This window comes from Mugil cephalus, chromosome 11 (assembly GCF_022458985.1).
Source record: "Mugil cephalus isolate CIBA_MC_2020 chromosome 11, CIBA_Mcephalus_1.1, whole genome shotgun sequence".
In the NCBI taxonomy this organism is placed as follows: domain Eukaryota; kingdom Metazoa; phylum Chordata; class Actinopteri; order Mugiliformes; family Mugilidae; genus Mugil; species Mugil cephalus.
The window spans coordinates 16,708,740-16,933,129 of record NC_061780.1 but is presented as its reverse complement, the minus strand read 5'-3'; the positions used below and the strand labels follow the sequence as shown (position 1 = coordinate 16,933,129).

Below are 224,390 nucleotides of genomic sequence, written 5' to 3'. Positions count from 1 at the left end.
TTTTGTTTGTTTGTTTTTTAATATATACATACCTACGAGATAGACACAGATCACATCAGGAAAATGCTTTAACTTTATCCACATTAGATCATCAGCAGTGTAAAAAGTGCTTCAGATTCATAGTTAATATTAATAGTTTCAATATTATTGTAATAGTTTAATAATAGTTAAATAATAGTAATGTTAGTTCATCGTTACTGCTCCGTGGTCTAAACCGTGGTTGTGGTTCTTCATGGTGAATTCGTAGTTTCCTGAGGTGAATCATGGCTCCAGTAGTTGATCAGCACAAAAAACCCTAAGATCTCTTTAGAAATATATTTAATCCTTTCAGCCGAACTAAGTTATCATGTCTAATTATAGACGTCACTGTGACGTTGCAGTGTTAACTGGAGGCAAAACAGAGGGAAGCTTGAGGCGAACACTCACTGTCAACCATGAAAATGTTGTCTTGCTGTATTGCTGATCTTGCTAATCTTTTTCAGGGCGTGTGAAATGCACCACACTGTGTATCAGCAAAGACAGAACAGTAGAGAAACGTTTGCAGATAAATACAGATAAATACACGATTGCACACATAACATTTTGTGACCAGAGTGTCATCCTATTGTTGATCTCACACAGGACTACATATGTGTGGTAGAGAAGTAGAAACAATAGTTTCTGTTGACAGAAAGCAGCTAGAGGCAAATAAAATAATAGCTTTATGAAACTTGAGAGTTGTCATTGAGTGAGGGGAGCTTGTAGCAACTCCCTCTTGTGGAGAATGAAAGCATTACCAATAAAGCAATGAATAAGAAATCACCACAGTCTGAGCACAAGTCAAATTTAATGAACAAAGAGAAGAACTTGCATAACGTTACTTGTTTAACAGTTGAGGACACAGGAAAAGAAGAGTTAGTAAATGTAAACTTGAGTGACTTGAGAAACTTTATGGGCAGAGACCACACATTCACGCAACACAGCGCATCCTGATATCACTGTTTATAATTATCATCAAAGAAAACAAAGCATAAAGATTATGAAGGCAAACTGATTTAAAAAGCAAACTTGTCAAACTAATTGCTCAAAAGAATCCCCAATCCTCCTCCGTGTGTCTTTTTCCTTCCTTTAATTTGATTCCTACTTTAAAAGCCACATATAGGACTCAGAAACCGGTGACTTTGAGCTCCTTCTTCTTGGTGTCGTTGGACCTGAGAGAAAAATGAGAAAACACAGATTGGATATTCTCTCCTGAATGTTTGTATCAACATATTGTGGAATTGACAACAAACACCAGTTGAATTTTGAATCTTGGCATACATGAAACAATAACATACACAGTACGTCACACTTTCTCATTTAGTTTTCTCCTATCTCTGCAACACTGCAGGTTGTCTTAGACTATAATAGTTGACTATAAGTTGAGAAATACATCCCATTTACACTTAACATGTCATCTATGTCTGGATAACTTTTCTTTGGAGAACATCAATAATACACACCAGACCTGAGTGAAAGTGTTGGAACATGAAGTGGACAGTGACGATATCCCTGTAGTAGATCTTGTTCTGAACTTGTCATGATGCACTTCATTATATTTAGCTGTAGATCCTGTTAAGCCTTTTATGAATGAGGCAGTGCATGTGTGTGTCTTTTGGTTGATGTGTGTGTGTGTAAAGAACAGGCCTCCTCCACACACATTTATCATAAGGAAGTAAGGACACTGAACATACATGGACAGACACACATATAGAAGCACACAGCAGGAGGTTCTTTGGCTAAAGGTCATAGTAAATGTAGTTGTTTGAAGGTGTGTCTGGACTGTGATAATACCCAGAGAGACAGCAGGCTGCCTTCCCAACGTTAATGTCCCCAATTTACCATCTAATTACCGCTCGGCTGGCTTCATAGCCACACTTATCTAACCAAGACCCAGGCAATTTCATTTCTGATTGTGTAACCGCGGTGATGGAGGGAAAGTTGTCGAGAGAGGGCACGGGGAAAGAGAGAAATGTGGACTAATGTTAATAAATTAGAGGACGACTCTTTCCACGTTTAGCTTTTTAATAAAAAGGACAAGTACAATAACAGAGAAAACACGCTAATAAACACCTGCACTTAACTGACGTTAATCTGCTTCTTTCTTAATAAACATGATTCAAAAAAAGAGTTGCTTCTGTCGAAAACACAAATTGAGGACCGTGATTTCAAAGGTTCACAAATCCAATACTGTGTCATATCTTACTATTTGGTCACAGGTGTTTTTTTTTTTCTTTTTTCGTGACATATACATGATTGAATCATGATGAAACCAGACTGGTCAGAATTGATGACTGAGAGGTGGTTGTATTTGCAGGATAGACACACACACACAAGCTTTGCATGCAGAGAGTACTCTCTTGTCTTTGTTCTCCTTTTGAGAACCAGGTCTGCAGAGCAGGTCTGGACCTCAGTCCCTGGAACTCAGCTGCTGATGTACGATGTCACAGTCATATTTCACCCCAAACCCAGAAAAAATAATATGCAAACAAATCTAAGAGCAAAAATGTCTCTATTCTGTTTTCCTTCTATAGAAAATTGAACAAGATCCAGGATACGTACACAGCCTTAAAAGAGAAAAGCCGCCTCCTGCACCATGTAAGGAGGCAGTGTCAGTCCAGAAAGGTGAGTCACCGAAAACCCATTTTGTTATTTCACTTCGTCATGATGTTGTGCTCAGTTTATAAATTCTTCTGTGTGATTCTTTTAACTCAGGATGCTCATGGGTTCCTGTCATCAGTCCTGAGCCACATTCCTGGCTCTGTCTCCTTTGTTAAAGGAGGTGGCAGCAGAAAAGAGGGACATCGTACGCCTGGTGTTCTGGATGGAGAACACATCAGAAACTGGTGCACCAGTTTTAAGCTTTGGGTCAAAACAATCCCCTAAAAAATGCCCAAATCCAAAAGGACCCAGCAAAATTAGCATCTAGAAAACAGAGAAACAGCAAATCTGCTGCTTATGTGTTGAAGGCGTTTTTGAACAGAGAAACGTTTCTCGTTCACTTCTGTCACATTTCTGTTATTAGATAAACATACAAGTTATTTTCATGCAGCAAATCTGAGGAAACAGGAAACATTTTTAGAGTGGGCTGAACAGGAGACGCTGCACTATATTAATATTGTGAGTCTCGGCAACACAGACCACTGTCACAGAGCATCAAATTACTATGGAAATGCACCGTTGAATGAATTCTTTGATCAAACACCCACAAACAATAACAAACACACACACGACACACGTACTTGCCCGACTGTCAAAGCCCTTATTTAGGTATGAATCTGTAATGCATGAATTTGCATGATTACTAATATTACCATAGAAACAACGCTAATGCTGAGTGAGTGTGTGTGAGGTCATTACATTGAAAGCCAGAGAAAAGAAAACTACAAAGGATGTTGTCCACCACTTAATGGTCTGTGTATTAATATCACAGCCATCAAAAGACTGGATGGAGTGTGTGAGCGTGTGGGAGGAGGGAGCCTCTGAACTTGGTATTATGGGTAGCATGGCCCTTCAGTTTCTCAAATCCTTTCTTGGCCCAATTTTTCCATTTTGGCTCTTGTTACCCCACCGCCTGTCATCCAGTGGTGCATCACTACAATTGTTACAATTGTAAAAGGTAAAAGGAAACCCAATAAAAACATTATTAGTAAATTCATTTTTTCATGAGTCTGTTTGAAATGTTTAATCAACAACCAGTTGGTTTTACCAGTAAGAATAATTGTGTTCATGTTAAAATCTGATTAGAGATTCTAACTATGTACATTCACTAAATAAAAAGGTTCATCGTTCTGCTGTGGTGCATTGAATCTGCAGAAAGTATAACAGAAGAAGCTGTTTCCCAACTTCACCAACAACACTACATTCATTCACGAGATGAAGATCTTTTCAAACACCTGTTACAGTTCGTCATGTCGCATCAAACATGGACAGAAACCTTGTATTTATTCCAGCCACAGAAAAACAATCCAGTCAAGTGTTAAAATGGTTATTAGACTGATTGTCACAGGTTCACACCATCTGTTCCAGACTCCAGTTCTCTCCCCTGCTGGAGTTAGAGGAAGATATAACTCACGGTGTCTTGTGTTCTCTCCCTCAGGTGAAGCTGATCCAGATTAATCAGTAGGAGACGATAAACAGAGGCAGGACCCGTGACTCTCTCTCACTCTCTCACTCTCTCTCTCTCTCTCTCTCTCTCTCTCTCTCTCTCTCTCTCTCTCTCTCTCTCTCTCTCTCTCTCTCTCTCTCTCTCTCTCTCTCTCTCTCTCTCTCTCTCTCTCTCTCTCTCTCTCTCATCTCCTTCTTCCAGCCACTGTGTTTTGTTGTGGGTTTCATTTGCTGATTTGCCTTTTTTTGGTCTTATTTATTTTTTTTTCCTTTGTCTGCATTTGACTACATAGTTAAACACCACGGAGTGTCAACATTATATGAGACTGATGCAGTTATATTCTTGCAGCTGAATATTTTATTACTTCAGTGCATGTGTGTCTTATTTTTTTTTTTGAGTAAGGTAGTTAACAGTTTAATGTACAGGATTAGAGGGGAGACACCAGGTCCTTTTTGGGACTGAGAGGCATCTCTTCTTTTAGTTGTTTTCACCAGCCATCAGGTTCAGTTTTGTTGTTGCTACTTAAATAAATCAAAGTTGTGATACAACTTCTGTTTGTCTTAGATTTGCTGTTGCAGGGGGTCAAAACACCTTCTCAATGAGCCTGATTTTTTCTTTCTGACCAGCTGAGTCTGCTCAGATTAAGGTGGTTACATGAGGCGTTGTTATTCTGATTAGGTTTTTATTCTGATGATTAGTGAAAGAATACAACCACACTGCCCATGCAAATGTAGCAACATATTGAATTACTGAGTAACTTCAACTTTGTTGATACAAGTAATGTGTAAATAGTAGAAATGTTAAACTTTTTAAGATAAACTAAAGACACTGTTAAAATATTCCAATGTTTTATAAAGAAAGAAAAATATGAAGAAAGTTGCTGCAGACTTTACTCAAACTGCGACAAGGGTTCAGAGACGTAAACCAACTCAAGCACGAGTGTGTGTCCTTGTCCAGCGGGCGATAAAAGTTAATCTGAGCTGGCTGGGGGTAATTAAAGTGTCTTCCTGTGTTATTGACTAGCAGTCGCAGCGAGCCTCTTCTTTGCTCCTTTCTTCCACCCCTCATCTTTTCCTTTCTCTCCCTCTCCATCCTGTCTGCTTCCTGCTGCTCTCCACTTCCATGTGTCAATAGTCATTAAACAGAATCTCATCGTCCGATACTACCTCCCCCCACACACACACACACCACACACACACACACACACACAGACATTGATGAGGCTCTGCTGGGTTCAATAGTTGATTAGAGTCTTGTTTAATAGTCCACAAGTTCACCCTCTGTCCACTCATCTCTAACAGACATGTTTAGTGGACTGGAAGGATCCTGCTGAACCTAATACCAGGGGCAACGATGTGAGATCTACAAAAGCTGCAGATGTTTTAACACATCATTTTAAAAGCCCTCACTCCATGTGCAACTTGCGAGGAAAAATATCTAAGTTGAGCATCTGACAGTAGAAGAAGCATCATCATGATGACAGGCTGTCTCCAAAGTCCTGTCAGAGGTAACACACCGACATTTGCTGAATTATCACAATGTACCCGTCCTATATCACTTCACTAAACTCTCAGCAGACAGACAGGTAGCCAGTCAGCCACTGTAAGATAGATGAGAGTGGATCAGACAGGAAGTCAGGTGCATATACTTGCTTGCATGCATACTTACAGCACTATGAAAAGGAGTGATGAGAGCGTGGTGCTGACTCAGGATCTCTGCGAGGGACAGCGTTGTTCTAATCAACTCGTCATATAATAATATAATAATGCACCTAATGCAACATTTCCAGTCGTCTGCACTAACCTGTAGAATAGTTTGTCGCTAACAATGAGATTGTCCCCATCTCCTGATGTTTTAAAAGCCACATTTCTCTTTTGCACGTTAACTGTCCTCATGAAGATACCCCAACTATGTTCTGGCTTTTATTAGTGTGAATCTCATTCCTTGCTATTGCGATGTTGTTTGTGTTGCTACTTTTTAGGAGCTAATTAAACACAACTTGACTGGTTGAGAGCTGAGACAAAGATGTGCAAGTGTGTGTGTGGCTGAATCATGCAGAGTGCTCAGTGGGAGAGAGACAAGCAGGTCATATCAGACAGCTCTAACTCGGTTAACATAAGGAGAACAAGTGGTGGAGAGAGAGAGAGGAACATAACAGAAGAGAAAGTGAGAAATGAAAACAACTTTTAGGATCTTGTGTAAAAAGAGGTTGATGTTCAGGCATCTGGCGTCAGTCTGTCTAAGAACGGTCCAATCAGAAAGCTCCTAAATGAGGGAACCACGGCCCTTCATTTCAATCATTCTCTTCTGTGTTCAGGTTCAACAGGTGTTGTATATTAAATCAAGGTTCTTTATTGTTAAACCGATTTTCATACCAGAACACAATGTACTCTAAGACGTAACAAATGACAAAAGACGTCCGCTGGCGGATGACGGTCAAACAACATTTTCCATACGTATTTTAGTCTCCACCAGAGGAAAATCGTTTTTCCAAGATGTTTCTGATTTGAGCACCAATTCCAATCATGTATTTTAATTATGTCCAGCTGAGACTGGCTCGTTTGTTTCCTTTGTGCACTGCATTGTGGGCCGTCAACGCTACACTCACAAAGCCAGTCAGTGTGTGAGCGTATTATTGTGCCTAATAAATTCTATTATGCACAACGACATCTTTGAGGATTCCTGTTAGTCTCTAGTAATATACTACATACTCAGTGCCCATGTAATTGTCATGTACTATAGTGAGTAGTAAAACAATGTAAAATACAGACAAGAATAGATGAACTATTCCATAATATAAATACTAATTTAGTAGAAAAGTATTAATAATGAATAACATTCATACTGAGGTCCTCTGAAGCTGCCTCAGGGAGGTTTTGTGCTTCTTTTACATGCAAGTAATAAAAATAAATTCTTTATCTATAGTAAGTAAACACATGTACAAACAAATGGGGGTTGTGTTAAGAAACCTGGCTTCAAATAACCTTCACATTTCTTTGTTATTGATAAGTTCATGTGACACTTCATGTGTAAAACGACAGAGAATATAAACCTTGTGAAAACCAGGAGGGAGAAAGAGAAGGAAGAGAGTCAGATATAAGGATCCATAAGTCAAGAGTATAGTTTTTATACAGCTACCAACTGGTTATGTATTACCAGGGGAACTGGCTGCATGTGTATACTGTACTATATATAATTATACATTTACATTCACAGCATAGTGTGGGGTAAAACACAGGACAACCAGTTAATGAACCATTTGAAGTCCCAGTCAAGTTCCGACATACAGCAGCATAAACTAATTGTCCTGGGTACATACATGTACACTGACGTTCCCACGGCTGCTGTGCTAGTTAACACAAAGGTTACACAGAGTACAAGTGAACTGCCAACATCCCCGGGCAGCAATTTCATGAAGGAAGCCTGCCTTCAGAAAGCTGTCTGCTTTAGATGGCACATAATTGTGTTGAGGAGTGTTCGAGAAGCACATGCATCAAAATTTAAAACCTCTGATTCCAAATAAATCACTTCTCAAAAATATTCTTGGCAAGATTTGCTTGATTAATTATTTAATGAGCTGAACATCAGTCGGGTTTACTCTACAACATGTTCAGACCGAGTCAGTTAAACGTCAAACTTAGGTTCAAATCAGACGTTAAGTTTTTCTAAGAATGCTCCATGAGGTGAATACAGTTGAATATCCTTGAATATCTCCTTGTGCCTGTGTGTCTACTCTTAGTTACCTGTGTTGGCAGCAGTAAAGCAGAGTGTGTGCGTTGTCTTGTATCAGTAGCAGTAGTAGGAGCAATGCTTTGGATCTTGTTACTGTAGATGGACTCTCTAAACAGCGCAGCACCTTCAACACCAAATCCTACAAAACAACAGGATAAAAATAAAAGTTCGAACATGTTTTTGCTGCTATACAGTCCAAAGCATAATGTTTAAATTCAGATATAGTCAATAAGCTGACAAATATAACACAGTAAAAATTGCAAAGCAGCACATTCTGATTGAAAGCGTTCACATCCCAGCTCGTACACAGTATGAGGAGCAAAATGAAAATGACGCGACAAGTCGAGCTCATCAAACCAAACAGAAATCAAATTTGAAAACGTTCAAATGAACAGTTTCCTTCAGGTACTGAAAGGTACATATCATTTTCAGAAAATGCATTAACAAACAGGCTGAAACTTAATCAGCTCAGACTCCACTTTATCACACACACATACACAGAGACACACAAACTTGTCCGCCTACAGCTTCTTGAGGCGGCCGCTCACTCAGCAGCAGCAACTGGTTGGGAAAAAAAAATTTGACCAACATTCATTACCATTATCATTATCACCAGCACCATACACTGCTGAATGTGTGTGTGACAAAGCTAATGTGACAGCGTGTGCGAGCATGTGTGTTTATGAAGCTACACACCAAGTTAATTAATTTCAAAGCCCAGTAGTGTGTGCCTAGCTGATAAGTCCCTCCCCACTACCCATAATGCTTTGCTGAAGTAGAAGGCTGCAGCGTGTTCATTCAGCCAATTAGCCCAGATACTGACACACTCAACAAATTAGTGTTTGCGCTCGTGCACACACTCACACACACTCTCTAACAGACAGAGTTCTGTGTAAACAAACTCTTGGACTGTCTGTCTTTGTGCCAGGGGAGAAAGAGTGGGGGTAGAGAGGAGGGGGTTTGGAGGGTGAATGCATATCAGTGTATAATTAGAGCAGAGTTGAAGTACTAACTTTGTATTCTGGTGTTAAATTTGAAATGCTCAATGCAAATAAATTCAGTTCAGAGTCAATTACCAGCGCTAGACTCCAAGTTAAAAAACCTTCAAATCAATTTCAGCCCCTCTGCCTTACCAAGATTAGCACATCACATACACACTGGATGTGCTGTCTTATGAAAAATTAAATAAGCAATTCCTGACAAATTAGTTGGTGCACAGTTCAGCACCAGTTCATGAACTGTGAGGAGGGGAGGGAGAGAGACACACTAAGCTGGTGAATAATGGTAAGCAGATGACCAGAATCACCAATGTGTAGTAATCAGTTGTATCTAGGAGAACCTAGGGTGGGCACTAGACAGTCACTGTTTGGTATGTACCATCTAGGCCACTGTAGAAATATGAGAGTGCTACATAGCAGCGTACGTTCTATGTACTGTACATATAAAGGTCTCATTCAAAGTGAAGAAAAAGCAAAAGCAATTAATAATCACAATTATCATTATAACATTATGTCTGTGAAGGTTCTCGGCCATCCAGGTCATGATTTTTCTATTTAATCCTCAACTCCCAACCAGTCCCTTAAAACTGAAGAAGCTACTCAGATGAGTGGCAAAATGTCTTCATGCTACCAAACAACCCAACAACATCTTCGTACTGAACCTTTAAGTTGGTATTGATAATACCAGGTGAATGGAGATCTCTCACCACAGTTAATGGACCATTTGTCTTGTCTCACCACAGTGTGTCATACAGATGGCTTCAGCAAGTGTACAGTCCATTAAATGAACGAACAACTAATCACAAAGTCCATGTACTCTTGTGATTATTCATTGTTGAGCTTCCTGTTGAGTCAAACCAAATACACTGAATGAACTTAAACCACCACTGAAAACAGATTCTAAATCACGGGTTGATAAAATATCTCACAACTTGAATCAAAAGTCTTCACCACCACCACTATGATGCTGACCCCAGTGACCCTCCTAAGCATATTCTTTAAAGAGACAAGACCAGAGAATAGCAGGTAGAAGCACAGAAACATTGACAGAGACACTGCAGAGAAAGGAGATGTTACTTTACGGCTCTAGTTGCCTGCACACATTAGAACATCCAGGTGTTAGACGTCTTCTATTATTACTGGAAAGGTGAGGTTTTATACTGGAGTGTCAATGTGCACGTGCGTCCCGACACGTCAGCTTTTGATAGTGATTTGTGTTGTTGTGTGAGGATGTCTGAGTGTTTGTGTTTATGCTGTGCGTATACTGTAGGTGCCAACACACCTTTGTCTCCGTAGAGAATAGTTGTTTGTGTTCACACAATGGGGCCAGGCTAATGAAATATCTGCGGCTGAGGAAATTAGTTTTCCAGGAAAGTCATTGTGGGGAAAGACAGGAAGTAGAACAGAGGTGATTGTCTCTGTCAGGTTATTATTGTGTTTCACTGTGTTACATCACTTAGACGCTTCTCTCTGTAGATATCAGATACAGTAGAGCCCATTCATAAAATACAGTGACATATGTCTGTGGCTGAGGTTCATATTCATAACAGACACATTCATTTCTGAAAGTTATTGCGGGTGGCACATAATGGCATATTAACTGACAACATATTTGTGTACATATAAAAAACACAACACAACACAGTAAGTAATAAGGGACACAGTACAAATATACAGCACTATACGCATTTGTTCCCTCTCAGATGCCACCATCATGAGTTTTTTCCTTCTTATTTGCTCAGTTTTTATCAAAGAATCTTTGGGACGTACAGTTCATACCCTGCCAGTGATTTGTGTTGTGTCCTAAAATCCTCAAAGCTTAAAATACTCAGCAACGTGACACTACAACAGTACAGAACAGATGAAACATAACACAGAGTGCAAATAACATAAAAACAAAGTCAGACTTTAAGGTGTTTGGGTGAATTTCACAAAAGCCTTTAACTCAGTCCACCTGTCTGCTCAATGTATTCATGTCAAAATAATGTCTCTACGTTCCTGCTGATGTCATTGAACCTTTGGCGTGAGGAAAAATGTAATTCTCTGCATTAACCGTGCATCAATGGTCAGGATGTGATCAGTGGTTTTTAACATTATACATCAGACACATCACATTCAACCTCACGGGAACTCTAATTATAACTGATAACTTTAATAACCAACCTAATAATCCAATGTAGGACATCACATTGTGTATTCAACACTGTGGGACTATATGCTGAACGACAGTATAATGAATCCTCGGGCACCCCTCTGGGAACTAGCGGAATGGTCTGTTCCAGCATTCCCCAGGCTGTGCGGGCCAGCTCACTAATGAGCCCACGGGGGAGCACCCACAGTCTGTGTGTTTAACAGACTGCAGCCCTGCCAGGAACTACACAGAGATGGGAGGTGTGTTAAAGAGAAAGAGAGAGGGATAAAGTGAGGGAGCTATCCTTACATGTGGTGAGAAACAAGTCGCTCATGCAAGAAATTCATCATTATGAGGCAGAGGGAGAAATGCAGGAGACAGAGGAAAAAGTGATTTATTCTCATTATAACGTCTCCCACTATGAGGGAAAAAAGTTCATCCAAAAAGCACACTCAATATATTATACCTAATGTCCTATTTAAACCTCGCATCTCCACAAAGTTAAGTTTAAAGTTAAGAAGTTAGAAGTGAGATTTAGCCAGTGGCTCCTCTAAGGTCAAGAATTATTGTTTCCACTACATGAGACAACTGATATCACACTGAGATCACAGCAATCTTTAATACAGCAGATAAAATAATTGTAATTGATAGCACAGAAACAACATACAAGTGTTTTCCAGAGAGTGTGCACCCATTCAGTTAGTAATCTGTCTAAGTATTACCAGCCTTCCTCAGCTCCACCCACATTCTACCTCTTTGCATATTTTTGAATTAGCCAAGAGTTACCAACCTGCCAAAATGGTGACGTCCCAAGTCACCGCACTGAACTATAAGACCGGACATCAAGAATCCTATGGGCCACTTCTTTATGTGAAGTGAATGTGAAGTATGTAGCTGTCACTGTTAATGGAACTGAGTCGTCATTGAGAAACTTTGCGTCACCTGCGATATCCTAAAAAGAACAATTTTGTTTTACAGATATGTAAACCTTAGAAGATGCTCAACATGTCTTTGTTACAGCAAAACTATACTACTAATAATAATCACTCAAATAATTGTACAAAAAATATTTAAAAAACCTTCTAGTGAATAATAAACATTAACAGTGATGCGACTAATAGCCACACAAGAAAGAGACACTGGTCAACAGATAAGCAGACAGAGTGAGACAAGTCACACTAATTCTGATGCAGGAAAAAAATATGGCAAAAAATCTTAATTTTCCTTTGGGCTGTCTAAAGATGGTGGCCCATTTAAAAATGCATGACATACTAAATGTCCATTATTGTTTTACACAGTCTCTCAACATTCACACATTGTGTGTGTCCTTGTTCGTGAGCGTGGATTGGTCATCCTATGTTAGGACCCATGACTGTCTTTTAGAGTCCCCTCTCTGTTCTCTCCTTTGTGGAAGACAGTGATAAATCATTAATAGGCTCACCACCATTGCTGTGTCTGTGTGCGGATGTATGGATCCGTGGGTGAGTGTGTGAGGGGGATTTCTGCCTTCTGCCCCCTGGCTTCTATCACTGCAACACTGTTCACACATCATCTCTGCTGCACACACACCCACACACACACACACACAGATTTTTCATCATAGGCAGCTGAAGAATCATCTTGTTCAGGCTCATAAATAATTTCCTGCAGCTCAAGTCTGGCCTGGAAACCTGCCTTTCACTCCATGCCATCCACTCCCCCTCTCCAAGTACAACTCTCTCTTCCTCACTCCGTCTCCCTGCCATCTCCCCCCGCCTCTCCCACGACACTGATCCTTCCTTCTTTCTTTCTTCCTCTCTGTCACTCCCCTGCCTTCCTTTCTCCACTGGTTAAGCCAACACGCACTCTTTGGCTCCGTGCCGCCCCCATCCTCATCTGAGCCCTTCCTCTCGTACAACAATCTGTATCCCTCTCTGCAGTTCTTTACTTGTAAATCAGGAAAGCTTCAGCAGCAGCGGGAAGGGGCTGGGGTGATCCAGCAGGTCAGAAAACGCATCAAAAACATACCGCCTGGAGCGCATTAGACAGGGTCATGGTGCTGCACATCAGTGCTGTCATGCAATGATCAGTGCACGGCTCTGGATTTACATTTAGCTCATTGGGAGACGATCTCCTTCTATTAATATTAAGCAATAAATGAATCACTAAATATTTCACACATGTCAAGCAATGACCCTGTATTAGTAAATATGAACAGGTCATTTCAAAACAAGCCTTTTATAGCAGGAAAAGCCAAAACAACAACTGTGAGAAATATGTGACACACATCATCTGAGTCCTATGAGTGCTATTGGTGCTCAGGTAATGATATTCAGAATTAAATGCCAGACTAAAATATAACATGACATAATATATCCTGTGCGTGTGTGTTTCCCTCACTGTACTCTCACAGCTCAATACTACTAAATAAGTCAACCTCCTCTCTCCTCCCTACCACCCTCTCCTTGCTGCTGTCACACACACGCAAACACACACACACACCCCTCCTCTGTTCATTTACCCGTCTATCAGAGTCAAAACAACATCCATAAATGTCATTCTCTCCCTCTACCACTCTACTTTAGTTTGATTGATAGAAGTCTTTAAATTGAGATTTTAAACTGTGATCTCAATTTAAATACGTGTCACTGAGAAGATAGGTTCAAAACAAACAAACATGCAATTACTGTTCATCGCCATGGGGGCGATAAAGAGCGCAAGACGCTGATTTTAAACTTCGACTGCTTTGGTCTGGTGTGGTCAGCGTAGATGTACAGTGCTGAATTTGATCATTACAAGAACAACGAAAATGTAAACAGTAAGAAATACTTTCTAAAAGATCTGGAGTCAACTCCAGATTGACTGATTGTTGGAGGAGAATATGAAAATGAGAATGAGGGAAGAAGAAGATGGGGAAGGAGGAGTGCATTGGCACATATATTAAAAGTGTGTGAAAGTTTATTGGTCATCTGTTGGCTGTACTAAACACAATACACAAACTCACACAGAGAAAAAGAAGAACATTGAGACAAAAGTTAGAATACAATCATTGTGTTGTAGTTTGAAGTGTTAACATTATAAATGCATGAAACTCTCTCTCTCTCTTTGTTTATATACAACAGAAAATGAGAAAGAGTTTTTTCAGGATGGCTCATGCTGTCTCATTGATTTTAGTGCCACCTGCTGGAACACACTGGTACCATGAGGTTTGACGGGACACAAATCCTTAATGTCCACATGTTGTTAGATTAAGAAAGAAAATTTTCATTATGTTCTTATATGACTTTAACATAGAAAGCTGAAATAAGGTCCAAAAGATTCACACTGATGGAATTACTTGAAAGTGTATATGGCTAAAGCTATTTGCGCCCCTTTAGAATTTTCTACATTTTGGCAGAAAAAGTCAAAAATAAAATTTTACACAAATAATTTTAAGTGGCAGTGTATGTATCATTACAGCAGAACCTAATGCAAGTAAAGGTTTGAATTTGCTGTGAGGTCTGGTCTCTCTTGTGGGAAACATACTAAGCTGCTGACCACGTGCATCCCTTTATAAGGACAAGTAGGTACACTATATTGGATGATCGAGATCCTGGCTAAAACGGACCTAACAGGAACGAGACACAAATTATAACATACACTTTATTACATACATTACATTACATTATGTTACTGCAGGGCTCAGTAGCAGAATGGGAAAATTAGGTGTAGCAGGTTTACTCCACGAGCTCTATTTTCGTCATGATTTTTTATTTAATAAGTGAATTAATTATTACATTAACAGCAATAAAATGAGTATAATGGTGAGGTATAGACTTGTTTTTAAAGTGCTGTAAATATTTATATTTGATCCTGAGCCCTGAGCTCTCCCTCATGGATAAACTCCTCTATGCGCCTCTCTGTTGCGTCCATTCCGGTATCCTAGCAACTCAGGAATATCCCATTCAGAGGTGTTTTGGTCAAAACCAATAAAACGATTTCCTTAATACCGACATTTTACTTACATAATAAATAAAGTAAAACATCCAGTCACTGCTAAAACACGTCGATATACAGATAAAATCAACTTGCTGAATAGATGAAGCATTCATTTCATATGAAAACTTAAGTACACCCCTCTTCCAGTTTGAACAACGTGGTCCATCACTCTTCCGCCAACAAACAGCGGGTCGTTGAAGAAGTATCTTCTGAGCTACTTTGACATTTAATGTGAGCAGTAGCAAACTTCACATAAAGCGGACATTTTCTAAGGCTGTGCACAGCTGTAGTTTCAGGTAATTCGTTGGTCTGTAACTATTAAAACTATCCGCTGTCTTGTGAGAACGGAACAAACTGTCTCTGCTCCTGAAAAGGCGACAACGTTAGCGGTTGTCATAGTAGCAACATGGTAGCGACACACACTTCGACAGTTAAGTTTGTGTTAATTGTTGATTAAATTGTCCACTTTAAACATATAATTTAATACACACCTTCGTGTTAGAAGTTTAAAAAGGCTCATTTGGACTTCTTTGTTAGTTTTCATATATAGTGGTGTCGACTAGTGACTAACCTCATAAACAGACTCTGAAGAGGTTCCAGGTAGTTTGGTTATGGACAAAACATTTCTCAAATCATGCGTTAAGCAAGCACACGACAGTTTTGATACAGCTAAATTAATAAAACGTGGTGCAATTAATTTGGTCACCCATTTCTCTGCTTCTTTTTCCAGTTTAATAACTTTAGACACATTGCTTGTTTTTCCACATCACAGCTGATGGAGAACTTCATCCTGTATGAGGAGCTGGGGGCAGGCAGCAGCTCTGTCGTCTATAAAGGAAGAAGGAAGGGAAATCTCAACTATGTGGCTGTCATCTGCTCCGACAAAGCCAAGAGACCTGAGATCACTAACCACGTAGGATAGTGTTTGTATTTGTTATGTCTTCATTGGTATTGTTGCTAGTTGTTTTAACTTTGCTTCCAAATAATAAATTACGTGGCTTAAATGATTTGGAGATAATTGCACAGGGCTGTAAGAAGAAAGGCTGTGTTTACTTAAAAGGAGAAAAACAACATGCAATAAACAAAAACTAAGCTAAACAAAACAAAATGATCATTTTCCCGGATGTCTGGGTTCATTACCTATTTCAATTTGGCTGAATCTTGACATCATCCAAGTGTGATTTTGCTACTGAGCCCTGCAGTAACTTAATGTATTGTGTATGTAATGTTTTGTCCCTGTTAGGTCCGTCTCAGCCAGGATCTCGATCATCCAAATATAGTGTGCTTCTATGAGTGGTATGAGACAAGTAACCACCTGTGGTTGGTAGTGGAGCTCTGTACAGGTCAGTAATTATTTCTGTCACTAATCAAAGCTTATGGAGATGTATCTTATATCGACTTAAAACTGAAAGGATCTGTAATAAGTATTGACATCAAGGATATGATTAAGGACTGTAAACTTAATCTTATTTTTGTGTGCGTATCAGGTGGTTCACTGGAGTCTGTAATTAGTCATGATGGAAGTCTGTCTGAAGATGTAGTGAGAAGTTTTGGGTGGGACTTAGTCAAAGGCCTGAAGCACATCCATGAATTAGGCATCATTGTCTCTGACCTGACCCCTGCTAAGGTTTGCATGTACATTCTCTTCACCGCCCAACATTACTGTCATAAGACGAATACAATAATTTTCTTTTTTGTGGTCCGTAGATTATGCTAGATGGCAGTGGCATTCTGAAGTTTGGTAACTTCTGCCTGTCAAAGGCAGAAGGAGAGACACTGGAGGATTTCTTTACGTTGCTTTCTACATCTGAGGAGACGAGGAATGGAGATACCAAGGACAAATATAATATGAGAGAAAGATTATACGGTCAGATATTTAATGATTAAGAAAAGCTTTAATACAAAGGTTTTGATGAAAATATTACATTTATTATTTAGACATCACACATTTGTATGTAGTCTGTCCTTATTCAAAGACATACAAACTATTAACTGATAAGCAGTTTCATGACCATCTCATTGTCACTGTCTAAACAGCATATCACCTTTAGTCAGGAAATGACACTTGGGCAGGTGAATTAAAATAAGAATGCTGATTATGTTGTTGTTACTATGTTTTTCTTTCTGATTTCTAATCTATTTGTATGTGCAATTTTAGGTTCTCCAGTGTACACTGCACCAGAGGTTTTGCAAGGATCAGAAACCAATATAAGCTCTGATCTCTGGGCTCTTGGTTGTATTCTCTACTACATATACACTGGTATGCACACACACTATGCTATGCTATGCTACGCTATGCTATGCTATGCTATGCTATACTGTTTTTTTCTTCTAGGAAAACCTCCCTTTTACTCTGATAGCTACACTGAACTGACAGAAATGATTTTGCATCAGGAGCCACCACCTCCCAGACAGACAGGTACACACTTTCTCAAATTCACACACAGCCATGGACTCTCATAGAGATGCCACATTTGACAAAATGTTGTGGTTACTATTTAGCATAACAGACATGCATGTGGATGTGTGGAGTACTTTTTGTTAGTTAAATTGATTAATTTTCTCCTGTGACTTCTGTTACAGTTTTGTCTGCAGGTCCTCCCAGTCAGGACTTCCAGTTTCTTCTGAAAGGCTTGCTCAACAAAAATCCACATAAGAGGTCAGATTCTGAAACACAGGCCCAGCTTAGACTGTGATACTGCTATTAGTACTGGCATAATCATCAGGACTGTAAATCAAAGCAGTTTGATTTGGTTGCATCACAACACCCCTAGTGGTCCTCATAAAGGGTTAGCATGCAGCACTGATGAAATGATGAATGAACGGTATAAAGCAGTTTACTGTACGACGTACACCATTGCAGTTAACACAAGATTTTAATTTCCAGTATGTCCTGTTGCTATGAGCCTGTACCCCCTGCAGCTTCATATTTCTGTATAAGACTGATAAGAGCCCCCAAGGCTGGATGTGTTGGACCTTCCAAGGTCCTTTTTCATTCACCTCGAAGTACTTAGGCAAGTTACTGTCATGCCATGTCAAAGCAGTCTGGCCATTCTCCATTAGATTCTTGTTAACACTGAGCTTTTGTCCACAGAACACAGGGACATCAGCTGTTACAGAAATACTTAATCCAAGTGTTCAGTCATAGTCGCTGAGGTCTTTTCCCCGCTTGATTTTATGCACTGAATTGCTGCTACATGATTGGAATGACACCTACACAAATAAGTAGATCAACAGGTTGTTTTTTTTTATCAGTTGAATGTAATTAACATAACATTTTGTCTGAATGTAGTAGCCATTATCTTGTAATGCATCTTATGAAGAAGTTTTATGATTAAGAAAGTCTAGCTGATTCAGAGATAATGCTACAGTGTTTCTACATCATAGGTAACATAAACTTAACCTGGGCACAGTGTCAGATTTCTGTGGCCTTATATTTGTTATTTCTTGTGTAGGACGGAATGGCCAGAATTACTGGATCACCCTTTCTGGGAACAAGTACGATGTAAGGAAGAGGATGGAAAAGAAGGTGAAGAGGAGGACGAAGGAGGAGATGTTGAAGAAGACAATACCTCTGAAGGAGTTAGTTCACTTAGCTTGAGGTGTGTTGGTATTTTAATCTCTTGATTTCAAAGCTCCTGTTACGTTCCACATATGTATTGGTTCAGCCTTTTTGTTGCATTTTGTGAAAAAGTAGTAATGGTCCTATTAATGCTAGGACAAGACCATTTTTGATCCATGGAGGAGGCTGAAAAAGATCAATATGATGACACACATGTTGAAATAGCACATAATTATGGTTAATATTAACTTTTTAACATTCCATGTGCTATACTTTTTATTTTCCACTTCACTGACTCCGACAGACATACAGGGATGTGTGACCTCCACCCTCCAAGACAGGCAGACGAACAGCCCAACAACCCCATGACCAACACACAGCCAGACTATACAGTGTCTAAGAAAGTGGTTTCATCGCATGCAACAACGGACAAAGCATCTGACACAAGGAGTGACAGCCAACAATCCATAAAAAATAGCTTGGATGGGGATGTAGGTAAGGAAAGAAGAGGAGAGGGGGAGAGAAAGACCGAAGAATATCCCAAACTAACTGGAGCCCAGCAGTTGTGCCACACATTGCAGCCCAATAAGTCATTCACAAGAGGTAAAATATTTATCCAGTTTAAGTTACGTGTCTTTAGGTCCATTATTCTTTAGTGATTCTCATATTGTGCTCTAGAAAAATCTGATTCAGTTCACTGTGTATTTGCTTTTCCAGATAATGTATCAGAGCTGAGACCAAAGAGCGGTGTGGATGACGAGAATACTGAGGCAATTTTTCTGTTAAGGTCTGTTTGCTGGGTCACAGGGTTACAATCTGTTTTACCAAGTGAGATAATTATTAATTGATAACCTTAAACGATAACCTAATGTGAATGTGTTACATAAAAGTAACACATTACAGTACACTTTAATGAAACTGTTATATTGGATATACATTTACAAATGCTGTAAAAGGAAGTAAGTGGTCAGTTCATAATTCATGTACTATTTCTATTCTATTCTATTCTATTCTATTCTATTCTATTCTATTCTATTCTATTCTAGTTCTTGTGCCAAGTCCAGAAGGAGCTGCAGGACCCCTGACTGTCCAAATCAGAACCCTCCCCCTCAGGTTACCTTCTCTATCATCATCATCCCTGTTACTGTCACATTGTACTGAGGTTGACTCCTCTCTATCATTTCCACTCTTTCTAGGTCAGTACTGGTCCAGACGTCACAGTGTGTGTGAAGGATCTTCTCTATACTGAGTCTGATCTGACTGTCTCTCCGATCATTGACAACCCCAAGGTACAGGCATGACGAATATACACAGGCTATTTTGTGTCTTTTTTATTTCTTAAGATACAGTAGATTCTTAAAATAATAATTTTCTTTATATTGATCAGATTCTTAAAGGCACTCCTGTGCGATTTGATGCTAAAACCCTGAGTGTGCCAGCATATTCAGGTAAGATATTTGTTGAGTCTGTATCAAATGAGTTTAGGATCCTGAGGTACAGAGGGTCTCAGTGTATTGTTTTCCTCTCCTTTCTCCTCCAGTTGAGAAGCTGCAGTCTCTGAGTGATGAGGAATGGTCTGTCTTTCTGTTACAACTGTCTTCATCCCTTGAAGGGCAGAGCCCCTCCACTTCTGTCTTCTCCTCCAGTGCTCCTCCCTCCACAGCCATTCGATCCAGACTCAACCTGCTGTGCTACCTCTGCTGCGTGGTTGGACATGAAGTTATCGCTAACAGGCTAATTAACTCAACACTGGTAGGGGAACATGTGTATTAACTTAAGATCCCTGACTACATATTTGTGAATTTGAATGATAGTATGGCTTCGCAGTCAGCTGAATGAAATTGCGTTTTTAAAATATAAACATTTCTTTACCACTTATATATGAACTTAAGCTGTGGACACACTACACAATTTTCAGTCTTTACAGACTTTCAAAGGACTAAGAGTGCACACTTAGAGACTGGCTTCAGCACATTTGAGTCTGGAGGTCACACGCATAACAGCTGTGCCTGATGAGGGATCACAGACTTCATCAAACCAACCAAAGCCAACTGAACTCATCAAACTCTTGCGCAAACTCTCATGAGGACGGCAGCTGTTGTATGTGCTGCAAACAACATCAACAGCCCAGTGTATATCTGTGACTCCTGCAAACAACTCAATTAATTTCCCCGCTATTTCTGTGACCCACGTTCACTTTGTCGCCACTCTCATTGTTTTGATGTTAACACTTTTTCCACTTGACACCACAGGGTATCAACATTATATGAGACTGATGCAGTTAAATTCTCGCAGTTGAATATATTATTTATTTTTATTTATTTTCCGTTGTCTTCTGACGCCACTTCCTGTGTCCCACCCTCTCTTTTTCACTGGCTGTTGGCTGTTTGCACACATTGTCAAATTTGTTACCTTTACCCCTCACACACTTAACAGTTTTTTTGTGCCAACTTCCCATGGCAACTGTCCGCAGCTAGTGTAGACTGGTGCAGACTTTGCGCAAATGGGAATCATGGGTAAATCTGGCAAAACATCTTGTAGTGTGTCCAAGGATGTAGGGGATGCAGTGGCCTCTACAGAATTTGCATGTTCTGCTTGTGTCTGCATTGGTTTTATCTGGGTGCTTCGGGTTCCTCCCACAGTCCAATGTCATGCTTGTTTGGTCAAATGGGGATTTTAAATTGGCTGTATGTGTGGAAGTGAGTGTGAATGGTTGTTTGTGTTTCTGCATTTGTCTGAAGAATGACCCTGTGGATATAACATTATAGTTATGTTTTGTTTGTACAAAACAATCATTAACAGTCATTGTTTTTCTTTGCTTTTCCCTTTCTTTGCTTTTATTTAGCTTCTCGTATTGACCCAGCAGTTGCGACAGGCTCCTAACTGGGATGTGTAAGTACCTTATTCATGTATTTGCTTTATAAATTGGAACGTGAAGAATTGCTTTCTCCTTTGCTCTTCCTCTCCATCAGATAACAGTTCTTTGAGATGGTCTGGGAACATTGAAGAAAAACAGATGTTCAGCCTTTTAATGCTATTTATGTTGTTTGCAGGTTACAAACTTTAGACATGTTCCTCCACCATTTATCAAGACCGCTGCAAGTTTCAGAATTTTAGTGATTCAAAGTATGTGTTTTCTTTTTAGAAAGTCTTTTTATTTATTTATTTTTAATGAAAATGAAAAATGTGTTGCAGGCGCAGCAAGGTTCTCAGAGTGATGGGTCTGCTGGCTCTGCACTGTAGTGACCTTGGAGATGACAGTCCTGTTTCTGAGGTGTGTTTCTAGACGCCGTCGTAATGTTGACTTACATTAATTGGGAAACCTAATCATAACTACTGTTTGCCTTAAGCTAAGATGTATCAATACCTCATGGCTACACAGGTGATTTAGAGTGGAGTTTAATCTTCAATTTGTAGTTAGTAGCTAGTAAACGTGTTTCACTGATGTTGTAGGATAAAAAACATAAAGCAAATTGTAACTTATTTATTCTTTTCTATCAAACAAGCTAAATGTTTGAAGTCAAATTAAAATGACCTGCAGTACCCATTTGTACCACGAGGTGGCAGTAAAGACCAGAATGAACCGATACTTGCTGCTTATAGAAAGTATTTTGGTGCCTTTACCATTCAGAACATACAACATAATAACACAACAATAAGGGCAATTCTGTGTGTGTGTGTGTGTGTGTGTGTGTGTGTGTGTGTGCGTGTGCAGCCTTGCATATACACCGTATTCATTGATCTAATACACCTGCATAGCGTGGTGCTAAATGTTACTGTTCATATCTACGTTTGCATAGGTTTGGATTTCTTTGTTATAATTCCTTTTACTTCTATTCTTCTAATTGAATAATACAAACATCTTCTTTCTTTCACCAAAAAGGAAACGTGCACATAAACACTTATTCTGTATGCCTCAACTTTATAGCACCAACGTGTTCCAGCAGGTGGCATTAAAACCTTATGACAAAACAGCATCACACATCCTGAAATCTTTCTATCGCTCTATCTCTCCCTGTCTCTGCCCCCACCCAACACACACACACACACACACACACACACACACACAGAAATGTGGTTTTTTATATGTTACAATATGTTCTTGCCTATGCAGCAGCTAACTCGTTAATATTTGTGTCATTTAACTTGCTGTTTGTAACTTTACATCAATATCAAAAATACTTTCTTTACATGATAACACTGAACTTGAAAAAGTCACTTTGAGGAGTAGGCAAAATATTTTATGCTTTGTTTTTTGGGGAGAACACCTGGGTGGCTGAGAATCTTTACAAACCTACAGTACATGACTGCTCACTTAATAATAGACTTTCACGTTAGGACAATATTAAAATGACTACTACAAACTACAACATTATGATGTTGTTATTACTTTTCTTTCTTCACTACTTTTTCTCAATTTTTGTTCTTATGTGTGTAATATTTGATAGATTATTTTATTAGATTATCTACATAAAGAATATTATTTGTTGTGGTAATAATGAAATATATATTGTTTATATAGTAGATGACCATAAGCTGTACATAGGAGTATTTCTTTTATTCAATCTGCCCTTACTGTGAAATAAAATGGAGGTAAAGGTGTAGGAATTACCTCTGTTTTCATCTTCAATGCCTTAAATATGGAGCTACGTCTGTATTGCTATATCTCTAATTCCGTAATTAAGCAAGAAAGTATCTTGTTAATGCTCACATTTGCCTCAACACATTGATCTGACTCACCCCCAAATTTCTCGCTACTCTTCTTTGTCCCTTCTCCTGCTTGATCACATCTGTTAATTCTGAGTGAAATCCATTCTGGCACCTGTAATTCTGCTCCCCGTTTGCAGTTCATCTTTTCCTTTTCACTTTCTTTCTTCACTTGTTATGGCACTTTACTGCTACCGAGTCGTCACGGCGATTTACAAAATGGCCGACTTCGGCAGAGCAGTGTTTCTTTTTCCGAAGCGCTTGTTGTTAAAGACAAATGGCGGAACATTTTTTCCGCTACCCTCCTCACCTCTCTTCAGCTACCGGAGGATGACAAATTGTTAAGAAAAGGACAAAGCTGTACATCTGTGCCAGAGTATCTTTGTGTGTCTGTTTGTGTCTGTGGTCATGCATGTGACCATCTAGGCACCCAGCAGGGGTTCTCTGTGTGTGCGTCTGTGTGTGTGTGTGCATGAGCCTTCTCTGAACCATGTTTGTGTGAGCGCTCAGCAGGGGTCCAGTGTATGTAGTTTTCAGCATCCCTGTGTTGTTCTTTTTCTGTGTTGTGCTTTGAGTTTGTGTATTGCCTTGTGTTTATAGCAGTGCCAACAGATGACCAATACACAGCACATACTCTCACTTTTCTGTATGTGTGTGTGTGTGTGTGTGTGTGTATATGTGTGTTGTCTCAGCAGGGTTTCTCCTGCTCCAGTCCTGCTGATCGGCATGTGAGGGCTGGGCTTAGTTACCATGGTAACTGCTATACGCTTCGATCACACCCCTCCCAACACACATATACAGAAACACACAAGACACCTGTCTGTCCCTGTCTTAACTCTTCTTTCTTTCTTTCTTTCTTTCTTTCTTTCTTTCTTTCTTTCTTTCTTTCTTTCTTTCTGTCTTGTTCCTGCTTTCTTTGTCTCTCACTCCTTGGCTAGTGTTGTGAGAACTAATATTACTAAACACCAGCTTGCAGCTTTTTCCACATACGGGATTTTTTCACTTGATTTATCATCACTGATAAAGTTTTCAGTGGCTTTACCAGGAGTTTAACCGTTAGAGCTTCTGTTGTGCTGGATGTTAGATGTGGATCATGCTTTCTAAAAGCTCACAGCGATCTTTAGGAACATATATTCAGAAGGCACTGGCTCCAGGAAAACACTGCTTGCAGCATTTCTAAATGTACTGTATCTTGCAAGAAAAAAAAACTGGGAGTTCAAATCCGGCTCTGCAGTGCGCAGTACAGATTAATATTCTTCCGGCCAAATGGGCAATGTAACAGTAGTATTTCCTGCACTAAGCTGCATTTGACCTCTCTTCATTAAATAAACAATTTAAATATGATACATGCTATATTATATATTTGCTTTTTGTATTTGAGTTGCACATTTCGTGTGTTGTTTTTTCCATTGCGTCCATAGGTACATTACGCTGGGGTCAATCTTAGGTTATCTCAGTTTAAAGCTAGCATGAAATTTAGGAAGTAAAGCAAATTTAGGTGGGAAGCTGGTGCTTGAAGATAAGAAGGTTACCCATGACTGCAATGCTGCAACACAGCTTTATACTCTCTTTCTGTGTCCTGTAAAACAGTCGGCTCCTTCTTTATAAAATCAATAATCCACCAATCTGTTTTCTGTTTTCTTCTTGACGTGCCTGGTTGTCGTAAGAGTAGACGTGTTACAGTATCTGCTCAGTATGCTGTTTGTGGCATATTTGTGCATGGAAGCGCAAAATATCTATCCTGGGTGGAGTTTTTATTCTGTCGCTATAGTGTTGTGCTGTTTATGAATGCTAATGAAGCGCATATGTTTATGTTTATGGGTGCATTTGCGTACGGTGTTTGATCTGAGGTGTTGATGGCGAAATAATGATAATGAGTTCTCTGGGAACATAGTTGTGTATGTGTGTGTGCGCGTGTATGTTTGCTTTTCCCTGTGGCCACAGCGAGGTCTTTCAGCACCCTCTGCCTGAGAGCAGCTGCATGACCAGTTTCTAACACACCTCAGAGTCTCTGTTCCTCTCTCAGCCATCCACATTATTTGTGGTTTCAGCTCAGGAATGGAGCGGGAGAGTAGTAGGCCAAGCAGAGATTAATCGTTAACGTACTGTTGATAGGCTAATAGTGATACAGAAGGTTAGCTAAAACTTGCTGGCTTCTGTCCAGATTATATTGACTGTAACGCTCAGTCCTGCTCAGTATTGCAGTGCTCTGAGAGCCATCATGGAACAGATATGTTGAGAGACGGGTTCCACTTCTCACCTTAGGCTTAGACTCGCTGGAGGTGAGAGACTGAGAAAACAAGCCAATGCGAGGAGAAGATGTAGGTGAGAGATGGAGAGAGCGAGCAGCACATACTATGCGGTGTGTGTTTAGAAGTAGACAGAAAAACAGCAAAGTAAGGAGATGGAGAGAACAGAGGAAGATGGAAAAAAAGAAAAAGTGGCGGAGAGAGCAGGAGCGATAGAGGAGTGAGGCAGAACTTGCATCAGATCACAGAGGGGGGAGGCTGGCGCTAATGCTAATGCCAGGAAGCAGCCAGCCAGCAAGGCTGTCTCTGCATATACTTAACTCTATGTGTGTTTGCATGTGTGAGTGCAGTGCGCTTTTCTTACAAGTGTTTATAATTGCATGAATATGTGGACCAAATGATGTGTTTGCATGTACTCTTATTATGCCTGGGTGTTAATGTATGTGGTGCATGAAGTATGTGTATGTGTGCTCTCCTGTGTGTGTGGTTTTCAGTGGTGTTTTCTCCTGGAGGCCAAGAAAAGCCATGCTTCCTCTCTTTTTTATAAGATTGTAGCTGGCATTAAATAAAAACACTCTTCTTAACAGTTTCGGCGGTTCTCTGTTGTGTGACTTTGTCTCTTCTTTATTTTTCTTCTCTAATTATTCAGGATTGTACAATGCGTAAAACAGCCTCCCTCTAAATGTCACGAAGCCAGGAGAAGTTGGCTTCCCTCGGTTTTAAGTAAAATTATTGATGCTTTTTGCCAATTGATATTTTGTCTCTTGCTCCTCTTCTTCTTTTTCCAACCAATTTCTTTTTTTTCGCTTTGTCTGTTTTGTCATCAGTTTTGGTTGTTTGTCAGTTCACACTGTCACAGCGCATCTTTTTATATGGAGCATTGACTTGTATTTGCAACAATTTATGATTTGTTGTGGTTGTGCTGACTTTGTTTCACTGTGGCTAAACATATGAGTAAACTGTGCAGAGGTCTTTCTGGGGCCAGTGATTTGTTAATGTCTGACCAGGTCACCCACGTGATCTTAGTTCAACTGGGTAAAGGCCAGACTATAAATAAACCAAATTAACACCAAACATCTGTGGATGTCTGTGGGTCATATGTTTCAGCCAAATTACAAATCACAGTTTGGAAAACCTTAAACACTTAAAAGTTAAAGAGCTGTTGACTGAATTCTGATAATTTTCTCATAATTCTCAGTTTTATAGATCATGAAGCCTGTTTTTTTTGTGTGTATAACGTTATATAAAAGTGTACCTGTCTCTTTCCAGGCTGTGTCCACACTGACAGACCTGCTGAGGGATAATCTGAGGAACAGTAAAATAAAGCAGTTCCTGCTGCCACCGCTTGGGGAGTTCCTCTACCTCATCTCCTCCCAGGTACACCCTGCATGTCAGAAACCAATATGAAGAGACAGATAGAAAGAGACAGACATAATGCAGTTTATTGATCTCCAGAAAACATAATAAAGGCTCCAAACACATCTATAAAATGTGAAATTGATTCCCGCCCGCTCAACTGCCCGCAGTTACACAAAAGGCAGTGATTGCAAAGAGGTTCCATAGGCGGCAAGAATATTCTTTTTTCAAGTTTTCCTTTGTTAAGATGTTTTTTCTGATACTTTTCGTCGTGAAATGGAGGTCGGTGTGTGATGAAATCAATTCTGAGTTCAGCAGAAATGAAGTGTTATTTAGTGTGTTATATGGAAAACCACATTAAGTGAAACCAAAAAGATACAGAAATAAAACATTCAAATACTGAGATAGCAAAAAAGAATGGCAACACAATGACATATATTATCTCCTTGTGGTCCATTATTATGATGATGCACTTCGTGACCACAGTTACATTAAATAGATAATATTATAAACAATAATTAAAACTCTAGTTCAGATATTTTGATTGACGTTATTACATGCTGGTAACTCATAAGCTCAGACAATAGTAGGATGGTGGAGCAAACAAGCTGATAGTTGATTGTAAATATCTCATATATCTGGATTAATTTAAGAGGTTACCAACTGTGAAAATCATCATCACTGTAAAGCCTCTCTTTTTCCAACTCTAATGTAGGAATGATATGATTTCCCTTTGACTTGGTGAATCAAGATGCGTTAAGCACTGCATGCAAAAATAATGTAATGGAGTTTAAATTTACATGGTGAGTAAATTGAACTGAAAGGTAATTGACCCCCAGCCCTGGAAATTACACGAGAAAAGTGGAGGAGGCCTCATTTGACTTCATTAGAAAAGGTGATACCAATTTATTTCTGGTTAACCTCAATCTTGCCAGGCAAGTTGGTTAAGCGTAAGATTTTTATTTACACGACCGCTGGATAACCTTCAAAAATCAATTAGCTTGCCTGATTACACCTTTTACTCTTCCGAAGCCATAGAGAATCTCAATGTCCTGTAGAAGCTCCTAATAAATTGACTTTTCAGCTCCTGCTGAAGGAGACCATTGATGTTTTCGGTTGTAGTTCTGAGTATTAATTGAAGGATAGATTGAGGAGTAATGAAGGATTTATCTCCGTATACACAATAGCTGTGAAACTTAACCTCACAAGTAGAATTATTTATGAAGATCTTGCTGCTAAAGAGAAGAGACTGCACGCTGAACAGCTGTAATGTTTTGTAACAGAATTATTACCAGTACAGAAAGTCGAAGGACAGAAGAGATCACATTATTTGTTGTTGGCTGCTTTAGATAGTAGAAGATGGTTTAACGTGTTTAGAAATATTTTCACGGAGTTGCCCCTGACTGTTTATTGATATGCTGCCAGAAATATTGCTCTAGCTCTAGCTTTAAGAGCCACACACTCTTACTTTCTGCTCGATCTGAAGTTTGTTGAAGCTGACATGTACTGACACAAATGCATGAAGAAGTCATGTGGATCTGTTTGTATGTAAACTCAATTCATCAACTTTTCTGTAGCAATTTTTACCTTGAGAAAGCTCAGAGATGATCTTCATGTTTAGTACTGGCTTCATTTTCAGGGTGAAGAGCTGCCTTTTTACCTTAATAAATGAGTGTGATTAATTAGAGGTCAGCTGCTGAATAGTTGTAAGGCTACCTGCATAATGTGTAGTTTTTGAGATCTTGTTCTTCTGTCTGTGATATTGACAACTTTTAATGCTGTGCAGACTTCTTTGCCACAAAATATTCAATTTTGCAAAAAAAAAAAAAAAAAAAAAATAGATCCCAAAACTGTAGTTATTTAAATTGCACACATTCATTGGAGAATCTATTGATGGACTTTGTTCTGCTGCATTGCTGCCTCCTTCCTCACATTTTCAAACTTTGGACAGATAGTTCAAAATGTTATCAGTCTAGTGCCATATGGCGGGTACAGTAAGGTACGGTGAACTGTGGTAATGTAAAGCATGACATAATAAGAGCCAGTGTGGTTTAATACCACTGGTCACAGCGAACAGCAAAATAAACAAGAAGCAGCAAACTAACAGTTTTTTACGAGTACCTGTGATTTGATTTGATGCTGCACACGACACGGGCCTCTAGTGAATGCACTTGTATTCTTATTCTAATTGCCTACTTATTCTAACATACTGATATTCTTATTGCCTACATTGCTCTTTGTTCTGAACACTTTTACACTTTGAGTAGGAGCAGCTATAATGAAAAGATTAATTAAATAATTCTGATTCTGATACTTGGCAGAGAAGTTGACGGTTCACAAATCTCACTCTGATTTCATGGTGATGCACATGTATGAATACTGTAGTACTCTCATCAGTGAGCAATAGTTTCAGACACCGTTGCAATAAAGACAGAACAAACTGTTCATGCGCTCTCAGAGACTTTCATTCCAATAAATGCCAGTTAAGTCACTTTCTATTACAAACAGTTGTATTGAAATCCCAGCTTACTGTGAACCTTTCCCAGCGTATGGACCCACTCCTCCTGTATAATGTCATGTGGAATGTGGAATGGTCCTTTAAGTGTCCCCAGACAAAATCCTCTGCCTCACTCTTCTCTTATTCTGCTCCATCAGTCAATGACAACGATTAGCTGCTGTATAGCCTCCAGTGCTGTTTTCCTCAAGGTTAGACGGAGCCTAGAGCCTAACGCAGCAGCAGTGGAGCGCATCATGGATCCATAGAAAGAGAAACATTTGTTGAAATAATCACAATTGTGTTTCTGGGAACATATACAAAAAGTATTTTGAGATCATGAGTTCTCACATTCATTCACTGTCAAGTGAATAAGTTTTGACAAATAGTCATTTTTGTAGCATAAATGCCACATTTATTCTATCCAGCTGTGTAACAGCTCATCTTTTTGTGGCAGTTAAGCTACTACTGCCAGTTAATTTAGCATCAAAGTCCGTCTAAGTCTAAGTCTACTACTTTAGATGGACAAAACAACCAAATTAAAACATTGCCAGTGTCTTGAAAGCGTCCGGAAACACATATAACAAATGTTTCTAAATATATACTGTATATTTATAGATTTCTGTTGAAGAGGAATCATTTGATTATGATGACGATGTTTAGAAGCAGGTTCATGTACAGACACGATAACCAAGTAATCAAGACGTCTTGACTCCTCTCGCTTTCTTTCCTCCTCTCTGACATGACCCTTTCTTGCCCTTTTTCCTCCCTCTGCTCTTTGTGCATCTCCACTTTATCTGTCTCCCTTTCTCTCTCTCTCTCCATCTCTCTCCCGCTCTGCTCCTCTACTGCCCCCACCCCACTAACGGCACCCCCTCCGCCTCACCCTTTCTCCTTCTCTTTTTCTATGCCTCCTATCAGGAGGAGAAGAGAGGCTCCCCAGAGGGACTGTGGTTCGTTCCCGCTGCCGCCTACACTGGCTTAATGAGGAGCCTGCGGGAAGGGGTGAGTGTCTCTGTGTATGTCTGCGTGTGTCTGTTTGTGTCTGTGCCTGTGTAGCTGTGACTAAGTCTCCCTCACTGTGTGTACGAGTGTGTGGCAGGGGATCCCTGTGAACAGTAATGATGAGGCAGCTGTGGGGGCCTAAAGCGTTGTTTGCCAGCTGCAAGTCAAGGGCATGCAGAGCAGTCACACACACACACACACATGCTTGCACACACGCTCTTACCTGCATCAAACGCAGCCCTTTACTGCTCAGCAGCCTGACCTCGGCAGCAATTAGGACCCTCCAGACATGCACGTACAGTAGATGGAGCAGAAACACAGGCGGAAATGTAGATTGCTGTTTCCTGATTTTTTTTTTTTCTTTGCATCTTTAGTTTTCTTTCGTTTGCCTTTTGTAAATATAATGTAATGTTCTGTTTAATTTGCCTTTGATATTGAGATATTAGTCCGTCTCAACAAATGAGTTGGGTTTAACAGTAAAACACGCTAATTCTACTCATGATCAGAGACTGACCTGGTCTGCTATTGGTTCGGACCCTATATATTCATAAATGCCCATGTTCCCCCCCTTAATTTGGTGCAGGCATAACAGAAATGTGAGTTGTCATGTTGGTTCTAGTTGTTTACTGTATTGTTATAGTAGGAAAAGCTTAGTTCAGGCTCGGTTCCAGTAATATCCTGACAGTCAACTAGAATACACAACAGCCGGACCACCTTAAGTGTAACGCCACCATTAATGCGCCTGCCCCACTACGACAAGTCAAAATGTCCGCTGTGAAAAGAGTGTGTTGCTGCCGAATGAGGAAAATTTGGTGGTTGTGTGGAGACCAGCAGACACAGTGAAGTGGTGGAGGGAGAGGGGGAAATTTATGGATGTTGTTTTGTCTCTGACAGAAAGGGTCTGAGTGTGGTGGCCCGCTGTAGCAGGATGAATATAGATGAAACTGGTCTGCGCAGTTGTCAGCTCGTAGATACTGTTGCTTCATTACCACTGGGAGTGTAGTTGGGGGGGGGGGGGGGGGGGGGTAGATGAACAGAGGAGGGGTGTGTGTGTGTGTGTGTGTGTGTGTGTGACAGGAGCAAGGAGAGGGGTGGTAGGGAGGAGAGAGGAGGTTGACTTATTTATCATTATTGAGCTGTGAGAGTACAGTGAGGGAAACACACACACACACACGCACTACTCACACACACACACAGCTTTGGGGACCAGACACTCATCCCCAGACACAACCTGCCTTGCTCTCTTTCTCCGCTTTGAGCTGTTGAATGTCCACTTGAATTACATTTGGTTTTATATTATATTCCTTGGTCCCATGGGCCTGATACTTCAACAAAATTGCACACACACATGCACCCAAAGGCCTCTACAAACAACATCCTGTTGCCAGACACCACCGGACACCAACAGTAGGTCCATGTTCATCTCTGATGAGTCACAACTGTTTTGGTAACACAAGTGAGACCTACACAATATTAGGAAGGTGGTCATAATGTTATGTCAGGTTCATGGTAGCTTTGATTATATTCTTTGACAAAAGTGAACAATACCACTGGCTAAATATTTTAGCCTAAACCTAAAAACCAATGAAGAAGGGAAGTTTCCACAAATTTTGAAGAATTTAAATGAATGAATTAAAGAAAATAATATATTAGTGTAAATAGCTGAGGCATCAACTGTTGTTTGCTGCCTTTTCCCTGTTGGGAGATTTATTGCAGCGTCTGAATCTTGCTGCTCATCTGGTCACCTTCCTCCTCTTGCTCCTCCTAATTCCTCCAGACACGGTTTGCTTCAGCTTCATTGTCTGAGACGGCAAACAGTTCAAAGAGACTTAATTTCCTCATGGATCCTACAGCCACTGGACTTGAAGAAGGTGCCACCGCTGGTGTTTCATGGCTGCTGCAGGGCAGGGCTGTCCAGTTTACTTCAGTTTCATCTTTAGGTTTAGCATCCACACTATCAAGTTCTTGGTCTTCATCACCAATCATTGTCATTATGATTGAAACCTAAGCAAAGTGATTGCTTCTTCATTAAACCAACCGTTACGTGCAGCAACATCCACAGTGTTTGTGCACTCATGACGTTTCTCTCCAACAAGATCATTCTGCCAGTCATCCACGATTGTACTCTCCTCACGCTTTCTAAAATACGCTTGATGAATAACTGACCTTCCATAAGCAGAAGATTTCTCAAACTTATTAGTTTAAATATCAGAAAAGTCAAGTCCAAACCGTGTCACCAACGTGGTGCCTCCTCTTTCCATCACAGATCGTTTCGAAGTTTTGCAGGGATATTCAAAAGAGTTGTTTGACTCATGATCTGAGCACCAGTAGCACTCAGATGATGTGTATGAATACATAACTGATGCCGACCGATCTTGCTTGTTTCATATTTCTCACAGTTGTCACTTTGGCTTTTCCTGCTATAAAAAGACAAAATGTATATTTAACGTGACTTCACTGAAGTGGTCAGTCAGTAAATTGACTGTACTGCTTATTAAAAGAACATGTTAAAACCTCTTGTCATTAACTTTTGGAGCTTGTTTTGAAATGACCTGTTCATATTTACTAGAGTCAAATATTTAGTGATTCATTTCTTGCTTAATATTAATAGAAGGAGATCGTCTCCCAATGAGCTAAATGTGAATCCAGAGCCGTGCACTGATTATTGCATGACAGCACTGATGTGCAGCACCATGACCCTGTCTAATGCGCTCCAGGCGGTATGTTTTTGATGCGTTTTCTGACCTGCTGGATCACCCCAGCCCCTTCCCGCTGCTGCTGAAGCTTTCCTGATTTACAAGTAAAGAACTGCAGAGAGGGATACAGATTGTTGTACGAGAGGAAGGGCTCAGATGAGGATGGGGGCGGCACGGAGCCAAAGAGTGCGTGTTGGCTTAACCAGTGGAGAAAGGAAGGCAGGGGAGTGACAGAGAGGAAGAAAGAAAGAAGGAAGGATCAGTGTCGTGGGAGAGGCGGGGGGAGATGGCAGGGAGACGGAGTGAGGAAGAGAGAGTTGTACTTGGAGAGGGGGAGTGGATGGCATGGAGTGAAAGGCAGGTTTCCAGGCCAGACTTGAGCTGCAGGAAATTATTTATGAGCCTGAACAAGATGATTCTTCAGCTGCCTATGATGAAAAATCTGTGTGTGTGTGTGTGTGTGTGTGTGCAACAGAGATGATGTGTGAACAGTATTGCAGTGATAGAAGCCAGGGGGCAGAAGGCAGAAATCCCCCTCACACACTCACCCACGGATCCATACATCCGCACACAGACACAGCAATGGTGGTGAGCCTATTAATGATTTATCACTGTCTTCCACAAAGGAGAGAACAGAGAGGGGACTCTAAAAGACAGTCATGGGTCCTAACATAGGATGACCAATCCACGCTCACGAACAAGGACACACACAATGTGTGAATGTTGAGAGACTGTGTAAAACAATAATGGACATTTAGTATGTCATGCATTTTTAAATGGGCCACCATCTTTAGACAGCCCAAAGGAAAATGAAGTTTAATAACACTGTCTGGTGTCTGTTTATATTTTTTCTCATCTTTTACCCTTTGCCATGTTTTTTTTCTGTATCAAAATTCACTTTATTTGCTTAAGTGTCTGTTTCTTTACCAGCTTTTTCTCTTTGTATTTTTGTCCTATTAATTTACATGTTCTTCCCTTTTTGCTGACATATTATTTGTGCTATCATTTATTTGTGCATCTACTTATCACTTCTTTTAGTTCGTTTGTCCACATGTCTCCTTGCTAGTGCGTCTTGCCCCACTCTGTCTGCTCACCTGTTAACCAGTGTCTTCTTTCTAGCGTGGCCATTAGTGGTGTTAGATGTGTGCTGTGTGAGGCTGGTAGATGGCGTCTGTGTCTTTGCCATAGGGGCTCATTCAAAACCAGGTGCAGTGGCTTCTAAAGGACCCTAATTACAGAGGGAAACCACATCAGACGCATGAACACGAGCACTTGTGCACGCACGGGCATACACACTCAAGTAAATCCATGTAGTTTTTGTGATCTGTATGTCTTTCTGCCTGAGACTCAGAAGACAGGTGCAAACATGTTTGGATATAAAACTAATCCCCCGATCAACGCATGAAGACAGGATTTTATTGTTCCATATCTGCCTAGCCTTTTAAGCCTTTGAAAATAACATTTTCTAGCCAGGGGTTCAAAGCATGTAAATCTTCTCTGTCAGCGCTGAGCTGTAGAATAAAAGAGATTTTCACTCTGACCCTCTTGCCAGGAAGTCGGTTAGTTGTGTTGTAACCTGACGAAAAAGATAGAAATCTTGTTTAAACTGGATGGACTTGTTAAATAAAAGAAATTACTGACTTCAAACCTAGAAAACCCTCAATTGAAGAATCAGAGAACTATATCTATGTTTAATAATTATAAGTAGGTATTTAAAAATCATGCCTGGATGTATGAAACAGTGTATGTCAGTAAATTAGATCTGCCCATGACAACTCTGCTTCAAGTAGAGCAAAATGTTTTCAACTCGTGTTGTTCATCGTGGAAGGGATGAGTCAGAGAGGCATTTATAATCTCTAACAGGACATCATTAAAAAATAATAATTATAATAATTATTATCAGGGCTTGGTGAGGGTAAATGGTTTTGTTTTTATGTAGCACCTTTCTACCTATTGGTACTCAAAGCGCTTTACAGTCACACATCCAACCATTCGCTCACACAAGGGCACACACACATTCAGTGCGTTTACATGCACGTGGAAAAAAAAACGAATTAATGTCTTAATCGGAGTATAACGGGAGAAATTAAGTGCATGTAAACACGTTACTCCGATTCTCCGGAGTTCTCATTGTTCGATTGAGACACCCAGATAATGCGATTGAATCGGACTTTTCAATCGGATAATGCGTGTGCGCATGCTCCACGACCGCTGCGCTGGCGTGTGACCCCGGAACAAAAACACTCAAGAAAGCCGATCGCAGAAGAAGAAGAAGAGAAACGGAGCCGCTAGAAGAACCGTCTGAGGGACAGCGCGGATCTTACCTGCACCAGAAGTAGCGCGAACATTACGTACGTGATCAAAAAATGCAGTATTATCCGTCTAGTTGTGGTTTGAAATGCCGGTCTGCCGCATAACCGACTCTTGTTTATTATATCACGTAACAGACCAGCCGGAAATTGGGCCGTATTAACCCGCTGAAAAGACACGTATCGCCACCTAGTGTGGAAGAGGAGAACAGTTATTCGATTTTCTTGCGCTGCATCTAAACTGGGACAAGGACTGTAGTGAGAAAGTCGAATTTCGAGGATGGCTCGATTAAGTTCTGCATGTAAACGCAGTGATTCACACACTTGGGGATCGAACCACTAACCCTCCAGTTCATGGACAACCTGCTCTACCTACTGAGTCACAGCCGCCCTGCTTGACATTAACTTTTTTTTATTTACGAGCCACTGTGGCAAGTTGTTTTCCAAAGTTACTAGCCACTCAGCATTTTCACTAGCTGCAATATTGTTTTTGGGAAATTATGGTCCTCATTGCAGTGTGGGTTTGATTCCTGCCTTTCTACCTAATACAGATGCAAAAGCCCCAAAAGTATCTTCTTGACCTTAGAGGAGCCACTGGATAAATCTAACTGTAATTCCTTAACTTTTTTGAGATGCGAGGTTTAAATAGGACATTAGGTATAATATATTGAGTGTGCTTTTTGGATGAACTTTTTTCTCATAGTGGGAGACGTTATAATGAGAATAAATCACTTTTTCCTCTGTCTCCTGCATTTCTCCCTCTGCCTCATAATGATGAATTTCTTGCATGAGCGACTTGTTTCTCACCACATGTAAGGATAGCTCCCTCACTTTATCCCTCTCTCTTTCTCTTTAACACACCTCCCATCTCTGTGTAGTTCCTGGCAGGGCTGCCGTCTGTTAAACACACAGACTGTGGGTGCTCCCCCGTGGGCTCATTAGTGAGCTGGCCCGCACAGCCTGGGGAATGCTGGAACAGACCATTCCGCTAGTTCCCAGAGGGGTGCCCGAGGATTCATTATACTGTCGTTCAGCATATAGTCCCACAGTGTTGAATACACAATGTGATGTCCTACATTGGATTATTAGGCTGGTTATTTAAGTTATCAGTTATAATTAGAGTTCCCGTGAGGTTGAATGTGATGTGTCTGATGTATAATGTTAAAAACCACTGATCACATCCTGACCATTGATGCACGGTTAAATGCCAGAGAATCAACATTTTTCCTCGCGCCAAAGGTTCAATGACATCAGCAGGAACGTAGAGACATTATTTTGACATGAATACATTGAGCAGACAGGTGGACTGAGTTAAAGGCTTTTGTGAAATTCACCCAAACACCTTAAAGTCTGAACTGACTTTGTTTTTATGTTGTTTGTACTCTGTGTTATGTTTCATCTGTTCTGTACTGTTGTAGTGTCACGTTGCTGAGTATTTTGAGCTTTGAGGGTTTTAGGACACGACACAAATCACTGACAGTGTATGAACTGTACGTCCCAAAGATTCTTTGATAAAAACTGAGCAAATAAGAAGGAAAAAACTCATGATGGTGGCATCTGAGAGGGAACAAATGCGTATAGTGCTATATATTTGTACTGTGTCCCTTATTACTTCTGTGTTGTGTTTTTCATATTGACACAAATATGTTGTCAGTTAATATGCCATTATGTGCCACCCGCAATAACTTTCAGAAATGAATGTGTCTGTTATGAATATGAACCTCAGCCACAGACATATGTCACTGTATTTTATGAATGGGCTCTACTGTATCTGATATCTACAGAGAGAAGCGTCTAAGTGATGTAACACAGTGAAACACAATAATAACCTGACAGAGGCAATCACCTCTGTTCTACTTCCTGTCTTTCCCCACAATGACTTTCCTGGAAAACTAATTTCCTCAGCTGCAGATATTTCATTAGCCTGGCCCCATTGTGTGAACACAAACAACTATTCTCTACGGAGACAAAGGTGTGTTGGCACCTACAGTATACGCACAGCATAAACACAAACACTCAGACATCCTCACACAACAACACAAATCACTATCAAAAGCTGACGTGTCGGGACGCACGTGCACATTGACACTCCAGTATAAAACCTCACCTTTCCAGTAATAATAGAAGACGTCTAACACCTGGATGTTCTAATGTGTGCAGGTAACTAGAGCTGTAAAGTAACATCTCCTTTCTCTGCAGTGTCTCTGTCAATGTTTCTGTGCTTCTACCTGCTATTCTCTGGTCTTGTCTCTTTAAAGAATATGCTTAGGAGGGTCACTGGGGTCAGCATCATAGTGGTGGTGGTGAAGACTTTTGATTCAAGTTATGAGATATTTTATCAATCCGTGGTCTTGCTGAAGCCTTTATATGTACATAGAAAGTAGGTGTAGTTTGACGGAGGTGGCTATGTAGCACTCCCATATTTCTACAGTGGCCTAGATGGTACATACCAAACACTGACTGTCTAGTGCCCGCCATAGGTTGTCCTACACACTTGTAAGGTAATGTGAGGGATATTCATTAAGTTACACTCCTAGATACAACTAATTACTACACATTGGTCATTTAAATTCAAAATTTCATTAAATACTATCTGCTTACCATGTACCATACTTTATATATTATATACCTTTTGCACTTCACAGTCATTGAACCAGATTTATCATGCATGATTTGGGTGTTTTGCCTCTTCTCTTACAGGATAATTCTGTTGTTCATCATATGGCTGCAAAAGCCATAGAGAACATCTCCACAACTGTGTCTGGCCCCACTCACCAACTGGTTACCACGGAGATTGGCTCTGCCCTGTGGTACCTGTTCACCCACTCCACCGTGGAAGCTGTCAGAGTCACGGCCATCTCCGTAAGTCCAAATACCTATACACATGCACGGTCATGTGCGTGTGTACAGATATACTACCATTAAGTCAAGCAGATGACATTGAAAAGTTCAGAAAAAAATATTTATATTTATATATATTTATTTATTTATAATCAAAATATTTTTCATGTTACACAAACTCCCTCCACACATAAAAAAACACTTAGTCAATCTACTGTGATAAATCAAAAAGAACAGTTCTGAAATATTTCAGTTTTTTGCAAACGTGTTAACTTACATTTTCTACCTCATATCTGGATGGGCCGGCACAGCAGCTCAGGCCTTTCTTGGTGGAGTTTGCATGTTCTCCCTGAGTCTGTGTGGGTTTTCTCCGGATATTCCGGTTTCCTCCCACCTCCTAAGACGTGCTCGTTAGACTAATTGGTGACTCTAAATTGACCCTAGGTGTGAGTGTGAGTGTGAATGGTTGTTTGTCTCTGTGTTAGCCCAGCGATAGGCTGGCAACCTGTCCAGGGAGTACCACACGTCTCGCTCAATGACAGCTGGGATAAGCTCCAGCCAGAAGATGACATGAGATATCTGAATGGACTACGTCACTGTCCATTAATAGAGGGTTCACACATTAAAAACACATCTGTAGGTCATTTATCATTCTGTGCCATTGGCTTTTCTGAATGCTCCAACGTTTTAACATCAGGGTCTTCAACGGCAATGACATTACAGAGGGATGGTATCATAATTCATGAATGACGTTACCTCTGCATGTGAATGGATGTTTATCTCTCGGTTTCTTCAGTCTCTTTCAAGGCTAACCCGGGTGGTCCCGGCAGTCTTCTTAGCAGTGATTGACACCTGTGGCCCTGCGGCCATCTTGGAGGATGTAGGTGCAGCCGGGGCCAGGGTGCAGCAGCACCTACTCACTGCTGTAGCTGCTTCCTTACTCACCTCACGCATCCAAACACACCGGATCACACAGAGCAAGGCAAGTGCACCCTCAAACACACATTCGCGACGATATGCAACAATACAGTTTTAATGTCATTTAATGTTTTAATATCTGACGGGATATGAGTGGTAACGTCACTATTTTAAGAGACGTTTAAGTGAGGAATGTCTCCAGTGAGGAGGTTTTCACACAGTGACCATGAAAATACTACTGCAACTACACAATAACATGAAGACCCAACAAAACTGCTCCCAGATTGTTAAAGTCTTGACATTATGCTCTTGTGTTGAAATGGTTATTAAGCTGATTGTCAAAGAGTTACCGTTAGTGTGTCTCTCTCCCTCCCCTCCTCACAGTTCATGAACTGGTGCTGAACTGTGCACCAACTAATTTGTCAGGAATTGCTTATTTAATTTTTCATAAGACAGCACATCCAGTGTGTATGTGATGTGCTAATCTTGGTAAGGCAGAGGGGCTGAAATTGATTTGAAGGTTTTTTAACTTGGAGTCTAGCGCTGGTAATTGACTCTGAACTGAATTTATTTGCATTGAGCATTTCAAATTTAACACCAGAATACAAAGTTAGTACTTCAACTCTGCTCTAATTATACACTGATATGCATTCACCCTCCAAACCCCCTCCTCTCTACCCCCACTCTTTCTCCCCTGGCACAAAGACAGACAGTCCAAGAGTTTGTTTACACAGAACTCTGTCTGTTAGAGAGTGTGTGTGAGTGTGTGCACGAGCGCAAACACTAATTTGTTGAGTGTGTCAGTATCTGGGCTAATTGGCTGAATGAACACGCTGCAGCCTTCTACTTCAGCAAAGCATTATGGGTAGTGGGGAGGGACTTATCAGCTAGGCACACACTACTGGGCTTTGAAATTAATTAACTTGGTGTGTAGCTTCATAAACACACATGCTCGCACACGCTGTCACATTAGCTTTGTCACACACACATTCAGCAGTGTATGGTGCTGGTGATAATGATAATGGTAATGAATGTTGGTCAAATTTTTTTTTTCCCAACCAGTTGCTGCTGCTGAGTGAACGGCCGCCTCAAGAAGCTGTAGGCGGACAAGTTTGTGTGTCTCTGTGTATGTGTGTGTGATAAAGTGGAGTCTGAGCTGATTAAGTTTCAGCCTGTTTGTTAATGCATTTTCTGAAAATGATATGTACCTTTCAGTACCTGAAGGAAACTGTTCATTTGAACGTTTTCAAATTTGATTTCTGTTTGGTTTGATGAGCTCGACTTGTCGCGTCATTTTCATTTTGCTCCTCATACTGTGTACGAGCTGGGATGTGAACGCTTTCAATCAGAATGTGTTGCTTTGCAATTTTAACTGTGTTATATTTGTCAGCTTATTGACTATATCTGAATTTAAACATTATGCTTTGGACTGTATAGCAGCAAAAACATGTTCACTCTTTTTTTTTTTTTATTCCTGTGTTTTTGTAGGATTTGGTGTTGAAGGTGCTGCGCTGTTTAGAGAGTCCATCTACAGTAACAAGAGCCAAAGCATTGCTCCTACTACTGCTACTGATACAAGACAACACACACACTCTGCTTTACTGCTGCCAACACAGGTAAACAATACCAACCATGAATCTTTTAACCTTTCATCAAAGCATACTGTATTTTGACATGACATCTGTGGAACCATTCCTCTATTTTACCTAAAAATATTATTGATCATAAAGGTATTCAGTAAATTCTGCCATTAATTTGCATGGATAGTGTTAGTTATGATTCAACTTCAGTGGCTGGTGCTAATCGTAATTGAAAAAGCAGCTGAAATATTTATCTGCTTCGGTTTGAATGTAACGTATGAAATAGGGCTGAAAAGATATCAGATATCAGAAAAAACGTCACGATAATGATATTATCACGATATCAACAAAAATGTAAACAATGACGGCAAAATTCAGGAAATGCATATTTAACTTTATTTGTTTCTCTCTTTTGGGAGGTGAATTACATTCAAACAGTAAAAAAAACAGGGACAGATGTAAAACTCACACTGCGTTCATGTGGCACTGGATCATGTACACAACATTATCATATGCGCATTTTTAACACCATGTTGAAATTTCATTTTTTAATACCACGGTTGTCGTCAGTACCGGTATACTACGACAGCCCTAGCAGGAAATGTACATCGTTTCATTTCTTAGATCTTCACTGACTGAGCGAAAACCAGATCTCATCGTATTGACCTCAAATGACCTTAATTGAGATGCTTGTGCATAGCAGTTGTGCTGTTGCGTGCAGCGTCTATTTTATTAGGTTTCTTTTTAAGGATTCCCATCCCTATAACATTCAGGTTATAAACAAAGTCCAATTTGTACACACATTATATATGGAGCAAACATAATTAGGTATTCCATGCAAAAAAAAAAAAAAAAAACTGACTGAATATCAAGAAGTTTGAATTATAAATATGTCAGTTAAATATAACGTTGTATATTGCAACACAGTAACAACACAGGGATCATGCCTCTCTTTGCTCACCACCGCTGTACTCCCTCCTCCTTAACTGCAACTGAGATTTAAACCAGTGGAGCCGACTCTTAACTCCACTCAGTCTGTCAGACCACTGGCTAATTAGTTTCTCTGGAATGTAGTTACCCGTGTTCACACACAGACTGAACTGTCAGAGAACAAACAAGTAACATTTGTGAATTCCATTTCAGGGTGGGATTTCCCTTTAATTATTCAGCTTTCAGTGTGAGATTGTGTTCTCTTACTCTGCCACAAATAGCATCTCCCTCTTCTGTATACACTGTGGTGGAGCAAATCCAAATTTGGCCCTTTTTTTTCTGACAAGTAATAACATTTACCTGGAATACATACATATATATATATATACACATATATATATGTGCAGAAACACAGCTACTATCTATCTAGTTCAGTTGCAGGATAGTATTTTATATAACGTATTGGTCTAGAGAGTCATTCCACCTGGATTAGCTGATTTCTAGGTAGAGAAGATGGAAAATTTTTATTTGTCAGAAAATAGAGAATGTGCCTGAGAATTGAGGATCATGTCCAATGTAAGAGATACATTTATTATCTGTAACAGCTCTCTAAAGGGTTGTGGTATGGCTGGGCGAGAGGTGGGGTACACAGGTCGCTCTGTCTGGAGCTAGATTCACATTCACATGCACACCGACCAGTTTAGAATCACTAATTAAACCAATGATCATGTCTTTGTGGGAGGAAGCTGGGGGCAGGGAGAACAGGGGACAGGGACATAAGTCTGTGATGATGAGACAATAGGCTGAGTCATAGGAGACAATATGTGCTCATCTCTGAGATATTCAGCTGTATTCACGTTGACATGACTTTGCATATCCCATCACTTCTTACCTACTGCTGTTGGCTAGGCTACTTAGCTGGTGTCTTCTTGTTGGTTGCTAGCTGCTAGCTGACTGCTAGCCTGCCGGTCGGTTTTTCAGTTGGACTGTGCTCCTATATGTGTTTTGCCTTGGACCTTGGCACAAGATTGTAACATCTCATCCTGTGTAATAATGAACACTGTATGGAGCGTTCTTAGAAAAGCTTTGTATTTGTGTCTGATTCGAACTCCAGCTGAATATAGACAGAACCTAAGTTTGACGTTTAAGTGACTCTGGTCTGAACATGTTGTAGAGTAAACCCGACTGATGTTCAGCTCATTAAATAATTAATCAAGCAAATCTTGCCAAGAATATTTTTGAGAAGTGATTTATTTGGAATCAGAGGTTTTAAATTTTGATGCATGTGCTTCTCGAACACTCCTCAACACAATTATGTGCTATCTAAAGCAGACAGCTTTCTGAAGGCAGGCTTCCTTCATGAAATTGTTGCCCGGGGATGTTGGCAGTTCACTTGTACTCTGTGTAACCTTCGTGTTAACTAGCACAGCAGCCGTGGGAACGTCAGTGTACATGTATGTACCCAGGACAATTAGTTTATGCTGCTGTATGTCGGAACTTGACTGGGACTTCAAATGGTTCATTAACTGGTTGTCCTGTGTTTCACCCCACACTACGCTGTGAATGTAAATGTATAATTATATATAGTACAGTATACACATGCAGCCAGTTCCCCTGGTAATACATAACCAGTTGGTAGCTGTATAAAAACTATACTCTTGACGTATGGATCCTTATATCTGACTCTCTTCCTTCTCTTTCTCCCTCCTGGTTTTCACAAGGTTTATATTCTCTGTCATTTTACACATGAAGTGTCACATGAACTTATCAATAACAAAGAAATGTGAAGGTTATTTGAAGCCAGGTTTCTTAACACAACCCCCATTTGTTTGTACATGTGTTTACTTACAGTTTTTATTACTTGCATGTAAAAGAACCACAAAACCTCCCTGAGGCAGCTTCAGAGGACCTCAGTATGAATGTTATTCATTATTAATACTTTTCTACTAAATTAGTATTTATATTATGGAATAGTTCATCTATTCTTTTCTGTATTTTACATTGTTTTACTACTCACTATAGTACGTGACAATTACATGGGCACTGAGTATGTAGTATATTACTAGAGACTAACAGGAATCCTCAAAGATGTCGTTGTGCATAATAGAATTTATTAGGCACAATAATACGCTCACATACTGACTGGCTTTGTGAGTGTAGCGTTGACGGCCCACAATGCAGTGCACAAAGGAAACAAACGAGCCAGTCTCAGCTGGACATAATTAAAATACATGATTGGAATTGGTGCTCAAATCAGAAACATCTTGGAAAAAGAAAAACGGTTTTCCTCTGGTGGAGACTAAAATACGTATGGAAAATGTTGTTTGACCGTCATCCGCCAGCGCATGTCTTTTGTCATTTGTTACGTCTTAGAGTACATTGTGTTCTGGTATGAAAATCAGTTTAACAATAAAGAACCTTGATTTAATATACAACACCTGTTGAACCTGAACACAGAAGAGAATGATTGAAATGAAGGGCCGTGGTTCCCTCATTTAGGAGCTTTCTGATTGGACCATTCTTAGACAGACTGACACCAGATGCCTGAACATCAACCTCTTTTTACACAAGATCCTAAAAGTTGTTTTTATTTCTCACTTTCTCTTCTGTTATGTTCCTCTCTCTCTCCACTACTTGTTCTCCTTATGTTAACCGAGTTAGAGCTGTCTGATATGACCTGCTTGTCTCTCTCCCACTGAGCACTCTGCATGATTCAACCACACACACACACGCACATCTTTGTCTCAGCTCTCAACCAGTCAAGTTGTGTTTAATTAGCTCCTTACTAACACACACACACACACACACACACAGCAGGCTACTTGCAGGTCGGTTGTGTGTGAGTGCTTGTGAGTGTTTCACATTGACTGACAGAGAGGTGACAAGTTTGTCTGACTTCATTTAAAAAGACCGCAAGAGAGGCGGCCCAGACAGTTGGCTGGTCCAAAGAGGTCCAGACTGGAATATCTAAAAAACCCACTGCAGTCTCATCCTCTCGCTGAGCTAACTGGATAAAATCGCAACACAAACAGCATCACACTAGCAACAAATGAGATTCACACCAATAAAAGCCAGAATATAGTTATGGTATCTTCACGAGGGCAGTTAACATGCAAAAGAGAAATGTGGCTTTAAAAACATCAGGAGATGGGGACAGTCTCATTGTTAGCGACAAACTATTCAACAAGTTAGTGCAGACGACTGGAAATGTTGCATCGCTTTTGGTCTTTAAGTTTGTGCGTGAGATGCGGAGCAGTGGCTGATCTGAGGGGTCAGGATGCGGAGTAAGGATTGAGCAGTTGAGAAATATAACCTAGTGCTAGTCTATGCTGTGTTTTAAAACCAAATGCAAGAATCTTGAAATCAATTCTGTGGTTGACTGGTAACCAGTGAAAAGTTGCCAGTAAAGATAAGGTGTGATCTCTCTTCTCAGTTGCAGTGAGACATCTCTGCTGCATTTTTAACCAGCTGACTGACTGGTTCATACACAGAGAGAATTGCAATAGTCGAGGGCAGAGGAAATAAAAGCAAGACCTTTCTAAAACAAGACACTTCTGCACACGCCGCGGTTATTGTTTAATTCAGATAGTTGAGTGTGTTAACATTTTACATGTCTGCCCACTTCAGGGACCCCTTCAAACGTCAACAGGCCAAATTTCTGTATCTGAAACTTCACTGGCACCAACCAGGCTGGCATCAGTTGATTGTGATGATGGTCAAGTTGGTGTTTGCAATCACTTGAGACACCCATTGATTAAAGATGGTGTGTAATTTGCATGTTGTTCTCAGAGGCCCGTCTTCAGATTAAACTCAAAGTGAATTTAAATATTACATTTGTTTTGGCATTTCAGTTTAAAAACAGCAACAACAAAAAAACAAAACCTTAACTCTCCTGACGTAGACTGGACCATATAATAACTGTGTCTTTGCTGGATTCTAATAACAACTCTAAATCCTGGATGCTAATCTTGTAAAGTTAGGAGGGAGAACATTGAATTCAAAATCCTCCAGACCTCCTGCTCCAATGCCAATCTAAAGCTCCGAATCAATATTTGTCAACTAATTCGACCTCTCTGAATATTTACATGTGTTTACATTCATTTGCACTTGTGTGTGTGTCGATACACATGTGCGGGGGTGTCCGTGTGTCAGTAATGAATATCAGTTAGTGGTGCTAACCTTTCCTCTCTGCTCTGGAATATTATTGATCAATAATATTCAATAAACAGAGTCTGAGGAGAATAAAAATGCTGCCAATCTGTCTGTCTCTCTCCTGGTTCTCTCTCTCTCTCTCTGCTCCTTTACTTTTATGCATCTCCTCGAGATTTTACAGCAGAGTGCCTGGAATGTTAATGTGTCTTCATCTTTTAATGATTTACATGCTGGTGTTTAAGTTCATTCCGCTCAACAACAACAGACGTAGAAGAACCGACTGCCTTGTTAAATAGATGTATATGAACAGTGCTAAGTAGCTGTTGACATACAACGTCTGCGTGTCTCTGTTTCTAGACTTGTGATGTATCTGGAGAGAGACCTGCGCAAAGCCACTCCTCTCAGGGAGAACAGCAGCCAGTCAGGACACCTGTCCCAGTGTCTGGATTTACTGATTGTGCATCTGAGTGGCACTGCACCAGTGATAATGGGTACACACAGAGAAACACACAGCTCTGCATCAGCTGGCTGGCTCTGAGCATATGTCTGCACGGTCACGAGAGAGTTTGTGAGAGTGAGAGTTTTTATTCTCTTGCTTCTGATTCCCGTCATTAAATGTCACTATCAAAACATGTGTAGTTGACTGGTAACCAGTGAAGAGTTGCCAGTAAAGATGAGGTGTGATCTCTCTTCTCAGTTGCAGTGAGACATCTCTGCTGCATTTTTAACCAGCTGACTGACTGGTTCACACACAGAGAGAATTGCAATAGTCGAGGGAAGAGGAAATAAAAGCAAGACCTTTCTAAAACAAGACACTTCTGCACTATCAAAACATAAATGTTTATGCTAGATGTTATAAAATTTGCAAATGCATATATTTTAGTTCTAGGCTTTATCACATGCTGTTAAAACACTTCAGCAGTACGTAACACGCCTTCCTTCTCATCCCTTCGTCTCTCTAGAGGACGTCTTATCTGCTCTGAAAGGTGTGATTGGAAGGAGACACCCATCTACAACTCAGAGTAGACAGCTTAAACAAACTTTGCCTACTATGTCCATCGTGCTAGAACTTCTGTCATCTCAGGTAAACTTCGGCCACAGTTTGATTTTGATGTTCTAACAGTTTTCCCCATCCATTTTATTTTCTTTTGTTTTTCATTATTCTACCTGAAGCCCTGGAGGTTGAAATGACATGAAAAAGGAAGTTTCATTTAACGTAAAGTTAGATTAATTAATTTTAATTAATTAAAAACGCCCCTGACTTTCAGGATCAGCCGCCAACATCTTAAAACCATCTTCCTGGCTATGCCAAACACTAAAATGCCATAAATAGTACCTACTAAACCATCTTTTTACGTCATTGTTGCACCATTTACTGGCGTGTTTATTGCAAAACACTGCAAAACATGCAGCAACACATATATGAATACTTTAAAACTGCACATATTCTGACTAAGTCACACAAACATAGAAATAAAATAAAATGCACCAGGCAGGTACATCCGGATCCTTTTATTGCCGTCAAGACGAACATGTTATATGTGGCACTGCTGTTTATTTCTCTTTGCTGTTTCTCTTAGCTGTACCATCACCTTCTGTTTTTCTCTGAGCGTTATTTTCTGTCTCCTCACAGGTCTTTAGATCTCAAATCGTAACTGAAGAGTTTCTGGCTCAAATTGGATTGCTGCTGGTAGGTGTTTGGTAATCCACAATTACACGCTGTCATGTTTTGACTTTACTCTTGTCTCCTCAGCAGAGCGGTTGCTTCACAAACTTCGGGGAAAGACAACAAGTCTATTGAGTCGAGTACATCATGCTTTTGGAATAATTTCACAAGTCATACTTCATAGAGACATTCCAACACTAAGCCATTAAGGCTATTAAAATGCTGTAAGAATAGCTGTCCTTACATCATTTTGCAGAGATGCAGATAGAAAAGTTGAAACACAAAGAATTTGGTCTGTTACTGATCTTACAGCTCTTTGTTTTCTGTTTGTCTTATGTCCAGGTCACTTGTTGATTTTGTCAAACCAAGTACCTTTGATGAGTTTGTTTTTGTAGTTTCATTATTATCTTTCTATCCCCACTTGCACAGTCACTTCTGTACTCCACATTTTAAATGTAAACTTACTGAAATTAAGGCTGAGACTGGGGACTTGTGATATCCAGCTTTTTATATTCATCATTTTAAGTGCTGCAGTTTGAACGATAATTATAATATCCAAAGATAAACAGCTGTCAGTTGTTTATAAGTTGCATGTAATTTGTCATTTCTACCATTTGTCTTTCTGTCAGAACTATATTGCCTCTGTAGAGTCCAGTGAAACTAATCTGGCCAGTGCTGTAGGTGAGTAATTACTACAATGTTTACACATGTTCCTCGATGATCTACTAATACTTTACTATAGTATTCATAGTCACTTTAATTTTTCAAGTGATTAACTTTGTATTTTTCTGCTCTATATGCTTTGTGTTCATCCTCCCACGCTGTGTAATTATTTTGCGTAAGTCTGAATGGTGTTTCTAAAATAAGATTTTACAACTGCTGTTAACTATAATTAACTGACATGCTCAGAGAGTGATTCAGCGCTGGTCGTGTCGTTGTACAACTTCTGTTTAGGGCATGACTCAGCAGTACTGAATAATGTTTGATGTTCCATTAGGTGCAGCAATATGTGACGAGTTGATTAGAACAACGCTGTCCCTGGCAGAGATCCTGAGTCAGCACCACGTTCTCATCACTCCTTTTCATAGTGCTGTAAGTATGCATGCAAGCAAGTATATGCACCTGACTTCCTGTCTGATTCACTCTCATCTATCTTATAGTGGCTGACTGGCTACCTGTCTGTCTGCTGAGAGTTTAGTGAAGTGATATACGACGGGTACATTGTGATAATTCAGCAAATGTCGGTGTATTACCTCTGACAGGACTTTGGAGACAGCCTGTCATCATGATGATGCTTCTTCTACTGTCAGATGCTCAACTTAGATATTTTTCCTCGCAAGTTGCACATGGAGTGAGGGCTTTTAAAATGATGTGTTAAAACATCTGCAGCTTTTGTAGATCTCACATCGTTGCCCCTGGTATTAGGTTCAGCAGGATCCTTCCAGTCCACTAAACATGTCTGTTAGAGATGAGTGGACAGAGGGTGAACTTGTGGACTATTAAACAAGACTCTAATCAACTATTGAACCAGCAGAGCCTCATCAGATCTGTGTGTGTGTGTGTGTGTGTGTAGGTGGATGTGCATGGGATCGGACGATGAGATTCTGTTTAATGACTATTGACACATGGAAGTGGAGAGCAGCAGGAAGCAGACAGGATGGAGAGGGAGAGAAAGGAAAAGATGAGGGGTGGAAGAAAGGAGCAAAGAAGAGGCTCGCTGCGACTGCTAGTCAATAACACAGGAAGACACTTTAATTACCCCCAGCCAGCTCAGATTAACTTTTATCGCCCGCTGGACAAGGACACACACTCGTGCTTGAGTTGGTTTACGTCTCTGAACCCTTGTCGCAGTTTGAGTAAAGTCTGCAGCAACTTTCTTCATATTTTTCTTTCTTTATAAAACATTGGAATATTTAACTGTGTCTTTAGCTTATCTTAAAAAGTTTAACATTTCTACTATTTACACATTACTTGTATCAACAAAGTTGAAGTTACTCAGTAATTCAATATGTTGCTACATTTGCATGGGCAGTGTGGTTGTATTCTTTCACTAATCATCAGAATAAAAACCTAATCAGAATAACAACGCCTCATGTAACCACCTCAATCTGAGCAGACTCAGCTGGTCAGAAAGAAAAAATCGGGCTCATTGAGAAAGTGTTTCGTCCCCCTGCAACAGAAAATCTAAGACAAACAGAAAGTGGTATCACAACTTTTATTTATTTAAGTAGCAACAACAAAACGGAACCTGATGGCTGGTGAAAACAACTAAAAGAAGAGACGCCACTCAGTCCCAAAAAGGACCTGGTGTCTCCCCTCTAATCCTGTACATTAAACTGTTAACTACCTTACTCAAAAAAAAAATAAGACACACATGCACTGAAGTAATAAAATATTCAGCTGCAAGAATATAACATCACCATCATAATGTTGACACCCTGTGGTGTTTAACTATGTAGTCAAATGCAGACAAAGGAAAAAAAAACAAGACCAAAAAAAGGCAAATCAGCAAATGAAACCCACAACAAAACACAGTGGCTGAAAGAAGGAGATGAGAGAGAGACAGAGAGAGAGAGAGAGAGAGAGAGAGAGAGAGAGAGAGAGAGAGAGAGAGAGAGAGAGTCACGGGTCCTGCCTCTGTTTATCGTCTCCTACTGATTAATCTGGATCAGCTTCACCTGAGGGAGAGAACACAAGACACCGTGAGTTATATCTTCCTCTAACTCCAGCAGGGGAGAGAACTGGAGTCTGGAACAGATGGTGTGAACCTGTGACAATCAGTGTAATAACCATTTTAACACTTGACTGGATTGTTTTTCTTTGGCTGGAATAAATACAAGGTTTCTGTCCATGTTTGATGCGACATGACGAACTGTAACAGGTGTTTGCAAAGATCTTCATCTCGTGAATGAATTTAGTGTTGTTGGTGAAGTTGGGAAATGCAGCTTCTTCTGTTATACTTTCTGCAGATTCAATGCACCACAGCAGAACGATGAACCATTTTATTTAGCGCCCATGTACATAGTTAGAATCTCTAATCAGATTTTAACATGGACACAATTATTCTTACTGGTAAAACCAACTGGTTGTTGATTAAACATTTCAAACAGACACATGAAATAATGAATTTACTAATAATGTTTTTATTGGGTTTCCTTTTACCTTTTACAATTGTAACAATTGTAGTGATGCACCACTGGATGACAGGCGGTGGGGTAACAAGAGCCAAAATGGAAAAATTGGGCCAAGAAAGGATTTGAGAAACTGAAGGGCCATGCTACCCATAATACCAAGTTCAGAGGCTCCCTCCTCCCACACGCTCACACACTCCATCCAGTCTTTTGATGGCTGTGATATTAATACACAGACCATTAAGTGGTGGACAACATCCTTTGTAGTTTTCTTTTCTCTGGCTTTCAATGTAATGACCTCACACACACTCACTCAGCATTAGCGTTGTTTCTATGGTAATATTAGTAATCATGCAAATTCATGCATTACAGATTCATACCTAAATAAGGGCTTTGACAGTCGGGCAAGTACGTGTGTCGTGTGTGTGTTCGTTTTTGTTTGCGGGTGTTTGATCAAAGAATTCATTCAACAGTGCATTTCCATAGTAATTTGATGCTCTGTGACAGTGGTCTGTGTTGCCGAGACTCACAATATTAATATAGCGCAGCGCCTCCTGTTCAGCCCACTCGAAAAATGTTTCCTGTTTCCTCAGATTTGCTGTATGAAAATAAGTTGTATGTTTCTTGATGCACGTTTTTCCTCAAATAACAGAACGTGTGACAGAAGTGAACGAGAAACGTTTCTCTGTTCAAAAACATCTTCAACAAATAAACAGCAGATTTGCTGTTTGTTTTCTAGATGCTAATTCTGCTGCGTCCTTGAAATGATGTGCGTCTGTATTAAACAGAGTAATTCTACCACATCCTGTTATTACTTTAGCAGACCGTAACACTACGTACAGAGTTTTGTATGCGAGGACAAATATAACAAATGATGAATAACTTTTTTTTTTTATCTTATAATGCATCTTGAAGGTTGTGGATTCCATCCTGCCACCTCTGACAACACTGGCTTTCAGCAAAAACGGTATGAGTGCTGCGTAAAATAGACAGAACAGATAGACAAACAGACAGATAGATCATGCTTTTCCATTTTAATCTAAAGCTATGCGACATCCTGAAGTTCCTGAAGTCATTTCAAAAATAGAACATTTTGTACTTTTTTTAGCCGATATGTGTGGGACCATTTTAGCACACAAGCACAGAGACTGTAAGTGTCTGAATCACTCCCTCGTTTAAATACTCTCTTCCTCTTTTCCTCTTGTGTGTATATGTGTGTGTGTTTGTACCATAGTGGAGTGGTCTGTGTTTGTTTTGAGGGTGTTGTCTGAACTTAGTGTAGTCCTGCTGGTCCAGGATGGAGACGATGGCCGAGAGGAGAATAAAGAGAGGACAGAAAAGAGAGGAGGGGCCACACAAGGAAGAGAGGATGAAAGCTCCTGTTGTCCAGTCGTATCTCTCATCTCTCAATCTCTGCTTTCAAGGTTGGTCCGGCTCATTCTACGCAGCTCCAGAAATGTGTTATTGACTCTTATTATTATTATTATTTGCTCTCTTTTAATGTGAGTACAACATAACCAAAATAATTAGATGGCGGCACCTACCTGTCACTCAAATGGACAAACCCTGAGCTTTTATTCCTACTACTTGATTCCTACCCGCTGTTTTGTGTCTGTGGTGGTGTTGTCATTTCTTTTTCTACGAAGTCTCGCCTTGTCTTTGGCTTGTGCAAGTGACTGTTTAGTAAATACCAGCTTTACGTAGACACAGTATTCAAACCAAAACAGCTTGAATCCTGTTCCTGCTAGATCATAAAAAATACGCTAAAGCCTCCTTCCAGTCCAGCAACAACAGGTGGTTCAGAGCTGAGGTTTATGAGCAAAGAAAATGATTTCCTCAAATGAAAACAGGGATATCTAACCATCCAAAATTCACATATTGTAAGGGAATGTCCCACCCACACTACTGCCAGTATAGTAGAAGAATGTAATATATAAATTGGAACATTTATAATATGGTAAGAATGTGTCGATAACAAAATCGTTGTGTGTCTTACAACCTGCTTTCAGCAGATACAGCAAACTACTGTATTCACTCACCCATCCAAATAACTGAATTCAGGCGTTCCAGTCACCTCCACAGCCAGAGGTGTGTGTGAATGGGTTGTCGACTGTGCAACATGTCCAGTTGTGAAATTTCCTCCCTGGAAGCGATCGGTAACAACAGCAGCTCAGCCTCTGCTTTTTTAGTGTCAGGTCACGTAAAATGACAGAGGCTATGATGTGGGGTTGTTTTTCAGGAGCTGGGCTTGGCCTCCTTAGTTCATACCAAGAGATTTTGGACAATTCCACGCTCCTAATTTTGTGGGAAGAGTTTGGACATGACCCCTTCCTTTTCCAACATGACTGTGCATCAGTGCACAAAGCAAGGTCCATAAAGACATGGATGAGCAAGTTCGGTGTGGAAGAACTTGACTGGCCTGCAACAGAGTCCTGACCTCAACCTGACACAACAACTTTGGGATGAATTAGAGCGAAGACTGCGAGCCAGACCTTCTCACCCCAACATTAGTATCTGACCTCACAAATGCACTTCTGGTTGAATGGGTCAAAAATTCCCTTAAAAACACTCCTCGACCTTGTGGAAAGCCTTCCCAGAAGAGTTGAAGCTGTTATAGCTGCAAAGTGTGGGTCAATGTCATATGAAACCCTGTGGATTAAGAATGGGATGTCACTTAATTTCGTATGTGTGTAAAGGCAGGTGAGCAAATACATTTGGCAATATAGTGTGTGAGAGTCAAATGAGTGTACAGCCTATGGAGAACAGAGAGAGAAGTTGTCTGACTGACAGCTTCGACATATGTTTGCGGTTTTCTCACTTTCCCTTCACATTGTCGTCACCGCCCTTTAAAATGCCTGTTTAAAATGGTCTTTCCCTGCATGGTGGCTTCTCGTTCTCTGCTGCTCTTCCCAAATTTCCTTTTCCCTCCTATCTCCTACCATCGAGTTCTCCCCTCCCCCTCCTTTCCACCCCTCTCTCCAGATCTGTTCTAGTTTACACTCTGTTACTAATGATCAGAACAGCGCATGAATTATTAACACTACGAAAGCCAAATGTTGTACTCAGACATGTTTATGTCTAGGTACGAGTCTCTTCTTCGTGCTGCTGAACCTGTTCCCCTCTACGCACTCAAACTGCTGGTGTCGATGACTGAACACAGCACTCAGATCTGCAGGTACTGGATACACAATCAGCCTCACAATCAATCACACCAAACAACAAAACACGCCCGATGCGTTATTAAACCAAAGTGTGACCTTAACAGCAAATTATTACCAAAATAACATGGTACACAGCGTAATCATTACAGACGCTGTTTCTTATTAAATGTTACATTACGACAGTAAATCTATTAAGTAGAGACTTCAGTGATCCATTATTCAAATTCTCTGTCCAAAAACCAGCGTTGGTAGAACTGAAGTGCTTTGCAGTCCTAGCAGGTGCAGACACAAACACAGGCACATTTTAGGAACGCTGTGTGTAATATTTTCATGCCAAGGCCAGTAATTCCCAATTCAACACTGTGAATCATTCACAGCCACACACACACGCATACACACATGAATAAATGTGCTGTAACTCACCGGCATACACACACACACACAGACACACACACACACTTATAATGAGCAGAGATTTATTTGCCAACTACTGCACACAGATAAACACGGGCGATCATCTGTTTGCGCATGTAGCTGACACACATCCAGAGCTAATAGCAACAGTGCCATCGCAGATGCGCCGCTGCTGGTGATCTGCATTCACCCTCCTTAATGCCAGTGTTTTCTCCATTAGTAATCAGTTTAGTGACAGACACAAGGTGCCGCATCAGCGTGGACATACAAAGACTTGACATGTTGTGCTGATGTATCCTGGCACGCCAGCTGCTCCTGAAGAGCCTTCTCTAAAATGCACACGCTTCAAGTATACACAACGTCGACACAAAATTATAGCTGGCGTCAGAGCGTGATTTACTACTGCATTAAGTAGAAGTAATTTGCTATTCGGCTCTTGAGAAAGCAGTCATCTGACGCCGAAATGAAAACAGGTAATGATGTGTTGCTGCACACGAAATCTGCTGATTTCCTGTCTGACCGTGAGGTGACTCACCTGTGTGCGTTTGTGTGTGTGTCTGTTTCAACATGCGTGTGCTCAGGCATGTGTGTCTGTGTGCATGTGTGTGTGTGTGTTTGATAGATGTGTTCTGACAGCAGCTGCCAGTAAGTCTTGATTCTTTGGTCATCTGTCTCCTCCTTTCAGCTGTTGACAGAGATAGAAAGTGAGGGTGCGAAGAGAGGAGGCAGAGAGAGGGAAGAGAAGAGACTGGGAGACAGAAAAAAAAAAGTGGATGTAGAAAAAGGAAACACTGTGAACAAATCTAATTATAGATTTGATTTGTTAGGTGTTCATTTGATTAGTGAATTGTTGGTTTCCAGAATGGGTTTGCTCCTTTCATTTGATTTTTTTTTTGTGTTGTTCATTATGTTCTGGCTCAGAGGAGAAGCCGTTAAAAGGAGAAAACTGGATGTGCTGTCTCTCAGCAGTAGCAGATTCCTGCTCCTCTTCTACCAAATGATGAAATATGGAGCCTTGCTTATCAAAATGTGGTTGTAGACATCACTATCATTATTATTTTACTGTTTTTTCAAGTTAGTTTCGAAGTGTGATTTAGTATTTGTTGTGAACATGTGAATGTCCAAGTTGAGCTAAACCCCTCTATCGATAAAGATATTTAAGTAGCCCAGCTTTTTTTGTGAAAGTATACTTGTGGTTTCTTCACTGTCATTTATTTAGCTCATATACCTTCGGGGCTTGAATTGCTGAAAAAGAAATCGATTGAGACATCCCTAATGGAAACGTACGCGGCTGAGTGCTGCAGCTCATCCATCGTTCTATGTTTGATCATCCATCTGTAAATACTAAGTAGTAATTTACAACAACCCTGATTGACCTTCTGTTTTGTCCGTCCCTCATTTCTTCCCCTGCTTCTATCCACTTATTTTTATCTACTTCAGCAAGAATAACTCTCTTATCACTAATATCCCCCTCTCCTTCCATCTCCATCCTTCCCTCCTTCCCTCCCTCCCTCCCTCCCTCCCTCCCTCTCAGTCCGTCCTCATAGCTGAATATATTCCTCTTATCAGTAATATTGGCCCCTCTCGTCTCCACCCTTCTCTTTCCCCACCTCTCCTCATCCCCTTCTTCCCTTGACACAAGTAGAGTGACGTGAACTTTTCAAATTGGTGTCAGCACTCTTCTCTCTACATCTGTTTTCCTCTCTCACCCTCTTCCTCTGACATTATTAACAACATTTTACATTTTTTTCCCCCTCCTCTGTCTACCTCGCTCTCTTTCTCTCACCATCTCTAATTTATTAACATTAGTCCACATTTCTCTCTTTCCCCGTGCCCTCTCTCGACAACTTTCCCTCCATCACCGCGGTTACACAATCAGAAATTAAATTGCCTGGGTCTTGGTTAGATAAGTGTGGCTATGAAGCCAGCCGAGCGGTAATTAGATGGTAAATTGGGGACATTAACGTTGGGAAGGCAGCCTGCTGTCTCTCTGGGTATTATCACAGTCCAGACACACCTTCAAACAACTACATTTACTATGACCTTTAGCCAAAGAACCTCCTGCTGTGTGCTTCTATATGTGTGTCTGTCCATGTATGTTCAGCGTCCTTACTTCCTTATGATAAATAAATGTGGCCTGTTCTTCACACACACATCAACCAACTATGAGTATTTTCTCCACCTTTAGCTCTACTGGCGATAGTAAGAGTAAGATAGTAAGATTATTTATCTGACGTACTCTCAGTTGTGTAAAACCATTACATTGACAAGTTGCTTATTTGGACACTCTCATCTCTTTATTAGTTGGTTTCACGTGTTAAAAGGCTGTAATTCCACATAACAGCCTGTTTTACTAAGATTCTTGTGCTGTGATTGGCTAATTTGACGTGGCGTTAACCTCCTGACTTCATCTTTGGCGTCTACTTCATTAACTAGTATTATAGCCGGCAGCAGGAATACATGAGCAGATTGATCAAATCTATTGGTTGTTGATGTTTTAAGTGTTAATATATTGTAATGCTGTTGTATGCATTTATATTTGACGTGTCACTGATGCAGAGGGCTTGTTCTCGTCTGTGTTTCTTCTATTATGGGTCGTGTGTTGCTGGTGCTGTGGTGCGTTCACTGTCTGCTGTTGTTCACTGTGCCTTTTGATGTACGGCTGGTAGTTTAAAGACAGTTCAGTTTATCATGTTGTGCTGGCCTGGTCCGTCCTCTCATCTCTCAGCCTGTCACCTCCCTAATGGGAGACCATCCGTCACGTCGACAAACCTACACACTCACACATACACATTAACACACACGTGCGCTGACACATTTATAAAAGGCTTAACGCAGGGTCCACGGCTAAATATAATGAACTGCATCATGACAAGTTCAGAACAAGAGCTACTAGGGATATCATCACTGTCCACTTCATGTTTCAACAACCACATGCACCTATACACAGTGAGTGTTTAGTTACAGTTACTGTTCAGCTACAAGGAAACACAGTTATTCCATTTCAGTATCTCTTTGAATGGTTTTACTTCATTGGTACTGATCTGGTGAACCACATCAACCATTACACGATAACATGAAGTGGCTTCATCTCACAGTGAAACCATGATGTTTCCAATAAATCAATTTCTTCTGCAGATGCTAATGGTGGTTCTCAACACACATGAAAGTGGTATTGATCTGTAAAAGTTAGATTAAAGAACTGCAGCTAAAGTATTCAGATAAAACAAAGAAAACTCCAAATTTATGTCTGTAGGTACAATGTAAAATAGAAGATTTGTCTGTAAATAAGTGCAGCAAAGAATGAAATGTAACAGCCATGAGGACGACCCGTTTGGCTCTAATTATTTTTTTAAATTAAACAACTTCCTTGTTAGCCCATCTTTTTGAGACGTGTCTGGGAATATCACAATAAAGCTACGATGTGGAGCTTCTCTAGCAGTGCTGACTCTACTATTAAGTACGTGTGCCTACAGTCGTCTTTCAGCACATTTCAACAAGAACAACATACAGCAATGATTCTGTTTGTCCTCACAATTGACCTCTTTTGTTTTTGTTTTTAGATTATAATCCTTCTTTTGAATGTTGGCTTCATTTTTGATCTGGATCATCCGAAACTTTTCTTGATGTTTCCTGAGGATTCACCGTTCTAGTGGTCGTAGGCTTCCTCAGTCTCCATCATTACTGTAGCTCCCCTCTTCTCTGGCAAACACTCGTTGCTGGTCGACATGAAAGATTGATACCAGTGTGAGAATGTGGCAGTAGACACCAGATTCGAGTGTGCTGCGAAATACAAAGATGTACGTAATCAGAAACCATGAACTCATAAGGTCACCTGAGGGGGACACAGTGTTTGCTGTAAATAAAGTGTTCAACACTTTACGTCTGATGCCTGATGGACGAGCTATAAATCATAGTTAGAACTAAGACGGATGCTTAAATCAGTGGACAGGCTCCGTTACCTTCAGCGTATTAAGACCTGTCAGATTTAAACTTGCTTTATTCCCTTTACAGCTTCAGTGTTTTCTTTATTTCTTATGAACACAGACACAATAAGACGATGTGTGTGTATTTACACACAGTCCAACCACACAGTAATTGACTATGAATCAATGCATGTCATTGCTTATATAGACATACATCTCTCCCTCTTCTACCATTTCAGCTTTATTTCTATTTTCTCAGTGTGTGTTTACCAACATTACTTTCTTTTCTCTCTACTTCCTCGTTCATTCATTGTTTCCTCCGACCCTCAGTCGTCTTTGTCTGAATCCCCCCCAGTCTCTCTCCATCTTTTTTCTCTTTTCCAAATTCAATCTTCTCTAACCATGTTCTATTCAACTCTAATCTCCTCTTTCTGTGTCCTTCCTTCTCTTTTCTCACCTCCTCTGACTTCATCTGCTCCCCCCAATCCCATCGTTATCAGACAGGAGCCATCGTAGCAGAACGGTAAACTTAATGAAGATGAAACAGCTCAGTGTGTCTGCTTGTGTGTTCAAGATGCATGTGTGAACGGTGCGATGAATACATTAAATTAATTCCAGGCCCTCGTTTTTCTTCTGCTGCCTCAGTGTTTTACTTTCTCCGTCCTTTGCAGGTTGATCAAACATAGTAAGATGCTACCAGGAGTCTTCCAGCTCCTTACGGTAAGAGACCAGACTCATTTAAATGATTAGGTTTCATTCAGCCAATACATAAATCAAGTGGACTTCAATCAGTCAGTAAGTTGTATTAAATCAACCGTTCAAGTCAAGTTATCACAGTTTGTGTTATTTTATGGCCCTTCTGCTGTATTTTAATATTCTTTAGTTTAATATTGCATCTATTTCTTTCTCATTCTCCTCTCGCTCACTCTTGTAACCCTCGTAGACGTGTTTATGTAAATGAGTCTGTGTGGTGTGGACCTATTAGAGTGTAATTGACTGGCAGTTCATCCACACAGAGGAGGAAGGGTTAATAGAGTGGGAACGTGGACCCCACTATTAAGATTGCACACAAAAGCTCACACGCAATCGCACAGCACTTGTCTGTTACCGGTGAGGCATGACAGTAAACAATTTAATTCACCTGACCCTCTGCACACACCGTCTAATGCACCCACCGACACTTTGTGAGCCGTTTTTAGCAAACCAAAGCACTTGTGCCGCAGTGAACTGTTTCCACTTTACACACACGCTCACGCACTCACACACAGTCACTTAATAATCAGTGTTCTGCATGGCTGCCCGTCCAGCCTCGACTAGCTGATGCAGAATGTTAAACACTGTTATCCAGCAGCCTGATTAACTCGTCTCCCGACTGTCGACTCCCGTCTGAACCAGTCACGTCTGGATCCATTAGTGCCGTCCATACCGCTCACATCTGGATTGATTTATGCTGCCTGAAACTCTCTGATCTGGATTGATTACACCTGTCGCTGGCGATCACACTTGTTCTGGAGAAACTCAGCTAATTGTATTTGTTTAGGTGATGAAGTAGTTCTGCTTCAGAAATGAAAGGTCCTTAGGTTGTTTGAAGACGAGGGCTCTAAAATGGTCGGTTGCTGTGCAGAGTAGAGGACCCGACTGAGATGTGTGTGTTTAAATATGCTGTAGATACTCTATGTAAACAAGCTAAACAGTTTCTGTGTTAAGGTGCAGGGTCATAGTTCAACTGTGGTTTGCCATTCCTCATCATTCATTGTTAGTTTCATGCTGATGGTGATGTGCACCGCAGTCATTTACAGCTTATTAGTTCATAACCATCAAAGTAGATTAGCTTTGTCATTTGTTGTTACTGACAGGCAGGTTGTCCGAGGGGCGAACTGATGTCATTGTCTTCACCCTCAGGCAAGTGCACATGATGAGTACAAGGCAGGCTTATCAAGCCGTACACAGATCACACTGATGTGCACAGACCCTGCAGGCAGAACTGGTGCATCTCACAGAGGATCAAACAGTGAAATGGAGGCAGGAAGAGGAAGGAGATGTGATTTATTGTAGGGGAAAGGAGAGACGGTTTTGTTAGGAGAAAGAGTAAAGGGACGAAAAGCAAAAAAGTAGAATAAAGAGGGGATAAGAGAAAGAGAATAGTAGAAACTACTGACCTCTATTCTACTCTACACTGTGCACCAGGGACTATTAAGCTAACTATTTACTATATTACTTAACTATTAAGCAACCCATAGGACAACCAACATCTGTCAAGGGTCAATAAGCCAAATCTAAAAACCACAGTAAGAAGAACCAGCAGGCACATTTACCAGGACTCAGGCACAGATCAAAGTCAGGTACAGACAAGGTTTCAATACAAAGAGTAATCAGCACAAAGGAGACTTGATTACAAGGTACTGAGGCAATTTGGACACTAAACAATGAACAACAATATGTGCTGAGGTGAGTAATTGTCTTTAAATAAACAATTAAATTAAATAAAAAGGAAGTGATCCTGCTGTAATTAAGAAGTGAGGACACCAAGGATCAGAAAATAAAAGAGGAAGCCACTAAGTAGAGTCCTAGCAGTTTGTAGCAATATGATAAATGTTGTTTCATTGATGGACTCAGTGTTTGGAAGGTCACTACTTTACCTACATGTCCTACGTAGGAAACCATCAGCCTCTGACCTTCAGCAGAAAATAAGATAACACACTGACCTGTAACTCAGTCATCCTGTCTCTGTTCTTCTTTCAAGGCCAACAGCAGCAACGTTACCAGTGGGATTGTCCAGAATGCAGTTGTGTTGCTGTGTAATCTTAGTGGGGACACGGTCCTGGATCAGAAACCTCTGTATGAGCAAGGTACAGTATGTGTGCATGTATAATGGATGGAGAAAGAGAATTTCTTCACTTTTTTTGCTGTTCTACACTATACTGTATCGTCGCCTCAGTCTGTACTGCCACATGCACTACTACACTCTGTGTTGGTATTAGCTCACATGAGTTACTGTTAAGTTACTTGTTGACATTTGTTTTGTCCCACCCCACAGCATCTTAATACCTATTTATGTCAGCAGGCTCGGTGCGTTTGTCATTCGGCTGTGATGAAATTTAATAGTAGTGGAGTTTCCTGTCAGTTGCATAGTTTTCCAGTCGTCACTTAATTACAAGTGAGGCACTAAGCTTAGTCACATATGGACGCAGCTCAGCGCTAACGTTGGAAAATAAAGGCAGTAGATTAAAGATGTTTGCAAGAATTCATTTACAAACACTGACTGCTGTATGTGTGTGTAAGAGAGAGACGTATGCAAATGTTTCAGGACCTGCAGTTCAACAGTGTAATTATAACTCAGCTGAAATGAAAACACAACACATTAAGCACCCTGTTCGTCCCTCTCTCTCTTTCTCTCATCATTTTGTGTCTCGCTCTTTGCGTCCTTTCCTCTGTGCGCTCCTATCTACGATCAACCCCTCCTCTCCCTCCGTTTCCATTGGGTCAGCAGTGCGGCAGTTCAGTAGTCAGCATCATTATCGGCTCGCAACAGGAAACTGTCAACCCAGCACTAAAACTGGCAATTAACGCTATCTCCACTCCTCTTTTCTATTCCTCTGTTTTTTTGGTTTCTCTTATTGTCGTCCTCTATAATCTGCTTTTCCAGTCTATCAGATCACATCTTGGCCTCCTTCGCCTCCTTGCCTTCCTCCCCTCTGCTCCAGATTTCACCCTCTCCCTTATCCTCTATTTTGGGCTCCTCTTCGGTTTTCTCCTCTTCCTCCCTTGTTTTCATTTTGGTTCACCCCAGATCAGAGTGGTGATGGCAAGAAGGAAAGGAGAGGGAGAGGAGGAGAGAAGAGGAAAGGGAGGAAGCGTGTATAATTGGCTTTTTAAGGTGTGACAGAGAGAGGAGGGGAAGCTTGGTGTGTGAGTCTGTGTGTGCGTGTATGTGTGTGTGTGTTGTGTTGTGAGGGAACGAAATAGACAGCGAAGAAGAGCAAAATAGGGAAGTGGGATTTTTTTCTGTTTGTGTGAACGTATTTGCGCTCGTGCTTCTGTGCATGTGTGAGACGGAGGGGATGTGTGCGTGTGCGTGTGCGTGTGCGTGTGCGTGTGCGGAGCCGCGGATGCAGCCGATGTGTGTGCGAGAAAGAGAGGAGATGAGGTTTATAATTGGGCAGATTTGCCTCCGACTGAGATAATACCCCCTGGGGAATGAAGACAGAGGCAGCAAAGAGAGAGACAGGGATAGGGAGGAAGAACAGAACAACAGAAAGAAAAAGAGAGATGGCAAAAAAAAAATAAAAATCATGAGAGAGAAGACAGAGGGAAGATGATAGGGTCGAAAAAGCAAAACAGGAGGTGAAAGGGGAGCAGAGAGGTGACAGAAGGATACAGAGAGATGATGTGGTGCATTTGGGTAGAAGACTGAGAGCAGGGATGAGATGATAGAGGAGAAAATTGGAGATTAAAATGAGTGACAGTTTGATAGTGGGAGAGGTAGAGAGAGGCGTCGGGGAAAGAATAACTGTGCTGGAGGAAGAGATGACACCTAAACAAAGTTATTGGTATTTAAATGATCAGAGACGACTCGGTTTTCATTTGAGAGCATGTGGCAGACTCATGGTTGAGTTTGGAGGCTGATTACTTAAAGATATTTGGAGTAAGTTGACAGGCAGACTGTGATTCCATAAGGAAAGTTACACATCTAGAGCATCATAAACTCAGCCAGTGTTCACAACCTGATCAACCCATGAGTTTGGTCTCAGACTGAGGTGTTGACGAGGTGTCAGTTAATTAAAGTGAGCTCATCCTTTAATTAATTAAAGAAGTCTCCAGGTGCTCGGTGTGTCCTTGGAGATCTTTGAGGATCCTCTTTGCGTTTAATCCGTCACCAATTCCTGTTATTTCTCCTGACCCTCTGTAAGAAGCTCAGAGGATTTTTTAGATAATTGCGTCTGTGCCGGTGTTACCTGTATCTCGGTGGAGTTTGCATCTGTACATTGACATGTGAAACCGCGTCCTGGATATTTCCCCCCAAACGGTGTCCAAACATATTCTATAATGGTTCTTCCACACTGTGTCCATATGTGTCCAATCAATAATGATACCCTCCGGCATAATTTATACCGCAACGATCTGTCTTCCATATTAATGTTTTCATACTATTAGGTGCCCAAGAGGTTTCTGGCGTGACTGCCTTGCATAACAAAAATCAATATAACACTTTTGACAGCATGTAGATGTTTTGCTGCGTGTCTTGCATCACATCCTATAGGCATCCGTGAGAAAATATTGATTTGTAAACATTTGTCATAATATCTAGTGTGATTAATCAATCATTACATGTCACAGTTATGGCAGTATGTGACAGTGTGGTGAGTTTTATTGCCCTCGACTCAGAATGTAACCTACATATCAAGAAAGACAAGTGATATTTGGAACAGTCATGTGGGATTTTTATGTAGGCTGCAAACATTTGGTCATAATTTTTAATCTGAGTGGTTGTTCTTGTCCAGGAGATTTGGTCACATTTAATTTTAACTTAATACTAAGTAAAAGAATTCAGTTCAATGGTGTTTTAGCGTTAGTGTGGGACCACAGTTACCGGCCGTATCTGGCTCTGTAGCTGGGTTTGTAGGATCACATCTACATGCAGAACCATTTGTATTTAAGTATTGAGATTGTAAGTGCACGGCATCATCTGCCACAATGTGTCTGAATCCACATTCACGCATAAATCTTCCATCCATACTCCACAAACTAAGACTGATTACGCTAAATTAAAGACTAGCACTCAGTCACACATTACTATTATTATTGTCAATGGGATATGAGTAAGTGTGATGACATGATTCCAGTATTGAAGTAAATGTTTTTACAGAGTAAAGGTTATTATTTTGTAACATTTGAATGGCAATAAGTAGTCTGAACAATGGATGACATCTCTTATCCCTCCAGACTAAATGAACACATGTCTGCCTGATGAATATTCACACGTGCACATGAGAATATCTCGATAATGACGTAGGGTTTAATTTCACCAACCTAAAACCCAACTACTATTGGGTTAATATCCGAATGTTTAATCTGTCAGTTCGGTCAGTTCGATTAGATCATAGGATGCGTTACTCCATATTTGATGAGGACTAAGAGGCTGTAGCTATATGTTCATTTTACAGTAGCAGTCCATTACTGAAACCACATTCATTCATCTTTAAAGTAACTGAAACATGAACTTTTAATCATATATGGTCGAGGATTCCTTCGTTGCTTACAGTAGTCAGCAGAGTGAACCATCCTCTCTGCTGATTCCCAGTAGAACTTGTTGGTTTATAAATAGATAATACTGCAAAGCGGCTATTTTTAACTGGGATGAACTAAAAAATGACAAGCTATGTCCCAGCACTGAGATTTTCAATGACTCACCTGAACATAAACTTTGAAGTAACCTTTGCGCATATTAATTTAATTGTTTTCACTGACTGAATGCAGTCGCTATATGCAGTCCCCTGGATCATACTGATGTGCATCACCACATTAGTTTGTGTCAGTCACAGCAGATTAAAATAGCCACAAATGTATAGACACTAAACTGGGTGCAAGAGCAAAAGATACAAACAAAAAAACTCTTATATGTCTAGTTCTATGAATAGAAGAGTTTTTATCTTTGCTGCTGACATTAAATTATCTTCGTGGCTGTAAATGAGCTTTTAACGTGTTTCTGTCTCCACACTCTTGACAGTTTTTTCAGTTTAATTTGATTATGAAGTGAAAAATAACCGCTTTAAGCTTTTCAAGTAAAGAAACGCATTTAGGTTAGTCCCCTGTGACTTTTAGATGATTTCATGGACTGCCTGTTGGCAGGGATGGCTGACGGAAAATGTTTTTATACAGCCTGCGAGCAAATGAGAAAGATAGATAAGAGTAACATCACATAACAGCACACCTCACTCCACTTCGCCGGTGATGATGTCAGTCTAAATTTCTAAAGTAATTTCAGTTTTCACACTGCTGAGCTATAATCTTGTCCGCAGTTACTGGTGAAATTCAGTCAGATGATTGACATCATGCCGAGAACAGACGTGGTCCTGGCTTGTTTAATCTCTGAACAATATCAGTGACTCATGTAGCCACAGTGTGTTACCAGAGATACACAAACTTTGGAACAAGTATATCCCGTAAAAACATATCTATCCGTCTTTTTATTAGGTGTGTTTTAATGGAACAGCTGCTATTGCACTGACTCTTTGAGAAAATAAACACAGTTTTAATGTTGACAGGTGGTCTGATGAGCCACGGTACGCAGCCAGGGAGTGACTAGGAATGAAATCACTGCACGTCATTTGGAAGACAGTGTTCAGATGCTTAAAATTTCCCTTGAAAGTTCACTTTCCTTCTAACAGAACTTTTATTTGACTTCATAGCCCATTTCAAATCATACTGTTGGGTGGTCTTTGCAGATTAACTGAAAACTATTGTGTAATTTAAGAGAAATACATTTTCAACCCCGTGAATGTAAAATGCATAAAAACCTTTGCATTGGCTCGTTTTGAGCGTTTGACTTTGTGTTACGGAATTGACTAATATAGTTAGTTTTATCCTAACGATTAATCGTTACAAGCGTACTCCATGCTGGTCACAATAGAATAATACTATACACATATACTCAAGCAGCCGCAGAGAACAGAGTTTACATCTAAGTGGGTCTTGTCAGAATATTGTCAGAATACATTAACAACAGAAGAGGAGTTTTTGTGTGATTGAACAGTCCAAAGTAGAGCAGTCCGTCTAATTAATTATGAGGCCCTTTGACAGAGTAACAGTGCATCTCGCTGACAGCGGGCAATAGCTTTCTATTGTCTGCACTGTTACACTTTCACTCTCAGAAATAAACACACACATCTGCTTTCCAAATAAAGATCTGTTAGAATGGGAAAATATAGCTGGGTGTGTTTTCCTCCGTGAAGACAGTGATTTGTTTTCGATCTGTGACTTTCTCATGCGCAGAGATGGAAGTGAAGGACGGCAGCTGTGGACTTGCTGGTTCCCTGAGTACTCACATGTGGGCACATTTATTACAATTCATGTGTCATGTCAACCAGAATTTGTCCAGTGTTCACTTACAGGCTGACTACGCCTCAGGATACTTAAACTATCGAACTACATCAGGCTGCAGAATGCAGTGTTTTCTGTGACTGGTTAATTTTAATAAGGCAAAGGAACAGGGGTTTGCACTTTAGTAGGTGCCATTTATTCATTGCTCAGCAAAGGGTAGTGTTGCTGTACATTGGGCCGTTTTCTAGGAAGCGATGAGGTGAAGTGAAAGGGAAATGGATATGAAAAGAAGATTAAAACGTAACGAAACAACAAGCTCTGCCATTGTCACCTGTAGGTCGTATCAGTATAGACAAGATGTCAGTACTACCTAAATACCGTTATCTTTTCCAGATGATCCCGATATTTATTTCAAAGTCTACTTTCAACATTTCTTTATCGATCCCCACAGGGAAATTGTTTAATCCCATCATTTATATGGAATAACTCGAACCCAAGGATGAAGAAAGAATATTTACCTTCTTCTACAGAGGCAGACGGTCTTGACGTTTGGATTTTTACGTACAGAAATAAAGAGGGTACCGACTGGGCAGAGATGGAATTTCGATCTAACACGTTGCCAATACTACATATATTCACGATGTGCGGTTGGAGAAGCCTGTGATCAAAGCGCCTTTGAAGATATGGTTACAGTTTAGGAAACACTTTGGTCTGAAACAGGCCAGCTGTTTTTTTTTTTGTTTTTTTCCCATCGCAAACAACCCTTTTTTCCCAGCGTCTCTTTTAGACAACGCTTTTCAGTGCTGGCATAGAAGTGGTCTAGTGTTTTTCAGGAATCTATACACAGACACCTTTTCTTCTTTTGATATGTTGAAGGAGAGCTATAACATACCCAGCAACCTTTTTTTCATATATGTTCAGATACGTGGCTGTGCAAAGAAAACCCAAAAGCCCATTACATTAGACAGTTTTGGAAATAGATCCATTTGAGAAGAAATGGGTATCTGTAATTTATACAAAACAAGAATTAAAGACAGTTTTGTGGGATAAAACTAGACAGGCTTGGGAGTGAGATCTGGGTATGGCTATTTTATTAGAGTCATGGGGAGAGAGCCTAACTTGCATTTACACCTCTCCACTGTGTACACATATTTGCGGACAGTAGCATTTTCATCTTTGATTGCTCGTAGACTTATCCTCTTTAACTGGAAGTCAGACAAAAGCCCTTTTGTAAATTTTATTGAAGGCATCTCCTTCTAGTAACCCTCATTATTTCTTCCCCTTTTTTCTATCCCCATTTCTACTTAGTTTTTCCCATGATAATAGACAATCTTGACTGGGATTAGTTGTTTGTGTGTTTTTGGTTTTTGCCTTGGACTGTTCTGTGTCCCATGTTGATGTTTATTTGAAAATTAAAAAATAAGGATTTAATAAAAACAATAGAACATGTTTTCCATGACCGTGTAACTTAGTTGTTGTTTTGTTGCTTTTGTTACTGTTATGTGGACTTTACCGCGTTAATACCTTTGGTTTTTCAGACAAATATTGACCATGCACAGTTCTGTTTTAATAGCTCAATCGCAAACTATTGGCAAGTTAGTGCCAATAAAATGCTGAGGTTCAGATACTCTTAGCCTTTACACATACACATGTAGGAGAGACAGTGAGATGTGCTGACTGTATATGAAACTGAAATTTTGGTTTTATTTGATGTTTTCAGTTTACTTTAATTAATGATTTATGTAATCATGGACGTTCTTTGTTTTCTGCTGAGCTGCGCTTTTTTATGGTCACAACCTAACGAACCTGTGAGGCCATACATTTTCTAGTGTCTTTATAATCCAGTGTTTATTTGGTTCTTCAGTGTTTATGTCTTTTTGATAACACCTGTTGGAGTATGGAAGCCACTGAGTCTACCAGTGTAGCTGGATAATAACCAGGTGTCTTCATCTTCATTTGCTAAAGCATAATGAAAGGAACACGCTGTTGAGGACATCCATGTTTACCTCACACATAAAGTCAGGAAGAAACCTCTATTCAACTGAATTGCTGCTCATTAACTCATCATCCACCCCTGCCAACGTCAGCAAACACGTTGTGACTTGTGAACCCGTCCAAACTGTTTTTACTCGCAAAGTTTCTCCAGCCCCATTTAAGGCAGCATTTGTTTAAATCCCCCTCATGAAGACCCTTTTCTCTTCTGCTACAGGACTTATTGAGGTGGTGGTAAAGACGTTCACGGAAGCTGCGCTAGTGCACTTGGACGGAGAGGGGCATGCTGGGAGGAAGGTCAGCCATCTTGTGTTACAAGCCCTTTTGGAACTGCTTCACAACATCCTGAAGCAAACCTCAGTTGTTGTCCGCTCCGCACTGCAGGTATGAACTCAAAGGCCGTTCACAAGAACCAGACAGGCATTGTGACACAGATCTGTCAAGTCTGTTGATTGTACAAAATAACCTCATTGTATCACTGCAGCATGCATCGGAGGGTTTTAATCACCAATAATGTAAATCTCATAACATTTCTACAAACTCGTTTACTTCCTCCCCTCACACTCTGTGTGGTATTTCTTGAATGAATTAGTTAAATTCTGGAGACAATATCGACATTTGGTTACTGTACTAATTCTAAATCCATAAAGACACGCAACAGCCTGTCATATAATATTTGTTTTTGGAAATCATTGTGAGGCATGTGTTGTTGGTCATCTCTGGTTCCTACAGGCTCACGTGTTTCCCCCCATTCATTCACCACTATTCGTCAACTTCCTCAAAATGTTGCCCCGGTATCACGTCCCTGAAGGCATGTGTCTGTGCACGTGCGTGTCCCTTGATGTGTGCAGTGGAAGCTAGCAGGTTTAAGCAAGCGCAATATTGAATTTGTGGACTCAGGAGAAAGCGGATGAGGTCCTGAGTCCCTGGGACACTCGCACACATCCACACACACACACACACACACACATATAGAGGCGTACACAGAGGGGCCTGTCTGGCTATGTCCCTGCGGCCTCATTATCACCACTGGCTTTGTCCTCAGCTTGCCTCACTACATACACTCGCGCACACACAATCGCGTAGGTGCAAGCGCACACCAGCCCCCATCTCCCCACAGCGTGCACCCCAGCTCAACGCATACATATTAATACCCGGTCGGGGGGGGGGGTGGCGGTAGCGGGGGCTAAAGTGGAGGCAGGGTAAAAGACTGGGTGAAAGAGAGAGTGAAGGATGGAACGATAGAAGGAGAGGCAGAGATGGAAGAGGGAGCGGAAATCAATTCTGTGAGAAATGCAAAGCTCATTAGAAAGAAAACTTCTGTCCAAACCAAATTCATTTGGGTAATAAGGTCTGATAAGCGGAGAGGACGTGACTAGACCGCTCTCCCCGAACTATTACTCTGTTGGTCAAGAGAGATTATATTTACTACACAAGAGGAGGGAGCAGAGGAGGAGTGACTTAGGCAGAGAGAGAAAACGTTTGCCACTTTTAATCACATTATTCCACCAGTAATTGGCCTCAAGTTCCACTGCAGCCATGAACTGAACTAAAATGAGACGAGGTGAGGCTCAGAGGCGCTCACGATGAAGGACGGGATAAAAGACGTGAGAAGACTGAAGTCATAATGAGATGCAGAAGTAACTTAGTATTGTGTTACAGAAGGGTTAAAATAACACAGCACATGCAGAAACACCACTTCCTATCTTAGTCTATCAGTGTGTCTGTGTCAGTCTGTCAGAGTAAGTCTTGGCGGGTCTCTGGATCCATCATTATTGACTGTCAAATCTCTATAAATGATTCATGTGCGTGTGTATGTGTGTGTGTGTATAGAGCCAGAGGCTATCTTGTCCAGCAGCAGAGACGGAGGCAGCAGAGGAGCTGCTCCTCGCCAACAGACCCCTGAGTCAGCTCAGCACACACCTCATCCACACGGTGAGACCCCGTACATGCGTGTTTGAGTAGGTGCACATGTAAACGCCATGCATTCATACATAAATACCTGCTCGCTTCTGCATGCACGTTTGTGTATGCCTAGATATATATATATATATTTGATACAGTTACACTAACAACGTGAGAGCTGTGTGTATGTTTATTTAAACAGGGCTTGTGTATTCTGTGTAAAGAATATGACACTGATTGTGTTTTCTATGAGAAGTCATTCATCAGCAGGTGTTACAAGTAAAAAAATACTATTAAAACTTAATTTCTTTCACTTTTTTTTTTTTAAAGGACACTATTTCTCATGGTTTTCACCCGTTTCTTCCACTGCACCCCTGTGAGTGTGCCATCTTAAAATTTTACAGCCTCAACTTTATTCCTCCCAGATCGAAATCTGTCAGTGTCTCACAGCAGTGTAAACAGCAGCACTGCTGATTTAGGAGTGAAAAAAGTTCTCTCTTCTAAAGGTAGCATGTTCTAGGTGAATAAACAAATGGCCAAAGGTGTCCCCCTAAATAAAAATTTGGGACTCCTCATCACTTAGAAGATCATTTTCATGTGAAGTCACTTTTTTGCTGCAATGTGTCTGGTCAGTCCAGATGATTATCCTCTGTACAAATGAATGTTTTAAGAGTGCTGTTAGATAATGTCACAATATTAATCATTACTTCCTGATTATAATCCCGCATTGTGATTACATGCGGACAGATACTTGTGTGACTGTAAAGATGAGCGCGCACCTAACCCCCGTGGCTCAAATGAAGGAAAATAATTCAAATATGTCCATCACTTCTTTGGGAAGATTGAGTGGGTGTAAAAGGGACAAGTTTTCATTCCACAACTTTCTGTACATTTAAAAAAAACTATAGAAAAGTAAAGGCAAAGAGCGGAGGCTGCTCGCTACAATGGATGGAAGATAGATGAGCGATTTCACGGTAAAGAGAGAGCGTCTCGCTGTGAGGCATTCTGGGAAGTGGAGTAGCGGGTAGAGGAGAAAGAAAGGAGACCGGGGAGAGAAGAAGAGGTCTCCAGGGACACAATAGAGGTTTTTATTTATACTCGACACATTGAGTGTTGGTTGGGCGTCTTTGTGTGCGTCTGTGTGTGAGCGAGCGGGTTGAAGGAGCAGCTGACACACCCTCGGCCTCTACGCAGCCTCTTGGCCCCATGAGAGATTAGTGGCAGAGAGCAGGAGAGACACTTCAAGCTTGTTTAAGTTAAAAACACGCAGTTCTGAAGGCTGATGGGCCCATTATTGATGAATGACGTGTTAAAATTTACTTGGTGTGGTACGTTTTTATTTTTTGATAGTCAGAAAATATGGTTTAAACTTATGGATCTGTTCTGAATATAGTGTATTTTAAGGTAGAACAAGCTATTCCAAGAGAAAGCTCAATCCCACAATAGCTGCCACTCCCTGTTTTTTTTTTCTTTTTTTTTGTAGTGAAAAGGAAAGCTAATGTGGCTAACGGCAGGAAATGCGTTTTACTGCATATAAAGAGATTGGAATACAAAACTTTGAGAGCAAGTCAGTGGAAATGGTGAAGCAAACACACAGTAAGCGTGGTAAAAAGCTGAGGCCCCCGGGCGTAACACACATGACATGGTGTCAGGAGTTGGGCAACAGTTTGAGCATCGCATCTCTGGCTCCTGTTAAAAACATTTCAGCCTGTTACTCTCTCCCAGATAGTCTGAAGACACCATTAGCTGCAGCAGCAGACAAGCCCGGTGGTTGTTCGTTGTTGTCGCCTTGGATACACATAACCACGAGTCTTTCTCTGTCTAACACAATGTTGTTTTTAGTTTTAAAAAGAAATAACCTAAAAGGTGTGAACATGCAATGTCACATATAATGCTAAAACTTGTCATCTCCCGTCATCTTTATCTGAGGTGTGATTAAAATGATGATCAAGCTAGAAGTTAAACAGTCGTCATCTATCAGTTAACCCCATAGTTGGTACAGTTTGATGGTTTCAAACTTCTTGAAGTTCTTACCTCTTGATGTGAACTCAGACTAACATCAGCAGCTCATGCACAGTGAAGGAGCTGAATGTTTTGCTGACTGTGCAAATCCACTGAATTCCTTAAGATGCACCTCAGAGTACAATTATTAATACTACAAATGTCTTCTTTTAAGATACAAACACTCACACTTTGATGAGGACACTTCAGTTTATTTCAGCTGAATGTAACCTTCATTATTTCATCTTTGCTCTCCATGCAGCTGGCTACTGACAACCAGGAGGTGTGGGAGGAGTCTCTCCAGTGTTTGTCCCTGCTGGTCCAGCTATACGGCGGAGAGGGTCACGACTGCCTGTCACCTTCCTGTTTGCAAAGCTTCTCACGGACGCTGCACACGCACATGCACACCGAGAGCCCGCGAGCACAGCGCACCACGCTGAGGATCATTAAACGACTGGTGAGTGGAACGCACACGTCCACGCAATAAAAGCTAAATTGGAGTAACACCTAGACACACGCAGTCCTCCTGTGCTGATGTTGTCAGAGTAATGTGTAGTTTCACCGTAGCTTGAATGGCAGAGGGAGGAAGACAGACAGGAAGCAAAGGCGCTGGTTTGTTTCTCCCCGTCACTCAGTGTCTGTCTAGTTTTGTCTGATAGTCACAACGATGTGTAGCACAGACCATATCTGACCCATAAAGAGTACACAGCAACAAAGCAAGCTGAGATTTACAACCCCTGAAGCATAATCAATGGCATCATCTCAGTCTGGCAACATGGAGGAAACTTGAGCGGCTGCAGTTCACTCTCCAGGAGATAGGATTTAACGAGATGCCAATAATAATTATGATAGTATAAATGATAATACTAATGTACCTGTTCAGAAAATATTGTTCAGCTGCATATGAGACTAGAACTAGTTTACCGTCCACAGCTTAGCTCTCCTAGGAGATAAAATCATATTTGATGGTTTTCTTGTGCAGGATTTACTAACCAAAGCCAACAATGAAATGCAGGAAGTGTTGTGGTCTTCATGTGTTTATATGGGAACAACCAAGAGCATCGAGATAAAGGATTTTAATTTGACACCAAAGACCAGGGTTAGAATATTTACTGACAATTTAAGATTTAAGCGACTTAAATACATTTCTTTAGCTTTAACCAAATGGTCCTGGGAGCATGAGATGATACACACTGAACTGAATGTAAATCTTAATTTGAAGAGGAAGTTAAAAGTGAGGTGGGCTCATTGTGGGCTAGTCCAGTGCAAATCTTAACATCTTCACGAGTCAACGTGAAGTCAGAATAATTGGAGGATGATTTCTCTTCAGATGCCGATGAATTATGTAAACTTCATTCTTAACGTTTTGGCTTGGCTGCAAACATGGGACACAAGGTCAGGTGTCACCCTGCCTGTCACGCGATCTGATTGACGGCTATGCCTGGAAGCTGCTTTCTAGCAGCTAGAAAATGAAGTGTTTGCATGTGTATTTTTGACTCCTTCCACTTGTATCACCCACAGACAAACGCTTTCACACACATGCTCGCTCACTCACCTCTGTTTGTAACACATTTGTCCTCTTGTGCAAACTCCCTCATTACCCCCCCGATACTAGACACAGTAACACATTCGTGTGTTGTCTCTGTCCTGCTCAACGACCAGAGCGTGTCAGCTGTTTCCTCGTAGCTTGTGGATGAGTCACTGAGCAGCGTCCCAGTGCTCGGAGCACAACTAATTTATTTGCTCAGAAAACTACTCATCTACCTCTCTGCACATTTAGTCATTCTGCTCATTACGACGGTCAATTCTGACTTTTTTTTGCGGTGCTTTTCCCCCTCTGTTCCATTACCAAGATTTAAAGACAGTGCGTTTATATTCACCTACATATTTGTGGTTACGTGCATATTATCCCTTTTGCTAAGCAGAGTTTTCTTTGACCTTATAATCAGTCAGTGGGTTGGATGGCAGCACACATCCATTACCCACAACACACACTTATTCACATGCACCTTCAGAGCAAGGCAGTGACTCGCGTTTTCTTTCAAACCCACACCTACACACGCAGACGAGTGTCTGCCCTTCAAAAAAAAGCTTTTTAATTATCTCTCATTGATTTCAGGCCTGTGTTAATCTCAATCAAAGATCCTGCTAATGGCTTAGAAAGTGCAAGGGACGGGAGCGGGCGAATGAATCGAGTCTGAATTAGTGAAATAATCAACTTATCTTTTTTTCATCGACAGTTTGTAAAGACTTCAAGAGCAGTAGTAATTAAATAAAAAGCATTTCTTTGATTTTCCAGCTTTTAAATTTATTAGTCTGACAACACAGACCGGATTTAGTTCAGCGATTCATCCCTTAACACGTGTGCGTAATGCTCGTCGCTATCCTGACCGCTTACCTTCTAAAACCGGGGCAAAAACATTGCTCATTGGTCTGTAGTATTTGGTGTGAATTGTGCTCAGTCACGACGTGACAGCGGGGTCTGTCGGCTAAAGCCTGATGTCACCGCGATGTGCTCGTGTCTTTCTGCTTGTTAACCTCCCACTCGTGTCCAGAAGCTTCCTCCTCTCTCTCGTCTCCGGAGGCCGAAATCTCTCATCACAGTCTCCAAAATGTCAAAGCGCGTTACGTCCAATTATTGTACCCTTTTACATGCTCCAGCCGGAAACGCGAACATTTATTTATTTGTTTATTTATTTATTTATTCATCCTCCAATCCCCGAGTGCTTCCGGCTTGGCCAGACTTGAAGTTTAGAGGGAGGCAGATGAATTCACGAAGACGTCTTCGCCACACATGACCGACAATTACAACTAGAAACGATGACTTATGATAAGTCAAAAAAAAAAAAAAACCCGTTACCTATTATTGTCAAATTATCCATAAAATAAACAGACACTCCTCAGTAGTCTGTCTCCTCCTGTCCCTTACCTCTCTCACGCACAAACACACAATCACGCGTGGTGATATTCATTCGTGATCTATATGCTATTCCGGCAAATGTACTCCCCTCTGTTTCTCTGCTGTCAGGTACATTGTCACTCGTTTGAACTTGGTGTCTGCTGTGACAGCCCTGTGCTGTCTTTCTGAGAGGCAACATGTCTGTCTTTCCTCTGCTGTCTGTCTGTGCGCCTCTCGTATGACTTTGAGTTCAGTGTTATTGAGTCAGGGTGTTCTTCAGGTAGAGAGCGAGCGAGGGGAGGATAAGGAGAGGGGTGGGGGGGGAGGCAAGGGTGAAGACGAGGTGGAGAGCAGGGATGATAAGTAGGCATATGTGTGTTTGCTTGGCAGGCACCCTACCCACTGATGGTGAAGGCAGGATTGTGTGTGTGTGTGTGTGTGTGTGTGTGTGTGTGCGCTTGGTGGAAAAGTGAGTGAGTGAGGGGAGCGTCTTTGTCTCCTCCTAACCTCCGTTCCTTAGCAACAACCATGCTGTGTCGCTACAGAGACAGAGGTGATGATGTCACCGGAGATCAGAGGAAACACGTTCACCAAACACATGGGCACACATCCACTCACACACACGAACACAACACAACCCTAGAAGAGATTGTTTACTTATTTCAGTTTACCTTATTACATTTGTTTTACCTCTAACTTTTAACATAATGTCACATTCAGGTTGTTACGCAGACTTTAAATTCAGTCCCTGTCAAAACTGAATATTTTCATTCTAAGTGACAACCGTCCAGCACACACAAGCACACACACGTCTGTGGACCAGGTGTTCCCGGTTGGGTGAGGAGCTCAGACATCCTGGCGTGGAGGGACATGTCAGGACAGGAAAAAAAAAATAAAACCGGTGACAAAGAGAGGAGACAAATGATGTAGGCGGGGAATTCAGTGAAGGATGGAGGGGAACTGAGCTGACAGTCTAATCCAGAGTGGAGTACGCGCTCAGGAGCAGGATCATAGAATAAATTCATTTCTATTTAGCAGCCGATACAGAGATAAAGATGAAGATCTGTGGACGCAAAGACAAATAAAAATACTCGCGTGATGAAAAGACGAATTAAACAGAGAGTGTGTTTATGTGCGTTTGTTGGTTCATTCATCTGGATTTTTGGCTAATTAGCTCTTTGATCGTGATCATGACTTTGAAATGGAAGTGACAAATGAGTGCGATGTCACTCAGCGGTTGGTCTCGATGACTCGTGGAACGGCGCTTTGGCGGCAACACAAACCAGCGGTTCTTACATGTGTGCAATGTACAATGTAGAGCTTTGAAATGCACGACAAAGAATGTGTGAATTATGTTTAAAAAGTGTTAATTTGTCATCACTGGTTTCTCGTTATTGGAGAAACTATAGTTAAACCTTAAGTACTTCTTCCTCTGATTAACTGATCCAATAAAACTCCAAAAAACAACAGTGTTATCTTGTAGTGTGGCCGTGTATTCAGCCTCTCTAACTCATTTTGTTTTTCTTGTCTCCCTGTTTCCTCAGGTCCAGACTACAGACAGATCTGATTGGTTAGGATGTCCTGAAGGCGCGGCGCTAATGAGTCTGCTACAGGACATGACTACTTCCAACAGGTGCTCATTTCTTCAGCAGTTTATCATCCCTTCCATTATTTTGATATAACACACACTTCCCACAGTCATTATCATTATCGGCAACCGAGCTGTGGAAGAATCAGTCTAAGAGAAGTGACCCATGCGTCCTGAGCTACCTCTTCACTTCCAGCTTTTACGGGGGGGGGGGGAGACCCCAGGCCTTCTCAGGGAAATATAATCCCTCCAGTGAAATCTGAATCTGCCCCATGGTGTCCTCCCAGGTGGACCCACAAACCTCCTTAGGGAGTCATCTGCCTCAGCTGGTTCCTATCAACTCAAGGGGAGCAGGGGTTCTTCCCTGAGCTCCATCACCCTGTCCACAGACCCTAAAAAGGAAAATCAGCTCCACAGATGCAGCCCAGCACTAATCCTGATCTCCTCTCCTGTCTCACCCTATAAAAGCCCAGTGGAGGTCAGCTGTTCTCCTCCCATGCCAAGCCCTGCCTCTGTCTCCTGCGTTATCCGTTAGCGTTTGATCAGCTGATCTCTCAACTTGACGCTAGTTATTTTAGAGATTTGCACCTTGAAAACGTGACAGAAAAATCCTAGGTAATAAATGTGAATAAAGACTAAGACTAAGATCCACTTAAGGCGCTTTTTACTTTACAGACAATCATTTATAATAGGCGTTGTGTTTTTATTTTTCTAAGCGAATTAGGCAAAACCTGTTTGCGCAACAGCACTTGCTGCTGGTCCTTATCGTGACCCAGGATGTCACCTATTTCTCATGAGAACTCGAAATCACACACCAACCCCTCCAGCCATGACAGGCAGTTACTTTACAACAACAAATCATTTTGCATTTAGATGTGTCTCCCCCATCTTCCTATTCCCATGCACGTCTGAACACGTCTGTGCATCACGCCCATCAAACCGGATCTTTTTTTTTTTCTTCCTTCTAGCTGTTAATTGAAAGGATGCGTGCGTCCGACTGAAGTAGAGAGCCGAGGGATGAAATATGTACGCGATCAAAACTGCGCGTCGTCCTCGTTTGGACGTCTCTTGACATCAGATATCAAGAGAAACGTAATCTACTCTTTTAGTAAGTACAAAGTAACGGCTTCCTTCTAAGAAACATGAGCTTGAGGACCCCTGAGGCTGATGGTTACATCCACCTTACACCGAGTATCACAGATAGTGGCAAAAACAAATAGCATTTCAATTTCTAGAAGCAAATATCGCGGATCAATAATTTTAAAATGCTCGTGTGTGTCCATGTGTACACCTGTATCTCTTCCTTTTATGAGCATGTGGGCCGAATGTGTTCTCTCTTTGAGCCGAGGGTTTTTTGTCTCCGTAGCGACCGTGCTTCGTTTGATCTTTTGATGTATGAAACCAGCGACCTGTCACACACACACACACACACACACACACACACACACACACACACACACACACACACACACACAGCCACATGATGAATACACACTCACTCAATCACACCCAGTCAGATCAATAATAAAGGTGTATTGTTGTCCAGCTATAGAGGCCCACTCCTGCTCCTTTTCCCTTCTCCCCCCACCATCTTTTCTCCTCTCTCACCCCATTTGTCACCCTCTGTACCAATTTCTCCTCCTCTCCCCCTCACCGTCTATTCCCTTCACTTTTTTTTCCCCTGCTCTCCCACTTCTCCTCTTCCCTCCTTTCGTCTCCTCGCTCTCCTCTCCGGCAGATGAAAGCGCGGATCAGCTCCAGCCCCTTTGAAGTGGCTGAGACTGGCGCCCTCCCACCGGTTCAGCGCTAGAAGGAGGGGAGCAGAGGTTTTAGGAGAAAGGGCAGGAGATGAGAGGAGAGGAAGGGACAGGAAGGAGAAGGGTGGGGGGGGGGTTGGGGAGGAGGAGAGTTTTTTTTTAATTGAGAGGATGAGAGGAGTTGCGGCCGAGGTGGGAGACGAAAGAAGGGTGGGAAGGAGAGGGGAGGTCTGGGCTGAGATCCTAACCCGAATGATGTCATTCAGCTTTTGCCATGGCAACCTGAGGAATGCCTTTTCAAAACCTCAACCCTGACCGAGGAAAGAGGGAGGGAGGGAGGAGCAGGGAGGAGAGGAGTGTCACTCACGGTCCCTGTTATTGAAGAAAAGCCTTGGGGCCCAAAACCTGATCCGAGTTTACGGCTGCAGTTCAGTCAGTCAAAGCCATCAGTAACACGATATCTGTAACCTCCACTCTCTGAGGACTTCATACCGATAATAAAATAGTAGGCTGAATCGTCTTGTTAAAAACTCTGAGGCTAAATTTGAAGCTACTGCTAATGGGCGTCCAAAGAAAGTTCACTAATGGAGGCTCTTCATTTCCTGTTTCAGTTGAAAAACACAAATCTGTTCTGTGGAGAGTTACGCTCTTTTCCGGACACATAAGAAAACAGTTTTGCGGGGTTTGTTTTTCTGGGATGTGTTTTGGTGTTTTTTTTATTTTTATTTTTTCTACTTCAATACATCAATTCCGCACAACAGACACGTCCGTGCGTGAGCTGCTAATGTGCTCCTGTTATAGCCGTTCACCGTAATCCAAAACCAATTATTTCATTTTTCCGCCGTCCTCCGCGCGGCCGTGAGTGTCAATTTGGGATTTTAATGAGTAACGACGCGCCGAAGTTTGTCCTGAAACTTTCACGGACCCATTTTTCCGTTTTCCAAATCCACAAACTTTCAAGGGTTTTAAAGGCCTCCGGGTGTCGTGTTAATTAGGTTAATTATGGAGGTTTTAATTAACTAAGATGGGGCTTGTTGGGCTTCCGCTGGCCTGGCTGTCGGACTGCCCTCAAAGACACCTGGGAGAAAGAAGAGGAGAGGAGAGAGATAAGAGGGGGAGGAGGAGAGAGGAGTAGATTACAGACAGCCTGCAGGGCTACGAGCAGACTGGATGTTTTCACCAAACCACAGTATCACATACAGACCTATGTTCTTAGCAAGTTGCAATGAAAATGTCTAGAGAATGTAGAGGGACACCAGCACAGGACCAGGCAGGACCTTCATTCACTCAGTCCACACCTGCTGCTCCCGTTCATTCACTTTATTCTCATCTCATTTCATAACGTTTTTCCTCTCCACCCCAGATGTCACGTCGATGTGGTCCCATTGGTTGCTGAACTCCTGCAGGAGATCTCTGGATCCTGAACAGCTGTTCATCTTCAGACCTTCAACCAAAGATGGTCCAACGTTTGGAACTTTTTACCCACTTGGACTTAAATGATCGGTAATCCGCGTTTTGTAATGGAAACCTGTTTTATACATAATATAACAAACATTTTGTTTTTGTTTTTTGATTAAATTATCTTTAGACATTATTTATTTAAGTTTCTTCAGTTCACTGCCAGAAGCTGGAATTATATACATGATGGTATACCTGATCAGGCATAACATTATGACCACCTTCCTAATAAGCCTCCAAAACAGACTCATCAGAGAATGGACATGGGTCTTCTGAGGGTGTCCTGTGTGTCTCATAACAGGATGTTGTTAGTGGGGTCAGGCTTGTTCCAGTGCACCCCACGGATACTTGGATCAGTTTGGGATCTAGAGAATTTAGAGACCAGGTCAACACCTTTTAATGTTTTTCACCGAGTTGAACCGTTTTTGTGTGTGTCTGTGTTACTGCATCATTGCTATGGGGTGGGGGAGTCTGGTCTAGGTGGGTGGCACATCCACACAAATACTGTTTCCCAGCAGAACACTGAATCGTCACAAGATGGTCAATGTGACTGTCGTGGTCATAATGTTGCGGCTGATTGGTGTGTGTGTATAATACATATGTTTTGAAGCGTTTTTTATTCACATGTAGTTTTGTGTGTTAGTTGTGTGACCTCATGAAAAACATGAACTCTGAAGAGTCCCTGAGACGTGAGCGTATCTGACCACGTGTCATCGTCATGTGAAAATTCATCAGCGACAGTAATAAATTTTCGCCGTGCCACAAAAAATAATTTGACAGTGCAATCAAAACATCCATCAGGCTGCACTGGATTACAGCTTAATGTTCATTTAGACTGTCACAGGCATCACCACACAGGGCTCACAGTCAGTCCGGACTCCTCCGGTCGGCGTTAATGACAGAATATCACGCCTGCCATCACACATTTGATTGGTGAATGTTGCCGTTTATTTTTATTTCATGGCACTTTTTTTTTTATGCAGGTCTCATAGGGACACACATATAAAGTCGTCATGTTCGCTGGTAGCAGAGATCATTACCACCAGGACAGATCTGTCTCCCTGTTACAGCTGCACAGAAACTGAAACTTAACGTCTTTTTCGAAGTTTTAAGTTTCGCGCATGTAGGTGAAAATGGCTTCTGGGGTCAGAGGAAGTTGAATGAGGCAGAGGGCTTGTTAGGAACATTGTGCTTAGTCATGGAGAAAAACACCCTCTCACCACCCCAGCTGTTCCCCCCGTGCAGCAACATCCTGGACCTCCACACATGGTCACCGCTGGCGGCCTCCGAATTCCCCGCATTCCAGCTTCACATGCAAATCTGACTAATCGCAGCCAACACAGCTGTCACCGTTCACTCATCTCATATCATCCACCTCGTTCGACAGCATTTTTTGACAACGATTTCACAAGAGGACGACCGAACAGACCCGGCCTCCTGCCAACCTGCAGGCCAGACCTTGTTTTCACAGTTGGCAGATCAGGTTTTGTCGCCTCGGTGCCTGGCTGTTATTAGACGTGTAAAACCGACACACCTGTGTTATTGTGATCATGTGTGTTGCTCACATGGACTCTCAGTGCCATCAGAGATAAACAACGATTCTGCCTTCTTATATCAGGAGATGGTGGAGTTAGTTTTAGTCTAATTTGTTATAAATTAGTCGCTGCATAATGGTTCCCACTATACCCCCTGGTCCTTGAAGTGTGTAACCAACCGAATCCTCAGACGAGGCTGAAATGAGACGTGGAGGCGTCCAGGTGAAATGACAGTCCATTTTTATTGTTTCAGAACACAGCAGGCTACAGCAACCAGCTCCTCTCACTACCCCCCTCTCCTTAGTAACAGCAGACCAATAAGATCCCTTCTCCACCCCCCGTCCTTTCAGACTCTCCCACCCAGCTAGGTCAGCTACACCCCCCTTTGGAACAGCAGAGACACGTCAGTGTCCCCCTTTAAAGCAAGAAAATAGCTTGATATTTGGACCATGACTTCCAATTCATGTTTTTATACAAAAGCTACACAATGTTACACTTGATCATCAGAATACAATTCAACTGATTAACTTTAGTGTTTGGACACCATTTAAAATGTGATCAGATTCTTTACTTGGATGGAGCATTACCACTAAAAAACTCAACACTACCAGAGACTTAAAATACAAGGGACTGCAAAAACAAGAGATGAGTATCATAATTCAGAATAATGGAAAAAAAAAGCAAGCTAGATTCAGTTTGTACCATTACAGACTTAAGGAAAACGGAATAAAAAAAAGTAAAACAACCGAAAGAAGTAAAAATGAAAAACGAAATACATAAAAGGGTTTTTGAAAACCAATCGTTGAGATCAAAATCTTTGTGTCACGTCAGGATTTGAAGCCAGCCCCCCATCAGGCTGACGGACCAGAACCGAACCGCGCTAAAATCTAGTTTGTCCCAATGGAGTTCCCATAGACAGGAAACTCTGCTTGCTGTTGTTGAGTCATCTTCAGGCACTTTCTGAAACCCCGCCTCCTCCATATGGGCGAATCACGATGCAGGTTCATCCAGATCACATGATACAGCTGAAGGGAAGAGAGAAAGGAGCGTAAGAAAAGGAGGAGGCGGTGGAGGACCACACGCACAGATCAAAACACCAAGTAACATCAAGTACACCACATCACACAGCTTTGCAATTAGAAGCAGTCTGAACATGCAACAAGCCAGAATCCACTCTCCTCCCCCTCAAAAACCTTCAGGATCCTTCTCGTCTTAGACACGGCTCCAGTTCTTTTCATCTAACAGGTGGCAACAGAGTAGAGAGCGAAGTGAATCTTACCTAGTAGAAAGTGTAGTGTAATGTTGGTCTTAGTATTTACAGGTCGGTATCAAACCAGGCCAGTTGGTTTGAGTCGCCAGGTGGCAGCCCCTCTATCAGTTCCTGGGCATGTCCCAGGTCAGGGAGACCTTCTACAGGGGGGTAGTCCTGGCCAGGGTGGTGGCCTCCACCCAGATCGTGGTCCATCATGGGCTCCATGCCCATCGAGTCTCCTCCGTAACCTCCCGAATGGAAGGAACGGTAACTTGGGTCTGGAGGAGGATGGAGTGGACGGAGTGGATGGAGAGGCAGGGGAAGCAGAGCAGTTGTTAGAAGCATGTTAACAAACCAAGCTGACACACGCTAGTATGATCATTTAATGTAACACTGCACAGCAACACAGCACACCAGCCCTCCTCCAGCACACTAGACCAGATCATGGCTGACGTGTATTCACATCAACCCTTTAGTTTACAGTTTACAGCGACCGGCAAAAAACATCTGCAGCACGCAGGTCGAGGACATTAAGTCTCGGTTTGGATTGAATTAAAGCAGTTTGTGCTGGAGGAATGGAAATTAAAATCAGTAGCCTACGGATCAGTACACAGTCCAAGGTCCTGGTACAGTAGACGGCCACTGTGACAACAACTAAAAGCAGCAGCACTGCACTCCTTTACAGCTACTGGAATAAACTCAATCACATTTAGCAGCAAGGATCGACTGCCTACTTAAAAACTGCTCAAGTATTTTTATTTTTTTTTAAGCTGGCAGTGTCCCAGCCACACAGAGGTGAGGAGGTGACCTACCCTCTGGTCTGTAGCCCAGAGGATCTCCCTGAGCTCCGATGTCCAAACCCAGGTCTCCAGTCTGCAGAGAAAGACACAGACAACGAGCAGCAGTTTAAATACGGCCACCGACAGACACACAAGCTTCGGCTCATCTCACATACTCCCACTCCTTTTTTTTTTTTTTTCATTTTTTTACCTCGTTCCAGGCCATGGGTTCTGTCCTGAAGAGTGAGCTGGTGAGTTCTACCGAGAGGCGTTTCTTGTAGTCTTGGGGTTTGTCCTCTGACATACGGAACAAAACTGCTGCTGCATATGTGGCTGAGAGAAGATGGGAGAGTCCACCGGTGAAACGCAGCATGACATTTTGGGAAAGTACTATATAGCTTATCAGAGCTTTAACGTGAGTGAAGCATTAATCTTATTTTGTTTGTCCCTGGAAGGACCAAGGACAGAATTCCTGTGTGCATTTCTACTCTTCTGCATGCTTAAAAGTAGCCATTATGTGGCTGGTGTCATTTTGTAAATACGTGTTTTTGTGTACATACCGACTCCTTCATTGCGGCTGTGTAAGAGCTCTGTGAGAGGGGCAGTGGCTCCCTCAGCCTCAATGGCCTCGGCAGCCTCTTTATCCTGGGCCAGCTCACACAGGACGCCTGCTGCTACACGCTGGATGTTCTCAATGGGAGAATACAACAGCTGCACACAAACAGAGGGAGGGATCAGTGAGGCCTTCTCAGCCTGAAGAGAACAGAACCTAAAGCCGTTTTCACACATGCACTTGAACCCTGAACTTTGTTTGACATGACCCAGAAAAGCTCGATACGAGAGCACGAATGCCTCGAACTTCAGACTGAACTTTAGCTTGTGTGTGCAGAGAGCGGGTCTGCAGGGCGCAGGACTGTTTAGGTCAGGCGTTTTATGTCCTACTTTCCTCCACGCTCTACAAAGGCACCACCGCTCGCATGAACTAAATCAAGTACAAGCAGCGATTGCCGTGTTTCCATTACACCTAGAAATTCGCAAAACCATATCAGCATAAAAAACCTGTCATGCAATTTCAAAAGACCTCTTAAACATCACTAAAACATTGTTACACTCTCATGAGGTGGTTTGGAGGAGATGATGCAGGGAGTCATGTGACCAGTTCATTTGAAGTCAACCTTCCTCAAAGCGAAATCTCACATGATAAGAATTTAAGAGAATTATAAGATATCGTGAGACAAGAATTCACGAGTTGCAGCTGATTCACAAAACACCTTCTGAACTTGCAAGTGAAGTTAATCAAAATTTCAGAAATATCACGTTTACGGAAATGCAGCTACGTGTGTGAAAGGAGAATCTGGTCTAGATATTATTCAAAGCTGATGTGTGAAAACAGCTTCAAGACGTAACAGACGGAGCCTCCTGGTACACACACTGAAGACCTACCTGTACAAAGAGTGGAATGGTGTTGAGGCCTCTGATGACTATTCTGTTGTGCACATCTCTGGCCAGGATGTGAAGTGCTCCTGTGCAGCCCTCCACAATCTCCTCCATGCGAACTCCCTCCTAAGAACACAATCACACCTTTAGCAACATGCAGTTGCAATTCACAACATGGTGCATGACATACATTGCAGAATTTATTGAAAAGAAACCAGCATGTGTGTGTTTGTTCTCACCACAAACTGCTGCTGCGTGCCTCCCATGCTGGTGCGTCTCTGTGTGTCTTGGTGTGCTCTGACCAGCAGCTGAACCAGTCTGGGGATGGCGCCCTGCTCCCTCAGAGGGGCGTGGTTTGCAGGGCACAGAGCCAGGTTACGGATCAGACCGACTGTAGCCTGATGAAGGAACAGTCACGTCTCAGTTTTACCGCGTTTGTCTTCAGAAGACCGTTTCTAGACATCTTTCATCAGTCTTTTTGTCTGACAAGTGGTGCTGCTACTTCCTCTTAGCGTGTTAGGGTGTTAAACTGCTACAAATGTAACGAACTTGCAGCTGTAAAGTTCAGCCTGTTATTTTTGCGTCAGACTTTGTTGAAGTGCAAACTGACTGGAGGCATCACGGCCTGGAGAGCAGCTCACATGGCTGACAGGTCTGTGTGTGTGTGTGTGTGTACCTTGATGAGAGGCCAGTGTGACGGCGGATGCAGTAATTTGACGACCACAGGCAGGCCGTAGTGCAGCCTGACAGCGTTCTGTGCCATCTCAGCATCCTGGTGTCGAGATGTAAGGTGACGCAGGGCACAGATGGCTGGCTCTGTGATGTCTTCTCTGTCTCCAGCCCGGAGCACTGTGCGCACCAGTGCCTCAATACCTCCAACCTGGAAAGGTAGTGACAGATTAATGGAAACATCAGAGATTCGTGTAACTAGGAAAATATATCCGATTAATCTGAACTTAAGTGCAGACAGGAGCAATCACATTTAATATCTGACTGCACTCACCTGGCAGACCATCATTTTGTTCTTGTAGTTGTTGCAGGTCAGATTAGAGAGGATGCCAGCAGCACATGTCACCACATTGATGTCGTCACTGCCGAGCAGCTGCACCAGGGTCCCTAACAGACCCTCCATTCCCTCCTGGGGAGCAAATACATGGAAATAAGAACACAACTCTCACAAACACACATAATAAATACTAGTTTACTCAAAGATGTGCTTTAGTATCTGCTGAACAATGCCTTTCACTGACCACGGATGGACTCATCACCTGTTTGGTGGCAGCATCTGATAAGTTCCTGAGAGTCCAGAGACAGTTCTGGACCAGTCTCTGACTGGGGTCTGTCAGGTGGAGTCCCAGGGCCTGCATGCCTCCTGGACAGAGGGAAAACATGGAAACGAAGCATTTATCACATGTGGCACATGAAAAAGCTGAAAACACACTTCATATCAGGTTACGGCTATTTAAATGTGACATGTACATAGAAACCTACCAGCTTCTACAATGGCGGGCTTGTTACTGGAGCACACCGACAGAACTTTGAGAACACGGCTTGTGGTCCACAGCAGCTTCTCGTAGGTGTAAGTCCTCATGATGTTGACCAGCGCCTGTGGGCCGCCACTGGCCAAGATGATCAACTACACAAAGAGAAAACACACATAAAGTTAAGTATTCGCTTTGAAGATGCTGATGTGAACCAGAGTATTTCTTGTGACTACAGAACCGTTCTCCGTCCCAAACCCACCTTGCTCTCCTGGTTTCCATAGGCCAGAATCTGAAGACAGTCGGTGGTGATGGCCAGGAACTTGACGTTGGTTTTGCTGAGCAGAGCCACCATCTTCTGGAGACCGCCAGCTAAACGAACGGCCATCTTGGCTCCTTCTTGGTGCAGGAGGAGGTTGTGGAGGGTGGTGATGGCGTAGAAGAGGACAGAGTCCACGGGTGAACTGCACAAGAAACTGGATTATTAGATGACTGGAAGAGACAATCTAGTAATTATGTTTACTGTTGTCAATTAACTGCTAGTTACAGATGAGATTCCAGTTTGTCTCGACTAAAACCATAGTTGCTTCCATTCAGAAACAGTAGTGAGATGATTTCCAAGCCACTACACAGTCATACTTCCTGCCATACTGCACTTGAAAATGGAATAGTATCACAAATGTCCAACCACCTACATACCCAAGCATTTTAACAAGAGCTGGAATCCCTCCTGACTTGAAGATAGCCAGCAGTCCCTCTCTATGATGGGACAGATTGTGCAGTGTCCCTGCGGTGCAGCGAGCCGTCTCTACGTCATTTGTGTTCTGCATGGTCCTGACAATAGCAGACACCATCTGAGGGGAGCGCATGATGGCGTGGCGAGAAGCTTCCTTCTTTGAAAGCTGGTGGACCATCACTGCCGCCTTGTTTACTACGACCTGGAGGGGCCCCCCGACACAAATGTTACTGATATCAGTGGGAGGTGTGGGGCAAAGGAACAGTATGACTTGAAGGAGAATTAATTACCTGGTCCTCATCGTTGAGTAGCTTTGTGAGTTCTGGTATGGCTCTGGTTGCCAGCTCGGCGTCATCTTGGTAGTTGATCAGATTGACCACGGCATGTTTGAGCATTTGCGAGGGCTCTGCCAGCCTCTGGACGTTGGTGGGGTTCGCTGTGTCATACTGTGTAGAGGGGATCTGCATGCCTTCCTCTAGGGTCTCGGGGAACATGGCCGCACGTACCCTCTGGGCACGGGTCATGGCATACTGTCCATCTAAGTCTAGAGCAGACGGAGGAACAGCTTTTGTTACATTAACCAGTCAAGACGTCATAAAAACCTGTTTAAATGGAATTGTTCAGGTTTATATCATACCTTGTACTTGATCCTGGGCAAAGTTCTGGTTGAAGCCCTGCTCCCACTCGTACATAACCTGGTTGTTGTCAACATCGTCTTCCTCTGGATTGCCCTTTCCACTCAGAGAGGGGGCGGTTGTGGTGGCCCCTGAATGGATGCCTGAATCCAGGTAGGACTGTTGCTGCCAGTGACTGACTGCTGCCTTACGGTCTGGCTCCATGGCCATGTCTAGTTCCATCAGATCAGCTGGAAAAGAGAAGAGAAAAAAGTGTAAAAATACTAAATTTGCAGAAGCTTAATCTAAAAAGTTAATTTCAAACACTGCATTGAGTTAATTTTAGGTTAACTTTAGGTCAAATGAAATGTGTTTAACAGCATTTGTCCTCTAGAAAAGGACTGTGCATGTTACCAGCTACATTAACTGTGCTAAAGAGTCACTACAGTGAACAGGTCTGTGCCCTGCTTCTCATCTCATTATGTTCTGATGTTTTTATAGTTCACTGAAGCATGATTTACCAGTATAAGACTCTCAGGTTTTATTTTACATGTTGAAATCAATAACTAATTTACCGCGGGCTAATGAGAGCATAGATCTGCTCCGAGAAAAGACGCCCTCAGTGCATGAGTGCGAGAAAATGTGAGAGGCATGAAGGTGAACAAGAAAGAGTGAATGCGTCCGCTTAGCTCACCCTGGGAAGCCATGTTCCTTTCTCAAACCTCGGCCGACACAGCTTCCTGATCTGAAACAGAAAAAAAGTAAAAATCAGTTCAACTGCCCGAGTAGCACCTCAGGTTTTGTCACCCAGAAAACAGACAAGATCACGACAAAGAAAGGCAGGAAAAGACTCCAATTAATGGCAGTGTTGGTTTCAAAACAGCCCAGAGAAGTGACTTCCCAGTTATTTCCTTTCCCGTCTCCTCCCTTGCTTGGGTTCCGTCTTTCCCGTTTAAACCAAGCCAAACACACACACACACACACACACACACAAAGCCGCCATTAAGTGTAGCAGCTACACAACTATTTAGGTGAGAAAGGACAGGGGAAGTGGAGCACTGGGTGGAGAGAAAAGAGGCATGATGAGGAGGGAGGGGGGCATAGGCATTCCTGCACTGGCTTTGAAGCCGAAACCACACTCTGCAGGAAAGTAAACACTGGCAATGGCAGGAGAGAGGCAGAGCGAGCAAAAGGGGATTAATTCAGGAAAAAACAAGGGAAAATTGAAAGAGAGGTATTTTCAATTCATACTCAAAGATAAATGTTATGACAGTAATGCACCAAAATGGAAAATGCCTACAAAAATGAGGCTGAAAACACGGCCCGTGTATCCATGGAGTCGGAAATCCTTTAGTCCAACCCTTTCAAAAAGCACGTCCGTGGTTATCACGAGATGAATTCAGCATGAACACAGAAACTAAATCCCTTTCAATCACACTGGAAACGACTACAACAACAAACCTAACAAGAGCAGAGGTGACTAATGACGCAGTCCCTCCTGGAGTCAACTAGTTACGACCAAAGCTGCAACTTGTACGCCAGCTACGAACAATGACATTCAGCACAACACAGGAAAAGTGCAACAATCTTCACACATTGTGCTGTATTTCTATGACAAGTATACGCGAGGGGGACACACTGAAGAGGAAGATTAATGGGATGTATATAGATTTTTTTTACCATTATATTTTGCAGAGAGTTTCCCTCTAGAATTTTATATCAACATGTGAGCAGGAGCAATTACGTATGTGCACGTCTATACTAGTCCCAATGTTGTGGCTGAGAAAAGCAGTTTAATATTTCATATCTTGGTGCCGTTCATTCACAGATACTTGCTGCATTTAGTGCACGTAGTATATGAATGATACAATGCAATGAGGGAACTGAACCGAGTAGCAAAAGAGAAGAATTACAGAGGAATTATTGAGTTCACTAACACAAAAACAAGAAACACCAGGTTTATACAGAAAGATGACAACACACAATCTGCTTGAGGAGTTAACAAATGCCACGTTTTCAAAAAACCCTCACCATAGCATTTGTTCAGACACAATTTGTGCATCAGAGACATAGGAGTGTAAACTGAAACTAAAAAAAAAAAAATCAAGATTTCAGAGATGTAGACATGCAAAAACACAAAGCAGACGAAGAGTGGTAGAAATCAGTCATACGTGGATCCCAGTGTCGACGTGTAGGAGTGTGTGGAGTTAAATGCACAAATACACCCAACTACGGCTCCGAATAACTTCCCTCCTCTCACGCCCACGCCACCTTCACTCAGCTGTGTCATTAAAAAACAATCTCGAGTCAGGCTCCGAGACTGCTGCCTCTAACCACAAAGGCACCAACTCAAATTCACTGTTCACACGCCATCCTTCCAGCTTCGCAGGCCTGCCCTTGTATAACCCAGCGCAGGCCTAATGGGAGCCACATGTCCCATACAAGCCCTGCATACAAATCAAACATACAATCAAAGCACACAGTAGAACCGTTTATGATTCACAACTGGTGGAAGAGTGGTTCATGACATCTGGCTTTGGAAACTGAGCCCAAGAGTTTTTTTTTTGATGGGCAAACAAGCAAAATCTGGCCTCCAACTGAGACGCACAAATGGCAGCCTTACCGTAAAGTCAGGCTCTGAACTTAAACACACACACACACAAACTCATTACAGTAAGCTTTCCTAGACATCAAGCAAGAAGCCCGGCCACAAAAATCTGAACGAACGGTTTCTTTGAAGCCAGATGTGTAACACAATATGTAGGGTTGTGCCTGGTCCAGTTAAAAGGCTTATAATTGAAACCAGATGAGCACCGGGTGACACACCAGTCACCAGAGTCGGATGGCTGTCTTGTGCAATATACACCCAGGGGAGCTGAAGAAAAGTAGACCATGTGTTAGATCAAGTCCATCAAGCAGGTATCACAGTGTAGCTGAGGCAATGTGCACACACACACACACACACAAATGAACCGTTGACGCCCTCTGAAGTTAAGTTTAACCACAGCACTGCTGTCCACGGTCGCTCAAATAACAGGGCACACCGCTCCAGCACAAGACCGGGTAACTGGGAGTAGTGTCCCGTCTGTGACACTGGCCCTGAATGCAGCACAGAAACTCAGCCGACTACGGTGTAACGGGCAATTAAATGTGAAACAAGAAAACTACGGTGTTTCTTTTGGACGGATTGTTTGGTTGACTGTGCCTCGTAGAGCTGATTGGGATAAACAATGCCACGCATTAGGCTGGATCTATGTACAGCACAGAAAATACTCCTCCAGGCCTTCAGAGACGACTGCAAACAGGCATGAATAGTGTTAATTATTACGTTAAAGAGAAATATTCTGCAAGAGGCTTGGTCCTTAGACCAGCAGGGTTCACTCAGATGTAGTTGATCCTGCAGAGAGCGTTTCAGTGAGGAACAGGCCTAAAGCAACATGGACCACATCCATGACCAAACACATTTCAACAGGTCCACTGTGATGCCCTCGCAACCAATCACCTATAAACATCTGTAGCTGGCTAAGCAAGTGTGGAGAAAATCTGTATCTCCACCTCAGAGCAAAGGAAAACCTCAGCCGAAATACCCTGCGAATATTGACTTTTTTCTTAATTTGTGGAAACTTAACATCCGTTTCTAGCTGGAGTCAAACCCCGTCAGCAAATTTGAGTCAGACTACCACAAAGTGATTTAGGGTTAAGAGAAGTTAATTTAACTTTTTTCCCCTTGTCACGTTGATATTAAATTACTTTATAAAAGGAAATGCGGCGTCTGGGTTAAAGAAGCAACGCGTTTATCGAGGACACGACTACAAATGAGCTAAATCCATCTAAACTCCTGCACAGCCCATTTGCTCTCAGGTGAAAAAACACCGGGAGTTCAATATATCCATACGAGTAAATGACCCAAACAAGCTGCGTTACTGGCACAGGCAGAGAGAGGGGAGCTGCCACGGGCTTAGCTGTGTAATGTGCAGGGTCAGCAGCACTCACTGCTGGCTGCCAACAACACAATGAGCCCAGTGCCTGCAGCCGCTGCAGGGCTTTAATCTGTGTGTCTGCTGCACAATGATGGGCGCCTGTGGAGAAACAGGAAAAGCATCCATGGGACTTCCTCGTGAAGGTGACTTTGACACTGTTTTGCTCAATAATTCATAATTTTAAATGGGAAATTGTTTTGACTTAAAAGGAAAAAAATATATATATAAACCTGACATTGACTCGGAATTACACAATTTGTAATTTCCTTATCCAATCATAGAGACAGAAGGAATTTCTGGCACAAAATATGTTTTTAGTAAATGTAAATTAATGTCATGATTTAAGCATAAAAGTCCTCCTCAGTCTGTTAGTTGCAGTCTAATTTCCACCTAAATTCAGATAAAAATGTGGGTCATTTGAAACGGAAAGCCTGCATTAGGTAGTGGCAATAGATACCAATTCTTTGTAGCAGTCTTCTTGCAAGTGAATTACCTCAAAACATGGTACAGACGGCCTCCGATCTAGCACACCCACGTTTCCGTCTTCATTTTTTTTTTTTTTTTGTTGAAAACCAAATTTTGCTGACGAGATGACAAGTTTATCAGTTTTTTTTTCTTCCGTTGTGCAGCGGAAGAACCGCAGGAAAAAAACGCGTAAATGCTTTGATAAACCATTAAAGCAAAAGGCAAATATAGTGATTTCTGCAGCAGAAACTTGAGATATCATTAGATGGAAGTTTAATGAAAAGGCATTGCTCTCACAGCATCGTTTAAAAATAAACCAGTCCGACTGCACACCTTCCGTGACTAAATAAATGCGGAGCCGCAGCGTAATCGCCACATCTGTTTTTCCAATGAACCCAAAACACAATTAATGGCACGCACGCATATCTTGGAAGATCACAGCTCTGTGGACGTAAAGCAACTCATGAACCCAGCAGCTTCCTTGACGAAAATCGCAGCAAAGTATTTATTTTTTTTTTAATAGGAATCAGGAAGCAGGGACGTATCCCAACTTTCCCCGCCGTGCAGACTTCCTCCAGCTATAAAACCATCTCACTCCGCATAAAGGGAGCAAGCTTAGAAGCAAATATGCCTATTGTGTATAACATTTAATAGTTATAATAATAATTTAAAAAAAAAAACTCCACCCAGCTACACAAACAATAAGCACGCTGCCTCCCCCACGCTCCTCTCCACAGCTGCCTCCGACTTTCCTGCTTCAACACCACCGACTCAGATTTCACACTCTGGCTCCTCCTCGTCTTCCTCCCAAGGAATTTGTCGGTCTTTGTTTAAAAGGACGAGTGGAAAACAAACTATCACAGGCCCACGACCGAAAAGAAAAACTTAAACGTAACACGTTAATACAACTTTTGGGGGTTTTGTGTAAGCAAAAAAGCCACTTTCTCACTTTTTTTGAATATATACATATAAGCTTACAAAGTAAAAGGCAAACTTCAAATGTTAACCCTACTTTATTAACTCTTGAGTCCTAACTTTAAGCCACACGTGTGTTCAAGGTATAATGTCACAGTTTATTCCTCATTATTATTATTATTATTATTTTATCCCCCGGTGAGCGCGTTAAAGTAAAAACAGCTGTAAAAACCAGAAGGCAAAACTAAAGCTATTAGCATTAGTGTTGCTAATAGTTAGGCTAACGCACTCAAACAACATCAGGCTCCACTCCCAAAATCCCAAAAGGTTTCCCAAACAAACCGGAGGCGATAAAAAAAAAAATCCATCCCGTGCGTCTAGCGTTTGCAATCAGTTGTCTAGATTACACCAAACAATTTGAGGTCATTGAGCATAGTTGGTAAAATAAAAGGTATGTCCCCATTAGGCGGCGGCTGGCATGTCCCACATATCTGCCGTGAAAAGCGGCTGTGTGGCCGGCTAGCTGCGGCAGCATCCCCCGGTCGGCCCGCACACCACCGCCGTCTCCAGTTCTGCTGGCATTCACAGAGAAGAGCCGGGCAACACAAGAGCGACAAAAACTGAGTGGCGCCATAGTTTGAAAATTAATGCCTACCCTTGTCAACACTGCACGCCCGTCCACTCGCGTCCCGGAGAGTAAAAACGACTCAGAAATGGGAGCGAAAATGAAAAGAACTGGAGGAAAAAAAAATGTAAAGGCGAGAGTCAGCGGGGAGTCCTCGTCCACTCCCTCCACAGATAGGCGGTGACTACTCGGCCGGAACAGCACAGACTGGATAATGTAAGATGGCGGCGCCTTTATATAGACCGGAGAACAACTCCAGCGGTGGCATATCCTGCCGAGCGCTCGGAAAAAATAGAAACTAAAATCACATATCGTCTTTAATTCGAGATGCTGTCAAGGTTTTCGAATTTTATTTACCCCCAGAAGTGATAATACGCCATATTGAATAATAATATGCGGGTTATGATGTCAAAGTAAGAGGAAATAAAGGTCTACGGCATGTGTATGAATACACAATTGAATGAAGTTCCGGTGAACTAGAAAAGGGAAATCCGATTCCTTTCCTAGAGTTAAACCACTTGGGCTGTGGAGGAAAAAAAATGAATCACTTTACCTATGAAGACTAACATCTTTACCTATTTACAGACAGAAACAGAAACAAACACACTTTTAATGCTTGAAAAATCACGGTTTCACCAGTATTCCCCTGCCTCAAAGAGAACTAACAAACAATTTCACAGGTATTAAAACAAGTTGCCTGTTTGCTATTAACACTGTAACTCAAAGCTACAATATCTGGGTTTTATTTGAGCTACTTGACATTTGTTTGCTTCTCCAGACTCTGGAAGATGTCAAAGGTCAAACTTTCGTAAATAAAACAAAAATAATAAGTGTTATTGTACCTTACAGATTATAAATCTAGTTTATCTAGCAGTTGAAGATTTTCATAACAAACTATAACCGTAATTATGCATACAATAAATCTAAAGTCGCTCTGCAGGTTCAAGCACTTAACAGGCTTATGTGTGGTCTGCAACAATGCTCAACAAGTGACTCAGTGACTGTCAGCGCTTCCTGGAGAGTCCATGATGAACTGCATGAGTTGCACATGCCAGAGAAATATATGTGCGATGATTCATTGACATCCTTTTCATAACTTCAGTGAGGGATAATCAGAATTTAGAGAATTCTTTGTATTAAGGCTTAATTGAAACAATGTGGGCATTGCTAGCGGGCTTACCTCTTCAAAATATTACAGACTTAGATTAATCATATTTCACAACTCCGTTAGAAAGCAGATTCCATCATTAAAATGAATAGTGATCTATGGGCATCACAGAGGTCCTTTAAGTGTAGAGTGTGATCTCCCCTTTATTCTGAGATCACAGAGTTCTGGCTGTTAATTTTCAAGCGACTTTCTGTTTGGCTCAATAATAAGCAAGTTGGTTGATGGGCTGCATAAAAAGTTTAAATATGCATTACGGGTCCTCTAGTTGGTGTTTGGTCCCTTAATCATTGTTCTTTAAAAGGTGTAAAGCAAATATTATACCTTTACACTATCCCCTCATTCTGCAGGTAGCAATGTCACAAGCGCACAAAGGTAAAACCCTCTCTTGTCATTTGCCTACAGGCTGTTTCATTAACCTTTATTTACAGTGAGTGGGAGGAATAGGTTACAGGGAGCCAAACTCCAATTAAAACCAGTCAATGCAGCAGTTCCCAGATAGGAAATCTGTCAATCAATTCAACAACCGGTGTACACAATATGTGAGTAAATCACTCAGAGTCACTCCATCCTCCTGGGGTCATTAGATTGCAACAGTTACAGCAGCCGAGAGTGATGGACTTTATTTTGAACGGCTGTCAAACCACAGCGAGAATTACGGCTGCCACTCATTTCGAATATACAGCCAAGACGTTTCCAAAACGTGTGACTCAGGTTCTCGGGAATCACATGATTTCACAGGAACATGCGTGAGGGACTATGGGAAAGCAGGATGACTCAACGCTGAGATTTAGAGATATTTTAATTATGTTTCAACGCGTATTGTGTATCAGTGGAAATACAGTGTAATGGTTTTGTTAGCTGATTTCCATTTGACTATCGGCCTTGAGTAAGCCTGTTGAAAAAAAAAATGAATGTGTGATTCAGCCGATAGAAACTTAGTATAAAGAAAACTTTTTGAACAGAGAAGTGACACATGCAGTATTTGACATAATCATGTTTGGTTTAGATGATAACGACTCCACTGCACTGTGTGACACAGATTGTCCTTGTGACATATAGTTGTTTGTATCCCCGGCTAATGTAATGAAAATCTAAGGAACACATGTTATAGCAGAAGAGCATATTTTATTTTCATATGGTTTGTGTTATTCGCTTTCAACTGGTGGAACCATGTGAGCTAATCATGAATAAAAATCCAGATCCTTTACTCCAAATGCAAATATCTTTGAGACATGTGTGTTCTGCCGCCCCGGTCACACAAGGACTGTGTTTACAAAATAACCCAAATCAATAATAGAGTAAAATTGAATACAGAATAATTTAGGAAATTTCCTTTTCAAACTAACACAGTAGGGAACTGACAGCTTTCCAAGAGCATGACACTGCAGTTACAGATTTGGCCTTTAAAGCTTTAATCAGAAACAGCCTGTCACCGCACATCCTCCTGCGACCACTGCCACTGGATTAAGAGCATGGGGTTAAAAATCAGATTTAGTGCCTGTGAAAATCCTACTTAAGTCTAATCTCTGACTTATGTGCGACTCCATCAAATAAACTACCTTTTAATTTGTAATGAAAATAAACAAAACGAAATAATTGATCTGCGAGCTTAATTTGTGTTCAATCACGAGAAAGCATGTGCATGCAGTTAATTTATTGCCATTTAGAAACAATCAATCAAGTCACACATTTGTACTTTGTTATATTTTTACTGTTCTTTCTGTGTCGATTTGTTAAAAAGCACTTTACCTGTTACCTGAGGAAGGATGTGTACACTGTATGGAATAACTCTGCATTTTAACAAAAAGCCACACGGTTAATTCATAATTTAACCCAGCGCGGTTCAATCCTCTGCACCCCGGTTCATCACAAGAGAACTGTTTATTACAAGAGATCTGGGACACGTGAGGTTAAACATCCAGTTTAGTTTGATCCTGCCAAAGATTAATCCATAATGCCTGTGAAATGGCCCTTCATCCAACAGGCTGTGCTGAAATAACACAGATTGTTCTGTTCCCAAACACAGAGCTGTGGCTCTCCAATGACCCCGTGCCGCACCACTTCAGGGAGTCCGAAGCACTTGTTCTTCCAGCTGGAGAGGCCGTTTCATGTTCCACCCCGGCAGCATGAGGAGTTCCCCGAGCATTTGCACCTGCAGTTCATTGATAAATGCAAATTCATATGAGCATCAGGACAGAATATCGCTCCAGAAAAAATATGTTGTAATTGCAAAGCTGAATGCAATTTCTGCGGATGTAAATAAATGTTGTAATAAATCGTCACCAAGAGAATGCAATCTTACACATACACGTTATTTCAATGAGGGACATGTTGAGATCTTCACTGTTGTGTCTTTGTTTTCTACATGTGCAGGACTGAGGGTAATTCACTTTGAAAATAAAAGATGAGGACATCAGCGCTTATAATTTCTCCATGGACCTGGATTGACAAGTTTCTCTAGTAAAAACATTGTCAGTGTTTATTTGTGGAAAAAAAAAAAAAAAAAAAAAAAGTCCACATGCATAGTGACTGGAGATAAATGGTCCAACACGGTGTTTTCCATGTCTGGTTGTTTTTTTAAACAGAATTCTAAAGCAGATTCAAAATTACGAGCGCAAATCACCAAACCGTAGGGGACCGCACACATTGTGATCTGCTTGACACCCTGACAGGACCAACAGTTATCTTGAGTTGTTGCAGTCATCTGGATTAATGCTTTATTTATTTTTTTTTATGTGAGGGAACTGCATCCCTTCTTCTCTCACAACACAGAGGACAAACCCATGACAGCATAGAATCCAGGATAACAGAAACAAAACACAAACACACAACAGCAGGTAGGTCTCCCTGAGGGTTTATATGCACAAGGGAAGTACGGGTCACATGCCTTCTTTCTTCCTGTTGCTTTAAGCCGACGCGGTGGGCTTGCATATACGTCTACGTACATTCTCGTGTCTGCACCAGTGTTTGCATTAAAATACATTCTTTAATATATATATGTGTGTGTTTTGTTTGCGTGTCCTTTAAAACTTCATTCACTGATATGTACATGCTGTGTGTTGACAGAAAGGTAACATGTATTTTTTGTGCAAACATGTATACGTACCTTTATGTGATCCATATTCTAATTTTCAGAGAACTTCCTGGAGATTATTTATGGTGGGAGTGTGTGTGTGTATTCGCTGTTGCGAAGCGATTGCTGAGGAACAGAGACCGCAACAAAAAAATCTCCCAAATCCCAAGAGAGCAAAACGCAACATACACATACACCAGCCAAGGCCCGAGGGGTGTGGTTTCTTTCTCTAGCTGTGAAAGAAAGGGGCAGCTCAAAGCTATAGATAGGGGCAGACAAAACAAATACGCCCTCACACGCAGGGACACACACACACACACGCGCGCGCACACACGGCAACAGTAGCAGCAGGTCAGGGAAGCGCTATAGACAGCGCCACACGGAAGGAATGTTTGTTTTGGACTGACACTCTCGTGTAGAGGGCTGCGACTTGTGGCCTTCTCGGAAAAGAAAAATGACTCACGGGCAGCAGGGCAGACCAAAACACGATGCGTCTTTTAAAGACGCAGTCAATCTGCGAACAAACTATGCAAGCAGCACCACGTCTGTATTTGGGATGTTTAGCCCTCATATTGTCTTCCTGTCAACCATTTGTCATATCGCACCTTTTATAAAACCTAAAATAAAATGCCTGTGTATCTACATTTTTGTGTTACACATTGTCAATTTCAGCACTTCTTTGCACATTTAATGGATAGTGAAGCACATTCATATAAAATTGTGTGAGTTGAGGACAATACGAGGGGTTTAGTTTGCTACTCTGCATATTCCTGTACCACCATCCACTGTAATATTACTAACAGCAGGAGATCCATGTCAATTAAAACCCTCCCGCTAACCTGTTAGGTGCCACTTCTCAGACTTGTTGTAATCCCGTGTGTGAAGGAGAGGAAGGGGAGAATACAGAAATCCTAGAAGAGGGTGAGAGGACACTGCATGGAGCAGATACATGACTCAGACTACAGCAGGATTATAAGGATTGGCCAGTATAAGCCGATATGGGAAACAATGTGACGGAGGGGTCGACATAGAACTAAAGTGAGGCTATAATGCAAGATAGGAAGCCATGTTGAGAGGAGACTCTATTTCTTTTTTTTTTTTTTTTTTGTCAGCTACAAACTGCTGCATGGAAACTGTGCAGAAAGAATGCTGCTGTGCTGAACCGGCGCAGGAAACAATAACCCAATTTCCACAGCAGAGCCAAGTGGGATTTCACGTTGACCACACTCGACTTCAAAGGCACTCATTTAAACAGCCCGGATGACATTTCACCTGCCTTCTACGGATCCCGCGTTAATACACTGGTGGCCGAGGCTCACTCCCCGCATCTATACTGCATTAGTGGTTGCCATGGTAAAAGTCCTCCATCCCGCATCCATCCTGCGTAGACAGAGAGGCAACACTCATACCGATTTCTGCTCGAGGAAATTGAGGGTCTGAGAGACAGAAGCAGCTGAAACCCAGTGGCAGCTACTACAGAGTTACTACCTGTAAAAGCACGCTGAGGTTTCTTTGCAGAAAATTACGACGCGGTGGCGAGCGCGGCGGGCTCGTGGACAAGGAAGGCCGCAGATTGTCTTCACAGCTGCATCTATTTCAATATTATTTCAGCGTATCCAGTATGTTAAGTACAAGACAGACAGAAAGAGAGAGAGAGAGAGAGAGAGAGATATGTGCTGGATTTCAATCAACACTGTGACTGTGCAATAAGCTACCACACTGCTCCCTGATGTTTCATTACATCTCATGGTGTCATGTCGAAATTAAACTCCTCGCAGAGAGAAACTGGAGTCGAAGGGGTTTAAAGCTCCTAAAAGTCATTTATCACATGGATTATCGTCAACAGCTGCTCATTACAGACAGAACACATCTGGAGTTAGATGCCATTTGTGTCACATTCACAGCAGGGCCCGCCGACTATCACGATTTTTGTCATATCATTACGCACTAAGAAATGATTCGAACGAGCCACGCGAGAGAGTAAATGTTAGTTCGGCGGGGTGGGAGAAAACAAGTGTAATTTCAGATCGCAGTGATTTTTATTTTAAGTTGTGGTTTCATTTAGATTTAATAAATAACAGACAGTGTGAAGAGAGGACAAAAAAGAGAGAGAGAAATCAACAATTAACACTATTAACTATTATTGTATTGAGGAATAGATTCATATTATTTTAATACTTGATAATGTTGAGTTTATAATTCAGAATAAGAACAAAAAAATCTCAAAATGTGATTACTTTAGAATAACAGCATAGTAAAATCAAATTAAATGGAAATATTCGCATTCAGTATATTTACAGAAGGTGAATTCAGCATTATCTAAATTGTAAAAACAAATCCTGTGAACGTCCGTACGAGAAAACAGACGAAACGACATGAATATCAGCAGGAGGGGTCGTCGGCTGCGATCGGATCTCCTCCGCAGCACTCCTGGCTGCGTTCAAATTAATTCAATAAATCACGATCGAGCCAATATTTCCACTTGTTTTGCTACGCAATAATTCTCTAGTTATAATTTGGTTACCACCCCAAGAAAATCCAAGCGGTAAAACAGTCATAAACAGCTGTGTCGCATTTATCTCGAAATCATCGTTCCATCGCATTCACCGACATCCTGCACGGCTGCCTCCAGTTCACCTTCGGCTTAATCAATTTAGGAAGCCAATTTTCAACCCGAGCATTTCAATACCGACCAGGACGGGGTTGTTATACCCGTCTTATTAAGAGTGAATAGTCTGTCATTAGCAAATCAATTGCGGTTTCTATTCACGTTTGGAATGGGTTCAACGGAGAATGAATTGAAGTGAATCGCCGCCCTCCCCCCTCAGCGAGTCGCTGACACTGAGCTATACGTGGAGGGAGAAAAGCCTTCTCCTTGGTGCGAACCATTTGGAATTGTCCTTAGAACTTCTTCTTCAGCTTCAAAGCAGATTATAGACAACAATGTCAACGTCTGTGGCACGCGGACGACCTCTAGCATGACTGATCCCGCGTAGGTCTGACTGCGCGAGTGTGCCTGGGTGTATTTGTGATAGGGGAAAAATGCGTGACAGAAAAAGAAAGAGTGAAAATTGACAACAGAGAATATTGTGGGTGCAAAGCCTCGTCTCAAAAGGGAAACACACACACACACACACACACACACATACACATATCTTCACAATAATGTTTCTTCTGTTTACGCAGACATCTGCTATTGCAGCCTCCGACACAGGCCTCAAAAAGGACTGAACGGTCAAGTGGACGGAGTCAATGGTGAGTACAATGCACCACTTTTAAATGTGTAAATGGACACCTTAAGGCTATTACGGACTATACGAGGCGTCACGCTACACTTTGACAATAGCAGGAAAAAAAAAATGTTTACAGTGTTGCCGATGGCACGTGGACATAAGATCATTTATTTTCTGTCAAACAATTTAAATAGACGTTAGCCTTAGTTTATATTAATTAAAACATCTAATGTGCCTCACTGGTGCTCAAAATTACCTCACCTTTTAATTTTTTTCCCCCCTATGGACGGACCTGCAATTAATCTTTCCAGAAAACACACGCAGCAATACACACTTTTCTGCAGAAATTGTCCATTGAAACCATCATAAAAAAAAAGATAAATATGGGAGAAATGAGAAACATTAATGATGCCGTTTGACTTGGCGTGACTCAAAGGCCTTGAATCTCAATCATGGCGTCGTCTAATTCATAGTACTTAAGACTCCTTATCGTTTAGGTCGATTGCAGGCAAGGTTAAGTGTATAGACATGCAGACATATATATTTCCTGCGGAGATAAGGCACACAGAGCCCGATAATAAATCTCAAACACGGAAGTATTTATTATCTGCAGAGATAAGAAATATGCACCGTGATGATAACTATGAAAGGAGCTTCACGTGGAATTATTTTAATTCTGGTCACTGTGAGGAGACTGATAAAAAAAAAGCACCAGTAGCAGGTACAGCAGGTATTTGTTTCATCACAAACTCTTGTCAATATAGAAGTTTTTAACTGATATCTTTAGCTGATCAGGTTTTGTTGTGCACATTTTATATAAAGAGATATTTTACTCATTACAAGACATTGTACAGTTACCACAAAATTATTAAAATTGTGTTGTATTTGCTTGCACTTGACTCAGAGCAAAACTGAACATGAACTACTAACCCCTAATAGTAACGTTGCCTTTAAATATATTACTGCAAGTTTTAATAATTCTATACAATGGGGCTGAAATGACAGCAGCTTCAGAATAAACGTGAGAATGAATCGGACGTAAACACACAAACACACACTCTCGACATCAAATGAGATGCATTTCAGATGTCAAGCTACCTGAAAGCCAGAGGGGGAGCTATGCTGTTCAAATGAGCGAAGGAGTCAATTTATGAGGTGCATCTTATTTGTATTTAAAAAATATATCTACATATATAAATTATTAATTAAATAGCCGTGCATTTAATTATTTAATGAACATACGGGGTCCGAGATAAGAATAAGAATAAGGTGTAGTACCAACGTGGTGGTCTTATGGTGACAGATTTACCAGTAGTTCATACAGTATATTTGTTAAATAGAAATGCATGAAAATATTTTTAAATTGAATACCGTTTATTTTAATATTCTTAATATGCTGTAAGTTTTAAAAAGTACAAAATAATAATGTATAACAACAATAATAATAAAAAAAAAGATAGTTTACGTGTGATGGATTAACACTGTTTTGAACATTATGCTGCACGATGTGAGTGATAAGTTTTTCTATAAATGCCACATAAATAAAATGTGTAATTTCTGTACATGACTGTACAAGAAGATTCAAAATATCACAAATTCTGTTCTCTGCAATGAATCAGTACTTGCATTGTAAATCAGACATTGTGTTGTCGTAAAAAAATAAATAAATATTAGTTTAGGATAAAATATGAGGAATCCAATCTGGTCACATACAGCAACTTTGAGGAGCTTTTAAATTTATGAAACATATATATATGTGTGTGTGTGTTTGTGAGTGCATGTGTGTGTATAAGGTGGCAGTGCCAACTTTCATGCTTCATTCGAAAAGATTACACAACGAATTTGCACAAACTCCACCCTCCTATTGTGAGAAAATTTAGGGAAACAAATCAGCGGCGTAAGAAAATCTGAAGCGACAGAGGCGACACAAGCTTGTAAACAATGGTTATGGCTGCCACTCTGGCTGTCTGTCTCACTGACCGCTCTGTTAATCCACTTAAAACACAATAGACGCCGACCTACTGATCTGACACAGCGCCGTGCACGCACTGCTACCGTTTTATTTTATTCTTTAAATACCTCTTGTTTCAGGTGTTTCCCCTGCGAATATAATGTGATAAAATCATGACTTTGGAGGTAAAAAAAGGGAGTGAAATTGTACAACTCCGATATGCAGAGATTAAAGGGGAAATAAAAATCCGTCCCTGGGTCACTGGGACTTGGCCGTGGTCTGTGTAATTTTTCATGGTGTCTTCTCCTTCGTTCGTTCGCTCTCCTTTGCATTTCCTTAACAAAAGCCTCTCGCACACACACAAACATCCACTCCACCAGTGTGACAGACAGGGAGACAAAATGGCTGAATAGTGATGGAGGGGCTGCATGTTCCTTTATGTTTTGACTAATCAGCCAGCACTAACATGTGTCAACACTGCACTCGCACTCTCCTCAGAAAGGAGACATTGTCCCTCGGACAGAGGGAAAAACTAACACACTCTCCGTATACTGACAGCGAATAAAACAAATGACGCTTCGTCCATCATCAGAATTTCATCGAGAAAAATACCAGGACCATTTCTCTCTCACAGAAAAAAAAAAACATTTATTTTAGCACTTGACATCGGTAGGCTGAGATTTTATTTAACGAAAATCAGCCCTCGTACGCCGTGTTTATAGGAGAGATACTGTCGGAGGTTTTATAACGACACCTCCACCGTGGCAGCAGAGGGCTGGCCGACGGCTACCGTTTGAAGCCTGCTGCTGCAGCACTGATATCCTCCACGCACACACACACACACACACACACACACGCACACACAGGGTGTCATCAGTATTCTGCAAAACCTGCCCGTCTCTAGCTCTGCTGCATTTTTATTAATAAAACTGACAGCTGACATAATCCCAAAATGCAAAAATAATATATATGCATCGGCAAACAAGCCAGAACATATAGAAAATGTAAGATAGATAGATAGATAGATAGATAGATAGATAGATCTAATAAATAATTGCCTGCTAATCACACTACAAAATATTAAGTAAGAAAAGGCTGCGTGGGCAGAGACAAAATTCAGTAACAGGGAGAGTTTAAAATTGCATTGACAGGGAACACTATTATTTTTTGGCTTTAATTTAATTTTGCACCATTGAAAAAGACAAGGATTTTTTTTAAAAAAAAAAGCTAAAGACAATTTGACACACACCATTTTTTCTGTGGATCTTTTGTGCACCTGCAAATTCTCGTTTTCACCCGAGCTACGCCTTTTTTTCACCCGATCCACGCGGTGTGAGGACAGGGAGAGGATGGGGAGAAGAGGTGGAGAGATAATGAACCTGTGTCTGCTACTGCTACATGCAATCAAGAGCTAACCTTGTGAATAATCAAGGATTGGCAGCCTTGGCAGAGAGAGAGAGAGAGGGAGAGAGAGAGAGGAAAAGAAAGACGGGGAGAGTGACTGTAGCGCCCGCCAGTCTCTAATCCTATCAGTCCAGTCCATGGTGTGTGTGTGTGTCTGTGTGTGTGTGTGTGTGTGTGTGTGTGTGTGTGTGTGTGTGTGTGTGTGTGTGTGTTTCTTTAGGACGGCTCCCACTGCGAGCAGTGAAAAGCAACCTGGAATCAAAGCCCTAAATGAATCTCTGTTTATCAAACAATGGTGGACCTTCTCTCACCGAGGCCTTCTATACATCTAGATGTGCAGCTCTGTCTCCGTACATTTCTGGGTTTACATACATGACGTGCGTGACTTACACGACCTAGAAGGAGGAGCAATGGGTAATCAAATCAGTGTCCATCACTGGACAGGTTTGTTCAGGTGCATCCAGTAGTTTTTGCCTTTAATGTGATGTGTAACAACAGAAGTAGCTGCATCTGAATGAGTAACTGTGGTTTTATATGGTCATTTTTAGTCGATGAGTAGCTTTACGTAAAAATCTTTTACTAGCCAACAAACGGTTGGATAAAACAGGCTCAAAAACTACTACAAGCTTCACAAAATGTCTTTTGATCGTGTTGTTTGGGAGCATTACAACATTGCGGATTTATCGTTTTGATCAACTCCAGATATGCAAACAGAATGTAAGCTTGTTTCCTCCCTGTACCCACGGCCGGCCGGCTTTTAGTTTTCCTGCTGAACAATGGCAGGATTTGACAAGGACAGGATAGGAACAAATTACTTCTGCTCACCTTTTTGTTTGAGTGTGTGTGTCTGTGTGTGTGTGTGTGTGTGTGTGTGTGTGTGTGTGTGTGTGTGTGTGTGTGTGTGTGTGTGTGCGTGAGGCAACACAAACAACAGCTGATGCCCTGGACAGGTGGACAGAAGGTTGCCACCCCCCCGCCCCCACTAAAAATGCACAGGAAACATTTTAAGACGCACCAGGTACATGTTAGCACGGACAGACCCACAGACCCTCTTCCTGCCTGCTTAGGGCTGACTGGGTACGAGCAGGAGTAGCTGTTGCAATCAATGCATTGTTCGACGTGCTCAAGAACATAACCACCCTCCAAACTGTACAAACAATCAGGCGCGCACACACACACTCGACAAAACGAAGCACACGCCAGAAAACAAGCTAATAATCACGTGACAGAGATCAATACCACCGCATTAGCGCAGACATGACAGAGCCGCGTGTTACTGTCTCACGAAGTCGCAGCTAAAAGCATATTTCTCGCCCTCCATCTTACAGCTGGCTGGCCGACAGGCAGACAAAGAGACACTACCGCAGTGTGAAAATATACTGACGTAACTGGCTCCTCTACGGCTGAGATTTAGTCTGCGCGTGTACGAGTGTGTTTTATGCTTTATGGACTGAAGTGAATGCGCACGTGTTCGGAAATACGCTTGAGTGGGAACATCTAGAAACGCTTCAAGTGGTTTGTCTCCATTGTTGTGTTCAACTTATTGCATGCACATACACACACACACACACACACACACACACACACACACACACATAGATATATATTAGTCGTCTCACTCTTGTGTGTTTATGTACGTGTGTTCGGTAGCACAGAGGGGATGGGCAGGTTCTAGCAGAAGTAATCTGAATTATTAGCATCTCATGTTCGCTCTTCTTTCCTTCTCCTTTTCTGACTCTGTACCTCACCCATCCCCCTCTTCTCCTCTCCTCTCCTCTCCTCTCCTCTCCTCTCCTCTCCTCTCCTCTCCTCTCCTCAGATTATTCCAGAAGGCAGGTTGTAAATAAAACTGCAGTGCTAGAATTTTAATGCCAGTCTTTTTCTTGTCTACTGTCTGGTTACTGCCTTGATAGACAAACACTGGCGTTTCTTTGTCATGAAACAACACACTTTCTTGGAGAATGCGCACACACACACACACACACAGCACAACAAACCCACTCTCCATCCTACTAGTGATAACATAAATGCGCACACACCATTAGAGTATGTGGCACGAGCCGACCGGATTTCATTCGTTAGCCTGGTGTTAGCTTTCCCTCCCGTTAAGAACTGATAAATCTTCAACTCAAAACGTCACAAATGTGCAAAATTATTTTACCGGTTGGTGCTTTGCAAAGCTGGAGTCCAAGGTGAAGCATATGCAACACAAAGTGGCGTCATAGATGTGTACAGTGCAGGAGCTCACCTGTTTGAGGCGGTTGCTAGCATCGTGGACAGCTTGCCTGTGTGATGGAGGCCTGCAGAGGGTGGCATCTTTACCTCCATCTTTTACAGGCTGGGGCTTCATCTAACCCTTAAAATCCAGTCCTAGTGAATTAAAGGGTGAAAAAAATAAAACTCAAATGCAGAGAAAAATTACAAAAATGGTTGGCTATGTATCTTTGGAGTGGGATAAAAAAAAAAAAAGAAGAAAGAAGGTAAAATAAAGAGGGTGCATGGAGAAAGAGGATAAAATCTATAAAAGAGAGCAGAGACATGCTAGCGCTTCACTGATCAACTTCCAACTTTGGGAACAGGAGCAACAGATGCGGCGTGGTGGTGTATTGTGGAGGGTATTAGGGTGAGGGACACCCCGAAATCTCCCCCACTGAGTCCATGCGTTTGTTTGTGTGTGTGTGAGTGTGACAGCAGGGAGCAGCTCAGCGCAGGACGCTGCACGCAGCGAGGGGCCATTAGACATGGTGGGGTGACCCACATAAAAGATGCACACACAAATACACACAGCAGACACACTCACACAAGCATGAAACTTTCCTTTCTGCGGCCAATGTGCCATGATAACCATAAAGCTGGGATTCTTTAGCATCGGGTTTAGCATGGCCATTGTCACATGGTTCTCACAGACTGGGATTTGGTGCGCAACCGCTGCTCCAATGAGCTTCAGCACAAATCCAGCAAACTCTTTTTGGGGAGGAAACTCATTCTTCCTACTCGGTTTTCTGAATGAAAAGTGCTTCAGCGTGCGTTGCCATTCTGTGTATGGCGTTTTACATACACACACACACACACACACACTGCGTATGTTTTTGCCACAAAAGGCTAATTTCTGTGGGGGTGGGGGGCATGTGGCAGCTGGAAATGTAAAATCAATGTGAACCCAAGACCAAAAAACAGCCCATTGTTGTTAGAAAAAAACTTCAAAATCATAAATGAAGGCCTCAGTCTTCTACTTTCAGATCAGAAAGTAAAGTTAAGATAAATATATTCTTTCAACAAGCATGTTTTAATGAATTCCCCCATTGCCAAGCATAATATGCCTTTCTATCTTCTATCTTTCATGTTTAAGTGATTAAACCCACTGTAAACTGGCTTCAAATGCCGTAGTCGCATTATAACAGTCTCTATAAAAACTTTCATACATAGGCATATAACAGACAGTTTCGGCTACTTGTAACAACCTTAAGACTTCTTAAGGAAATCTGTGCAGCCCTTCTTCAAGATGCACGGTAGGTCAGAGCGGGCCTTACCACAATGAGCATGAACAACACCCGCGCTAGAAGAAACACAGAATAGTTCATATATTAACATCAGACGCATGTACAACATAATGATGTTATTCAAAAGTGAGTTAAAATGGGAACACTGTGGTTATACTTCACGTCAAACTGTCTGTCTTAGAAAGTAAATGGGCAAAATATACTTTTATATTTGATTAATATTTACTATGTGACGCACTTTATTATCACGGATAAGATTAATTGTGAGACGCCCATGCAGATCAGACAACTTCCTTTACCTTAACCCTACCTATCTATTTTTGCGTATTAAAAATCTAAATATTAACAATGTAAATCCTTGGTGATGCAGTTTTTACAGAACTGGCTGGTTTTCTGAGTTCTTGTATTTCCTAAGTTAACAGAAGACGAAGAAGAAGAAGTGATTATGTAAGCTTCTATGGTCACTGAGATGTAAAATACAAATTTAAAGCCAGGAAACCATTGCAGAAAATGTTGGCTGAACATTTTTCTTGGTGCGAGTCATTAGGTTTAAACGTCTGACGCAGACTCTGCCAGCTTCGACGCTGCTGATTAATTGCTGTCAGTCTACCGCTCTATTCATTCCACTAGCCATGCCTCTGCATGCAGTTTATGGCATGATCTCAGTGTGACAAGGCTGTTTGTTAATTTGAAGTCAGAGCTGCAACAGGCTCCACGGTAACTCCAGCGCAATGTTATGTTGGGTAATGAATCTTGAAACGCTTCTTTCTACCTCGTCGATAATTACAGTTTGGCTGCACAGCTCCACTTCCTCACACGGCTTCACAGAAGGCAGATTGTTGAGTTGTGAGTGAGTTGGCCTGCAGTTCTGAAACTCTCCTCCTTTCATTATCCTTATCTCTCCATATCTCTCTCTCTCTCTCTCCTGCCCCCACAACACACACTCACACACATTGCCAGAGGGATTTGCAGCAGCTACAAGAATGTGTGTGTGTGTATGTGTGCGTGTATATGTGTGCTCAGGCACAGCAGGGAGTTGCCAATTACAGCAGTGATTAAAACCCAGTAGTGTGAAAAGAGAGAGCAAGGGATGGGGAGAGAAAGAGAGGGAGAGATAGAGGGGAAGGAAAGAAGAAAAGGAGATGGACGGACAGACAGATAGTCAGAGATATAATACAAAGAACACAAACATGTCCCTCAAAATGCAGCCTTTTTCATAAATGTTATGATATTTATAATGACGGGAAATGGATTCCTGCAATTTTCTGCGTGCACCCCAAAGAGAATCTATTCCAACATCATTATTCTAATTGGGATAATACCAGATAATCATAACCAGAGTGCACTTCCTTAGAAAACCGTCCATTGAAGTCCACCGTGACGATACTTCTTCTGCAGACTGTGGCTCGGTTTGCTTCTGCCATGTATCTATGCAGAGCCCACGCTGTAGGCTAAAGCATTTATACTTCTGTGGTGGCTTGTTAGCGTTGTTCTGTGATTACACGACCCAAACGCTAGCCAGTGGCTGGTCAACCGCGTCGGGTGTTTTCTGTGCAATTCAAACACAAAAACTCTTGAAACTGAGCGGCTCGCGTCAGAGTTGAAGTTAATAAATGTTGCACAACAACTTTTTACTGAGATCGCTGCAGCACCAGAAAAGGGCTGTCAGAGTAGATGGTTGTGTAGGAGGCAGAAGTGGGGCGGGTTTTCTGTGCTCGCCCGGTCACTCAGACTCAGATCAGATCATGTGGAGGAGGAAATGCATTCAGGGCCGATTACAAGTTGGGGCTGCATTGCCGTGGTGCGTAATGTGGTAGCACAAGGTGCACGCCTGGCTACAGCCCAGGGTACAACCTAGATACATGAACACACTTTAAGTTGAGTCACAACATCACACATTGAAAACAGTTAATGTAGAGGGACAAATCTGGATTAATATGAGTTTTAAGAATTCCTTCGTTGCCGATAATGTCAACACAACACAAATCCGCCATTTATTTCTGACCACCACACCTGCCTTCCCTGCGGGAAATCTGCATTACACGCCTCATATCTCACAAAGAGGAGCTGACAGTGTGGGCCGTGGAGCAGCAAACAAACACTTGTAGAAACGAAAAGTCACATCGAAACTTGAGATTGGGCGAATGGATACGAAGATTAATGAGAAAGGAGCAGGATAACAAATAGGAAGGGGAACAAAAAAAAGATATGTGAAAGACAAGCACAAAAGAGAAGTGGAGAATAAAAACAGAAACTGAAAGGCTGAACTTGTAACAATGCCAAAACACCCGTATTCTTATAATATAAAAGTCTTATGAAGTCTTAATAAGAGAAGGCAGATTTTTGTAATTATTTTTCATTCATTGTCACCATTGCTCATGTGCCCCTTTGTTGATGATATTTGTCACAGTGATACAGTTTTCCAGCTATACAGTCTGATTCCGTTATAAACATACTGGTAGATCAGATCATTTACCTTTAAAAAGATGAGGTCACTGGATGGAAACGAAACAGTCACCAGGTTGAACTTTCAGGGTTGGAAAGACATGACTCTCACAACCTACTTGACCCATGATATGAAGTCATGTGCTGCATTTGTGATTTACCACGAACTCCATACAGAGATGAACACTAAAGTTAAATCTGATGCTGTACTGACAAACAGTAGGCCAGGCCCCTGAAATACCTTCTTATAAAACAAGCTGAAAATATATTCTGGATAAAAAAACACTTTGATTGATTGGTTGACTAAGACTTCTCATGTTAGGTCATATTGACACATAAGTAATAAAGTATAAAAAGATTTAAACAATAGTGTTACATATACATTGTTTTGTGTTTAGTTGCCAACTGTTTTGCCAATTGATGATACTATCACATTTTAAGCCATAGGTCTTCAACAGGGGGTCCGTGACCCCTAGGGGGTCCGCGGAGGTACTGCAGCGTGTTCACAAAATCTTTGGTTGATTAGACATTTTTTATATATATACATATATATGAAATATAATATATATATTTTTTTAAATTTTCTTTAAATACACATTCACATGGATCCAACATAATTTAGTAAAAGTATAAATGGAGGCAGAAGACGTTATCTTTCAGTCAGCACTTCACTCATTCACCGATACAGGAGCTGTCTCAACAGCGCACCGTTTTGACACAGAGCGCCACACTAGACCTGTCAATGTAAGCCTCCTGTACGCAGCAGGCCCCGCCCCCATCACTGCTGAGCCAATCACGAGGCCGTATATTACACACTGACTCTGTCAGGTTCTCTGCAACTGGCTGAGAGTCTATTCAGGCCCCAGACGAAATTCCAGATGCACGCTGCAATATTAGCAAAAGAGAAGCTAAAAGCGCAACTACCAACTTTGGGTATGTTAATGTTTACGCCACTTGCACGACAAACCCTACTGTTGCACATGTTTGAAATAAATAGATATATATATGTGTGTGTGTGTACCTGTGTATTACTTGAACAACTTAATATTGAATACAAAATGATAATAATAATGTATATTTATAAATAGCATATAGTAGGTAGGGGGTCCCTACTTCATCTCTCCATCAGACCCTAAAAAATGTTGAAGAACCCTGTTTTAAACGTTTTAAATGATTTTAACAAAATTTCTACACAGATTCTCTGACACCACCCTTTATGTGACGTCACCTGCAGGAGGCCTAAGGAGTATTTGCCATGTTGGCAGGGCCTGATTCAAAAATAGCCAAAGAAGTGAAGCATGAGTGAAGAGTGAGTGGAGTTGAGGCAGCTGGGTGAGGCCAAGGCCTCCACCTGTCACTCAACGTGGCCACGCCCCTAACTATGCCTCTGTCTATCTATACAGATAAGTCTAAATATAGATATGGATGTGGCTTCTATTTTCAGCTCCAGAAGTTTCCACTAGATTTAAACAAATAAAAAATATCTATATAATAGCTGATGTCTTTAGCCATTCAATTACAGTTATTGCAGGGTGGTGAGCTACAAACCTCTTATTGCTATTGTGTTCACAGCTGAGATGAAAAAAAAAAAAACATTCTCAAACACTGAAGGACAGAGATTTAGTTTCCCTTAAGTAAAGTCGAAAACTGAAAGAGCAATTTTGCAGCTAACAACCCAGGGGTCAGCTACCAACTGACTGTTTTGACTGCAGATGAAGTAAAAAAAAAAAAGAAAAATCTCCCGTCTGTCACTGTAAACCCGTCACACAATGGAATATTCTCCAGCATAAAGAAGAATTAAAAAAAAAAAAAAAAAAAAAAAAAAAATGGCTTGGAAAAAACACATTTTCATTATAAATTTGATGTTTCTCGCCTCAAAGCTGAATTAAAGTTCCTTGATTTATTTTATTCATCATATCGAAAGCCAGACAGCCTCTTTCTAATGAAGCCAGCGGACAGTTTGATGTTTGTGTAAGATTGTGCGTGTGTGTCTGCAGAGTGGCAGGTGAGTGAGCTATCTGCAGTTCTCACACACTCGCCCCCTGCTGTGTTTAATCAATACCTTTCTGAATTCCAGCCTGCACACACACACACACACACACACACACACACACACACACACACACACACACACACACACACACACACACACACACACACACGTGGTTTGCAGTATCTTTCAGTAAAACACCAGGGGAATACTAAGTATGAGCAACTTCACACTTCTCCTCTGTGTATAAACAGCAGACACACACACACACACACACACACACACTCACGTAAACGCACACGCGCTTAAAGGATGAATTTGTGTTTATACGTGCCACTTTGCGATTGTGCGGTAGGTGTGTGTCCATAACTAGGCGGGGATAATTAATTCTGGTCCATCTTGTCCACTGGGAGAGTGGAATATCAGGAGTCAGTGAGGTGTTTGCGTGTGTGTGCGCGCACACGGTGAAAGCTTCTGTAGGAGATTCAGGGCAGAAACTCGATCAATTCAAGTTCACCCAGGAGGGACAAAAGATGGAGGGGAGAGGAGCAAAAGACGGTGAGAATAACATACCACCGGTAATCATCCTGCGCAAAACAAAACAGTACTTCACCAACCTTATTAGGACTTCATTTGGACTTCTACTTTTTGACGTTTGACTCCGGGGAAAGGTTTCCTCAGCCGCTTGACACCGTGAACCTCAGGCTATACGCAGATAATACTAAATCCTAGAACCGCCGCAACCTTTAACTGGAAAACAATAGCGTCTATAATTTGGTAAATCTGATATAATTTGTAAACCACAGTCCACTTGAAACATGAGATTAATGTTATTTTTTTTTCTCATTTGTGTGTGTACAGTGTCATGCGAGATGAATCACATGAAAGTCTGGAGTGCAGCAAAGGTCACAAGTTTCATTGTGAAACCACCACAAAACCAATCAGGAAGTGAAGCCCCGCACATCTTCTTCTCTTATTATCGCCTTGTGAGCGCTGCGGTCAAATTACTAAGATACTAATATAGACACAGTCGTATTTCACGATTGCTGGAGAGTAATGATGAGAGCAAGAAATACCACAGGATGTGGTGACGCTGAGAGGAGATATCAGTGGTCTGTGTTCAAGTCAAGTGAACACAACAAGTGAATCCCTCTTATAATACACAATTATTAGTTTAAGAGACGCGTCACAATTTTTGGAGAGATTAAGTAGGGACCCCCTACTTATTATATTAAACTCGACCTAGTGCAAATTATAAATATACATTATTATTTTCGTTCTGCATTCAATATTAAGCTACTGAAATAATAAACAGGTTCAAATATTATTATTTTTATTTCTATTTTGTAATATGTGGCCTCGTGATTGGCTCCGCAGTGATGGGGCGGGTCCCAGTGTGTACAGGAGGCTTAGATTGACAGGTCTAGTGTCGTCTTCTGCCTCCATTTACCCGTTTACTAAAATATATTGGATTCATGTTAATGTGTATTTAAAGACATTTAAATTTGTGGAGGAAATTAAATAAATAAATAAATAAACTTAATCTATCAGAAGGTGGAGCCCCTGTTGAAGACCCTTTTTAGTCCATAAAAAATTATTAAAAATAAACAAAAAAACTAATAAAAAGATTTATAATAAAAAAATATTAAAAATGATCAGACAGAATTTTTTTTAATTATAAGAAAGTTGAATTAACATGCGAGTCGTAAAAATCCTGGGGGATAAATGGACACTGACCTGACTCTCAAGCTATTTCTGAGCAAGTTTTCGAAGCCCCCACACCTCATCACTGCATTAAGAAAAATGTGAATATACGTCACTGCTTTGAGACGGCTGATAATTAAGGAGAATGTGAAGCCCGGTGTTTTTACCTGTCATGCTTTTCCACTACTTTCCCCCCTCTCTTCCTCTGTTTCCGAGTGTTTTCTGTTCCTCATGACACCTTGCTTCCCACCTTCCCCTCCTTCCACACACTCCCTGCCTGCAGCCCACCTCACACACACACACACACACACACACACACACACACACACACACACACACACACACACACACACACTACCCCCAACCAGCACCCCTGCTGTGAAAGCAAACACTCATTGCACATGATCACCATGACGATATGGAAATATGAATTATGCATAAAGACAGCCTCGCCTCGTCTGTGGTACAAAGCCGTGTGGGTGATACTCTCCTTTCAAATTATATGGGAAATATCCCCTCAGTATTAATAATATAATAATCTATTCCACCACATTATTCTCCGCTGTGTGACTGTCACGTGGATTCGAGAGTCGTTATGTGTTCGCTGCCCAGCAAACAAGGAGCCATTATGGAATTTAATTGAGAAAATATTTCAGCATTGTGCGCATTACAATTAGCATAAATGATGAAACAATGTGTTCCTTTTTCCGAGCCTAATCTCAGAACCACAGAGGTAATTTTAGTACCGGCCTTTAGTGAACCACCACAGCATCGGGGGTGAATGTAATTATATTACGCTGACTTTGCTTTTCTCAGTGTTCCCCACTATGTCAGTCCAAGGTCACGGTGCAATTAAACATCCCTCCGAAGAGAAGTGGTAATAGGCATGCAAAAAATGTAATTCGGCGCCAGTGCGTTGCCTATTGTTTATCAATTTGAGTGCAAATTGTGTTAGAGGAGACTAGAGAGGAGGAGGAGAGGAGTCGTCTAATCTAACACACCGGCTATTATTAGATATTTGTCTAATACAAATATAACATTGAGATTATTGAAGTAGCAACAGATCGGGTGCTGACAGGGGGCTATATTTGCCAAGAAAGAGAAAAGCGACTCCTGGAAGTGAGAATAAAACTGGAGAGGCCCAGGAGGTGGGAGATCTGCACCATACAGCTAAATGAGGAAATTAATAGGAAGGCTACCATATAGCATCACTCGGTTTCTATTATTAGCTGAGCCAATGAGCACGACAATGCTGCGAGACACAAATAAATGGCCAAAAAAAAAAAAAAAAAAAATGGCTGGGATGCACAGTAAATAAACAAAAGCTGTGTTCTGTTTTATTTGGCAGCATCCAGCCATATTAAAATGGTCTATTTAAGAAGAAAAAAAATCGCGTTAAATTTTGGCTGGAGTTAATATTTTTTATCCCAAACGAAGACAAATGACCACATTCCTCTTGCTGCATCTTTGTCAATCAAACAAAGGGACAGATTTAAGAATTTCCGCGAGAACCATTTTCTGCAATTCACCCCCCTCATCACACGTTAACAAACACTGTGAATGATTAACCTCGCTGCCTTCTAAATGACATGGTTCTTGTTGTGTTATTGAAAGAAACCCAGTCCGTTCACTGACTCCATTTTAATCTTTTAAATGTATGTAGAAAGTGGATAATGTTCCTACGCTGTACACTTTGAAATGTATTGGATTTTTTGTACATTTTTTTAATAATAAAAGCACAGAAATCATTATTTTAGAGCTAATTATTTTCCTTATAAAGAACATCGGCCACTAATATTGTAAATTAGTTAAAGTGCATTACGTCCAATAATGAATTTGAAAAATAGACTATTTATATTTTGCAAAGACAATTAGTGCTTGTAAAGTCACATTTGAATGCAAATCAGCAGCATTTAAACGGTCAACGTGTCTGGTTCAGCCATCAGAACGCTGTTGTTGCTAATAAGCGGTTTGTGGGTTTCTCTCACCGTGAAAGAGAATCACGATTTTCACAAAACAAAACACTGAAAAATGAATGCAAACACATTATTTCATCCGCCTGATTTTAATGACTCTGAATTACTCTGACATTACCTGCTGTTTTGCTTGTGTACGAATGTGCGGCATTACCACGTTTTTCGACGTCGCGAGGCCTTAATGCTATATGGTGAGGGTATAAGCCCGTCTAATTACCTGCTCGGTGTGGCGGAGTTTAGCTAAACAAGGATGACAGAAAAGTGCGCGGCGGCGGCGGATGTGCTCGTGTGTCGTTTGGGTGGGTGCGGCGGGCGCTGATGTTCCCGCTGCCGCCTGCTGACACCTCCTCAGTATGTAAGAACCGTCTCTCACGCTGCATTATTTAAACGTGGAGCGTGAGACACAGACAGGAGGAAAGGGGGGTGGGGGGGGGTGGGGGGCAGGGAGAAGGAGTCAGGTATCTTCCAACAATATGTATCTCTACAATGTGTCTGAATTATAAGCCACGGCAAAAACAACTAATTACACCCCTGTCTATCTGACTTCTCTTTCCTCGGTTCGCTTTCTGTTTTCTCCCACTCCGCTGTTTCTATTTGTTTCTCCGCCATCTCCCCTCTCCTGCTAGAGTTAACAACTCGCTAGAAGAAATGTGATTAGCACAGCAGAGGAGCGCAGTTCGCGGGAGAAGTGACACATTATTCCCCAACTGTGCATTGGCAGAAAGAAGCGGGTGAAGAGAGGAAGTAGGGGTGAATGTGAGAGACGGGGTGTGACAGATAATAATAATAATAACAGGGCGGCGCAGCGGTTTGCCCGTTAGCTAATGTACTAGATTTCTGGCGCAGAGTTTGCGTGATCCCTCTCTGCGTTGCCCCCGAGTGTCCTCCCACAGCCAAACCACACGCAGGTGATGGGGGGATCGGAAAGTGTAAATTGCCCCAGAGTGGGACAGTTTGTCTCTCCATGGTCTCCACATGAGTTGCCCCGTCCTCCACTCAATACCTGCTGTGGAGGACTGCTCACCCCGGCCCATTAGCCACAGCAGTATTTCATCCATAAAGTGGACGACTGAGAAATTCACATGCATTTCAGAAAAATATATATAAGGTTGGCAAAGTGACCATGAAAAAATAAAAAAAGTGTTTGTCCCGGACAGTGAATATGTAATAAAACCCTGCAACTACACTTCATCTAAACTTCTCAGCTCGTGGTTTTTATGGCTCAACCTCACATACTGTAAATGTAGTCGCCTCCCTCACTAGTCTCCCCACATGACCTCTGTCCACTTTTAAATTTTTGAAACATCAGGAACCGAGCTCGTTCGTCCCGGTTCAACAACACGCCACAGTGAAAAGATAAAAGGAGCAAATCGAACGACTAACCAAACTTATGGTCGAGGGCGATCGATAAGAAGTCTGGAAATCTGATTAACGTTTCAGCGACCATCGGGAATTAAGTTAATTTGATGTTTTCTGCTACTGCGGCGTCTTTGAAAACAAAGCAAAGCTCCAAAACTACACTGGATCTGAAGGGAAACGACTATTGGCAGAGAATGCATTATCAACTGATGATGCAAGCTCAAGTCATTACTTCAAATAACTTTTGAAAAGTTTGTTTTTTCTTTCCTTTGCGTTGCGTGTGAGTGAAAGGAGGAACGAGCTGAAGAGTGGGAGGGAGCTAGCTGGAGGAACGGAGGCTTTAGAGGGAGAATGAGGGAATGCAGGAAGCGACCGGAGGGGAGGAGGGAGAGCGGAGTGGTTTTAAGGCCGGTGAAAGCCAGCAGGTCACAGAGGTTCCCTTTAAATTTAGAACAAACCGCGGACGCTGAATGTCTACTCCAAAAGGCTGAATGACTGATTATAATGGCTGCCTGTTTCGATCTCGTCCAGTCAGCCCCACGGCACCGCTTTTCTTAAGAGTGCTGTGAGCTAACATGTGGGCAGGCCTGCAATTTACTATTACAATTTAGGCATTTAGCTGAGGCCCTTACCCAAAGTGAGTAACAATAAGAGCAGCAGTGGTTAAAAAAAAAAAAAAAAAAAAGTGTGGGTGATTCCTGTGATCCCCTCACTCCCTGGTAAAGAATAACAACACAATGCGAGGGACATAAGAACAGGTGCAAGTGAAAGCAGCAACAGAGAATGCAACAAGGCAACAATACAATACAAAGGCATGTATTAACGTTTCCCCCTACTAAAAAAAAAAAAAAAAAAAAAAAACTGTGTTTAAGTCAAAAATGTAATGGCGAGCTGTCAGTGTGTAATACTCATATATGAGATATTGTGTTACATTAGATTTGTTTTAGGCAAATGATGCTAAACAATGACACCGGAAGCTGCTGATCACAAAAATCTTTCATCAACACTCTTCAACGTCTTCAAACCACCGCAGTAAGAGTCATTAAGCTATAAGGCCGACCATCACTGTGCTGCAGTCTGATAATAAAGAGTCTTTATGGTTAATATTTCACCCTAATATATAATAAAAAGCCACAAATAAATAAATAAATAACCAAATAAATACATGACTGTTGTTTGTCCTTCTTAATTTTCAAGTGTTAGGTAGCGAAAAGTGTCACAACAGCCTCCTCCACGATGCATTACACACATATATGAGAAACCTTACGCAGCAAAACTCCACAGTATCACACACATACACAGATCAGTGCCAGCTCCTGCACTGATCTGACAGCAAACACCGAAAAAAAAAACACTTAAATGTGTTTCTCATATAAGCAACCACGCAGACACATTCTGCAAAGATAAATGATCCAAAAAAATAAAAAACTCAATGCAGCAAAAAACATTTATATTGTAACTGCAGATTACCGAGGCAAGACTGGTCCATAGAAACGACAAATTGATTTTCTCTTTTTTTCTTTTTCTAAATGTCAACAGTTTGGCTTGCCTGCCAGAGAAAAAACAAACAAAAAAGAAAAAAAACATCCTGCTAAAATCACGTTTTAGACTCATGCATTGATTGGCCACAGGAGGTGTGTGTGTGTCTCCTCCCTTTTTTTTATGGTATATGGCTGAGAAACTTGTTGTTTTGCTTCTTATGTAAGTTTTCATAGGATCAAGGTAAAGGTTTTATTTTTGGCAACATATGGCAAAATAAATCTGGTGCCAAAAAAACAGAAAACCAGCTGCCACCGCAGCACTGCACACACATCGAGTCATACATATAAAAAAAGAATACTGTTATCTGTTAATTAAAATATCTTACAGGCAAAATGTTTAATATGAGACTTCAAAAAAAAATCTAATATCTAACAAAATGAAGCCAAATGCTTCTCTCAACATTAAAAAATATATAAAGATTATAAAGCTTAATGCACTTCATAATTTCATTGCAGTTTTTGTTGCTGATGTGAATCTATAACACCCTAAGAAATTTGAATTTGGCGATTAGAAACTACTCCTATAACCGTTTCTTTACTCACTTGCATCATATACTTGGCTCAGACACTGACTAGATACATGCCTTGTAAGCAGGCAGCGTTTCTAAGAAGAGGACAGCGCAGAAAACATCAGAAGAAAGCAGCACAAAACCAAACAGAGCAGGTACTCACTCGGATAGATGTAGGAATAGCCCCCAAAACGCATCACTAAAATGCAGGAGTCTGCTGACTACTATCCTGTCAGGGTGCAAGCTCGGCTGCCTTGGCCCTGGCTGGGCGTTATTTGTGAGCCAAATCCTTAAAGAACAAGAAGCTTTCTCTGTGCCTAAACCTGCCGACAGACAGGGGGCTTTGAAGGCCCCCAACTGAGCTCGGCACAGAGCTTTGAAGCCAACTGAAAACTCTGCTTTATGGGACTAAATGAAAGCCAGAAAAAAAAGGGGGAAAGTTATAAAAAGCAGAGGAGCACGGAGCACTGTTGCTATTTTTCTCTGGTGCGTTTGTGTGCGGTTTGATGAGTAATTGCACAGTTAGTCTACTTGAGTCACTTCTGCAAACATGTGTCTGTGGTACCAAGCCTGTCAGTGAGGCGTGAGACTGCAGATATAACCCATGTGCACAATAGCACATTTAAATAAATATCAACACTGGTTAATGGCATTAATTGGAAAATGGAATGGTATCTTCTTCATGAATAACCAATTTGTGAAGACGTGGCAAAAAATAATAATAAATAAATAATCTATTTAATATTTTAATGTAAAACACTATATGAAACTATATGAAGTTTGTCTTTTCTGACACACTATATGAAAAACTTATAGCTTATTTTTTTGATATTCATAATAATATTTGAATGATAAAAAAAAATCTGTGCACGGACTCCGTGAGGAACTAAAAGATAGAGAGGGAGGAAATTATGTTGTCCGTAATATTAGAGCCACTAGTTCAGGTCAAATTTTCTTTTCTGCAAAATGTTATTACCCTGACACGACAGAGAGGGATCGGCTTTAATGAAACACTTGCTGCTGTCTTGGGTTCATCCTTCAGATTTTCAGCAGATTTTCCAGACCGAAAAAGGCCACATTTTCAATACAGGCCTTCTTAATTTTTTATTTATTTGTATGCATTAAAAAAAAAATAATAATAATAATACCTTATGTACATCTCAATTGCCCATTTGTAGACCCTCTGTTTCTCTGATAAATTAAAAAAAAAAAAAAAGTAAGAGTCACAATTTTCAGCTTTAAAATGTTTTTTCTAGATTCATTTAATTCCAGTGACACCTTGTTATCGCACTTATTGATATCAGACTAGAAGCCAGGCTGTTACGGCTGAGAGGCGACTGTCTCAGATAGAAAATTGAAAACTTTCATGGTTGTAAAGGTGTGTCTGTGCGGAGGACCGGGTAAACAGTCGTGTAAGCTCGGTTGTGGCGTTCACCTTGATGTTTGAACTTCATCTCTGAAAAACAATGTCGAGAATCGTCCATGAAACATCATTTCCACGCTGCTTTTTTTTTTTTTTTTTTATGTAGCCCTGTGTAATTAATTATTAGAAGAAAAAAAAACAAGTAACCCTTATCTAAACTGAAAGCTGTATGTTTCCAGCATTTTGCAGCTGGCTCTTTGGACGGCACATCTGCAATCAGATCACTCACTTTGGACTCTCAGAAAACCATTTATCATTCTCTCCTTCCCTCGCTCTCTCTGTCCCGCATCCTTTCAATAAGTCCTTTAGAAGCACACAGCCCATCTCCAGGAGACAAAACCGTGGACAAGCCTCTGTGATGTCCTGACTCATTCTGCTCCTCTCCTCTCCAAAGCCTCGGGGCCGACGCAATGGGACCCAAAACCAACACGCACATAATGGGGGCCTTGTTGGAGCCGCCCTAATGTTTCTAATGTTATGTAAATGAGAAGAGAAGAGGGCAGGAGAGGAGAAGAGAGGAGCAGAGCGGAGGAGGAGGCAGTGGGAGTGTTTGTGTGTCCGAGGAGGCTGCTAAGCTCCCATTACCAAGGGATTAGGCAAATGCTGCCGTTGTATCGATGCTGGTTCGACAGCGAACCGCCAACCCTAATCCCCTCCTCTCTTCTCCCTCCGACAACGCCTCGTCAACGCCTCCTCTCCTCCTCCCCGTATAGCTCCCCCCCACACCCACCCCTCCCCATAATCGTTTGTTAAAAATCTTCTCAGAACTTTGTGGGTTCAACTTTTCAACTTCTCCTCTGTTCCTCAGCCATGCATATGCACTCGCACAAACTTGAAATCACAAACGCTGCGAGAATTACTTGGCGCGGAGCCAGTGTAAATTTGTCTGTTCATTGATTTCTCTGACATGTGATGCATGTCTCTCTGTGTGAGTGTGTGTGCGTGTGTGTGTGTGCGAGTAGTGATCAATATTGAAAGCCAGAGTGCCTTTCTGGTTTTGTCTGTGATGTGTTTGCCTGGAGCCTCAGAGCGCAGATATGACCTACTGGCTTCTGAACGCATCAGCTCTTCAGTTCACTGCTCCTCAGACTGCGGGCAGGGGACGAGTGCTGGTCTGTGGATGCTGCTCGCTGGTCCCTGGGCACAGTGGTGGCTCCTTTAAAGGAATTCTGGAGACATTGCTGTGTTTTATCTTCCTGCAGTGAGAGAGCGGGAGAGCACATTTTGTACTTCTTGTCCGCGTGTATTCTAACTCCAACTTTTTCCACAACTTTTGTGATTATTTTTTTTTTTTTAAGCTCAAAGATCACGGTGAATGGCACATTTGATTACATGTTTGTGCAGCTGAAGTGAGTGCAAATTTATCACAAGGCTTTAAATAAACCATTTGCATTCATTAGTTCTGGCTATGTGTGTTTTTTTTTTCTGTGTGCACCCTTTAATGAACGCAATCAAAATACATATCGCCAAATCCTCATGTGCGAAGGAGACATAAATATCCAAGAACAGAAAAATAAAAAATGGATTAATCACCGCGCGCGTTACCGCTAACCGCTCAACAGAGCTCGGGCTGAAGAATGTCGTCAAGAAGTGAGGAAGCTATTCTGAGACAAACTGTGTGATGTTTGTGTCAGTGTCTGTACGTGTGCGTTCGTGTTGGCGTGCATGGTGACACAGTTGCAGGCAGAACTTGGAATACTCAATTATCACATTAGCACATCCAGGGAGAAGCCGAAAGGCTACACGCGCACGCACGCGGGCGCGCACACACAAGCGGCTGTGCTCAGACACAGATTTATGCACGTATACACACACTTTCTCACACACACACCACCCCCACATAGCTCTGGAACTGCAGGCCCCCTGCTGAGAAGCTCAAACACACCAGCTGAGGGTGGAGGGAGGGGTGTCGGTGGTGGTGGTGGTGGTGGTGGTGATGGCGGTGTTGTGGGGTGGAAGAAGAAGGGAGGGCTGTTGGTTTGTGGAGAAGCATGAGGCTGGTGAGTGACATTGAGACCAAGGTTAAACACAAACCATCCGTTCTGTTCTGTTACGGGGGGGAGACTGGCAGCGGCGATGCGTCACAAAAACAAAAAAAAACAGTCTCGCAGTCGTTTCTTCGAGACTTGGAGCCAAGAAGCTGCTGATAATTCCAACAAAATGCAGCGCTTTATCTGTAGCTTCACTGCGGTGCAGTTAATCATCTGCCAGCAACACACGTTCATTAGCCAATCGCGATATTAGCCGTGTTAGCGTTCCAGGTAGAGAAGTCGCACCTGAACACGTAACATGAAATGAGGGGAGCGTTCTGTGTGTGGCTCTTTGTTTAACGGTTTGAAACAGCCAATCAGAGTAATCCGGCTCCTCTCTCTTGGGTGTGTGATGGCTCTTAGAATATAATAAGCACAGACTGCTCAAGTTGCACGCAAAAGAATATATTGAAAACGACAGTGTGTGCAGGCAAGTTAGCTGGACATCAATACGTCATCAGCTTTGTGTGGCTCGTTGCGGTGCACAGCAGAGACTAGAGTTAAAGTCGTCATGTGAAAGACGCTTTGGTTCATGTGGTGCCACTGCATTGCTAACCTGGCTCATCATCCCTGCCACATCCAACATACACTCCCTAAAATCCACGTAGAGGGTGTAGAGACTACATGGACACTGCAAGAACAAACTTGAAACTTTTGATATCGGAAGAGTTTGCTGAAATGTTCATTAATGAAAAGTGCATTGTCGTCTGGGACAGTTTTCTGAAGAGGAAACCTGTTTCTGCTTTTTCTGTAAGGCAAATAAATGCACAAGGACTATATAGAATCAACAGTATCAGGATTAATAATTATTTGGTAAAAGCAATGAAATCACACCTACAAAAGTTCAATCATATCACAGTTATCAAAATGAGAACCTTCAATATGCCCTGACCAGGCACAACATTATGACCACCTTCCTAATATTGTGTAGGTCTCCCTTGTGTCTCCAAAACTGTTGTGACTCACCAGAGAATGGACATGGGCCTTCTGAGGGTGTCCTGTGATGTGGCAACAAGATGTGGTTAGTGGGGGCCATTGGGTCCTACGGTCTGAGGGGCGGGGCCTCTGTGGATCAGGCTCGCTCCAGTGCATCCCACAGATACTTGATCGGTTTGTGTTCTAGTGAATTTGGAGGCCAGGTCAACACCTTGTGCCGTTGTTCATGTTTTTTTGTTTGTTTTTTTAGTTGTTCCTAAACCGTTTATGTGTGTGTGTCTGTATCAGGCTGCATCCTGCTGGGGATGGATGCCGCCATTAAGGAGTGTCATTGCTATGGGGTGGGGGTGCTTGGTCTGGTCTAGGTGAGTGGCACATGTTTAAGTAACATCTGTGAATGCCAGGTCTAAAAGTTTCCCATAATGTTATGCCTGATTGACTGGGGTATGATTGATCACAGTTAAAATAATAGTGTAAGTCTGAGGTCTTGTTCTCTTATCTTGTGTGGCATCTATTGTTTAATAAGTTTCATTTTTAAATATGACAGTCGTGGCTGTACCAGTGAGACAGTGTGAGATGCCTCAACAACCACAGTAATGATACTGATGCTGGTAATGATATGGATGCTTTTTTTGTATTGTGATTCAGCAACAGATGACTGTGTTCAAGCCAAGATTAAAATACTTTAAATGGTGTAAATAGATGATTAAAATCAGAAAAATGTTCCAGTATAATTGAACAGCTGTCTTCAGCGCCTAGACAACATCATTTGGTATCAGCCACAATTAGGAATATGTTGTTATTTAGACGCATTAATGATTTTAAATCCTTTGTGGAGCATGTGTTGCTACGGAAACACAAAGAAAATGGTAAATTATGAACAAAAACGAATAAATACCAACAGTTTTAGAAGTTGTGGCGGCTAAAGAGATAATTGAAACAAAACAACTAAAATATTCAGGAACAAAAGAATCTTGATATTTTCGATGTACAGCACAGCAGAGTCGAGATGAGATGAGAGGAAAACATTCTCTGTATCAAAACAACAGTGCTGTTGTACTTTTCTAGTTGAACTTAAAGTCAGAAACTGATGTACAGCATGTGATGCAAGTAATCCCTTAGAACGAAGTTCAGGCTACACAAGTAGAGGTGTGACTTCATGGCAAATATTTACAGCTGCTTCTACAGCTGCAGGACGACCACAAGCACACGACACAGAAGGTTCAGTGATGGTGAATAGCTGTTCGGTGTCAGCGTGGCTGGATATCGGCTGATAGGCTATAAGTGCTGCAGCTATTTAAAGTCTAGTGGTTCTCCGGTCACAACTACCACTAGAGCCACTTACTGACGTGGAAAAAAAAAAAGCGAAAACCCTGTGCGGTGCCGTGTGTGTGACTTTAGTGTGTCTGGGGCCGGGGCGTCGGTGTGATCCTTTGGCTCCGCTGGTATGTTGAACGGAGGGAGGAAAGGCGAGAGTGGAGGGGTGAGGGGGGTGTGTGACAGTGATGGCTACATGTACACAGATACCTTATGAGCAGACGGAAAGGAATGTTGAGGGAGGGGGCTCTGCAGTGTAACACATGTGTGTGATGATATGTCTGAGTGGTATCAGACTCCCGTTGTCATGTGTCATTCTGTCCGTCTTAATTCATCAGATTTTTTTTAGTTTAGTTATTTATTTCACATAAAAATAAAAAGAATGAGGAAAAAGGAAAGAATATACAAACAACAGTTAGAAAAGGAGTAGGAAGAAGTATAAACTTATTAACTCCCACCCCCTTATCACCCTATGACTCATTGCCATATTGCACGTCCCTACATATAATGGATGATATATAATCAGCTGCACTAATATAGGCCTAAAGTATATAATCATATCACATACATCACCAATCAACTTCATCACAATAAATATGATGCCAATTATTAATAATAGTTATAAAAAATGATATTAGCACTAATATATTACAACAGTTCATTACATACACCTCATAATAATCACTTTGTTTGTCATTAAGAAGGAGTCTCCAGATTCGTAAAATGTTTTCTGTTTGATGTGGGAATGAACCAAGGCCAATCAATCCATAGATCTATTAGTAAAATCTTCCCACAAAGTAGAGTGATTTTTTAATTTTATTATTTATTTTATTTTTTTTTAAGGTTCGAGGATGTTATTCATCACATGCATAAATTATAGGTATACATCAGGCATAACATTATGACCACCTTCCTAATATTGTGTATGGGGCTTTGGGTGCTATGGGTTGATCACTTTGGGATCTATTGAATTTGGAGACCAGGCTAACACCTTGTGCTGTTTTTCATGTTTTTTTTTTTTTTTGTGTGTTGTTCCTAAACCGTTTTGTGTGTGTGTGTGTGTCTGTGTCAGGCTGCTGGGGATGGAGATGGTGCCTGCTCTGGTACACGCCTACATGACTACACGAATGCCCAGCAGAACAGTGGTTTTAATGTTGTGGGTGATCACTGTACAGCACCAGTGAATTAATTTAAAAGGAACTCATGTGTCTACATATTAGCAAGCAGAAGTTATAGAAGTTAAATAAGTTAAGGTAATACAATAAAAATAACACATTTGTCAAACTGCTGCTGTCATCTAAAACAGGAATGCAATTATAAATATAACAAAAAATCACAGTTCAGGGTGATTGGTGAAAAATGAAGCAGATTTTATTCTTTTCACTGAAATTGGAAAAAAAAAAGGAAAATAAACATCGAAACGCTGTGCGAGAGAGGAAAGGAAGCAAAGGTGGAGGAGAGGAGCTGACTCCAGGTTTCTTTTCCTTTGTGTCGTTTGTGTCCATGGATGTTGGCTAGAGATTGACAACGCAACCTGCACTGATCCCTGCATTTTGACGACGCAGCAGTACTTCCAAGCTGAAAGATGATCTGTTTGTGAGTAAGTCTGTGTTGAAACTTTCTCCCGGTCTCTTGCTTTAAATTTCTTGAAAAATGGCCCAACATAGAACAAGTTCCGGCCACAACACTTTCCTCTCCTTTTATGCTCTTGGACTTCAGCCTGTTTTCTTTCCTCCAGGGCCTTTCCCTCCCCTTTCCACGCGGTAAAAACTGTCCACCTGAACAAATATCTCATCTCTAGATAAATGTTTACTGCACAGGAGGTGAAATGACCCTTTACAAAGGAGACATTGGGATGATATAACCTCATTACATTTTGGTCAGTGCCAGAGTGTTTGGTGTTCGATGCCTCCATTTAACATCGTTAGGCATCCCTGTATCTTTCTTGCATTTGGTAATGAGCTGTAGAAACGTTTAATGAGTTTAAAATCTGCTATCACAATATAATTTAAATCATGTGTTCAGGGGTAGAAATGAACTGAAAGCTACTGTGTTTACAAGAACTGGTAATTAACTGACAAAAGAAGGTTGCATGGCAAGTCTGGTTTTATAGTCTGAAACGCTGTGTGAGTTCTTGACATGTCCAGTCCTTTTTGACCACTCAGAGCCACCATACTTCAATATGTTCTCGTCCAAAATGGCTTTTTGCTAAGTCTGCACAGATGTTGTAAAGAGAAACTTCATTTCATTCTATCTGAACTGCAGTTGTATGCATGACAAAACGACAATAAAGCTTGATTTGATTTGGTTTGCATGGTTCAAAGGTTGCTAGCAACTGGACAATATTTGTTTGTCTATTTTCAAGGAATCAGAGCATCCAACATTTGATCTCATGCTTTTGCAATGAATGGAATAATCCTCAGTTTGGGGAAAAAGCAAAACTTTACAGCACTGTTTTATTTATTTATTATTATATTTAATATATTTAACCCTTTTTTCCAGCTTGGATAGATTTGTTTCCCTTGTGCTGTGGGTGTAAAAATAGATGGCAAATCTCATGATAATCATGCTACATATTTACAGTAATTATAAATTAAATTTAATTATAAATTTTATAAAATTATAAATTTAAATACTGCGTTGTATTTAGCTAATTCCCAAGCTGAAAATAAATGTTTACTATTGCTCAAATTCATTTTGGGTTGACACTGATGCCTCACAGCAAGAAAGTTGTGGGTTTGCATCCATCAGCTGACTGGGACCTTTCTGTTTGTATGTTCTCCCTGTGTCTTCTGTGGATTCTCTCTAGGTTCTCCGGCTTCCTCCAAAGACATGCTCGTTAGGCTAATTGGTGATTCTACATTGGCTGTAGGTGTGAGTGAATGTTTACATGCTCTTTGTGCCCTGTGATAGACCAGCGACCTGTCCAGGTGTACCCCGTCTCTCGCCCAATGACATCTTGAAAAGGCTCCAGCAGCCTCACACATGACCATCTAGCAGAAAAGCAATTATAGAAGATGAGAATGAGAAATTCGTCCTGTGTTTTGATGCCAGCACGCTTTATGAATAACCGCGTTTACCGAAATTACAATGATTATTTCTTTGCACACCACTCATGAAACATCAGGTCTACTCCATTTAGAAGAGGCCTTGCTGTGCATCCTGATTCTCTCTCGCTAACCGGGACAGTAAAAAAGATGTGAGTCATCAATAATGTCATTAATTCTAACTGTGCCTTTCTTGCTTTGACGAGTCAAAATGTCTGTCATTGAACTGCAGGCAACACAAAGATATTTCTGTTCTGAAAACACAAACATTAAAAACAAATGGTGGTCGAACGTATTTTCTTAGCACGACACATAAAGTGCTCTGTTACTGTTATTACTAAAAAACAAGCTTTTACATCCAACACAAATGAAAGAAGATTAAAGAGCTTTAATAGATTTTGTTTTTCTTGCAGTTTACATCAGTTGGCTCAGTCAGGTCTCAATAAACATACATGTTCTTTAAACGTCCCAACAATGGAGGACATTTTGGCATAAAGTGTGAACCTGCTGAGGAAATCCATTTAAATTAAGGGAACGCTGTCCAACGTCCATGATTAAACACCATAAAATAAGCAGCCAGGTGTTAAGTTGAGCTTCCAAAATAATCATTTGGATTTCCTGTACTTACAATTACAGAAGTGAATGGGGAAAATCCTGCAACTGAAACACTATCTAAGTGTGGTTCTAGTTGAAAGGTTAAATTACTTTCTAGTTATGTTTTGCTTTTCTATGTTCTGACTTTCTAGTCAAGTCCTTCATGTTTTTTTTTATTTTGTGATTCAATTGCAACTTGACTGGGTTGTTTCAAGTTCTAACTGCATGGATGGAAAGTAGTCAACATACTGCACATGTTAAACATTAATACTTGATCAAAGGGTATTATATCAAGACTCTATTGCCGTTGCAGGAAAATATTTGCTGCTAGTGATTAAAAAATGGATAAAGCTGGTGTCCATATGGGTAGTTTAACTTTAACTGTAGTTGAATATACTCTTTTTCCTTTGGTCTTGTTAGCCTGGAGCGGGTGTATATCACCTATAAAGTTTATTTCCATCTATACATTATTATGTCGGGCTTTTTTTGTTTGTATTTTAATGATGGAATAGACTGCCTTTTATTGATTATTGATCTTTCTAAATGATAGCTGCATGGACCAGTTGATTTAATTGGATGGCAACTTGACATTAGTCCAATCTATGTATGTAGAAGGAGAGCGGTGCATTAAAAATACAGATCCTTCCTTTAACCCTTTAATTCTGACACAGTTTCCGGTGAAGTCGGACCCAAATGCACGTGGGCAGGAGTAGGAAACAAAATGTATTTAATGAAAACTTTCAACAACCGAACCTAACACACAAATCCAAAAGACACTGGTGAAGACGAAAAAACACCAAAAGAAAACAACAAAAGAACAAACTAGGTAATATCACAGACAATGGGAAACATATCAGAGGACATGACAGAGAGCAAAGGGAATATAATTATACAGCTAGGGCTATATATACACATGGGCGGAGCACATGAGGAGAAACCAATTCTAATCAATCTAAGGGGGGAAACCACAGGAAATAACACAAGATAAGAAACACCAAGGAAGAACCTTATAAAAAATAAATCAGGAATCACAAAGAATGCCAAAAAATGGTCACAGGAGATACTCAAAACAGAGAAATTTGTCCCCACATTTTAACACAGGAAATGTTAATAATGAAATAGAAGACGACCGAAATCCTTTCTGCTGCTTCAGTTTCCAGCCCCTGGCGCTGAACATTTGACTGGATTCTGTATCAAATGTGGATTCCTTCAATAAAAGTGTGTTCAAGGATGAGCCTAAACCCACGTGCGCACACCAGGGTTAAAACCTCGTCCTTCCCTATTGTCCATTACATCAACAGCAAAAAGAAATGCAGCCTGGCCACTGTGAAATTACACATACTGGAGGCCCTCTAACAATGTAATCACAGGTAGCTCAGAAATTAACAATTGGTGTTGACACTTAAATTCTAAATTGTAGGGGATTTTTCACAAAGCTGCATTATGATAAATAAAAGTAGCTGTGCTTATAATGTGCTCTGGTTCCTGTAATAGCATCATAGTCATTTACATTTCAGGTACAACTCACAAACTATGTCTACAAGTAAAACCTTTCTGTTTTACCGGCACAACCCGCTGGTGAAACGCCATTAAATTCATGGTGCAACAAATAAAAACGCCTCACTCTCTTCCTCGGGCCTTTCATGGTTTTATAAAGAAACTGGAGCCACGTATTCTCGGTATTGATTAAATAGTAAGACCTATATTAATATGTTTTCAGTCTTTCAGAAGACAAGCGCCCCCATTCAGCCTCCTGAGGTGATTTTTATTTTAAATTTTAGGAATTTATCAAAACCTTGGCAGTCGTCAGCAAAAAAACAAACAAGCCCCTTGGATTCTGATCTGCATTCTGGGACTTCAATTAATTCTGGGAGTATTTGGATGTTTTCAAAACTTTTTTAATGATTATTTTGGACGTGGTTTATCATTATTAGTGTAATCAAAGTCTTCTTCATGTGGCAAACAGGAGCACGTAACGTGGTTGGTGCTTGGGCTCAGACCTCCATGAGGAGCTGCAAGCACTGATGGGAATATCTCTGAGGGGATGTGTGTCCTGACTTAAAACTTTTCGTGTCTTGGGTGATTTTGTAAGCTGCTTATTTTATTTTGTACAGATGTTACTTGGTTGGTGGTATTTGCCATAAATATACGGCCCATGTAGCAATGAGCTATATATTTTCCGTACGATGATTTCAACTGTTGAACCATTTTGTCTATTCAAAAATGAAAAACCCCATAAGTTTTCATTTAAATGTTTAGTTTAAACGTTGCGTCTCTCTTGTGTAACTTGTTTGTCCCTCACTCATCCTGGCTCGTTTCCATTCCACATTTAGTCTCCTCACCTAACAGCTGATCCAGTGAACTCTCCACAGAGTCCTGGACCCAACTGAGACTATTGTATGGACACCTGAGTGTGTGTGTGTGTGTGTTTGTGTGTGTCAGGTGTGGTGGTAGGGCCAGGCTAGCCAAACCGGTTTGTTGTACTGAATTCGAGAGGGAGGAAATGTGTGTGTGTGTGTGTGGTCAAGCGCGTGTAAAGAGGTAACCTCTAGTCTTGGCATGGCACGGTCTGGGAAACAGCAGAGTGGGGTCAGGTGTGCTACTCCCCGCCTATCTAACCTGGCTATGAATGTGTGTGTGTGTGTGTGTGTGTGTGTGTGTGTGTGTGGGTCAGCTGGGGTAGATGACCTGAGAATTTGAGGATTAGCTGGGATTTATCTGGAACATTCATTGCGTAGAGCAAGGGCTTGACAGATGATGTCAAAATGGCAGCCAGGACCATCTTCTGATCACAAAGAAGGTGAGGTTATGTTAATGGACGTGACTCTTAACGCGTGCGGATGCTTGAGGCTTTCCAAATTAATCACGTCTCCGCTGACAGCCAGCTACGTATGTGGGGCCACGACACGCCGATTAAGCAAATGTCGATGTGTGTACGAGACAAACAGCGAAGCCTGCAGATAACACGGATAACACTCTTTCTGGTTCCTCTTTCGGTTTAGCTGCCCACTTTGCATGCAACCTGCAGCCTTGTTACAATATCACATGCGCACACAATCTTTAAAAAAATCTCTCATGTTGTTCTTGTTCCTGAACAAACTGGTTTTCCAAGACGAAATGTTTATGCACCAACAAGGACTCCGGTCATATTATAAATAGCGTGAGCGGGAAAACCTGATCTGATACAAAGTGTCAAACTTTAACCTTCCTCTGTGTGTATTTGGAGTATGTCTGTGTAGATGTGTGTGAACTAGATCCTAGATAATCCAAAAGATCTCACTCACTGCACAAAGCAGCACACCAGGACAGTACAAATGATGTTGAGGTGGAATACTTGCTTGACTCAAAAATGGCATTAGAAAGGAGGAGGCGTTAGTTATTAAGTGTGTAATGTGGATCTGGTGCAGATGTGTCATACACACTGTAAGTATATATATATATAAATAAGTTACATGTTATAAAACAATCAAGAATCTCCGTCAAACAAGCTGCGAAATGTACTTTGGCAAAAAAATAAAAAAAAATGTAAAAAAATGACAGAATCTAATTCTTAAATAATGTGCTATGAGCCTCTCACCAACATTTCAGAATTATAAATCCCTAAAAGGATTCTGATTGTTTAGAACAGTCTCTCGTGCTCTAGTGTGAAGGATTGTGGAAAGCAAAAGCACATTTAAGCTATCAACGACTACAGCACGCAGCGCATGGTAAAAAGAAAAGTAGTTAATTTCTGTTTGCAGCCTTACATCACACTGAGTAGTAGCTGTTGGAAATAGGAGGACACATGTAAAGCCACAGTGAACGTTTCCAATTGTGTGCACGTTATAAAAGACTTTGATGCCGACGAATGCACAGAAATGTCATTTTCCAGAAGGTCATTAAGAGAACGAGGCAGTGTTGGTCCAACAAATCCCTCTGTATTTTAACAGGAATATCCATTAACAGTCTAAGCATCTTAGATTGTTACTTTTTTTTATAATAATGCCTATGTCAGTGCATATTTTTATGATGTAAACATCTTAGTTAAAACTCCTGAAATAGTGTAAATCTGTGGAACAACATCAGCGTATTTTCGCATATAGTAAACAGCAAATGTTCTTTTAATCACTTTTCATTTAAATATCAATAAATTACTTCATTCATTCATTGATTTTCTGTAACCATTTATCCTGTGGAGGGTCACGGGGGGACAAGCCTCTTGTCATTGGTCGAGACACCCTGGACAGGACGTCAGTCTATTGCAAGGCTTGATAAGTCACTTAATCTTCAAGAATAAAATATAAATGAGAAGCGTGTAACCTTCACCTTCATTTTTTATATATATCATCCAGGTCTGTGCCACATTTACACAGAATACAAAGAGTTGGATGTGTTCAGCGGAAAACCTGCCCCAGCTGAGATTTTCACGGATAACTTTGGGTCAAAAAAATAAAAATAAAAAAAATAGACAGGCCGCTGAACTCACTAAGAGGACAATTTGATGTCTGTGTTTTCCTGTCTCAAATTCTCTCCCACAGACACAGGTGCAAACTGAGAGCTAGTGTTTTTGTGTGTATGTGTGTGTGTGTGTGTGTGTTCGGGGGGGAACCGGGGGGTTGCTGTGGGAGAGAGTGGCACAGGTGGCACGGAGCCCCGGCAGTGTCGAGGGCATCGGATCGGCATGTGGCGCACAGCCAACCACACACAGCATATGCCAAGGGGGAGGAGAGAGGAAGAGAGTGTGTGAGTGTGTGTGTGAGAGAGAGAAAGAGTGAGGAATAAGTGTTTTTCTAACTACCACATGGGTCCACAGGTCTCCTGTCTTGCACCATATGCTGTCAGCGTGTCTGTCTACCTGCCTGTCTGTCTCCCTGTCTTTCTGCCAACAGAACAAAGTGCTGTCAATGGTCAAACTGTCAGTGCCAAGATGATGGGCATGTGATGGGATTGGGGCATCGTCTGCCTTATAGCTCTGAACATCCGGCGCACACTCAAACACGCACGCACAAGCACACAAACACACACACACAGAGGCCTGCATCAGATCGCGCACACAAGTGCCCACATGAGCGCAGTGCCAGCTTGCATCATTATCATATTCATCAATTATGTAAACAGTTATGTGAACAGTGTAGTAACACACACTCTCTCATACACACACACACAAACACAGATTCCCAGAAACACATGCATTTTAATGAACTGCCGTGGGGCTTGACATGACCTCCGCATCGCCTGCACGACGAAAAACACACATTCACATACGCACCCATGTACAGAAACGCACAAACGGAAATGCACAGGTGTTTGACAGGGCATAGCTGAGGGGAGAAAGAGTGCCTTTGTGTTTGGCTACGGACCAGAGTGCTCATTTGTGAGTTTGACTAGTTCATCATGCGTCTGTGTGGAACACTTGTGGTAGAGAATATAAAATCAGAAGATTTGCTGCAAAAATTAAAGATAAAAAAAACTCTTTGAAGGACGATTATTCAATCAATTCATCAAATAGTTGCTATTGATTGAAATTATGAGGAAAACACATTGACTTTGTTGTATGAGGTCTGTTTGGTATTATTTACTTGTCGCTCTTTCTCTGTCTTCTGAACTATCGAATAGTTTGAGATGTGTATGACTGAGGTAGAAAGTGCAATGAAACTATAGATTCAAACTGCACCTAACTGCTACCAGTGTTGGCGCTATGGTGGGGCATTCAAGGGCTGTGCCCCCCTTAGCGGTCATCGATGCCCTCCCCCCTACCGCAGGCTTTGAGCTTTCTTTTATTATCGTCTTTGTGTGTGTGGCTGCATAAACTGTGCATACATAGCCTTGTATGTGACATGACATGGAAATTAACAACAACATTTTTTTTTTAAATATTGCTGATGATAATTTATGATAATAAAGAAAAATGTGTGTCGTTTTTTGATAACATTTCACTGTGTTGGACTATGGTCAGCACTGAGTTAAAATATTTCTGCCCTCCCAGTAGATCTGACTGCTACAATGACGTGCAGGTACTGAAGCTCTGACTTTGACCATGAGAACAGTTTCAACATAAACAGCAAATTGTAGTGTGTCTTCTGCCTTGAAATACAGCATCAGCACACGTATGATTTACACATTATATGCTGGCTTTAAGGCACCACAGAAACCTTCACTGTCCAGAATTCTATTTAAATTTAATCACAATGTTCATTAGAATTAAAACTAAGGTTGGGATAAAATGTCAAGGGCGTTCCTTTTGTGACCCTGAGCTGAAGCCAAACTGCTGATAACATTCTGCGCAGTGAGAATAGCATCCACGCAAGCTTTCTCCTCCGCTTTTCTCGGTTTCTGCTGAAGGCCACTGTCAGGAGAAAATCAAACATTATGCTGAAAATGCATATTTCATTTATTTGTCAGATGTGGGTTGGAGTGGGTGGAGTAGCTAGAGTGGATTCGTCAGACACGCAGACACACACACACACACATTTGTGCAGCTATCTTAGTGAGCACATTCACTGATATTATGCATTCCCCAGCCATCTCAGCTAAGCGTGTAACCCTAACCTTAAGTATAACCCTCAGACAGCCTTGAAAAGAAGTGGGGAACAGCCAAAATGTCCTCACCTTGCACAAATTGTACTCACTCCAGCTGGTCCTCAGAAAGATATCTGTACAAGTACACATGCGCACACACACTCGGAGGACATTGTCAGACTCTAATCGCTACCACAAACTTTGACATAGGTCAGCCTCCAAATTTTAAGGCTTTAAATACTTAGCTAACATTTTGACCTCAAAGGGGGAGCTAGTCACCACTACTGGCTGCACAGACACACCGTGTGTCCACAGAACGTGAGTAATGCACCTTTGCAAAGGAACACCTGAACACTCCTTGCTGAGGCCTCTGCTGCGAAAGCTGACAGCATAAGAACAGAAAACCGAGAAAGACAGCCATTCCCTGAGACTTTGAGGGAATAATTCAAGGTGTCACTGGGACCAAGTGAAGACGGATGATTGTGCAGATGAAAGAATATATCGATGAATGCGCTCATCAATAACATCACTGTCATCACTCATTTAAGAACTGTTTCACTTAAGAAGACAGTCACATGCACGGTATGGTTTTAAAAACCTCAAAGGTACGTTGAATACGGATCCTTAAAAGCAAAGAAATCCTCCTTCCAGTGGGGTTTCTATCTAAAAAAGCAACACTTCTAATATATAGTACCTCTGTACCTAACGGAGTCAAGCAAACAATCCTTGAGATGTAGTAATTTGATGAAACAAAAATCTAGTCAGGTGACATGTCTTTACGTTTCAGAACAGTGTTCTGAAACTGTACGCATATTCATCTGGTTTACAGGGCTGCTAAAATAAACAGGGTATACATGTAGTATTCTTTACTTCACACAATCCATTCATGTGCACAGACTTATCATCAGCTCATCATTATTTAACACCGGTTCAGTTGGATCAGGATCATATCAATTTGGTTGCCTTAGCATAGAAATAATAACATGGATGCATGAAAATTATTTCATGCATCCATCCTGGTTATCAGTCAACACTATATTCAATAGTTCATGATTCAGTGGTCTTAAAGTAAAAACCCACTATAAAAAACACACAGACACAAACTGATGGCTTTTTTTTTTTTTTTTTTTTTTTTAACCCCGTGAGGGTATCTTTAGGTTCAGCAGTTAACAAAAGAACAAACAAATGAATAACACAGCCATTGGTGTGTTTTTCCAGGCCAATAGATCAAGAGGACCCAGAATGTCCATGTACCCGATGAATCCTGCGGGGGCTCAGTGTATGAAATGACTGGTGGCCTCAAATGGAGAGCCAGCTTAGTAGCAACTACTTCCACAGGCGGTGAGTCGGGGCCATGGCTCCCAGACAACATTTGGAGCCAACAATTATAAACAACAGTGTTTTTTTTCTTTGCTCCCTCACAGCTGACTGTGTTATAGGCATCGATTTCATCTGAGTTGCCAACCCAGTCCTTGCTGAGGGCAATGCCGTCTTGCTATATTCCCTTGAATAGGTGCGATGGTGTCAAAAGAGAAGAAGCAAACAGACAAATAGGACTTGATTTTTGGCAGTCTCCCAGTCCTGCGTGTGGAAAATGCGGAGCCATCACATTGTGCTTTCAGACATCAGCGCCATATAATATCCATTACATTTCTGACATATTAAATCACACACAGACACACCTGAGGAACTGAACTGCTCAAGTCAGAAAACAATGACAAAAAAAAAAGTTAATAAAACTTGTGACAGACTGATGAAAAGACAAGAGATGAGCTCTGTGAACGAGAGCACGCAGGGAACATAGCTTCCAGTGGCCTCTCCCGTTTGCTGACTAATGAGCGAATAATAGAGTGCAGTCAGCCCTGCGTCTCCCTGATTAGAGCCACACTGGGCCCCTGAAAAGACAGAAAGACAGGAGTCAGGCCTTTCTTTCTTTCCATTTTATCCTCCAATCTCTGCTATCCTCTCCACCCTCCACCGCACAGATACTTATCAGATACTGAATTATACACATACGCATTATCCCTTACACAAACGTAGTCACGCCGCGGTACAGATGCTGAAACAATATGTCGTCCAATCAGACAATGCGCGCCTCATAATCGGCCCAGAGGACGGCGACAATGACATTAGCGGCGCGCAAGAATAGAAGAGCAAGAGAGGCGCGGTTTTGTTTTAGAAATTAAATTTGAGCAGCAAAAAAAAAAAAAAAAAAAATGTCTTGTCGGATCAGCAAACTAGCTACGTCCTCAGAGGTTGACGTGTCCCTGAAGGAGAAAATGGAGAAGTTATTCAGTGCGTGCAGTCGAGCTGCCAGCTGTTGTAATACGAAACACGAAAATCTCCCAGGTCCCTGCTAAGAGGGACATGCAGGCAAGAATACTGAGATGGTGAAATGTCCTAATTAACTAATAGGCAGGTAAATGTGCCATCACTCTGAAAATTACATGTTGATGAGCTTTAATTGTCTTTGTATTTGGCAAATTATCCTCAGGTGGTCCTAAAAAGCATAATACTTTATCTTGATTTGACTGATTTGGCTGATTTCGCACTGAACAGTTTCGAAGCTCACTAGGCAACGCCATCTTGACAGAACCTAACTTAGAAATGTGGAAAGAGGTGGAGCATGAATTGAACTGATGTAAATGGATGACGTTGAGACGCCTCCCTGTCAAAGCAACCTACGACCATAATTATGCATTATATTAAACCTTGATATAAGACAGTTTTTTAATTAGGCTACAAATATGTTTGTCTTTGCTAAGTTGCACAATCTAACATGGTGGTTGTTGATCAGTGGTCAAGGAACTGCTCTTCTTTGTTGGCTTCACTTTTATTTTCATTTAAATTGTTTAGAACATAGGTCATAGGTTACATTTTTATATATATTTTCAATATTATCAGACGAGAAGCTAACAGTTCCCATCAACATCAATTCATCCGAGGTCACATAAGTTGTGTTCTCATCAGGGTCAGACATCTCACTGATGTGGGAGTATGTGAGCCTATGTGATGACTTGGTACATTTGTTGCACACATTTGAAAAAAAAAAAAAAAAAAATAATTCACATTTGAACCTGTGTATTATTTTAATAGCTTAATATTGAATGTAAAATGATAGTATATAATGTTTATTTACAAATAACACTAGTTTAATATAGAACATATATAGTAGGTAGCGGGCCCCTATTTAATCTGTCTGTCAGTGTGGGGGTCCATGGCCTGAAAAACGTTGAAGACCCCTGGTTTAGACAACTAAGAGAGGAATCAGGCTGCATTTAAACAGCTCACCAGCAGATTGTGGAGATAAAGATAAAAGGATCAAACCATCGCGCAGAGGACTGGTATCTGAGCTCTTGCAGCTGGAACATCCTCTCCCCTTCGACTCAGTTTTTCTTTTTCTTTTTTTTTTTCCCATTCAGGAATGTTTTGCAATCTTAACACTCATCTACTGAAAGTGGAATGAATCTCCTTTTAGTGCTAATGACTTCATGGACATAAATGATCATTCATTTGCTTAATGGTTTGTAAAATCTGTCCCTGGTGCAGCACGTGACAGAATTAAGTCACTCCTTTTCTGCACGTCCAGGTCATCTGCAGTGATTTTAGTAAAAAAACAGCACAAAATACACACGTGTTGAAGTGAAATCGTTACGAGATGCAAGTGTGACGCAAATTTCCATTATCTGTGCATGTATTTCACATGCTCCCAATTCTTCAGCGTCTGGCCATGAAAAAGGAGAAAAGTGGAGGCAAACACACACACACACACACTGTATATACAAAAAACACTGATGCTGCATTGTCTGCAGCCCCAGAGTAGTAATAGTGGAGGTGTGTGTGTGTGCTTGTGTGTGCGTGTATGTGTTTGCAGGACCAGTGCCAGTCTTGGCATGGCTGGATGCCTGTCTGTGGGCCTCCTGAGAGGGGACCAGGGGCACAACAAATTGGCACACTACACTCCTTAGTCCCACCTGCGTGTGTTTGTGGGCTTATGTGTGTCTGTTTGGAGAACAGTGTGTGTGTGTGTGCACATATGAATGCATTTCCTTAGTGAAGGCTATTTCGTGTGTATTTCTGGAACCCTCTGGCTTAGAGCAGCATCAGCTGTGGAGGTGCGGAAGGAGAGGGCTCTTCTTTCTCCCTTTTCTCCTTCCGGTCTTTCTCCGTCGTCTCCTCTCCAGCTCAGCCCCCTCTCTTTCTCTCCAAGCCAACACCCCTTCAGTCTTCCCTTTCTGTCACACATTCATATTCCATAGGATTAAAAGCATCAATCGTGCATTTCAGCCAAACAAAGAGCCTCTGTTGTTTACAGAAGTGGCACCTTAAAAGTTAATGCTGACTTTGTTCTGCATTTATCTTATCTCTCAGTGCTTTTCATCTTCTCCCAGCCTGTGTGTTGCTCTTTGCCCTAAGCCTGTTTGTTCCTACTGAAGATGTAATATTCTAAAACAGATCAGAAAGATATCATTTCATTTACAAAAAAGACTAAATAATTTCACATAACAGCATGATACTATTGATTTTTGCAAAAGTTAGTAAAAAAAAAAAATCAGTAATTGCTGCAGTTTTTTTAACAACTCACTGTTTGGCACTATTTTCTGTGGCATGTGAAGGGCTTGTGAACATCTGTAGCAGCATGTAAGTGCATGCAAGTCTGACTTCTAACAAGAAACATGTCACCCAGCGGCCCCAACAGTACTGTGCTACATTATCAGGGCATAACAATTTGCACAAACGTCCCTTTAGTCTTGACCAACAACCCCGGGCGGTATGTGAATAATTACCCTAAGATCACCGACCTTGACCTTGTTAATGTGCTAAAGACAAGACGATGCTGTACTTGTAAAAGAAAATTACAAACCACTAGGGCAACTCAGCAACTAAGACAATAGATCCACATATTGTAGCACATTGGCAAGGCATTTGTTCAAATGCAAATGAATTTGTTCGTATTCTGGCTGGCTCTGCAGTGTCTCCCCACATTTACTGTCTGTCTATATTACCCTTATATAAGAAAGACGGAAATAATGCCTAAAAATTAGGTGCAAAAATGGTGTGTCCTTGTCCTAAGCCTGTATCTGGTTATCAGTCAATATCCCACTGAATGAAGAACACAATGTGATCTTGAAAGAAATGCCCCTTAAATGAATATTCTTTGATTTACTTCATTCAAATGTGATCCCAATTACAGTGACAGTAAGTGTGACTAAGAGAAATAAAATGTGTATATGAATATAAATAATAACTTCTATTGTGTAGCAAACACTATTTTGCCACGATAATGACCTTAAAGATAACATCTTAACCATAAATAAAAAACTGCATAATTAGAACCAACAGAGTGATTCTGGTCTTGTGTGCACATATAGTGGTAGAACAGTAACCCTCTAGTTGACTAGTAGACTAGTCACTCAGTGCGTTTACGTGCATGTGATAAAAATGAATTATCGCCTTAATGCCACTTTAACTCGACAGCTTAAGTACATGTAAACACGTTACTCTGACTAAAATCAGAGTTGTCATCTGATTAAGACACGCAGCTAATGCGATTGGAAATCGATTTTCTCCAGCATGTATACCCTTAATTGGACTTTAACCGGATAACACGTGTGCGCAGCCGCCACAACCACTGCGCTGGCGTGAGACCCCAGAACAAAAACATCCAAGAAAGTCGGTTGCAGAAGACAACAGGAAACAGGGTCGGTAGAAGAACCACCTGAGGAATAGCACACATATTATCTGCACCATAAGTAGTGCGCAGATTAAAAAAGCTGTACTATCTTGTTGTTGTTTGAAAGGCCGGTCTGCTGCGTGAAGGACTTTTGTGTGTTATATGATGTAATAGGTCAATCAGAAATGGGGCTGTATTAACGTGGCATCAACCCGCTGACAAGACACATATTAAGTGTTCTCTGTTCCATGTAAAGTGGGACAAGGACAGCATTCAAAAAGTCAAATTTCAAACATAGCTCAAGTAAGCTGTGCATGTAAATGCACTGATGGATACATGCTCAAACTAAAGCTGATTTTTATTTCATATGTGTTAACGACCTCCTCATTCACACAAAACCTTTACTGGTGAAATGCTAAGAAATTAAGAGTAAAGCCTCTTTTGGCACACTTCATGTTTCTTCTCATCCACTCTAATAATATACTCCTTCGCAGTCTTTCTCCCCTGCTTTGTCTTTCTATTCTCATTGTTCCACAGCTAATAAAGCAGAGATGCCATGGGTGACCTTTGTGAAAGGACAAGACCGTTCCTTCATTAGCAAAGGGCGAAAGGGAAGGATGCCATGGTTCTGTATGTAAGAGCACTAGAAGACAGTCACGTGAAGTCTCTTTTTAGATTTAAACTGCTCTTGATTTCTAGTTCATCAACAGTTTGTCTATGAAATTAAGACAGACTCTACCAACAGATGTGCCTGATGAATCTTTTAGCTCTCCTTTGAAAACCATTTAGAGTATAATGCTTTCCTTTTAATCCCGTTAAACATGGAAGCATCATCATTATTTTTTGCAGCAATAATAACAAAATTTACAAAATACTGTATGTTCAGTCTTCTCCAGTCTTAGTGCAGAAACTGCATGTGCGCTCATAGGGTCTTATGACTTTTTAATTCAGCTTCATGGCATGTTGGAATGCCTCTAATGTAAATATAGCAACATATCTCCATACCCATAGGCTTTTAAGACAAATGATTTGTACTTAACCAGAAGGAGAATGGAGGGGGGGAGGCAAGAGAGATTAGATCCTCGAGGCAGAAGGAGAACACATGTGGCTGAAGGCTCAGGGGTAAAAGAAACTCCTCATATATCTCTTAGCATCCTTGTCAGTACCTTTTACAATCTCTTGTGAACTTGTGCCAGCAACGACGCAACACACAATGATACAAACACACACTTAACCCACTATTATTTGCCTTGTAAAAAGTCAAAAGCAGCTTTCTGATTTGACTTCTATGAGGTCATTTTCGCTGGAGGTAAAGCAGTGCGGTTTCTGCTCATCAGACAATAACATGAGGCTCCTTCTTGCCTCTGCTGAACTCAAACAGATCTTTAATTCACAGACAATGAAACCAACCAGAAGCGCTTGTCTTCAGGCCAGTGTTCAACTCCACACATTCACCGAGGATGGTCTTGTTTAGCTTCTTCTTTAAGTTTCTATTTGTGATGAAATCACCACGCAGCGTAAAAACACTACTAGTGAGAACATGGAGACAAAAAAGCAGAGGGACCACAGCACAGAAAAAGAGAAAGATTTTGCAGGCAGCGAGAGGCAGAAAGAAAGATTTTCAAACAAGCAGGCAGACAGATAATCTGTGGACTCAAAGGAGGGGAATGTCATTGATCTCCCGGAGGACAATACAATACACAGCCCTCGGTTCAATTTCACCGCACACGCACGCGCGCAGAGGTCAGACCTTTTGGGTGTGGTGATGAATAGAGCCCAGTTCCTATTCAGTCACTTGGAAGCTGTCTGAGTCTATAGAGTCATTGTCAGGAAGCATTACCCAGCATTCCGCACACAACACCAGGCCAGACAAAACCACCAGTCCTTCCTATGGATTTGGAAACCTGCAGTTTTTATTAGTATTTAACCCATGGACATTAACATAGGGACAGAGGTGGTGTAATCACAGCAGACTTTACGTTTTGGTCAGTCAAGTGACACATAAAGGTTGAATGTTTTTAAAATGTATACAGACCAGTGGCTTCCTTCAGTAAAACACAATGTTCTTAATATACCTACATATCCAAACAGATGAGTGCAAATAAAACTGGATGAAGGAGAAAATATATTAGTAGAGGGTATAACAGTGGACATAAAGAGAAGAAAAATAGGGTCCAGATGGTGTTTTTAAGTGACTAATAGTTAAATGAAGACTTGGAGTGAATAACTGAGTGCAGACTTTAGTTTCCATTCGTTTATTCTCATCTCATCACTGTCTCTACATTAAGATAGTTGTAGATATTTATTTCTGATCCTCTTCTGTTACATCTATTAAAAGTGATTTTGGGAAGGCCGGCGTGCCACTTAGTCCACCTGCTCCCATATCCTGCTGTGAACATTGACCTACTGTACTTCTGAATGTCAGAAAAAGACAAATCGTCATCTTGAAATGATTCATTTATTCAATCCCTCGCTCATTATCCTGAACAGCTTTGGCCTGGAGCCTTTCTGAGGTGACGCTGGGTTACATCTGGGACGGGCCAGGTCTATCACGGGGCTAACACAGACATACTAACAACTCACAGACACATCCACGGCCAATTTTGAATCCCTAAGCAAACCAGTGAGCATCTCTTTTGACCACAGCGAAGCCGGAGCACCCAGAGAAAACCCAAGCAGGCCCAGGGAGGCAAGAACTTCCTTCCCTTGATGCAACAATATTGATCACCAGATTTAAATTGATTTAGAGTTTTGATTCAATTAGAAACACGAATCCTAAGTGATGGTATATATATATTATATTAGCATGTACAGCTACTTTTTAGATCACATTAGATGACAAGTAGAAAGTACGATCTACTGTTTCATTCTCTTCTCTAAGATTGACTGAGACTGAGAAGAATATCTCAAGAAACTGGCCCATGGAAAAATACCATGTTGTTATGTTTGTTGTTTTCTTTGTTAAAATGTTACATGAATTAATGGCTGCCTCCATCAGCGACTGTCTATAATCTTGTGAAATCGTTTTCTTTGATTTCTGTGATTGGTGCATGTAACCAGAGACACAAAATAAGCTAAGTTTTTTCCAATGTGAGGCAAAATAAATGAGTGAAAATTGAGTGTTTGACCTCCTCGATTTGGAAATTTACATTCTTTGGATTATGACCTATATCTGACAGATATAAACACCTGGGGCTCAAATAAAATGGCAAGAAAATAACTGCCGACTAATGTTCGCCAAAGTCATTTAATTATCACTAATTAAACTTTTATTTAAATCTAATTAATTTCCTGACAGCCTGTGACATCTGTTCATAGACCAAAAAATCCTGATACAAGAACATACTTTAATAGAAATATTTTGACGCTCTGTAGAAACTTGACTGAATAAAAGCTTTAGACTTAGTGAAGGTCAAAAGATGCAGACTGTCACTGTGATTCAGAGCACAAATTCAATAGAAACCTATACCACTGCAAAGAAAACCTCAAAAATTTGTTTGTTTTTTTTAAGAGACCCACAACCCCCCGCATTGTAGTGCGGTCAAAGTGAAAGTCATACGCGCTGCTTAAATGTTTTATTTGTATGTTCAAGGTTTGTGACACGTGGCGAGGCTCCATGATGAATGATGAATGGTGAGCTAGAGGGAACAAAATCTCCAGACTGATGTCTGCCATGTGAATTGTGTTACAAAAACACCTACATATACTCACTTGCCAGTTTATTAGTTAGTCCTACACATGCGAAAATGTCCTCTGATATGATCCACCTTCATGACTGTTAAAATGTTTAGTTCACGTTAAACCAGAGAGAAATCAGAGAGGCGGCAATTCAGCTTCATGATGCCTAGCCTACTGACTAACTGAAATGAGGTTGCCATAATAATAGAAACATGTGTCAACACAACACAATTCAATTTAAAAGTAGTTGAACAGCTCTCTAAATTATTTTTTTAAATAAATGCTGAATAATCTTCATGAAGATAAGATTTGGTGCAGGACAGTTACATAAGAATGCCTTAATTTTTGAACTGATAAATAAGTGTATACTGCCAGAAAAAAAAAGAAAAAAACTGCGTAACATCAATTTTAAGCAGAAAACATGGATTTCCAAAAAAAAAAAAAAAAATACCCTGAACAACAAGGTTTTCCCAGAGAGAAAACTGAATTCATGTTGCCATGCATTATCAATGTCTTAGCCTCAGCCTCATGTTGATAAAACATTTTCTACACATGAGAGACAATGTTGGCTGTCAGTTACTTAAAAGACACGTTAAAATCGGAGCTACGGTTCTCGGAGACACTGATAATATAAATAATGGACGACAGCCAGAAAAAAAAAAAAAAAAAAACAGAGCCAATTACAGAGAGAGAGCACTGGGGACGTAACTGATCCCTGTCAATATGAGACAGAAATGGACAGAGATCGATTGGCGTAGTTTCAGCACATGTAAATATTTACAGCCTGTCTGGTCGATACAGAGAGAGGAGGCGAGCGTGAATTTTAAGAACCGAGAGAAAAACAAAAAAAAGAAAAAGAAAGAAAGGCTGGAGTGGAGAAAAAAAACTGGATGGAAAAAATGCAAGAAATGAGATCTGATTGAGCAGAAAACAGGGAAAGTAATTCAACATGCACACACGCATGAGACACATACACACATGCACAGCCCCACTGTGATAATGGTGACATTTGCAGTGTGTGTGGTTGTGTGCGGCTGGCTGATGGCCCACGGAGATGGCCTTTAGAAGAGTGACAGGCAAAAATTACCATTAAGAGCCAGCAGTATTAACCCTCCATTTTACATACACGCTACACACTCTCCCTCCCGCACACAGTTCGTTGCCATCTATTACGGCTCCATGTGAGTTCAATAGCTTAATAACCTCTGTGCTGGAAAGATTTGATTGCTCTCTCGTTCTCCACAGCTCACCTATCTATCCCTCTCTCATCTGCTCCTGCCTCCATTTTCGGCTCCAAGCGGCTGGACACTCTCCACCTCCATCTCATCTCTTCTGCTACTATCAGCTCTCGCAATTCTCCTCTTCCCTTATCTATTTTCATCCTACCGTCTCTCCAAATTCCTTCTTTCTCTCTACTTTTTCCATGTCTTTCATTTTTCAAGTAAAAGTAAAATTAGCTCTGTAAAAAAGTGCAAAGTTAGATGTGCTTTTCCCAGATCTCACTGCAGCTGAAAATGCTCCTAAAAGCTATGTTGATGTGGTTATTTATCACAGGCAGTGAGTTACCGACGATCCAACCTAGTAGTCACCAATGGATCTGACGTTTAAACTAATTTTTCAGCACTGATTTGCTCGTAAGGTTCTAGTGTCAGCAGTAGCAGTAGATTATTTTTCTGAATTACCAGTTGTGCTCGCTGTGTTGCTGGAAACCTGCCAGATGCTGCAAGACACTGTGTGAGCATTGTTTATTCATAACGCTCATGCTCCCATTTATTAGCAGTTAACATTAGGCTGAGTTCACCGTTCGGCATTCGATGGATCATGCACAAAACAGAGCCTATAGCTCACAGGGTGGCCCAAATATTTTGCCTCTCCTGTTTAGTCTGGCTATATTGCAAATCAAATCCTGCAAAATCTGGTCAAGGTTCAACTTCTCAAAATGTGGGCAGTTAAACATTTAGTAATCCTGACCCAGCATCTCGCAATCCAGATCATCATTTTGAGGATTTGCATAAGATTATTTTACTCTTTATTAAATGTTCTCACACACAAATTCAAATATGTTCTATTTTCCATAACTATTAATATTTAATTATTTATCTGTAAAAACCATTGTATGAGTTGCTGGTGCCAGCATTCTGCATACAATCACATGATTACTCAAATAGAGTCAATAATATGAGCTGAGACAACATCTGTAATAACTTAAATTTTAAATTGTTGCAGGCACTCATAGTTTCTTGTCTTTTTATGTGAGTTACCTTCATTTTCTTTTCCTGCCTCCTATTAGAAACTTCTCCATCTCCTCCTTTCTGCTCCTCTTCCTCCGCTAGCCTTCTACAGCCAATCAGTTCGTTTACATGCACAGCTTCATCGAGGTACGCGCAAAACTCTATTTTCTTCAACAGGCTTTATTTACGTTCTTCTTCTGCGGCAGGTTTTCTTGGATGTTTGGATTGTTCCGGGGTCATACGCCGGCGCAACAGTTGTGGAGCATGCGCACACGCGATGTCTAGTTTAACTCAAATTAAGTCGCATACATGCTGGGGAAAAGCGATTTCCAATCGCATTATCTTGGTATCTTAACTACATAAGAAAAAGTCCGATATTATTCGGAGTAACGCGTTTTAATGGGCTGTCACAGTGTACTTCTTCTAATGATTTGAACAGGCAGTTTGTTGATTAGTTTGAGCACTGCTGCCACCTAGTCACCGGAGGCTTGTTCATCTTTCAAGCAAGAATGAAAACGCTAAAAGTCCCCCCATATTTTCAAACTTAGGCTAAACTTATGGATGCTAAAGATGTAGACAAGATTCAACCAATACAAACACAGATGTAGATTAGATTAGATTAGATTAGATTAGAGTAGATTATTGTCATTGCTTATAGTATGGGTACATACACAATGAAATGCAGTTTGGCATCTAATCAGATGTGTAAATAGCACCAAGCTAAAATCAAAGTTTCACCACTCATCCAACTCACTTCATCAGTTCTACATGAACTGCATGTTCTCCCTCTGTCTGTGTGGGTTCTCTGCGGGTACTCCGCCCTGAACACTAGTGGGTCACGTTCATGTCGCACCAGCTCAGTCCTGTGTCAGTTGAGTTGATTGAATAACTACTGATGTGTGTCTTGTCTTCTATGTGTTTCTCATTGTATGCACACTTGTGAAATTGTAGTACTTTGCTACATACTATGTAAAATGAGTATTATTGATGTGACACATACATGTCCACACCGTGTGAATGAAATCAGTACTTATGCTCTATAAGAGATAAGAGCATATTGTGTACCATGGTTCTTAGTGTCTGTGTTTCTTTTTTGTAAGATATTTGTGATGTTTTGCGCAACTCTTAAAAAGTTTCTGGAAACATATGCTACATATGATGATGTACTGAGGAAAACGTGCGTGTTGTTGTAATGCCTGTTTATGTTTTTGTCCATTCAATGTGCAGGATGTTTTGGGAATAAAATAACTGCTTTCATTGGATTAAGGCAGGTAAGCTGTTTTAGCCTTTGAACACTGCAGCAGCACAGGGCTTCACTGAAGGAGAAGCTTTTACTAACAATACTAACCTTGGCAGCCTGGCCAGTAAATACACAACCAGACAAATAGACTGACTGATACGCAACAGGCTGCAGTATTTACCGGCCTGTAAAGTCAAGCTCGGGTAGAAAGGTTGTGTGTGAGCTAGGTGTGTGTGTGTGTGTGTGTGTGTGTGTGTGTGTGTGTGTGTGTTTGAGAGAAAGGTGCCGCTTAGGGTGTGTGAGACTTTGTTGTGTGCGGGCATGAGTGTGTTATCAGTCTAGTGCAGACCAGGCTGTCCAGCGGCGTGTGAGATGAGACATAACCAACGATTTGCCACCATGAAACACTAAGCAGACTATTAGACACACACGCATACATGCACCCATATGCGCGCAAGCACGGACACAGCCACAGAGCCATGCTTTCCAGCTAAACAGACACACCTGAACTCTTATCTTTTGTAGCACGCACACAGCCACACACACACACACATACTCATTTAGCACTATCAGAGTTCACCATTGGTCCATATCTTGGCCTGGGGGCAAGCACTTGGGCCTGTATGATGACAGGCATATCTGCAGATGGAAAACTAACCAGCCAGTGGCCCATCGCTCCCCACACAGTCCGCACTCAGAACGTGGCTAATGCTTTTAGCTCCCAGGTCAGGGTCAACTGCAGATCTATAACTCTGGAGCTATAGGCAGTGTCTACAGGATAAGGAAGCTGATATTGTGATACTATCTGAAGCTATATATCTTCAACAGTTTATTCCTGCTTATAACAAGTTTCACCATTTGTTGTCATTCCCTCTAGATTTTGGAGCAGTTTCTATCAAAACTTAATTACTGCCTTTGCACTAATTATTTAAACTGTGTGTGAGTTTCACAGAGCATCCATGGTCTCCTTTGAGTTTTTTTTTTTTTTTTTTTTTTTTTTTTGCTGAGCAGCGACGCAGGCCTTTTCATTTTGCATGATGCAAACGCAACATGTTATTAACTATGAATCAGAGAACCTCACTGGGAACACAGGCAAGAACTGTCTGAATGATGTTCATTAAAACTGGCGCGATTCGATCTAAAATAAGACCGGCACAGCCACGGAAAGACTACTCTGCCGTTGAAATTTGAAGCCCTTTTGCCTTTATGTCGTTGCGTGTTAAAAATAAGCAGACAGACAGAGACGTAAGGTGTTCAAATATCCTTATTGTTGATTGAGAATTTCATAAAACACAATCACCGGATTGCAGATTGCACATTTTCAGACTGGACTGACAATCCTTTCACTGTCATAATCTCATAATAACTCTTCTTTGGATGGCATCATCATTGTATACTGCATATTTGTCCTCAGTGTCTGTCAGACTGTGGCACATTCAGAACAAACCTTAGAGAATAAACAGTAAATGTTTGCTTTAGGTTGAAGCTGAACTTATCATTTATTATGAACTAATTTGTTATTGCCTTTCCTTCAAATACTTCCAAAATTTTGAGGCTGATAACTTAAAAGGTTAAGATGACTGACTTTGGTCCAAAGAGGAAAAGATAAATTAGTCTGCTGATACAGTAGCTAGCTATACAGCGACCAGATCTTCTCCAGCCCAGAAAGTATAAAGTCTTAGATTTTACGACAGCGATAAAGAGACATCAGCCGAAACTGCGCCAACAATAAAAATGGAGGAGATTCACTGACTTGCTGCTTGAAAATGTGGTCATTCAGTGCCGGAAAAGATATGAGCATTAGCAGCAAACTGGTTCAATTTGAGTTGAAACAGATTTGTAAAAATGGCTGAAATGGAAAGTTACATGTATTTTAACAATCAGAAATGTTCCGTATATTTGAATACAGGGACAGCGACTTTCCAAGAGGTACAGAATAACTTCGCTGGGACTTAATTTAGACCGTGGTCCCTGTGGTGGCAACGTACTGATGACTTCCAACAGTTCCTTTTCCAAGCGGGGAAGTTCCTGCTCTGGTTGCATCACGCTTTCTTCAGCGCTGTGTCTCCTAAACTCTTTTAGTGTTATTGCACACACAAGATTACAGCATATACCGTGAAGACAGATGTATCATATCTTCTGTGGCTGGGGGGAGCTATATGGTGTGAGAGGAGAGTAAGGGTGAGAAAAGACGGTGGTAAAGTGGAGATTCACGAGATATGGAGGGTCATGGAGGGGATTTCCCTTAATGAGACGGCTGTATCTAAGACTTATGTGAAATAATTACATGAATATTCTTCCCAGAGGCCATTCTTATAGGCTGTTCTAGAAATAATCAGTAAGTCGGTCATTTCTGCCTTCTCTGCTGGTAATGTGGGGAAAGTCCCTAAAAACAAGCTATTTGTTTCCGTTTTTGAGGTAGGGGACTTCCCTCATCAAGCTGAGAGATTCAATAGTAAGAGATTTTTTTTGTTTAAAAAAAAAAAAGAAAAAAGAATGAATGAGAAGCACTTAATTCCCTGTTCTCAAATTTACTGATGCCAAACTCCTAGTAACCCGAGGGTTTTGTTTATTTTGGGTATGATTCCAAAAATACGAACTAGACGATGCTACACAGATCAAGTCGGAATAATATTCAAATGAATTTCCCAATCTCTAGCGACTTGTCTTAGTCAGCCTGAAAGCGTACAATTTCTAGACAAATTTGCAACAGCACTTTATTTTTATTTCATTTTCTTACCCTAGAAAAGAAGTTCAGATCACCCAGACTGCACCTGCAGGCAACAGCTCACCTTTAATGTCTGCTGTGCATCCAGACCTCGCGTTGTAGCTGGATACAATTATCAGAAACGCGAATTATTACAGGTGAGGGGATTTGTTAGTGGTCAGATTTGAGTGTCTATAATCAGCCCAACACGAACACCGACTCACACATGAATCCAAACACACGCAAATTCTAAAAAATCTAAAAATAAACAGCCGATAAGAAAAGAAGTTTAAATTATTGAAAAAAAATAGCAGCTGCAGAATCTATTTAGGTCTCCAGAGAAACTCTCTGCCTGCTGATATTTGTTTTGTACCTTTTTTTTTTTCTGTTTTATTGTCTAACTACCCCGGGCCAAACCATCACAAGTGTCGAGTGGCGGGGGCTGGGGAAGCAGCCAAGTTGAGGCAACACTCACTGCTGCTGCTGCCGCCTTCCCAGATTTACATTCAGGAGCCATTTTCTCAGCTACCCAGAATCCAGTCCAAATTCAGTCTCTCTCTCTCTCTCTCTCTCTCTCTCTCTCTCCCTCTCTCTCTCTCTCTCTCTCTCCCTCTTTCTGTCTGCCTGTCTGTCCATTTGTCCATCTCTCTGTCTTCTGTCTCTCCATCTCCATCACTCCCTTCATTATCACAGTCCACTCCACGAGAGAGTAAAAGGAGGGATGCGGGAGAGGTGGGGGTTTTGGAGGGTTAAGAGGGAGGGAAGTGGAAAGACGGAAAAGGTGAGAGACAGAGCGAGAGACTGACAGACAGACAGAGAGAGAGAGAGAGAGAGAGAGGGAGAGATAGAGAGGGGGAGAGAGGGAGAGGGGTACAGAGAGCTGTAGCTATCTGCTGAAATATTCATGTTGGTGCCAGCAGCTTTTCCATTCCCCACTCAGCAGGGGGCTGCTGTTTGATACATCCATCGCGCTCTCTCTTTCTCCCTCTCTCTTTTCTCCCTCACCCACTCCCCTCCCCTCACCTCCCCACCCTCCCTCCCATCCACCCTCTGTCTCTCTTAACTAGCAAGGCCAGTAGATAGTAAATGCTCTTCAAGAGATGGTCTCTCCGCTTTTCTCCGCCAACCTGGACAAAGCATCCCGATATGCCTGATATGTCGGACCTAAACCGAGAAGAAAACAACTTCTTCTGTTAAATATATATAAAAAAAGCATAAGAAGAAGAAGAAAGACAGAGAAGAAAAGCTTTCAGGTGGTCTGTGATTTTACAAAAATCATGGAAAAAATTTAAAACAATATCAGGATGAAAGCTAGCAGGTGCCGCATGCAGCAGACTGGAGAGGCATGTGAGGCAAAACGTGATTTGTGACACTTGGCTACACCAATAAAAATGACTTAAATACTGACTTTCATAAGAGTGAAATACAAACAGAAAACAGCCACCAATTATAAGCTGCTGCCAGCTGCTAGGAGTGTGACTGTATATTTCCCCGTGCTCATTATAATGTGGAAATCACTTCAGTACTTTTGGGTGTGTACTGAAGGGGAAGAAGTTTCATGGTTTGACTTTATTGACAAAAAAAACAGAAACACAGATAATTTTATTTAAAAAAAAATATTTTTCATTGTTTTGTTGTTTTTTAGATTGTAATACAATGATATAATGATGATATATAGGAAAAACAGTACGATAAAGACAGAGGGTTTTATCAGTGATGATCCACTTTAACCAGCTGACGATTTAACATGATCACATTTCATTTCTCATTCCAAATCAGCTCTACCAGAATAAAAAAAAGGTAACAACAGCATCTTGGAAAAAAAAACAAAAAACTGACTTTTCATCCAAACATTACCAAGAACAGAACTGTGAAGCTCAGCCATTTTAAACAATATCACATCACGCAGTTAAAGTCTCAGAAGTAATTAACGCCGAGTGGAAAAGGTGAAAAGCAGCCATCGCTTCCTCTCAGGGATTTTTCTAATTAGGGCCGTGCATTTATTATTTTGTGCTGAGCTCCAGCCTCAAATAGCTGGGGGCACGCTGAGCATCACATCACATCACATCACAATTATTTATTGAAGAATTGAACTGCGAAGGCACGCTTTACTTTAGCCAAACCCGGTAAACAGAAAATGAAAACCCAGGGTGTGAGCACTGGGGGACTCTTGTCTTTCCTTTTTCTTTTCATGACAGTGGTGGATGACAAATACGCATTTACGATAATTTCAAAATGATTTGCCTCAACTTTTATAAATAATGTTTACTGTCACGTGATCCAAACACAGCTCCAGAGTTTCCTTCCACAGAGCCAAGAAAACAGTCCAAGGAAAACACTGCTGAAGAGGAAAAAGAAACAGCAGCGGCAGTTTCCGTCTCAGAGGGCGTGGCTGTGCTTTTCTGTGAATATAACCACAACATTTTATTTAGAACTGATGTCAGGACCGGTGGTTAAACAGGGAGGGGCGGCCTTTATGGTTACTCTGGGTGCGTGCGCGCGTGGTCTGTGCACGTGTGTGTGTGTGTGTGTGTGTGTGTGTAGGCGTGCATGTATGTAACAGGCACATTTGTTGGGGGATGTGGCAGATGTAGCAGAGGCAAAGGATTAGCGTGTGTGTCTTTAAGTGTGTGCGTTAAAAATATCTTTGCCACAGCGGGAAGCCACAGCGGCCAATTACAGTGCAGCATCTGGGCAAGTGCACATTTATTAGTGTGTGTGTGTGTGTGTGTGTGTGTGTGTGTGTGTGTGTGCACGTGCAGAGGGGATGGGGAGGTTCAGGCGGAGTTCAGGTTATTCACATCTTAGCATGTAGAGTTTCGGTAAATGGTGCAGCGTGTGTGTAGAACGGTGAGGCTTTGTGTCACAGCAGCAGAGCCTAAACACACATCCATGGAGGAGACGACAGAATTAGAGGGAAGGAGGGATGGGTAAATATGGCGAACAGCGCTGGGAATGCGCGCAGGGGAGGGCGGGGGGGGGGAGACCAAATAATAGCTCGATCACTTCCAGCAGTGGCCCTCCTTTTCTCCACGCTCCTAGAAAAGTCTGTTGCAAAAACTAATGAGCGAAACTTGTTCTGCTCATTCTATTTTATGATTTCGTTTTATTATGATTGTCTGTGAGAAGCTGGTAGGGACAGGTGCTCTTTGGCATCATTCAAATGAATAAAAAAAAAGAGCAAGTGAAGCTTCTCCCTTGTCGTCCATTCAAAAACTATTCAGGTATTCAATTCAATTCAGCAAAATCATTGTCGTCACATTTATGTTGTGGTGCTTCTTTCCAGCTTCATAGCCGGATAGTCAATGCAGTCTTCATAACACAATATATATAGCTAGCATTAGCTCTGTTAGGCTTTTTGATACAAAAACACTACAAAAACACTGAAATAACCATTAATCACCTGTATGCTTCTAAATCTTTTGTGGTATTTTAGTGAATTCAACTCCACTGACTGATTTTCATCTTTATCACTTCATAGAATCTAAAAGCAAAGCAAGCAAGGTTATCAATGAGTAGAAAAGACTTTTCTATTGCTGCTAATTTTGCAAGATCCTGCTAATATACCTACATATTCATTGGTAGGTGCTGGACTCCCTGGTGTCACAAGCTTTTCCTCAAGTTCACAAACAAATTTTTCACAAACGTCGAAAGAGCTTAACTAAACAATAGTAATAGGACCTTTCCAGATCCAAATAAATGCCATTTGAGCCAGCTAATTCACAGCACGCTCAACTTGTAAACAGTCATGAATGCCAGTTTCATATAATGAGTCATGGGTGGAGCAGGAAGACAATGAGACAACCTGGGGTGTGGTGGAAGTTTCGGGAGATAGTCCTTGCGTACAAAAGCGCTGAGATAACTTTAGAGCAGCTACAATCGACCAAGTCATCAATCACGGTTTTCCCATGTGCTTGGCCGAGGAGAGAGGCCACTCTAAAGAGCGCACATTGACAGTGGCATTCATTATTCATACATTCAGTACAGATGCTCCGCTGGAAGCACAATTTGTAAAGTCCTCTTTAGCTATAAAGCTTAACATAAGGACTTTAAATGCACTTCACGATTACTGAAGCTTCCAGTTGTTAACGCCGGACCAAAACTGCTTTTACAATAGGCTATATAATGGAGACCGAACCATAAACACAGTGATTTATGGTTACAATAAAATGGAAATCCATTGTAACTTCTTGTGATCACCAAAGTGTTACACACCTTGAGTGGGAAATAATTAAGAATGCACGCTGACGTTCGTAAATGCCACTAAGATTGTATTTCCATTCTTAATTAATTGATTGAAAGTAAAATTACCCCCCCACGTTCCACTGTGATAATTAACTTTTAGATTGCTAAGAGGTCTTAAGGAAACACTTATGTCTCCGACTGTAGACAGTTGTCACTCACATGTAGACAAAGCCTTTGGCTGGCCTTTAGTTACCATATTAAATACATGCAGTCACTGGCTAGTTCAAGGAATACAAGAGAAGCAGGACTATTGCTTAAGTAATGGAGAGAGAATGAGAGACAGAGAGAGAGAGAGAGAGAGAGAGAGAGAGAGTAATACAGAGTATGGATCGCTGCGGTGGATATATTGCTGTACAGAGCAGAATGTGCCCAGCAGGGCAGAAGTAGTCAAGACGTAGTAGCATAAGACAAAGCGTGTGAAATATCCAGTCAGATAGTGCATGGTGCACGATATTGACTGCAGCAAAACACCACAAAGCCTCTTAATGTGAACATTATTGGTCTATTTGTCTGCAGCTGATGTTGCTGAGGAGGAACTTGGGATCCAATTCAATAAATCGCTCTTTTTTTTGTTGATTTTAGGCAACATTTGTGAGGAGTTGTTATTAGTTGTATGATTTATAGCCAGCTCGTCAAGACTGCCTCCTACGGGAAGTGCTACCTATGAATGTATTTGTGCACATTTATTCTGTGACAATCATGTATCCAAGTTTCTTCTTAAATCAAAGCGGGCCAAAGGCACTCATCCTTCTTTGGGGAATAAACATTCAGTTAATGAAATTGTGTTGCTTCCTATGCATGAAAATAACAAGAAAAAGAATAAATGAGTGAAAACAAGAATTTACACGCCCACCTTGCTGACAGTGCGTCTTCTTCGGCCTTAACCTTGTGTCTTTTGTCCCTCTGCCCTGCCTGTTTCCTCTCAAGTCCCCATCCATGTGTAACTACTGCCCCCCCGTGGTGAAAGCTATTCATTGTTTCACTTACTGCACTGCAGCAGAGAAACACTTAATACAGAATCGAGGGTTTTAATTCCACCAGGAACCTTTCGTCTCTCTTAGAGATCAAACTTTAACAAATGCAGCTACAACACTTCTTCTCCACTGTGATTATGACCTTTAACAGAGATGAAAAGTGTCTCTGAGCTCACCTTAAATCTGACTACATACATATCACTGCATCGTATTTTGTGACACTTAAAACTAGTTTGGAGCTGCTTATAGAGGTGTACTCTCAAACTCTCACATAAGATCATGTATTACTAGGTTCTATGTGTTTCTTTCAGCCCGATGTATGTATCTGTGACAGAAGTTTGTTTGTCTGGTTTCTCCTACACTTGTTTCATCTCTATCTTCTCTGTTTCTACCCGGCTATGGTAGAACATGGGTCCTTCAGTTATGAGCTGGGTTCTGCTCAAGGTTTCTTCTTGTTAAAAGGTTAGTTTTTCTTTGATACCATCGCCTTCAGGCTTGCTGTGGGGGTTTCAGGCTGGTTTTTGTAAAGCACCTCAAGACAATTTGTATTGTTCTTGACGCTATGTAAATGAAATTGAATTGAATTGAATTAATGCACAAACCCTCAAGTACACATACTGTTAATAGATTGTTGAGAAATTAGAGATGTGGAGGGAATCTTTAAACGCATCGGTTTGATTCCTGTGGAACTGATGGAAGGAACTCTGAAGAAGATGCTTTCTTTCTTCCTCCTGATCTATTCAGGTTTAGTGGTTTGTGGTTTGTTGGTCCATCTCACAGACATAACACCTTCTCTTCTTCATTTAACAGTGCGTCCTGCAGCAGATTTCAGAAAATGGAAAACCTCTGAAGGAACTGTCTCTCCATTTCTTTCCTATTTATGGTCACCTCAGTATCTAATGCAGCATCCTACAGCATTTCCTATGGTCACAAAATAATAATAATAATAATAAAAAAATAGTTATTTATCTAACATAGTATTATCTTTTTTTCAAAGTAGCTTTCTTCACTTGTGATTTCTAAGTTAAACCGAATGAGACACTCAGACGTTTGTCTGGTAGATGTGTGTCCTTGTTGGATTCCGGGACAGGAACACAACTTCCTCTGCTCCGGCGACAACATCAGTGAACGCGCACAGGCTTCCTGCATCAGTGCATCATGGAGAGACCTGCTGTGGCGACGGCCCGCAGGAGTCCCACGGTGCCAGACTACAACACCTCAACCTCCACATTGGCCTTCGACCAGCATTTCACCACGACTGGCAAAGGAATACTTCTCCTGGCTGAGATAGTGAGTGTGACTTCTGATTTTATGATGTTTGAAGACTGATGGGATGTAACTCTAAAATTCAGCTCTCAAGTTACTATCAGAGCCACTGATTGTAGATTCAGTAACTACTGTCTTGAAGTGGCAGTAAGTATGATACTTAAAAGTGATATAATAGAGATATAAAGTTGTGTAAAGTTGTTAGAAGCGTGCATGTGCCTGACAAATGCCGAAACAAACCGCTACGACTGCTTCATTCCAGTTTATATTATAAGGCCTCATTTAAACACAGATGTGACCGTACCAAACTTATTTTTGCCTGATTTGAAATGAATGAAAGATGTAAACTGTAAAGAAAATATGAGATGTTCAAGATCCAAGTCTGAGAAAAGCCAAGAAGAGTGTTTCTATGAAATTAGGAAGTTAACCAGAACCCAAAGTAAATCAACTCTTCCTCTTTTCCCTCCCTCATTGTCTCTCTTCCTTTTCAAATCAGCTGAAGGAAGAAAAGTCAGGACAGTCTTTCTCTAAATACATCCTGGCTGGCTGCCACGCAGTCGAATCAATCTGGTTTAAAAACCACTGGAACAAGTTATTAAAAAGTGTCATCCTCAAAAAAACTGTGTACTGTATACTACGACATATATTATCTGCAGAACTTGTAATCATAGATAAACAAGATGATAAAAAAAAATAAAATATAATAAAATAAATAATGAATAAAATATGGAAACTGATTTTTTACCTCTGGATGACTGTGAACCTGAAAAATCGTTACTTACTTAGTGCTTTTACCGTAAAAGAAACCCACCCCGCTCACAGTCATGTTTCACACAAAAATGTTTTCTTCCTGTGATATGAAACATCCAGAAGGAATCTTTTGTTGTGAAAAAGGAAGGGTGGGGTTTAGAATAGCGCCGGGAGGAAAGAGATTTGGTCACTCACCCACTGCTACAGCTTAATTCAGCCACCCATGCCTTTAATTCATGGGAAAAAGTTGGGTGCAATCAGTTTAAATATTACTCAACGGAAATATAAGAAAAATTATTTTTTTTTAAAATTACATGAAAAAACTTTGTGTTGTGGTGTGTTTTGTGGGATTTTGAGGTTCCTCCTTATCATGCCTTTAAAAGATACAGTGGGGCATTTGAACTTTGACCTCTTTTCTCCCCTCCCAGGTGTGTGGTATGTTAGTGTGGATCTTGGTTGGAGGCACAGATTATTTTCATCTGTCTGCTCTCTGCTGGGTGATGTTTGTGGCCATCTCGTTCTGGGTCCTCACAGTTTGCCTCTTTTTAATTTACCTCACTGGAGCCCACAACAGGATAACACAGATCCCCTGGACAACTGTGGTAACGCACTCACACCAGTAAAGCTAACAAGCCGAAAACTCTGTGTCATCTGCGATTTACTGTTTGTGTCTTCGTCTCTTTTAGTCGCTGTGTTTTGACTGTAGTGCGACTGCCTTGTATCTGGTGACAGCGGTGGTGGACGCGCTCTCCGTCAACCAGGCCATCAGGGGGCGACACAACTACAACTGCTGGGCAGGTTCTGCAGTAAGAGCGCTCAGTGTCTGATCCGTTCAGGGGAATATGTGAGCTCAGTGCAGGTGGCTTCTTTGAGTTAAAGGACTGTACCTGCCACAGAGAACATCAAGTTCAAGGCGTTAGGCTACGTGTGCAGTTTACTGAGTCAAGGTCCCGTAGTTCTATAAAACCGTCCTCAGTGTTGTTGTTTGGAATTCGCATTCCCTAAAGTGCAAGTACACAAAGTCTGCCATAGGCCTGCTGCATGGTGTCTGTACTTGCTGGGTTGCTTCCCGTTAAAAGGTGTTTCTTTGCCAGAATCGCCTACATGTTGCTCTGGGGGTTTTATGTTGGGTTTGATGAGTGTGTGTGTATAGTCCTACAGAAGGGAGCATTTACAACATGTAAACTTAAATGAATAAATAGCATCTGAAGCAATTTAACAATATATGTAATGATGCATGAACATAGAACGTCATGCATGCTGCATATATGTGTAAATGCAAATTCCAGAAGTGCTTTGACTTGGATAAACTTGCTTACAAGATTTTAACTTTCTTTTTTCCCTCTCCCTCATTTCTTCTCTTTGATCCTTCTTCCTCTCTTCCCAGTTCTTTGCATCTCTGACCACTCTGTGCTATGCAGGAAGCAGCTACCTGAGCTACCGTGCCTGGAAGACCGCGGAAGAAGAGCAGTAGTCTAATTTAGGCGTCGTTCAGACTTCTTCATGTGTCAGAAGTGGAACACATAACAAGTATAAGTCAGGATGAGGTGGAAAATAAATTGTTAAAACAAAAAATGTACATAGGTAAAGTATAGATCCCATTTGACGCGACACACAGTACACGCTGGTGTCACACTTACAAAACAAGTGCAGCTTGTCATCTTTGCACCAAGTAACTGTCTGTAAACTAACAATAAAACAAGTAAGACACACAATGCAAGTATTGAATGCAAAACGTTTTATTATTTCTTCTTTTATTATTATTTTGTTGTATAGATTTTGTACGAAGGCCCCAAGAGGGGAAAAAATAGGAGGTCACATGGTGCAAAAATTTATCTTGTATTGAACATGTTTTTTCTTTAACCATTAAAGACAAGCATGAATAGAAATCACACGGCCTTTTGTCATGCTTCGCGATCCTTTACCATTAGCATTACTCATGATATATGTGACTTGGATTCTAGACACAATTCTCCATAAAAGAAGTAAGATGCAGTGGATTTATGTGGCCCCAGTTATTTCTTAATGGCACCGTTGTTTTGTCGCATGTACATTATAGTCCAGTGTACTGTTGTCTTGATCCCAGGGAAGCAAGCATCCAGGTGGATCAGGTAGAAGCTGAAGTTGGAGCTCTATAAGATTGCAACCAGTATTTAAAGGATAACCATGAGTATTAACTAACTGCAACAAACATAAAAGGGTGCGTAGCAGAACCTGTGGGTCACCTTCTGAAAAAGAAAGACTTTACCCAAAGTTTCAGTCCTAATTAAAGTAGATGCTTCCTGTGACATCCAAGAATAACACGCTAATGTAAGAATCGCGTGACTAAAACATATATATTATTATAATGATTAAGTGTGGAACCAGGTTGATCTTGACAAATTTTTACAAAGTTTCTAACTTCTATACATTTTTAATTTTGCCCTTATTCATGCTATTCTCTTCTCACATATTAAACTAAAAATATAAATTTTATTTAGCAGATGAGCTCATCCAGGAACCCCCACATTACAGACACATTAGTGTGAAAGCTACACGTCATGACACATTTATTACAGGGTCTGCAAATGACAGAGAACGGGTAAAATAAAGAATCCCATTTAAGAAATATTTTAACTATGATAGCTACTGATTTAATGGCTCTTACCACTGTCAATGAATAAGTATATGGAAATTGACAGAAACTGCAGTGTCAAGGTTGACTGATTTACTTCCTCACACTTACACGGCTGGCTAGTCGGTGTGTGAAGGGGAGTCTCAAAGGTGGTTTTGGAAACAAAATATGCCGTAAGGGTGTCAGCGTGTGTGGTTTGTGTCCTGTAAATTATTCAATACGTGTGATGGTGATGACGAAATGGCATTTGAGAAGTGAGATGTAGTTTCACAGGTTTAGGCAGTAGCTAACTCTTGCTGGTGGATTTGACACTGTAGTTTATACGCCTTCCATCCACCACTGTCACTCGATTTTTGACCTCTGAGGCTGTTTAGTGCTCATTTTATTTTCAGCATTGATGAAATGATTTCATCTCTTTCTATCTGGAAGGCAGAGTAAGAAGAGAAAAACAAAAACCATCAAAGAGCAAAGACACACACGAGCAAAACACTGGATAATGTTAACATCAGTGGCTGCTGTGGCTCAATCTTCTTCTTCTTCTTCTTCTTCTTCTTCTTCTTCTTCTTCTTCTTCTTCTTCTTTGGGCTCAGTGTCTTGCACAAGACGTGCACATACATGAACTTTGGCATGAGCAGTTGTATGTGATTCGGACTAGAGTAGAAGTCATCCCATGCCCAAACCGTAATAACTGGTTTCCTTTGACATAAAGAATCAGCAGCCGTACTCTACTGTCTGTGAGCGAGAACCAGTGGCCACACCCTTTTCCCCAGGGAAAAGACCAGAAGCAGTTAAGACAGAGCTGTCACACTGTGCACTCAGTCACCTGCAGGGTGGATAGGACAGACATTAGGGCTGGGTGTAAAAGTTGATTGTGGGAATTCATGCCAAGTATTTCATTCGTTTGGCATATTGACAAACGTGTGTTACAACTGTGAATGTATTCCTCCTCTTAGGAGTTAGTCTATAAAATAACTAAAAATCTTCATCCACTAGGTTAATTTTAATAATGTCTGTTCTCAGTTATCCAGGTCAAGGTACAGAATATCTAAAAAACAAAGCCAACAATACCTAATGGTATTGATATGATGTTTCCAGACAATCTGATAAATGGAAATGTAGTATCTTGGGAAGCCAACGCAGAAAAACTGAGCTTGGGTCTGGCCCCGAAAACAAAGTCAATCCCCAGTGACCTCTGGCTGGTACAAAAATAATAATAATAAAATAGCCTGAGGCTGCGTAGAGCTAATTTCCCTATTTAAAGAAAAAATAAGGGAGGTTCACTCATGCTTTATCTCTTACAACATTTTTGTTAGTTTCCAAACTGCATTTCGGGAATCCTGTGAATGACTTAGTGATGCATTCATCCGTTTTCAAAGTTATTTTTTTGCCTTTTTTTATCCTACTGGATAAAGGGATGATGTAACAGCACAAGCTGACATCCTTTCCCAAGATTTTCACTAATCCTTTAAAAAGCTTCTGCGTCACTAAGAACATTCCTGTCAGTCATAACTTGGCACGTGGTAGAGCCCTGAAACGGAAATTGAATCATTTAAGTAATTACCCCATGGTATATCCATCAAAATGCTTCCAGGGAAAAATTTCCATTGTTTTTTAAGTGTTCTCTTTGTTTTGCTTTGGCCAGAGATTGCAACACTTCCTGAAACTCTCGTGTTATACTGTAAGTGGAAAAAAGGGTCTATGTTTAATTCTTTGAGAGAAAGTACATCACTGTGCCATGAATGTTTCTGTAGTACTAGAATTAAAACTGCAGCATGCAACGTGCTTTATTCGTTTTTACTGTGGTTTTCTCAAATATGGTACGTAAATTACCCTCTTGACCTCAACAGTCACACTGTTACTGGCAGCAACCCTGTTTCTCAGAGCTGCTTTGCTTGCTGATATGCCACCGCTCAGTTACGAAACAACCCCTCTTCTCCCATGGAAGGTTGCTTTAATTGCCTTGAGTCTGTCGTAAGCAGGCCTTATTTTTAGCATGTGTTTCATAACGCAAAGAGAGAGTGTGTTATGTTTTGGGGGGTAAGGGTGGGCCTAGAATAATGTATGAGCTCCTAAGCTGTAAAACCATTGTTATATATTAGACAGTCTATATGAAACTTCTAAGCAGTGACAATGTGCTTTAGATTAAAACAGCAAACTAAGAAGAGAAGAAGAGAAATGCAAGTCTTAGCATCTTTATGTCAACTGGATTTTCTGATACGGTAACAGTGACGTAGAGCAAATTATTCAGAAACACCCCGAGCTTCTCAGACAGGAAATTGGGAGTGTGTTCACACAGGATGACGACTTCACTTGAGTGATGCATTTCAAAGCGAATTTACTGACTGGCTTATAATCTGTTAATCTAAAGAGAGTAATGCGCATCCGGCCAGTAACTAAGTGTTTCGTAGAAAAGTATTTTGTCAGTCTCCACTATGCTTGATAGAACTTCAGCAGTTTACTGGATTCACTGAGCAGATGTTTTCACAAACTGACGTAACTTATCTGTTTGGCCGTGCAGTGCATTTGCAGACACCGATTTGGATGCACGTACGCTCAACTAAAGCTGAAAGTGTACAGGGGACGGTGCCAGTTGGACGTGTTTCTTTTTAACAATCACCGCCACACCACAACATTGGCACGTATCATGAAAACCCTGCTACGGTTCACGACGTGTTTATGCAGGAGCAGTTCATTGCGACAGATTTCTGCTTTGGACTGGAACCTATGTATTTACCTTGAGACACGTGAGGTGGCTGGAGAGCAAAAAAATACTGACAGGACCCCGAAAAAAAAAACATGACTTTTAATCTCACGTGTGGAAAGAAATTAGGACGATCGAAATTCCACGACCTCATGTTTTCACTTGTTTTGACATGATAAATGAGCGATGCTGACTCACTAACTGAACACTGTAACTACTATACACCTACAGAGGATGCATGTGTGTCTCAGGCATAAAGGGAGAGTTCTGGGGGTTTGTTTCCGACCCTTCTCCACATATGAGTCAGAACTAAAATGTGTCATGTTTCTCCCACTGCTTTTTTCCAATGTATATGTAAAAAACATATAGGTTTTCCACTTTCCCTTTGCGTTCTTTTTCTGATTGTTGTACCTCAACCTTAAACATTGCAACCACACTGTAATGTGAACAACTGTGACACTGTCCCAGGGACTGGGACACTCGGAAAGACACGTAGTTTTATGCCAGTCCATAAAACACAGAGTAAGCAAGAACAGACAGGGAGCACGATGCTGGCCTTGACCATGTAAAGTCCGACCTGATCTAAAGTGCCGTTGTGGTTCAGTTTGCTGAGAGTCAAGCTATTTTTGGCAGGCCACCAGATTCTGTTAGACTGACCTTTTTTTTTTTTTTTTTTTTTTTTACCAAGAAACCAATAGATTTTAATAAGAGAAAACAGTAGTAGTGAACGTCATTATTGACATGGTGAGATCCAGTCGTTGATATACTCTCTAAGGGAGCTGTATGAAGTAAATATCCTCAACTTAAGCCACACACTACTGCTAAACTTACATTAAGTCTAAAGCAGAGAGTACACACTCATGTCATTTGCATGCCAATATTTAAATAAATAGTGGTCAACACAAAGCTGAGGTTTAGAATGGCTTATTCCACTTTTTTATTTTTCAGACAGAAAGAAATGACGCAGGTTTTGCGTTCCAACCAACACTCCTCTCACAACCCACAAACATTTAGAGCAAGGCTCCAACTGCGGTGTAGAGAAAGTCCCACTCCTTCCTGTGCATGTCTCCGTACGCAAGACCTCACTTTCACACTTTTTTTAACCTTGGAGTTCGACATTGTGTGCTGTATGTGGGTCATGAAACGCTAACTGTGTCCAGAAGCATCACTGATGAGTTGCTGATTAACCCTAACTGTCAAGGTACAGCTGAGGATATTACATTGTCATCAGTCCTAAATCTGTCCTTTACACTCATTGCATCAGAGTGTCACTAAATGGTATTTAAAGTTAAATGTCTCAGTTAGTTAAAAGTGCAAGGTAAGCAGTCTGCCCTGCAGAGGGGAGGGAATAAGGGGCAACTGGGCAAGACACATGGGAGCAGGTAGAAGTAAAGAGTAGGACATAAAAAGAGAGAAAGATCACTGATGTCACATATTGTATAGCTATATAAGTTTACAATCTCCAGCTGTAGAGTGGCGATGCCAGAATTTGTCTTGTACTAAACCCACAGTCTATGACTGAATGTGTATTCATGTTCAGATTAGCAGCTCCTGAGCCAGTGCAAACCAGTTTCTTGTGAACCCTGAGATTGAATTCTGTAGAAAGGCCAAACAAAAAAAAGAAAAAAAAAAAGAACAAAGGCATGATTGACCTGGTTGTGGTAAAACTTCTCAGCAAGCAGTTGTTGGGAGCAACGCAGCAACAGGTCAAAGAAAGGGCTAAGCAAGGTGCACAGAGATATTGAGACACGAATCTACACATCTTCCATAAAGGTTAGTTGATAAAAAAAAAAAAAAAAAAAAAAAAACAGCAGTGGATTCAATGACTGAATTTAAATCACATCTATCATCTTAATTTTCAGCTGAGGTGATAGAATGTTATTGAATATTATAGATGTGAAATTGCCAGAGCAGGACCCACCTGTGACCTCGGTGTGAACTGTGGCCGCGCTCTTTAAATTGATTGACAAATGTTCAGTCTAGTTTTATCATAATCATCATAAACACGTATGTTGTTGACTTGCATGCGTGTACATATGTGCACAAATCCTATAATTTATGTATAAATACCCGCCTGCACACACCTCCCCCCGTCACCGACACACACTCACTGACTTTCCCATATCAGCGTCACACACATGCGTGCACTTCGTGAGTTTTTGCAATAACCCTTGGCGGACTTTTGGATGGTTCAAATCAATACCTCAGCAGGGTTCATCTCCTGGTCATGTCACTTCAATTCATACATTGTTTCTGCCAGGATCTGCATCTTCCGCCTCATTTGCATTAACAACGTGAAACCTTGTTAATGCAAATGAAGCAGCTCCCACTCAGTCTGGTATATTATCTGTACCAACTAAAAATATTGTAATAGCAAATTTCCAGGTTATTCACTTAGGTGCAAAAACTAAAACAGAATATGATCCCACATGGTCACAAGAATAATAATTTTTAGAAGTTTTCTCTGGGCGACTGCCACTAAAACTGTCTCTTCCAAGCCAAATTCAGCCCAGTCACGAACTTGCCAAGTTCGCAAAACAAATACAGCATTAATTTACCCAGGTTAGGTGCTGCTGCAGATTCAAGTGATTTGGAGATTTATTAACACAAGCAAGCAGCTTCTTCCATATTACATAATAATTTCTATGTTGCTGTTTCATTAATTCTGCTGTTATACAAAAAAAAAGAGTTATCAGGTCTTTGCAGGTCTTTGGAGGGCCCCCGCTGATTGTACTTGGAAATCGATAAAGTTTGCGTAACAGAATAATTGATTATAACTTTGAAAGTGAGCACTGTTCAGGCCTTGGTCTTTAGTTGCGGCATTCGCATCCTTCCCAGTGTACTGTCTCACCAGTTTAAACAGTTGTTCTTGCTGCTTGTGGTCAAAAACACCAGAGTTTGAGGCTTTAGCAAAATAAATAAGCTGTAAGAGTTATTCCGGTCACGTGTTGCAGTTGCACCCTCCAGAAAAGCATGCCCTTCTGGTTATTCTGCCACGGAGGAGAAACAGAGTTGCGTTTTATCTCCATCTCTTAGAGCCCTAAGCTGAAGTCTGAAGTCTACTTCAGCAGAGCTCACAATATCAGTTAAAAGTCAGTATCTGTCGCATCATATCCTTATCCTCGTTTTACTGTTTACTAAACCATTTCACCCCTATCAGAGCTGTGTTTAGTTACAACAGGTACAAATCAAACCGTTTCGACAGTCGATGCTTCGCACAGAAAACCTTCCACTTGTCGCGTTTATTGTCTAGAACATATTAGATATCGGCTTATCTTGCTCAGTAGTGCAGCTTTACTGACTTTTCCCTCTGTGTGCAGTACAATGGAAAAACATAGAACCAGAATGGCCACACAGTTTGGTGCATTTAACCTGAATGGAAAAACCAAAACGTATACAATATCTAGCTATGGACTAACTCGCAGCCAAATGAAAACCTATTAAAGGCATTTTCATCCCTGACTCTAAAGAAAACAAAACTGGATGAATATGCTATGTGAGCCTGCCAGTTATGCCGGCTTCTGCGTGTGCACGCCTGCATGCCTGATTGTTACTGAGATTGTCCCCTGGGTCCATTGTGTGTTAGAGAGTCCTGCATGAGCCAGTATTTACTGGAAATGGAGAAGAGGTGGAGAAACTGCAGCTCACTGCCAAGGAAATGACAAGCAATCGTTTAAGCAATCTCTGGTTGGGCCTTGGATGTCTAGGAAGAAATGTGACTTACATCAAGACTGTTAAGTTCGTTTTCCTTTATTTCTTTTTGTACTGTGAGCATGGCAACAAAGTAAAATCCCATGTAAGAGGCCTTGCACAGTGATCGATTATGTTATGATTTCAAGATGTACACACAGTGTATAATATATTCACAGTAATTTCCAGTTATATATGAAGATATTTTTTTTTTGGGACTTCATTGCAAACTTTTCAAACACCACACATTCATCCTACTGATACAAATCTCTGGACAAGCTGCTGAGAAAAGAAGTTAATAAAGAGGAACTCAAAATCACGTGCCATAAAAATCATTCTGTGTCATGAGCCTCTTAAAAAAGAAAATGCTTAGAAATCCACACTGCTGCTTTTCTGAGCCCTGCTGAACAGGTCATCCAAGAACAGTGCTTTTTCTGCATATGCATATGCACATGCGTGGAAAAACACATGTGCATGCTTCAGGTGTATGAGAGAATGCATGTCCGCTTGTGTCTGCACGCATGCATGTACATCTGTATATCTTTTTACGTGTTTACGTCTGTGTGTCGGTCTCTACCTATTGATCTCGTCTGTGTCTCAGAGTGCGATTGATCTCCTCCATCCTGTTTCTCTTTTGTAAGACCATCGTGGCTGCGTGCTGAACTCAGAATGCTCTTATTGTAATCTCCTGTCCCGATATCTGAACATGAACAAACCTGTGTTTGAGTCCTGAAAATATTATCATATGTCTGTAATTAGCTAAATACAGTCCTTTAAATGCTGTAACACATTATTAGCTTTAAGAATATGTTGCACTGTATAAATTCTGGATTAGTAGAATACAAAGGGGTATAAATCTTCTGAAGTGGAAAGAAAGAAAGCAAAGTAAAGAAACTGTATTTGGAAAAAAACACGCTCAAAGCCAAATAGGACTAGTTAACAGCTCGCTTTGTTTAGATGATCCTGATATGTAGAGAGGCCTGATTATTTGTATTTACTCAACAATCCTAATGAACACAGATAAAAAAAACAGACAACTCTGTGTTTCTGTTTGAGCACTAATGTAAGGATAATAACTAACACCAGAAACTGATTAAGTCACAATGCAATGCAAATGGTTGACACTGTAATCAGTGTTTGTTGGTTTGATTAAATCTTGATATTAAGGCTTGAGCTTGACTCTAATCCTTAAAGCGAAGGAGACTGTTAAAAGTCTCAAATAATAGGTGCAGGCAGATTGATCGCAGAGTGTGTGTCTGCATAATTCTGTGTGCTCCCCCAGATTTGGAAACACCAGCTATCTGCCACTGCATCATTAAACTATTTATCATCAAAAATGTCTCATTCATAACCACAAAGACTCCCAGATTTAAACACTCCAGACAACAGCGATTCCTTTCTGGACTCCCAGCGTGATAAAGCAGCCTCTTTCAACCGGTCAAACAAACCGTTAATCAGTTCCCCTTTTCCAGTGTACGAGGGAGAAAGAGATATACAGGCTGCAAAAGAAAGAATAAAGAGAAAGAAAGTGAATAGGATACAAAAGAATGTGATGGAAAACAGTAGTCAAAGAGGTATCCGCGACTAATCATCCCGCATTCAAAATTGTTTCCTAAATAAGGAGCTGCGACCCAAATCCACAGTTAGCTTAGTTTAAAATGCAAACACAATGGGAGACAGAACCTCACTATTTCCTTGAAATATTAGTCTGTAAAGTAATTAGCAAGTGTAACTAAATACGAATGTAGTGGTGAAGTATTAGTGGAAAAAAAATATATATATATGAAGTATATCCTCAGGTTTGCCAGAGAACTGATTTGAACAGGATTTAATTTACAATTCACTTCTGACGGTATGAGACATTATACCACAGGAGGGTTATCCAGGATGACGTGAATATGTCATTAAAAAAGACAATCAATCTGGCAGACAGGCGTACAGTTTATCTTTCTGTCGAGCAATCTCTTTCTGTCACTGAGTCACCACTTTGACACAGTAACTACCTGAACTCCAGTCAAACTTAAGGACAGGGACCCTGAGCAGGTCAAGTTAATATGTCACCAGTCTTGGCTTTCAAGCACCGTTGTGAAATCCTTGCACGAATACGTGCAGGCCGTGTAAAGCTATCAAGTGAGAAAGGAAGGGTTAATGGTCAAAGGGGCTTATCTCAGCCATTGATCCGCTCCTATAAAATGCAGGGATGGCAGAGACTCGGTGTGGAAATGCTTCTTCTGCAGTGAGCCGCCAAACCATCTACACTCACCTTCTCCTTACAGTTCACCCTCAGCACCTTCACCTTCACTCAGCCATGGGAGTTGCCTACAGCGTTGGAGAGTAAGTGAAACAACTGAGTGTGATGCCGGGTTCTGTGTAACGTTATCTGGAGTTGAATCAGACAGCATTTTGGTGTGTTTATTTCAGCTATTCTAAGCAAGAAAGGAACATGCATTTACCGAATTCTATCAGGGAACATGACAAAATTTCTTGGGGTCACATGAAAAAAAAGGCAGCCAGAAGGAGTCATTTCTGCGTTAACTGTTAGACATAAGACATCTTCCTCTCTTACATGAAAAGAGAGAAAGAGAAGCTTGATTTCAGCATTTTGTTAAGCAGAAGTGTTTTTTTTTTTTTTTGGGTGTGTGTGAAAAACTGCAACAAGTAGCAGCTACTTCTACTGTTCCTACTCCTCCAACTAGGAGTGACTAGCTCTCATATAATGCTGGCCTATCATGAGCTTATGCTTAAAATATCAAGAGCATGCTTCACCATCCTTCGTGCTCATGTCTAGACACGTCTCAACGGATCACAGAGGAATTTGTTCAACGGTCAATTTATTCTCACTCAGAGTAGTATACGTCTTAAAAAATATGTTTAATATAAGATATGAGGATTCACTTTAGTTTATTTTTTGATGCCACTACATCTTTGAGGCCTGCATTTGCAGTAATGTTACTGAAACAGTTACTGAAAATGCATTTTTGTATTACAGTAAATGCGATTTGTTTAAATGCATATGCATCTACAGTCACTTGAATTCATGTATTCGTGTATATTAAAAGTGCATTTTCTCCCTTTTTCTGCAGGGTTGACCACCTCTACACATTCTTTGTGCAGTGGTCACCAGAAATCTACACCAAAGACAAAAAGAAGCCATGCAAGCCCCACTACCTGATTAGAGAGAAACATCAGAAGCGCTATCTGGTAGTGGAGAAGGATGTGGCTGTGATCAACAAACTGCTCCACAATCCCGTAAACCCCTCTGCTAAAAACTGGGAGGTAAGTTTTGCACAAAAAAAAAAAAAAAAAAAGTGTGTGTAAATGACTGATCTCTTAAGGGTTAATTAGGTCAAGACATATATCAAGAAATATTTAAACATTTGACAATAAAAAGTCCTCCCTGAGCAATTTACAGTAACTACAGAGTTTGGCAGTTATCCCTGTGATTGTGGGAAATCCCAACATCCATATATGGACGTCCTTCTCCCTCACTCTGTGCATGCCTCAAACCATTTTCCTGTTTAGTGAGAAAAGAAACTGTTCTGCTCCATATCCGACCAATGAGCACTCGTGTGCTCAAGTTTCCAACCAACGACATTTCAAGCAGAGAGTGAAAGTAAGCGGAGAGTATAAAAGGGCGGATGAATGGTTGTTTGGTTAACAGAAATGTGGTGTGTCAGGGTGCAACAGAGAACGACAGAGAAATCAGTAACTATGAAGCTGCTACCAGAAAATATTAAAGTGCTTTATTTTGCCAGTCGCTGTGTGGAGCCATATGTTGAGGTGAGATTACTATACTTGGAAGTTGTGCTGCTTTTGCGAGGTATAAGAGACAAAACTTTGAGAGTCGAAATGTTTGTTTAGTCAATATTTGTCTATGCTTCCTGCATTGGCTTGCATACAGCAGTCTGGTTATGAACGTGCTTGTACTTATATGTGGTAAACCAGCATTGTCCTGTATATACACTGTCTGTAAATGAGTCAGTCATCTGCAAGACGCTGTGGTCTGGTATGGACATGTTTGACAGTATTGTTGATCTTGTATCTGCCTGCAGATCATCACAGTGAAGGACTCCAAGCGCCGCCTGAGCCTGTGTAGTTCAGAGGACTCTGAGGCGGAGGAGCCGGAGTACCAGGAAGAGGTTGACGATGTCCTCCCTGTCCTGAGTGACCAAAGCCAGCTCCTTGATGACCACCATCTAGAGAAAGTAAGTTATACTCAGCAGCAATTCGCCCCCAGCTCAAAGTGCAGCATGGAATCAGCCACGACCAAGTTTTCTATCAGGATATTGCTTAATTGACTTCTCCTTTTTTTTTTTTTTTTGAACAGCTTGCTGCTCACATGCCCGCAAGAACCCAGGGCTATCCCTGGCAACTGGTCTACAGCACGGCCATCCACGGGAGCAGCCTGAAGACCCTGTACAGGAACATGGCTGAGCTGGACAGCCCTGTGCTGCTGGTCATCAAAGACATGCACAAAAAGGTATGTATCCTAATCTAATTATTATTTCTTTTAATAAACATTTTAATAAACCTAGAACATCAAGTCAAACCGATGCATTCATTAACAATGTAACTCTTTTCATTCATTCATTCATTCATTCATTCATTCATTCATTCATTCATTTTTCAGATGTTTGGGGCATTTTGTTCTGATCCATTCAAAGTCAGTAAATACTGCTACGGCACAGGAGAAACCTTCCTGTTCAGCTTCAACCCTGACTTCCAGGTATTTTTTATTTATTATCATTCTTTTTTTTACAGTGTTGGTTACAAGAAATCTACCAGCATGTACTAGTAAAGACGTATTTATCATACACATAATAACAAATATGCTGTGTTAAATTCTTATATTTCGCTTTTTCCTTCCGTCTAGGCATACAGGTGGAGCGGAGAAAACTCCTACTTTGCAAGCGGCACCCTGGATTCTCTGCAGATTGGTGGAGGAGGGTAAGTTATATGGTTATTGATTTTATTTCATTGTACACTAAAGAAGTGTTCCCCAAAGTAAAAACGTAGCAGCGTGTCAGTGTCATAAAGTCATAAAAATAAAAACCATAAAGTAATTAGTATAGTAGCTACCTGAGGGCTATCTGTTAGATTAAAACTTTAGCACCTTTTAAAACATACTATAAAGAGTGGTGACAGTTAACCGTTGACTTCACTTCCTTACGTCATATTTTTTCTCGATTTCCAGGGGTAACTTTGGCCTGTGGCTGGATGCTGATCTGTACCATGGTGCCAGCTTTTCCTGTCCCACCTTCCACAACGCGCCGCTGTCCACGCACGAAGACTTCATCGTACAAGACCTCGAAGTCTGGACTGTGCGGTACTGACTGTGAACGTCTGAAAAGATGAGACAGAACAGTAGAACCTGCTGTTCTGTCTAAATGTTTCTAAACGTCAGAGGAATATGCGTCGTAGTAGCCACTACTGTACATATCCCGACTGAGCAGTTGCTGTCACCCGTGCACTTGGCTCAGATTGCCTCACGCACATTGTGAAGCCCGTTGGAGTGGTTCTGCTAAGGACCGGTGGCAAGGCGAAGTCCTGCTGCTTTAAACTACTGGCTGTTCATCAGCAGCTCTGCTCTAAGCCCAGTAAGTTACTGGCAACTGAAGATTTAAGCCCTCCGTGCCCTATTTTGATTCTGGAGAGCATTAGAATACAAAGTTCACACACTGCAGAATGAAATGTTTGCGACGACTGTGACACAACTGTGTGCGCACATAAAGAAAAAATAGTTTTCTTATGTTCAACAGACAGGCATATTTATAAAGAGTATGACTTTTGTGTGTTTACAGTAGGCCTCCGTATGTGAATGTGTTCTCAAGTTAAATTACTTATGTCACGGTAAAAAAACACTGTAATATGATGGGACCCGAAACCACCCATCAGAACTCTTACTGTACATGAGGTTTGATTTTGATGTTCTACATTTGAAAACAATTGAAACACACCAGCAGATGTAGACCTCACCAGTGAGTCAACTAGTTACACATACTGAGAAGTGTGCTGGTTGCAGAGGAAGCAACCTCAGTGGGTACCGGGCACTTCTTTTGTTATTTGCCGCATGCCCATCTGGTTGGAATGGATCATATTTTCTTGTTTTTTTTGTTTTTTTTTTATTTACATATTTAAGTACATCTCTAAAGAAAATGTAAATATGAAACCAAAGCAAATTTCCATCTTTGACTGTGTGTAAATATGATTCTGCCACGCGGCGCTGGCGCTGCCATTGTTGGAAAAAACAAGAACAAAACATTAAAAGTTTGTCTTTTCTGTTCAAAACCGAGTGGCGCAGTCATAATTTAGTATAGCAAGTACATTCACCCCACCCATAGCAAATAGCAAGCAACAAAACAAGACACTAAAAATACTAACTGTCACATTCGGATGACTCGAGCCTCAAGCAGTGTATTTATGGTAATGTTGCATGTCACAGAGGCAAACAAAGTTAACGCTCTGAAGCACTCCTACTGAATATTCCCATAAAAAAAAGAAAAGCTGGGAAGAAGTGAAAGTAAAGGGAAACACTGTAATTATGCAATTTTGGAGTTAGACCAGATGAGCCTCAGGCATTGAGTAGCGACTTGCTAATCAGTATGACACAGTAGTTTGCAGTGTCACAAGCTTGTCACAGCTTACCACACATAGAAACGAAACATTTCACTGACCTACTCTCAGTTTTTAACATCAAACCACCAAAATGAAAACACACTACAGGTTCAAAACAAATTGGGAAAAAGAAGATTAGTTGGTGTTTTATGTTTTCATCCGGCTTAGTGTAGCTGTAACTTCTCCTGAATAAAAGAGACAAAGACTCCACAGAAAGAAGTGTCACTTCAAATCTATGACGACAGGAAGGTTTGAGAATGACTGACAGCATGAGAGCAACGGAAACATCAGGGGGTTCAAAGTGAAGTTGCAAAAACACCATAGAACGAGACACCACAATGAGTGACGTAGTACTGTGTGTGCCCTCAAAGGTAGGAAGATGTTTTTTTCAGGCCTGTGGGCTCATTGTACCATCACCAACAATAAAAACATGACTGTGGAACATGTGAAGCCCAACAATAATATGGCTAACAATAATATAAAAGTATTTTAACTTTCTCCATTTCTATTTTTCATCCTTTATTATTTATGCTCATTTAAGATTCTAAAACTCTTCATGGCTGTTGCTCTTCGCTTGTCCCCTTCCCCTTGACATTTGCCAAATCAACGCTGAGTGTTTCCTTTTTATTTGGAACATACAGTATCTTCACGAGACTGACTGTTTTCTGACCTCTCAGTTAAAATTTAAGCTTTAAATATAGGTTATGTTTGCAGTAAGGCAAACATACAATCCATAGAATCGTTTGCCCTCATTAAAATGAAGCATTTTGAAAACATTTTGAATCACAGAGAAGAAAACAGCCAGGCCTTGAATGCAACAATGAAACCGATGCATTCACTGAACTACATGAACCACGGATTAATAATAGTAAGTGACACAAGCCCACAGGATACAATCAGGCCATGAGGTTAAATGGGCCAGATAAGGTTAGAGTGGTAGAGTCTTTTACAGGAAAATAACTCTAGTGGGCATGTAACAGTAGTTTATATTTGTCACTAACATGAGTTATATTTACTATAATTATGAATAAGCTTAAGAACAAAGCAAAACAATGTTTTGACTGACCATTAAAAATGAAATAGTTGAGACGAGACTCTTTTCAATTTGCTGTTGAAGATAAACTGGGTCAGGATCACAAATCACTCAAACGTATAAAGTTGAAATTAAAATTCTGGCTTACAGGCCATATGGCAGGTGGACAGGCAGAAAGACAGAGAGAGACAGAGATTATAAGAGAGCAGAGAACAAGCCTGTCCAACAAGAGGTCAGTACAACGAGTGGAAAAAGACAGAATGAAGGACTCCATTAATGAGTACCAGGAGATAGTTGAGAAAGAGCAGACATCAGATGTTGGCATTAGCAGTGAACTTGTTGGCACTGGGTAGATGAAGAGCGACGACCTAGCTACAGGACGTTTCATTGCTGTTCAGTGTTCTTCAAAGTTTTAATTAAATGTTTGACACAAGTACCTTCAAACAAGTGACAGAGATACTAATGCATGGAAGCATTTTTCAGACAAATATTTGTTCAGCTTTTGTTGCATGAAATGCATTTACTCGCTATTCTTTTGTTCACTGTAAGAATTATTGCTTTAAAAATACTTGTTTGTCTTGTTAATCATTGACCAAAAAGTGGCTCATTTCCAGCTGAGGTCAGTCTGCCTGAAGGAAAACAGGCAGAAAAGTCTAAAATTTTTTTTTTTTCAAGTGGCAGAATTGGCTTGTTTGTCATAGTGCTTCTCGTAAAGAAAAATGAATTACGCCAGCTGACCATAACATTATGAATGCTAAGATTCTTAATTATTAACACTGATTCTCTTGTTATCCAGGCACCTGTCAGGGGGTGCAATCGAATAGACAGTTACTTACAAATTACATTTTGTTCTCAAAGTTGATCTGCTACAAATACAGAAATTGCCAAGTTGAAGGATATAAATGACTCTGATTGACTCTGCAAAACTGCAGCTCTTGTGGGATGTTCCAGGTCTGCAGCGGTTAGTAACAATCAAAAGTGCTCCAAGGAAGGAAAAACAGGCCCAAAGCTTCTGGGTCTGATGGCCTTGTCGAACCGACAGATGAGCTATAAAGTTAATGCACACTGCCACAAAGCCAAAATAGTTTGGGAGTGCAACACAGCAAAATGTTCATTTGCATTAAGGTCCCACCCCCAAACATGTTGTACCTAGTTGGTGTATACGAAACCCCGCAGACCACCGATGTCAAACATACGGCCTGCAAGCCAAAAGCGGCCTTCCAGAGGGTCGGATCTGGCCTGCAGCATGAATTTGTGGTGCAAAAATTATATAGAATATATATATATCCCTAATTTGTCCACTGTTTTAGTCAGAGGAGTGGACAGAACATAATACCAAGACCCGGGACTAAACTGCAGACAGCAATATGCCCAAATTGCACTTATTTTTCTTAAGCGATTTCATTTTTTGAAAGATAGTTAATTACATGTAAACATTCTCATAGTTTACTTCATCTTTGCACTAAAACAAATGGTAAAAAAAAATCTGGAGTTATTGTTACTTATAGATTATTATCCTATTATTTTACTGGCTACGGCCACTTGAGATCAAATTGGGCTGTATGTGGCCCCCATTGGCCCCCAAGCTAAAATGAATTTGCCACGAAGTGCCATACACTGTCTAATAAAGTTAAACCACATCGCCCTCTGGTGGCAACTGACCTCTCTTACTTCCATTGCAGATCGACGATCCTTTAGCTTCCCCTTGTGAGCGCAATGATAGCTTGGCTCGATTTTTCAGGTCTGACAGTTGACAGTTTATTATGTTATAAAAATGGCCGCAGTCCAGGCTGAGGTTGATACTCCTAAAACCAACAGCGAGCCAGCTGAAGGATACGACAAGAAATGTATTTTCTGCAAGATTGTAAACAATGAGATGGGCACCGAGCTCCTTCACTGTGTGAGACACTGAATAATGAAATAATATCGAGCGCCGAGCTAGTTAGCGTCAACCTGTTTCTGTTGTAAACACGATTAGATTGCTAACAATTACTGGGTGTGGAAATGTTGCTAATGTGTTTTAATAATAATATGCAAATCTATAATATAAAGTATAATGACTGTCATATATTTATTTGGTGCTGATCTTCTGTGTTGTAGGATATGTCTCTTTTCCCTGACTAATTGTACATTCAGTTGGATATTTGTTTTACCCTGACCCTGATTTTTTTCTTTTTGAAGAATTTTTGCTTTATCTTTGTTGCAGGATGAAGAGATCTCATGTTTCAGAGATATCAAACCTGGAGCTCCCCATCACTACCTGGTTGTCCCAACCAAACATGTTGGAAACTGTAAATCACTCAGCAAACAGCATGTTCCTTTGGGTAAGGTTCAGGCTGTTAAACTAATGGAAATGGTTAACACTTTGAAAAGGTCTGCATGTTGCTTTCTTTGATTTATTTCATCTGAGGCAACATCAGTGACAGTGCACCACTAATAAATTGGGGTTAAATATTCTGCATCTGAATAAAACAAAGATAATTTCTAATAGCAAATGTTTATAATGGTCTTACAGTATGTTTCTTTCATCACATCTAGTGAACCGCATGGTCGAGACAGGGAAGGAGATCCTGCAGAAAAACAACGTAACAGACCTCAGTGATGTCAGGTGGGCTACAATTAATGATACAGCTCGTTATGCATCCCATTAGTTGCTCTTTATTTCTACAGAGTCACTACATAGTCTTTACTGGTAGTTGTCTGATTGTTTAAATTGGGAAATTTCTTTGTTGTAATAAGGTTTGAATATCTTGCACAGCAAGACTGAAGTTAATACTGTTGCCAAGTCACTAACAGCCTTTTCTTTGACTACAGGTTCGGTTTCCATTGGCCGCCGTTCTGTTCTGTCACACATCTGCACCTTCATGTGCTGGCACCTGCTAGTCAAATGAGCTTCATGTCTCGTCTCGTCTACAGACTCAACTCTTATTGGTTTATCACGGTAAGGGCCAGGCTTCAGTACTAAAAGTGATGTTGTATTGGGGTTTTTGTAAAATAAAAAAATAAATAAATGTTGAGCTAGTATCTTTCTGCTCAAAGTGCCTAGCAACAATGTTCATACAAGTACCTTTGGTGCAGGATATCCCTAGATGTAGCGGCCCAACAGTTTACAGGCTTTACTTTTGCTACAACTCATTTAATCAGCGAGCAGTACTGCGGCTGGGCTACACTGGATGAAATTGTCTTTGCTCTGCCCATGTCATGACTGAATCAAATTATGGTTATGCTCTAAAGTCATCTAGATGAGGAGAAGTAGAAGATGCAAAGATATACTGGATCTGTTGGATTTGAAATTGACAGCAGACTTTTGACTGCTACGTTTTTTTTTGTTTTTTTTTTTTTTCTTTAAAATAAATACAAGCTATAAATGCTTCATATGTTGCAGAAAAGCCTTAATTTTAGTGGCTTTGAGGAATTTCTCAATCGTTACCATTAACTTTGCTTTGTTTATTCATTTGTTTGTTAAATAGTCAAACAGATTAGAGGTTGTTGTCAGGCTTTCATCAACCTAGGCGTAAATTCTATTATATATTACGGTTGTATCATAGATTGTTATTGAAAGTTATATACGTTTTAAATGTGTCTGGTATTCTTTCCAGACACAGACTAGAAAAACTCTGGTTGTTTTCTGTTTGAGGATTATTAAAGACAACTGATTATCGATCCCTGTTTCATTTACCAAATTTACCAAGCAAGAAAAATCATGCATAGAGTCACAGTCAACTTGTCAACTAATATTGGAATGTTTTATTTCTCATAAAATGTTTCTTGCTGGGCCGTGGTTTAATAATAATGATTTTACTGTAGCTGCTCCTCTAAACGCTACTCCAGATTGTAGTGACTGTTCACATAATGTCTCTGTCATTCTTACAGTAGTTTATGACAGCCATGGGGGTCGTTCCAGCTTGCATGTAAAAGCGAAAGTCAGGCATATGCCCGTGCTACAGACGGAATATTACAATTTAAAAACTTGTTTAATACAAGTGTATTATATTGTCCACATCTTGATGTTTTGCAGGCAGACCAGCTGTTAGAGCTTCTCAACTCTAAAGAAGAGACCACTACCTGAATGTGACGAGGAGACTTCTTGGAGATGTCACGTTGAATGGTACACTACTGATGACAGTATAATGAAATGTTGACATGCCTGTAACAAGATACTACTTGATTTTTTTAGTTTTGATATGAAACCGTTTGGGACTTGAGGCCTTGTAAAAGCTTGAATTAAGCCAAATCTTCTCTTGCTGCTTGAAACAAATCTTCAAGAAACATTCTAACTTTGAAGTGAACCGAATCTCAATAAATCTGTCGTTATAGAAACATATTTAATTTATGAGCCATGAATCATACAGCGTGAATCAGGTCTGCCTTTTTCTTAACTTCTATAAAATGAAAACTTGGATTGAGTAAAACAGTAGATTTACTGAGCTGACTTGTATCGTGTTCACTGTTCACTGTTCACTGCGCCGGAAACATCCATACAGCTCACAAGCTGATTGATGGATTTCCTGTCATGCATGAGTGCTTCCATGCTTTGTAGCATTGGCTGTATGCATGCAACAAATAAGATGTATTCAGAACTCTTTGTGGGAATTTGGAAAGTTGTTATTCATATATTGACATGATATTTTACCTCAGAAATATACACTTATGTTCCACTACATTAGCTACACCAGTAAAGAAAAGTACATTTTAATACAACAGTCCTGCTATAAATCCACCTAGCACGGTGCCGTTAAACTGTTTTAAAATGAAAACAAATTAAATTGGTTTCTGTTATTTGGCCTAGCCCATTGACTAGATTGGAGCTGTCAAAATAATAGAAGCATGACAGTGAAACACAATGCAATTCAAGAGGACGGCAAACCACAGTCTCCAGTATGAAAACACGGTTGAATCAACTACTCTCTCAGTTATTTTAAACAAATAATAAACACCATTACCTTCAAGATTTAGGGCAGGACTGTTATATCAGAATGCATTCAATTTCACTAGTGTACATCATGTTCTTGCAACATAGATGATATCAGTCAGAGCATTGAGTAACCTCTTCATTCAGTATTAATAAGGCTCCTTTAAAGTGGGAACCACTGAGTAATCTCCTGACACTGAAGGTAAAGTATAGTACACTTGATTTTCTCCAACAGGCTCAGAGATGTTTGTCTCATGTTTGATTTGATGTCATGTGTAAAGGTCAATTAAAATATATAATATATACGAAATATTGCCATACTGTGCTGCATTATTAATTTATCTGAATCGCTGTATGTTGTACAACAAATAATTATGTTAATTTAGAATAAATAATATATTGCTGCTTGTCAGTGCCTTTGTTATACCTGGATGTGAGACACACACTCTCTCTGCTAGTTTAACAACACCAGTCAGTGCTTACAGTTCTCAGAGCCCAAGCAGCAACACAACAACTACAAGGACACGGTTTCTTTTCTTTATTATATGTCAGCAGTACTTGTTATTACCTCTGTTAAAAATCCCTTCTTAATTTTGTTTGCAAGTAAATTTATAGTTCCATTACATTTTTTTCCAGCATGTTAGTTAACGGTTCCTCTGTCTGTCTGTGTGCTTCAGGTACACTGCGTTGCTTAATTACAAAGCGCACTTGTAATGAATTCATGGTCTGGAGCATCCAGGCCACGTCGGATCAGGTTCATCCTATAGCACCATATTGTCTGTCACAGGCAGCCTCATGTTCTCTTTGGCCTTGGTTCAGCCCCTTAAACCACTCTTTGTTTCAGCCACTCACTCCTCTACTTTCACCGCAGTGAAATGCTGACAAAGGAAATACAGTAAAAGGATTTTGTCCAGTTTATATGTGAAAAGTTACTTTTCTCTCTGCATTTTATATGGGGAGGAGCAGAGCAAGTGCCAATGAAATCTAGATTAAATTATGTAAAAGTACAACAGTGCACTATTTTTCGAAGTAGCAAAGATACCCAATTAAACACTGCTACAAAAATAGGCAGTATCAGGGTGAACTCTTTCTAAACATACACGGTACGTGTGTCCAGTTTGGGCGCTTTTGCTTTGAAATCTCTGGCAACAATCTGCTGATGTCTTCTTGATGCTAAGTGGCACCAACTTTGACAGTGACAGTCTTTTGGGCATCTCCTGCATGTATCTGGCCTTCATGTATAGCTATTAGTGTAAAAGGTAGATGCACTTGTATGCGCAAAAGTTGCACTAATTTGCATTAAGGAATTATGACACATTCTTTCCAGACCATCTGCGTAATGAATGTAATATTATATGTGTATTTAGTACTATTAATATAGTTTTATGAGGCTGTTTTTCCATAAAGCAAACAATGCTGGCACTATGCAGTGCATGAAGTAGCTGTGCACGTGCATGCAACACGAATCAAGGCATCAACATTAATCCAAAGGGTCCCATTACTGTATTAAAGTGATAACTACATGATCATCCTTTCCCTGCCACAGCATCTCCCCCTGAAAGTCAACCAGTCTCTGTTTCCTCGCTCGTAGAAGAATCCCCACCAGTTTATTAGAGATAGTCACATAGTGCTCAAACAGCTTCCCAAACTCCACAGCCACGGCTCCATCTAAACCTCTTGGCTCTCCGATGTTCTTTATCACCGCACACAGCTCCTGAACCTCTCTGCTGATGTGTGTGTGGGCGTCCTTCCCGCGCTGCTCTGTCATGGACCCCTGCAGGGGTCTTCCATAATCATCCTGCCCCCTCTGGGGGACCACCCCGCCCGGCCTTGTGTCATGACTGAAAGGATTGTGCTTCTGGTACTCCTGGTGCTCGTTGGACCACTTCTGCCAGTTCTCCTTTAAGCCTTTGACAGAAACAATGCAAGCTGCAGTGTCATCCACAAACTGAGCCGGGGTTTGGACGTCATTCTCAGTTTCCATGATGGTGGTGCTCTGGCTGTTCGTCCCCATCACTCACTCTGTTCGGGAAAAGATTACAAAGCTTGGAGTAGTAAATTCTACTTAAAGTGATGTAATATTTTTCTGTTTTAAAGTCATGGTTTATTTAAAAATCAGCTACCTAAAACCATTAAGATAATCTTTTGCGTTTCAAGCTGAATTTTATTTTTTGTGTATTTTTTGTTTCTGCTGTACAAATACATATTAATGTAAGGTAACTCCAAAAATATATCGTAAAGTCATTAAAACTAAAGAAACAAAAAAATATATTATTTTACAGTACCAGTATCAGTCCATGGTCAGAACCTGAACGTCCCGCTGTATAAAGTAGCTTTAAAGTTCATGCAACCTTTCAGAGATTTGGCTCAAATAGTTATCAAACATGATCCAACTTACAGTGTGACACCTTGACTCAATCCTTACTTCACCGGCAGAAATACTTCATTGCGGCCAAAGTGCAAAAATAAGTCCTGGTTACACCTTAACTAGAGTTTTTATTACAGTTTAACATCCAGTGGAGCGCTGCTGACAGTAGCAGGAGTGCGGATGCCTGTGTGTCACCGGACAAAACCACTCTGATGGAGGTCTATCTCGGCCAGTGGCCTGGTGGAGACAACCCCCGCAGCCAATCAGTGATCAGGGAGGGCGGGGATGACAAGGTGTCCCTGAACTAAAGCAGATTAGAGTCTGAAAAGTAGAGTTTATCCAGACACGTACTCTATGTACAGAATGGTAAAGCACTGGTGACATACATATCAGAAATTTGGTCGGAAAACGACACTGTCTGTGAAATTCCCTTAGAGCATTTTAATTTGAAATAATTGTTTGAAGACAATGTGCAAAAGTGGTTCTGGGCATTGGTTTCCACCAGTTAATATGTATAATGTGGGCATAAATAAAATGTTTTACGCAATTACATTTTAACCACAGTATCACAGTGAAAACAAAGCCAAGACCTAATTTTTCTGCCATTTATGGTGAAGTGGTCAGGGGGCGGTAGTTTGTTTCAGAGACCGGTTTCTACACGGACGTATTTTGAATCCGCAACAACGCACGCACACACACAAAAATGGCGACCCCCAGTAGGCGATCATGCCTCCAGCACCTTTTACACCTTGCTCAAGACAACCTGGACTTCAGGTTACCGGTAACTTTCACAAACCACCCTCTGTTTCTCACCGGCTCTTAGTGTGAATGTTTATTTTGTTTGTGCAGTGATCGATGCATTAGTTTAAGTTGAAACTCCCATTTTTCGCTGTGCTGCGTTGGCTACGTGCTAATTCAAACGGTACAGTAAAGGTGTAATAAGTTAACGTAGGTGTACGGTTAGATTTAGGCTGAAGTTTTTCATGATTTGTGTTTTTTGTAGATTTGTGGTAGATTGTAGAAATGCACCGTTTTAAATTAACAATCGGGACCCCTTTTGGAGATGTCATTTCATTTTTCTGTGATAACCTGAGCTCGCGTGTCTTTTTTATTTTTATTTTTTTAAACTGTAAAACATGATGTTTGATACTGAGCTTTTATAGCAGCGTTCAACTCGTTTGGAAGGTGGAGTATGACATCTGTGTCCATTTAACGAGGCACGAGAAGTCAACAGAAAGATCCTGTTACATTTTATTACTTAAAATTTATGACCCACCTCTTTAAAAACATCACGTTAAATCTATTCCTCTTTACTCGCCTTCACGTTGATGATAATGATTAATGATATGATGCCTTCATGAGGTTTATGTGCTGATTCTTGCAGGAAATTAAGGCTCTGCTGGCTCTCCGATCAAAACCATTCCACCCATGTGAAAACTTCAATGAAAAGGTATGCGAGTCATAAACTTCCTTTTTTGTTTTCCGTGCTGTTTCTCGTACAGATGATTCAGATTGGTAGCAGTATAACGATCTTGATCAGATCGTTTCTGTTCTGTAGACCCCATTTCCCCAAACTCACTCCACTTCTTGCCTGTTCTCTGTAGTCTCCTTTCTGGTGTCTGAACGGTTTGTCTGAGGAGGATGTCAGAAGTGTCATGGCCAGATCTGTATGTGCAAAGTAAGTCTTTGGAGAAATAGCAGCTGCACAAATCTGTGGCTCTATAACCTTGATATTATGACAGTGACTGAGATGTGACTCTAGTTCATCTTACATTTTCCTTCCAGATCTGCTTTTGAACTATGGGGTCACGGACAAACACACAGTGAACTCAGAACATCCCTCTTGAACTACCCTTCAGAGAACATGGTGTGTGATTCTGTAGCTCATAGTCTGGTTGTGTTGAACTGACCAATCCCCTGCAAATTTATGAAATGTTTTATATGAAACATAAGGAGCATACTCCAAACATGTTTCATCTCTGTTTGCTGTCTTCCTCCTACAGAGCCCATTCATGCACAAAGACTCCACATACAGAATTAACGTCTACACTTTCAACAAAACGTTGGTGTTTGACGACAGGATCAAAAGGATTGATGTGAGTATTCAGAGCTGAATAAATGTGGTCTTAAGGTGCAGAATCTGAGCATTAATTTGAAGGTATTCACTAGAGATGGGACTTTCAACACTGAGGCACCGGAGCCTGTTTCACGATTGATTTGAAACACCGTGTCGAGACTTGTATCAAATCTCTGTGAATACATGACCGATGATGTTTGAAGCGCCATACGTCAATGAAACAGCAGAAGTGGGTGACTGCTTCGAAACTTCATTCATTAAAAGGAGACACAAAATGCTCGGTCCTCCCTGGTTAATAGCGTTACTAGAGAAATAATGGAGAATCTTACCACTGAGCAGATCTTGTTCATAAATAAAAACCACAAACACATCAGCGCAATTGTCTCATGCACATATTCACTTTATTTTCACACTGCCATAAGGAAGTCCTTCACAATCATTCCCAAAAAAGTATCTTTAAAGTGTTTAATTTGAATCTTTTCACACTATATGTAAAAGTAAAACCATGTTCTCTAAATGACAATCATGAAATCGTCCAAACCCAGGGACGTCCTTATTATCCTTACCTTGGCGAGTCGTTGCCAATGAAACGTCCAGTCACTATATCAGTCGTATCTACTGATATTGAAATACTTCTCACTTCACAGCAAAAAAATATCTGATATCTAAATCAAGTAATAAGTCAATTGACATTTTAAAATGTTGACACAGACGCTTTAGAGTGACTTGACTGATGTGTGAATCATTTGGAAGTTCGTGGCTGCTGTAATTGCAGCTGACCACTAGATGTCACTGTTCGATCCTCAGAAGCTTCACAAGGCTTCATCCTCCTTTCTCTAGTATTCACGTCCTAATTAGAGGTAGAAAATACAAACAGTTTTAATACACAGTCCTCTTAGTTTCAGGTGCATGCAATCGGACAAAATATAATCGTGATTAAAATGTTAAATTTTAATTCAGTGACTATCTGAAGTCTGTAAACCCCAAAGAACAAGTGGTCTCCTTTGTGATGCTTTGCCAGACCTTTACCACAGCTGTTTTCAGTTGTTGTGGTTGTGGGTGTGAACCCCCTCTAATTAAAGCTGAGAGTCTACTCTTAAAATATCATGGAACTATTTATTGAATATGTTTTGGTAAGCAGCTAAATAATAAAATATGTATCCAAACAAATCTGGATATATCTCTATATATTGCTGTTAAATGTCTTTTTGCCCTTTCACCAGGCTATGGAGTATCTCCCCTTTGAGGGCACAGTGAGCCTGAAGAGCCCTCAGCACGTCTTCTGTCTGATGGAGGACTACGGCTCAGACCCAAACAACATCCCAGAAGAGCCCATCTACATCTACTTTGGCAGATGGGTGAGATCCGTTTGACTGTTTGTTAACATTAAAATAACGAGGAGCGATCGACCAGCTGATTGCTTAACTGTCCTCACACACACACACACCAGATAGCGGACGGTCAGCGTGAACTGATTCGCTCCCACAGCGTGAAGAACAGACACTTCATAGGAAACACCAGCATGGACGCAGGGCTCTCCTTCATCATGGCCAACCACGCTAAGGTCAAAGAGAACGACCTCGTTTTTGACCCGTTTGTCGGCACGGGTAAGTTAGCCCCGTCACTGCGTCCCGTGCACATACACCGCTGTAGACAGACACACACCCTGTCACCCTCTGCTCTTTGTCTGTTTCAGGGAGCCTGTTGGTGGCATGTTCTCATTTTGGAGCTTATGTTTGTGGAACTGATATTGATTACAACACCATTCATGGCAAAGGTAAGGTCATCCAACCGTGCCAATATTTGGGTTGGGAGACAAATTCACACGGTGTGGTGCTGCAATATTATGCTTGGGAGTATTTTATCAGTACACAGTAGTTCAGCATCAGTTTTTTATTTTATAAATTGCAAAAATTAATTGAAATATTTGCCACTGGAAAACGATACCATAGTACCTTTGGTGATTCCCATCCCTGGAAAACTAGCTGTGGGTCAAGTCTGTGTTCTGTGTTCACAGTGGTCTGACTTTATTACTTTTGCTTAATTACTATCCGTATTTGCCAACGGTGTTTCTGTCTTTCAGGTCGGTCGAGCCGTAAAAACCAGAAGTGGCGAGGACCTGATGAGAATATCAGAGCCAACCTGAGACAGTATGGAAAAGACAGGATGTATGTGGATGTGATGGTGTCCGATGCGTCCAAGCCTGTGTGGAGGGCGGCCACTCTGTTTGACGCCATCATTACCGACCGTAGGATTTAAGTTTTCACTCAGTTTATGTGGTAATTGATGTGAACAACATGTGCGCCTGTATGATTTGAAATTTTGAATTACCAGGTATTTCAGTGAGTGGTTAAATAGGTTTGGGTTCGTCATAATAAAATCAAAGGGTTTAGTTAAAGTTTATATAACCCATCACTGTTGCTTACAACTACTGGCTGCACTTATTAGTATTATCATGTATATATATATATTTTTTTTGTTTACAGTTCTCCTTAAGAATATTTTGGACCCTGATAGATAACCCCTCTCTGCATATATAAGTTATTAGGGTCCGATAACACTAACCTCTACAATCCCGGGCATTGACATACATAGATACAAGCAGTTTAATATGAATACTTACATCCATCAATTTCTAATTTTCCAAATTATATACAGTGTAGGGGTGGACTTCACGATACTTTTGCATATAGTGCAATATTCTACACAGTTCACTAAGAAATTTTAAATGCAGCTTAAAATACAAGTTGGATACATGTACATTGGATGAACACTGAACAAACTGCATCAAAAAACAATATTATTTCAAATATTTACAATTTACAATTGTACAATCTATGTACAATTTACCATTTACAATTTATTGCGCTTGCCCACAAAAGTGACTTAAGTTCTTGCCACTTAAATATCAAAATACAGTTTGCAAACTGTAGATCAGTCACTGTGTTAGTGTTGATGTTTATTTACCCAGTACAGACACAGTACTGAGGAACACTCTGTTACACAGGGTACCATCGGGCACTGGGAGGTTGCACTGTTTGATACCACCTGCCTGTAGGTTGTTTTATTGCATCCTCATTGTGTTGCTTAATAAACCAGGTTGTGAGTAATAAGCCTGCGTCATTTAAGAGAACGCGAAACACAAGCTGCATACTCTTTGTTCCGTCTTCCATTTGAAAGCCAAAGTGCATCAAATGTCAGCTTTAAACAGGACTTTTTTAAAATCGATGGTAAGACATTCAAATTGATGCTGTATCAGAAGAAAACGTATCATGAAATATTGCCATATTAATATTTTTTCCCACCGCTAATACAGTACCATCGGTTTATTATTTATACTCATCAACACTGCATGACTCTTGTGGTGTTTAACCCACCTGCCAACATGCTTCTCAACTACAACGATGTTATCTGGATTTTTATGAGATAACTTTTTTTTTCTTGTTTGTTTTTAATTTTATTATTTTATGTGATCCTTTTTATAGCTCCATATGGTATCCGTGAGTCCACAAGAAAAACAGGCTCCCACAAGGACATTATGAAACCGGCTAACGGCGTGTAAGTTCACCCAATGTTCCACCAACATGTAGCATCAGTTAACTCTGAAGAGCCCAGTATTATTTGCTCAAGTTAAATTCTTTAGAAACTTTTGACAAATCTCTAAAGCTGCATCCATTTGAGAAAAATTATATTCCTATTTTGCTCGTTTCTGTTCTGAACCGTGTATTTTTGTCTTTTTATTTTCTCCCCAGCTATGCAGAGTCGCACGTCCCGGTCACACAGGCCTACCACCTGAGTGACATCTTAACAGATCTGTTAAACTTCTCTGCCAACCACCTGGTAATAGGCGGAAGGCTCGTGTATTGGCTGCCCATATACAGGCCAGAGTGAGTAAACAAACGTATCAGCAGTTAGTGGTAGCAGACGATGCTTTCAGGGTGTGGATACTTCTGCACTTTTTGTTTTCAAGTTAGGAACGTTACTATAACCATTCTCTTCCTGTGAATCTGTTATCACAGGAATGCCTTGTGCGTTCAGTTGTACTTTTGAGGTTAAAAACGTGCATTTTTGGTCAATATCTTAGGACCAAATTAAGGATTTTCTTCACATTTGATACAAATCTCCAGCTGGAGTCAAGAGTCAAGGATTAGAATTTTCTTGACAAATTTCAAAGTAACCACACAAAACATGTTTGTGGCCATTGCTCAACAAGTCAAGGTTTAATTGTGACAAAAATGTCATATAGAATAAAATGATACCATTTAAAAGGACATAAAGTAGCAAAAGATAGATTCATTTGCAATCAACAGACACAAATACACCCCAAAAAGAGATTCATAAACGGCACACACAGTAGAACATTTGCAAATAATTGAGGAAGTGTTTCAGTCATAATGTACAAAACAAATTATTCAAATGTATAAATTTGTATAACTGCATATGTGTCCATAAATGGGTCATTTAAGAGCTGGACCATCCTGGGAGATGAAGTGGTATCGTCATTGATATTCAAAAAAATTACATTGTGACATCGTCATTATCTGCAAAAATACTTTTATTTAACTCCATCAAGGTCTGTGAAACATGTAGGAGTCTGGAGAAACATAGGTGGAAACTAAACTGTTTGCCGGTAACATACATCCATGCTGCGTTCTGGGCTCCCGGTAACGCCTGGCCCCTGTCAATTTGTGTTATTTTCTTTATTATTTTAGCTTGTTTGGTTAAAAGCATGCCTTGTTTCATGGACATTTACATTTTGAAATCACATCTTTAGACCGCACAGGCTTATATTGAGAACTGATGACCCTTTTCTCAAAGTTAATCTCTAACAACAGGGGGCAGACTTGTACCATAAACCAGAACTGTAGAGCGCAGACTACAGCTTTTAAATCTGTTATCCGCCTAAATAACACCACCGCCACCATGAAGGGATTACAGTGACACAGTTATAAAGTTTAATGTCTGCGTTTAATTAAACTTGGCTGTGTAAAGTAATTAACTGTAGAACTAACAGACAGTAGTGTTCAGCTGTTCATTAATCAGTTTTTACTCATTAGTTTTATGAGCTGTTAAAAGCTTTAAATGTCTCCAGTTTGACTCCAGTAGCCTGGTTCAGAGTACTTTCCATCACAATTTGCCACTTTGGCCGTCTACCTTCCGGCATTTCCCTTCAACAATGTTGCATTCCCACTCCTATAAAACATTGTCCTTCGTGTGTAACCACCTGTGTGAATGACAGTGTTTATACAGAATAATATACAGGTGTGTTGAGGTTTTCCCGTCCATACAGCTGGGCCGGGGTAAACCACAACTGACAGCGGTGAGCTCCCTTTATACCGTGGCTCTATAAGCCCGCTCCCCCTGAAACAAAGTTGTGCATTGTTGAATTTTCTGAGGATTAGCAGAAAGTGAAGCGCTGACTCTAAGTGCAGGTGTTCGGCTGTAAAGGCACGAACCACAACAGAGCGCGGCAGCAACGGACGTTGGGGGAAGAGGGGGGGTTAAAAAAAAAAAAAAAGGAAAAACCCTGCAGGGCTGGAACTCTTTCTGGTCACTGATTACAAGACCTGGAAGGAGATGAGATAATCGCGCATCCTCTGTTTTTTTTGGTATGAGTATGCCTGTGTCTGAGTGAAGCACACACCTTTGCAAACCTTTGACTCTTCATTGGTGCCTCTTTATTACGTTCCTGCGTGCGTGGATACATTTGCATGAACGTGTGTGGTCTGGCGTCGGAGCGCATGCATGCATGCATTTGTGTCATCATGTTCACACATTTGTCTTTGCTACTCATCTCGTCTGTGCTTGACTCCGTGCCTGTCAGAGCGCCGTGCCAAAATAAACGTCTGAGGCCAGGCAAGTCAGATATATGAACTATCTGTCTCTGTGGACTGCAGGCTGACCCGCGTGTGTGTGTAAGCCCAGACGTAGCCTGTCTCCTGGGTCTAATCTGGGGCTCTACAGGGGAGATATCGGGTTTCTGTTGCCCCCACATATATGTGTGCGTATCTGCGGCGATGCCTGTGATAGAAACAGTGGTCACCATGTATGTGTGCGTGGGTCTGCCCGCCTCATAAGAACTGGGGCCTGTGCTTGTGTGTCTGTGTTTGTCTGTGTGTGATGACAGGTGACACAAAATCCTGTCATCAAAAGACAGCGTCTAGACCCGGTCAGAGCGCTTTAACTCTCTTCCCTTTCTCCCCATAAAAAATAAATGAAGAAAACGTATCAAGACGGATGAAGCCGCTTCAGTCGTCGCATCCATAAAGTGACCTGATTACGACATAAACAAGTGACACCAAAGATATGAAGCGGCTGCGTTGTCAGAAGTGTCACGGATGGAGTGAACGCGTATCCGTTGCTAGGTTTTGCATCCTGTGAAACTGAGAATGCTTAAACACTCAGTTGCTTGTGTGCTTAGCCAAAACTGATGTATCCTGTTGCAAGTTCAGCAATAAATCCCTCCCTCTATGCAGTTTTTTTTTTTTTTTTTAATTTTCCAAGAACCACACACCATGCATCTGTGGACACGACCCACCTCGTGCCTCTAAGAACTCCTCAACCCACAAAATACAACACGCTCTCCCTCAGACCTCCTCCATATTCCCAGAACCAGACTCGGGACCATGGAGGATGGGCACTCCCTCACACCTTAGCAAAACTTTTGTTTGCCCCCTTTAGTTGTTTTAAACCAGGGGTCTTCAACATTTTTCAGGCCAAGAACCCCCAAACTGATGGAGAGATTAACTCCCTACCTACAGTATTAAACTCAGCCTATAGTGGTATCTATAAATATACATTATTATTAGGATTCATGTTGATGTGTATTCAAAGAAATTTAAATTTGTGGGGTAAATTAAAAATATATCTAAAAATGCTTAATCAACCAAAGATTTTGCTTTTATTAGTTAAATTGAGGTGGAAAATAGGAAAAACGCACGCATACATTCAACAGCGACACAAGCTGATATTTCCAAATTGAACGTACCAGTTAAAACTCCTCCCCTCTCCAACTGGACAGTTCAAACTTTACTGTGTCCATTTAGAGATTTTAGTTCAAAGTTCACAATTTAATGATGACATTACTTAAATCGAGCCACTAATCCTCTGGTTTTGTGGACTTCTCAAACCTACCGAGCCACATCCGCCCCGTGCCAGTTTGGAAATGAGAAAACAACTGAGGCGTGGTGTGGGAAAGGCAAGCAGCTCCAGGTTAGAACAGCCACTACCAGCAAAAAAAATACAGCAAAATCTGCAGTCGGAGGATTGGCAGTCGAGTGGTATTGTGGGTGATTTAGCTCTCAGGTTTGGATAAAGAGAATGTTTTACTTCTTATAGGTCAAAAGAAAAAAAACAAAACAAAACGATTGTTATGTTACCAAACCTGTCATCTCTTCACTAACCACTCCCGACTGACAGGGGAACGTTACCACCTTGCTTCATCGCCGCTGATCACCGTGACAACCAAACACCCCGAGAAAGTCCCGCGCGCGACTATGGCAACAAGAGAAACAGCGATGCACAAATCTGGCTTGGAGTCGGTGCGCTGTCGCCACTGTGATGGCGGTTTGGAGAAAGTGCTGCTGACACAAATATGCAAACACATACATCACTCGCTGCTCATAGGCCTTAACCTGGCCTGGCTGGCGATGACAGAGCCAGCAGTCGAGCTGTCAGGTCACATTCACTTTTTCCCTCCGTCGTATTTGCACAGATCGAGCTACCTGAGCTTCAGCAGTCGTGGTTGCGCCGCAGCCTTTTCCGAGTGTTTGGCGTTTGTTTAAGAAACCGAAAAGAGGCACGCACAGAGAAAAGGAAAACAACATACCGGGCTGTAGATGGAGCTGGCAAAAGTTAGGTAGTAATTTTGACAGAATTAGTCTGTGTCCTGGCAGACTGTCAATGGCCTCCGGGATAAATCTGTATTGCATTATTGGGACACGCGACTTACGCATGTGTGTTTTTTTGTTTTTTGTTTTTTTTGCTCAAATGATGGAGGTGGGTTTACTTTGTTTTCCTCTCTCCTTTCTTTCTGGGGGCTGATCAGTAACTGTGTCGTGTACGTAACCTCTGTCCAGGTACTGCGAGGAGATGATTCCTCTTCACCCTTGTCTCCGGCTCATCAGCAACTGTGAGCAGACACTCTCCAGCCACACTTCACGACGCCTCATCACCATGGAGAAGATAAAGGAGCCGGAGGTATGTGGATGTGGTTTTCTGTGTGTTTGCGTGAGAGCCGGACAAAAGAGCAATTAAACATTGATTAATTAAGCATAAAAAAATAATTAGCGACTAATGATTGATCCTTATTTTACCCCAAAACATTTCCCAGTGCCTGTGCTCTGATTTTCTTATTATGTTTCCAGTTTGTACAGCCTCTTCTCTTTCATGTAATTGATGCCTCAGACACGCCTCGATAATATTACAATATTGGGATTTGATGCAAATATTCACAGTGAACTCGTAGAGGGAGTTTTTTCATATTTGATAACACGCCTTCATTTGGAAGAATGAACCAATTAGAATTAAGTTGTTAAAGGCTGCAGGCTGTTGTGACTATGACCCCACAAAACATGTTCTGACCTTTATTCAACATGCAAATTATTTGACTTTCACACAAATCTCTAATACAAAAAGGCATTATTATAAAATAACTTGGAAGTCATTCCTTCCTTATGCTGTATTATAAGCCTGGGCTGGTATTGAAGTAACAGTATAATATATGGAAACTTATATCTGCATAACCACGCACAGGAGAAGGGAATAACACTGACAGTGACATCTTGGGACGATACAATGTTCTGCTGGGAACTATTTGGACCTGTCATTGTTGTGGATGTCACTTAGACATGCACCACCCACCTCGACCAGACTGGGGAACCCCACCCCATGACACTCCTTGATGGCAGCAGCCATCCCCAACAGGATGCAGCCTGACACAAACGCAAAAACGCTTTAAACGCTAAAAAACAACATGAAAAACAGCACAAGGTGTTGACATGGCCTCCACATTAGATCCCAACACTTGATCAAGTATCTGTGGGATGCACAGGAACAAGCCTGATCCACAGAGGTTCCTCCCTTCAACCGAAAGGACCCTGAGACCCCCCACTAACAACATCTTGTTGCCAGACACCACAGGACACCCCTCAGAAGGCCCGTGTACGTTCTCTGTTTAGAGGCACAAGGGAGACTTACACAATATTATAACGGTCATAATGTTATGCCTGATCGACGTTCATTCTTGATTCATCGTTTTTCTTGTTCTCTCAGCTCTTTTTTTTTTTTAATTTTTCCTATGAGGATAGTGATTCATCCGGTTATTAGAGATGGAACCAGACTATATTAAAGCACACATTTTCCTATGAAGTGAACGGCTGTGAAATTGAGCGTGTAATCTACTTTTATTTATCCTTCCATTTGAAACACAACTCCCTCAATGTATATATATATTTTTTTTAGATTGTTTAGTTGTGTTGTGGTTGCACAGTTGTAATTGGGCACGTATCTGCACAGGACCAACCTGTGTGTGCTACAGAATGTGTTAGTGTGAGTATGAACAGCGACACAGATATGACTAAGTTTATGTAAAGAGAGAGCATGTATGTGCCGGCCTGTTCCTTCATGCATGGTCATGTGTTTTTTTTTTATGTATTGTAAGTGTAACCACAAAAGTATGTGTCATGTACATGTATGTAGCCTGTGTGTGTTTTCACATGTCATCCCATTGGACGTGATGGTGTCTCCTTGCCTGTCTGGGGTAAATCCTCGCCATCTGGCTGTGATTGGCTCATTTCTTTTATACTGGAACCCTAAATGGCCTAATCACACATCATATGGAAGACAATCCATCTTTGGATCTGACATCCGTTCCACTTCGAAACCTCAAATTGCTCCCATAACGGGTCCCGTATGACAAGCACACACAAACACGCTGTCGTTTGATCTTACCTGACCATCTATCTTGGGCCGCAGAATCTTGTCCTTTCTAAACAGGCGTCAGTCCGCGCCTGTCTGAACTCGTTCATCAGACTTCAGAGGTGGATTTGTGTCAACACTTGAATGCCCGCAACATTTGCATGTGTCCACTCCGTTTCTGTGTTTGGACGATGGAGCTGTCATAAACATTTCCCATTAAACCAATGCGGAAGAAACTTCTTTGAAACCTTGCATTGTAGGTTGCAACACACAGTGTATTTAGTGTCAATAAAGTGCTCGTTAGTTTCCTAATTTAACCCTAAGTATATGTAACCACCCACCTGCATGATTATTGGTAAAGACTTGGGTGGTAATTACCAGTTTTGCGTCAGTTCTCATTCATTTGGGGCCATGGATAGGTTGTCAGTCTCGTCACCCGAAGACTTCCCTCAGAAAGGTTATGGAAACTGTTTCAAGGTTGCTCGGCAGCATCAGCAAGCAAAAGAGAGGTGTTGCTGAAAAATTACAGGCAGTGCATTGGAATAATCACTTCCAACTCAACCCACCTCATTATTCCTCTTCCAGCACCTCTGTTCCTCCCTCCATGCCTCCGTTTACCAGCAGCTACCTTACAGCCAAGACAAACTGTTTAGCAGTAGGGACTCAGAACACTTTATATTGGCATGCAGCGGACATTAATGCTTCCCTATGGGGAAAAAAATGACTTTAATCCAAGTTTATCTTTATTTAGTTTGTTATTCTCTCAGCTTTCATTTCTTTTTCTTCTTTTTTTTGCTTGAATATTAGTCCAACAAACATAAATATTTAAATATAAACTGAACTTATGTGTAACGTGGGCAAATTTAAATGACATTTGTGTTTGTCTCTCTGCAGGAATTGGACGGCCCAGCTCATCTGTCGGACGCGTGCTTCAGCGGCTACCAGGGACACAACGCTTTCAGGGAGAAGTATTTCAGTGGACTCAACAAAAGATGTGTAAAGGAGGACAACCAGTCTGATGTCAACGGAGAGTGAACCAAGTCGAGGTTCAGCAAAAGGCTTTCTCAGAACAGAGAGAGTGCATTTTAATCAGGTCACTGTTGTACTAAAAAAGAAAAACAAACCGACTCCTTTTTTAAAAAAAAATATATTATTTTTAATTAATTGCAAATAAATTAATAAAACCTCATTCTTTCTATTTATATGATACATTTTAAAATGGGGAAGTACATTAACAACAAAGGCAGCTCTTGTTAATATGTTATAAATTTAAAATTTAAAAAAACGGATTAAAGTTAAACTATTAAATCTGACATGGCAGTGGCTGCTACATCCTGACCTTTAGGGTGTACTCACTGGGTGCTAGTGTGCCAGATCACCATCGACTGCTGTTATAACCGCGTCCTGTGCTCTGACCTTCTTTAAACTCTTTGGCTCTTACTCTGTGCGCATTCCATCCAGCGTGATCACTAATCGCGACCCCGACGTCAAAACTACACAACAAACATCTTCCACATCTACTTGAAAGTGCGCTGTGGTTCCCATGCGGTTAGTAGTCTGTGCGTAAAGCTTCAAATTCCACCCCTCGACTTCCATTGCCTCCATAAATATCTTATTGTAGGCTACGAGCAACACAATTTACTGAAAAATCACAAAACAAACAAACAAATCCATCTGAAGTCTGAGAGAACCTAACTGCGCCCAAAATGACTCCAAATAAGCAACAAGATGAACTGAACCGCTAACTCCACATTATGTTAACCGCTGTGCTTTACTTTAACACAAAGAGTTGATTTAGCATTTCGGGGGCCTGGGACATTAAGAGCAATAGGAGGTGCAATCAGCCACCGAGCTTGGTGTGTGATCCTGAATGTCATGGGGAGGTTAGTAGTGTCCCTTGTTATTTTCACAGGCCTTGGAAATAACTTTTAAACTCCGAACTCAGGCCAAGACAAAATTTCTCAGATTATATCATCTCACACACAGCTCTGCCAAAATATAACACGACATTAGAAAACAGTTTTCACATTCTCCGTGACTGCTAAACACATCTTTATGTCTGCCTCCTATTTGCTATGATTTAGTGCCTTTAATCTGCCTTTGATACAGTAACTACAACCATCCTTTAAGATGGTCGTCACAGAGCTTCCAATCTCCAAAACCAGAATCTCTATGCACATTCGCAGCCATGGTTTTGCTTGGGTACTGAGACGGGGATCATGTTTAGGCGAGAGAGGCCTCCCTGCGCAGGCAAGAGCCCAAATGATAGGGCGTCCCCACCCCTTCACACACACCACTACAGTTAGTCAGCAGCTTTTGTTGTTTTCCGACCACAGTTTACATGCAGCCCGGCTCATTATTCATCTCCTGAGCGCGACGCAGCAGGCCTTCATGTGCATTACCCCTGTGTTCTGTTTATCGGCTGGGCCTCTGCCTCCCCACCACACTTCCTCCATCGCCCTTCTTCACAGGGAGAGTATCCAGGCACCATCACATGATACCCGGCGCGCCATCGTTTGTGGTGCGCGTTGTTTATGGTTCCCACAGTGCCCCTTTGTTGTCCATCATCATCATCATGGATCCACCATGCAGAGACCTTGCCTTTTTTTTTTTTTTTTTTTTTTTTTTTTTTATAGCTACTTATGCCCTCTCGTTCTCTGTATATTTTCTTGCCCATGAAAGTGATTGCCATGTTTTCCGCTATATGTTGAAAGTGGTTGTTTTAGTGCAGCTGCTGTATATAAAGGGCGCTCTATGTGTTTGCGCTGCCACAATATAGTGATTCCCAACGTGTTCCCAGGAACCCTCAGTCTCCAATGATGCAGACTGTAATTAAGGAGGGGTGGAAGTGGTATGTGTGTGAGGGGGGTGTTCCTCTCTACACACCACGTAATGCTGTCCAGACGTTGAGGAAATTCTGTTTGTGCATGTGTTTGTACATGTGTGTACTTGTGAGATCTGGTTTTGTTTTATGTTGGATGCTAACTACAGCAGAGCAGTTTCCTGATGTTATTCGGTGATAATAAAATGATTTGAGAGCTAGCTCGTAAATAATACTCACATCCCAACCACTGGTGACGCTGTAATTACAAAGATGGGTCGTTCTCGTCTTTTCTGTAGTAATCCACATGTGAGGATGTGTTTAGTTATTTGATGGTGTAGATAACAGTGGCTCTATTCAACCTCCATTCTTTCCTTTCGACTCAGTCCTCTATCCCTCTCCGCTTTACCTCCACCAGTTTGTCCTCTTCACCTCCTCAATATGCTTCACCTCTGCCCTGTCCTCCTCTTTCTTTTTCTCAAAGGGGAACTCCCTGTAGGAGGAGAGGACCACCGTTATGGAACGATGAGCCTTGATTAAAGCGTGCTCGGCTTGAAAGTGACCTTATATCTGCTGAATCAGCTGCTGGCTACACCGTAGGTAAACTTAAAGTCAAGCCTAATCGCTAGTTGAAATAAACTCAACTTTAACATAGCAACAGCTAGTAAAAGATTGGACCCCTTTTTGCCATCCAAACTACCTTAATTCTTCGTGGCATACTTTCTATAAGGTGTTGGAAACATTCCTCAGAGATTCTGGTCCATACTGACATGATAGCATCACACAGTAGCTGCAGATTTGTCAGCTGCACATCTATGATTCCACCACATCCCAAAGGTGATGATCCATTGGATTGGGATCTGGTGACTGTGGATGCCATTAGACTACATTGAGCTCATTGTCACGTTCAAGAAACCAGTTTGTGATGATATGAGCATTGTGACATGGTGCATTATCCTGCTGGAAGTAGGGTCAGAACATGGGTACACTGTGGTCATAAAGGGATGGACATGGTCAGCAACAATACTCAGGTAGGCTGTGGCATTTAAACCATGATCAGTCTGTGTCAAGAAAATATCCCCCACACCATTAGACCACCAACCTGAACCGTTGATACAAGGCAACCGTTGATTGATCTATGCTTTCATGTGGTTCACGCCAAATTCTGACCCTGCCACCTGTATAGCAGCTGAAATCAAACTCGTCAGACCAGGCAACGTTTTTCCAATCTTCTATTGTCCAATGTTTGTGAGCCTGTGAGAACTGTAGTCTCAGTTTCCTGTCCTTAGCCGACAGGAGTGGCACCCGGTGTGGTCTTCTGCTGCTGTAGTCCATCTTCTTCAAGGTTCAACGTGTTGTGCATTCAGAGATGGTATTCTGCATTCCTTAGTTGTACTGAGTGGTTATTTGAGTTACTGTTGCCTTTCTATCATCTCCAACCAGTATGCCCATTCTCCCCTGACCTCTCACATCAACAAGGCATTGCCGTTCACTGGATGTTTTCTTTGTTTCGGACCATCCTCTGTAAACCCTGGAGATGGTTATGCGTGAAAATCCCAGTAGATCAGCACCAACAACGATACCACGTTCAAAGTTGCTTAAATCCCCTTTTTCTCCATTCTGATGCTCGGTTTGAACTTCAGCAACTTGTCTTGATCACCTCTACATGTCTAAATGCATTGAATTTTAGCCATGTCATTAGTTATTCTTATTAATTAGCAATTGAACTGCTGTACCTAATAGAGTGGCCAGTGGATTTATATTGCAACTATTAAAAGGCCAAGAGAGGCGGTGAACACAGCTGTCACAAAGAAACATCAAACATCGCCCCCAAGGAGATTAGCATGCGCCATAGCAGAAGCTAATGGGGATCCAATAAAATATGCAGATATATAAGAGGTAGCAGACAGTTCATAAGGGTTGTTAATTAATTAACTTTAATTTTGAAGACTTTTCTTTTGCTTATTTTTTTTTTTGCTTATTACTGCTGTGTAATAATGACTTCCTGCCGTCAGTCACTTGTTTGACCAAAAAATAGTTCAGCTCATAACCACCATTAACCCCAGATTAAACATGACAAGCTAAAGCATGTTAATTAGGAGCATTTGGATGTACTAGTAGATGGACATTGTAACTTACGCAAGCCAATTCTACGTATCTCCAGTCTTCCCGCAGTCAGAGATTGACATATCATGACGTCCTCATCAGATCTGATGCAAAGATGTTCCGCACATCTGTTTGCCAGTAATAAATAGCAAGTGATTACCTATTGACCCGTAACGCTAGCAAAAACTTAAGTCTGATTTCACAGAAGTGTGGGTGTGTGTGTGTGGCGCAGCTGGTGGGGTGTAACTGTACAGGCGTTGGTGTGTGTGTGCGCTTTTAGAGGCAGGGGTGATAAGTGTGTGAGGGAAACTTCATAGCGCACAGCTGGTGTTCAGGAGTGTCTTAGCTTCACAAACACACACACACATGAACATATGTGGCACAGGTGCTGTTCACCTGTCCATAGCCAGGGGAGTTTGGACACCTGCAAGTCCTCCACCCCTTCTCGCCTTGCCTCCCCCGCCCTCAGGTCAGCTCGCTGCCCTCATCCACCCCAGGACACCCTGGTCAACCCCTTTAGCTGATGATCAAGGTAAGGTGAGAACTGTTATCTCAGCGTCAGGGAGGAGAAGCACAGCGGAGGAAGAGCCATCATGGTGCTACAAATCACCACAGGAGTCCCATCTCGCACAGCTGTGTGAAACTCAAACCACGCTCAGAAAAAAAAGTACAGGACGAAAAGGAGGAATGACGACGGGGCAGTCCAGTGACTGTAGAGAGTAAAACATTTAGTACTTAACAGGTTTTCTGTCTGTTTGAGAATCAGTGGTAGAATAAGTCAAGTGCATCTTTTTCCATCAACACTGATTTCAGTGCCACTAGATGACAGCCTTGAGCAGAGAAAGCTCTTAAAGCTTTGGCGCTGTTCTTGTGCTGTATGTACCGTACTCTAGCATGAAGACCGTTTGCCATACAATCAATGCCGTGCAACTTGTAAACAAACAGTTCAGGGGCTAAGCTTTTGAAGTGATAGAGCTGTGGTTGAGAATGTGCAGAGCAGCTCAGAACACACAACATCCTCTTTAAGCTATGCGTCTGGAAGTGGTGTGGGTTGTTGGCCCAGGAAGTAAAGGGGGTGACTGAACGTCTTGTCACACAATTCCTCATCCTTCTTTCACCTATCCACAGTCCATTTTCAATAACCAGCCTGTAATAATGGGGACAGTAATATATCACGGTCATGCAAAGTTCAATCACAGAGTAAAGCGTGCGAAAGTCATCCTACAACCTGTGATTTACTGATTTACTTTAAATAAGCAAACAAAAATTCCACTTTGTGGTTCGCGCAGCTGATTGTTTTCCTGTTATTTTTCTCGCATGTGACCTCAGAGTTCTCCAGACTACTTCACACATTCATTGTTGTTTTTGGTAAATTGCATGTCTGCGCTTGCTTTTGCACTTGTGTGTGTTCACGGGGTCATCACACTTATTATGACCGGAAAGAAGATGTGGGGGGGTGGAGAGGGGGGGCTGCTCTCTGTTTGTAGCAGGGAGCAGCAGGGAGCAAAGAGCCAAAGACAAACAGTCAATGAGTGTATTTGGATGTGTGCATATGTGCTTCATTTTGTGTTTATAGTGTTTGTGTGTATATATGGGTTTTTTGTGGTTGTTAATGCTGTTCTTCATTAATGAGAAACCACTCGATGGCTCCTTCACGCCCTTTTTTAATGACTCTAAACTGCCAAGTGGGCACACACACACATATCCTTGCGCACAGCCAAGATGGCAAACATGGTGACTGTGACACATTTCCTCTTCTACTCTTGCAAGGATCATAAACCGCTAATGTCTCTAGGTGAGCCTAATTTAAGACGCCAGTGAGGATGTAGTATGAAAGCCTTTTTTTTTTCTTTTTTTTCCTTTTCGTACCCATTCATGCATTTTCCATTGATACCTAGCAGTAGTGGGAGCCTATCCCAGCATGCACTGGGCTCAAGGCATGGAAACAAAATGGACAGGAAACTAATCTCCCGCAGAACACACCCTCATACTGACATTCGCAATAATGATCAAAATTTGTCTCAGCAAAAGAGGAAAACTGAGCTGCCAAGAAGGAAATATTAATATTCTCTGCTTTGCGTGATATATATATGCAAAGTTTTTTTAAAATGGACTTTTTTACAACCTTCACTTCCCTTTCTGGAACATTTTAATTTGAAGTTTTGAACGTAGCCTTACTGCACTTGAACACCGCTATCAGAACTCTAACATGCAGCGCAACCAGCAAATGCTAATTCCTCCATTTATTTCGCCTCGAGTCCATTCTTTATCTCTTCCACCTCCAGCCCTCTTTGCATGGTGTCTGCACCCCCAACACCCCCCACCCCCACCTCCCCACATCATCCTTCTCTCTGAGAAATTACATCTTTCAGGATGAGCTGCTCTGCCCCTCAGCAGTGAAGAGAGCTGTCTTTGCAGGGTTTGAATTTCAATGATGCACCTCGGTGCTTCTCGGGAGCGTCCGAATGAAGTGTAGGGGTGCTGTGTGTGTTCAAACAGGTAGCTGTGCGTCTGTGAACGTCCCTAGCTGCGCAGATATGTATTTTGCAGTTCACATCGAGCTCCCATGGCCATTTAGTTGACTGGAATGTGTTATCCATGGGGGTGTGCGTTAGTCAGAAGCAGCAGGATACACGCATGACGCTCAAATGTTTTCCCCTCTGGGACCCGCGGAGACTATCACACCCCTATCACTGCTGGGTGAATCTGTGAGGTGCCTCTTGGCTGCCAACGCACTCACACCTGTCCTTGCTGCACAGGTGAGAACTGGCTGAACCCAACGGCACGTCATCTGGTCTGGCTGCGTTTCTCTGTGAGTCAGTTCATCTCTGATTCTGCTGCCTTTGTCCCTGTCTAGCTGCACTATCTGACGCCGCTTTCATCATTTCTCTATGAGTTGTGAGCCTTATCTCGCGCTATTTAAAATATTTAAATATCTTAAGATAATCAGAGAGCAAATATTTATTGAGGTACAAACAAAGGAATGTTTTTGGTGATTAGATCCTGACAGTGACATGTATCTTCATTAAGCACAGGCCCAAATGCTGACAGGACATTGGACAGGGTCCCCTGGAGTGAAAACACCGATGGTGGTGGAACGGAGCCAGCAGATGGATGATGGAAAATTTCATCTACGACTCCTTGGACACTCCGGAGGTAAGGTGGTGATAAGGAAGAGGGGGACTAGTAGCACTGCAAAAATAAAGAACGGCAAACACAGTCTGAAAGGCTCTGGGAACACAGGAATGACGTTTATTGGTGGAAGAATGAAGATGCTTAAATTATGAATGTAGATGGGATAATAACAGAGAATAACAACAGTAGGAAATAGCAGACATCTTTTGCAAAAGGCCATCCGTTGCTGCTTAGCATAAAGTCAGTTAAACACCTCTGTCTCATGCTAAAGTATTCTCTTCATGCCTTCATATTCTGGGTCTATTTCTAGACTGAAATAAGTATTATCTGACTTAATTTCAAATATAAATTCATGAGATATTCTTTAATAGCTCAATTCCCCCAGCATTTAGTGACAATGGGGAGAAAAATCTCCCTTTTACAAAAAGAAGCCTCAGGCAGAATAAGATTAAACAAAACAAATTACAGTGAATAATAAATACACAGATTACTAACAATTACTAATATGTAAATCAAATCCCGATGTCGTATCTCTGGTATCCTTAATCATATTTTTCCAGTTCAGATTTTCTGACCGTACACATCAGTACATACGAAAGTGCTTGGATGAAGCACTTTTCTAACTTCATTTTCCTCTCTGCTGTGCTGTGTGGTCAAAGCGTCCTCGCCAGTATCTGACAGTGTGGAACTCAAACCAAATAAACCTTGTACATTTGAGTTAGTGCTTGTTCTTGTTGTTACAGCTTTCTGGCTTGGCGCGGGCCAGGACCAACACTGACTCTCATCCATGCGTTCAGACCTTCCCCATGCAGTAACAACTTTGTTTTATATACAGCAATGCAGCGAGAGAAGAGTCGTGATAATCCCGTGCAGTGTCTCCAAGTTGCCTCTTACTCACTGAATTCCAGCAAGAAAGATATATTATGAGAGCATATCCTTTTCAGTTGTGTATAAAAGTTAAGAAGGTGATAAGCTTTTTAAAAAGGAGGGATTTTGTAACAGATTTACAGTTTCCCCTCTCAGCAGTAACACGTACTTATGTGTAGGAGAAGGACTCCAGAAGCATTTTCAAAAGTTGATATAGCATTAAGTGTTATGGGGAAATGAACACAGAAACAACATTTTCAAAGCAACACGAAAGAAAACCTGCTTCGTGTTCTTTTCCTATGGTTTTTCAACAGTGTTGCTAAGCTACCCCTTCTTGCCGTAACACCATAAACAATTGGCAGACCCGCTCAAGGCCCTGCTGGTGGCTCGGGGCTCGCTTGTTCGGCTGCCAGGTTGCTGCGATATCCAGCAGATGTAGAATGCATACATTTTTTTATTTAATTTTTTTTTTCCACCCTCTTTTGCTTCTGCTACTACACACTGTGGCGGGAGACATGCAGGAGCCGGGGTTAACTGCGGAAACGCTCGTGAAAAAAGTCTTTTGACGGCACTGTAGGTTGCGTATTGCAATCTATAGTGTGCATCTGAGGGCGTTGGGACGACGGTTTCATTTGTTTGCTTCATGTGTTTGGATATTGCATGACGAAAAATTAGCTGTTGCCCTTTGACTGTCATCCTCGCATAGCTTTTGTTGAACATTTTGGGGTTTTATGAATGTAAATAAATAAAATGTGTGTTTGTGTAAGCTTCTACGTGTGCGTGAAGGAGCACGCTTGCATGTGTGTAGGTGTTGGCACACCCACAGCGGTGTTTGTGTGTGTGTGCGTGAGTGAGTGGTTGTGACTGTCTCTATAGTTTGTGTCATAGGGGCTTTCCAGAACATCCTTCTATTTGCTTGCAAATTTTCCTTCCAGATTGCCCCCATCGAAAGTCTGCACCCTGCACTCCCCCGCTGATGCTTGCCACCTGCAAGACTCATGCAGTGATTCAGCATCTGCCATAAAACACTTATTCACACCGGTAGCCACTCTGCTTTATTTGGATTAGGTGTAACATGGTCATACGCTGCCGCCCCGACTTTTTCACCACGCAAAGCTCATGTAATAGAGATAATATTTCACTTATAAATTTGCATCACACCATTCCACCATTTTCTTCTATGTATCCAATGCACCTGCGTTTTGTGCAAACTCCGTTTAACCAAACCCACCGAGTTTGTTTTGACCTGTAAGCTCCAGACGAGCTGCCATTTATTTAGATCATTTGTTCAGCGTCTGCAGGCAGCCTTCAGACTCCACACTGCAACACTGGTTGTGGTTGCTCTGAACTGAGCCAGATGACTCTCGATTCCAGCAACCCAGCAGGATGTCGAGACAGACACCGCGAGGTGGAAGGTTTCAGAAGATCTCCAAGCTATGTTATGAGAGCATGTCTTGCGACAGGTGCTTGGGGCAGTCGTCGTGAGGGGGGTTGTCAGTGTGCGTTCAGTGATTAATGACTTTGAGTAGCTGTGTAGCAACAAATTAAATCCCTTTGTTGTGTCTTGAAACTGGACCACCAATGAGCTGTAAATCTAATTTCTCTTGCTGTACCGCAAGCGCAGCACACAGCAAAGCAAACAACAATGGGTGATGCTTATCTTTCCTCGGTTGTACTTCTCCAGCCATTAAAGTCAAGTTCGCAAGTACTTCGCCAAACGTTCTGAGTCGTTGCTGAGCGGACAAACTTTATTTAAGATGTTTGATTTAATTATTTAAAAAAGCTAGAGTCTGCAGTGCTATTTAGCTACATTCCCTCACAAATGAAAAAGGGAGTCATGTTCTGATTTAATGACTTTTATCTCACACCTTTACTGGACACTTAACACCTCATCAGAAAAAAGAAATGGATAATTGGAGGCTTGCCAGCCTGCAGCTACGGTGAGTATGACTGGCAGGTGTTGGTGGGTGTTTTCCATTGGTGCCATTTCCCAGCACGGTCCACACACCGTACTGGGAACAGGCAGGCATCTGTTTTAAAAGCAGCTAGACCATGATCTGAGCAGTCAGCACAAAAAGCTTTCTGCAAGGTTACTGCTTTCATGAGGCACAGTGGTTTTTAATGACTGCAGCCATGCTGCATGTTTTTGTGTTCTTAGGTTATCAGGCTGCGTTTGCCCGAGAAACAAAGCTAAACCAGCGCAGGTCTGCGCAACAAATTGAACCGCTGCCTCACACATTTGGACCAACGGCATATGTAAAGCACACCGTTGCATTAATACGAGGGAGTCAGGCGAGAAATTCCTCTCTGACTCCATAAGCATTGTAGTCATTTTTCTTCAAAGCTGCTCTCATTCAGTCAAATAAACTGATCAATTTACCTTTCTTTGACTAATTGAAATGGTCCCAAGGGTGCCTTTATTTTTAACTGAGAAAAATAGCACCTCATCCCTCTTCCACCTTACCAGGCTCGGACCTCTCTCGCTCCATTCCTCATCAAAAGGTACATGTGCCCGTAGTGTGTGCTTCCAACAGTCATTTATCATCATATACTTATTTCCAAAAAAGAACCATTTGTGTAATGAAAGCTTGGAGGGGAAAATTGAAAAAAAGAGGGAGAAAAAATGTTCAACCTGTAATAAAAAACAGACATGCCATGTAGGAGGCAAGAAGGTGACGTCTCATTTGCCAGCACTCCCCAAAGTGGTGGTGGAGCTGGGAGGGGGGAAACCTTACATTATGAGGAATGAATTAGGGCTTGGATTCAAAGTGGGAGCTTTAGATGCTCTTCGCTTTTATGAGCCTGCAAGCAGAACCAAACGCACCATTGTTAGGTTGGCACTTAATAGCTGAATGCTCTTGCAAAAATGGCATCACAAACTGCCATGTTCCCAGAACTGAAGTACATTTTTCCACTGTTAAGATGTCACCAAACAAATGATGAAAATGTATGCCCAGAAGACAGCAGATGTCTCTGGAAAGAGCGTTAACAAGCAGAAAAAGTTGGTGATGGAATATCACAAAGGAAACCATGTTTATGCAGAGATTAAAGTGATGATGTGGACATAATATTTACTTTTTTACTTATTTTTTCTTTTTACATTTGTACAAATTACAGCTGATTGTTTGTCTGCAAATGTTTGAATGATTTTTTTGTTGTTGTTGAGTCTAAGGGGAAATGAAAATTAAATTATATTAAGAAACAAAAACAAGAGCAAGAGCCATGTTAGTAGCTCATCCGAGTTGATGATGCTGGAGTAGAAATATTATGAAATAAAACTTACCACAAATCATCCTGTGGACAAGATCGCCTGTACCAAATTACATGGCTATTCAATAGTCTAGTCGTAACAGCTAGAGGAAAAAAATCGGGGGGTGACCCACGTTGACTGGCTTCATCCTCTGGGGACCATGAATTTCCGTCATGGCTATCCATCCAGTAGTTGTTGAGATGTTTTTTGAGAGAAAGCCAATAATGATCACAGGAAAACAATGTAAAGATGACATTCTTCATTATTTAGACATAGTATTGGAAACATGCATATAATAATTGTCTGTGCTTGACTCTACCCAGCAGCAGTGGTGTGGCATTTGGAGAAAAACAAAAAACAACTAGAACAAAACTGGTCAGCAATGTGACGTAGATGAGATAAAAGTGTAAGAAAAGGTCATTCACATACAGTAAAAGTGAATTACACTTTGTTAGGTTAATGCGAACAGATGTGCGGAACTGTCTTTGTCCTACATGCACTTTTAACTCTATTAGCTTGGATAATCCCAAACAGGTGAGCAGTGGGTTCTCTTTAAGTGTTGCAAAGTTTGAGCTGCAGTCATAGGGGACCATGGTCCTGTTTATACAGGGTCCTCAGTGATAGACTAAACTTCATTCTTAAAACCAAATTTTAACACTTACAAGGATAATTTCTTCTTGTTTTCGCCTCTTTTTATTCACTGTGACAAGTAAACCAAGTTGTCATCACAAAAACGCAGACTTTAATTTGCTGAATATCTTCTCTAAAACCTCTTCAGCAGGAAATCACATTCAAGCTGAAAGTGTCCAGTTAACTGGCAGCAGCGGTTTGTAATTGACAATTCACTTTATTTATTGAGTGTAAACAAATTACAGTTTGCAAAAGTCAGCCACACCATGTTAATGTCATATGTTCAAGTTTAATTTACACTGGACAGTATGAGGAACAGACTCTTTCAGAGTAAGATTTCACAAATGTGAATAGAATAGCTTAAATTCACCGTTTGATTATGTACTTCTGCACTAACTGGGGCTATGTTTCTAAGTCTATAAATGAGCATTCTTTATGAACACATAGGTATGATATGTATTTGGCTGAGGAAGAATGTTATATCAATAGAGTAAGCAAAAAATATATATATATATATATATATATTCTTGGTTTTGACAAAAAAAGTAAAGAGAATAGACAAAAACACATATTTCAATTTAAACCAAATCTTTACCTTAATCAAAATATTAAGTTTATTGCCCCCCTGGGGGGTCTGTGAATGTACTGCAGGAGGTCACAAAATCTTTGGTTGATTTTTATACAGACATTTTTATATATATTATTTCAGTTCCCCCCACAAATTTAATGTATATTTATAAATAGCACTGGAACGTATATAGTAAGTAGGAGGTCCCTACTTAATCTCTAAATCAGTTTGGGGGTCCTTGACCTGAAAAACGTTGAAGACCCCTGTTTTAGAGTGTTTGACAAAAGCTCCTCCATTATACTATGAACCTGTGGCTCACTACCGCCCTCTTCCATGAGGCAGAAGTACTGGCTTCTTCCGCACAGTTCAATGTCAGATCAGCAAGACTAAATTATTACACATACACATGAAATACATTACCTAGATAATGGAAATATAGGACATTAAAGAACAGAAATTTTGTGTTCATGTAAAGTTTGTGCAATTCGAGGTGAAGCTCAGCTTGTTGCTGTCTCAACTTGGGTCTATTTTAACAGGAAAAGGTGATTTTGACAGGAATACATTTATAGCTCAGGTCAATGGACAAATATAATTTTATTTTATTTTACTTTTTGTGATGGCTGGCCTCGGCTGACTTCTTCGTCCCAGACTTGACTTTTTGATTAAGGTTTTTTTTTTTCTTGTGCGTGCTTTAAGTGTTAGGTATACACAATCCATTGTGGGTTTTCTTTTCTCTTCAGCTGATCTCAGAGGCAGCAAGAAGGCAGTCTCCGGAAAAGAGTGAGATCTTTTCTTACAGTGGTTTATGGAGCCTATCACAAAACACAAGCTTGTTTATGGTTGATATATGCAAAGGCTTCACTTTGTTTACTGGCTGTTCATAACTACTAACCTTCCTTTGTTTAATTTTATGTCCCAACTTAATGATGATAGTAATGTTATTTTCTACTTGCAGCCTCTTTGTCTGGCCAGTCTGTGACATTTTATCCATCTTTCGTACCCTTTCTTTCCCCTCCCGACGACTGTGACTGCTGCTTACAACATGGATGACTAGGGAGTTAAGAGAAAGTTGCTGCTACTGTGAAGCAGACTCGGGGCTGCTTATGGCTCTTTTCAAGCAGCAGATCGTCGATCATGTAAAGAGTCGTCCCCAAGGATTCATCGTGCAATATGTTTGGGGGTAAAGTAAGCCGATCCCAGTGCACCACTAAGCTGCAATTTAGTTTGAGCCATTTTTACAATGACAGCGGTGCCAAGATACCAACACTGGCATCGGCCACGTTACACATGTGTGTTTGTAGGAATAAGCGCACCATATCAAGGGTTTAGCGAATCTCACAATGGGGGGAAAAAGTCTGAGATGACATCACTTATTGGGCGCAGAAGAAAGACTTATGATGGAAGTGTCTGTGAAGAAACAATGAAAAAAAAAGCTTTCTCTGCATTTTTTTTCTTCTCTTCGCTATATGCAATAGTCATATGGCAAACATTATTATAATGTCTGCAGATTAAAGGATTAAATTACTTGTAAGGAAAAGGAGCCATCGAATGAATCTCAGCTGTCACGTTTTGTGTTTAGAAATCTTGACTGTGTCTTTGAGATGAATGGATAATTACTTAAATGACTTGAGGATGAGTCAAACACATGATAACATGCAAATCAAAATATGGATCCCTTTGCTTTTACTAAACAAGATCTTTTAGTGTCAAAATGCAATACAAATATTTACATGTACACATGTGCACCACTTGAAATTGGAAATAGACCCTTAAGTGCTCCAAAAAGGGACGATAGTTAATATCTTTTAACAGTAAATGTCTGCTTGTTTATACTTTAACAAAAAGGGATGAATCTACAGTTTGGACATGGGTCATGTCATTCCAAAAGCATATTTGCGAGCTGACGATGCCACAGATAGTGTCTCAGAAACCAAAGCAGACCTTGAATCAGATGCGGACCCAACTTCAAAAGTCGTATTATGCGCCAAAATCTGTCATGACCAGCTCTACTCTCCGACCAAGTGGAAAACATTACCTCAGTTACTTTAAGAATTTCACAACATGGCAAGCAGAGATATTAAAAAAAAAAAAAAAAAAAAAAAAAGACAACCCACAAAGAGCACATCAGGCTCTCAACCAACTCCACAGGTTCTTGCCTTGAAGCAACAGAAAAAGGGAAAATGCGAAGACAGGGCTTCTGGTCTGGAGTAGAGAGATAATGTCTTTACATCAGCGTCTTTTATATGCGGGTCTTTTTGAGAAGTGGAAAAACAATAAATAAAACCTAGTGGCCAGTTTCACCTGACTTGGCTAACTCTATCATTAAGTTTGACACAAAAACACAAATTAAGCTGTACAGTGAGTGAAATCACCTAATTCTTTTTAGTTTATTGTATTTTCTCCCATTTCTCTTACAAAGTGTGAAATCAGTTAACCTCTCACTGAAATGTGCACTGTGCATAAAGTGCTGACCAATCCATCACCTTTCATTGGAATGTCTTGACTAAAAACTACCTGGCTGTTCCAACGGATTACGTTAGTGTAAGCAGAGGTACTGCAGGGGGGGTCGCAAAATCTTTGACTGATTAGACATTTTTTATATATTTTTTAATTTTTCCCCACAGATTTAACATTAACATATTTTAGTAAAGGGATAAGGCTTAATCGCTTAATACTGAATGCAAAATGATAATAATAATGTATATTTATAATCGGAACTAGGTCGAGTTTAATATAGAACACATATAGTAGGTAGGGGGTCCCTACTCAATCTCTCCACAAGTTTAGGGGTCCATTGAACATGCTGATGCTGTTTGGACTATATTCTAAGACAAATATCTGCAGCCGTGGCAGTCACTGACAGGTTGCCAAACACTGTGATTGAATATGGTAAAGAAAAATCTTCTCCTTTCAGTGAGACTAATCTCCGTTGTCCCAGAGGAGACACATATCAGCAGGTATTGTGGCTGGCAACGTTCGCATGTACATTATTTTCGAGGGAAGCGACAAATCACAGAAAATCAAACCTGTCAAAAAATGTAAGGACTTGTTTTTGGATAAAAGCACTCAGTTCTCCTGCAAACACCTTTAATCTCCTTGTAGAGCAGGAACAACACGCTACACACGCAATTCTCAAGACATTTGGACACTTCCAATTACAAACATGTAGGAGAGTTTGGGAACAGACACAGAAAAAAATGGTCCTGCTGAATCCAGTTATGGATCAAGTTTCAAGTTACAGAAGGTTCACCAGGTTCAGCTTTACAATACAATGCTACAAAACCTAAAATGGAACAAGTACGATGTTAGCGCGGACTTGGTTTTGGGAAAGTGGGTTGAGCCGTGGTTTGTTTTCATTTGCACACTATGAGGTATCGAGAGCACATAAACACGTCTGACCTGTATCATTCAATCTCTCTGACATACTGATCTCTAAAAAGCACAGAGGTTCTTGGCCTTTTCAAGCTCAGTAAGCATTGTTATGATCCTCTGTCTTCATCTGTAGGCTGGAGAGAACCAAGTGAAAAACTATCACATTTATAAAGTGTCATCGACTTGGCCGATTGTCAAAATGAAGTAAGCACATCTTCTTTTATATTATATTCGTCTTTAAACCTTTATTCATTTCTATCGAGCTCTCCATTTTAGCCAATAAACATTTGCAGCTTGGGAGCTGTGAAATGCCTTTTTTCCTTTGTTGTTCGCCAATGGTTAGCCATGGAGATACTGTCTTTGCTGCTGTAAACAAGCTGTGGTATGTTTGAGTGTGTGTCGTGTCTACCACCAGTGTGTGAAGCATACATTGGCCGCTGCTATGATGCACCTGGCATACCCTTGCTGGCTTGCTAACAGGGCCTGACAAGTTTGCTTCATGCAGGTCCAGGAGAGGAAAACAATTTAAATGGGTCTTACATTATGATGAGCTGACAGGTCATTACTGGTATGTCCAATGGATCCATACATCAGCCAGATGAGCGGCAGGTAAGAAAAACCCAACCTTTTTAGGTTCTTGCAAAGCAGGAATATCCATTTTTAGAAGTTTATGAAGTCATATTTCGGTCATTGAGGAAATGTTTGGGCTAAATTAATCCATTAAATCAAGTGATACATATAGTTATACTATGTGAAGTGTAGTTCACTATAAAACAGGAAACAGTTTGAGTGATAGAGACTAGTATAAAGTTGTGTTTGAGACAAAAAAAGTTACAGTTATGCTTATACCACACACACACTTGACTGCATGCAAACATTCTTCCACTCACACAATGTGCGTCTCATGTAATGCATGTGTGCACATATGTCCTTGCATTTTTTTTTTTATGCTTTTGGCTGTGCGTATTTTTGCGCTCTCCAAGCACCCCTCTTTGATCTGCCCTCCATGAGCTGAAAGGGTAACATGAGAACTCCGAACGCACAATGCCGCTCTCACCTGTGTCCTTTGATGATAGGACAGAGGCTAAGTAGACCAAACCATGGATGTCTCAGTTGTGAAATGCGCACACAATCACGCACACGCGAGGAGATATTCCCCGTGACCTTTTATTGTGGTGAGTGCACGGCTCAAACCGGTCCAGCTGCCTTTGTTGGCCGTTGCTCTGATGCGCTCCTGTTACGGAGGTGGATGGATGGGTGTCATGCAGAGGTAAAGACGGTGCTCTCCTCTCTATATAGGTTGAGCATGAAACTCACAATGACACCGCTGCTTCCACACAAGCCCCGTATTCTCTATGGTCAGTGTCTTTGCTCATTTAAAGTTCTTTTTTTTCTTTTTATAGTTTTCCCGTCTTCTTTCATTTGACGCTTGGCTTGAGAGATGATTATTGGACCAGCAACGGTTCATTCTCTGTTGCACGAACGCCTTCAGTTCCACGTATTTTATTTTCCATACGCTGCCACGTTCCCCCATCAGAACTTTTTTATTGAAGTTATAACAAAAAACAAAACCCTCTCATTCTGAAACAGCAGTTGAGGACGCCAGCTTTGTAGTGGTGTATACTGAACTGTATACTGGTGTAAACAAAACAACTGAAACAAACATTGCCTCGTTCGGTATATATTTACACGAGCAATCCCTGGGTTATGGTTAGTAAACTGGCACTGATACTTTGTCACGTTCGACTGCTTTGCCCACAGGAGGGAGTAAATGGGACAGTTTCCATCATTGGCATTGTTTTGTATATATTTCATTTTTAGTTCAGTCGTGGTCGTAGTTATCTTTTGAATAAACACATCTTGTAGTAAAGATGGTGATCAAGGGTTTGCAGTGTCTAAATATCCCCGCATGACTTACATTACACTGAACTAGAAAGAAAGGAGACCCCTTTATTGTCATTTTATGCATGATCCCAGTTATAGACAGAGTAAGACCGTAATAAATATTAGAGCTACAAGCTGCTGCACTCATGCACGCCACCATCTTGACCCTCAAAAACAGTTGATAGTCCCAGTCTTGCAATCACAGAGATACAGTGTAATGCTCGGACAGAGAGTGATGAGCAGACAGCAGGATGAGGAGATCCCCTGTGGACAGGTGAACCAGATACTGGCTCAGGTCAGTACAAGGTCAGAGTACAGTTGAGAGATGGTGTGCGTGTTTGTGTGTGTGTGAGCGCGTCCACGAGGCAACAACTCTTCCCCTCTCTTCTCTTCTGTCCACCTCTTTCATACAATCCCAACTCCTCCTTTCATACACAAACGCACCGTTCAGAGCAGGCAGAAGCAACCCATTGTCAAACCAAAACAGGCACTGAAGGGTCCTGTCCTCCGGTGGCTTCATCCCTCCACCCTCCCTCCCTCAGAGGGGGTGACAGTGACCTCTGCCTGAAACAGAATAGGTGCTGCACCTGTGGACAGTGGAGGTCTCATGGAGGCTAGTTTGATTCACTCTTCTCTTTTGCTCCCATTATCGGTGTCAGTCGGCAAATCCCGAATCCCTTTGCTCATTTGAATTGCCATTCACATGCAGCAATAATTTAATGCATCATTGTTGTCCGTGGTACTTCTGTGCGAGTCAAAGCACATGAACTGATCACTGCACTGCAACTGTGAGCTAACCATTCAGCCTGCATGTTCTCTTCTGATTCTTTGTTCATTTTGCTGCTAATCTGCAACAGATCCTCAGTACAGAGCGAGGGTAGTTTTACAGAATACTAGTGATGTTCGATGCCATCAATTTCCTTTCTGATCTGAGCTGAATAAAATGACACTTTGTGTAAATGCACTCTAATATGTCTGGCAAACTTAAAGAAAGTAGTGTATTTCAAATCACAGCTCCATAAGGAACATGAGAGTCATTTATTTATTTATTTTAAACTCGGAAGTATATTGAGGTAGTGGCCTCATTTACTATATAGCCGAGCAAATACACAACAAAGGAATAAGTGAAATAATAATGCCATTCAAATAAATTATCGTTTGGCTGCATTTATTCCGTATCCTGTGTTTAACCTGAGGTGTTTCACAAGGTTTGTTGTGTTGCCACGACTCAACAGTTTAGTTGCTTTCCACTGCTTTACCTCGAATGACTGAAGCAACCGAAAGTAACGATATTTTGATTTGAGAATCTCCACCACAGTTTATCACCAAAGTTTACAGAACCTCTCTTTAACCTCCACAATAGTGTTGATATTTAGGATTTTAAATCTGGATGATTATATTCGTACTTTCACAACAGCCAGTGAGAGAAACTTGTCCACAAAGACACATAACAGCTGGTGGTATTGTAAAAGTCCTAGCAATTGAAGCTAAGGGTAGCTAGCATACTACTGTAGACAGATATCAAAAGTGATATCTCACCTTCAGTTCTTGCTGTGGACAGCCCGCGTTGACCCACTCTGGTTCAGCTTTCTGCTTTCTTTTTTGTCACATTTGCATCAAATTTTCAAAGACCGCGCCACAGTCTTTGTTTTGTTTACATTTACTTCCCCATTGCAGACATATGAAGTGGTTCCTGATCTTGCAGGACAGTCTAAATAACACCATAGCGCGTGTGATGCATTGTTATTTTCAAATCCTTTGGTGTGTGCATGTCTGAGTTTAGAGAGAAAAATATCTGTGGGGTTTGTCTAATGTGTGATGTTACATTAACCATCATTATTCAAAGTTAGGAAATTTTAAATGTGTGACAAAGTTAAAGTTAAAAGTTGACGACTACAGGAGTAATTGAAACTAAAACATATCTGGTTGATCCGATGCAGAAGAACACTTCATCTGCTCCTCTTCCTTCATAAGTCTCTACTCTTTATCCGCCTCCAACCTGGCCTTTCTTTCTCTGCCCTCCCTCACGGTCTCTTCCTCCTGCTGCCTCTTGCCCCAGTCTGTCTCCAGAGACCCAGCCTGAACCAACAGAGTTTTAATCCCAGGATCACCTCTCAACGCTGGGTAACAGAGCAGGATCAGCCCTCCTCCCACCTCGAGGAATTTGTAGTTTAGATCTCATGGCTGGGCCGCACCACATGGAAGAGGGAGGTTGTAGAGGACAGGGTGAATGACAGAGACTGACAATGACACATGTCATAAAATGTCAATTAGAAAACAAGCGCTGACTGCTATTTACTGGCACGACTGATCCTGTGTGTATCGTGCGTGCAATTGGCAGTGTGGTACAAGGTGAACAAGGCTTGAGGCAACAATTCTTCACACACACAGATTAATACAGCGAATCAGCCTGCAATAATAGACTAGGGCTTAACAAGATGAACCACATCAGACACAGACGCAAATTGGCTTAAAAGGTGCAGACTATTGCGCACAGTCTCTCAGGATAACAAGTTCAAAATTTTTCTCTGCCTTGGCAGTGACAAATAGCCAAGATCAAATCACAGGTGTCAGGGGTTCACATTTCTGGAGGAACATACAGCTGTAGTGCCTTTAAAGGTTCTGTACTGAGAATTCCTGTTCACTCTAAGCAGCTCTACAAGAAAGAGTTAATAATGGCTCTGGTCATCCCCCTTATTGCACTGACAGCTGCTGTTAATCAGGAAACTGTTAGAGCCTTCATGGACCACAAAGGAGGGCAGCCGGCAGGCAGACAGGGCCCTCTAATACCGAGAGGTTGACTTTGGTAGCACTGTAGCATGACAAGATAACACAGAGCACGTCTGCTTAATCTCAGCACTTTAAGGTGCTGAAAAGTGCTCACATTAGCAGTTCAAGAATTGTACTGAGCTTTTCATTTGTAAATGATAAAAGAGAACCTAAATAACTTGTTAAATTAAATCACCGAAGCCCGAAGCCTCAGTGAACTTACTGCACACGGACTAATTTCTTATTATGTTCCAGTCCCAAAAAGTGAGTCTGAATCTGGTGTGTTTTAGGTCTTCCCTCCTTTTCCCAAAGAGCAAAAGCAGAGCCATCAGCTCATGAGTTTAAATCAAGCACCGCTGCCACACACTCCCCTCGACCAGTTCATCCCTCCAACCCGCTGCCATGGTGGACTGCTGACACTAAGCAGATGTGCTGTGCATTATCTTGTCATGACACGGAGCTACTGAAGGAAACCCTAAGGACTCTGCGGTTCATCTTGAATGTGATTTTCAATACGACCTGATACCTCATTAACTGCAGGATTCTGTGTAATGGAAATATAATAATCTGATGACAAAAAATGTCAGAGCTTTGACAGTGAGCAGATGCTCATTGTGTGCAGGTTTAACCGCTCAGTTTCTGCAGGATTGGTCCTAAAGGAGAGACAACTTAATGCACACCTCAACTGTGTGTTAGGCGAAGGCTGAGTCGTAATGGACTTGTGAAGGCATTACATAATGTATTGTAATGTATTACGTAATAGCTTTACTTACTTCCTGCTAAACTCACTGTTAGCTAACTCGTTCGGTGATGCATTTAAGTTGACATTGTCTCTGTGTTGTCATTGACCCTGTTTATACTAACATAAACTGGACGTAAGAATGACGAATGTGGTTCAGTATTAAGTCCCTATTATGTGTCTGAAAATCAGGAAAAGCTTGACAAAGTATTTTGCCTCTAATTCCCTCTTTCTCCCTGTATCTGTTCTTTTCTCCCCTCCCAAAAAGTGCACCTCTGCCTTGCACAACATCTCTTGAGCGTGGCACTGCACAGCGGACAAAACTCACACACTCGTGTAAACACGAGAGTGCGCCGAGGGCCCTTTTCCGTCCTTCATCTCTCACTGACTACACATCTTATTTCACTACATTTGCACACCGACATTGAAACCCGAATTACTTTAAAATGATGTTAGAGGTGGGGAAGGGGGGAAGGGGGTTTATGGAAATGCACAAACCTCCATCTATCTAAGAAAAACATGGGCTCGAGTCATATTTTTGCCCCTAACGACTTCCATGACGATGTTATCATTTTAAGAGTATCTTATTCCTTTGCTCAAAAGGGGTTTGTCATCCTCTACATGTGGGTCGCATGTACTCCTCCTTTGCGAATTTCCATCCATCATTCAGCACGCATGTACGTGTTTGCGTATCGCTCTGCGTGTGAGTGTTTATATGTGCCTGAGAGTGTGTCTATGTATGTGTTACCTGGGGTCATAACTTTGCCCAGGACAGTTTTATAAAGTGCGGTGCAGCCAGCGAAGCAGCAGTAAATCAGTTTTATTTGCTGTGTGTTGGGGGTCAACTCTCTTGACACCCCCGGACTCTGACACCACAGGAATGGCCTGGCTGGCTTTTGCTATTGCAGCTGTGTTGTGGTACGCTGGCAGTTAAGGGGAATTTATCCTTGCATGGATGTGGTTCACCTGAGGAAAAAGAACGGTTGCTATGGCTTTTTGCAGTTTGGTTTGGAAAGTGCACATTTGTTTTTTTCTCATGCTGCCCTCTGCAAATGGTCAGAAGACTGGGGGAAAATCTGCTTATTCACTATATTGTGAAAGATGAATGAGTATATCAATACCGCTCTTGCTTATTCTGCCTATTTAACATAAAGGCGGTGTCAGGAGACAATTAGATGAGACTGGCACAGAGACTGGAAAGAGGAAAACAGCTTGCCTGACTCTGTCCAAACGTACATAAATCAGCTATCACCCCAAATATGTTAACGAGCTTTAAATGTGCTGGTAGTCTTTTTTTTTTTTTTTTTTCTCAGCTTCACAGAGAACCATGCTAGTTATTTCCTCTCATCTCCAGTCAATATTGTGCTAAATTAGCTTCAGCTTCATATTGTGGGACTAAGTGCTCGCAGGGCTGTGGGGACTGCTTGATTAAGTGCCCGGCACTTCATTGAGAAAACACAACCAATCAGTTCATTGGTTTTGTTTCAGCAACGAATACACTATCACAACATAATTTAAAAGTGGGCTTTTCCATCTTTGCTGTAGTAACTTCTGTCTGGCATGTCATACAGTATGGGATAGAGAAACAAGGCCAAACCAAGCCACTCTCCATTTTCTCGGCGTAATATGACTGGTTGCATAAAAAGTTGTGACAGCGATAATAACTCCTATTCCTTTTTGAAAAGTTCTGAGATTTATACCCGGAGCGCTGTAAGTGGCGGTAAGTAAAAGGTGGCACACAGTGGGAGCAGTGTCTTTTCTTGCTACATGCAGTATCTTTTCATTGGCAACAACAGTGTCAAAAAAACTAAAAAGAAAAAGATGATGGGGCTCAACTAAAAAATGTGACATGTACGCTTTAAGGTACAAGATCAGACTTATCTTATTGGTGGGATGATATTAAAAACATTCTTGACTTCACTTTTAAGTTTTTTTTAAATGGTTGGAGTTAGAGTAAAGGTACATAGAGGACTCTCAACAGGTCTCTGAACTTGAACATTTTTTGTAAATTGTATCAGATTTTTTGTGAATGAAATGCCTCGCTCCACGTCTTGTTAGGTCTAATGGTTTGTCTTTGCTGTCAGATCCTCACCCCAAATCCTGAAGGCAATGATTCATGATTCCCTCCCTGACACACATACAATCCTAGAGAGCAGGCCTGTACTGCACGGCCCACCGCTGGTATAAACACTATGTGGAAATGCAAACAAACTCCTTCACTAGCTTTTTCTTTCTCTTTCACCAAACCCCTACTCAGGAGCTCAGTTTCTTTGAGCTCATTTCCTTAAGTTCTTCGTTTCTGAGTCACCAGACCCAACAAACTCTCCTCAGCCGTTCAACATTCTTCCCGAATAAGCAAACTACACTGATTAAAATTTAAATAGTTGATAATAACATGGGAAATTACACATTATGCAGTGCTTTTGGAGCTGCAGAAGCATGTATCATTTTAACCAACATGAGCTTTATTAAAGAAGATCTCTGGGCAAACTGTTGAATTCCAACATTTTCTTGATATTTGAGCGATATTTACCTCTAATAATGTTGAAAACTGTGCTATATTTCATGCTGTATTATACTACGCTGCCAGACAGGGGTTATTCAATCTATTTTTACTTGTGGTGGAAGGAATGGGCGATCCAATGCTGAGTATTTCTTTTCTATATTTCATTATTTTCCTTGGTGAACAAAACTCAACTCTTACACATGCAAAAGCTTTAAAGGAACTACATCCCACATGACACATATAATAAGTCAAAACATATAGCGCTTAAATGCTTTTGCATCTATTAGAATTACTCTACACACAATGTCTACATTTGTCTATGTTCAGAAAAAGACAACCCAAGCACACTGATGAAACACAGATTTTAGGCTTGTGCATTTATTTAATGAAGGAAATGGATGATTTGTATATATCTGGGTGTTGCAAAATACTTGAGCTATTGTTTTTTCGGTATCTGCTGTGACCCCTTCTGCAGCAATAACAGCGCATTGACATTTCCGGTACCTGCTGATCAGTCGTCTACAGTGGCTTTGAGGGATTTTAGCCCATTCAGTACAGAACTGCTTCACCTCAGAGATGTTGATGGGTTTCCTCAAATGAACTGCTTGCCTTCAGGTCCTTCCACAACATTTTCATTGGATTTGAGGTCTTGGCCATTGCAAAACATAACTTTTATTCTTCTTGAACCACTCCTTTGTAGAACGATTGCTGCCCAGAAGCTGCTAAACAGGTCCAAACAAAGTTGGAATGTCTTTTTGTCTCCAAACATGATATTTCGCATTCAAACCAAACAATTCTGCTTTGGTCTCATCCACCCACAAAACATTTCTCCAATACTCTTGGCTTGTGATGTCTTTTTGGTGAGCAGAGGATTTGTCCTTACCACATAGCCATGCACACCACGGTTGTTCAGCATTCTCCTCATGGTTGAATTCATACGTATTAACATTAGTCAATGTGAGAGAGGTCTTTAGTTAATTGGAAGTTACCCTTGGTTCCTTTGTGACCTCTCTGGCTATTTTGCGTGTTGCTTTTTGGTCGACCTTTTGTGTAGAGACTTAAATTTCCTACATTTGTTCACAATTTGTCCAATTATGGATTTGTGGATTCCAAATTCTTTAGAGGTCATTTGTGGCCTTTTCCAGCTTGATGAACAATAACAACTCATTTTTTTCCAGTGTTCCCAGAAAGCTCCTTCGTCAGTGCCATCACATTCTTCTGAAGATAATTGTGACAAATCCCTGGTTTGTTTTAACAAAATAAGGCACTGAATGCGACACTGGAAACACTTCTGAACAGAGGGACTCTGCTTCTGCCTTGAAATTGACTTGGGTTATTAGCACTGATGCCACCCAGCCAGAAGGTCGGGCTCTAATCTGACACTTTCAGGGTGGAGTTTGCATGTTCTCCCTGTGTCTCTCTCCAGGTACTGCACCATCCAAAGACATGGTTAAGTTGATGGGTGATTCTAAATTGAGTGTAGGGTTGACTGCGGATGGTTTGTTTGTTTCTGTGTTAGCCTTGCAACAGACTGGCAAACTGTCCTGATGACAGCTGGGATAGGCTCCAGCAACCCCCGCCACCTTAGTGAGGACATATTTTGCCATCCTAAATCAATTCTATGGTAGACTGGTGCTCTGGGCAATATCAAGCTCAGTCTAATGACTGGCTTACACTGCAAGTCTCTCAAATCTTTACTGAGCTAGGAAGAGGATGTCTGTGCTCCAACCAACTTAAAGCCTTCAGAATGCATCCTAAAAACGTGTGTGTCGATATTGAAAGGACAAAAACATTAAAAAGAATATCATGAGAAGTATTAGTTTAATTCTTCTTCTTGCTCTCTTCCTCCAGGTACTGAAGATGGTGTTAACACTTGGACTTTTTTGTCAGAACTGCTGCCACTTTTCGGGGTAGTGTCAAAAATTTCATCCCAGCACCTGAGTCGCTGCTTCCTTTCATATCGGGTCACCTTCATCATCTTCCTCTCTAGGTCTCTTCCTAGATCCTGTAAGCACTGAGCACAGAGACAAGAGTGTGGCCGTCAGTGTCACTTTCACTGTCCCAGTTGTCAGACAGCTCATAGTATTTTGACCACAGGGGATCTTCACATGTCACCTTCATGGTCGGCAGAAGCATCATCAGCCCCTTGAGCTTCACCGTCACTGTCAAGATTGTGCTCAGTGACGACAATGACGATGTTGTTATTGGCAACGGCGTGGTCATTTCCATCAATTACTTGTCCAGGCCAAGTGATGCCTTCATTCTCTTGCCCGTTTGTAACAACAAACCACAGCCAGGCAGTTACTCCTTCATCCAACCTGTCATCTTGTGCAGCAGCATCTATGACATGAAGCCAGAGATCTTGTCCTACAAGGTCAGTCAGACACAAGAAGTACTATCCTCAAGTAAAAGCATTATTACTGCAATGTAAAAATGCATTACATGTAAAAGCCTACATGGAAAATCACCGGTATTAACAACAAAATGTAGTTAAATTATTCAATATATTAAAAAGTATTGGCTACGTCCCTCTGGCTGACATTATTAAATATTGATTATATTCTGAATCAAAGCATTATGCTACTGTTATAGATGCTGGAGATTGAGTTTTATAAATGAATGTGACAGCAGATAAATCTGACAGATTGTGACATGATTAATAGGAAAGAAAGGAAAAACATAGCTCTGATCTGCAAATTTGTTTTCAGTTGTTGGACTTCTGCGTCTAATATTTGATTTCTGTGTGTACAAGGGATCATTTGAACAGTTACGGAAATTAAATCCTATCAGTGTAAAGGAACTATTATCAAATTATAGAAATCTGGAAAGTGAGCCCAGTCCAAATAACCACTGCCAAGAAGGTTGTGGACAACTGGTTCAATATTTAGCACTTTTAAAGCTTTTCCATCATTATTTCTCCATCAACAAAACATTATTTGACGAGCAGTGGCATTTCCTTACACAGTTTAGAAAACATTGTTTCACAAATTAAAATGAGAAGTCAAGTTCTTACCCCCGTAGTCACGTAAGTGGGGTCCATCTCCTCTGTCCATTTTCACTAAAAATAATACAGATAACATGCGACCATCTAATATATATAGGTTACCATACTGTAATTTATTTTAAAGTTGTGGACGAGATCTGAAAAGGATCTCCGTATAGACTTACCTCAACTGGAGAAAAAAATGGTCAGCAAAAAGGACTATTTAGAGCTTTTAGAGGTTGCACAAATTCAAAACAAAACAAAACATAGCAATACATTTGTAACAAAACACATATTTCGCACAAAGAGGAGATGCGTTCAAAACCAGTTTCCCTATGTTTTGCCTCCAGTTAACATCATGATGTCACAGTGACAGAGGCCATGAAGGGGTCTATATTGTATATGATGATAGAAAGGTCATTTTTCACTCTGGACAAGCAGTTCTGTTTGCCATCCAACTCCCTGCTTTTTCTGGGACACATTTCTATCTGCAATAACTGCAGTAATCTACATTTGGTTACTGGGTATATGTACAGACTCCCCATGGGCAGAGAATTAGCTCTCATATATAAGCTCTGTGAGATAAAACTAATGGATCGCCAGTTCCATCACTGCAGTGCATAGATAAAAGGCTATACATTCATTTGAATTAATTCTTGGTTCTCATGTACTATATGTTGTATTACAACAATATCTGAGATATACCCATAAGGGCATTTTATGATTGTTCTGCTGCTGGGGAAATGAATATTGCAAAACTGAAGCAGAAATAATTCAGTTTCATTCAGCTTATCTCCACATGTTCAGCATGAGGTGCCACAAAAAAGACAACTGTACAATTCAGCCAGAATTGTACAGTTGTGTCTGTTAGTCTCATACCACAAACAGCACCAGCACAGGACACCACTCACGGTTTTACATCAACACTGGTCTGCAAACGGAGGTTCAAACAATACCCACACACTTCTACACATGTGCTTTGGTGTGGAGAATAAGATGCATTGATATTTAACAGGACCAGGAAAAATCCCCTTTCACACATTCTGTCAGAATCTGGGGGCGATTTCCTGTCTTCTTCTGTGTGTGTGTGATGTGTGTGTGTGCGTGTGTGAATTTGCATGCACCTGTTTTATGTTTCTTAGCCTTCGACTCTGGAGGTCTTTCGAAGCAGGTTTCAGAGTCCAATAGTCAACAGATGCCTTTTCACAGGGTCAAGATTAGCCTGCAGGCTGTGTGTGTACGACACAATGGGAGTGAATGATTCAGATTCACATTGTGGTGACAAATAATAGTGTTTGATTTAGTTGGTGTGTCTATTTTTCCAAATTGTGTGTGCAGATTAGCAGCTAGCGTCTTCATCTGCTGGAGGTCCCTAATTGGAGGAGACACATTAGTTGTCACATATTTAACCAATCATTTCTTAAACTTTCCGCTAAGGCAACATATTCATGTGTGTTTGTGGGGGACATGCCCTTAGGTTGCCCTGTCTCAGGCCAAAATTGCATCTAAAAGCAATCAGTCGGGCCTCTCACAAGGACTGGAAACCATTTTAGTGCCATAAGTTCAAAGTCAGAGGCACAGGGTTTCAACACCTGAGAAGGAACATTAAAGAATCAGACTGTATCTTCTTCAGTTTGGTATTTTTATTGGCCGGCCAAGCACATCTGCTCAGTGAAAGCGGAACACAGGTGAAGTCCGACCTGCCAAACAGCTGGAGCCAACTGGCAAATGCACCAAAGACAAAATGTGTGCTTAAATTTATCAGACATATAGCCTTCAATCGGGGAAAAAGGGAAATTCTGCAAATATTTGTAGTTCAAAAGTATATTGCGCTCATACATTTAAGTCAAAAGTCATTTGCTGCCTTATGTGGCATTTAAAATAAGAAAGAAAGAAAGGTGCCTTTTTTATGAGGTTTTGTAAATGAAATTTACCTCCAAATGGGCAAATTGCAAAATATGACCATTGCTCAGTTTCTAAAATATTAACATTTCAGTAAATAACATCTTGAGTGTGTGTTCAAAACTTTACACTGTGTGAAAGACCTTAAGGACCTATACCACATGTTACTTATTTTAACTGAGCTTTTCCACTCAGTCTGATGTCGTTGTTGCTTGCTCTGTACGCCCTTAATTGTCCCCTGCAGACAAATAAAGGTTTTCTGAATCTGAATCTGAAATTTTCATCTAAAATAATACTATTCAGCATCCTCCAAGCTGGATGAGATGATGCAATGAGCTAGCAGGAGGTTTAGACAACAAATTAAGGAGGACAGAATCCACTTGGCATCACATAGAAAATATTTGTTAACACCCAACTGCAAATGAAGTTAGCTGAGAGCATCACTAGAGCTTATTGTAGGAGGAACTACAGGTATAGGACAATATTATAGTGTGAAAATATGAAGAAATAGCTCCTATATGAGTGCAAAAATTGTTGTTCGTTTAACAATTGCTGTCATTCTAGAAAGTAAACACACATTTTAAAATAAAAAGCTACCATAAAAGAATTGTTAAAAGTGGAAGTGGAAATATTGAAAAGGGGACCATGTCATGTTAAAAGAGACTGTGTCTGAACTGAAGGCGTGTATTCTGGGTGAATTCAGGGAAGGGTGTCAAAACTGGCAACAGCCTAAACTCGTTATGGCAGCACTTCCTGGTTAATGGTGTATGAAGGGCCTTTGATCGCCTTTCAGAGCCTCGAGCCACCATCAGTGCAAAGCAGGAAGTAGAAAAATATGTTGAGGCCAGCAAATGGCTTGCTAATTATCAAAAATGCCCCGTTTTGTATTGTGGTTATCTACAGAACGAGTTTAAAATAGCTTCCGTGGTCTCTCGAAACACATACAACGTAAATCAATTAAACTCGA

The 224,390-nt window shown here is 41.2% G+C and overlaps 7 protein-coding genes and 2 long non-coding RNA genes across 11 annotated transcripts; 5 read left to right on the top strand and 4 right to left on the bottom strand.

Moving 5' to 3' along the window:
- Positions 1–853: 853 nt before the first annotated feature.
- LOC125017076 lies at positions 854–23,488 on the bottom strand. Its single transcript, XR_007113799.1, has 3 exons — positions 23,247–23,488; positions 7,870–7,997; positions 854–1,190 (listed from the first exon to the last, which is right to left on the bottom strand). It is a non-coding gene; the product is annotated as an uncharacterized LOC125017076 (long non-coding RNA).
- On the top strand, positions 15,111–79,817 carry ulk4 (unc-51 like kinase 4). The gene is made up of 37 exons (XM_047599930.1): positions 15,111–15,240; positions 15,717–15,857; positions 16,188–16,287; positions 16,432–16,571; positions 16,652–16,811; positions 17,103–17,204; positions 17,280–17,363; positions 17,528–17,603; positions 18,400–18,546; positions 18,811–19,109; positions 19,224–19,293; positions 19,553–19,619; positions 19,703–19,795; positions 19,894–19,954; positions 20,047–20,258; positions 21,352–21,398; positions 21,702–21,780; positions 26,732–26,839; positions 30,234–30,317; positions 38,023–38,184; positions 38,960–39,145; positions 40,570–40,697; positions 46,101–46,234; positions 46,706–46,827; positions 47,377–47,433; positions 48,039–48,090; positions 48,407–48,501; positions 51,456–51,507; positions 51,775–51,964; positions 53,623–53,715; positions 58,713–58,761; positions 60,785–60,890; positions 68,291–68,457; positions 69,907–70,008; positions 72,242–72,436; positions 76,423–76,511; positions 79,587–79,817. The coding sequence occupies exons 2-37, from the start codon at positions 15,720–15,722 to the stop codon at positions 79,645–79,647; spliced, it is 4,107 nt and encodes a 1,368-aa protein (XP_047455886.1). The 5' UTR covers positions 15,111–15,240; positions 15,717–15,719; the 3' UTR covers positions 79,648–79,817.
- Positions 79,818–81,439: 1,622 nt separating this feature from the next.
- ctnnb1 (catenin (cadherin-associated protein), beta 1) lies at positions 81,440–93,723 on the bottom strand. Of its 3 annotated transcripts, none has more exons than XM_047598239.1 (17): positions 93,531–93,723; positions 88,210–88,260; positions 87,539–87,766; positions 87,192–87,445; positions 86,865–87,103; positions 86,428–86,629; positions 86,176–86,320; positions 85,935–86,056; positions 85,688–85,822; positions 85,361–85,564; positions 84,924–85,082; positions 84,691–84,810; positions 83,808–83,958; positions 83,459–83,580; positions 83,281–83,341; positions 82,496–82,746; positions 81,440–82,241 (listed from the first exon to the last, which is right to left on the bottom strand). In XM_047598239.1, the coding sequence occupies exons 2-16, from the start codon at positions 88,220–88,222 to the stop codon at positions 82,532–82,534; spliced, it is 2,370 nt and encodes a 789-aa protein (XP_047454195.1). In that variant the 5' UTR covers positions 88,223–88,260; positions 93,531–93,723; the 3' UTR covers positions 81,440–82,241; positions 82,496–82,531. The 3 variants fall into 3 exon arrangements, with proteins under 3 accessions (XP_047454195.1, XP_047454196.1, XP_047454197.1); XM_047598240.1 differs by having other exon boundaries at positions 85,953–86,056; XM_047598241.1 differs by lacking the exon at positions 82,496–82,746.
- A 2,638-nt stretch (positions 93,724–96,361) lies between these two features.
- Positions 96,362–119,836, bottom strand: LOC125016071. The gene is made up of 3 exons (XR_007113659.1): positions 119,517–119,836; positions 106,578–106,699; positions 96,362–96,820 (listed from the first exon to the last, which is right to left on the bottom strand). It is a non-coding gene; the product is annotated as an uncharacterized LOC125016071 (long non-coding RNA).
- Positions 119,837–157,081: 37,245 nt separating this feature from the next.
- cmtm8b (CKLF-like MARVEL transmembrane domain containing 8b) lies at positions 157,082–159,855 on the top strand (the record flags this gene model as incomplete). The annotated part of the gene is made up of 4 exons (XM_047598219.1): positions 157,082–157,237; positions 158,392–158,565; positions 158,650–158,769; positions 159,351–159,855. Coding segments are annotated over 4 exons (537 nt in total), but the record flags the coding sequence as incomplete, so codon positions are not given.
- A 9,287-nt stretch (positions 159,856–169,142) lies between these two features.
- On the top strand, positions 169,143–173,256 carry LOC125015683 (nuclear receptor coactivator 7). Its single transcript, XM_047597587.1, has 7 exons — positions 169,143–169,302; positions 170,052–170,244; positions 171,021–171,173; positions 171,296–171,448; positions 171,599–171,694; positions 171,842–171,915; positions 172,163–173,256. The coding sequence occupies exons 1-7, from the start codon at positions 169,169–169,171 to the stop codon at positions 172,299–172,301; spliced, it is 942 nt and encodes a 313-aa protein (XP_047453543.1). The 5' UTR covers positions 169,143–169,168; the 3' UTR covers positions 172,302–173,256.
- A 3,111-nt stretch (positions 173,257–176,367) lies between these two features.
- hint3 (histidine triad nucleotide binding protein 3) lies at positions 176,368–178,940 on the top strand. The gene is made up of 5 exons (XM_047599857.1): positions 176,368–176,516; positions 176,823–176,940; positions 177,155–177,224; positions 177,431–177,557; positions 178,635–178,940. The coding sequence occupies exons 1-5, from the start codon at positions 176,391–176,393 to the stop codon at positions 178,683–178,685; spliced, it is 492 nt and encodes a 163-aa protein (XP_047455813.1). The 5' UTR covers positions 176,368–176,390; the 3' UTR covers positions 178,686–178,940.
- Positions 178,941–179,696: 756 nt separating this feature from the next.
- Positions 179,697–182,094, bottom strand: si:dkey-29b11.3 (actin-binding Rho-activating protein-like). Its single transcript, XM_047599856.1, has 2 exons — positions 181,927–182,094; positions 179,697–181,550 (listed from the first exon to the last, which is right to left on the bottom strand). Exon 2 carries the CDS (start codon positions 181,540–181,542, stop codon positions 181,027–181,029), a length of 516 nt encoding a protein of 171 aa, XP_047455812.1. The 5' UTR covers positions 181,543–181,550; positions 181,927–182,094; the 3' UTR covers positions 179,697–181,026.
- Positions 182,095–182,531: 437 nt separating this feature from the next.
- Positions 182,532–196,933, top strand: trmt11 (tRNA methyltransferase 11 homolog). The gene is made up of 13 exons (XM_047599970.1): positions 182,532–182,677; positions 183,281–183,346; positions 183,501–183,574; positions 183,682–183,763; positions 183,900–183,992; positions 185,197–185,331; positions 185,424–185,580; positions 185,670–185,750; positions 186,057–186,221; positions 187,459–187,531; positions 187,726–187,860; positions 192,052–192,172; positions 194,786–196,933. Exons 1-13 carry the CDS (start codon positions 182,600–182,602, stop codon positions 194,924–194,926), a joined length of 1,401 nt encoding a protein of 466 aa, XP_047455926.1. The 5' UTR covers positions 182,532–182,599; the 3' UTR covers positions 194,927–196,933.
- Positions 196,934–224,390: the final 27,457 nt, after the last annotated feature.

Bases quoted from the DNA above. Each gene is read 5' to 3' on its own strand.
- ulk4 (XM_047599930.1), top strand. From the start codon at position 15,720: ATGGAGAACTTCATCCTGTATGAGGAGCTGGGGGCAGGCAGCAGCTCT. The intron at 16,812-17,102 runs GTCAGATATTTA...GTGCAATTTTAG, and splicing joins TATGAGAGAAAGATTATACG to GTTCTCCAGTGTACACTGCA. The intron at 48,091-48,406 runs GTGAGTAATTAC...ATGTTCCATTAG, and splicing joins TAATCTGGCCAGTGCTGTAG to GTGCAGCAATATGTGACGAG.
- ctnnb1 (XM_047598239.1), bottom strand. The intron at 83,581-83,807 runs GTATGTACACAA...ATCTTCTCTCAG, and splicing joins CAGCCGCAATGAAGGAGTCG to CCACATATGCAGCAGCAGTT. The intron at 83,342-83,458 runs GTAAAAAAATGA...CTTTCTCTGCAG, and splicing joins AACCCATGGCCTGGAACGAG to ACTGGAGACCTGGGTTTGGA.
- LOC125015683 (XM_047597587.1), top strand. From the start codon at position 169,169: ATGGCAGAGACTCGGTGTGGAAATGCTTCTTCTGCAGTGAGCCGCCAA. The intron at 169,303-170,051 runs GTAAGTGAAACA...CTTTTTCTGCAG, and splicing joins GTTGCCTACAGCGTTGGAGA to GGTTGACCACCTCTACACAT. The intron at 171,174-171,295 runs GTAAGTTATACT...TTTTTTGAACAG, and splicing joins ATGACCACCATCTAGAGAAA to CTTGCTGCTCACATGCCCGC.
- hint3 (XM_047599857.1), top strand. From the start codon at position 176,391: ATGGCCGCAGTCCAGGCTGAGGTTGATACTCCTAAAACCAACAGCGAG. The intron at 176,941-177,154 runs GTAAGGTTCAGG...CATCACATCTAG, and splicing joins CAAACAGCATGTTCCTTTGG to TGAACCGCATGGTCGAGACA. The intron at 177,558-178,634 runs GTAAGGGCCAGG...GATGTTTTGCAG, and splicing joins ACTCTTATTGGTTTATCACG to GCAGACCAGCTGTTAGAGCT.
- si:dkey-29b11.3 (XM_047599856.1), bottom strand. From the start codon at position 181,542: ATGGGGACGAACAGCCAGAGCACCACCATCATGGAAACTGAGAATGAC.
- trmt11 (XM_047599970.1), top strand. From the start codon at position 182,600: ATGGCGACCCCCAGTAGGCGATCATGCCTCCAGCACCTTTTACACCTT. The intron at 182,678-183,280 runs GTAACTTTCACA...TGATTCTTGCAG, and splicing joins ACCTGGACTTCAGGTTACCG to GAAATTAAGGCTCTGCTGGC. The intron at 186,222-187,458 runs GTAGGATTTAAG...TCCTTTTTATAG, and splicing joins TGACGCCATCATTACCGACC to CTCCATATGGTATCCGTGAG.